Below are 288,358 nucleotides of genomic sequence, written 5' to 3'. Positions count from 1 at the left end.
ATTAACTGTCAACTAGATGGGAAGAGGCAAACAGATAGGAAAACTTCCCTCTATTTTACAGTTTACTTATTTACAATTTATAATCTATAATCACACTCAAGAGAAGAGGAGAAGCCGCTCAGAGTCATAAGGACACCACAATGACAGCAGTCACACTCCTGGGGTGATTCCCATGCACCACCATTGCCTGTGAGCACATCCCAGTGCACAGTCTGTGTCTGCTCCGTGCCCTCGAGACAAGAGAATGGTTTGAGCCAGAATGGAGACTGCTGAAGAGTTAGGGATATCAGAGCTATCCCACCCGTGCTTCCTTGCCTTGCGAGTACACATTACAATCAATTATTTAGTTCAGTGATCACATGCTGTAATTCTTTTCCTCCTTGCAGGATTATTGCTGCATTTGCTGCTTTCCTCGGTTTCTGCAGTAAATGAAGCAGAAACCCTTCAGAATCTAAATGAACAATTAATGAAAAGACAATAATACAAAGTGGGCTATATAAAGATGAGACTTATTATGAATTAATACTTTTACTATTAAATATGCATGAGTTTTTAATAAGTAGAGCTAAAAATAGGATGTGTATCACAGGATTTCTCCAGGCTGTACAATTTCCATTCATCTCCATCCCGTGAAGAACGGACCATTGCTGAAAGGACTCTGACTGCACTGCTGTCATTGTCCCTAATTCATCAAGGCACAAAAACCTCTGGCTTCTGGGATCCTGGCATGAAGGATTCTGAAGACCTTCACCCTCTGCTGCAAAGTTTGAAGGAATGTGCAGCAGTGTCACCCCATCTCCCAACAGGCACACATCTCTCAGCAGCCCAATCCCCATCTATAATCTGTGTGTTTGGAAAGAATCTCTGTGTAAGAAAACTGCTGCATGAGATAACAAACAGCAAGCAGCAGCAGATGTACCCACTGGGCTTAATTAAAAAAAAAAAAAAAGGAAAAAACCCAATAACTACTTAAATATTTCCATTTTAATTTTAGTGTTTCATTGTTAAGAATAAATGTATTCTCCTCATCCCTTCAGTCCCCCACCAAAGAAGGAAATCTAAAATTTAGCCAAATGCAAAAAAACTTCTGTTTGGATTTTAACATTGATTTCTGACATCACGTCATGTTACAGATACAAAGAATTTTAATAGACTGTACTAGTTCTGGCTGAGGGTGCACACACTCAGGAACACAGCACAATTCTATATAAATCCACCCCAGGGCGTAGGTGCTGCAGCACCAGGAAACGGAAGAAGATTGAAATCAGTGTTTATAAATACAGCCAAGAAATCCTAGCACACATGCCACCAAATATATAAACAGAAGATAATCTCATCTGGAGGCCCAAATTTCCTACACTTATTTATGTTTGGGAATTTTTAATATTTTTAAGACATTTTGGTTTTGTGTGCTTGTGTTTTTAAAATGACCTTGGGGTATTTAAATCAAAGCAATTGGTTTGATTGAGTAAGGAGTTGCAGATGCAATGTGACAAAAGGAAACAAAAACAATGAAATCACAGCATGCTGCACCCTAGTATCTTGAAATATTCTGAAATCTGTATTTTAAAAACAATTCTAGTTTGATTTTGAATTTCTTTATTTTTCAGTGTGCAACAATAAAATGTAATTTCATCTCCACCAGATACATTCCTAATTAAAAAGCAAAACCAAAACACGTTATAGCAGAGGTAACTTGCAGTTTTTTATCAATAGAGTTTTAAATCACATATGTATTACCATTTTAATCATTTGTTTCTGGGGGACAGTAAGAAAGGTGCAATAACATGACAGTGATTTTCACTGGAATGTCCTTGGCTTACTCTTTGTGAAGACAATTTAGAATGTGAGCTTTGCACAGACAACTTAAAACTAATAATTGATTGGAAAATTCCCATGGCTTACTGGAAACTCAGAATATTAGAGGCAAAGCATATTTCTCCTCTCTCCCCAGACTCAGACCAGTAAACACCCAAGACTTATCTTTGTTTTTCCTGTGACACATTATAGTCATAATGATCAGAGACAACAACTTTTTCATATATTTGGGAAACAACTGGTCTTTCACCACCACAGCTGCAGAAATACACAGAATCAGGAAAAAAAAACATGACATAGTTTGTTCCTTTTGGTGTTCTTACTATTCTCAATTGCATTTTGGGCTTCAAACACAGCACTCCACCCTAACCACCAAGGATCCAGTTGTTCGATATTGCCTGTGAAAATCTCTTGCCCCAATGTCCAAAGAAAAGTACAAAATCCTTTGGTTTGTAAGGAAAAAAGACTGAAAAGCACTATATATAACTTGATGAAAACTCAATGACAAGTGAAAAAAAAAAAGGAATAAAATGGGGAGTGGGGTGGGGAATAAAAAATAAACAATACTGGTTGGTTGGGGGGTTTTCCCATTAATGGAAATGTCCCTGCATTGTCCTGCATTTGGAAGTTGACTTCACAGGGTGACCTTCCCAAAAAGTAAGATGCAATGCAGCTTTCTGGTTAGATAATATCACTGCCTCTGTGTCAGGCCTTCACTTGTGCCAAATTACCACTGCCAACCTCTATTGTAGGTTATTACTAAGCAGAATTAAAGAGAAATCACTAGAAACAAATACCCACATACTGACTGGACTTGATAGTTTGCCAAAATTGCAATGTCATTATTTGTAAAGATATGAATGAAGTCTCCTATCAGCACTGCTGGCTAGCTGGCAGTTTTCAGTGTTGTTTGAGACTGCTTTGATTCTTTAAAATCATTTGTCTAATGAATTATATGACTGTATCATTACAGACAAATTACTCTTTATTACCACTAAATTATTTTCTCTCTATGATGCAAGTACAGTTGCTCAACAATAAAAACCAGCAAGTTTAGGCAACCACCTTTCATCAGGTTCCAGAAAAGAACATTTAAGCTGTTTCCTAAACTGCAGTGAAGCAGAGGGTGTTGTACTTCACTAACACCCTTGGACCACACTGTACTACACACACAAACCTCACATCAGCACACAAACAAATCTTACAGCTGACAACAGCAAAAATTCATGGAGGATGCTGGAACTGCAAAAGAATACCAGAGAAAGCAATGATGCAATAGAAAAACACATTTTAAAATAATTTTGAACACAGATGCCGAACTCTTTAGAAAAATCAAACACCATTAGAAGCAGCAATTAGCTATTCTTGCTTATTGGTCACAACCAAAGTCCAGTGACAACACAAGCCTGCTACTGAAGTGTGGTATCTTCATACACCCTGAGGAAGCAGATCACTCATTCATTCCAAAAACCTCACTGGAAGCCTTTTGTATCACTCTGCAAGGCCCCAATACACAGCAGTGATGCCAAATGCAGCTGGAAAAGCAGCAACTGCTAAAAACGGCTCAGCAAGGCTCGAGGACTAATTTAACATAGACTGTATTACTGAACTTCACATTAATATCCCTACTGGGCATGGCAAAAGCTTTGAATCCAAGTGTCGTAACAGCAAGGCACTAGTTTGTGATCAGCAGAAGAAAGTCAGTCTTCCACTGGTACTGACTGTAGAAAACAAAGCAGAATATTTTGAAGTTCTCAACACAAGTACTATTACTTCAAATCCATTTCTCCTTGGTCAAACAGGAACACATATACCAGTGTTGCTGACATCCCATCAGATGATGCATCTTGCCTAAAACAAAACTAGAGCTTCAATTATAGAACATGCTATCCTCAAACTTAGTTTCTAATATTTCTTATCATAAAGAAAAAATTGCTTTACAACTGAATCCAACTTATCACAGAGGTAAAAGTAGTTCCCACTGCAACTGACCGGAAGTCATGAGCAGCTCTGATCAGATTTACACAACAGGCACTCATACCAACAGCTTTACATGAAAATAGCTGTCTTAAACCTATTACTTTGCCTCTTGGCATTTTCTAGAAAATGAGCAGCAAAAGTGCTGGATTATAAAACCCCATCTGTACTGCAGTGGCTTGGCAGTGTGCATTTGGATCATAACTGTAATTGTGTATCTTCCTTCATACCTTACCTTAGGGCTACAGTTCCTGAAGCAAATAGTAATAAAAGACCTAGCAAAGGTGCAAAGGCACACAGAGTGGCAGAGCACACTTGGGGCTTTCAAGTGTTAAGATATGCAAACTCAAACTTCTGATGCAAGGGGCAAACTCTAGGATAATACCAAACTTCAAAGCCAACTTGCAAATACTTGTTTTGGAATAAAGACAAAAGATCGGCACATGTAACAATGAGCAATTTCAACACGGAAGTACTGCAGGACCAGGTGAGATTAAGTGTTCAAATCTGCTTTCTCTGCTATGAGTTTCACTGATGCAGCTAAACCTTCCAGGTCCTGATCCACACCCAGCAGCAGCCAGAGGCTGCCCATGCTTGTGTGTGTCACTATGAGAGGGACTCAGCCTGGAATCACCCCCATCACTCACAGAGCACTGGACATGAAGGTGAGGGGGAGCCGATGCTGATGTGCCAGAGCTCGGCTCTGACCAGCACAGGCACAGGGAGCAAAGGTTACACAAAAGCAAAGGCTGTTAAAAAGTGTCAGTAGCACACTTAGTGGTTGGATAGACCATTCTGGAGGGAGACACATGTTAATTAAAAGGTCAGAAAATGCTAACACGGATTCATCAGGGAAGTTTCATGCAGGTCAGAAAATTAAATTGTTACCTTTATGTTGTGTCATCAGCCTTTCAGAGCTAATCAGAACCTGCAATTCTCTCATTTCACTCTTCTAATAGTTCCACTTGTTCTCTGGTGTGCACAGAGAACACAGGGGGTCTCCAGGCCCCTGAACTGAAAGGCAACTCTTAACAATATGCTGGGAGAAACTTCCAAAGGCTCAGAGTATGCTAAGGACACCACGTCCAAACCAGCATTCAGTTACAATGGATACACTAAGAAATGTATGGTGGAGCTTTTTGTTGGTTTGCTTGCATTTCAGTTTATTTTTTAATGGACTAATGGAAATTCAAGCCACCGGGACAGTACCTTCTGCTACCTACAGGCTACTGGCAGGATTTCATCATGAATATATGACATAATACGCACTGAAATTCCTGGAGATTACAGAATGCTGCAAAAGGTGTCAAAAGGCATCATAAGGCCAGGGAACAGAAATAAAGTGATTTAAGCACATGCGACCAGAAAAGCAGTTCATGAAAAATACATAACTCCTTACTGCTAAAAAGTTTAATTTTGGATACTGTCTACATTTAGTGAGCAATAACCAAACAGTTCCAAATATAACATGGGCTTTTATAGCTGTCTTACAATCTACATACAGACTCAGGAACCTTTTCTGTGTTAAGGCATAAATTTATCTTCCAATTACAGTTGGTGGAGCACACAGTAAAATGCAATTTAGCATTATCTAGAAACAGTGTGGCCAGTGAAACATCATTCCTGCAGCCAGGAATATTTCCTCCCAACATTCAGTGGGTCACGCACACACACGCACCTCCCTGATGGAATTCACAGGCTCCTCTGCCGCATCAGAGCATGCAGGATCAGGACCAGACTGAAAGGTACAGGACCAGGGCAGAGCCTAAAATGCACTGTGCCTTAGGTCTTTCAAATAAAATTGCATTCTCATGACAAAAAGCTCTAACAAAACTGAGATCTCACTTTGCCTAATCATAAAACAAAACAAGCTCAGAAGTACATTTAATGTAGCAAACATGATTTTACTTCCAATTTTCAATGTGAAGATGTCATTTCCTACAAGCACCACTAAGCCTAACCTTGTAACAGACATGAAATCCATGGCTAAGGTGGATTTCCTCTCACCTAGAATTCGTAATCATTCCATTATTAATCCACAGCCATAGTTCAGATATGACTAAACTCTTCTATTATTAATAGATTTACAGTGGAATATTCAGATTCACATAATAAACTCTCTCGTGGGCATTAACAGTTGCTCTGTGGGTGGAGGGGTTTTTGTGGTTTGCTTGGTGGGGTTTTTTTAAGCAATATGATTTCCAATTAGTCAAAACACCCTGCATTCCATTATATGCCATTCTTTTTGTTAAAGATGGAAATAGAAGGAGGTGAGATACTGGAAATTTAAGATCTATTTTGTGTCTAACATCAAACTCACAGAATCCTAGCTGTTTTTCTAAGAGAACTGAAGTTCATCTAGGACAGCTTTGATGAGGGAGTAGGGAGGGAATGGGGAAGAGGCATGACCTGGTCAGAGGCAACCCAAAATGCCCATAATAAAGTGCCTTAAATGAGGAGAGTCCCAGGATTAAATCTCCGCTCTTAATGTTATTTTGCAAATGACAGAAATTACTGTTGCTTTTGAAGCACATTCCTCATTACTTTCTGGATTTGAGGCTCTTCCTCTTCCATTTGCTTCAAGATTTCTTATCAGCATCTATCACCATGATCTAAACCAACCCAAAACACCTTTCAAAGTATGACATGCTAACAAAAGGGTTTAAACCCTCCCGACACTTTCAGCTGAGAATTGCTGCATAAAGCTCTTCTCACTTCTCCTTCACAGCATCCCTGACAGCTTCTCTAATTCATACCTGAGAGATGTTAGCACTGTGTTGCCATTAACTATGGAGTATGTTAAAGTACTTTAAAATAGTTATGAAAAAAGACCGAAGAATATTGTCAGAATTCATAGTGTTGATCTTGTTTCCAATTACTTATTCTTAATACATATCACTGGGAACTCAGATTCAAAAGCCAAATCACAAAACACCACGCACAAGTCATGCTGCCAGGAACAGTTATCCAGAGACATGTTTTATTTGAGAAGGAACACATCACCCTCCAATAAACATAGGATTTTATTAGCAAGCTGGTTTGTTAATCCATACAATTTGTATGTAGCAAATGAAGCAAACCAATAAAACTACCTTGAAATGCATAATTAGGTATTTACAGAAGCAGAGAACTCCTAATGATTTACTGAATACAGTACATTTACAAAAGTAGACTTCGAAATTAAAAATTAATAAGCTATTAATAGGATGAGACAGCTTGTGACTCACTGTCTAACAAAGGAAACGCACCGGGAACAAAAAAAAAAGAAAAAAACAGTAGACTCCAAGTATAACTTTTTAAAGCTGTATGTACAAGCAACTTATTTTAGTTATTGAACACAACAGGGTGGCATGTTCTCCCAGGGGAAAAAATCAACAAAAAGAAGCAAATATGCCAATCTGGAAAACATGGTCCACAGTCAGTAAAAACCAGCTGTGTCAGAAGATAAACCATGTCCCAAAACCAAAGGAAAGAGGGGGAAGCTCTCTTGCACATCATAACTAAAGAGACCTCTTCATTAAAACATTTTCATTATGCTTTTTACTATCACTGTTTCTGTTTTCCTGAAAATTTTATCCTTGGAAATCTTTGCATATTTCACTTTATCTAATCTCACATCTGCAAACCAGAAACAGTAACAGAAGAAAATGTGAATGCTTTGATTGTGAAAGTGCAGCTTAAAAAAAGCACAAATCTTGCTGCCTGCCCTTACTCTCACTATTCTCTTATGCCTCATGGAAAATATTAGACTGTGCCTTGCAGGATGTAAAAGCACAATAGTTGGAAACTAAGCATTTGAACAGAGAGACTGAAGTTTATTTCAGCAATGACTCTCTAAGATAACAAATTTGCCAAAGTTCTCTTTAAATTAAACACTAAAACTACACTGCCCTCTAATATTGTGAGGGTTTTTTATAAAATACAATTTATTTATTTGGAGAAACCCACTCTTTTTACAATTTCTCATCAACCAGTAACTTTTCTTCTCCAGCCCTGCTTGTGAGAAAAGCTTAAACCAAAGGGGCTGACATTGCAGCCTCTGCTGGGCAAGGAGCTGGTTGTAGCACAATGACATCAGTATTTTGCCCAAACTCTAATTCTCACATTGCATTTATGTATTTTACAGTTTACAGCTACAGTCACTAACTCATAATTTAGCATGCTTTTGGCATTCTCTTTATTTCCTTCTCCTAAAGATAACAGCCTCAACTGCTTTTATTCTCTTTTTTAGGAATGGTATTTTTCCATGCCTCTAATTATCAAAGGTTATTGCAGTGATCAAATGCATGTTCCTAAAGTCCTTTGATGTGCTGTAAAGGGAATGTGTAAGTTTGGGGCTGCTCACACAACTCTTCCAGCACTCAGAGATATCATCTGAGCACGGTGAAATAAGTAAAAGGAAGATTTGGTTTATCAGTCTTTTACATATATGATCTTTTCCCATACAAACAAAAGTGTACCATCTTGTTTCTCAAAACAAAGTCACTTTCAGAAAATTATCTGTGATGTTTCTGATAGACCAGTACAGTGCCAGCAAAGTGGGCCAAAAATAATGGAAAACTAGTCCAAATTGCCTATTTTGGAAAGACTGCCAAACTCTCCACAGTAAGTGGCTGACATTCTCTATTTTTGTGTCAAAATATTTATCAGGTTTTCTCCAACATTAACTACACTGACTTTATTAACGTAGTGGTGACTATTTGTAGCACAGTGTATTTGATTCACATGCAACGTGTACTTTACTCTAAACTGACCCTTATTTTTTTGAATAACAGAAATTTAAAAGGTTAGTATAATGTATGTCAAAAAACAAGCCCTGTGGGCCATATCAGCCCTCTCTGCCTCTTCCACACAGACTCTCTCTGCTTTCCTTTCTTCTGCTCCACTCTTTGGCAGAGTGTTTCATGTCACCACAGACATGGGACAGAGAACCCTTCTGAGTGCTGCTTTCTTGGTGCTGTGGCCCCAGCTGTCAGCCAGCTCCCCACAGGAGGCTGCAACTCCTTCTGCCCTCTCCTTTACCCCCTCCATCAAACCCACAAGGCCCTCAGTGCTGCTGCTGCTCACAGCTGATTGCTGCTGGCAGAGAATACTCTGTTCTGCCACACCTGAACTGTAACAGAGGTTTACAGTCCAACTACACGTGCCATATGACAGATTAAAATAGCAATTTGCTACCAGCTGAAATAGCTTTGAACAGCAGAATGTTTTAAATGAACTTTCACATCCTTATGCTATAATTTTCTAAGTTTATACCTTTTCTTCATATTAAAGCCTGTCTGTGCCACATTCATCTCCTGCCATCACTCTGAGTTACCTCAGCACGTTTCTGTGGCTCTCCCATTGCACTCTGCCATCACAGCCCAACTTGGTCAGCTCGTAATACAGTAAGCAAAGCAAAACTGGCAACTCTGCATGCAGTCATTAAAAGAAACCTGTCCAATACAAGCCAGGTCCCAGTACAAATGCAGTTCCTTGAAATATTATTAACATATAGAGCTCTGAATTCCTGAGATTTTATGTTTATGAAAGAACTTTACAAAGCCAATTTATATTCTTTCAACATAGTTTTGCAGTAATACAAAGAAACAGAAGCTACGACATGAATTGTAACTACACATAATGCACCTCACCACATCTCATCCCCATCACTGGGAAAATAAAACCTTTGCTACTTTCTTCCGTGCTGACACTGCAATTGCAAAGAAAGTTTGTGGTTAAATGGATGCAGCCAGCTCCTCTGACTCTTACTGATGCTTTTTATTGGTACAAAACAATTTCCCAGCACTTCTCTTCCCTTTGGAATAAAACCCACAACACTTAGACATGTGGTTTTCCTCCTCCCAAAATCTCCAGTGACAATTTATACTTAGTGTTCCCTCAATGGCATCAGAAAGTAGCAAATACATCCATAAAGAGAGAGAGCAAGAGCTCCCTGACTAGAAGAATGTAAGTATGTTTTCTCCTTTTAAAACCACAATCACAGAGCTGGAAGGGACCCACTGTGATCACCAAAGCCCAGCTCCTGGTCCTGCACAGGGTATCAAAAATGACTCCATGTGCCTGAGGGCATTGTCCAGGCATTTGTCAAGTTGGAGAGTCCAAGTTAGCACTCCTGAGTGAAGGTGAGCAAATAGCAGTTCTTTCATCTGAAAGACTGTCTAGAGGTCACCAGTTACTTCCACTTCTCTCTTTTCTCACTTGAGAATAACTATTCTGTTCCGGCTTTCTGTGAATGAGGAAAAATACCAACTAAACTTTCACGTGGCTTCAGGGCTGTAAGTACCAGATCAGTAGCACGGAAAAAAACTTGGATTCTAATGTTGTTCTCCATATTTCTCAGGACTCGTATGAGATCATTATGGCTCCAAGGAGAAGGAAAACACATTCTGTAAATTCACCATCAGAAAGACTGTCCTGCTCCTTCTCTGTCTGAAGTTCCTGTGCTATGCAGGACCCAGTCCTACAGCACAGAGCCAGGGGACTGCACTTAGATTTAATACCAGACTGAAGAGCATAACTCTGCTGCAAACCCACTGCCAGGGGAAAGGACCCTTAGACTGTTTCTCTCATCAGCAACAGGACCCAACTCGCTGCCACTGCAAGCAGGAGCTGCACAAGGAACTGTCTCTGCTGACCCACTGAGCTTACTTTTGATTTTGGAAGTAGTAAATGGAAGAAAATAATTAGGAAAAAATAGGATTATTCAGGAATTTAAATGAAAACAAGATAAGACATCCACCTAAGAAGCTTTTTTTCCTTTTTAAGCCAAAAATTTCAGAACACAGAAGAGTTACAAATAAGCATTCTTTGGAAAAAATAGTTTTGGAATCTTCATTTTATCATCTGACTTAATGTTAGCCACATTTCACGTAATTCAATTGACATTGACTCTACGTAAGGCACAAAACCACAGCTAGTACCACAGATTGAACTAACACTTCTATTTGTTAGCAGAAGACTTCAGAATTTAGTCTCATGATAAACGCTGCTTGATAAAAATAATTGTTTAAATACGAAAAAAAATGAAAAAAAAAAACAAACAAAAAAACCCTTAGCTACTTGTACTGTGCACTCACTGTACCTGTATGATTATCCTTCAGAAAGATTCTTAAATAACTTTTATTAGTGGAATTACTGTAACACTTCTTTCCCTTTTTAAAAACATGAAAATTATGGAGACACACTATTCTCAAGGAATAAATGAAATTATTTTACCTCAGATAAACTACTACTTAGAACAAACTAATTTTTTATAACCTCTTCAAAGTATTCATTGCTAATTGGCACAGAACTTTCAGATGTGATTAAAATCCTGCTATATTGTAGCTGGGATTTAAGAGGACTCCTTTCTACTTTTGGTAAATGCACAATGTAATGAGCTCGACCTCAGTAATCTAACAGAAGAACTGAACCTAATCAGCAAAAAATCAACAATAATTTAATTTTATCCTGCATCAAGGTATCTGTGGGTAGTAGGAGAGAAGCATTATGTATAGCAGTCATTGGCCTCTTATCTCAAGTGGGTTTTTTTGGTCTTAGTGCTTTCTCAGTAATGAACCTGACTATAGAAGCATTAGTTTCCTAAATGTATTTATAAAGGGCAGGAGAAAGAGGAAGGCATTAAAACACTTAACAATTCATTAATTCATCACTGATTGGAACTGGAAATCAGTACTTCCATCAAGTGTTATCAAGTTGATATTTTCTTTAGGTCACTGACAGCATCATCCATTCTTGCTTTTGAACAGAATGCAGACTTAGGTATATCATGTAAATAGTCATGAGATATGATTACATAAATGCTAGAAAGAAAGCAGTCTTGCTGTTACCTGTGCTGTCCCTCTGGACATTCTCAGTGTGTATCAGGTGCTTCCCAAAAATCAAATACAGTCAGGGCATTTTTCAATTAAGATTTTTTACTCTGAGGGGACTCCCATCCACTGGTGGACAGTGAAAAACCATGTGAGAGTTTCTGGTAGCTGCAGATACTTTGCAGAGCCTCCTGACAGCAACAAAACTCACCAGAACTCTGTCAAAATAATGTTGGTGCTACTGGAGGAAACTACCTGCAACAGGACATGAAGGTTCTTGATGACAAAAACAGTGTAAAAAAAGCATTACCAGAAACTTCCTACCCTTTAGCAGCACTGGAATATTGAAAGCTGCAAGTTGGTAAAACCTGAGACTCAAGCAGACAATACAGATAGGACAGGTCATAAATCACAATGGAATAGGCCACAAGCCTGGCTTTTCACAGCATCCTGAGAATCCCATCAGGCATCTCCTTTCCAGCACTCAGAGTGTCTGGCAGTTGTTAGACATACTTAAGGAAACTATTGCAATACTAAAGTGATATTAAGGACTGAAGCAAGACTAAAAAGCTTCGGGATTTCACTGTCTTTCACTGCAGTAATGAATTTCTGATTTTTCATTTCTTATGTGACTAAGTAGCAGAGTAACACCTTACCAAGTCATTTTCTGACACACTTTAGAATAAGGATTACGGTACCTTATTTAATGCATACCATGGTTTTTGCATCTATATGTATTACAGAAACAGCAGGCTACTTGGAAACCCACCTTCACAGAGCTAAAATCAATTGCTATCTTTTTTACATTGTCAAATTGAGACCCAAATGCTGCATAGGCTGTCAAATCTAGACTAAAACACAATTTCTACAGTTCAATAAATGCTGCTTATGCTCACACTAGCCAGTCAAATCACACTGGGTTGCAATGGATGAAGACTTTCTGTATTCAGAATGAACTCCACACAGGAATGTCTCTCAAGTCATATAAAGATACCAAGATAATACCAATTTGTAGTCACAACACATTAGCAGAATAAATGAAACAATGAAGTTTTACAATGCATTTTGAAAAACTAATACAAGTTTCCAGCACAAGGATATCAGTAAATCACAAGCAGAGTAATAAACCAAGGAAAAAATGAAAGGTTGAAGGTTCTTTCACAAAGCTGCAGGTTTCAGGAGGTTTCAGATAGGACATGGCATAGATAGTAAATCCCAGCTGTGTTTAAACTCCATAAATATAATATGTATTACTATTTCCTTCTAAGAAGCTTTCCTTGTAAGGTGTTTTGCTAATTCCTTTCAGTGCCCTCTACTTCCCTGTATTAGCCCTTGCCCTCACTTCTCTCCTGCTTATCCTGGACCCTGTGGGCTGCCAGAGGCTTTCTCTTCTCCTCACCTTGGCAGCTGAACTGATGCATCCCAGAAGGAATGTTCCACTCCAGCATCCTTCACTCTCCCTTCTTTATGTTCACACTTCTAAAAGGTATTTCCTGAGCACAGAAAAATGATCCAAGGTGATGTGGAAGTTGTTTTATGCATGGCTAAGTAGTGCAATGAGCAGAAAGCCATTCTTACTCAACACTGCTCTCTACTTATGCCCCTTTTGCTGCTGCAGAGAGTAAATCATTCATAAGTTTAGTATTAGAGAACTGGCAATGAATTATTAGCTATGGTGTGCTCTAATACATTGTAACAAAGTGTGAGCAAAAAAATATTCATACATTTTTCCATTTAAATACTACACATGGATTCAATAGTCAAGAAGAGACATCGCTCCCATAACTAAGCCAACAGGAGCTGCTGGGCCAGTCCTGCTATACCTGAGTTCTGGATTTGAGTTTCTGCTGTCAAATGGAAAGGATGCCTGTGTTGTGTAGGCATTATAGAGAATGTGTGCGTATATGCATACACGTATTTATATAGACACATATATGGATGGAAATTATCAGGGCTGAAGGTGTAACTTTTCTTTAAACATCAAACTCAAAATTTCAACTAAAAATGAAAATGCTTTCTATTTGCAGTAGAGGCCCTCAGTCTAGCAAAGCTCATCTACCAAAATTACATGGATCTATACTTAATAACATATTTATGATATTTAATTATACAATCTTTATGAAGCACTTACAAGAAACTCATGCCAAATGTTCAAATTCAGTTGGACATGGATACAGGCTCCTAGATATCATAAATAAATTAAACCCATTAATGTCTGGATGAAGGAAGAAACTCAATAGAAATCTGTAAGAGTTAAGCCTCTAAAAATATTTGATAGTGCTCAGGAAAATCATTGATATAGCTTTATGTCATTTATCCCACACAAAGATTATTTTTTAGGTTCCTAAATACAATTGTGAAGAACAAAGCATTTCTTCCTTTTGAAGAGGGATTTGCCTTTACGCTAAATTACCTGTACATTCATCAAATTGGATATATCATATCTATTTTTTCCAGGCTTAAAGAGAAAACCATTTGCAGTGAGTGATGGATACATAAATACTTTTGATAGCTGCTACTTTACTATTCTAATGTTATTTTTATGACGTTTTCCTGGTGTAGCAGAAATTATATTAAAATGATAATGAAACACTTGTTATCACTGTTTCTGTAGAACACACAGCTTTCACCACTGCTAATAATTACTTTGTGGAGGACCTCCACACTGAGACATTGCAACATCTATCTCATCTATTTATGAAGCCTGCAATGCTATAATATTTCAGAGACACCTAAAGATTAAACATTTACCACCAGTGAGTCATTGCAGTATCTGCATTCATTGGTATTTATAACAATGGCAATGCACAAGAACCCCACACAAAAACAGATGGATATCAAGGACAGTCATCATTATGGAAGAAAAAAAGAACCTCAGAACTACAGACATCCCTTGTACATTTATTGCTGCAGAAAAATGTGATGTGGTAAAACAATAATCTGTTTCCATATAATATGCTGAAATGAGATGGCTGAATAAAATGACATTAATTTAAAATGTTCAAAATCAAAAAGTGAAACGGAGGAACTCAGCTGGTAGGCAAGAAAAACTGGTCACAATAGTTACAGGGTAATACCACTGCAATATAGTAACAATCCTTGACCTTACTTAGTATTACTTTATTGCCTAAGCTACATTTTAGAGCTCACCTCCCCCTTCATTTCCTGTAGTATTTTCTCTTTGTGTTTCTTTTACTGGTGCTTTACTAAGTCCTCTAACAATATGAAACAGTATTACTATAATTCTATGATTGTCAAATTTTTGGTTCCCTTTATATATTAAAAATCCAAATCTACAAGTACAAAATATTACACTTACCAACAACACATATATCAGCCCAATAAGATTCATACTTTAAAATTAGACTTATAATATTGTAAAGCATGGATTTAGACAAGCCCTGTACATCTGAAACTGAAGCATATAAAAGTATCATACCCTGAAAGGAAATTAAAAGGTGTTCCTTGTGTGACATTCACAATTGCTAATGAACTATCAATGGAGAAAACTGGAATCTTTAAGAGGGAACTAAATAAATTAAGTATATATAATATGCAGTATCTTCCTGTTCACCTTGAAAATTATTTTCATATAAATAATATGCAAGAACACTTCTTAACCACATCCTAAGAATACACAGGCTGGTGTAAACCAAGGTTAGTTCCCTGATTTTCCAAGAAGCTGTACCAGTTACTACATGGTAAGGACCTGGCACTTTACCTTTTACCTCTGTGAGAATGGCCTGTGTTCGAGTGCCTGGACATGCCATAGTTCACTGCAGGGCAGAATTCACACCAACAACTGCTCATCATGAAGCCTAAAACAATGGGGGTCACAAAGAAGCTGGCAGGCTTTGTTGGGGAAATGTCACTTGCTCTTCATTGACATTCTTTCCACAATATATCTGTACTCTCAAACCACCGACATAGAAACCTCCCTTGTGAAATCCCAAACTGTTTTACTAGAAGGGAGAAAAAATGCAAATGGTACCCCTATGCTACATAAGTGGATTAGACTTCTTTGGCATTGGTTACATTTCATCAATCTTCAGATGTGCAGAGTGGGAGGTTTTCTGATATAATAAAAAATAATCCTTCTATTTTTCAATGTTTTTCCATGCAAAGGGAAACTTTCTTTTTCACAGGGAACTGTCATGGTGGGCTTTGCTCTTTGTGTGTCTCAAGCTCCATTTGCTGTACCCATGTTACAAATGTAGGAAAGAATCCAACCCTCAAGTTTTAATTGCTGTTCTGATATCAAAAGACATCCCAAAATTTCAAAGAATCATAAAATACACTGAGTTGGAAGGGACCATCAGGATCACTGAGTTCAACTCCTGGCCCTGCACAATACCCCAAGAATCCCACCATTTGCCTAAAGTGCTGTCCAAACACTTCTTGAACTCTCTTGGTGCTGTGACCTAGGGAGCTGCTTCCCTGGAGAATTTGCTACCCTACATCCATTCTGAGAGGTCACAAAGATCACAGAACTGTGGGGCTGCACACAACCTTCCCTCAGCATTGAGCCACAAGAAACAGAGAAAAGATCCCTTACTCTGACATTGCTTATGGTGACAGAGGTGTGATGGCACAAGACTGGGCAGTGGGTGCCAATGCTCTAACAGGTAGAAGTGAAAACCTGGATGCCCTGGATGTTTTGGATGCTTGGAAAGAGGTGGTCTGCCATACAAAAAAAATCTCTATCAAACAAAATCATTATTGACTGAAAACATCAATAAGCATCATATTTGGGAACCTTCCTACTTGGATTTTCTCATGTGAGGCTATACTTAATTTAGATTGGTCTATCCAATTTTAATGGTCTTGGAGAAAAAAATTACCCTCTGACCCAGGGAGCATTCATGTGTTAAGATACTAAGGAATGTCCCCAAGCAGGAATCAAGCAAGGTACTTGACCCAGGCAGAGTAAGAAACAATTCCTCCCCCAAAGAATGTAAACTAAAGAGAATGAAAGAGAAAAAACATGTATCAAAATGAGAAGCAGCTGGCAGGCCAACAGCACAGCAAAATCAAAACAATGTCCAGCTTGCTGGAGCCTGCACTTCAGAAAGCAGTGGGCTCTCAACAAGGCAGTGGGAACTTTGTTATATCGATCCAGGGCAGAACTTGACATCTCTCTGCAGGTCTGCCAGAGCAGAGCACTGTGTATGCCTGAAATACCCTGCTCTCAAGTGACGTTAACAATGCAGATAAAAGACCAACTTTGCCTTCTTACCACTGTGGAAACTTCACCCCTGTAGGAGGCCTTTTTAAGCCTTGAATTGCTTAGCAGCTCCCTCAGTTCAGTAAAGTTTACAAAAGGCCAAGAGCATCTTAGAAGCTGAGAAAATATGTTTACTTTTATAAAAGCCTTAGAAGTTATGACTTCTACAATCCATTCATATCCTCTTTCTCCCTCTTGCCTTCTCTCCTTGTATTTCTCCAGACTGAGGACCTATCCTCTTATTTTCTCATCTTTTCTCCCTTTAATAAAATAATATTACACATGAGAGCCTGAAGTACCTTTTCCTTATTTAATACATCAGTGATGCAATACTAACTGCCAGTTGTGCAGCCCATTTTTACATAAAAGAGGATGTGTGAAAATTCAGAAAAAAAGCCACCATGGAGACAGAAGTGGTAGGCTTGTCACACCTATTGTATAAACCAGCCTCTGTTGCCTTTCCCATATTTCATTTGTGGTAAGCTGATTTTTCTGCATCCTCAATAGAATCACAGCACAATTCAAGTTAGGAAGGACCTGAGGAGGTAATTCTTGCAGTTAGGCAGGATGAAACTCACTCCCAAGGAGACAGGCATACATTTTAAATGTTTTAATTCCGTAGCTTCCACTTTGTGTAAGGATTAATAACAACTCTTAAAGGCTTATCCAGTATTGCAGAGGAATACAATCCCTCACCAGGAAGCATGAATGCTACTATAAGCATTACACAAACAGTACTCCACTAAAGTAATGCCTCTTAGGCTAGCAAACAATGGAGCTGGAATTATTTCTGGTGATGGCAAGGGTGCCCCACAAACTGTGGTGGAGCAGGACCTGTGCAGCACAGTGAAGGGCTTACACCAGCAGTGAAGGAATGAAAGCATGCACAGACTTCCAGAACAAATAGTTTGGACTTCAAATTTCACCGCTTGGAAGAGAGAACAACACTTGAACTGGAAATTATCCAGGAAGCTTCCACATATAGAAAGAAAAGGAGGTTGGCCAGGGAGCAGTGGGTACCCAAATTATGATGTATATCATTAAAGCTAAAATTTGGACTGGAAAGAAAGTAGAAGATTGTAGACGACTGTCAGACAGAATATTTGGGTTCAGATAGAGTATTTCTCAGCTGCACAAACAAGTATGAAGACAGGCTGAGTGAGTTGGGGCTGTTCAGCCTGGAGAAGACAAAGCTCTAGGAAGACCTTCCAGTACCTAAAGGGGGCCCACAAGAGAGTAGGAGAGGGACTTTCCACAAGGGTGAGTAGTGATCAGATAAGAGGAATGGCATTAAACAAAGAAGGATAGATTTACATTGGATGCTATGAAGAAATTCCTTACTGGGAGGGTGGTGAAGCACTGGAACAGGGAGGTTGTGGACTCTCCATCCCTGAAAGTGTTTGAGGCCAGGTAGGATGCAGCTCTGAGCAGCCTGGTCTAGTGCAAGGTATCCCTGCCCATGACAGGGGATTGGAACTAGATAACCTTTACAGTCTCTTCCAATCCAAACCATTCTATGACTCTATGATTTTAAGGCCTTTCCTTGGAACACAGAGTACTTTTCCAGGTCAAGCTCTAATTGATTTTATGTTGCACAGGCTCTGAAGTGGTACTTGCAAGGCCACCATTATCCATTGGCCTCAACCAATGCTACGTAAAAGCTGAGAAATCAGAGCAATACCACAGAAGTTCAGACATCTACAAAATCAAAACCCTACATCAAATAAAAATTAACATAACATGGAGGGAGAGTTAACATAGGCTTTCATTCAATGAAAGGAAAGTCCAATGACCGGAAGGATCCTGACAGAAACAATTATCTGGTATCTTAGTGAAAAAGAAGCAGAGTTTATCTCTTCTGATGGATTAAAAGGCACATCACTGGGAGCAGTAAAAGCCAAACCCAACACAAGAACATCTTTGATTGATTCACTGTCTGGTCTTGTTACTGTGAAACTCTCATGAAATTACTATGGACTACAATCAGGAATATATAGTTAAACATGATTCCTCATCTAGAGAAAAAATCAAAAAACAAACAAACACACACACAAATCCACACAAAAACCCCCCACCATTCTTGTCTTCAGTTTTCAGGTCTGGAAAGACCCCAATGTTTAGTTAGACCATGTCAATAGTCAATAATTCCGGATTCAGAATCCTCCATTAGGACCAACCGTGCAGCAAAACCGGTTTTAGTGGGAGTTTTAAAAGAGATGGGTCACCTTCCCTCACTTCAGCCAAGAGTATTTTCTTACACAAAAGTTCAAAGCTCATCGTGGGTTTAGTTTATCTTTACAATGATTCTGAATATATTCATTAGTCTGTTATCTCCCAATATAGTAATTTCAAAAAGCAAAGAGGTCAATTGCCAAAACCTGCAGCACACTCCTTTTATCAGACTAATGAATTATCCAAAATTTCTGTCAAATGTGGTTCTGAATTTCTCCAAACAAGAAAAGAAACTTGACAAAGTAGGAGTGAGGCCAGAAGAAAGTAAACTCTGATACATTGATTAAATAGCTCATTAGTTTAAAGCTTTTTCACATAACCTTTAAAATGCCTCAGTTCTTCAGCCTAGTTAAATGTAACTCTGAGTTAGAGCTCACATTCATCTGTATTTCACTGTCCTGCTTATACAGTTTGATTCAGAATTCCTTCTAGACTGAAGTTTCAAGTTTATTTAACAACACACATTAATAGTCATTATTATATATATTCTATTTGCACTGTATCTGTAGTACTATTGGCATCCTGAAAGGCAATTTGCATTTCACTGAAAACAAAGCAGCAAGAGACAATGATAACTTCCTCTGAGCTGAATCAGCTGGGTCAGTACTTTGAAGCTTGTCCATTTTCCCTACTGCTATACAGATGAAAAAATAGAAAATGCACAAGACTTAGAAACACTGATGGTGACTCACATTCAACAAAATGTACAGCTTTCAGCTAACAAACCTCCTTGAGCTATATTTGAATCAGATTTCCTGATACCTTTGGGATTTCCTAAAAACATGGAGCCTCTTAGTTTGCACAGTGTATACAAATGCAATACCAGGATAAAATACAAAGTTCATGCTATTAATGCTCCTAGTGCTCCACTGCTGTCTCTGTGGCAAATAAATCCCTCAGACAGCTTTGCCTTCAGCCTGTGATGCAGCGTGTCTTGGAGCAAGGGAGAGGCTTGGCAGTTCCACAGCCTCACCCAACACACTCACTCTGTGCTCACTAACCAGCTCTACACCAAACACATGCAACTAAATGGAGCTTAGGGCATATTTAACCAATTACCAACTAACTCCTAATTTCAGCAGTACTATGTACACAACAAAATCACACAGAAAAAACCCTGAAAGGCCTTTTTTTCCCTTCAGTGTTGCAATTTTTGTTTGACACAGCATGAATGCGAGACACCCAATGTAAGTAAAGACAGCATGGATGGTTTTTTTTAAACACTCAGCATTGATGAGGCCACATCTCAAATCCTTTGTTCAGTTTTGGGCCACTCACTACAAAAAAGACATTGAGGAGCTGGAGAGTGTCCAGAGAAGAGCAATGGAGCCAAGGAAGGGGCTGGAGCACAAGTCTGATAGCAGCTGAGGGAACTGGGGGTGTTTATCCTGAAGAAAAGGATGCTCAGAGGAGACCATTTCCCTCTCTCCAGCTACCTGAAAGGAGGTTGGAGTGAGATGGGGGTCAGTCTCTTCCCCAGGTAACTAGCAATGAGACAACATGAAACAGACTCAAGCTGCCCCAGAAGAGGTTTAGATTGGATATTTTAAAAATTTCTTCACCAAAATAGTTGTCAGACACTTTAACCCTCTGTCCAGAGAAATGCTTGAGTCACCATCCCTGAAGGTATTTAAAAAATGTGTAGATGTGGTGCATAAAGACATGGTTCAATCGTGGGCTTCACAGTGCTGGGTTACTGGTTGGACTTTATGATCTAAAAGGTATTTTCCAACTTTTTCCCACTAACTCTATGATTCTAAAGGGTAACAGCATCAATTGGTGTGCTGTTAATCACACAGGCCAAGTTAAAATAAGTATCTGAGAGGCTTGTGGTTATGTGGACATTATCACCAATATCACCTTACAATCAAAATCCAGCTTCCATTCAAAAAGACAAAAAAAATTCAAACTGATGAGATCCAAGTCAGGCGTTTCATTTCCAAATGAGGAAACTTGGGCAGACTTTGATTCCACTCATTCTTCAGCCTTTCCTGGCTTGCTTTCAGGTATCATCAGCTGAGTATCACTTTTATTCAAATGAAAAATCATTGCACCAATAGGATCAGAGCTAATAATTGCTAGGGAAAGCTACAAGGACACAAAAGGAAAGCTGGTAGAAAGAAAGACAAGGAAAACTGAGGAATGCAGTAAATAAATTTTAACATGTGGTAAAAAGACAAATGACACCTGAAAATGCACAAAGTCCATGCAGAGATCCTGATCCCCAAAGCAACCACCACAAAGTTGGTTTCTAGGACGGAATTCAATGTAACCACTCTGCCTTCCCGTGTGACACAGGATGCAGGATGCACCCTTCAAACACTGCATCTCAGCTCCCAGAAGCTGTGTATTACCTCATCCAATGAGACTAGAAAAAGCTTTGATCTGTATTCAGGAGAATACAGTATATCCAGTCTTCCTGACCAGGCAAGAAACTTTGTGATACTTCCAGTACCAATGGCAGACCAAATCCTGAGTTTCCTCTCTGTCCCTTGAACTTTTATGTGTGCAGCAAAGTCTGTCCATACGTAATTACTGGGTTATGTGCCCTCCCCCACAACACGTCTGAAAGGGGTATTTTGCCAGAGATCATATGCACATGCACACCTCCTGATTTGCTCTGAAGTTGAGCCAAAAGCTAGGAACAGACCACAACTGTCCAAATTATTCATGCAGCATATTTTCTGGCACAGCTGCAGAGCACACAGAGTGGGCTGCAGGCTGGATGAATGGTTCTGGTAGTAACAACCTTCAATCACCGTTTTTCTAGAGCTATTCTTAGCCCTTCCTCTGCTACCTTACAAGTCCTTAAATTTAGAGCATTACAACACTACAGCCCTTTTTGTGCAAGCAGACTCTGTGCATCCACGACACATGTAATGGAAACTTGCACAAAAGTAAGTGGTCCCCAAATTAGAGCTTAAATCAACACTGGATACAGATGTATATGAGGAGTCAACAGTGTTGGAGGGGGGAAGCGTTTAAACGTTTTTATATACTGATATTTCTTCTGTTTTTTCTTAATGAAACGTGTACTAATATCCTAAATACTAATTCCAAGAAGCATCATTCCCAGAACCTCAGCCAAGCTGTAAGTTTGTCTTAACACCTTCCTGTTTTATGGTCATTGCTTTGAAGGCAGTCACTGAAAATTGCAATGCAGTGTTTGGACAAAAGCCACACTGGCACCTCCAACCACACCAGGCACCGTTTCACGTGCTCTGAAGGACTTCAAGGGCTTGTGGAAGGACCTAAAGGTTTATTTATATTTTCTCAATGTTTCTGTCTCTGAAGTGGGAGATGGTTCATAAGCATCATCTTGTTTAATTTACATCCTACGCTCTTATCCTCATTTGCCATTTATTTTCCTCTCCCGTCTGCTGTTTCTTAGGGACCCTGTCCATGTCAGCTAAATGAAGAGAAGACTGAGAGGTCATTTGATTACCAGAAATAAGCACTAACTCTGAGAAGGAGATCTGGTAGCAAGACCTTTCCAAACTTGCTGATAGTAATGCAATAGGATCCAGCAGCTAACAATTAAAGCTAGATCAATTCAACCTTGAAACAGCCTGCAATTTCCTAGCAGTGACTGCAGCTGAACCTTGGAACAGTTTACTGGGAAAGACAGAGGGCAAACTTTTTTCACATGATGTGTTTGTAAAGTGAAGGCTTTAATTTATTTCTTGAAGAATTTATATAAAGGTTGTGAAGTGAAAAGCATTTCCTTGTGGAGTCTATCTCTTGATCTACAAATTCATTTCTTAACTTGTTTGGGAGCCACAGGAAGAAGGTACTTCTTAATATCCAAACCATGTTTCTTAGCCAAAAGTTGCCAGATGATCTGCAGAACACTTTGAACACAGATCTGGTGAAGGAACAGATTATTTCACTCAGTCAGACTGTTAAATCTTCGCTTTGCATTGTAGCACGTGCTTTGGTCTGGGAGCAGGGAGTCAAGTAAAGGATTATTTGGTATTTCTCTGTTACATGAAATATTTGAGGATATCCCACCTAATAGCCAGGCCCCGAGCATTACTGACCACCCTGTTCCATCTGGTTTCCAACCACACAACTGGCCAGTCTAACTGTGGTCAGGACAGTGTCTGCCTGAAACCAAACTGACACTGAGTTACTGATTTATAGGAGAGCAGCCTAAAGACTCAGCGATCCCATCAAACTCCAAATACTACAAAATCACAAAAAAGAACATTCATCTGCATTTCACATAAGACATGAGTCAATCAAAAACTGCACATTACATTAACCTAGAAAAAATATTAGCATTTTAATACACAGGCAACCAAAGAAATCAACAGGAAAATAACATATAGAAGAATATTCTGAGTAATAACACACAAACTTATCTTTGTTTTCAAAGATAATTTCCAAGATGGGAAGCTCTAGTATTCATTTCAGCCATACTCATATTTTTCCACATCAAGAGAAAATTCTCCATCTTATTTTTTTTATTTAAAACCTTTTCTTTAGAGAGAAAAAATCCTCATAAGAACTTGCTTTTAAAAGACAATCTAGGGATTCTGTTTTGTCAAAATAGAGCTGATTTTCAAAAGAGGAAGGAGTCTGACTTAAATTGCTCTAACATCTGCAACTGCAGATCTGATTATGCATCTATGGAAATTAAGTAGGTGCTTCAGCATTCTGCCAAACCAGGCTGAAAAGTATCCTTCAGTGCCTGGAGGATTTGGGATTTCACCTTCAAAACAGTTCAGGTCTTAAATGCACTCCACTATAAAACACAGTGAGTTTTATTGCTCGGTGTTCGAATTTGGCCCACAATTATTTGGTAACTTTTTACAAGGCAAGGAAAATATTTTCTTTTCTTCTGGCCAGAGTTTGCCATAACGTCCCTAATTTTTAGTCCCACATTTCCACCACAGAAGTAGTTACCTTTTGAAGGGTGATAAATTACATTACACATTTTCTAATAAAAATTATTATGCAAAGCCCCAGTGCTGCACTAAGCCTTTGCCTGCAAGGTCCACATGAAAATTAGGAAAAAAGTCAGAGAGAGAGAGAGTTCAAAATTAAGTTTCCAATACTCTCTCAGTGTCTGACTTGAAAATAAGCTTTTGCCTCACAGTTCCACTCACATGCCTAAAGATCAATTTTAACAGAAATACATTTTAAAACTGTTGAAGACTGCTTTCATTTTATGAACTGAAGTTCAACTATATAGCCCTATAGATCTGGGTACTTGAATTAAAACCGATTGTTTCCTGAGAAGCACATCAGAGCCAGAATCAAAATGCTTGTGGTGCTTATTAAACCATTTATTTTCCCTTTCTTAAAGAAAAAAATTTTTACATAAATTCTCCTATACAATTTCCTGTTTTGAAAACTATTATTAACATAAATGCTTTATAAATATATTAAATACAAACACATCTCTGAGAGTGAGCTAACTACACATTTCATTTCACATGCACATTTCACGAAATGACTTTTCACATGTGAAAATGTGAACACGAGAACAGCCATGATGTTACCACAAGTTCTTATGATTACAAAGTGTCCCTAAATACTTCAAGTTTTCCCTTAAAAAAAAAAAGGTGACCACAGTTGTCCTGACTTGGAGCCAATGATGTTACTTTATCTTGGGCTCTATAGCAGATAATCCTGAGAAGTCAAAACAAGAAATGGATTTTTCAAAAATGAGCTGGTTCATACTCTCCACACTATGGAAGCAACAAAACAACATGCCTGTTATATTCACATTCTAGATGAATGCCGACATTCTTTCTTATCTTTACATATCTTTTCTTCTGAGCATAGCAGCTATTTACTTTTTGCTCTCAGCCAGTTAAACAACTCCTTTCCTCCCCACCAGTTTTTCTCACAACATTTATTTTCCTTATTCTGAAACACCTCATCAAACAATCATAGTAAGTTATATAAGGTATTTTGAAGACCTCTCTTAAAGAATCCAGATGTATTTTATGTATGTATGTATGGCCAGACTTCGCGAATGAAGATATTAACAAGCTTGGAGTTTCCCTCAAAAAAGGTATACCATTTATTGAACCACAACTGAGTGTATTTAATTGTCTAGAAAACACTGTGGAAAAAAACAACTGTACATCTTAGTTCAACTAAAAGTCAGCACAGTGTGGGTCTACCTGCACCTCAGTCCTGCCGTAGGTCATGATGAGTCACTGCTTTCTGTCAGAGCACCACCTGCAACTCGTCAATAGGCTGAAATGTGATTAGGTTATCCAAAGCTTTTCCCTAACAGGAAAGTGTTCCCTTACACGGAATTACTGCATGAAAGCACTGACATAAACCAGCATTTCCAAAGCAAGTATCATTTCACCTCCACACTGAAAACAAAGCACAGAAAGAATAAAAGGTTCTCACTACAACGGAAGTCAACTTGTTTTTCTACTCTTAAGGGTAATTTTGGGGAACTAAGAATTACAGATTTCCAGTCAAAATCTGCCTCTTCCTTTCCCCCAGTCCTTTCTGTCACTTTTCCAACAAGGACTGGCCTTGAACACAGCTGTTAGGAAAATTTAATACATTCCTGCAGGCCCTAATCATAGGGGCCACTGCACTAATAGGAAAAACATCATGGGCGTCTGCTACGTGTGAACTGTTACTAATCTTCCTTGGATTTTTTTCAAAACATCAGGCTGTTGAATTATCCTCATAAAACTGCACAAAAAACACAGTAATAGTCAGGCAACTGGAGGTACAATAATTATAAAATATTACGTATATTTCCGGTACCCTCCAATGTTCTGACTTTAAGAGTTTCGAGATATTTATCTCAGAGGCTCCTTCTGAACCACAAAACCTGAGAAACCTTCCATCCACTTACCAAAACAATTGCAGTTTCCACTTACTAAGAAGTTAAGCAACAGATTAACTTGTACTCCGTGATCCTAATGAAAACAGATGAAAACACAGATTCCTTCAGGCTTGCGACAAACTTTATCATCCTTAAATTGCTACCCTCTTCAAAAAGCCTTTTATTATCCTTTAATCCTCAAGATCCAATCCATTTTGTTGAACTACATCTTCAAAATTCCCTTCTCCCCATTCCTTTTGCCTTTCTATTTCCCAGTGCTAATTGGCAACCAACCATAACTGTAGAGCAACCATTTAGCATCAGACTATATCAAGTATTTACCATGATGTGCTGGTTTAGAGGTAAACTGGCAGGAGAAATGGACCCACCACAAGAGAGATAAGTCAGAGTTACAATTTAATGAAAGATATTATCATAAATACACTGACACAAAGAGGAATTGCTTTCAACTCACAAAACCTAGCAGTATAACCCAGTGTCCTGGGGCACAAACCCAAAGGGGTTTGTTTGCCCTTGTGCTGAGACCCATGTGGTTCCCCCAAGTCCAAAGTCTGAAAAACCTGTTGGTGCAGGTGATAGCTGTAGTCTGGTTGAGAGTGGTGGTCTCCTCCTGTCGAAGTCCTGCTGCTCCTCTGGATCCGACAAGAGGTTCCCGAGGTCTTCTTACCCACCACTTATGTACCCTCAGGGAGCACCCAGTCCCTTCCCCAGGGCAGGGACTCACACAGTGGGTGATTAACTCTGGAGTCATGGGGTATCCCTGAACTGTTGATGGCCCATTAGCAGCCACACCCCCGCAGGCTGGGTGTGAAGGTGCTAATGACTCCCTGGGCAGCTGCTGCTAATGGTCCATTGTCCTTGGGAAATGATAGAGGGGGCAGAATACACAGCTTTGATCACCCACACACAGTGATAACTGGTCCCACCTACTGAACAAGGACACTCGACTGTGACTAATGACTTCGATCTTGCAAAAATGGTTCAACTCCCATGAAACTGCTTGTTTGCCTCCAAGATCTCCAAAAGAAAGGGTATTCTAATCTTACTAACTGATCTTGTTATGAATTATATACCTGGTATGTTATTCTGCAAGGCAGAACAGCTGCTGCCCTGTATTACCCAATGCTCAGTTCCCACCAAGTACAACAGCAAGTCAAGAGCATGGCCTACAATCCTGTGCCTCAAGTGAGACAACAGTCCAAGGGCAACGTGGGAGTTCAGGCAAACCAAGGGAACAGAGAACACTGACACAAGTTAATGACTGGAAACCTTTATACAGCAGCTCTCTAAATTCTTCACTGTGAGCAACTGACTCCAACAAGACCATTGCATAGGAAAGCCAAAAGGATCAAAATGCAGAATTTTAGACACAAACACATTTCAGAAGGATCAGTTTGGCCAGAGAAGTTAGCCTGTGTGGAGTTTCTAAGTGTTGATGGTAATCATAATATTCAAAGCTAACACAACAAAAGAACATACAAAAGGTTTCTGGACATCAAAAGTGCCAGAGGAGTTATTTTGTCCAGTAATTCAAACAAACACAGCTGTCTATGTCTAAGAGTTCTAAGGGCAGATGGAATTAAATTATCGCTGTCCTAAAAGAAACAGAAGAGGGTTTTCATTATTCAGGTATCTCAGTTGCTACATGTTAGTGGTGCTTCTATTTCTGCCACACTTATGTCTGCCTAAGTACATATAAATCACTTACATTTGCTTTTTACTCACACTCCTGGCTTCTGATATAATTACTTTTCAAAACCTAATAAAGCACTGTGGATCATCTGAGACTGATGCTTAAAACTGCCATATGCAGAAAGCATTTTTAAAATTTTACAAATGTGTTCTCAACTCAGAAATGGCTCTAACAATTTCATGATTTTGCTAAGAAAATCCTACCTAAAATTAGTATTCTGTGTGTGGGCAGACCAATATATTTTTAATTTTCTGAAGAGACTAAAAAAAGTTCTGTGTACTAAACTCAATCTTTTATGGCAAAATTCTATGAAAAACCAGTAAAACTCACTCCAACTGATTAAAAAAAACCCAAAAGCATACCTGCAGCAAATGAGTGTGCAGAGTGAACCCAAAAACTCCTTGTTCCATTTGCCTTGTTTTGAAAAGCAACATCCCACTCTTACACTAAGGAAGAGAGGAAAAATATCTCAAGCGAATGTTCCCCCTCATTGCCAATGCACAGGAGCTGTTGGACGTGAAAGCAAAAGCTCTCATGTGCCACCTTTTTCTGACACATGGAAGAAAATCTGACATCAAGGACTTTCAGTCTCTCAGATGCAATGTCTTTAAAAAATGTTACAGCACTAGCAGAGTTCAGGAACTGATAAAAAAAAAAAGGTGACCCACGGCAGCAATCCAAGAAGAAGGGAGATGGAGCTGAATTCTAATCACATCCTTTATTTTCTGAGTACAACCCTCCTTCCAGTTCACATTTTCACAGTTCTGTGGTTGGCCAGTGTGACTGTCTCCAAGGCTGTCCCCTTTTAATGAACATCTATTACCCTATGCAAGGGTAATCAAAACTTCCCTTCCATCTCCAGACTCACATCCTTACTAGACCAAAAAAGACAAGAAAAGGATGACCAATGCCACAAAACAAAAGTGTATGCAGAGAACCGCAGAAATCCAAAATCACTGGAGTTCTGAGGAAGGATGAGAATGACTAGATAATTGCAGAGATGCCTGAAGACAAACCAGAGAGAAAGAGAGACTGGTGAAGAAGGAAATCACTTTGGGTCATACAGGATGATAAGATAGGAAAACTTCAAAGAAAGTAATCAAAAGAATAAAGATAATGAATCCATGACATTTCAGAATCCTGTTCTGTGGTTAAATTGATTAAAGTTCTGTGGTTTTGCAATTAAAAAGCCACATTAAACACACACAAATGATAATTAGGGGGAAAAGAATCTCACAATCTAATATTACGTAAAATCACTTGGACTCTTAAAATGAGCAAGTTTAATTTAAAATAATCAGTTCCATAATGATTGAACTATCACTCCAGAATTGGAGGGTAAGTCAAGCACAATTCCTTAAAAAATCACTACTTCTAGAAAGGTATGATACTTATGAAGCTTGATTGTGTTTTAGGGATCCATTACTTTCCCATCCGAAGTTTCGGAAGCAAACAGGAGGACACATGCTGAGTTGGGGTTTGGGTTTTATGCCACCACCAAGATCAATATTACAGTAATTGTAAAACAAAAGTAATAGTGAATTCCTTAACAGATTTAATGGAGGTTGCCACATTTAAGGAACAAAATCACTGTTTATTCTACTACATGCTTTTGAAAGTGAGATTAATTTGAGTGTTGGGACTAGATGATCTTTAAGGTCCATTCCAACCCCTTAACATTCTGTGATAATGGAGAGGGAACTTTTCATACTGAGATATCACTTGTCATTAAAGGTCTTTCTTGGAAACATTTACAGGATTTCAGATTTCACTGATGTGATTTAGAAGACTGTTCCATAGCTGAATCCTTACAACCAACGGGATTTTAGCCCCAGGTCTCCAGGTATTAATCCTGGGCTTTGCTAACTATATTGTGCCAGATCCACAACCTATGGGGCAGTTCACAGTCGGATTCATTCTTTCCATTATAAAAGCCTGTACAAAAAAAATTTCCTGCATGGTCCAAGAGCAGCAGTGCTATAAACACTTTTAGCTCTTTATTCCTTGGGACCTTTTCATGTGCAAATGGACAAAAACTTAAATTAGTACAGAACTTAAAATTCACTTTCTGTTAAGTGTAGAACAGGTGATATTCTGTTCACCTCAGATTTTTAGCCATTCTGTTTATTACAAACTACAGGTGAGAGAAATATCACCTGCAGATGAAAACATGACTAGAGCACCTAACTACAGCTCGGAATATTTATGAGCTAAGGAATTGCACATGGACTACTTTTAATTTCAGATAAGTAACAACAACAAGAACTGAACTTTTAAGTAAAGAGCTACAAAACTATGATTGCCTACCTTAGCATTTTAGTGAGATAAAATGTCTTCACTCAAGTCTGCCAAAGATCACAGAGCATGTGCAGTAACAGATACCCAGTGAGTAACTTAGAGTAGAATATTCATATGAGAAGATCTTTTCCCCATATACAGGAAATGAGAATGCATCATGCAATACATCTGCTGGTTTTCTGTGGCAAACTACATTTCATCAAATTTTTAAACTACTTTCTTAGTTCACTACACAGATTGAAGGAAATCTGATCAGATACACCAACAGGAGCAGATTATATCCTGTTAGTCCATTTAACAATTTAAGCTGTACTTGGCCTGATCCAAGAAGTCTAAATCACAGTAGCCCAATTAAGCATTAGGCCCATCTACATTAGCTGGAATCAGGCATACAGGTATCTCCTTTTCCAGTAAGCCTCAGTAAGTATGAAAACAGTAAGAAAAACAATAACAATAGTATTACACAAGACCACTTCCCTGTATTCAAATCATTAAGCACAGAACTCGTTTGAGAAGACTCATTTTTTTCTCTCCACAATATGCAAAAATTCCCTTAATTTCTCATCATGTAGAAGACACAACTTCTAACCTTCAACAGTCCACACTGGACTCAGCTTAACAATCTGACAGTAAAAGATTTCATCACTGGTTTCCCAGGAGGTAACAAAGGAGATTTACATTCAAAATGTATTTTGGATGGAGGAGGAGCAGAAGGGCAAGGCATCCAGGACAGCAAGAGGACAGGCAGTCAGAGTGTGCTGTGACACACTGTCCTGGTCCTGCTGCTGTCAGACTGCAGGGACAGCCCATTCTGGACTAACACGGAATTATTCCCATATTGATTTCTGATGGGGCTACTTACATGAGTAAACATTAATCAATTTATGTTAGAATTGCAAATTAAGATCAAAAAAGTTATTTGACCAATAACTTGCAGCCACGAGTCATGAAGCATATTCTGTAGGAAGCTGAATCCTTTACTCTTTCAATCCTGCTTTTTGTTTTCCAAATGACACATAACCAGCTAAGACACTAAGTCAACACTCAACGTTTCCCATATGGTTAATCGATGCATATTTCTGATAACAAAGTCTTTGTTTAATATACTGATAGCCAAAACTGTCTTAGGCATTAATAAAGGGATGTCATTGATTTAAAAATCACATTAATCTGTCAGAAAAATTTCAATGTATTAAAGCAAAAAACCCACTGAAATTACACAGAAGAAAGATTTAATGAACAGTATTTCTGTTTTTCCAAACTAAGTCCCTGAGAGTTTGTCAGTGCTAGTATTTTGTTCTCCCACAGCAGTTCCGTGTTGGTTTGGGTGAATTTTTTATCAAAGCACTGGAAAGAAAAGCACTTCTGTGGTAACAATAACACCACAAACCTTGGAAAGGAGACACTGTGATGTGAACAAGACATGAAGCTTACATTTTCTTCTATGAACAGATTCAAAATGGACTGTATCATTTAAAAAAAAAAAAAAAGCAGTGTAATAATTATACCCTTAGAGTGAGAAATAAAAAGGGCTTCGGGATTGAAACAGAAATTTCTTTCAAGTCAACACATGACAGTTCTCCCATTAAAAGAAAAACTAAATATATGCATTAGTTGCCTTTATATTGACTTTATTTATCCCCCCCACTCATAAACAAGTGTAATAGAAGTAAATGTGTGTACAGCAGAAACAAAAATTGTTGGCTTTCTTTCCTTAATAAAGGTCTGTCTTCACACAGCTGACAATTGATGAAGCTTATGCCAAGAGGAGTTGAACATCTTTCTTGTATCTATGGTACTTCAAACCCTCTACAGACTGAGATAAGCATAAGCAAGCTTGAGAGGAGGCTGGAGCAAGCAAGTTTTTAAAACCTCCCAACTTCAAGTTCTTAAAGCCTTGGCAGTTAATGTTCCAGTTAGGGATCTACCCTATCAAGATAAGGCAAATGTATCTCAGGCTCAACACAAATCAAAACCAGCTTCTTTGTAGCATATCTAAGCCAAAGCCTTTTACCTATTAATTGACCTTAGCTAGAAATGCAGTACTTAACTCTATGTCTTTGCACACAGTCAGTATCATTATCAGTATTAAGAGGGCATGAAACAACTTAGTATAGAAGCAAGTATTTCTTTCAAAACAGTGAGTTTTTAAAAGAGATAGCATTTCACTGGATAGGAGTGTTCTCAAAGCTACAAGGCAAAATTAAACACAACACCCAATACAGTAAAGAAACTTTTAAAAATTCAATTAAGAAAAATACAGAAAATATTTAAACCAGCAATTAGCCCACCTCTTGGAGCATCAAGTCTGACAATTGGACTTTGTTCACCTGTCTATTATAAAGGATTCCATAAATCAACTCTACAAAAAGCAGCCTTCCATAACTTGCAATATACAGTACATTTCACACAATGCCTAAGGAGAAAAAAAGAGAACCCTCTCTCCCAAGAACACACAGCAGCATCCCTATGGCTACTTCACACACACAGCTTCAGGCAGAATTTTCCTATTTTCCTGTGCAATACAAGCATTTGGGATAGTCTTTCCCTGATGATATTTATGTTCCTGAAGACAATGTAGACATTTTTACTACAGCAATGACCCAAAAAAGCATAAATTATGTTTTTTCTGTAGCTATGGCTACATTTTAAAGAGATGATACATTTACAATCTCTACTCCCTGTTATTTCTAGTAGGAGAAAGCTCTTATCAAACTAGCAGCTCTAAACAGATTCAAATCAGTAATCATGCAGTAGAATAAAAAGATTAAACAAGCAGATTAGCCCTTTTAAAATGCATCTTAAATAAAGAAAACACATTCAACAAGTACCCCTTTTGAAGCTGGAATGCTGTAGTGTAGCACTACGAAGCTCACATGCTCTTGAGAGATTTAAGGAATCACTCAAAGATGGACATAGGCCTTTTATGACAATCAGGATCCAAAGGGAACTGCTGGTTTTTAACTTTTTAATCACTATTTTGCCAGTACTCAGCATCTGTAATATTCAATGCCCTTGATATGAGGCACCTTGTGAACTATCACTTTTGAGCAGGCTTTCAGCAGGATCCTTATAGACCTCACTGCTTCCCACCAGGCTGTGGTTGATCCACTGCACTCACCATCAGGTGCTGTGACATCAGCTGTCATTTATTCCTGGAAAACTCTTTTTTCATACTGTAGCTACTCTATCTGACAAGGATCAGTCAATGTTTTCTTTTTTTAAAGATGTTGCTAGTCATTCCTGGAGGAAAATGAAATTTACTGCTGCATGCTTTGGGCTCATCTAATTACAATAGTAGCCTTCAGGGAATTTTTAAACTAATGACATTGGATTTGTCAAACACAAAAACTTTTAATCTGATTTTTCAAGTGGATCCTAGCCAATGGATCCTGGCCACCACAGCACTTAACAAAACACATTGGACTGTCCTCCATGCAGTATTTAGGTGAGCTTCTTATGGAAATGTTAATTTTTGTTACCTAATATCTTCCTCCAGTGGGCAATGCAAGGCACACAGGGATATTGGCAATGCTATTAAAGTTTTTATGACTAACACTCTACAAGTCTAATTATACGTGTGTGTGTGTATACAGCTTCACAAATGAGTGGAGCACACAGACCACTGATGTATGAAGAACTCCCCAGTTTGTCTGCTGATCTCATGATGAGCAGCTTCAACAAACACTATGCTCAATAGTACAGTTATTTTTTGTTTCATTTCAACATCCTAGTCTTTATTTTTAATATATTTTCATTTCCATTACTAATGCAGTAGTAATCCATAACTTGCAATATACAGTACGTTTCACACAATGCCCAAGGAGAAAAAAGAGAACCCTCTCTCCCAAGAACAAAAAAGCTTACATCTTTGTTATCAGGAACAAAAACTACATCTCAACTGTTCAGTGCAACTAAATATGTGGTACTGAAACTAAGGGAAGAAGTGAGAATTCTCAGAGTTCTGTGAAACACCGAGGAATGTTCCACAGAACTGGGCAAATGCAACAAAACACAAAACAGTGGCACAGTCAAATAAAAACCAGATTTAGCCTCAGTCACTTGTCATTTTCTTCCCAGTACCACCAGGAATCACGAGAAGGAGGATCAGCTCTCCATATGTAACACAGAGAGATAATGAGGGCTGTGAGTAGCCATTGGCTTAGAAAGCTACATTCATACCTCCCATAAGCAGAAACCCAACACCGACATTATCAAAACAAATAATAGGATTCCTAGGTGTTAGAAGAGATGACTGAAACACATACACTTGTAACATGAGTGACTACATCTCCAACTAAGAGTCCAGGGCTTGCACTTCCAATGAGAATTCAGTCTTACTTCAGTCTTTTAACACAACTACTCCCAAGTTGTATTAAAACACTCAGCACACATCATGCAACTACTGTGCTACTTTCTCCAAGTGTGCAAGCAATTTTAGGAAAATACATTGGACATGAAGAAAAATTAAAAAGCATTCCGTGAGCTCTTCTACAAGTATATTTTAGCATCACATCCTACTTGCCCTCTCATCCCACAAAGACGTGCCATTGTAACACACGTCCATGCCACACAAAGCTTTATCACCTAACAGGTATTTTTAACCTTTTCCTCAATATCACAGATGTTCCAACAGATCTCAAACAAGTTGCTGCGGAAGAACATCACAGAGGCCCTTTATCATTGTCTGTATAAACCATACAGTTTACTCCAACTTTAATGGAAATTACATGGAACTTTTCTCAGGTACTAAACTTAATATAAAAAAAACCCCATGGTTAATTCCCTTCTCATTTTGCAAAAGGTCCTGATGTGATTAGAGAAACACCTCATACATCACTAATTATCTTCAAAGCACCAAAACACAGGCTCACAAGTTTGCAAGAGTACATCCCCCTTCCCTGTAGGTTACAGAACATCACATAAAAGGTTCAACTCAGTTCCATCTGTTGGGCAATGAAATTAATACTCTTCCTACTGGTAAGTAACTTCACTGCAGCTTCTCCCTCACTGTAATACAGCCAAAGATCAGCAACAGACAATGTGAAGACAAAGGCCATGACAGTGCCATGCATGATGACAGCAGGATCAAACAAAATTAGGCTCAACTACTAAGAGCATTCCATGCCATGAAAGGCAGTGTTGTTGGATACAGTCTCAACTAAGGGGTTTTGAACATGCTACTAAATTTTAAGCATATATTTACATCTCATTTGCAATGATTCAGTAACATTACCCAAAGAGGTGTTTCACTAGCCAATGGAGTAAATGCAATATCCGAAGCATCCTGCTTAATTCAATTTCTTCTCAGGAAATCTGACAAAACAGTGTATTGTTTCTGGCTGGCAGCCACAGTACTATCACAGAGCTTCTTATAGGTGTAACATTGTGAATTCTACCAGGTTTGAAAAGCACTGGAAGTGTAAAACAAATACAAATGTGCATTAGCTAAATTGATACTAAAAACAAACAGCAAGGTCTTTAAGGAAGGCAGAGGGTCCTTGCAGAGCCTGGCAAATGCTCCAAGACAAACCAATTCCATGGTACTAACAAACCATGAATCTGCACTGGCACCACCAGAAGGCTGTTTATAAAGACAGATGAACAGAAGGAAAGCTTTTCAGCTTCACTTCTGTCAAGTCAAACTACTACCAAGCACATTATAAGTGGTCTCCAGTCAACCCTATGAGCTCCATGGAGCCCATGAGCTCAGAGCCCAATTTAAGGTGATGTAAGTAAGGACAGAAAGGCATACACAGATATGAACTAACATCCAACATCCACTGTAGTAGCTCTATTTGATACAAGAGCAACCACCACGTTTTTGGAAGTCTAAAGCCTGAACAGTAGTGCTAACTGAAAGGCACCATTAAGCTCGTTCCTTACATATGCTAATAATGACATCCTGCCTTATGGCCCAATGCTGCAGCCATACACGATCATCTTATAAGGACATTTCTTCCACAGAAGTCCAAGACCTGACCAAGGAGCTCACTTGCATATAAATAGAATGTTTTTTAATCCATCCATGACATAGATTTCTTTCTGTACCTTACTGCTGTGAATAACTCCTACTGACATAATTCTAGTGGTTCTGTTTACTTTTCTTTAAATAGTAAGAAGATAACATAATTGCTCAGGGCAGGAGAAAAAAGAACTAAAAAAGAAGTTTTTGAGCACAGAGGAAGTCACCCTGGACATTGATGACATGAAGCAAGATAAGGGCCCTGATGGGATTTCAGGAACAGGAGTGATTCAGGTCTGAATCCTTATAAACATTGCAATGCAATGTAGGGTAGTGCAAAGACTCCTTCACACAGTATCCCAGAAAAGGGAAGGGGAAAAAAAAAAGATGTTATAAATATTCTCTCCATGCTCCCGATATATATCCAGGAACAAAATATGTGATAATAAATTATGTAACTAGTACTGTCTACATATACGACGCTCCCATTATTTCGGCATCATACAGGCCAAAAAAGAAATTTTATTTTTCTTAAATACCCTGGTTTGTAGTGATGCACACTGAAAAGGTTAAAAGAAAAAACCTAAATGTAGTAACTAAAAATGAGATCTCCACATCAACAAATAAACCACAAAATGGTGAGAACATGAATATAAACCTATTTTTCTCACACACGCCCTGTAATTGTGCTGTATTTGTGCATACAGGAATAAAAACACATTAAGCCCCACTGTTTTGAAAACAAAACGCTTGAAATCTGCAGTGATCTTTCTTCCCCACCACGCCAGTGCTACACGGAATGTGGAGAACAGGCTTATGCTAAATAAATAAATACACTAAACGGCGAGAGGGGGACGCACGGAGGAAACAAACGCGGCGCACCAAGAGCTGAACGGGCAGGGTACACGTTTTAATCCAGCGGCCCAAAGCGATTTCAACGTAGCCGAGAGGAGCGCTGCGGGTCTGCGCGGCCCGCGAGCCTCCCGCAGCCGGGGCGGGCGCGGAGCTCCGGGGCCGCACCTGCCATTCGCAGAGAGCCCCGCGCCGGCCCCGCTGCCCGCGGGATGCCGCTGCCCGGGGTACGCCGCTGGCCCGGCGGGACGCCGCTGCCCCGGGGGGATGCAACGTCCTCACAGCCCCGGGCGGCACTCACCTGGCCGAGGCGCGCACTGCGGCTCCCGGGAGGGCGGCTCCCGCGCTGTGCCGCTGCGGAGCGAGGTGGCGGCCGCAGTTACCCCGTCCTTGCGGTCCCGCCGGTGCCGGTGCCGGCGGCCCCTCCGCGCCCACGGCGGGGCGAGCGCCTCCCGCGCCGCCCTCCGCCCCCGCACGCCTCAGCGGCGGGGCCGCGCCCCCCGTGCCTCCGCCCGCCCCCGCGCCGGCATCGCCATCGGCATCGGCATCGCCCCCGCGGGCAGCAGCGGTAGCAGCACGGGGCTCAGAGCGGGGCCGAGGCCGCAGCCCCGCGGGCCTGGGCGGCGCCGGGGGCGGGCGGGCGGTAACAAAGCCGCCCGCAAGTCTGGAGGATGCGCCCGCCCCGCCGGCGGAGGATGCGGGGATTCCGCCAGGCCGAGGCTCCGCAGCCGCCCGGGTGCGGGTGCGGGTGCGGGTGCGGTGCCCAGTGCGGTGCCCAGTGCGGTGCAGGGGATCCCAGTCCGCACCCGGAGCCGCGCCCCCGGGGCGGATGAGCCGCGCTCCCGTGCGGACCGCGGGGATAGACCTGCGGATGCTACATCGTAGCCGCGATGGACGAGGCGGCGCCGCTGAAACGGTGCTTTGAAGAGCCGGTTTCCTTTTTTAAGTCACTCAGAGTTATCTGCACTGACGGCTATCGGTGTCATCGGTGTGAGCAGGAGCCCGCCGCCACCCTCTCCTCAGTGCCAAGGACCCGTCTGCTCCAGAACAGCGAGGTGCCAGCACTCTACATTCACTCTACATTGCCCACTTTTCCGGCAATTTTACCAGTGCCTCATCCGTCACAGTAATTTCAAGGAATGTTTTCATAGGAAAATGTGGTTATAAAATGTAACTTAAATCAAAACTTAGAATACTGTAATTATCAGAGCACCAGAAAAGTGTAACACTGCAGAATCACAGCCCAACAAAAACATAGCAATGCCAACGATTCGACAGAAAAAATGGACGCATTAGACTTCACAGAATCTGCTGAGCTGGAGGGGACCCACAAGGACCAAGTCCAACCTTTAGCCCGGCACAGGACCATCCCCAAGAGTCACACCATGTGCCCAAGAGTATCATCCAAACAATTCTTAAACTCTGTCAGGCTCGGTGCTGTGATCACTGCTCTGGGGAGCCTGTTCCAGTGCCCAACCTTATTCTTACATGATGTAGGTCCTGGTTATTATTATTATGAGACAACACCTCATGCTTTGTTTTCTGAGTCACATAAAGGCCAAATCTTCCCACAAGACAGGGGCACATCAGTCCTGACTACCTTGTATGTTACATCAGTTTTCTAAATTACATATATCTACTGATAAATGGGCACCTATGGGGGGTTTGTAGGCACTATTTCTTCAAAATAACCAGGTGGCAATTATATTAAATTAATGTAAATTAAAATACAGAGTAAATATAGGGTGTTCCCAAAGCCCTGGGCTTGAAATACTTTCCGTGCTGGAGCCCATGGCACTTTAGTCTTGGGCTTCAATAGAAGGGGGGAATTTGCTCCTCAACCCTTCTGTACAATACTAGACAAACTGCTCCAGATACGAGCGTATGCGGCTGTATTCCAAAGTAGGTCAAGCTATGAAAGTCATTAACACTCTTCCACCTACCTGAAGCTTTAAAACTTTGGTTTATTTCTTTTCTGGAAATTGCACACGATTTGGCACATTGGTACTTAGGTTTAAATGTACTTGGTGTGCAAATGATTAGTGTGCAATTGGTTAGTCTAATACAAATTTTCCCTGATTCCTTACTCTCAAGAGTATGCTCTGATGTGAGATTGCAATAAATGTTTGAATTTACATTAAAGGCTCAGATTTGGATGATCATATATAGATTAGTGATGATTTGGGCATTCTTAGACACATCTTTCTTTTCAGCAGTACCTTGACTCGGCATCATTAATATAATTCTTATTTTCTGTCTGAAATACGTGCAATGCCAAGAGTTTCATAACATTTATAATTATTTATGCCTTGGTTTTGGTTATCATGACATTTTTTTGATGATGAGAAACTGAGAGATGAAAACCATCAGCTAATGAATTATTCTCAGTGGATTTGGAAGCTATAAAAGCTCTTGGATTGTGTGACATGAGTGCAGACTTTCTTTAAGTTAACACTTCATCTAAAAAACTACATAAATCCAATGCACTGGATTTTCATGTTTCTCTCCTTCAAAATGGATATTGTGCTCTTGTGTCCATGCTAGAAAAATCCTGTTTCCCCTAAGCAAAAATGTCAATTCATATGGATACTCACTACTTCCCCCAACCATAAACAGCAGCAATCAAAGCAGCAAAATCCAAGGTGTTTGAAAAAATCCAGCACTACTGCTTTCCAGTAGTTACAAACCTGTTGATCTCTATGCATGCATTTCTGATATATTCGCTTTATATGGGATGCTAAATGCATAGTTCTATTTTAACAATGTCTTTGCTATGATTTAGGATTCTTTCCTGCTTTCCCCAGATGTAATTCTGGCTGTACCTGAATAGAGCTGGGTGCAGACTAGAAAATAAACACATTTCAAAGAGGAATTGTTGCTTGTGTCTTCATGGCTGCTCACACACAAGCAGACACTAAGCTAGTATGGAAGAGAGTAACTTTTCAGAGCCCTGCACTGAGGCAATGGGCAGTTTGATACGGACTCAACAATGAGAAAACCAGCCTGCTCTTCTGGAGCAAACACATACCTTTTCTCCTCTTTCCAATTCTATTGCTCTCCCTGCCCTCCTTCCCTGCCTCCCCTCTGATCTATCTCAATTCTCCTTTGCAAATCATGAATAGGAAAGAAACAGAAACTCCTGCATCACACATACAATTGGCATTGCCTAGATGGGGGTTCCTACTGCCATCTCCAACACTCTGTTACAGAGATGGGCAGTGCACAGTGCATGGCAATACATTCCAAAGCGGGAAATGTCTTTTAAAAGTTAAATTAAAAGGTATTTGAGGTGTATTTGAGTGTATATTGGTGTATTGGGTGAAAGTTGGAAAAGTTGTATCACTCTCACCTGCAGATTAGGACCTAAAAACAGCTGAAGTCATACTAGAATACAAAAACTTCCAAAGAACATTTGTGTTATGTCCTTGGTTAATGTTACACTGGAGAAAAAACCAGTTTTCAGTCATCCTCAGAAATCATTTAGTAAAAAAATCACAAAATGCTAGGAACTGTAGAAATCTTTTATCATAAAGATAAATTAGATATCTAAAATGTCCAATTAATGCCCTCAAAATTCTGTATATGACAGGAAGCTATGACATAGTGACATAAAGATCCACCCTCTACAGATGGGATTTTCAGCAGCTCTTACTTTATACACTGATAGTGAAAGAGGACCTATACTCAATAAAAGTCATTAGAAATTAATATTAAAAACAAACATACATTTTGCTTGGCATTCTTAATTATTTCCCACACAAACACTTAAGAGATGACTACAGAAAAAGAAAAATATAACTTTTTTGTAAACCATAAATAAAGAAAATAAAACTGAAGTATTTCCCATCTTTCTCTTTCATTTTGTTAGCATTTAGACAAAATATGAAGGACTTGATGAATTGTTACTGAAGGTTATCCTAGTACATGGGATCAGCAGCAGAGGATGAAGAACAGTGCCTTTGAGGGCACCCTCTACCACAGCCAAAAGTGTTAAAAGACAAGGAACACAATTCTATATTATACAAAGATTTCATATTTTCCCAGCAAATCACTTCTTTGCAAAACAATAGGCCAAGCTGAATTACTCAAAATAAGGGTTTCTTTGCCATGACCATTAAAAAGACAAACATAAAAAGCCTAAAATCATTTGACATGGCAATGTAATCCTTCACAAAACTTCTGGACAGATTACTGTGCAGCAGGTGAAAGTATTAATTGAAAGAATCACCTTAGGTGCCAAAATCTGCAGGAAATATTCTCTGACCTGTTCCACCTCTTTTGTGTTGCACAAAAGACTTAATGAGAATAAAAACCATCTGCAGCTCTCCAGCTGTTTTGTTTTTTTGTTTTGTTTTGTTTTTTTTTGTTTGGTTTTGGTTTTTGGTTGGTTGTTTTTTGTTTGGGTTTTTTTTGTGATATAAAAGCATTCCTGGATCACTGTGGAGTTGTCTACCCCATGAGAGGCTACACAAACCTGCAATCTGAGGAGAGGAGGGAGCACAGTGAGGGAAGCCATTCCTGGGGTTTGCTGTTCCAGCCACTGGCAGCTGGTCCATGGGCCCTCGGGAGCTGTTGCCATCTGGTACTATGAGTGCCAGGGTAGGCATTTGTCCAGCCAGGGACTTGGGAGGCTCCACAGCACCTCTCCATGTTCTGGAATCCAGAGGAGAAACCCACTGCCCCAGGCCATCTGGGCTAATCTGGTTAGAGCTCAGATCTGCAGACCCCAATCTGGCAAAATTCCCATGGATATCTTTGAGCATTTACCCAAGCTGGCCTTCTGGTCTTGAACTTAGAGGAATATTATTATATAGAGAGCAAATAAACACATGGCTGGGTTTTGGTTTAGAAACATTTAAACCAATAATGAGACATATATTAATTGCCAATATTAAAGCAATCTCCTACCAAAACAACTAATGAAATTATTGAAATAGTTCTTGAGTACAGAAATGAAATCTAGTGCAGTTCCCAATGCTTTTAGATAGTTTCTGAAATGTGCACAAAAATCACTGAATTATAGTTGAAGTCATGATAATAAAAGCAATTGTCAGTTTCTGTTGGTACTTGCAGAAATTTAATTTCAGAACTGTACCCTTAGGCAAGTAATATAGGATTAGACCCATACACACTGCATCCAAAATCCTACTGAAGTGTCATTTGGAAAACACACTTCCACCATCTTGCTATTTGACTTATAAATGCAGAGAAAGCCTGCACTAGGCTCATGGATCACACTTTTGTAAAACCAGGAAGCTTCCACAACTAAAGAAAATGAATGCATTGTTCTTTTGGAATATTTTCACTCAAGCAAGTAAATGGAGTCTGTGGGGACACACTCCAACACCATGAGGCAAATTGCATAAAGATTGTGAAGTCATCAAGACATAAGTGAGGCTGAAAAGAGGACCCCGAATCCATATCAGAACCCTGGAGAATTTAAAGATCTGTATTGACAATAGTGTAGCACCTGTTGGTTTCACTCAATAAAGGGAGAGCAGAAAAGGCTCAAGCAGGTGGCCCTGAACTGGCACATCACTAATATCACTAGGATCCAAATCTCAGAATATTTATCTGGTACTCCTCTCATGTCATTTTACATCTCTCTAGACAACACCAATGGTTAATTGAATTACACATTTAGTCAATAATTTGTCTAAAGTCTTCAACTCATCTCTTTAGGAATCTTACTGTTTTCCACAACAGCAACAATCACGGTGCAGATGCATTTAGTAAGCAAATATAGCAGATAGTGGGTGAGCAAGCTGTACGACCAATGAGTTTTCTTTAAATGATTTGAAGAAAGCAGTAACTTCTCTGGCAACCAGGCAGCAGGTTACCCTAGTGACATTAATTCCTTCTGCATCTACATAGGATTGAATGTGAAATTAGCTGAGCTTGAAAATGCCCCTGTAGCTCAGGCAGAAATAATTTACTTCTCACTGTAAATGGAGGCTTCTCTACAGGAGATGCTTGTGCTTCACTGCTCTTTAATAAACAGGTTAACATGAATATACATTTCACCAACAGCCATAAACAGCAATGGAAACTCAACTTACCATGAACTAAGAGAGAATTGTCAAACACTTGAACCACATTTATCCTGTACAGGAAAAATAAACATTAATGCCCGAAAAATAAAGCCACTCTGAAAGCCTGGAGAATCAACAAAGAGGCTTTTTGCCTGTGCCTAATCCTGCTAAACCTTCTTAAAGTCCAATTCAAAATAGATACTTGACATGATTTCCATCCACAATAGCTTTCTTACACATTTTATCTTCCATTTATGAAAGGACTATAAGTTTGTATTTAAGAATCTATAGAGTCATCTAAAGTACAGATGCTGAGACTATTATTTTGGCAAAGAATTCAATTCAGAATACTGACAATTAATAGGGCATTACCTTCCCAAACCCTTTTGCCTAATCTATAGAGAGAAGATATTCATTCAGTGAGGGCATAATATACAAATGATGTGACCTTAAAGCCAGTGTTCAGTCAGCTTTGTGTGTAGAGGTGTCACCATACCTTATCCAGCACCATTACAAAGATAACCACAAAATCCTAACAGCCATGAATATAATCTCATTCCCTGTTCAGGCTCAAAGCAAAAGGAAGATCTTGTATTTTAATAATTTTTACCTTACTCTTACTGCAAGGTGTTACACAACTGCAATGTTAATTTTCACTGGCATTTTTTCTTTGGCATCACATGTAAAGCAGCAGTGGTAAATCATTAGTTTTTGATAATGGCAACATTAATTCCATGACAACGTAAATCTAATTTATTCTATTTCTTTAATAAAGTGTAAGGGGACCACCTAGAAATTTTGCTGCATATCTATTCCCAAAGAATATTCATTCAACAGTAGCTCACTAGGTAATGAGACCATACTTTTGTCCATCAATTAAACATTCAAAAACAACTCCAGGCGTCGAAAGAGACCTGTAGGTGTACCTTTCTCATAGAAAGTTTACATAAAATATTACACAAATAACATTTTTAACATGTTCTTCCACCTTACAACATGAAGGTTTTTACAAAACTCAAAATTCTTGCTCAGATTTTCAACATTTGTTGTACATATTATAAAATAAATTAAACAAACAAAAAATTACATTTTTTAGGTTTATAGATTCTGAATACCCAGCCCTGGTGATGTGGTGGTGTAGCAACCAGTATGACTGAGAATGGGGACCTCAGCTGAACAACACACAAAAATAAGGGCTCCAAACTAAAGCCACAATGAGGCATATTAATATGCCAAAAATCTGAGTAACCTGGTCTAGTGAAAGGTGTCCCTGTCCATGGCAGGAGGGTTAGAACTTTCCAACCCAGGCCATCCTATGGTTCTGTGAAAATTCTTGTACATTAAGCATGCACTTAAACTCAAATACAAACTTAACTGTTTAACTGAAGAGGGACAAATTTAAACACGCGCCTCAAGTTAAGTCAAACGTCAACAAGCAAAACCATGGCATAAAATCACATTCAAAATTTACAGGTTATTCAGGAGAAGAGTGTGATCACACACACACACAGGAGAATTGATAGTAGTAAAGAACAATAGAGGAAATACGAATACTTGAAATCTTCACGCTGACAAAGAACAACAAACAAGTCCTTGTGTTCACAGCGTAAATAAAAACACAGTAGAGAGTGCAGGACTCTGTAAGAACTCCTGAATGATGATCAGTCCAGCTGACTGCCAGGCCTTGTGCCCAAATCAGTGTCTGCCAGCATGAGCTGCAGGAAAGGAGTGGTGGTGGGCACTACTGGGCACTGCTGAATATGCGGGAACTCTTGGTCATGTCATCTGCACACTGAAAACTAAACTTGAAGCCCCACAGGTGCTTTGGAAGAGCAGAGGCAAGAAGAACAGGAATCCTTGAGAGAAACATTAAAAACTCAAAGACAATAAAAAAATAGGTAGAATAAGACCAGGCCAGAGTATGGATGCACAAACTCTCTTGAAAACTAAAGCCTGGAGAAAATAAATCCGTACAAGTGTTTACAATTTTAGATATTTTGATAAGCAGATTACACACTGTAAGGATATCTGAAGTGCAGTTTGAACACATCAAAGTCACTCTCATCCTGACATGGCTGCATCAGGAATACCTGTCAGGTTTCATCTGAATTCACATCATTGTATTAAACAACTGTTTAAATCCCATGCATGATTTTGGGCTGGTATGTGATTTCAGACCAGGAATCCAAACTACCACATGGCACTTATGCCGGGAGAACAGAAACCACATACAACTGTTTCTCTCACTGACAAATGTGGGTTTGTTTTTATAACAACATTGCTAAGTTGAGGTAGGCAGCACAGTGTTCTACATTGTGGCTTTGCCTGCTTTGCTTTATACAAAAACTGAAATGCCGTCTGTCTTCTTTATTCTATGGTAGAATTCACAGGACATAGAATTTCTGCCACATCAGCATCCTTCTGCTGTTCTGATTAATAGGTGCAAACCTTAATTTTGTGTTTTACTGCAACAGTTGTTTTACAAGGTGACATCAGAGACTTCAGCTACACTCCATTTTCCAAACTCTGTTTATAACACAGACCCACTTTCTAACCCCCTGAAGCAAAGCACCAAACAGTGTATAACGAAACTTGGATTTGCATGTTGACAGGCTGAAAGTATGGACAAAACACTACAGAGGCAGATATCCAGAGTCCCACAGTGAGGTTTGCCTGCTGGTGGACTGATAGCATCATGCATTTGCAACCTGCAGGAGCTCTTCTCCACCATCCCGTGCCTTGTGTGAAACACCACCTTCCATTGTTCATGAAGCCTGAATGTGTTGTACACATCATAAATGTAGAGTTTTAAAGCATAATTGCAGAGATTGCCTTCATTATTCTATGAAAAAATAATCCTGCAGTGACAGAGTGCAGTCTACATGGGCAAAAATGTGGCTCACTCCAAGGACTCTGGTTCAGGGGACAAAGATGCCATTACTTAACAACAGAGACTTTTGATCATGTGAGTTGGGCTATGTAAGGGATCTGGTTGTGATGTGGCCAGATCACTGCAAGGTGAGTATTCTGCAAGGTGGGTATTTGCACCTGGATTTTACTGGGGAATAGGAAAAGGACTCTAAATTCTGAAAAGTCCATTCCGATCAGATTTGAATAGCCCACTGAATTCTAAATTAATTCATCTTGGAGAGCATGAGTGGAATTTCCTGGCAAAAGCTGAATGGAGCATGAAAAAAAAGAAGGCAATAAAGGTTACTTAGCTTAGCCTTGATGGCTAATTAGGGCACTTTACAACACTATTATCAAAGATGTCTGAATAACTTCAGTAAAGTACTAAAATATATTAGTCCAGAGAACATCCACATAATAGTCCTATGAATATTGAATGCTATTTAGGCATCAAGCTACTGCTGTCACATCAAGTTGTAACACTACTTCCACAAAGGTAAGTATGACATTCTGAGATAAAATATTTCAGGTAATATAACTATTTAAAAATCATTATTATTACAATTTGATGTGTTTTGGAGAATATCATTACTGTATATTTGTTAAACCTCATAATTTACCACAAAGTGCCCATGATTTGGAAAAGCCTCCTGCAATTTATTTAATGCATTAGGACTATTTTTTCTGAGAAGTGCCAGGTTGACACATGAACAGAAAGTGGCAGGAAAAGAAATACTGTTTCTCGCACAGCAAACACTTTAATGTAAAGCTTAACAATTAAGCAGCTGCAGCACATTTTTGCTTAGACCTTTGAACTGCACCATATGGTTGACGCTCAATTAAGCAAAGACTTATCAGTCCCTGATTGGAAGGTGTCCAGAACTTGCTATTTTCTTAAATCTTTGAACCAGAGGACTAGAACTGAACATACAATTTTATCGACTCACACAAGATACCCCACACTTTCAAATCTTTGAATGAATTGAGGGAAATTTAACATATATTTTCTTGGGTATATATTCTTAGATTTTAGAATTAAAATATACCAGTGCTATAAAAGTTACAAGGGGGCACTTTGATGTTACAACTTTAGCCAAGTTAACAACTCACCACCACCAAAAAGGTGAGGTCCAAACCCACAGCAGTTCTCCAAAATCCATCCCATCACTTTCCATCTGCTTTAGTAGCCACCAAAGTAAAAGTGCTTTCTTGCTACGTCAGCAAATTGAATGGGTTCACCTGCAATCCAAGTGGCACAAGATCTGATGTGGCAGACAGGTGATCCCACAGTTGGAAGAGATGGCAAAGGAGAGGGAATGAGACAACTCCTGTTTGAAAGCACAATGCTGTCACTTTGACTTCTAATCTAAATACTAACTATTTTCTTCTTCCCAGACACTTTGCTGCTTCTTTCAGCTGGATGCCTTGTAAGTACATTTCCATCCCATTCAAGTGCAGCGCTAAATTCCTGAACAACAGACAAGTCCATGACTTCAAGTGTAAAAGTGTTAAGAGTGGATTAAGAAATAAGAACTCTAAATTAATTCAGTTGGAATTTTACCCAAGTGAGTATTGTAATAAGAATATCAAGATCTGGAAAATAAAATATTGTGACTGCATAGGAAAAGACGTAACTTTTTCCTTCAAGACCGTATATTTCATTTATTTGACACTGGACTGAAACACAGATACACTATTAGACAGAAATAGGTCATGGGTTTTTTTCCCATCAGATTATTTGAGGCAATAGACATGTCATAAGAAATTTTTTTTCTGTGAAAATCCTAACCCCAAATTTGGCAATAATGAAGTCAGTCAAACATAAAGCTTTTATTTTAAATTGCAAAAGCTTAATTTTAAATTCCACATAAAGGCTCTATGGTTAAATTCTGCTTTTACAGACAGATGGTAGGGTTTTTTCTTTACTTGTTTATTATAATGTACTTGAGTGCATCTATTCAGTTCACTGGAAAAAAACCTGAAAACATAATTTGCAGTATTCTAATCCACAAGGCTTAATTCCTTTGCAATTGCCATTTCAATGTAGCAGCTGATTTCACTCAGTATTGCCACTACAAAGGGATTAACCTCTCCCTGTTGATTTTTTTATACTGGGGGGTGAAATTTAATAGAAGGGTTCAATCAGTTTTGAGGGATTTTGTTTATTTGTTTTCCTTGTCCTAAGTGTGACCTCACCATTGCAACTCTTCATAAATGTGGGGATATTCTTCTACTATAATAATACTACAAAACATTTCTGTAGTCCTGCTTTTCATGGAATTCTAGAATGGTTTGGATTAGAAGACACTTTAAAGATCTCATAGTTCCAACCTCCCTGCCACTAGCCCAGGCTTCTTAAAGCCTCATCCAGCCCAACCTTGAGCACTTCCAGGGCATCCAAAACTCTGGGCACGCTGTTCCAGTGCCTCATCACCCTCATGGTAAAGACTTTTTTCCCTAATATCCAATCTAAACCTACTCTCAGTTTGAAGCCATTCCCCCTTTTCCTGTCATGCTCTTGTAGACAGCCCCTTTACAGGTGTTCACACAGCTTACAGAATAAAACTGGGGCATTGCAAATCATGGCTGTTCTACTTTCATGACTTTTCCTATGTGCTCCAGCAAACTCTTTGATCAGGAAAGATGCTCTTCTTTGATTTGACAGATTAAAGCAAACTTTATCACCTTAACAGAGGGGCTCAATAAAAACTTGGCTGCTGCTCTGGCATAAAGCAATTTGACTGTTGTTATTATTTTACACACACAGTATAGTTCAGTGAAGAAGTTTCAATTCCTCTGGCAAAACACAGCCTTGCCACACTGATAAGACACTGTAGGAGGTGGGTAGGATTCTTATCAAGGGTCTATCAAGGGACAAATGGGAATATCAAGTGATTTAGCTGGAGTTACCCACAAAATAGCACCTTAGCTGGATCCCAAGAGTTCTGGTATCAGATTCTCAGCTAGAATACTGCATTCTTTCTACAATCTGTTTGAACTGTGTATGTTCAGACTATACTTTTTTTTTCTTTTTTAAACTACTGGAAGAAATAAAGAGCTTGTCTAGCACACTGCTTCCAAATCCTTCATAATATCCAAGGACCAGACAGTGCTCCAGGAAAAGAAATCTATGAAAAAGGTTGTATTCTTTTATTGTTGGGAAGGCACATGATAAATATTTAGCATTTAGACAACAGAAGTTGTACTAATTAAAATGTTACCATATGTATCATCTTAATTTAAAATATTTATTGGAATTATTTATAATATGGACTAATGTTGGAAGAAAGTTGAACTTAGAAGTTTTTGTGCATAACCCAGGCCATGGAGAGGGAAACGGGGCCCCTGTATCCTTGAGCCTGCTTCAAGAAGAGCAGTAAACAATAGAAAGAATGAGGCAGCTGTTGGGAGAAGCAGGTAAACACACCGATAGAGAAGGGCATAGTTTTGAGAAAAGCACCAATACAGCTGGTAGCATGCCCTAGCCATTGACCAATGATATTCCTGTACTATTCGTGGACTCAGAGAATATGCGATATGTGTGTGTGTAATGTAAACAATAAATCAGAGCACTGACCAATACTCCTATGGAGGTCACGTCTTTGACTCTGGGCCGAAACCTGGGGAGCTCAAAAACCGACATTTTTTGCTTTAGACTAATTCCTGACTTAGCTGGTCAAAAGTTAATGACACAAAGCTGATAACTCACACAAAAATGTATTTGTATGAGGTTCATTTTGCTTTTTTTAACTGCAATTCTTTCCACATGATAGGCCACCATCTTTTGTTTAGGATATTATCAGGGTCTATGGGTTATGGATTTACTCACATTGGTGTGGTTCATCCTTCTGCCATACAGTGGAATGAATTAGAACAATTTCTGAGCTATTTCACTCAGGACATCAAAGCAAGTGGTCAGAACACTGTCTTTGGCCACAAACTCTATAAAGAATAGTGATTACCTTGAAAAGGCATAGTGAGATTACAGCATATTATACACTTTTGGTGTATGTAGTTATAAATTCTGATTATAAAGTATAATGCTCAAAAAAATGTGGCCTCATAAACTCAGCCAGTAAGTACTACAGATTTCCGTACAAGCCGATGTTTCATTCAGCCTAATTTTTCTATAGTCCAGTAACTTTGACCACACAGGTCACTGTGCTCACTGTGTCTTGCAGCCTCTCAGTTACTGAAAGATATTCCAACCATTTTTTTAATGGTCTGACACTGCTGCATTGAATGCAACTCTGCATTCTTTCTGTAACCACACAAACCTTTGCAAGGGTCAGCAAAAGCCCTTTATCAAGTCTCCAGGGCTACAGTCCATATCCGTCTTTTATTAAAGAATCAGGAGTAAAACATTGGATTCCATATGGTGTAAGCAGCCTGTCAAAGGCAAATGTTAGCAGAAGGATTTTAATGTTCTCTTTAAACAAGTACTATTTATTCAATACCTTTTTTTCATAAGCTGGACCCATGTTGTTGCCTGCAGTCTGATGTAGAGAGTTAAGAACATAAAATCTGTCAGGAAAGAAGGTCTGAAAGGAGAAATAGCATTTTATAAAGCAGTATTTAGGGCAATTGCATTTTAACACAATTAAACAATGCACTATTGGAAGTAAAGAAAACGCTGCACTGTTTGCAAATGCAGTGAAGCCTTTTAATCAGCACATCACCTTTTCATAAGTACATCAACGAAAATGACAGCCAGTAGATAAAAATAAAACAGTTAATAAAAGAATATTGCTTGGATAGATTAATTAACTTCGGGAAGTTCAAAACAATAGTCACAGTGATGTCTTTTGCTGAATGTATTGTGTTTTTAATATAAGTTAAACTCTGCTTCTCAGTGTAACTGAACGTGTTAGCTGCACTAATATCTCTAAGTGATGTGAGTTGTTTTAAGAGATAACAGAGCAGGTTCTCGGGTGTGGAACTGGTACTTGCACTGCACTCAGGTGTGCTCCATTAGAGCCACAAGGACCACAGAACAAAATGGATGCTAACTATGAAGGTTGTGCTCCTCCTCTTCTTCCCGGCTGCTGCCATAAATCCAGGCCTAAACCCCTCATCAGGTCATTCAGCCCCCACAGGTCAACCATCAATTTGAAGTAGGATAAATGACACTTTCTTTCTCATTGACCAATTAATTCTGTACAAAGTGGACACAATAATTTGAGGTGAAAAAGGGCAAGCTGTGTTCTCCTTCTGTGCATGCAGGTGGTAATTTAAGCACATGACAGTCTGCAACTCCCAGGATTTGGGCCACCCTCACCAAAGCTATGCAGCAGTCTCTGGTTATTCACACAAAAATAGCACAGCACTTCAAAGAGTGCAGAATGCAGGTTTAGTATACAACAAGGCAAAATCCCTTCCACAAAATATATGCTGAGTGCTGATTATATTCAATAAGAAAATGTTCCTCTCAAGGACTGCGCAAACAATTCCTGAACTCAAATATAAAATGTTAATTAAAATTTAATGTACCCTGTGTGATGCCTTTGTATGCATCTCTGGATTAAATCTGAGGTTAGTTACCTCACTGATTGACGGGGCTCTCCTGCTCTGCTGTTCACTGGTTCTGAAGGAGAAGTCATTCTTCCAGTAAACACAATAGTCATTTACTTCTATCACGTCAGCATCTTACCCTTGGAGACTTCAAAAATAGGCCAGCAGATACATTAAGCCTGTGTGTCACTGGTGTTAAGGCAGGAGGCAAACCCTTACTCAGAATTTAATTCTGTTTTATAACAAGCACTTCAATAGGATTTACAGCTTTCAATTTTTGAATTTAAAAAGGGGGGAAAATATTACTAAGAGCATTGCTATTGGTTTAAAAACTGGAACTTGTGGTATTACTTACTCTGACTGGAGATTTTCAGTCAGGTAGCCAGAACATATAGAAAGTCTCAATATGGAAAACAATAATAGTTATTATAAATTTTTGCATTCTTGAAATGTTTTTCTTAGATTAAAAATCAACATCTCCACTGCCAGCTCTTAAAACATGAGAAAAGACAGAACTCTACAAAGAACAGATTTTTCCTTTCATTTTCACAAAATGTATGCAATTGTTTCACACTGTTAGATTACACAGATGTAAAAAGGACTGTTACTGTTTGTGGGAGTACTACTGACAATCTGTTTAAAAAGGATTCAAACACCTAGCAGAACTCACTATAATCTGCTTACATGAAATACTGTTCTCAGCAGGAGTGCAGGTCACTGTTCTATAACCTAAGTGCACCAAATGTTCTGGTATAATTGCACTGGATTTCAGTTAAAAAGCACAAATATTGACAACAGAAATAATGAAAAACATCTCTGTCACTGCAGGACTATTATGTCTGACTCCTTTAGATTTCATTTAGACTTGTCATACATCTTTAAATCTGTAGAAATTTATACATTAACTTGTTATGTACAGTGACACTTTGGTTACACTTTAGTTCCTATGTTTTAGTTCAGTGCCTAAGAAGGGGGTATTTATCTCTGAAAGGTAAAAGGAAAGAATGTCTAATGCCACATTAGGTTTTTAAAGCTAGACCCCTGAGGATATGGAGATGGCCTGATAAGTTGACATGAGCTAATTAAGGCAGGAACTGATTCCACTCCCATATCTCTGAGCGAAAAGTGCTGTCATTATTCCCTGTGCTTCTACTTTCCTATTACTGTACACAGAAGTTAAAAAAGGTAAATCATTGCACTTGCTGAAGTAAACCTGAGTGCCATAAAAACGTGTTTATTGAAAGCAACAGGACTTTTACATCTCCTAAAGGAGCAGATGCCATCCCATATTTTGCAGACCTCTGAGAGAAGAGTTGGACAGCAAACTGACACATCTTCCAGATATTGATTGTCCCTTAGTCTAGAGCTTTATGGCCTCTTTCCTGATTTGCAAAAGGGAGAGTTCTCAGAATCAATGTACCACTTAAATTGCCATCTTATTGTACCCTTCTTCAAGTGAATTAATAGAATACAGATAAAATGCCAAATTTTGTATATGTGTTCCACACTTTGCATATGTGCATTCACACTCTAGAAATATGAACATTATCTGTTGGAATATTCATTATGATGAAGTCTGAGAAGAATGTTATCTATTCTTTTCCCAAAATTGTGCAGAAAATGCTGACATCCATTTTTTTTAGAGAATATGAACATTCAGAGCCAGAACATTGTACATGATGTATACAGCATGTTAATTGTTTAATTACTGAAATTGTAAGACACTGAAAGGACAACAAAAGCAGGAGAACCATGAGTCTCATTTTTGCAAGATTTTAACTAGAGACTCCTTATGTGCCTACAGATTAAAGAGAGAATACAGCTGCAGAACTTGTATTTATATGCCGATGTGTCTGACAGTGTTCTGAGCTACAGTTACTGGTGTTTACTGTGATGATAAACTACATCTGAGAATCAATCAGATCTGTATTTCTATATATCTCCAAAGTTCAAGACTTCTTTTGTTTAAAGCTTTCAGTCTTGGCTCAACAGCAAGCACAAAAAAAGTGTCTTGTAGGAAAAAGTGATAGGACAGAATAGTATCCAGTAATTCAGTAAGTGTGAAGACTTAGTTAAGTAACAACCAATATACACATTAATTACTGTATTTTCTGCATATATGTGTATACACACATATACAGACATAATCATCTCCTTGCATGTTCCTTATTAAAGACATTAGTCTTCATACAAAGTCTGATGTATATTTGGTCCTAAATCTTAAACAATTCTCACCATGATGTCATTATCTGTCATTCTAAAGATGACAAATATCTCAGACAGGAAAAAAAAAACAAACCAGAAGAAATTAATCACACATGTCTGAATTTTGTTTTCATAAAACTGATCTTAATAACAAGAACATATTCAAGATTAATAAAATGCTGGTAATCACCTGATGCATTTATTTTCCACATGATATGATACACACAAATCTTTTCTTGGACACTGTGAATGGAATTTGGTTGCTTACAGAGAGGTGTCTAGTGCCATTTTAGACAACCTCAAACATCCCAGGTGGCTTCCCTTGGCTTGGGCCCTCTTCACATTTTTCATGACATCTGTTGGCCCTGTAAGAAAATCTTCAGAGGTCTGCAATATCCCAACTGGCACTAAATTTCTGTGCTTAGGCTCCTGAAAGCCTAGTCCATGCTCCCTTTTGGTTTGGTCTACACTATATTGTATGACATAAATGAGAGTATTAGGATGGCATATTAATTTTACACTGGTGTAAAAATGGCAAGTAGAAAACTGAAAAACAAAAGTGGTCTTCTACTGAGTAATATTTTAATGCAACGGCATCTTCAATAAAACATTATGCCCATTGCTTTGTAGAAGCATTCTTGTACTTCTCTGAGCAATACTGATTTAACACTTGAGTTGGATATTTAGGAATTCTGCTATTGTCCACCTGTGTTGTTGACTGTTGTCCCTCTCTGCCCAAGACAAAACTTTCAAACTGAAGAAATATTGAGTTAGCTCACTACAAAAAATGGAGAGGAGGGGGAAAGGATTGCAGATCAGAGGCAGATAAGCACAGAGAGATAAAACCAAGGTTTTTCTTTCTCTGGTTTAAAGAATAAGGATTATATATATACACATATTACCATAAGCACAAGGAGGAAAAATATGTTGTATAGAATACTTAAGGTGCTGTATTATTATGTAAAACTCTATAGCAGCTAAAACCCCTAAGTTGGGGATGATCTTTCCATGACACTCCACTCAAAAGCTGGTCTCCAGCTTTCCCAGAGATCTAACATCTTGCCACAAAGAACTAGTGGATGCAAACAAACTGGCTATCACAAAACAGACTTACTGCCAATAAGTCATCCCAGTGGCAGAAATACTGAGAACCTGAATTCTCACTCAGTTTTGCAGACATAACAATGTAGGAGACTTTTAAGGATGGATCAAAGAATGGTGCTTTAAGGATATTTATGTTGATACCCTTCTCACTGTGCAAGTGATGAGAATAAATTAAAAATCCATACATGAGACTGTACAAGAATTAAAGTATGTTGGAGTCCAGCAACATGGGTCAACTCAGAAGTCAGTATGTCATTAATAATAAAAATAGCAGACAGGATAAAGGAAAATCACAAGGGGTTCTGAAGAGGAAATTTTCAGCTAAAATTTCTAGTTTGTATCTCATGCAATAAAAAAGGGCAATTTAGATGAACAGGACAAACTAATTGGAGCAACGTTCAGGGAAAGTAGAGTTACAGCAGAGACAGAATAGAGCTGAGGCTCTTACTCCCATGAAGTACCTTCCTTTGCAGAGTGCCAACCTGGACAGACAAACTGACCCAATTTAGCAGATTTGACTCATTCCACCTCTCAGATCAAATTTGCAAATTCCACCTGCTGCTACAGCATTCTGTCATACTATCCAAGCAAATCAAAATAGATGTATTTGTACCAGTGTTTGCCCTCTGATTTACCTTCATACCCAAACGTTCTGCACAAGCAAGGAATTGACTGAGATGGAAAGAATCATAAAAACAAGCACTGCAGAAGTGCTGGCAGCTCAGATTATGGCTTGGACAAGGACTTCAGTTCTACCTCAAAACGGTAGAGGGAATTCAAGAAAGATCAATGAAACTGTGAAGAAGGAAAGTATTCTACATGTGCTGGAATAAAATGTTGCTAACTAATGACAGTTGTAGTACTTAATTATCTAAAAATACATGGCAAATCTAAGTAGAAATTAAGATAAGTTATCAGAATAATAAAAGGCTATAACTAAAAGAACTGCCACTACAAGAAAGGAAAATGTAGAACCACTTTAAGCAGTGAGCTCTACTGAAATATGGGAAAACTTCCCAAGGAAAGGCCCATTCCCTGAAAAATTTGAAATCAGAATAAAATGCTAATTGGAGACAATACAAAAAAACCCTGGAGCCATAACACTGTAGAAATAATAAAAAGATTATATGAATTATCTGCGGTTTATATACAAAATATGTATACTTTACATGAAAGCTTTACTGAGATCTGTGGGCTGCTTACACGTCACACAAAGCGCAGGTGTTTTGGTAAGAAACAAAAGTACAGCTGTGTTCTTAACTACAAACCAAAATATTCTTCTATCTTATTTTAGCTTTCAACTTCATATAGCAATGATAATTCCATCAGTAGGTGGCAAACTTTAAAGGAAATTATACAGATTTGAAGAAAAAAGTAGCTGGGTTCTCATCATAATGCACCTGCCCTTCCCACTTCCTATTGCCATGTAAAATGACATTAAATATAATACTATTTTAAGTTATTTTGAAGACACCTGTGAAGTTCTTGGGCAGAATATTTGGAGCAGGAAAGAACATCTGATTGCTTAACTTCAACATCCAATGCTCATTTCTTTGATAAAAGTCATCTTAAAAGTTTCCCGTGAAAAACATGCTACAGACAGTTTGATGTATGTTTTACTACTGCTTTTTTCTTATATGAAGTCACTCTTACTGAATGATACACCAACTTCTGAGGTAAAATAAAGAATGTGAACAAAACCCTCAGATCAAGCATTTTTCTTAATGCGAACTAAATTAAGAATAGCATTTGATCTGTTTGTTTCAAAATTTATAAGGGGTCTTTTAAATTAGCCATCTTTCTGTCAAACACCATTACCCTACCTCAGCTCATGAAAGGATCTCAGAAATAGTTTCCATTTGACCTGCATAACAGTTGCTCTTTTATGTTCTCACTTCCTATACATACAATTTTACTGCATAAACCAGACACTCCTACATTGCCATTTTATCAATATCCTCCAATTAAATAATGGCCAAAGTACAACACCAGCAGTTATGAAGGAACTATACAATAAAAACAATGTTACTTTTAATATTCAATGTAATTTATGCATGCCTTCCTTAGGTGAGAAACTTAAGAGTTACTTAATTTATCATCTTAATCTTTTTCCCAAGTGATTTTTATATTCCCTCACATCCTACGTTTCTTCACAAGCCTCTTAGCAACATCCCCAGCAAAGGCTTCCTGGAGCAGATTCTCAAGTGGAGCAATGACATCCTCACATCAGCTGAGGATGTTTTTGTTACATACACAGCACTGATCAAATGCAGTGTTGCCCTGTCTGCAGTGTCACTCTCTTAGCTGAGAAGAGCTCCAACCCTTCCTCCAAAATAAAACAGTCATGCCAGAAGATCCTTAAATCCACATAATTATATTCATCAGTAAAATGCAAAATTTTCAGCATTAATGGAGAGCCACCAGGTGCAGTTATACAAATTATAAAATGCATAGTCACCATATTTAGAAGTTCCAATAAATACTGCTCCTCTCTGCTGCCATCTACAGAGAGATTTCAAATTTTTCAAAAAATATACTTTTCACTTCCAGATATGTACTTAATAACAGCATCTCAACATGCCCTACAAGCCAGTTCACTCCAGCACATATCAGGAGTATTACCTTAAAATATTATAAGCTTGAGGAAAAACTGAGCCCAAATGATGAGTTGTTAAAAGATACTTCAATGTTGTCACGCTGAGAGATGTCTGATCTTGAGCAAAACCCTCAGCTAGGAATTAGTTGCTCACAGTCCCTGTCTAATGCATGGGAATAGTTGAGCCATACATAGAGGTCCCTCAGAAGCTGGATGAGCTGCTAAAAGTGAAAAGGAGATTCTGTCTCTAGCATGGACATCTTAAACACCTTTGCTTGAGTCCCTTGAATATCTAATGCTTAATGTTGTAGCAGGATTTGCTGTCTGTTTCAGATGGCATTTCCAGTTTCACAGCTGTATGTTCCAACCAGAAGGCTACAGAGTCAGTTTCCTTCTGATTAAAAATGACAGTAACCAAAGAGGTACATTTTTAAAAGACCAACCCCTCAGATGCACAGTGGAGACAGTGTGACTCAGTAAGATTGCTGATCTGTGTTAAATGAGTGCAAGTGGTGTAAAATACTAGGCTTGCTTAAGGCCCAAAGTGAGCATAACCCGACCCCTGGTGTCAATGGGCAGAGGTGGGGACAAAGCAAGGGTAAGCTTTTTATTACTGGAGAGCTCATGCTCTTCTTGATTTTCCTCATCCCACCCATTTGCCTTGCTTTGCTCTTCTCTCCAGGTGGGAGCTGCACTGGCAGAGTCAGTGAGAACAGTCTGCAGCAACCTGGGGTCACAAGGAACCTTCCAACTCCATGAAATGGGATTTCAGATCTAACTGTGTCTCTAAAGCATGTCTGCAGTGGCAGGTAGATCTGTATGCTCAGAGTAGGTCAGTCTTTTCTCCTTTTCAGCTTCAGTCTTTCACAGAATCACAGAATTGTTGGAGTCGGAAGGAAACTGGAAATAATCCAGTCCAGTTCTCCCTCCTGCCCTGGCCAAGGCAGAATCACCTACAGCAAGTTACACAGGATTTCCACTCAGACACCTCAGAAACACCTGCTAGTCACCCATCCATTAGCCCTGTGGAGGCCAGGACAACATTTGTGGGAGAAAATATACTGTGAAAAAACTGAAACTCTGGTGAACTGAATGTGCTAGTTCGAGAGTGTTGTCCAGACATTGAAATTTAATATCTTCCAGCTGCAGACAGAAAAAGAACTGAGTTCAAAGAATGCAGGCAGTAAAAAAGGAGGGGTTTACCACTTTGCTCTTCACTGTCCCTCCATATGCTTTTTCCATCAAAGTTTTATGCCTTTTCCTTTTGGTAGCTTGGTTGGAGCAGTGCCTGAATCCAATTCATGAGGAGCATTTGCAAGAAATGAAGATCGTACAGCAAGAAACAATGAAGTTGCACTGACACAAAGTGAGACAAGGCTGAAGAAAAGGCAAAAGAAGTTCAGAGACCGAGTACTGCTCTGGAGATTTCAATTGCATCCAAGGTGCAAAAGATTATAATCATATTGTAGTTTCAAGTATTGACATAACTGTTTTTAAGTATGTTCATCTCTGACACAGTTAAACAGAAAGTATAGTCAGCTGGAAAGAGGAATTTGTGATACATTGTTGGTGGCAATAACAAACAATTTTGATAATTAGAATCCATGCTTCTATGCATTAAACAAAAAATTACTTAGGAAATCAAGAATAATAATACTTGAGATATGTATTTCTCTCATCTTCATAACTTAAGTGAATCCTTGCTTTCATATGTTGTAGAGTTCTCAACACCTTTTCAGTTTTTCAGGAATTTAAGTTTCTCTCATATTTCACTGTTCCAGAAGAGCTCTCTGAAACAGGAGAGATTCATACCTCATCCCTGTGTAGCGCTGAGGTTTTGTGCCTTTCATGTATTGTGACTTCAAGAAATCTTGAAGTGTTGGATTTTCTTGTTTGTAGCTAGAAATGGTTTCAATGAAATTCACTTTGCAAACACTAGTGGAAGAGAACAAGAGGATATTGCACTGCTTGGCTGCATTTGTACCTGAGCAGGGAAACCACTAATGAGGTAGATAACTGATGACCTGACTGCTGACTGGTGCAGAAATCAAGGTGCTTTTTGAAGTACCTGTGTTTTATGGAAAGTGTCAAAGAAAGGAATCAAAAAGGGAGGGAAATGAAAACAAAAGTATTAGATATCACAAATGCTACTCCATCTTTTTAGATGTCTCTGTGGGACAAGCTTAGAGGGCTAAATAGAACTTGAGGTATTTGACATTTAGGTATGTCATTATAATCCTGTGACTCCATTCCATTGTATAGCACAGGTACACAGCTTGTATATCTCTACACATATATACAGGTCATGTACATAATGTATTGCACTTGGGACCTCATTCCCAATTTTAACTTGTTACCTTTCCATTATTTCTCACTCGTTACAGTCACCTGAATCAGGATACTTCACTGGTTCCAGAGAGGCTGAGTAAAAGCTCAGTAATATACTATGCTACCAGTGCTTCTACTTTTTTTTTTCTCAACAGTGTTGGATGGGATGACCTGATTCCTGCACTGGAGATCCTAAAAAACACTTGGCTGCTGATAAGGTCTTAACATCAGAACACTAAAGAAGAGTCACCTGAAACACCTTTTAAATGTGTGCTATTTGATAATCAAAGATACATTTCTACAGAGATAAATTGAAACCTTTTTTCTGTTTGACACAGAACTCCTTTGTCATAATCCTTCAGTTAAAGAGTATTAATCAATAGGGCACTCAGAACATGGAAAGTTGTGCTTTTCTTGTATTCTTGACTAAGTTACTTTAATTCTCTCCATGACTTCTTATTCTTCTAGGGTTGTTTTGCTTCTCTGTTCCCTGTTGTAAAAGGTTTCATTCAGCCTTCTATTTCTGTTGGCTTTGCTTTTAGGACAGTGGCCTCCTTGTGGCCACCTGGACAATTGTACTAATGTGAGCAGCTGCTCCTAGAAACTGTCTTGGAGGAATTTATGCCATTTGGATATTTGGGGGGTTTAAAATCTGTTTTAGTGTTTCACCCCATTGAAAATGTATACCTGAAGCAACAGAAGAAAGTTAAAATACTCAGGTAGAAAGAGAACATTGAGTACTTTTTTGCTGCCTTTTTTCCCTATGGGGTGGTGACATCTGTCCCTTTTTCCTCAGCGTGCCCAGCAGCAGGTGCAGCAGGTGACTGACCGCAAAAATAAACTGATCTGTGACAAGGAAAACTCCAGGTATCACTCAGCATCCTATTCTGCAGCTCAAAAAGGAAAGCTGTTTTTCATGTTCATCTAAGGCAAGGTCGTTTAACCTGAGCTCTTTGATGCTTAACCTGGAGGAAAGTGCTTATTTATCTTCTCCACTTAATTTGTGTAGTGTCAAGCACATATATTGAGAGACTTCTATATCAAAATCCTCTTCGGCTCTGCTCCTACTGCCATTAGGTGACAAGATGCTGTTCATGCAGCATCTCCACGGCTTGGGATAATTAAGTTGCTTAACGTGTGAAAAGAGTAGAATGGGTAAGAGCCACCAGGGGGCATTAAAACAAAAGAGATGGGTAGAAATTGCTTGAAAGATTACAAACTTGAAAAACTTTATATAAAGATACAGATTAATAAGGAGGGAGGCAAACTGCCGTGGCAATGAAAAATAAGCTGAAAGTAAAGCTTCACTTCATTGTGACCTGTGTCGTAGAATTTCGGACAATAGTGGAAAGATTCTCAATTTTCTTTTAAAAACAGCACAGAATTTTAGTGCAATTATCAGAGAGCAAGAAAGTTGAATTTATGCAATAGTCCTAAGACTGATAGTAGTGACAGAAGGAAGTGACCAAGACATCATATCTAGATTAAAACTAAGTGAATTGTAATCTTGGAATTACTTCTATGGAAGGATAAATTAGAAGTCATTCCTTAGCTGCTTCTCCTGCTATGAGACCCAGAGAAAAGAAAACACTTGCCACGGGCAAAGAGACATTGTCACTCTGCTTCTGTGTTCCACTTAAAATAATGCTTTTCTGTTTCTGCACTATAAGAAAGCTGAGCTATTTTGTCACATCTCTTTTCTCCAAGACTAAAGTGGAGAAAGAGTTGTGAGTGCATGTTTAGATAAGTGAGCTTTGCAAGTACATTGCATAGAGACCAAATACACTCAGGTAAAACAGAATTTCAGCTTCATACCCCTCAGACATACCAACGTATTTTCCTGAAGAACAAAGCATATGTTTAATGTTAACTGTAGCATTCTAGTCTGCAGCTGAAAACAGAGCCTGTTTTCTCCAAACCAAACATGAAAACTGGGGCAGCTCAGCTGAACACACAGCTGTTTTATATTCAACCTTATTGCATGTGTTCAGGCCAGCAAACACACACTTTACAGGATTATATAGTCACTAGGTTGTATTATTATCTCCCAGTAGAGAATAATTGTAGATAATATTTATCTAGCTATACTGTTGGGAGGCAGATAGTTATTGTGCTTCAGTCTGTTCACTCAGTGTTAACAGACAGAAGTACAGAGAAGAGCTGTGCCATTCTGGGCAGTGAAACCAACCTTGTACGTGTAGGACTGAAGTGGACTCTGCTCCATCATGAGTTTAATGTCCTAAGCTGTGAGTCCAAGGAACTGCACTGAGACTTCTATTCACAAGCAAGAATGAATTCATAACAGTAAATACTCTTTGTAGTCTCCCCTTGCTTCTCAGATACCAAATCAATCTTGTAATCCTTTTGAGCAATCTTTTTGATCCAAACTTGATACAGGCTCGATATGAAATTTAAATATGCACATCAAGCTGATGGTCTGTAGGTAAGACCAGATCCATGACATAATGGTTGAGGAGAAACATGGCTTTGCTCTAACATCAGATCTTTATGGCTTTACTTCTCTATCAGTATCAGTTTTGACTGTATGCTGAGCCAGCAGCATGGCAGATTCGGGCAGGGGTATGGAAATGGGCTCTTTCACTTGTTCCCATAATAACTGTTTGACATACTCCACTGTACTGAGGAACAGCTTACCCAGGGTCAATACAATAGTTATAAACAGTTTTTCCATGAGGATAGCAAATATCACTTCCATTCTGAAGGGGCCTGCAGTAGCTAGAGCAAGGAGGCACAGGATAGCTGTTTAAATTGCCCCCCCAAAACTGAACACCACAAAGTAAAACCTCAAACTTAAGCTTAAGTGCAGTCTGAATCTCCTGTCTAAAGAGGCTTAGCTTTTTAATTTCCTGAAGGAAACTAAGATGTCTCAAAGTGATTTTTCAAAAAGATCTATTTAGCTTCTGTAACTATCTTGAACCACCTTTAAAATAAATGGAACATGAAAGATTAGAAAACACATTCCAATCCTTAAACAGTAATGATGCAGAGAGTATATCCAAGACAAAAGTATTTACAATAGAAATACATTTCCTATTCTTGTGCTTAAAAAATAAAGCATGTTGAATATAAATGTGGGTAACTGAATTTAGTTCTCCTCTTTAAAGGGAACAGTTAATCGAAAAAGCCAAGACTGAGCAAAAGACATATTCTGAACACTTTAGTGTCTTTGCAGAAGCAGTTCCAAACGCAGCAAGAGGCTTCCAGGAAAGATCCCTGTCAAGAATCTGCTGCAGTGAGAAGGGGTAGAATTGAAAGATTTCAGTGAATGGTTTAGAGAGAAAGGGGTCTGCTTTACACTTTTCCAACAGAACAAGAGCAGCTCATGACAAATATTTGTCTCCTTTCTTCTTCATGCAGTTGTCTATCACTTATACACTTACATACAACAAATAGAACTTTGTGATGTAGTGGACAAACATTTTAGTTGCCAGGAATGAAGATATTTGTGCTCTTCACTTTTCCAAATACCACTCTGTATTTCTCAACACTACATACCTTCTTATAGCTAAGATTCAGACACTGGTGTCAGTCATTCCAGTGACTTCAAAAAGATAATCAGGTTGTACAGCACTCTCCAGGGATAAAATCCTAGTTTGGAAGTCTGTTTTGTTTCTTGGGGACTGGACCATAAAGCTCAGGATAACCTTAGTATTATTCAGATCCCAGCATTCACTTTTTTCACTTTGTTACAAGAGGATTTAACAAAAGTCAAAGCACCAGGTGCTGTAACCTGCTTCAGATACAGCAGATCAGTTGAGTGTGCTGTTTATTACTTGGTGGGTAGGATGAACTAATTCTTACAGTGAATGTGAACTCAGTTCTTCCCCTGGATAAAGAAACCCCTTGAAAAATCCTCCTCCAAACTGGCTGAAGTTTCTAAGGCTAACAGGGAGCTGCAGCAGAAAGTCAAAGAGCTGCGGAAGTCTTTGATCAGCTACAGGGAAAAGCTAAAAAGCCAAAGAGCTCAAGTCAGACAATGCATGGCCTCTAAAGCTAATGCTTCTCCTGTTGTCTCTCCCCTGCATTATACTGCATTTCCTGCACAGACATCTGCAAAAATAGTTCCCAACCAAGTAATAACCAGCGAGCCTGAAAAATTACAGTTCTGTTTCCCTCTACAATTTCCAGGAGACGGAATCTGAACTGAGCAAAATAGAGGCAGTCAGAGTATCAGAAGGGCAGTTATGAACAAGTGAGTTTTCTTGACCATTTTCCTGAAGAGACTGATCTGTTAAAATGTTACTGGAATTTCATTCCTGTATTTTTTTCAGTCACCAGACATCCAGAAATCTGTGTCAGAGTTGAAGAGTGTGCAGAGCAAGATGCAATGTGAGGTGAGAGTGCAGAAAAGGCAGCTTGAGACTCAGATCAAAGCGGAAAGAAGAAGGTAGCAGCTGGAAAATGAATGCCAGGTAAAGCAATGACAGCATTAAAAGGGGGTAAGACACCCATGGAAGTGTTTTGTGCAAAATCTATGGCGTTGCAGAGACATAGCAAAAAGGCTTTATAAACTCACTCAAAAGATACTCCTGTGTATCTTGCTGTGTCTGTTTCAGAAAGCCTGAGTGACAACTTAACACACAGCCACTATATATATCTGATTTTAGAGAGAGACAGGATTTTTTTATAAATGAGAGAACTCGAAGCTACATATAATAAAGATGGAAGAGTCCTTCTGTTATTTTGAAATTTTTTATTTGTGCTATGAAAAAATTGTAAAGAATTTTCTTTCCAGTTTCTATGTGGAAAAAGTCAAACATCTGAAAAAATACAAAGAGGAGACAGAAAAGAAACTAAAGGAAGCCATCATAGAGTCAGATCAGGTGAGACTGGTTAGCATCAGCATAGTAGTTCATTGAAAGTAACAAGATACTAATTCAGCATCTGCACCAAGTAACCCTTTCAATCTCAGCTATAAACCTCTGGTGAAGAGTGAGATGCATGCATGGCCTTTTCATCTAAGGGGCACTTATCATACTTCCAAAGAGGTTTCATCTTTTCTGTGAATCATTTCAGTTCAATAGGATTTGTAAATAGACCTTTTGCCCCCCACAGCATGTTGTTTTTATCAGGTTCAGGATATCTGTGTTATTGAACAAAAAAAAGTTTGTGGTCAAGTAAGTTGCCACCCTGAGCAGCTCTTGTGTCACTGTATGTGACATCATGCAAAACCACCCACCCCACAGCCTCGTCCCCAGAATCATTTGTCCTTGCATCACCTCTCCCTTGCACTACTGTTTTAAAATATCCAAATTATCACAGTGTGTGTGGATCACTATAGTAGCTCAATGTGAAAATCTAGGGGTTTCAATGTTTATAAGGCATTAACCAGCATAAAGTAAAACAAAGAGTAATAAAGGTGACCCAGCCTCAGGTCTTACATGCTCCTACTCAGTCCAAGTATCATTCTGTGATTAGAAAGAGACCCTAATAGCAAGAGAGTATTTCTACACCATTTGTCAGGCAAAATTAGTCTTGCCTCACCTTTCTCAGGAGTTTGTGGTACTCAATACTCATATTTATCCACTTTCTTCCCAATGCCTCTGTATTTTATGCTGTTTTGGAGACCTGTGTTGACTTCACTACCACTGTAAGAGGGACAACTGCTCTTCATAGCAATGCAAGAGGCATCCCAGAGAGCTCCTACCCTGTACAGGAGAAAGATGTGAAGGATCTGTTGTTCTCGCCCCTCTTGCACAGAGCTCATATGCTGGAACACAGCATGCAATCACTGTTCCCTCTGCAGTTTCAGTTACACCATCCTGCCTTGATCACAACTGGCCTGGAAGCAGCAAGTCACCAGTGCGTCACATCCAGGTTTGACAGACTGCACCTACAAGTTGTGAAAAAACTACAGCCAAAGAGCTCTGAAGAGAGCAGCTCCAAAATAAGAGGTAAAGAAAGCAAGCACATTCATTTCAAATAGGGAAGCAAAGAAAATAGATCAGGGAGGTACTTAGTAGCTTATCAGTCAGGATTTGTTTTCTAGACTTTCTTTTGCAGCTCCTCACATGGGTGAAAAACAGACTCCCTTCTTCTGGTTTAGTTTGTTTCTTCCTCTTTTGCCAAAGGACATACTGAAGCAGGAAAGAACACTACAGGTACAAGACAGCTTGAAGGGACTGTTTCTATACTACATATTGTACGTACTTCATGCTTGGTTGTTGTTCATTAAACCAAATACTCATCTGAAAGCAAACAGCTGGTCTATTTTCCTCTGCATTCACTTCCATTTCAGTGGTTTACCTTACCCTTGTCTATGCCCTTAAAAGATACCCTTCCAAAAGCCGTGCTTACCTTCTTTGTGTAGCTTCATCAGCCTTCTCCATAATTAGTTCTTGTATAGCTGTGGAACTATCCTTTTAGAGATCCTGGTATTAAACTGCTAAAACTTTAATCTCTTCTTTTGTAATGACGAAGATTCCCCAAAGAGTCATCAGCTTCATGAAACACTTCATCTTTTTGCAGGAGCAGAATCAACAGGACCTTCCCACTCACACCTCCCTGCACACACAGGGCAGATGGGCCTACAGCTCACCCTGGAGATGCCCACGTGAGCTGTGCAGGAAATGATCTCATCTGACTGGCGATTCCCAGCACAGAGAGAGCCTCACCTGCTGCCAGGAGACTCCCTGCTAGCACCCAGGTGCTGGAAGAATCTGGAACTTTACTTGATCTGACAATTAGATAGGTGCCTGCACATAAAAGGTGCTCATGAGGCACCCATGTATAGAGCACCTAGGAATGCTTGCTTAAATCCTAACCTCTGACTTGAATTAACTCACCCATCTCACCTTGTCTTTTTGACTCAGGTTCTTTGCATTGTGTGGCTGATATTAAAATTACTATTTATAACAAAACAATTATTCCTTTTTTATCATCACTATAAACGGTATACTGTTGATATGCTACATGTTTGCTTTCATCACTTTTCTTTTACCAGCTTTACACTAAGGCCTGGCAGGTGCTATCAAAACAAAGACTGGTTTGCAGAGGGTTCAGGTGAATTACTGAATACCAATCACGTGCCTGTGGCTGGATGCTGACGTGAGGAGCAGGAAAGAACTGGCAGGACTGGCTGCTTATAATGTAGATGACACCTGGGTCACGAGAGAACATAAGCCTTGGGCTATTTTAAGAGCATAGAAGGAATTCATTAGGTGTGTGATGTTACACCACACACACTAGCTTACCTCCATAAGAATTAGTGGAATTTGTTCAACCTATCCTGCTGTGGAACAGTAGTTAGAGCAGAAGACTTGCGTCACAGTATGCTGAAGATGATTACAACATGGATGAGTTTCCAAGACCAAAGATCATCTCATCTTCATCATGGCCTACTCTTCCATGAGGTGTCAATACACCCTGGCTGCAGGACATGTGGTGTTGCACTCCTGCTTCAATAGAGCTGTTCACTGTTCACCACCTTCTCTGTGGTCCATGGCACTATTGTTTCCATGGGACTTACACATGTTACTTGCAATTATGTTTAGTTTAGTAGGGAGAAAAGGATTGCATACGTCTGGAACCCAGCCCAAGAACACAATGGAAGCAGCTCATTCTGCTCCTCCAAAAATTTGGCCCTAAACCCTAACATTTATGGTAAGACTCCAGACTAATTTGTGGTGACAAGAGCTTCTCCCTCCTTGAAGCAAATGGCTGTTCTGAGGAACAAGGGGTGGCTGAGCACACTGGCTAAACACCTGAGCTGCATTAGATTGTGCTGCTTAAAAGTAGATCTGTGCCATTTAGCTTTAGGTTTGTCCCAGTTAATCTGCTTCTGTCAGTAATCAATTGGCATCTATGCCCCACCTGCTCTGTAAAGCTGATTCAGGTTTTAAGACAATCAGTCATTATAATGAAACTGTTACTAATTATTTTAGTGGGGCTTGAGGAAGATTCTAAGCGTGTTGACAGGTGAGGCTGGCATTAAGTAGCCTCTTGCTCTTAGTGATTTATGAAAGCTTTCCTGAAACTGTAATGGCTGGATTTCAAGCTTTCTCTGCCTTGCTATTTGTTCCCACACGTTCGGGGTCAGGCTGGCCTGGGCTCTGAGTAACCCTGTCTAGTTGAAGATGTCCCTGCTCATTGCAGTGGGTTTGGGCTAAAGATCTTTAAAGGACCCTTCCAAGCCAAACTATTCTACGATCTATTCTATGATCTGCTTTTCCTAAGCAGGTCAGGTCACATGGGCTGTGCCTGTTTAAAATACTCTTTACTGGGGAGCCCACATTCCTACAGCATCTATTTTGTCGCTTCTTTATCTGAAGTCTTGTCTAGTCTAACCTGTTACTGCTGCACCACCAATACAGGCAATTCCACAAGACACGTTTCTTAATCGATCGCAGTTGTGTGAAATTATTAGAGAACACAAATGTGTGTAGTAAAAGTGGGCTGAAAGCAAACAGCAGGTAGCTGTGATACTTGAAGTAACAAGAGTCCCTGGCAGGCAACAGCATAATTCGTTTTCCATTCAGCAAACTACCTGGCTGAAAAATACTTTTCACCTTCATTTTTCTGTAGGGCATAACACATATCCGTTTCTATAAATACATATAACTATACACTCCTTTAATCTATGACAAAGCACTTCATCCTGCTTCTATGCTACTGTTCAAATGTCAGAAAGAATGAAAACCCGAGATCATTTGCAATGTATGTGAAATAATGAGCTGTTTGATATATTATTTTTTGCCATGTGCTATTTGGTAGGATATATGTTTGCTGACAATAAGTAAACATCATCAACCTCAGAATTTTTATTAACAAGTTCAGAAGAACAAAAGTCACACTGATTTCAGTAAAACAAAAAACAATCCCTTTCAAACAGAACAACTGCTAGGAATATGAACACCTAGAAAATTCTGAATAATTTAAAGATCTTGAAATACTGAGTTCTTCATCCCCTAGGGATTAATATGAGCCCATTGCTTCTATCTTAATAATAATTTAATGCTGCACCTTAAAAAAACCCCTCATCACCAGTGAATATGGCTTCTTCAACAACCTCACTGGAAATGGATCTAATACTGCACATTGTACATTTTCCCCCCAGCTAACTGCACTGGGCCTCAGCGTTCACTGTTTGATTTTATATACAAGACTGAGTATCAGATTGGAGAGCAGCATACCAAAGGTGCAGAGCTAACACCAGACACAGGAGCATCTCAGTGGTGTGCTCAGGACAGACAGCTCCCATCCACATGGGATGCAGTCCAAATGTCAGAAGCAGAAAAAGTCCAGACAGCTTTACTCAGGCATGAGCATGGCTCTGATCACCTAAAGAAAAAAACTGTAAATAAAATCAGTTTCCACAGCACTGCATAATGCAAAGGTCAATACCAAAGGCATCAGTTGCACCTGCCAAAATACTCATCACACAACCACGTAGGTGTACAACATCTTCTGAGCCATTCTGGTATTGCCACTGCTCTGGTAAATAAGGGACAAGTTAAAGGCAGCATCTCTTCTCAAGTCTGTCTGACCAGTTTCTATTCCCTGTAAAAATAATTATTAGAAGAAGTTATCATTAGACAAAGATAGTTTAAACTTGTAGAATCAACTACATATTTGTGGTTACTACAGGCTTTCAGCTGTATGGAAACAAAAGTATTCCTTGTGCCCTCCCTCTTCAACAAGTTTCCACATCAGGGTGTTGATCACCAAATAGTTACAAAATTACACACTCAAAACGTTAGCTGTAAGTTAGTCAGCTCATAAACCAGTAAAGTACTCTATCCTATTTTTGGTTTGTATGCAAAGTATTTGTTTCTCCAACCAGAATGTGAATACTGCTGTACCTTTTTTCCTGGTCACGAGACTGCTGCTTTAAACTCCCAGGCAGACTAATAGCCACACTTCTTACTTTCCTGACTCTCTTTTCTAAAAACACTTGCAATGTTTCTACCTCACCATGCCACAGCTAGGCAAAAACTTTCTCTCAGACCAGACTTGTAAATGTATGACATGTCAATTAGGATCTAATACAGATCAATTAGAGCTAAACCATGGCTCTGATGCACTTAGGCATTCTTAATACTGGTTCATCTTGCTCCAGCGTGCTGTTCTGTAGCATAGGTGACTACACAGAACTTCCAGGTCAGCTACTTCAGGTAAAGTGGTTTAGCAACCCTTTTGCTGCTACTTCAGCTTATGAGTAAATCCTTCAAAATTCACAAATCTTTGAAGTTAACACATGCTTAAATGTATTACCAGGTGACAACCAGATCTGGGCTTCCAGTGACAAGGAATTACAATATAAATTGAAGGAAGCCCAACTACACAGACTTTATGTACCTTTCTTTAGTCTATGACTAAGAAATTCTTAACATTTACCTGACTTTATTCTCTGTACATAACTCCCAAAGTTACAGTACCTCTAAGGTGAGGGGAGGAAGTTCAAGCACTCTTTGGTAGTAGTGGATTGCCAGGTGCAGTAATCCCAGCTGGTGAAGGCCACGGCCAAGGTTGTAGAAAGACTCTTGACATGGACCACGCAGGTCCAAGTAGCGGTGAAGGAAGGAGAATCCCTGTACAGATATTATACATATTTGTGAATGTCTCCTTTAAGAGGATGGCAATAAAATATGCTGGAGAACAGAGGTTTAAATGTATCTATTTAGACTTTTGACTTTGCTTCCCCAGCAACACATTGCAAGCTGAAGGCTAAGATGAGTCACATTTGATGGACGATACCACAAACCCTCCACTCTGTCAGTTTCACTGGCACTGATAACAATGGGTAGATCTCTTTTAATAAATTAAACAGAGTTATTTAGTACAATGACTTATGGCACTAGCTTGCTAAATATCTCAGTGTGTGTGTATCTGGTTGTGTAATATATACACAAGTAAGACTGGTTCATGTTTGGAAGACCCGATCACCCTAGAAAACATGCATGCAAAGGGCAGGCTACAGCAAGACCTTATTTCTCTTAAAAAAAATAAAAAAAGCTTTAAAAGGCATCCCTTCCCCACCATTTTTTTTTAATGGAGAAAAAGAACTTCCTTCACTTTCCCTCACTCTTTGCCTTGGATAGCACAAAGAAATAGTTTAATTCTACAACTTTTCAGAATGTCACAAAACTCTGAAGGCCATGAAAAGTATTATCAAAGTATTATTTCTGCAATGCAAGCATATTCTTTTCCTGATCTTGTGCTCCATGTAAATGTTTACTCCAATGTCAGTTATCAGGGAAATTAGCAGTACCTATAAAGTGACCAAAAACAAGTATCACTGAATAAGGGCATGAAAAATCAATATATCCTAAGTAATAGGTGAGAGTTCATGTCCTCTCCTGAAGCCAGCAGGTATTTTACTGCCAACTCTAAAGCGGAATTGGAAAGGAAACTCATACCCAGCAATTTCAGTACTCTGTAAGTGTTGCACTTTCTTATTTTGCTTTTAAACTAAAATATATCCTGATACATTTAAGCTGTATGAGTAGCAGAATCTCAGGAGTACATAATTTTGTGGCTAACCCTGCTCTGAATACCCACTCCTCGCACACTGTGGTTCAGAGGAGCAGGACCCAACAGGTACTACACACCTGTTCCAGTGCTCATGTTCCAGATGGAAAACAGGGCAATGCATAAAAGGACAGTGACCAGACACCAGTGGAACAAATTACTCTCAATTAAATTTTACTGACATGCTGTAAAGCTAGAGAAACAGTTTGTCTCTCATCTGCAGGACGTCACTGCTGGGTGTGTTGTGACAATCCTGACACAGGGTTGGTATGAAGCTATGAAAATGAGGGGCGTTAGACCAGAGCTACCTCCCAAACACAACAAAGGGAAAGACAGAGAGGCAAAGAGCACTATTTTACATTAAAATGTAGTGCCTCCTTGGACCCTGAAGGAGCCCTGGGGGAAACTTGGAAGGGACAAGCAGATGAGGTGAATTCAGAAAGGAGAAATGGAGCACACAACGTTTTCATTGTCTCCCATGCATTTTGTTTTGTTACCACTTTGCAATGTGATGACTCTGTTTTAAGTAAAGGAGCCTTCTTTCTAGGGAACATGTTGGTAATCAGATAAGTTACCTCCTTCAACATGAAGAATTAGTTCAGAAACAAGCAGCTAATGATCATAATATAGGTCATCAGTGGGTCACTACAGTTGAATTATTAATTAACTACAATAGCAACAAGAAATGATGTTAAAATACCAAGTATAGTAAGCAAGAAATGAGAAGAGAGAGAGGGAGCAGGCAACAGTATTGCCTGGGGGTAACATAAATAGGACATTGTTCAAGTACATTAAAAAAGAACAGAGCAGCCCATGTAAAAAAGACAGGCTGATTATAGGAAAAAAGTGGATAAAAATATTAAAATTAGGCCAAAGTTTGTAAGTTTGAAATGTCTTAAGTTGGCCACTGTCATAACTGGGTTTAGTATTAGAGTAACTGAGGACCTGTAGCTTTTGCCAAAATCAGCACAAGCTACAGTTTTCTGCAATTACAGAAGTCACAAGAGCTCAGGATCCTCATCATTATTGTGCTGACTGAGCTCGGCAGACACAGGAATTAAATGGTATTTCAAGTTAATGAAAATACTTGGTGGAAAGTAGAGGAAATTACTTTCAAGACTCTGTTTGGGAATACTCAGTCTGTGGTTTGTAACCAGTTCTGGCAGATGAAAAAAAAATGTGAATAAGGAAGCTGAAAAATTGAGGGTAGCCTAAACTGAAGCTCACATGATCTTTACAAAGAGAGCTGTAAGAGGCACCTTAAAGGGCAAAAGAAAAAGGAAGATGGGGAAAAAAACCACTTTCTAAGTCTGTAAAATTTGCTTCAACGATGCAGTTTACGAGACATGTCTACGAAGGGCACGTGGCATAGATCCAGCTCTACAAAACTTCTCCAGAGCAAGGCAGGGCAAGAAAAATTTGGAAGAAAATCCAGATTACAGCCATCAAGAAATGAGTAGTATTTTCACAAACACCTGGCAGCTGCCAACATAGATGTGAGTCTCCCATACGGAGAGGAGATTCAGATGGATAGTTCAAAAGCATATTCATCTGTGCTCATGTTTCATCACTTCCCTCTTTTGAAATGCCACATTAATTATGAAAAGTAAACACAGCATGTTGTAGCCATAACTGTCTGCAAGACACAAAGCAGGAAACATGATGGGTAAAAATAATGACACTAACTCACCTGTACTACAAGGGCATGTCTCTTCAGCACGTATTTCTGAGAGGCCATGTGGATGAAAGTCAAGCCAATACAAAGGCTGTACAGAGGTTCATCCGGGTTTACACGAAAGGCTTGCACATACTGTCCTAAAACGAAATAACTGAATCAAGATGTTTGCTGTGAAAAGTATTCCTTAAGAATTTAAGGGCAAAAAGGAAAATCTTTGAATTAGAAGTGTGAACAAAGAAAAGAAATTGTTTAATATACCTACATCAAAATACACAGGAAAAAAACATAAATGAAAATTGTGTATTTTCAGCACTCTTTGGATTCAGAAGGAATAACGCATACCGTGATGTAAAAATGGAAGCAGAAAACAACTAGACACAGAAGATAAATGAGGTCCTTGGCGTGATTTATATCCTGGAGGCCACATATCTTAAATGTAATATTTGGAGGGCTTGAGTGAAAGCAGTAGGTTTACTTCAAAGGCCTGCTTAAATTGTATAACCAGCTGTATTTGCTGTTTAAATTGGGCTGGTCTTGTCATTATTATTATCATTGCCCTTTAAGTATCTTTGCAAGTTAGTTATACCTGCAATGTGTGCTAAACCTGAAACATGTCAGGTTAATTTTTATTAGCAAAACCCTTTAGCAACGCACTGATTTATGTACAACAAAATAATTAAAGCACTAGACTAACACTGTGAATCTGTAATTTTCTGATGAAAAAAAATTTAATATATCTTTCTCTTGATATAAACTTTTGCTGGTTATCTTTGTTGATATTAGAACATGAAGAATATTACCAAGAGCATGCTTGAAGCTGCCAGATACAAAGGCATTGTGCCCGTTCAGGACACACAGCGCGTGATTATCGGGATTTTTCAGCATCAAGCGGAGACAAAAGCGATGGTGACGGACATCCTGAGACTGCATAGTAACCTGATTGAAGATGTTCCACAGCTGAGGCTTATTGACATTTTCCATTACCATGATTCTACAGAATGAAAAGTATTCAAGAAATCAGTAAGTGCTATATAGTAGATACTGTCCCTGAAATAAAACCTCGACAGTTTAGGGAAGATAAAGAAGGGACCCTAAAAGAGCAGGTCAGTGACTGAGGCAAAGATGAGAGTGAAACACAAAACCAGTGGTTCTGCCAAATCAACCAACCTATTGGGTTGTGCATTCTTTGGAAACAAAGGCTATTGGAAAGCTCCTTTAGTTTCAATGCCCTTATCTATTTTAGCTGAAGAGCATCAGCCCCCCTGCTATAGCAGCATTGTCAACTGTGTGACTACAGCCTCAGAGGAGGCAACTACAGAAGAGACTGCTCTCCCTTCTCAGTAGCCCACCTGATATAGTTGTAAGCTTTTCTGAAGTTCTTGTCCAGAATTGCAGCAGAGAGCCCAAAGTATTCCAGCTCCTTGCGCTTCTGTCTATCATCATAAAATGAGTAATATTCCAACGAGGAATCCACTAGGAGTTCTGCCTCCTTGTACCGGGAGAGGTCACACAAGGAATATATAGCCTTCAGGAGGAGGTTCCACCAGTCATCTTTTGTCAGAACACTTGTGAGAACAGCAAAAATTGCTAAAAATATTGGAGCCAGAAAGTTGAGAAAAATTAGAAGAATGATAAACTCTTATATCAAACCGATCTTTTCAAAGACAGAGTAGCATTAACAGCTAATTTGAAGTATTTACTTTTTCTCAGTTTAAGTGCAGTTTGTAAAACACCAGCAAAAACCCCAGTCAAAATGTGGGAACAAATAGCAAACAATACACACAGTTCAAGCTGTAAACATACTACATGAATGCAAGTTACTCCTCCTAATTTACCAAACAGTGCTTACGAATGTACCAGTTAAAAAAAAAATCGCATCCCTTTAAAAATGTATTTTTATTACACCCTACATTTGTATGTATCATATTTGCATTGAGGAGAATGTTGGTCCATATGATCTCTGGAGGCCCTTCCCAGTCTGAATTATTCCATAGTCTTCTATTTTATTCTGAATGGGATTGTTCCCTTAAGATAATATTACCTTCATTTTTGCTGCCTTCTTTGCCCTAGAAATAAAGCAATGTTAACATGACCTGCTAGGATTTAGCATGCAAAACAGTAACATTTGTATCATTTTTCAGAACTATGCTCACCTTGCTGTTTTATTTTTAATAAACAATTAGTGGTTTGTTACCTTTTGCATCGCAATTTGCTGTCTCTTGGTCATCATTGTCAGAAATTTTATCCCTCGACACCTTAATAAGATAGAGGTGTCTCTCTCCAGATTTGGAACTAGATATCAAACACACCTGAGCTCTGCTCATTGCTACCTAGAAACAGATTTAAAGGCAGCATTTCAGATTACATTATAACATCCTGTGACAAAGGCAGCTTTATGGCCAATCCATCTTACTCATTCCAAAACAGTCTGCAAGTTAGAAACACAGTACAGCAAGATCAGGAGAAAGAACATTCCCAAGAGGAATATTATCTCAGCATTGTCTCGTGCTCCAATGCCAACCGGGATATGCAAAAGCAAGACACAAACTGTTTAGATTATTTTAAAAGATTTCTCCTGGGATTGGAACATCCCTATATATAGTGAACCCAACACTATTTGCATAGAGGCATAACAAGAATAATGCCTTTCTGTAACAGTTCCAGAAGTATGTGGATAATCAGCTGTTCAACCACACAGTGTCATACAACTGTAATGGCACTGACCAGATGGATAAAACAGGGGTCTAAATATTCTCCTCCCTCACTCCCTGTTTAAAAATGTACAAAAAACCAACACAAACCACCACTGCATTTACTGGCTAAACAAATTCTTTTTTTCTCATTTGTCACATAAAAAACAATTTAAAACATTAAAAAGAAAATTGTTGAAATCAACACTTCAAGAAATCTCAATGCTAATTGCTAAAAAGGTGAAAAACATTTCTGTTATTCAGTGTGATGTATGCACTGAGAACAGGGAGTTCAAGTCACTGTATCAATAATTATACTCAAACAGTACTCTGTTCTGAACACTACATGCAGGAACACCAGTACTGCAGGCTCCCTACAAGATTATTATATAACAGAATTGTGAAGCCATCCGCATACAAAAACCCATTAGCTTTGCTCCTGAGTTCATTTGTTGCTTGTCTTGGCCCAACTCAGAGCTGTCTAATTTCTTAGCTGGAAAGACTGGCTTACCTTCAACAGCATTGACAGCATTGTGAGTAACGTGTCTATGTAGCCATACATTTTGCCTTGGGAATACAACAGTGTCGAACGATGCAGGAGTAGCTTTAATTCCTAGACAATATTGAATAATATTATTCAACCTCTTGCACACAGAGTGAGTTTATAAAACAAACAATTTTGACTGAATATACCACCAGCAGGATTGGTAAAAGCTTCCAAAAAGCTGTTAAGAATCTGCTGCAGCAGGTAAGCTCTTCCTGAACTGCCTTGCAGTAGTTACTGATTCAAACTCTCCAATTTCAGAGAAACTTGGCATGACCATAACCTACGGCAAAGGTGCTGCTGGAGAGGGGATACAGAACCTCTACTTAAAATCAGGAGAGGTCAAACCCCACAGCTTGTATGTAGCAACTGCTCATCAACTTGATAGAAAGTGACTGGTGTCACAACTGGGTCTCATGGCCAAAAGTTTGTATATCCCACAAAAATAATCAGGTGGGACAGGAGAGATCTTGATAGAATGCTCAGGGAGAAGGAGCCATGAGGATGAATCCCTGACACTGTAATGAATCCCTTGCTGTGTTCTGAAGGCTCACCATGCTAAGGTTAAGTAAGCCTCAACCCCTGGCCCTGTGCAGCTGACATTGCTGGCCACTACCACAGTTTGGCAGTAGGACATCCTAAACTGGAAGCACAGCACTTCACCCACCTGCTGAGCTGCATTAGCATCCTGAGCCAGTGTATCTGGATCATACATTGGTTCCAGAGCCTCCAGAGCTTTCTCAGGCCGGCCCAGCTGCTGCTGTAGGGTTGAAAGTGAGATTCTGGCATCCAGATGCAAAGGAGCAAGATCAACAACTTTGGCATAGCTCTCTGCAGCACGCTCCATGTGTCCCAAAGCCTTCAAGCACTCTAGAAATACCATACACAACACAATAACACAGTTAAGTGGGAGAAAAAGGAGATTTTAGTTTGCACAATAGTTAACATACTTTTCAAATATCTTTTCAGTAAAACCACCCAAAAATGTATTATTAAGTGAAAATATTCAGAAATATATACTGATGCATTCACAGTTTCACTTAAAACATCATCAGTTAACATAGGATGGAATGTAAAATAGATGCTGCCTCACTTACATGAAGAATTTTTAGCTGAGGTAAACTTCCATGTATATAAAGAACAAGAAAATGCTCCCTGACAGAGTTGTCATAATAAATTTCAACTATAGTTCTGCAAATACCAATTTTGGTTCAACCAGAGAATCTAAAATTCCTGTGATCTTGGAAAAAGGTCCCTGGAAATGCTCAGCACTGGACTATCATCTCCCCGTCCCAGGTGCTCATCAATCCCACTTTCTCTCACCCGCGTGCCGAAGCCAGACAACAGCCAAGTTGTATCGTTCTGAACAGACAAGGGAACTCAAGAGGGGCAGTGCTGAGTTGTACTCTCCAACATCCAGAAACGCCTCTGCCACATCCAAATACAAGTCACCCATTTCTTCTGGATTTTGTTCCACCAGAGTGGTCAAAAAAGGCTGTAAAAAAAGACACAAAACATCAAAAGTACAAATAATCAATGAGAACATTTCTTTAAGATATAGCTATTGCAAGCTTACATTTTATGCTATGATTTTTACTCTACATTCTAAACTACACTTCCTTGATTTAAATATTATTTTTAAAGTGAAAACTAAAAGATCTGAATTTCAGACTTCCTGAAAAAGCCGTATTTTTCTATCCTAGACACTTCACAGTGTTCATCAGTGAGGAGTGTCCCTTATGAAAGAACAGTCTTCAGATTTAGTACTGCTTTCAAACAAAGTGAAAATATGTTCAACAATTTTGCAACATGGTCCTGGACCTGTTGCAGCAAACAGACTGTGACTGACCATGCTTTAGCAATACTTCCACTGAAGGCACAATCTCTAAGGACAAAGACAGTATTTCTGCTATTATGGGTCTGTCAGGTTTCTCTCTATGAGTGGGAGAGAAGCAAAAAGAATCTCTGCAGCTCTCTAAACAACCTCAGTCATTTGAAAACAGGAACACTTACTTGCTTTGGTCATTTCTTAGAATATTCCCCACCTTCTGAGTGGGTTTCTACTTACACTGAGTGGCTCTAGGATGTTCAAGTGAACCAAGCACACCATCAGCTTGACTGTGATGTCTATGGGAACACCCTCAGGTATGCAGCAGTTGACCTTCTCCACAGCTGTGACAAGATACAGAATTTCTTTCTGAACTCACAGGCTTTACCAAGCACTTCACAAGCTCCACATCCCCTCCAGGCCACATTCAGTTCCACTGAAGAAAATCTTGTTATAAACTCTTGCAAATATTTGTGTAGGCCTGACCTCTCCCTTTCTTTTATACCTTTCCCAAGAGCTGGAACTTCTTCCTACTGTGTGTGACAATAATAATTCCATGTGAAGCATCAAGTACTGTCGATGTCAACAGCAGATTTCATGGAATGTGCTTAAAGCCTTTGCCTACTTAAGATGTACTTGCTTAATAAAGCTTTCCTTTAGCAATTTATGCACCTGTACCCTCTTCTCCTTGCTTTTTGAAGGAAATACCCTGTATTGAAGTATTGTTCTTACTAAGTTATATCCTGTGTACCAGGGATCTGGCTGAACACATTGTCAAACACCATTAGCTGAAGAAGCTCACACAGCAGACAGAACACAATCTGGTGAGAATGCAAATGTGAGGCAATGCAGGTACCCATGACAATGCTGGCAAATTAAAGGTCACACACTAAAACTCCACAACCTTATGTCCTTCACATGCAGCCACGACACCTTCTTAACTACCCTAAGTCCTCCTTTAGCTCAATGCTTACAACCAGACATCCAAAGGGTGATTGCCATAACCTGAGCAAACTGATTTCCAACATACGGCTTCCCTGTTACCTCCTCCATCCACACCCCATTACTGCAAATCACAACATGCAGATTAGTTCATCATTCTCTAAACATCTTAATATCCAGCACAAGAATAACCATTCACCTACTGATAAACTCTTACAAAACGAGAAGTTTTCTTTTCTAAAGAGGCAAGCCCTGGAATGCTTTTGGCTTTGGTGGCTGGCTGGATCAGAAGAAAGTTCTGAATATGGAGGACAGTACAAAAGAAACCTTTTCTGGATGTAGCCCTGTTTCTGTGCTGTTAGAAATCTCCCAGTTGTTGTATGGCTGCAAGCTGGTTGCTGAGCTTATGATCAGTTCACAGACTTGTACAAAATTAAAAAAATAAATTACCTGCAGCACTGGATTCAGCAACTGGGTGACTTTGGTCTTCAGTCACTGCCTCCTGGCCTTCCTCAGTTTCAACCACTGCACCTGTATCTTTTTTTAAAGATTAGCAGATTAACCAGTAGCACTAGCTAAGCCAAAAGTTACTTGCTTGTGAATCTATAATCAATTGGTAGCTTACTCTGAAAAACTTTAGTTTGGTTTGGTTTTTTTGTTTTCGTTTGGGGTTCTTTTCTTGGTGTTTTTTTGGTGGGTTCTTTTTAAGGACACTCGAGCACTCAAAAAGTTACAAAAGCTACAAAGCAACAGATGGTGGAGAACCAAGCTCTTGGGTAGCTCAGAAGCTTTGTCTTAAGCAATTGCACACTCCAGGTAACTTGGAAACACTATGGTATAATTCAAAAACTCATAACAGTTTTGCTTCTTATAAATTATCTGTTAAAAGCCTCCATCAGGACAGTTGTTCATAAATCAAGTGTATTTTTACCTGGTCCATCAAAGCAAAAAGCCACCTGAGTGATCAAAAGTCTGCATCAGGTTTGGACCTGACTGGTAAAACAACCAACAAGTTTAACCATAAAACATGACTGCATGTCCTGCATGTCACATGGAGTGGGCATGTTGTGCTCATTCTACAGACCAAACATTTTCAGAATAAACCAATGACTTGCATAAAGCAGGTTTCTCAAAGACAACCTACTTCATAAATTGCAAGCTAAGATCCCAGTTTTCTATATACCAAAACATTTAAATGTTTAATAACAGAAAAGTGGTTTATGGAGAATATTAATCTCAGGTCAAAGGCTAATACTCTTGAGTATAGAAGCCACTAAGCTTATCTTTTTTTCCTTTTTTTAGAAGCTATTTAGCTGGCAGAAATAACTGGTTTGATGTAAACACTCAGAGGAATGTTTAGAACTTTAAAAGGCCTCCAGTTGCCTGGAGAGCAGTCCTTGTCTTTAATGAGTTGCAGAGCTAACAGCCACCAGAGTAACCTCTTAGAGAAATCTGAGGTTACTCATCAAAAGCACTGACAAGTTTCAAAAGAGAAAAGTCTGTCAACTTGCAACAAAATATACCCATGAGTTGAAAAGGTATGGAAAGATGTCATACTAGAGGAAGGGCAGGGTCACACTAACCACTTGACAGCTACTTACCCTTTTTCTCCTCAGCTGGACCTTTTTCTTGTACTGTTTTTTCGAGTACAATTCCTGTAAAATCTGTAATAACCTAAAACAGATAAATAACTTGGATCATTTTACAGATTACAAGAATAAACGCAGTAACCAGCCTACATGGCAGCTGTTTGAGACATCACAAAAGTTATCAGAAGGAAAGCCGTATTGTCTCTCAGGAATGTATGCTTGGTGCTTAATGCATAAATTTTAGTTGTAACACAAGTATGCCAGACAAGGCACAACAGTCTGAATTTGAACCATCAGATCACCCTTTAACCTCCCACTTAGAGAATGACCTTTGCTGGTATTACTCACAAAACCAGCTTGAAGATCTTCTCTGGCTACTAAGATTATGGCCACTAAAAAGGAGAAGGATCCCAAAATTTTTAACCTCAAACAACATACAAGTCTATCAGCCTCCAGCTTATTAAATCAAACCAATAGCTTAAATGCTAATTACTACAGAACTAATAGCAACCAATCTCTATCTGATCAGCTCTGTCATTTAGAAACATGACCATTTTAAGGCCCGCAGAACATAAACTCTCTGTTCTGACTGGCAAAGAGGTGCTGAACATGACACATGAATGCATTTAACTCTCCGTACCGCCAAAGCTTTGTCATACTGTTTGGAAGAAATGTAGAGTTCAGCTGCAATGTTGACATCTTCCATGGAGACAAGGCTCTGGTGTTTAGTAAAGGCCTCTTCTACTATCTCAATAGCAGAGGTCACATCATTGGCTTCATAGTAACTCCTATAAAACACAGATATGAGATGCTAAGGACCTGAGATAACTGAAAATTCGTACTTTGAATAGTAGCAAAATGGTTTTCATATTTTTATTCTGGCTATTAGCCAGTATTTCCATTAGCAAGAACAAGTTATAAAAGACAGTAAGAATAGGGGTGCTTTTCCTTTTCTTACAACTGTTGACAATTTTTACGTATTTCAAATAATTACATTTTTTTTCTTCCATACATATTACAACACTTCAGGAGTTTTCATCACGACCTCCCCCACCTGGAGCCAACCATCAATAATGTACCCCATTAATCTGGTTTCAGAAAAAAACTTGAATAATAATATTGTTATAATACACATTCTTGAATTTTTTGGTGCATTTCACAACCATGAATATCAAAAGAACTAAATTGTTTTTAAAAAAGCCAATAACAACTTTCTACAAGTTATGCACGAGAAAGCACTTAATAACTTAGTAAAAACTACTGTAAGAGAGCTACACACTTTAACCATGTCTTCTCTCTCTCAGGCAAGCTTCTATGACTTGCTCAGCTCTCATTAGCAGAAAAGGGGAAGAGACATATTTCTACTTGCTCCAGAAACAAACCACAAGCAACACATAAATTATATTCTGTTGCAGAGGGTTTGTATTTCAGACTGAATACTTTGCTTCATTCAATTTTGTTGGCTCTAAGTTTCCAGCTCTCAGGTGTTTTTATATAGATTAAAATGTACTGCATTTGTATATAGAACCATAGAATCGATTGGGCTGGAAAAGACCTCTGATATCACCAAGTCCAACCCTTGGTCCAACTCCAGTCCCTTTACCAGATCATGGTACTCAGTGTCACGGCCAATTTCAGTTTAAAAACCTCCAGGGATGGTGAATCCACCCCCTCTCTGGGCAGGCCATTCCAATGCCTGATACTCTCTCTAGAAAGAATTTTTTTCTGATCTCCATCTTAAATTTCCCCTGGCAGAGCTTGAGCCCGTGCCCCCTTGTCCTATTGCTGAGTGCCTGGGAGAAGAGACCAACCCCCACCTGGCTAGAACTTCCCTTCAGGTAGTTCTAGACAGTGATGAGGTCACCTCTGAGCCTCCTCTTCTCCAGGCTAAACACCCCCAGCTCCCTCAGCCTCTCCCCATAGGACTTGTGCTCCAGTCCCTTCACCAGTCTTGTTGCTCTTCTCTGGACCTGCTCCAGCACTTCAATATCTTTCCTGAACTGAGGGGCCCAGAATTGTATACTACTGGCATTTATGTGGTAATCAGTATTTGCATTTCATTCTCTTACTCTAAGAGAATGCAACACTTCTAAGCTTGAATCAGCTGTGGAGCTTATTAACAACAGCTTTTGAGAAACTCTGGAAAACCAAATCACAGCACTTCTAGATCCATCTCACTTTGCCATGTCTCTTGCCAGCTGCATAAACCGATCCCCATCAGAGGGAGACAGGAGGTTCAAGATACGCCTGTAGCCATCCATGGCCATCTTGTGCTCCCCCAGCTGCTCGTACAGGCTGGACCTCTCCCACAGGTAACGCACGTTGGTCGAGTCGTACTTCAGAGCTACAGGAAGAAGCAGCAGAGTATCAGTAGTCTAGTTTAGGAAAAGGCAACAGTGGATTTCACATTCAATTCCCTGATGAATGTTAACAAATATGCATGGGGTTTTTGTAAGGAAATAACATGTTACAGATTCACTAATCTTTTACCAAAGCCAGACAGAGCTACCACAATCTTCACACACTGAAGCAAACTAAATTAGAAAGCAGAAGAAAAGGACTGCCATTAGCACCTAGCTTTAATTTTAAAACTATTAAAATAGTTGCTACAATACCTTTTGTGTAGCAAAACACAGCCTGTTTAATATTGTCCTGTTCCAGTGACATTTCTGCTAGTCTAACCCATTCCTCAGTATCACTGGGATTCAAGTGAGCTGCAATCAGTTCAAACTGCAGTGACTTCTCCATATCACCCTGGTCTTCATAGATCATGGCAAGAGTGGAAAATGGCTCGTGAGCAAGAGGAGCTGTGAAAAGACAAAAAGAACACTAAGATGGTTTTAAAACCATCTTGGAAAAACATAACTTTCCCTTCTGCAAACCACCAGTATCAGAATTACATGGAACATCCACATTGCTCTGTTTAAATTCAGGAAATGTTTGCAGACAAATTTCTGATTCCTTTCTATCAATTATTATACAGCCTGACAATCTAACAACAACCATTTATAGAATTATTCTACACTGTAAGTCGTGCATGTTTATGCCTTGCATCTACAAAGACAATAAATGCGAAGTGTAAAGCAAAGCAAAGTCCCAGGACTCAGCACAACTGGGGTGGTAGTTTCTTTTTATATGCAAAACAGTAAAGGAAATGCACCACACAGTCTCAATTCCATACTAATTATACACTGACTTTTCTTATACTGATTATTTTCATCTTCAGAGAAGCACCACTGAATTCTCCTCCTGCACATGGAAATTTCACCCCATCCTTAAAGCCAAAGAGTTTTACTGTTCTGCCATACCTTGTCGAATGATTTCCATGCACATCAGAATGGCCTCCTCACGTTCTCCTCGAGCAAACCTGATGTTGGCCTCTCCCATCAGACCCCTCAAGGCACGAGGAAGTTTGCTGCGAGGTCTTTTCTCCTGAATGGAAAACGGGATATTAAAGCTTAAGTTGTGCCCAAATCCAGGAGACATCAGTCACACTTGTGCTTAACACAATTTAAAAACACATTAATTTAAGTACTACAGATACTAAATGCCTGACCAAAAGATTTGCTGACTTTCATATCTGACAGAGTAACTTTGATACCTGATGCAAACATTGGAATCCTGACACTGGAAAAACTGATTTCATGATTTTTGAAAGTTTTCGAACAGTAATACACAGTAATTTTTAAAAAACCAAAGGCAGCATAACAAACACCAGCATAAGCAGAGGTACACCACATAGGACTACTTCTAGGGAAATTGCTCAGCAAGTAGCTAAAATCACAAAAACTGGCATTTATGCAGTATGGTCAGGAGATACAGGGAAGTTACATGAAAGTTTCAATACTTGCTTTCATCATTTTCTTGGTCTCTCGATTAAGTACCATCTCCAAAACAAAAACATCTCCAGCTGTGGGCTGCTCAGTAGCTTCTTCCTCTTCTTCTTCTTCCTCTTCCTCTTCTTCCTCCTCATCCTCGTCATTTTTCCCAAGCATGGATGCAAAGACCCGATGAACAGATTTACTGACGCCATCTGATGTCTCTCCTGGTTGAGAAAGAAGCAAAGGTGGTTTTTGATATAATCAAGAGCAAAAGCTGCTTATCAGGACAAGTGCAGAGAACACAGCAGCCCCCTTGAGGCAGCTGTTCTGTAAGAATGCTGCCTGCAGAAATGCAGAAAACCCCAGCATTATTCATTGCCAATGCTCAGTATAACCCCATCTCTGACATATTTTGGATATTTGAAATGAAAGCATAGAGGAACACACAGAATGAAGCAACAGGTGATTCAGTATTTTTCCCAATCCATTCAAGAGAAGTGTATTAAGCAATTTTCAAGCACAGAGCTGGCTGGCTGCAGTAGAGCCTTTCAGCTGAAGAGGTTACAAGTGAGCAGACAATTCTACTACACAAAAATGCAGCAACCAATTTTTAGAAGGAATCTAAAACAAGATCTTGTGACCATTCCATCCACAACAATAAGTACCTTTTGGCATGTGCTAATGCAAAATCCAGATTATTCACATTTCTTCAGAAAAATAACAGAATTCTTTAAAATAAATAAGAAAATGATGCAATGCAACCTGAATAATTATGCTTAAAGCATATAATTTTAAAATTTTTCACATTGTATTCACAATTTCTTATTACAAAGCTAACCCAGGGTTGTATCTCACCACAGATCTACATGCAAAACATCCAAATATGTGGGGTTCAAACATTTCAGCTGGGAGATTGAACACTTAAGGATCTGATAAAAGAATAATCACAGTATCAAGTTGGGGCTGGAAAACAAGTCTATCCTGTATTGCCTATACAGAAGTGGGAATTGGGGACTACACCTCAGTTTGGGTTCTTTTTTTTTTTCTGACTTGGGTATATTTAGTTATTTTTATTCTGACTTGGACTCAAGCATCTAAAAATCAAAACTTTTCCCCCCAACTGAAAAAACCCTAATTACTAATTTAATTTCCCTTTTATTTCAGTCTCCTCAGCTGCAGGAGTCATCTGAAGATTGCAGCAGGTTACACCTGAAGACTTACATATCAAAAGTGACTTTAACAATGACCTTATCCAACATTTTTACTTCTGAATATCCTGATTCTAATACCAACTCTTTAAATAGTGATGAATATTATCAGTGTTTCCTTGATTCTGACTGCTCCTGACCCTTCTGTGCCCTCTGTAGTAAGAACAGAAGTGATGCTATCACACAAATCTATCAGGGTATCTTTTTCTTAGGTAAAGATGATGTTCATGAAAAAAACCTGGAGTTGGTGCAATACAAACCAGAACAGCTGGGAAGTATTCCAGAGACACCAGCAAAAGGAAGGGGCCATAATGAACCACAGTTACCTGGCTCCAATGACACTTCCAGTGTTCGTTTTCTGTCCTTCTAGAACAAGGTCTGGCCATACTTTCAGAACTGAGGTACCACTCACACACATTTTAGGTAGGACAATTTAAGGTCTATTTTCTCAATTTAAGAAAAGAAAAAACAAACTCAAAGAGAATGATGAGAGTTTGCAGTGGAAGTAGCAAAAGGAATCTAAGAACCAACACAAAAAGATCCAAACTGCACTTTGCTACCTCACAGCCTTGGCAAACCCACAAGACTATGCCCTGACCAGAGTGCAGGCTCTGCAGAGAAGTGTCTGAAAGAGACTGAGACACTCCAGATATCAAGCTCAAACCCAGAACCCAAGCTGGGGGATTTACAAGCACTGATGCAAAGTGCAGAGGGCAGTTCTGCACCTACCACCTCCTGCAAGTACCTTCACTAAGGAAGTCAAGCTCATTTTGCTAAAGATACTCTGAAGATATTTCAGTAAACCACAAAAAGAAAGCTAACAAGGGAATCTGTAGGTAGGGACAGCCAGCAGAAAATGAGCAGAGAAATAAATGTTGGCACTCTGAATAGGCCAAAGAATACCTGGGCAAAAGAAAAAAAACTCAAAGAAAGCAAAATAAATAAACTCATCCTTGTAGCTATTTTATCTGACTTTGGCTGACAATGGAAGAAGGCAACGCTCACTGTGAAAACAGCTAAGCCACAGCAGAAAAACAGCAAACACAAAATAGACAAAACTTTTTGAGATAAGGTAAAAAGTTCAATTTATTTGTAACTTCAGAGAGAGTAAATAATTGATGCCATGAGGTTAAGAAGCCAGAAGGGGAAAATAGAGCCAGGTTTTTATAGAAAGTCAGTTATTGGCAAGCAAATGCTTTCAACGACTTTTAAAATATGAATATAGATATACCATCAGCTTCATCCTGGCTTTGGGATCTCAAAGATGCTTTTTTGGATGAAGAAGGAGCCTCTGCATCTTCATCGTTTTCCTCAGCAGACGCATTTTCGCCCTCCTGCACACACCAACAGCATTAGTAACAGCTTTGTAATGCGACTCATTCTTATTTCCCCCAACATTTACAGCCATCATTTAGACCACGGGTTTCCAGCCCTTGCACTGCTAATGAAACTGCTGGAATTTAAGTGAACAAAATCCAGCATTACTTGCTTTCATGACATTTATATTCTCATCAATGTGAGGTGAATCAGGTGGTGACTGTTCTCGTTACCTTTGACTGAAGAGACTAATCCATTGCATATCTGGCATTACAGTGAGGTAAGATGACATGGCTGACTGTATCAAAAAAAAAAAAAGCTAGAAACTGGTGACCAATCCTTCAATAAGTCTGCCTTTTTAAGCAAAATTCGAAATATATCAAAATAGCACTTGTTAATCCAGTAAGAATACTGCCCCAGGACAACACCTGTCCTCCCCTGACAGCCGAGTTCTGCTGAATTTGCTCTTAGAAAACCAAGAAATACAGAAATTCAGTTGCATTTTGACATAAAGGTGGAAAAGGTAAACTGCAACAGTACAGATATTTTTTTTAAGACCACCATCTGCTGACTTTTGGACAAAAAGCTGTGCCTCCCTCTATTTATTGCTGCTAAGAAGTTAAACAATTACCACGGGGAGCCGAACCGGAGCTTTCCCTTGGCGCTCACACACAGGATGGTGCAGGAGCCGTAGCAGCCCAGCGGGACCATTTTATCCCCACCCCTGCTCCCGCCCGGCCCAGGGCACCCCGCTCCCCGCCCCGCAGGACCACCAGCACCTCAGCGATGAGTCCCTGGCCATCTCCGCACGGGAATTCGCAGCAGAATCCCGGCCGAGCTCACCGCGGGTCGCAGCCGCGCCCCTTACACAGCCGGAACCCGCTATCAGGGCCGGCCCGGGGCAGACTCACCTTCTCGCGGCTCTTGCGCTCCTCCCGGCGCTGCTCGAACTCCTCGAAGGAGATCTTCCCCTCCAGGTACTCGATCAGCTCCGGGCTGAAGCCCGACATTGCCCCGGCGTGGCCCGCACTGGCGGAACGCTGCAGGCACGGACCGAGTCCGCCCCGCTATGGTGTCCGCCGCACCCCGCGCCCTCCGCTGCAGTTCCGGGCGGCGCCGGTGCCTGAGGGGCCCGATCCCGGGGATGTCCCGATGATCCCGGGGGGGTCCCGGTCCCGGGAGGACGGGGGGGGGGGGGGGGGGGGGGGGCGGGGGAGGGGGGAGGGTGTCCCGATCCCGGGGGCTTCCCGATCCCGGGGGGGTCCTGATCCCGGGGGGGTGTTCCTGATTCCCGGGGTCCCGATCGGGGGATTTTCCGATCCCGGGGGATGTGCCTTTTCCCGGGGATGTCCCGACCCCGGGGGGTGTTCCCGACCCCGGGGGCCTCCCGATCCCGGGGGAGGGGGGGGTCCCGATCCCGGGGGAGGGGGGGGTCCCGATCCCGGGAGTGTCTCGATCCCAAGGGGTGTTCCTGATTCCGGGGGCATCCAGATCCCGAGGGTCCCGATCCGGTGATTTCTCGGTCAGGGGGGGTTTCCCGATCCCGGGGGTCCCGATCGGGGGATGTCCCGATGCGGGGGGGTGTTCCTTTCCCGGGGATGTCCCGACCCCGGAGGGTGTTCCTTATCCCGAGGGGTCCCGATCCCGGTGCGCTCGGGCTGTCCCGGGGGTCCCCACCCGGTGCCGCGCTCGCTGCCGCGGAGGGGCCGGGCCGTGAGGGCAGGGCCGCTGTCACCGACCCAGCGCAGGTGTCACATTATCCTTGATTTCCTCAGAAACTGGGGCCCACCTTACACGGAAAGGGTTATTTTAAAAACGTACCCAGTGCCCTGATGCCTCGAGACGGTCAGAGTGGGGGTGGGAGGCACAAGGTGAGAGGGGCACCGGCAGGGAGAGGCACGGGCAGGGAGGGGGAGAGGCAGAGAGGGGGAGAGGCAGAGAGGGGGAGAGGCACGGGCAGGGAGGGGCACGGGCAGGGAGGGGCACGGGCAGGGAGGGGCACGGGCAGGGAGGGGCACGGGCAGAGGGGCACGGGCAGAGAGGGGCACGGGCAGAGAGGGGCACGGGCAGAGAGGGGCACGGGCAGAGAGGGGCACGGGCAGGGAGGGGCACGGGCAGAGAGGGGACTGGCAGCCGCAGGGACTGCGCTCACTTCAGAGGAACCTGAGAGCTTTTATCCAAAGTGCACCTGGAAAATCGCCACAAAACCCCTCAGGACTTCTGTCTAACAAACAGAAAAGTAACATTCATGTACCGGTTCTGCACAGACACTCAGCAGTAATTAAATTCTATAATTCTATGAAAAGCCTCTGCTGCACTCCTCGTTTATTCACACTTGAACACACACAGTTCTGCTCAGCAAGCGGCAGCAGCCGCACAGCACACACTTGTCACAGCCCGAACATCTGCCGATCACAGCACGGCACTGGATCCCACAGGTGGGAACTGGGACGGTGAAGAACATTTTAAATTGTCGGGTAACAGTTAAAAAGTCAAAGCAGTGAAATGTTGCTGTGAAGGTTCCCACTTTGCATGGAGTTCTACAGTTAATGCCTGAAAAAGACAAAACAAAATACAAATACGTGAGACAAACCCAGAAATATCCATATGTAGCCAAGGTGTGATCCAAACCAAGAGCTGGCTCTGGCTGAAACACTCCAGCCAAGCACAGCAGACCTCGCTGCCCAAAAACAGCTCTGAAAAGAACTGCTGTGACCATCCTCAATCATGCAGGACAAACCACTTCCACCAGCCACTTTCTCGCTGCTGCTGTGACTCACAGCAGAGCTATAGCACCTTTTCTAAAGTCCTTTTTCATTTATTTTTCATGCACAATATTCAATACGTGGTGCTTTTTTTTTTCCTGACATAAAAGCTCAGCAAAAAGAGAACTTAAAATCTGAGTGCAGTCTTCATTATGATTCATGATAACAAGAGTACTGGAGCTTTGCTTTTGATTACAAAGAGAAATGTGGTTAAGCAGGCAGAGAGCAGGACAGAGATGGAAATCCTAAGCTGAATATTGACTACAAATTAAGGCCTTTAAGTAAATCACCAAAGTGCTTGGATTCAAATCTTACTGAAATCCTCAACTATTTGTAAAACAGAAGAAAACAATTATTTACCTTTCCTCAGAATTGCCAATACTCACTTTCAAAAGGAGATATAAAAAAAGGATTGATTTATTTATTAGAGTCTGGGGTTTCATACATAAAATAGCTGAGAAGTACCTGCTATAAACTGAGGCTGTATCTATTAAAATGCAAGTCTAACCCACTTTGTTTCATATTTAAGGAGAGATGTGGAGAAGTTGAAATCCTTCTATCAACCTTCAGTTTTAGTGGTAGAAATAAGGAAAACAGCATCAATGGACAAAGATGTAAAAGATCAATGGACATCAAGGACAAAGGTGTATGCTTTGTTAGTGCAATATCTTTTGTCTAAATTTTCTTAATATACATATATCACAAGAAACCAGTAGTATCAATTTATAATTTTACTGATACCAATTACTTGAATAAAACCTGCATTCCCTATTACCTGTACATTTTCAGAATTCTTCTCTATATGAAAGAGGGGAGAAAAAAGAGGAAATAAAAAAGCATGGTCTGTATAAGTCTGCACAAGAAGCATGTGGTTTTTTATCCAAGTAGTAAAACCTTAGATAAATCTCTACCTCAAGAAGTTTAAAACTCTTTCAGGGAAGAGTTGCTACATTTTTAATTCCTTCTGAAAAAAAAAGTTGTTTTTATACTTCAGTTGGAAGTGAGAATCACTGGAATCCAGATCTTTCTCTTGGTTCCATGTAACAACATTACAGAGTAAGCCTTCCTCTCTTACCTTGGTCAGCAGCATCTTTCAGCCTTTGAAATAATTTGGAAAAGCATTTTTCCTTTCTTCATAATCTGCAAATGCAGAAGCAATAGGATCTGAGTAGAGCACGAGAGGCCTCGGTCCTTCATTGTTCGCGGTGAAAGTAGCTGGGAACTTTCTGAGATCAAGCCCCCTGCCCGAAAAATAAGCCTGAAGCGTTCTGAAAAACTAAACATATTGCATATGTGAAAATAGAGCATGACCAGTGGAGGTTAACCATTTCTACTGACACAGATGTAATATTCCTTTGTGGTATGAAATCCTCTATTTTGATACAGTACAGGCAACCTAATTCAGACATGGCCACTCCACGCACGGCTTGCACATCTTACGTGAAGCCAAAAGACCACCAACTGTTTACTGCTCATTTATGCTCCCCTCTGAATCACTGGGGATTCAAACTGTATCCCTCATAAAATGGGCACAGCCAAACCCTTGCTGAGAGCAAACAGGACAGTTCTGTTAAACATTCCTCTAAGAGTCAGCAACAGTGGGCAACTGATTTATACTGTACCCTTATAATCACTTAAAAGTAGAAACTAATGCTTCTTAAAACAGTGAGGAAAAAGTATGGGAAACCCATTTTTTTCTTTCACAAATTCTTTTTAAGATTGTGCCAGTGTTCTCTTAATGATATAATCTTAGCTGAAATGTACTTTCAGATCTTTAGCCACTATTCATGACATGTCAGATGCAAATGTATCTGTACTTCCACATCATGAAACAACATGCAGAGTACACGTTTGAAAGGAACACAGTAATCATTACCCTCTGGTTTCATGAAACAAGTAGTTGTATAATGAAATAAAATTTTAAAAACTAAAACTGCCAGATGGAGATATAAGGAAGTTTTATGTACCACTGCACACTGAGAATGTCTCCTCAGTTAAGGGGTACACCCTGACTGAAAAATGGTTATTGACTACACAAAGTGCACAGTTGCTGAACTGTCATCTAGTAGACCCCTATTACCTTTAAATTTAGAAGAGTCTCTTGATGGAAAAAAAAAATCACTTAATACTTTATCTCTCTTTCTTGAAGCATTTTCTTACCAGGTCTCTGTTTCTGGGATTATCTAGAGGTTTCCATTTTTCTTCTGGTTGGAAAGCAGCACCCTTTGCCAATCCTCTCACAGCCAACACTATATACAGACCCAGCAGCACCACTTTCCACATGCTGAAGATGAACAGTCTGTAAGGACAAACATCCGTGCTCCTTAAGTCCTACAGAGCTGTCCATGGTAACACACACAGCAATCATGTCAATCCAAGGAAAACCTGCCCACTGGAATTACATCCATGTGCTATCAGCTCTTTTTTGTTTTCCTACTACTAAGGTACTAGGAAGAACAAATTATTCTAAAGATCTATTTCCCATACCAAAACTATTTCTAGACACTGGAGCCTCTTTTAAGGGACTAGGAGAACATTTAACATAAAACACCACATTTGTAAATTTACATTTGTTGTTACATACAGTCATTTTCTGTGGCTGATTAGTTACAGCACCAGAACTCTGTGTGCTCCACGAAGAATGCAAACATATGGCTTGAGATCCAGATAGCTCAACTTTTAAAATTGCATTAAATGAAATTGTACCATGTATATTACTAATTGAAATAACAACACAACATGGTATAATATACTAGGGACACATTTCACAACTTGACTCAAGGGGAGAAAAAAAATTCTCCCTTTCACATCCTTTAAAATCAAGCTTACCAGTGAATTAGGCTCTGGCTTGCCCCTTCTTGGTCAGTCTCCTCGTAATCTGTGAACAAACCGATCTCTGCACTTATATTTCTAGGGGAGTGTAAGTGGGTGTCAATGACGTCAGCAGGAGTTCAAAAATACAGTAATGATTCCATTTCCATCCCTGACATAAAGACCCTTGAGAATTTCATCCTTGATGCTCTTAAGACCTGTTGCTATCAAGCAAAGCAGTACAAATTCCTCTTAAGCTGTATTGCAAAGAATTTATGGTAACAATATAATCAGTTTAAAACAATTCCCACCAGAGATTGCAGAGCTGTATCAAAATATTAGTTTTAATTAAAACTAATTAGCCATATCTCTAGAATGGTAATGTTTTTTAAGCAAATGAGATATGGATCATTTTCTTGATGGTGGAAAAAGAGAAAAAAGTAAGATCTGTGTCAAGATCCGAAATCATAATATTTTAATGTAATCACTGGTTTCCTACTCTGATTTTATTGGCCGTTAATATCTTCTAGTCAGACTTCTAAGAAACTAAGACACTGCAAGGAGGAGTATACTAATTTACCTTTGATAGCATTCTTCATATTATCCAAGCTGCTCACGTTTTTTGTTTAAAATTTCATTCCACTCTTTTCTGCACTCTATAGATGACACTTGATTTGGTATCACATAAAATATATCCCTAAACAGACAAGTTAAAACTACAGGGTTTGGTCATTATCTTAAGCCAGATTATAGATGTTTGTTTCTGACTAGAAGATTTACATCTTTCTTTGATTTAAATTTTGAAAGCAAAACAAAAACTTATCCCCACCCTTCCAGGAAGGCAATATTTGGACATCCAAACATCATTAGCAACACAGTAAACAAAATCCCAGAAGTTTTATTTTCATGTCTGCAATACCATATAAAAACACAAGACAATTTATCCAGTTTGGGTATTATTCTGCAGATTTGAACTAAAAACAACTCATACCCTCAAAAAGACAATCCATCAAAACTCCATCAATTACTTCTTGTAACAGCCAAGTTGCAGATCGTGGATTCGTCAAGAACACAACAGTAGCAACAGAATAACTTGTAAATAGGCAGACCCCAATGTAAGGGAACTTCCTTTGTTGATTTGCTAGGTAGATACTTATTTCAGCCAAAAGTAGAAATATGCATTTCTAGAGAAAATGACAGAAAGGGGAAAAGCCATAATTTACAATCTAGGATTAGAATTTCATTCATTATTTAGCTTTGGGAAGAGGGGGGAGGAAAACCAAGCCAGAACAGCAGGCAGTTTTCTTGTGCCCCTTTCCCCCTCCCCTCAATTAATTTATTCCTTAAAAAGGACACAGTATATTCAGCTAGTAAAATATACCAAAGTCATCTGTGAATTTGAAACAAGCTTTATTACTGCAGGAATCAGGCAGACTGGGTGACTGATGAATAATGCAGATATGCAAGAGATTCAATTAGCATGTATGTTCTGTGAGCTGTCTTTAAAAAAAAAAATTTACACATCTGTGTTGTTGCTTCGTCAGATCAAAGATTTGAAAAACTGTTGGAGCTAAAAGTCTGTTTAGACTTAGTGCTCATTTTAATGTGCAGAGGTTTGTCAATAATTTCAGTTCTTTCCTTCAGAGAAAGTAAAAAATAAGCAGAACACATTCATATTATAATACTATTAGTATCCTTACACTGATTGAACAAACTTGCATCCTCCTGTGAGAACAGTAGCCAAGTTTAACAAGTACTTTCAAAGCAAGATGTCAGTGTGCTGCCTTTTAAATGCACCCAAATTTAAGCATTAGGTTTTCTTGACAGACTATGTATATAGACACACATCTTCAGTAAAACAAATGTTTTCAAAGTGTCTATACTAATTATATAACCCTTATGGCACAGTGAATAATATTCATGTGTGTTTGAATTAAATTGCCCTGAAGCTGAAAATGCTCACAGCTCACAGCATGGCTTGCTCAGTTCCATGCAATTGACCTCACAAAGGCAAAAATTTAAAATGCATTAGTTTAGCTGAGAACAAGCTTTACACACAAGATGCTCTATATAAATTACATTACTCACCAAACATTTTGAATTTTATTGCATTTCCCATTCATGCAGCAAGCCAAAGGTGTCTGAGACAAGACACTGAGACAGGCTTCATTCAGCACAGTCTTTATTGTGTTCTCCTCGAGATGTGAAAAAGCATTTGTTAAAGCACTGCTCTAACCACAAGGCTTTTGTTTACTATTTTTATTTTCTGCTTAGAATCCCAAGTATTACAAGTTAGAAGGAAAAGCACCAGACTGCTCCACATGAGTACCTGAGCAAAGACTAAAGGCAAATGTTCACCACAACACTCATTAGCGAGTTTGTACAACAGAAGTACAGGCAACACAACACTCTACACGGTATGACTGGTAAGTGGCACTTTTTTGTGAATTACAACCATTTGTACTAATGCAACCACCTCAGGACACCATACAAAAATATACAAAAGTGTTTATTTAGCAGAGGATGTACTATACAATGTACTCTAAGTCATGCACATTTAGGTAAAAAAAAAGACAAATAAAAAATTTGGAAGTATACATTGCAGACTGGGAAAACATCAAACAAAATATGAACATCCCAGAGTAGTTCCCAATCAACTTGCCCTCGACTACAACAAAAAAGTACTAGTATTTTAAAGCACAGTTTTTAAAGTCTATGAGATTTCAGCTTTCAGCAATTTCAACATTAGCTGATAGTACCTCTTCTCCAAGGTTTTCCCAGCATTCCACAAGACAAGGAGTTGGCCAAAGCTTATGGTGCATGGCACAATCTGTATGAGCTTGGTTATAAACATTTTAGTAAGCACAATAATTTACTATAGCATCATTCAAACATTTATAGGTAAATCCCTGTCAACATCTCTAGAAACCTGTATCTAGTAAGAGTTAGTTCCATATACAACACCAGAATTATGGTAGCTATGTAAGAACTGAAAACAGAGGAAGAGTTAAAAACATGTAACACAGATTGCTTGTAATAGATTTTTCCAAAAATTATGTATGTGTTCTTCCAAGTTACAAGTCCTCTTAAAACCAAACAACTTCCCTCTAATTACTCAAACCAGGTGTTTTGGCCAAGGTCACTCTGCCTTTGTGCCTGAAAAATCAATTAAATGCTAAGTGGGGAATCAAGTTACAGAGTTTTTCTCAAGTTATGATATACAGAGGCCTTAAAGGTAGTTCTACCCTCTCAATAATTTTAATACTAGAATATTTCTGTAGCTAGGAAATCACCAGTGACTAGGGTTACTGAAAAATCATCACAAAAGTTAGGTGACCAGAATGAGTTTTAAAAGTTCTAAAATAACACACAGAAGGAAGTAGCGGGGAAGACACAAAGCCTGCATGTTCTCTCTTGTGCCACAGCATCAGCAGCATCGTGGCACCCAGATCCAAGTGCTCAATAAAAGAAGGTTAATACCTTTGATTTGTATTGCTTCAAACAATTACTGTGGTCTGCTGACACGTAGTCATTTTGTGTGCACATCTAAATACCCACAGGGTAACAATAAGCTCCTTCTACTCCATTACAAGATTTTAACATCTTGACTATTTCTGGTTTTCTTTAATGAATTAGGAAGAACAACATAACAATGTGTGAATTTTTCCCTGAAAAAAAGGGAATTTGTATATGAATTTTCAGGTATCTACATATGAATATTTTTCCTAAAAAGTGAAATTTATTATTCAAAACTTCTGGAGCCTTAACACAAACAATTAACCCCACCTTTATCTTTTCTTCTTACACCAGCAGAGATTTTGATATTCAATGGTTTAAGTACAGTATTTTGCTTAAACTACCATTAGAGGACCTTTTTTATTTTGAAGAAACTACAGAACAAAATATTTCAAAATAATTTGACACACAGACTTCAAAGTTGAGAGAGATATCTGAGAGTAGTTTACCTTCCTTATTTTTATTTTTTGCACAACAAAAAGACTCAAGAAATTAAAGTCAGCTAAAGCTTTCTAACTTTGGTTAGTGTGATTACAAACCAAAAATACACTATACTTGTCAAAAATCTTCATTTCTCTAAGTGTAAAATGGGGTCAAAACAATTTTTAAAGTATTTTCCCCAAATCAAGTTTCAGTATGATCCACACAAACATTTTTGGTCACCTTCAAAAATCAAATATAAGGCTATGGAAGTCCACAGGCTACAGTTAAGAGTGTGTTCATTTACTGGTTTAAGGCACAGTATATATTTATTTTTTCTCTAGAAAGCTACAAGTTTAAAGTCACAGTGAGGAATTTCACATTGCAGTTTTGGTCTGGCACTCTAATTATATGTGTCCTGTCTAGTACCTGTAGACTTCTGTAAAATATTCCAGTTCTCAGGTGCTGCAGCCTCAAATACTGTTTCACACTCAGAGTGATGTAGGTGGACAATACTGAAGCCTGAATTGATCCCAAAATAGTGCATTTAGCCTTTTGTAAAACTAAACATCAACACACTTGCACATTTGATACTTAATATATATACCCTGAAATTATTGAAGGGAAAAAGTAGTCTTGGCTGGTATTTCAGCCAACAGGCAAAACTCCCATAGAACAACAGTCTGCAGGACAGCTGGTGTGTCTCACCAGGCCAGCCTTGGTGCCTTCTGTTCTGTGAAATTATGGTTTGTACCACAGTGGAAGGACACTGCAAACCAAAGACAACTGCAGAGGAAAGGAGGAACTGGAATGATGTGCCACAAAACAGCAAATTGCTGTGTGCCATTCCTGGGTTTTACAGACACAAAATTAGCTCTGATATCACAAAAATTTCTACAGAATCTGGACCACAACCTGCCAACAACTGTAGAGAGGCCATGCTTACAGGGCTTGTTTATGACAGCATGAGTAGCAAAACCTGTCTACATTTTAGAATGCAGAAGGAGACCCTAAACATTAAGCAAAATTAAAATTAAAACATCTCCATTCAGGTTTTCATACTCCAAGGCAATAAGCACATATTTGAGACTGTACGTGCTTAGACCTGAAAAATTGAGGTGCTGGGCAGATTTGCTTAAGTAAGAGCTATGGAATTTTCTCATTAAATGCCTGAAATTAATTTTTAAAACCATTAATATTTATTAATAAGACAAAATGTATAGTTTTTATTTAAGTTTGAGGATTGACGAGCTCATTAAAAGCTTTGACCACATCCTTCCATATCAGAAACTATAATCTTTGCAAAAGGTTTTCAAATAATTTTTTAAAGGTTTTACAGATGCCTGAAGTTCTGGCTCTAAAAAAAGGTAGAAAAATTATTTTACTTTAACATACAAAATGAGTTAGTTTTGAATTGTCGTTCATTGGCACACATTTCCTAGAGGTTATGCAACAGCAGCATGAAGCTTTGGTGACAAAAGTGTGTCCCCTAAAGGAAAAGTGATGAAACTTTTACAATATTTTTACAGTACTGTGCTAAGTGCTTATAAAAGCTAGCTTGATTATCTCCCAGAAAAAAAAAAGAGATGCAAAATGTCAAAGCTGTAAATTGAGAAACATTCATCATTAAATGGAAAATAAGCATAAAGAATTTAGTCCGGTTTACAACTAACAATTTTCTAGTAGCTGAGTGACTTAAAACAGCAGCACAGTTCTGTACAGACACTGTAACTGCTTCCAAAAACATTTTCATAACTCAGAGTATTGAAGGGCAGAGAATGGCTGTTTTTTCCTCAATATAAATAAAGTCTAAACACATTCGTTATTGTACTGAAATGACCTTGATTCAAATGAAAGCTTCTCAAATGTTCACACTTATTCACAGGCACACAATTGACTTTATTCTGCCCTGTCAAAGCTTAGAAGATGTGTCAGATTTCAGAAAAATGTCAAGGAACAAGTTCCTCACCCTGTTACTGGCAAATACATGGAAAATTAAACATCGTATCAAATACCAAAATGTTCACTGCTTTGGGGGGGTTTAAGTGTCAATACATTTTATTAATCACTGACTTTAAAGATAGTCCAGTTGGGTTAATGAAAAATTCACCTGGACACACAGGCAGTCTCTATGACTCCTGAAATATATTACTATTGCACTGTTCAGGGTTCCGTTGTTATTAATCTGTTTGTTTTAAAACTTAGCAAGTTAATATTAAGGAATTAATTACTACATGAATTAAAACTCAAAACCAAAATCGAGGCAGAACTCTAAATGCTAGAAATAATATTAACTTAAATTAAATTTATTGCAAGTTTTTCAGAAATAAAACATGGAAAAAAAACCCTCTCCCAAACAAACCACAAAACCCCAAAACCCCAAGCTCCTTTTAAGAGGATGCTGAAATGTGACATTCTGCAACCAACTGTTAAAACTAAAAATATCACCTTTGGAGAACATTAATTCAGTTTCAAGATACAATTGACAATTCCAGTTAAGAAGTGAGTGTTCCCTTCCCTTCCTGGACACACAGACACCTCCTATGAACTGTCAGCCACACGTGTGGGCACCATGACTGCAGCAGGTAAGACTGTGAGGAACCACGTTTGGTGACATCAACCAGAAGACATTACAGACTTCAAGGGTAATTTCAGGGTATGAAGATATCATTAAAAGCTTCTCAACACATCTACCCCTGCCAAAGGAAGATTCTGCTGTACATATATGCTGTACCAAAAGTTAGTGACGTCTGGTACTTTTAAGTTCTTACCCTGTTTTCTCACTCTGTTTCTGATAGCTTATAAAAAATATACAATAAAGCCACATAAAGAGTTCTTATTTTGATGCATCCTGAGGTATAAACGTTTACAAGTTAATTTGTGTCTTCATGTTTTCCCACACAGTCCACATAATCTAAAATTTGAAGAATAAACTGGAATTTTAATTCAGCTAAAGGTAGTAAGAGACATTACAAGGTGTTTGCCAAAAGCTGTTTCATAAATGTAGCCTACTCATGTTAAAGGATATTTCAGTAATACTTAAATCTCCTCATATATGCAATTAAAAGTATTTATACTGGGTTAGCATACATTTCTGCTGAAATTATAATTGTCATCAGAGGCAGAACTACAGATTCACCTAACAGAAGCTTCTTGTCCAAAAGTAACAACAAACAATCATCATATTTTACCTGAAAAACAATTTTAGACTTTTATAAAATCTAGTCCCTTTCAGAATGGCAAGCAGGATAATTCATCTTCTCTTAGAATGGGATGAGTTTTAATCTGAATTTGTTCTAATCCCATTACCATCCATGGATTATATAGAAAATCTAATTGGGATTAGACTTCTAATCTGCCAAACAGATGAAGTTGCCCAGTCCACGATCACTGCAAAATCCAGAGGCACAGCTCTGACAACAGTGTCAATCTATCAAATGGCACACAGTGCATATAAATTCAAAGCAGGAGTAACTTTCTTTCCCCAGTAAAGGTAAACCATCTCTGAGAAAAGGGAGTGTTGAGGGAGATGTGAGAAACTTTTGCCATCATTTTATGTAGAGTGCTAACAACTATCAATAGAATTCTCAGCTTTAAAAAATAATTAAATGAAAAAAAATTGGTGGTGTTCTATGTTGCTTTAATTCAGTAGGTTTCACATTGTGGCATATTTTGGAAGGGATCTACTACATGCAGAGACTTTGCTTTCCTTATTCTGATTATTATTTTCCATCAACAGCTCCAGCAAACAGATTCATGCATAAAGAGCTCATCAAGATGGTAAAATTGGAAGTAAAATACAGTAATAAGCCAAAAGGACCATGGAGGTCAAGGAAAATTCTCTTCCACAGAAATCAGGCCCTGCACATTTTACAGACAGCCTTTTACCACCCCTAATGCAGTTCTGCCACCATCTTTCATTCACAGCCATTTGCAAGTAGAAAAACTATCTCGACTCTAGTCTTTATGTCTGAACAAGAATTTTTAGTTAAATCAACAGGTGGATTTAGCTACAAGTATATTTGGTCACAGAAGTTCTTATATACATACACTGTAGCATACTTTTGATTAGAAAATATCTAGATATAATCACTTCAAGTAACTTTTCTAATTCACAACACTAAGTATAATCTAACCTATTTTAAAAAAGATTAAGACTAGAATACCAGCACAGAGATTACTGATAACAGTGACAGTGGTTTGGCTAATTACAACAGCCTGACTCAGTGACAGCAGTTTTAATGACTTACTAATAACGTGAACTGCTGACTTGGATATAAGCAAACAAAACACGTGCTTACTTCACATCTGTCCTTTGTTTCAGAAAGCCACTGTGTGAATCGAGGCATTCCAGCCAGCTCCAGCAAATGGACCCTAAAAAACACACTAGAACTAACTGAGGCACTTTAGGCAAGATTAATGAGATACAGCTAAATTAATGGGTCAGGCTGGCTGTACTACTGAATCAAGAACACACTTGATGGACTGTGAGCAGCAGATTTCCTCTTGTTATTCCTATACGATGATCGAGCTGGTCTAGTATTTCCATGTGAAGGTAACAGGTATCTCGGACATAGCAGAGACTAATACAGAAGCAAGTAGTAGGCTCATCTCTACACAGAATCAATACATCATTTAGACCTAATGGCTGCTGAGATTTCTGTTGGCAAAACATATGCCTAGGGAACAGAATTCCTTACACATAGCTATTTTAGGCTTTATTATAAATGGCAGTCACTGTAGCATCTAGGCACTAAGATAACAGTTTATATAGAGCTAATAATTATGGTCAGTATTTCCCACTATTATTAGGAGTTTGTCCACATGCAGAAGTTAGCACTGTATAGCAGGGCAGGAGTTTACAGTGTTGTACCCATTCCATATTCATTTCAGGTATGGGCATTTATTAGGAGACGATTCATTCTCCATTTACAGTAGGACAAAAGCCTGCCCTGTCTCCCTGGAAACAGCAACTGCACCTGTAACTCACACCACACCTCAAGGTTTGCCAGCTTCCACATATGGACACAGTCCAAGGATTAGTTTCAAAAATTCCAGAGAAAATTGACAATGTTTTAAAACAACATCACAGCAAATTGTTTATGAATCTGCTGGTATCCTTCCTGAATAGAAAGCTACATGGAATACTGTTGTTTTATCACTCTCACAAAAAGTAAAACGTGTAAGACTTCTAAAAATCTCACAAATGTTCAACTCACATTGATTGAACAAATGACTTGATAAAAATAACAGTTCTATATAAGCAGTACATTCTAGTTTGTCTATACACAACTGTGGCAGCTTTAAGTGTAGCATAAAATAACTAAAAGTATACTTGGCTGTGTAGTTTGTGATAGTCACAGTGTGCTTGAAATGTATTGAGTTTTAACCAGCATACTTTAGACCTGCATGAGATGCAAGTTCAGCATATACACACTGTGTGGCACAGTGAATAAAAAAGTCTGTTTCAACAAAGCAGTACAGTGAAATATCAAAGTGTCTACAAGGCAGAGAATTGAGATGTTGCACTGATACGATTTATGTGCTTACACACACTTAAATCACTTGATTTCAAGAGCCAGGAAATTAACACCACGGAAAGCTTTCTAAGCAACATGAACAGAACCACGACCTTTCCATAAAGTATCCGCAGTTCTGTCCTCTTTCCCACATAATGTAAACGACTGATGATATTAATGTGGGCATTTCTTTGTTGACATTTGCCCCATCTCCAGCATTAAGTTTCTGGTGCACTGTCCTTCCTATGCAGAACAAACACTACACAACACAGCACAGCACATGTAGAAGAAGAGAAAAGGTTACAAAGTGTGGCACTCTGTATAAATGCATTCGTCCAAAGGCCAGCATTGCAACAGACAAAGGGAGTGGGACTTTGGCTGCAATCTTCAAGAGTTTACTGTAAGAGTACAAAGAAAAAAATTACCACTTTTGCAACCATACATGCAGAAGGTACACAAATACCACATTTCACTTTCCTTTGCAAAATTATTTATATTTCAAGACTTTTTTTCATTTTTAAAACTGAACAACTAGATCTAATGAGCAATAACAATTAACTCATAAGCAAGAGCAATTATTCAAAAAGGGTAATAAAATGTCCTTATATTCTTATACTAATTTAGAAACAAGTTCTCTGTAACTAAGGAAGATTTAATGGGTTACAGCAGTTCAGATAACAGATACTGGCCGAGAAGATAAATGATATTTGTTATTATTCATTGTCATTCCTGAGGCATTGACTAATTGCACACCTGAACAAGAAATGCTCTACCTGCCAGGAAAACCAAGTGCTCAAAATTTCTTAATCCAGTAGAAAACACATTTTATTTCCACAAGGAAATAAAACTCCCACAAAGGGAGTTACAAGAACATAACTATAATGCTTTAGAATTCACTTTTCCTTGTAACTTTCTGACAATAGCTGCTAAATGTATTGGGATTCAGTGGATCACGAATTAAGTTAAAGAAGCTGTTATGCAACCAACTGCTTCGACAGCACATGCTCCATTTACTTCCACGAGGCAAATACAGGGGATTTTCTCCACTTAGCTGAACTAGAGGAAGTTCACACATATTTTACCTCGTCTTTTAGATATAACCATGTGAGTTCATGAATCTCTACATGGACTGAACAATTACAGATCTGTACAGCATGAATTAAGTTTTACCACACAAATGGTAAGTAATAAGAAGTAGGAAAACAAAACCAGAGATTAGGCTACAGTACCTTGATTTCACTTCAGAAGTACTTGAATTCATTAGAATTTCTAAAATGCATATGGTGATAAGAGCTGTAAATCTACATGGATCAGGATCAAGTCTAACATTGTACCTGCAAATAAATGGTTTAAAAAGCATGTTACTTCTAAACTAGGCCATCTACATTGGGAACAAGCATGTGTTGATAACAAATATACATGAAATCTATATGGCATCACAGTGTGATTTTATATAATTTCTCAATCACTACTTTCTTGAATATATCACTGATTCACTTCACGCTAACACCACAGCACAAACCAGACTGTGTAGAGAAAACAGCAACAATTAACAGAAGTATTTGAAACCTAAGGAAGCTACTAATGTAAAGAGTCAAATGCTTAGTTTTTATTTTCTTCAAAGGTTCATATTCACCTTAGTGGCAATTTAAGAATTTACCTGAGATTTTTTAACCAGTAAATTAAAGATGGCAAGTTGAGCAGCACAATCCATGCGAATAAATTGAGGATTGTAATATGCATCTTAAGACTGTTAATAGCTTCAGCAGTTGTACTTTTGGAAAGTGCTTGGGTTGCTCCTGCAACACTGTCCATCGAACTTGGGGTTTTGACTGTGTGTACACTGGAGTTCTGTGAAGTTTCTTTTGGGTGGTCTGAATCCTGAAGATAAAAGGCAGAAGTCACAAAAACACGCATAGACTTGTAAGAACCCTTGCTCAGAGAAAAAAAATACCCTAATAGTACCACACCAGCTCTGAGTTAGGAAGAAGATTTGCAATTTATGCCTCCAAAGGCCATCAAAAGCAAAATTCAATAGTTCAATTTTAAAGCATCTAAATTTAACCAGAAATTTCTTATACACTAATAGTTTATATGTCTATGGAAGAAAAGAATGGAGAGTACAGATGCCCTGACACCAATGCAGTGATAAGAAATGGAGTTCTTGGAAGGAGGAAAAACAGAACAAAAGGAGTAATAAAGCATGGAGGTGAAAAATCACAGATGATCATTCACAGAAAAGATTTAGGAGGTAATGCAACTGGGAGTAAAATATTGGCTGTGGGAATAAATGGCAAAGAGAAACTAAATGGTTGGCAGATACTAACTTCCAATGACAGGAAAAAAAACACAAATGAAACAAACCAAAATTATATGGAGATGAAAAGAGAGGATATAAAAGCAAACACATAAAAAATCCACTCAAAGAAACCCAAAGAAAACTTTCAACAACTTTTCCTCACTTTTTAAACTATGTTCTATCCAGTCATCACAGCACAACCCAATACTACTACGGCAAGATGATAATAATTCATAATGCATAAGTTTGCCAAACAATTTTTGGCCACCATGTGGAACAGAAGCAGGAAACAGACTTACCCTGTTGAGCATGTTTTGTTCTGCTCTTACATTCACATGGAGTTTTATAACCTGCAAAACAAAGAGTTCAGTTTTTCGAGTAATTTTTCTTCACATAAAAGGTGTAGTATAGAAAAAAAACCGTGGACTTGTTATTTTTCTTCTTTTATATAGATAGATGATCTAGGACCCCAACACAGCTTCAATGCAAGAATTCCCTCTGCCTTTATCAGCAGCATCCAAAGTGCTCTCTTAAAGAAGGATGTCCAAGCACAGAAAGCAAACTTCCTTCCTTTCCACTGTGCTTGACACAGTGGTAAATCTCATATTCCTCACATCCTGCTGATTTATTTCTACATTACTTTCTGCAGAAACCTAAACAGGCCATAAAGATGTACTGCAGAAGGGGGACTAATTCTCAGCACGGGAACGTCCTTGGCAGAGCCTCATGTCCTGTCCCAGGGAGTTCAGCTGCAGTCAGTGCTGTTCTTCAGGCTGTGCTTTCAGCTGCCACCTGCCTGCTCCAGACCACCAAAGCTGCTCTGCTTTGTGCCCCCACTCCCAGATTCATGCTCCCTTGCTTCCCTAGGAGCTAAGTACAGCAGCTGCTTTAACAGCTATATAACCACAGGTGAATCAGAGGGGTTAGAGGCTCTGATGCAAGGAAGACCAGGGAAAATGAATGGCAGTGACTAAAAATATGGATCTTTGTAGCACTACCAAAGGGATCAAATTAGACATATAAAAAGACTATCCTCATTCTTCAGTATATCCACCCTCCTTCCTTTTATTCCATAAAGATTCACAAAAACTATAAAGTATTGTACAGGACATTTCAAGTCCTTCCTTGGCTAAAGTTTCTCTTCAAAGGAGTTATTAGTTTTGGTTTTCATACCATTGCCTATCTATAAGTTAAAAATTACAATTATATGCATTGTTGTAGTGGGCATATGGGACCATACATTTCTTTGGAAGAAGTGCTAATACACGAAGAAGTAAAAAGACAAGATTATGACACTCCACTAAATAAAGAAAATATCTATTTCAGGTATGAAAATAAGAACATTTATGCATGAAAAACAGCCATTTGGATTTTTGCTTTTAACATGGGGTTAGTTCAAAGCATACAAAATCTTCAATTCAGTTACAAATTCAAAATGTTGAGCCTTTCAGTACCTTAAACAAGTATTGAAGATAAACAAGGACTATAGCAAATGCACCACACGTTGTCCAACTAACCAAAGCAAGAGCTAACAGCCCACAGAGTCTTCTGGGTGTAATCAACCTATCTTTTTGCAGTGCAGGAGGTCTGGGAAAAAAAAAGAATATAAAATTATCATTATTTTTTGTAACATCAGCCCTAAAAAGACAAAAGAATAATTCTGGTTTTTTAATTACTGAAAAGAATTAATTGTTCCTAAAATAACACTGGAAAAACAGACAAATTTTAACATATATAACAACTGCTACATAAACTACTTTGCAGAAAAATTTGTTCATCAAATGAACTAACAAAACTACATATTATACCTTCTACAATGTATGTCTGCAACTACTGTATTGTTTTACTTCATTTATGGAGCACTAAGGATACACAGAACCATAACTACAATGCTAACTCTATCTGCATCAGTCACTACGTTCCAGCCCAAAAGAACAAGTATCTTATTACTGCAGAGCTGCCTCGTGGAAGTGACTCCTACTAGAACTGCTAATACACTGCAATCTTCAGTGGTAGTCAAGCAGTGTATCACAGTCATTCTTCAGGAGATTAATTCTATGAAAAACCTTCTTCCCAGAAGGAATTTCTGCTTGCTCATAGTCTCAGACACACAGAAAAGTTTATTTTAAGTTTCTGGATTCTAGCTCGTATGACTAAGAGACAACCTGATACAACAAAGCTGAGCTGAGAAGGTGTGACAATGAGGGAGGGGAATGTGGTGGGGAAGAAATGCACTAGAACTATGAAAAAGTCTGTATTTTTTTGATACTGTAGTATTAAAATAGACATTGAAAACAGAAAAAGCAGTATTGGGAAAATTCCATTGTAAAAGCCTCTGCAGCAGATGTTGAAAATGACCAAAAAAAAAGAAGGGCAGCTGACAAGAACAGAGAGCTAGTGACCAATTCTTTGCTGCTGGCCGTATCTGATCATTTGAGAGCACTAAGCAAAACTCAGGTGAATACCATCTACTTCAGAGAGATTTATAGAAAATAATTTTTAGGAGTTTTTTCAAGGAATTCAGAAGTAGATCAAACACCATGTAAGGTACTAGAATTTAAAACCAAACCAACTGAGTTACAAGTAAGCACACAAAATCTTATACTCCTGTCTCTGCTAAAAGCATTCTCAGGGTGGAGAAATCAAAAGCTTTAATGAAAGGGGTAGGAATTGAGCTAAAACCCTTAAAAATTTAGTAGGAATAACTTCAAAATGTAGAAGTTCATCAGTTTGGTGCTTAAAACTAACACTGAAGCATCCACTGTAATTTATAAACAGAATGGCTGAGAAAAAATAGCTTAAACCTCATCTATTATTTGGTCAAATAAGATCAAAAGTGGTAGTGATGAAAAAAAAGAAAGGGATAATTTTGTGGGTATTTTCTTAAAGAGCATCCCAACCAGCCTTCTGGAGACAGAGCTGGTTCAAATCTAAATAAGGACTGTTGGCCATGTCAGAACACTCAAGCCACTAAAGCTGTAACATCTAAAGTTGTAACACTGAACACTTTATCCAATTTATTAATTTACTATTTCAAAATCTTTTTATTTTCCTTGCTTTTTTAAAACCACTTTCATATTTGAATACTCATCTGTGCAACCAAAAGCATTCCAGTGTTCTTAGACATATCTATATAATTGAACAGTCTAGTAGAGTAAAATGAACATCCAAGAAATTTTTGTTTTAGAAACCTGCATTACTTAATGCAGTTGATACAATATCACTAATGACAAATGGATTCTAATACTCTAGTCCCTTTTCTAAATATGCAATTTTTTTGCCTTGAGCTGCTGAAAAGGGAATAGTTCAATTGCTTTCTATTCCCTAACAAGTTTTCCTCAAAAACAAACTGAAAACCTTTATAACAGCTGGTGAAGGTAATAACAAGAAAGCCATTTATGTTCACTTTTGGAGATGTGGAATAAGGAACATGGGGCAATCATCACATTCCTTTAGTTTTTAACACTTACAAACCCAGATGTTTAAAATCGGGTATGAACTACACTGCAGGATTCAATCTGCCCAGACATTCACACAGGAGCAAACACAAAAAATTGTCATGGTCAAAGTCATCTAAAAGCACATTAATTGTACAGCATCACATTGTTTTACCTAATCAGAGTTAACCATAGTGAAGAGAAGAGTCTCAGAGATGTAGAGAAAAATACTCCACTCCAGTAGGCAATGCCTGTCCCAAAAAGAAATAGAATCAGGGACACAAGGGGGAACCATGCATCCTGTCTACTCAGTACAGCAGCATCCACCTCTGGTAGTGACAGTGATTTCCATATCTCTCTAAACCAGTTAAACCTGCCAAAAACATGAAAGCAGTATTATTTATCACTTTCAATTGCTGTTACAGTAAGATACCTATCAACTATTCCTCCTATTACAGCCTTTCAAACAAAACCACAGTCAGATGTTCACAATATAATATTCCTCTCCAGCAGTAATTTTACTGACACTTGGGCTTTGGAAACTGCTTTAAATAAATAAATAAGTTATGCAAACTCACCCCTGCAGAAACACAACAATGCTTATGAAAGGTTCTACTTTGTAGGGCTTAGCTGTCCTAACTAGTTCAAGGGAAAAGTCTGAGCACTGGCCTAGAATCAAGAACAGAGAGATCTGTGGTTACTATTGTGTCATGACCTTTAACAAAGATCATTCACAACAAAAAATAAATTCAGATAACAGTTTGAAAGTTTACTTGAAAACAAGATAACCACGTCTTTAAACAATGCTGCAAGTCTGCACACTTCATCAGCAAGGCCCTTATGCACTGGATCACTCCATCAGGTAATATGTCACAAGAGCCTCTAGAGAGTTTGTTACAAACAGCACCTGAATTTTAATACAAACACATTTTGTCTGAAGATGTGGCTCAAAGCTATTCTGCAAATCACATCTTAGTGCAAGAAATAAAGTGGTTTCTGAACACTAACAATATATTTTAAACTTTTATATGTAGTTTTAAGTAGATTTCTGTTAATTCAAAAATACTGTGCAACATCAATAATTCACAAAGAAGGGACTGAGAATAAAACAGTAAGGAAATATTCTGATACAACACCACTGTGGAGAACTACCAGCAAACAAAATCCAAAACTGAAAAGCACAGACCCAAGTATTTGCATAAGTTTAATGATACTTAGCTTAAAAAATTCTATCTGGTCTTTCATCAGGAAATTAAATAAGTAATTGCTCTAAAAACATTTGTGACAGAAAAAAAATACATTTCCAGAAAGATACCTGTTGATCTCAATGTGCTCAACTGTCCTCCGTAAGTAAGAAGAATATTAGAAACAATATAGACAGGAAAAGCACCGGCATGGAACCTTATTATCTGAAAGACAAGGATATAAGGGTAACTTTAATTTCTCTCTATGAAAATATATTAAAATCACACACACAAATATTATAATGAAGTCAAGATGATAATGCAAATAGAAATTATTTCGTAAAATATTTAGTTTCTCCTTTTGATGCATAAGTACTTGATAACCTCCATGTGGAAAATACTAGAATCCCTTATAAATGGCTAAACCAAGCACGTTTTGATAAATGACCAAATTATAAACGAGTTTTTTTCCAGTCAAGGCAAATATTAAAAAGATACAGCATCACACATTTCAATAAAGTAAGTTTCAAAAACTTACACAAGACCACTTTCCAAGCAAAATCTGCATATAGTTATATATGTTTTTAGGCAAAGCATTTTTAGAAGCAATTACATGCCTCAGTTAATTGGCTTCCAGTCTCCCGAGTTATGATTAATATACAAATAGCACATAAATTCTTCTAAAATAACAACAAAATTAAAAATTCCTCATGTAAATGCATATATTCAAATAGAGAACCTTGCCAGTAATATTCCAGAACTACATTAGGTGCTTGCAAATTAATTACTTTGTAGACCCAGAAAGCTGCAGATGGCTGGTCTATTTTTACTGATACCGATGTTGAAATGTCTTCATTGATAACCAAAGAAAATTTGTTGAAAAGGAGCATATGGATCTACTTAAGACTTTTTTCCCTAACTTTTAATTGATGCCAAATGTATTTTGAAGTTTTAACACTACTGACTCATCAGACAAGAAAGTTAAAGTGACCTCCAGTGTCATCTCTTTACAGATATTGAGCTAACCACAAAGCCAAATGCTCCACAGTACAGCAGCTCTTTAGAGCTGGAGTGCTTTCGTACTCCTCTGAGAACTGAGGCCTGACATTTATGCAGACAGGATGCCTTGCCAAGGTGGCAAAATGAGCACTGAGTAGTGTTCCTCTTGGCATCAAGAAGGAATCTGAAGTACCAGAGTAGGAAGGAAAGCAGTAAAAATTTCTATAGATGCTACTGACATAATACACAATCTAGGAATAGATTTTCTTACTTGCCCAAGAACCTGTAGAAGTGATGTCTTCAGAGTAACCTGGATAAAAAACATGTATTATACCATGGTAAGCATAAGAACAAAATACTTCAAATTTTTAAGAAGCCAAGTTAAGTATTAGAATACAGCAATCCCACAACTAAAGGGTACACACCTTACTACTGGCTTTTTGAAAACAAATGCTTTGAAGTTTTGCTTAGAGTCCAACTTTTAATACTACTCCAGCAGTTCCAAAACACTTGCAACACACAGTACATCTACCAAAAGACCAAACAGCCCATCTTTAGATTTGCTTAGTATTTATTTGTTAATAGCTACACGTTTTAAAAAGCTTCATTGTGCATAAATTACAGAGCAATGCAAACTAGCTATAAAATAAAATAGTATTACTCACTTCATACTGACAGTCTGAGGAAGAGTAGATATTTAACTCTGGAACCCTGCTGTCATTTTGAGGCTGAGCAATATGTAGTTTTGCAGAAATCTCAGTAAGAGATGGAACTCTGAAAGAGCAATTTAAATGGTAATTTTTGCCCTTATAATAATAATAAAAAAAGCCAAACATGCCTTAATTTTCAGCAAGTGCACCAAAAGCAGATCTAGTACACCAAGTGTCACGAGCCATGAGCAAACTGGTATAAGGAACTTGTTCATCTTACCACAAAGAACTACATAACATTCTCAATCCACTCTCCACTGAACTATCAAGGGCACGGCACTAATGAAAGCACACAAGTTCAATGAACACACTGCCTCACACAACAGGTAAATATGCTGAGTGGCAGGAATGGGAAGGACAATTCAGATACCTGTAAGTATCATGCTGTTAGAAAATATGGGGAGAGGGGGGAAAATGGGAGGTATATCAAGAAGTAAGTCATAATTGTTAAATTCCTTACTTCGCTACAATTATTGAGTCTTCATGTGACCAGGGTATATGAAGTCTGTAAACATTAGGTTTCCTTTCTGAAATAGAAGAGAATTAAAAAATATAAAAATGATTAAGAACAAGATGTTGCAACTGTCTCTAAATCTACAATGCCACTAAAACAAAGGTGGCAGACCAAATCACTGGGCTTGCAGTTACATTGCAGTTGACACTGCAATGCAGATCAGTGCAGTAAGCAGGAAACAAAAATGACATTTAATAACTCAGGCTGTAACAGGCCAAGATATTGAGACACATCAATGTTCAAAGGACTGACAGCTACGAGAAAACTTCTGCTTTTTAATATGAAACTGAAAACTAATCTAATAAAATCCATCACTTTTTTTAATGGATTCCTTTAGCAACCCATCCTGTTTAAATTTATGTAGCTAAACATTAGAATTGGAGTCCCATAATTAGCAAATAAAAATTATCGCCAAATGTGCTTTTATTGAGGAAGACATTCAACATAATGCAGAAATCCCTCTGAAAGTTCAACTTCCCTTTGCTGGAAAGTAAGAAAAACAAGTATCAGAGGACTAATTTCTCATTTACTTTGAGCTATCCTTCTTAACAAAAAGTAGGAAGAGAGAAATATTAGCAGAGACATTTTAAGATTGTAACAGTATTGCCTAAACCCCATTGCAGGAGAGGCCTTTAGTTTCTACCAGATTCAGTCTTGAAAATTTTAAAGAACTTGTTTTATAAATTTCTACTTTAGAAGACTTGTATCTACCTTTGATTGACTGGCAGTGGCTCTCTATATAAATTTTGAAAGCTTGATATATCTAGAACATAAAAAAAAAGAAGTCACTCACATTCTCCCAACAGTGGTTACATCATCTTTAAAAAGTAAGTAGTGTTCTTACTTGGTTGAAGTGCTGAAGCTGTACATTGTAAAGTAAACCAGTTGAATTTAGTAGAATTTTGCTTGAAGAAAGCCCTGTAAAATATTATTGTCACTTATTAGATAAAATTATCTGAGAACTCTACATCTTCAGATTTTTTTTTCCAGGAGACTTATGTGCTTTCTTATCTGTTAGTCTAAACCCTCACATTTCTCATTTTTCTCTTACTAACAAAAGCAGCACTAACTTTAGTGAAAAATAAACCCCCAAAAACCTCCTGACCCAAAATATTTAGGAAAATTCATTATCCAAACGTTAGTTTTCCACGTTTTCCAAAAGCAATATGCCATACTCACCAAATGAAAAAAGATGTGTCACAGGAAGCTGTACTGTTCTGGAATCCTCTTTGATGAATTCACAGCCCAAAGTATACTGCAATCCAGGATATTAAAAACAGATCTAAACCAAGCACAAGACTATAATACCTTTGCACTTGCTAATTACATTTCACAATTGATCTCTCTTCTATCTTTGCTTACCCCCAACATTGTGTATTTAACTGCAAGATGTCTCTGTCACAGCTGTCTGAGGATACACTCACAGATGAACACTATTAACTTCAGCTGTGAATAATCTCTTGGAGCATGGATTATTACACCACAGATGCAGAGACCATACATGTGTCACAGAGTGTCAGATCTGCTTGGACTGGAAATTCAAGTGCTGTGTTCTGACATTTTCAGGACTAACTGGAAAGGCCTGCCAGATCCAGCTGGGTAATACACAAAGTCTGCTTAGATTCACTAAAAATGTTCCTCTTACTGGTATCCTGAGAGCCCTTGATGCAAAGGCATTCAACTCATTTGTGAAACTGAGAACTGTTAAACTCTGCACAACTCAGTCTGCAACAGCATTTGTGGTCTCAGAGCTCACAGAGGTATCTGACCCATGCTCCTCAGCATCCATAGGTGATGTCTTCAATTATATATAGATATTCTCCACTACCCTCGATAAAAGAAATGACTGTTCAAAGGTATAAATATCAAGGCATGTGAAGAGTATATCAAGAAAAGCAAACGATTAGAATCTCTAACAGGAACTCCTTAAGAACTGATTTAAGAACTGTTGCTTTGTATGTTTCAAGTGCGATTCATGTCTTGCATTTGGTATTTTATCAAAGTAAGTGTCTCTGACCTTACAGAAGGTAACAAAACTACCTTCAAACCACAGCAGAGTGTAGATCTATGGTTTCTCTAAGTAACTTAGTACATATTTAATATCCTTCATTTTCCTTCTGTCATAGCACCAGAGTTATGAACACACCAAGAAAGCAATTTCTACATGTCATATTTTTTACCTTATTGCCAACTGCAGGTGGTACCTGAATGACAATGTGGGACAAAGAAGGATAGTCCTGAAGTTTCAGCATTACAACCTTAAAAAGAAAAGAAAAAGAAGAAGAAAGAAAGAAAAAGAAAAGCCATTACTGAACACACCCCTTCGCTCGCCCCTTGTCAGTTTTTTACCTCTCTTGTACCCCTTCCTCTGGAATACAACTGCAAGTTCCAATACTGTAAACAGAACAGATCCTTCCCCTGTGACTTGCAACTACCACCCCAAAGCACCTCTCCCTCTTACAAATTATGTACAATACTTACCTTGGTGGTTGGAAGTAACTCAGCTCTCCAGGACAAATCAGTAGCTTCTAGGCTGTAAAAATTCATGCACATTAAAGGATGAGCATATTGGTTATGCAGGTCCTACATTATGGCAGTGGATTAATATACCAAGTTTTCTCTCTCTGGATTCATATTTTAAATTGGGAAGAAGTTTGGGTGTACTGCAGCTAGTTATCATAGTAATTATCAAACTATAATCATTTCAGATAGTGCAAATCTTAATTCAGCAAAAACAAGTCAAGCAAAGCTTCAATTCTGTCATACACAAAACACGCAGCGTTACCAGCCATGCAACTTTAGACACAATGTGAGAACTCTTCATGAGCTAAAGCAGCACTGGCATTGAATAAACATGCGGTTTTATTAACATCTTTTAAACATCGAAAGCACCAATTCTTCCTATGGGAACATGGAAAATATGCCATATAAATCAAAAACTGTGTCAGCTGCTAAAGAGCTTGTAGCAGTTCCAAAATGGTGTGTATGTAAGTATATTGAGTTAACACACCAAACTGCAACACATTCATTCAGTCACTTCAAGTTTTGATTTTTAGAACACCAGACTACTTCTGTTTCTCTGCTGATGTTAGATGACCTCAGGACAACAGTCCACAGAAAAACCACGATTATTAGATAAGGTTTGAGTAGCAGTCCTGAACTCAGCTAACCTGCACTTGATGCTGATAAAAGGAGTATACAAAGGAGTAACAGCCAACTTCTTGGATCAGGAAGAATTATACCATCTGGCTATCTGCTGGAGGTAAGACTCTGTGGCTATACACCCCAGCACAGATACCAGAACAGATAAATACCATACCAGTTCAAAGCTATCCCTAATCTGATGGGTAGACTGAATTTACTTTGAGTTTCCTCTACCAATGGAAGCTAAGCCAGTGTTTTAAATCCGTTTTGCAATAATTGTAATAACAAATAATCTCCATATCACCTACATTTCTAAATATTTTTCATAGGACAGTAGCAATTTTGGAATAAGAAAAAAAAATAAGCAATGCTTTGATCCACTATTCTGAAGGCTCCAAGTGACATTTGATGTCTCCATCATAGGATTCTGAAGAAAGAGAACCATAACACAGTTTGGGCTGGAAGGGACCTTACAAACCCTCTCCGAAGGACAGGGACACCTTCAACTAGACCAGATTACTCAGAGCCTCATCCAGTCTAACCTTGAACACTTCCAGGGATGGGCAGTCCACAACCTCCTGCACAACTTGTTCCAGTGTGTCAGCATCTTCACTGTACAGAAATGTCTTCTAATATCTAATCTAAGCCTGCAGTCTGTTGGTTTAAAGCCATTAACTCTTGTCCTATCACTACATGCCCTTCTGAGAAGTTCCTCTCCAGCTCTTTTGTAGGCCTCTTTTAGGTACTGGATGAATGCTAAAAGGTCTTCCTGAAGTATTCTCTTCTCCAGGCTGGACAACCCAGCCCTCTCAGCCTGCCTTCACAGGAGAGGTGCTCCAGCCCCCGGATCAGCTTAGTGGCTCCTTTTGACTCGTTCCAACAGGTCAACATCTCTCATGTGTTTGGGAGAGCTGGATGCAACACTTCAGGTGGGGTCATACAAGAGCAGAGTAGAGGGAGAGAATCACCTCCTTGCTGGCCACACTGCTTTTGATACAGCCCAGGATGGGGCTGGCTTTCTGGGCTGCAAATGCGCATTGCAGAGTCATCTTGAACTTCTCGTCCATGATACCCCCAGGTCTTTCCCCCCCGGTTGGTCTCGATCCATTCTCCATCCAGCCTGTACTTTTTATTAGGATTTCCCTGACCCAGGTGCAGGACCTTGCACTTGTTCTTTTGAAGTTCATGAGGTTCACACAAGCCCACCTCTTCAGCCTGGCCAAATCCCTCTGGACGACATCCCTTCCCTCCAGCATGTTCACTGCATCACACAGCTTGGTGGTGTTGGCAAATCTGCTGAGGGTGCACTTGATCCCACTGTCCATGCTGCCCACAAAGTGAAAATGTGCTGGTCCCACCATGGCCCTGAGGCACACCATTCATCCCCAGCCTCCACATTGACAGGGAGCCATTGACCACAATAATTTCAGTGCAACCATCCAGCCAACTGCCAGTACCATCCAGATGGTACAAACCACAATTTAGGAATCCAGCACAGCATGTCCACAAGGGAGCAAGAGGAAGGACTTCTCACCGCTATGAAGGTCAAAAATACAACTTAATGAAGAAAAAGATCACCTATTCTGAGAAAACATAATCTTTCCTGTCTTCTTGGTGATACAGAAAGCATGAATTATTTACAATAACAATTTTACTTCCAAATCTCTTCCTTCCCACAGAGAATATTTATATGCTTTAAATTCAAACACAGTCTCACAAGATCCATTTGAATAAAGAACAGAAACTGTTCATACTCACCACATCGATAAATTACTGTTCATGCAGCCATAAATCCAGCTACTTGTATCCTGTAAAATCCATACCATAAAACAGTGCATTACCTATGTGTGACTGTATTTATAAACGTATTAAATAATACCAATTCTTTACTCCAAACAATACAGGAGTTAAAGCCGATGAGAATCTCCAAAATTTCCAAATGCTAAGTGTTTCAGTTCACCAGATATCAGCAACTGACCTAAAATTACTCTGCCAGCAGAACCTTGGTGCAATTAACTTACTAAAAAGAGAATAAACTTTCATATTTGTCTTACTCCTTTTCTATTTACTGTGTCTGCAGCAGCTGTCACTACAGTGACCAAACTTTCATAAGGATGTCAAATGATGAAGTGTAAAAAGTGAAGATGGTTATAAAAAGTCTCTCTAAGATTTCCTCAGTTATTGAAAGATATTCACCTTTTATTTTTCATTTCACAATGAAGTCAGACTTCTGTGTTAACAGCAAGTGTTATCTTCCATTAAAAGTCTGATATCATAATCTTGCAATTTCAACTACAAGGATGGAAAGGTGAAGCATAAGAGTGAACAGTGGGGTTCTCTAGGAACCATTATAAACAACTTCAATTTGCCTTTCCAGTTATGAATAAATGTAAAGTTAAACAAACAAGCTTTCATAATTTCTCATTAAAAAATAGCCATCTTACATACCACGCTTAATCTTTTTTAACTAAAAGAAATATCACCAGGCACTACTTTAAGTAGTAGAGGAATACTTTAGATATCTGTTGCTCTACTGCTCCCTCCCTTGAGAATTTAAGTGTTATGAAGCAATAGCACCATGTGCAAAGATCTCAGACATTGTTTTGTACCTCCCTCCTCCTCCTCAAGTTATAGTAATCCTGTCTTTAAGACATAACCAAAGTGAAAGTTATCCTATTAAAGCACAACTAAGATCACAACATACATGTAAACATTGAAGGTGCTACTGAGAAGGACCAATAGACAAGCACCAAGAGCAGACAATCATTTTTCACAATGTTGGTATGAATGTCATCTTTGGTAAAGAGTGGAAACAGGGAGAGCAGGATGGAACAGGAAAGCATCTCAATATTCATGCCACTAATCTAAATTATGTAATTCTGAACACCATATTTATCCACCTTTAGCTTGCCAAGAGAATAAATTCATTCTTGCAAAAAACATTTTAAAAAATTTTGGCTGAATGTATGTGTCTTGAGCTAAAAAAAATATAAGAAATGCACGTTTTATGGTGTCTCCTCTCAATAAGAGACAACTGAGATGGTGAATTTTTCTCATGTCTTCCATTCACTTCCACTGCTTAGTGAAAGATCTCTGGAGACTTTCAGACTCACTTTAATTGTACTATGGGAAAGCAAACCTATAAACAACTTTCCCAGATTAGAAGTGCGGGAAAAACATGGCAGCACTAAAAATAACTTCTTCTTTCAAAACCATCAATACAGAACTGCACTAAATTAAAGGACAAAGTAATCTAGAGCTAACCAGAAGAGTCAAAAATAAAACATTTGAGGTTCAGGTAGCACTGAAGGTTTCAGATCTTGAACACTAAGTGTGACATGCTAGAACAGCCAGAACCATCTTACACAATGCATTAGGCTGTGAATGTAAATGGTTGTCAGCATTTCAAAATCTGTTCATTAACTTGCCTTAAAATTATAGCAAATATATATTAAAAAACCACAGCTTTATAAACAAACTCCAGACATGAAAGAAGTATTTTCTCACCAACATACTATTTTCACAGTAAACATGACTGTATGATTTTCTGTGGCTTGCAAGAGGAAATGTGAAATATTTTCCATCAGAATCCTTGAAAGAAAAAAGAAAATTAGTAAAAAAAATGCCAAACAAAAATAAACATAAAAATACAATGAGGAAAAAATATTTTACAGAATCAGCTAGGTTGGAAAAGACCTCTAAGATCATCAAGTCCAACCTATGACCAAACACCACCATGTCAACCAGACCATGGCACTAAGTGCCACATCTAGTCTCTTTTTAAACACCTTCAGGGACAGAGACTTCACCACCTCCCTGGGCAGCCCCTTCCAATGCCCAATCACTCTTTCTATGAAGAATTTCTTCCTAATGTCCAATCTAAACCTCCCCTGGTGCAGCTTAACATTGTGTATTCTTCTCCTGTCACTGGTTGCCTGAGAAAAGAGACCAATGCTCACCTGGCTACAACCTCATTTCAGGTAGTTGTAGAGAGTGATACGGTCTCTCCTGAGCCTCCTCTTGTCCAGGCTAAACAACCCCAGCTCCCTCAGCCACTCCTCACAGGACTTGGGCTCCAGACACTTCACCAGCTTTGTTGCTCTTCTCTGGACCCGCTCCAGCCCCTCAATATCTTTCCTGAACTGAGGGGCCCAGAACTGAACACAACACTCAAGGTGTGGCCTCACAGTGCTGAGTACAGGGGAAGGATCACTGCCCTGGTCCTGCTGGCCACGCTATTCCTGACACAGGACAGAATCCCATTGGCTTTCTTGGCCACCTGGGCACACTGTTGGCTCATGTTCATCCTGCTGTCAGTCAGAACCCCCAGGTTCTGGCTGCTCTCCAGACACTCTGTCCCCAGCCTGTAGTGCTGCAGGGGGTTGTTGTTGCTCAAGCGCAAGTCCTGGCACTTGGCCTTATTGAACATCATATCACTGCATTTGGCCCATCTCTCCAGCCTGTCCAGGTCCCTCTGCAGAGCCCTCCTATTCTTGAGCAAATTGACACTTCCACCCAACTTGGTGCCATCTACAAATTTGCTAATGGCAGACTCGATCCCTCATGCAGATCATCAGTAAAGATGTTAAACAGGACTGGGTCCAACACTGATCCTTGGGGGACACCACTGGAGAACCAGCTGCCAGCTGGATTCACCACCACTCTGAGCTCAGCCATCAGCCAGTTCTTAGCTCAGCAGAGTGTGCACCTGTCCAAGCTGTGGGCTGTGGCTTTTCCAGGAATGTGCTGGAGACAGTGTCAAAGGCTTTGCTGAAGTTCAGGTAGACTATCCACAGCCTTCCCCTCATCTACTAGGCAGGTCACCATTACTTACGTTGTAAACTGAGTAAGTCCATTTTGAGGCTTTGACTGTAATCCACATGAAAATTCCTAAAAATAAAATTTTTTTATATGCCACATTGTAGGAACTATTATCCTTTTATCCAAAATCTTATATTTTACTTATCACCAAGGTTCTATCTCCTATCTGTAAATGAACATAAACATTATCAGTTTTAACCAACATTGAGGATTGCTACTGCTTAGAATTACATGCAACAGTTACCATAAGTTACATAGGAAACAGCAAAATCTAGGATCTTGTTATTAAATACTAATTGTAAAATAAAACCCCTATGGATCTAGAAACAAAGATGCAAAGGCAACAAAACGAATAAACTGAATGACACCAATGTAATTCCAGGGTGACTGATTAAAGCTGAATCAACTTCAGAAACAGCCCTGATCTTTGTTCCTGTCAGTCTTTCTAAAAGTAATCCAGAAGGTTGTGTAGAAGCACATCAGCAATGAGGTGAGTAACACGTACATAAAACAGTAGCAGTTTAAAGACATATCTGGGGAAAAAGGGTAAGACAGAAAAATGAAGAGATCAGAGATACAAACAATGTCAACTGTCATGCAGGAAGGTTAATACCTTTCTTCTACATAACTAGAGCAACAAGTTCATCACAGAAATTCAGCTAACTGTCAACAGGTCACCACAAACAGGAAGATGCAAACATGAAATCCAATGAAAACATATTTCTCTTTATTGCTAAAAACTGACCCAAAAAAGGTGAACAAACAAACAAAATCAGTTTCACAACCTCTCTGGGCACTTGTTCCGGTGTTTGACCACCTTGCTGGTGAAGTACTTTTTCCTAATACCCAACTGGAATGTCTTTCATTGCAACAGGATTCTACTGCCTATTGTGCTGTCACTCTTCACCTCTGAGAAAAATCTCCAATCTTTCATTTATGTAGTTGAAGACAGCAGCAGGATCCCCCTCAGCATTCTCTTTACAGTGAGAAACTGCAGTTCATTCAGACTCTTTCCCCTATTTCCCAGGCCTGAGGACTAACCATTTGGGTGGTCTTCTTCACTCACTTCAGTATATGTCAATGCCTAAATGCCTTCTTGTAACAGGATGGGCGAAACTGGACACCAAAGCTACTTTAGTATTTCTGCAATATCTTACATTGAAAAAATTCCTGAAATAAAATGGTTTTCATAAAATGGCTCAGCTCACATCAGCAAAACTGGGAATAAAGCCATGCCCTACCAAAGTTGTATTTAGTTCCCAAGACTCCACACAGTCAAAATTCACACTTTTGGCTACTCATTCTTGGGAAGAAAATTTACAAGGAAACCCGTGGTGTGTAGTCCATTTTACCCTGCCATGTTATGGGAAGATGAAGTGATTGATGAAGCAAATCTGAATATTCAGGATTTCCATGAGTGGCACTAAGTTAACACAACACCCATACTATCATTCTTGCAAGTACAGGATGCAAGAGTAGATTAGACTGTACTATCGACATTCAATTATTCTGAGTTCCTGAGATTTCCTACTGGACATCCTGGTGCAGAAATTACTTCTGTGCATCCTCCAGAATCCAAGTTATATAAAAGTGACAGATTTTTTTTGTTCCTACCCTTTTAAACTTCTTTAACACTGAAATGAAATGCAAGCTGATCATTTAGGTTTTTATTCTGTTTATCATTTTAGCAATGTCTGAAGAAGGACAAAGTGTATTCCAAAACTTTGTTAGTGAGAAGATTAACTATTAACAAATGAGTATCACTGAATCCTATTCAAAAGAAAACTGCTGCACACCTGTGAGTTCTGTAAAAACTTCAGGATTTTCCTCAAATATCTTTGCAGGGTGTCTCACAAAGTGGTGATTCAGTACAGACATTCTCTTCTTTGGATCCTCAGTTATCTAAAAAAAAAGGGAACATTATCAAAATTTTACCAGTGTGTGTGATTTAAGATGATCACATGATCACAGCTAACAAAACAATACAATTTTGTGGATGAAAGGCAGGAGAGATTGTCCTTTCTATTCTAAATTCAGTAACGTGTACAGATAAAGTGCCATCAATAGTCAATCACTGCAATACAGAAAGTCTACATGTTATAAAGTATAGCTGAAACTTTCAGGAGTTTTATATCCTCACCTCCTATTAACACAGGGAAACTGTTCTACTAAACTTTCTTTTTAGACATATATCCATTCTTCCTGAAATAACATTTATTCCAGAGCTTAGGAAAAATTGTCACATTTAGGTTTACTGATCTGAGGTCAAAAATCTCTACATCTCTTCTGACTATTTCAAGCATCCAAATGGCTGTATAGCTACACTGGGATTCACTTTTGTTTTGGGGTGGAATTTTTTGTTCGTTTGTTTCACTGTTTTGGTTTGGGTTTTTTCCAAACAAATTTTCCAGGACTAATTTTTGTCTATTCAACTTTCACAAACTGTGGCCATTACAACTGATTTCTGAAACGTTTTATCCTTCAGCATAGTCAGTAAATCAGAAAACAACCATGCTCCCTTTTTGTCTCTCTAAATCACACATTAAAATGAGTACACATGGGAAACTAGAGAAGTCTGCCCCAAACAGCCTCAAAAAGAACAACTGGAATCCTTCCTCTTTTCTGTCTGAGGCTCTAATCTTATGTATTTTTGACCGCTTGGACCTTGGTTCCAATTCATGGTAATTGCTGCACAACATTGTAGAAAGGAAACTGTACAATGTGAGATTCTCCAAGAGCTTTCACAAAGTAAGACATGGGATATTCATTTAGAAAAGCAATAAATAGTGGTAGCTGGAGGTGTACAAATATGCAGGTATTTAACTTTCATTCTATTTTGCTAAATGCTTTTTGAAATAAAAACAACCACAAATACATGCTGGTCACTATGACCACCACACTTTTTCATCCTTTTTTTACTAGTCAGAGGAGATGACTTGACAGCCATTGAGAGGTCACATTCACAGCCACACAGCTGAATAAATTTGTTTATCCTGGTGCAAGGTCAACTGAACCTGCTGCATTGGAAGAAATGTTTGGCCCACACCCCAGCTATAAAGCATCAAAACTGAGTAAACATCTAATTATTTCTGACAGATTGCTCAAACAACATATAACAACAGAATTCTTCAGTGACCGGTACAAAACAGCAATAATTTTATCAGCATGATTTAAAATAATCAAAAAGGAGTTCTCTATATAATAGCAAGATATTTCTCCTGATTAAGCATTCTGGGATAGAAGAAGAAAGTGTGATGGGTAAATATACAGGAGGTCACATATACAGACCTGCCTTGTATTTTCATCTATGAGATCAAAAAAAGCTCTAATGGTAGCCAGGATCAGTTCTTTACACCTAGAAGACAAAATAAGTAAAAATAAATACAAAAAGAAAATATCCAGGGCAATAAAATTGGTCAGAAGAGACATCATCATAATATTATGCTGAATTTAAATTATGATATAAAGTGGTAACAGTAGAGAACAGAGGCATATACAGTCAGTCAATTAACCTTTGTTCCATTCTTACCACACTATGGAGAGATGGTCAGTTGAGGCCCAAGCTCTAGGCACAGCTGAGCTCTGTTTGGGGAAAGAAAAAAGTTAACCTTTTATTAGTATTCAACATTTTCAAATTACAAGCAAGTCTTTCCCCTACTTATTTAAATATTTGTGCAATTATTAAAAAGAACAGTGTTTATTTTAAGAGTTTCAGGTTCTAGGGTACAACAGAATGACTTCTTCACTCAAAGATCTTACAAGCAATGAAGCACTTGTAAAATGGAAATTATAAAACAAAATGACCAAGTTATCTGTGTTAGAGGCTAATGGTGAAAGGACAAATAATGGAGAGCAGAAAACTCAACAAAAATTTCTTCAAAGACTGCTTCTATGACTAATCTTACTATTTTAATAATTGATTCTGGCATACAAGAATAGAAGCATGCCAATAAAAGCTGCTGTAGAAAAGTCAAGGGCGTCCTCAATAAAAAGAAGCATCAGAACACCAGGCAGAAAGAACTGGACAGTCTCAAGTTATTCCTTTCTATAAATGCATTGTGCATATTGTGTTTCAGGGACTAACCATATCAAAACCACCTCCCAGAAATGCAGCTTATCACCTACTTGCACAATTTCAACCTATGAACCATTAACACATCACACCTGGGATGAAAAAACCCCCAAACCAAGCAACCCCAACACAGCCCCTAGAACAAAACAGAACTAGCACCACTACTCATGACATCTCATGCAAAATTCTGATCACCAACACTCAAGAGAAATGAAAGGAGAGCAGATGCAGAGAACGGTTACTGGGACAAAAGGGAATGCAGAGTTAATCTTCTTAGCCTCGCAGGATCTGAGCTGGGGCTATTTATAGACAGCTTTCTGTACAATGGGCAAGGAGGTAAACACCAAGGGAATGACAACTATTCCAGATAACATTTCAAGCTGATGTCAGAACAAATGTGTTAAAAGACTGGCATGCACAGTAAATGGAAATTGGAAATTACAAATTTTCTCCCTCTGCTGAGGACTTTACAGCTTCTTCCATGCAGGGGAACAGGTTGATGGAGAGGGGACGGAATGGCAAAACTGAATACTTTGATGTCTCTTGATTAATTTTGAAAGGACAGATACCTGCAAAAGCAGAAGACTGAACCTGATGATCCTTTACCTTCTTTCCATTCCTAAGCTCTTTGAAAAACAGTAAATACATAAAGAAGGCTCCAAGTCAGAGCTCTCTTTTTATACCAAGCACTCAACTTCTGTACTGCACATCTGCCAGTCTCTATTCACACGTCTCTTGCAAAAATGCAAGGAAATAAACCCTGAGTTCTGGAACTGAAAGTGCAAGAAGGTGGTAAGAAGAAACAGTACCAAGTGGTAGATTTATACTACATTGACTATTCATGATTTTATAACCACATACTACCTACTTGTGTTTATACATGAAGTATTTTCACATTTACTTACAGTGTGCTGCACATACAGACTGTAATCAGACACTAATACATGCACTACATAAATTAGTATCTAACATAGCTCCATGCAATACCAAAAGAATAGTTTGCTTTTTTACCACAACAGATAAGGCACTGTCATGTTGACTCAGTCTTGGTAGAAAAGCCAGTCCTGAACGAACTTGGTAATCTCTGAATCCTCCCGCCACAGAAAGGGTAGTTAAATTTCTTAAATCCTGGGCCTTTAGAATCCAATGATTGTTTACAGCTGTATAAAAATCTAACATAAAATATATTAAAATCAATCACACTTTTCCCCAAAGCCTATTTCATATACAAAAAAGCTATATAAACATTTAACCAGACGTTTCTGTAAGTCCCTCTAGAAGATTCTGAGCTATGATTATCACTTTTGATTCATATAAGAGAGGAAAATTATTATTTTAGCCCCAGGGAGGTAGCAGTTAGGAAAGACAGATACACTTACACTTTCTATACCAGCTGAGCACATACATTGTTAAAGCAGCAAATCATAGATTTATTTGAAGGACAGCCACAGTCCAGAAACAGTCAGCAAGGAAGCAGCATTACATTGAAATCAATTGTAGGAGGGAGAATTAATACAAGCACAATAAATCTAATTCAGCAGCTAAAGATAATCCATTCCTCTTGGGTGTCACAGAGAATAATGAAAATGAATATCTGTTTGCTTTCCCTCACCAGTTCGCTCAGTATCTACATGTAGCAGCAGAATTATCACTAAGCACATATTTAATCAGTACAGTTTAATCAAATCTAGCATTTTCAAAAAGTGTATAGTAATTGGATAATGATTATACTTTATTTTCAAGCCATACTTATTTAGGTGAGGAGAAAACATGATCTTTTCTGCAAATACATTATATAAAATACATTATTATATCTGCATTAAATATTCTCAACCCCACAACCTTTGGGCTTGAAAAACATTAAATTTACCAACTTTCACAGAAATTGTGCCATTTTGGCAATTAATTTGATAAAACTACAGAGCTCAAGTTTTAAAAGAAAAAGAAAAAACATAATTCACTGGGGAGCTTACAAATTTAGTAACATGCCCTGCAACTTATTAAAATTACAAATTATTGAGAGCTCCAGGCCTTGCACGGAAACTCAAGTCCACATAATCCATTTTATACACTTGACTTTCTCCGAGTATCTTGGCGTTCTCAAACAACTACCTGAGTAACAAAGGAATAGGTTAATTGCAGTAAACAAAGCAGCACATTTTGCTGTGGATTGGCAACAATCTCACCTATTAATGCCTGAAAGGATCAATAAAGAAATAGGATGTACTCAGACCACCCGCAGAACTTACCGGTCAGGTACCTGTCCAAAGGCATCACAGGTGCAACGTGAGGCGTGGCTTGTGTAATGAGGAGGTTTATAAGTTCAGGCTTAAAATTCCTCAGAGTGAGCAACGCTCTGGCAACAAGACCACCCATGGAATGACCTACTATTGCGACACTGGTCGGTGTAAATTCTCCATCCTTAAGCAAAGAGCAAAGTGTAAACAGACACATCAGAAACAGACCTGACCTTGAACTGTGGTTATCAGTTGGAGATTTCTGCCCCTAGATTTCAGTTATGGCCTTTCAAGGATAACATTAACTAGCACCGACTTGGCAAGTTTACAAAATGAATACAAATTTATTTGCTATCTCAAAAAACATGCTTAATGTGAAATTTCCGCCTCAAAAGGAAATACTATGTAGCCTGTGTTAGCTTAATAAATTTAAGGCTATTTTAATTTCCTTGGTATTCTCAGTTCCTGAGAGTCTCAGAACTTTCCTAAAGAAGACTGCATGTGAGGCAGTGCTATATTAATATTTTAATAAGCTAGAGAAAGTTTACGTCTCTACTAGAAAAAAACATACACTGTGCAAGGAAGTATTTATTTAGAAACCCAATACAGAACCTAACCAAAGCTCGGGAATTGTCACAAGCATTAAAAATCTGTTAAAGAGAAGCGAATCTCTGCATTATTATCACCTTCAATTATCGACACACACTATAAAGTCTCCCTCCCTTATTCATCACCCTTGAGTTTTCCAGCAGAAAAGGCATCCAGAATTCCATTCTCAAATGCAAGTACATTACTCAGCAAATGCCACTACTTACCTTGTACAACTTAAGAATTACTTTTATGCACTCATGCACAAACTTGGTCTGTCGTTGCAGACTCCCACCATACAATGCAACCAACTCCTCATTAAAGTTGACACTGAAGAAATTAAAATGATACTTGAAATCAACATCTTCTGCTTTTCGAAGTGCAATGGAGCCAAGAGAACGTACTGGAAAGAGAAAGCACAAATTAGAACAGTCTGACTGCTTATCACCATCTTTAGTAGACAAACAAATATATTATCTACTAAGAAACAAATGTTTTATTAAATCCATTGTTCATCTCAAGCCATTTACAAAAGACATCCAAAAGCAAACATTCACTTGAGCTTATCATTGACTACAGAAATATTTTATGTCAAATACAAATTTATACAGGATCAAGGATTATGTTCCTCCACCCAAGAGCTGCTTTCCTCATCTCATTTGCACCTTACCAGTGCCACCAGGACAAGAAAGCAAAATGAGCATTTTTGATTTCAACTGTAGAGGCATTCCCACTGCTAGGCTTTCCTAAAGTCCTTTGAAGACCATGTACTCTAAAACAACATTCCCAAACATCACCAAAATATGCATGGGGGACTGCAAAACCAAACTCTAAAGGACACTTTTCCATGTAAAACCTTGTGGGAGAAAACTGCAGTTTACAAGGTCTTGCATGTGACCTGTTTTCCCTGTCTAACCCTGGCTGCTTTTTAATACAGCCTTTTAAGTGCAGAATTGTCCCCCAGTTTCCATGGAGACATGGCAGGATGGGAACAATAACAGTTGCAAACAAAAATGCATGGTAGGGAAAGAATAAAATAAAAGAGAAAGTCCCAAACATGAGTATAAAAAGTAACTAATCATTGCCTGAAAGGTCTGCCCAAATCCAGCACACAGGAGCAAGACCCTCCTGGAGTACAACAGATTGAGAGAACTGTAGAACCTTCCTTCTCAGAAAAGTCTGCTATAGAGAAATTAAGGTAGGAAAGAAATTCCAGAAAGGCTCCTGATATGGAACAACAATCTTTATGACGTAATTTGTATGTTCAAACACCCAAAGAGATATTATCAGCATGATGAAAATTGTGAATCTGATTTATAGTCAATCATTTCACCAATTCTATCTGTAACTAATAAGCAACAAGAGCACCTTCAAAATGGTTTGAAAATATCTAAAAAGTATTTAAAAGGTCAAGTACCTTATCATAACCTTGTATCTTGGAGCTCATGGTAAAAGGAACAACAATATTGCACAAGGTCATCACAAGGCAAGCATCCGACTGATTGCTGAACAGAACTCAGGATCAAAATTCTCCCAGTCTCAGGTTCATTCCCAACAACTAAACCAGATCATCTCTAACTTGAAGCCTGAATTTTGTACATTTTATGAAGTTCATTTTAGTGCCCATGAAAGATGATGAAATAGCATTTAAAAAGTGCCTGTAACACATCCAATCCTCCTGAAGGCAGTCACAGCAAGGTGGGGTCAGCCCCTTCTCCTGAGTATGAAGTGAAAGGACAAGACGCCTCAAGTTGCACTAGGGAGGTTTCGACTGGATCTTAGGAAAAGTTTCTTCCCCAAAAGGGTGGCCAAGCATTGGAACAGGCTGCCCAGTGCAGTGGTGGACTCACCATCCTTGGAGGCATTTAAAGCAGTGTAGAAATGGCCCTTAGGGACAAGGCTTAGTGTTGGGCTTGGTAGTGCTGGGTTAATGGCTGGATTTGATAATCTCAGAGATCCTTTCTAACCTAAATGATTCTATGAAAAAACAACTCCAGCAAAGGCAGCAGCAGCATTTCTGTCTTTGTTGCTCAGCAGACATGAAAATATTTTAAACTAATATGAAAATCTCAATAGCAACACCTGCTCTGTTTATCCAGGTATCAGAATAAAATTGTTACCTGACACTGAATTCTGAACAAAATATGAATTGCCATAAATTCCATAATAAAACAAAGAATGTTCTGAGCCACTGATTAAGACAGAATAATTTATTTTATAAAAGAGTTGGTAAAATGCACACATGACTTACTGCCACTCTCTGTAAGTCTGTTTCTAAAAGAATATATATTTAAATATTTACTGATCTTAAGCAACATATTATACCCACAGCACATAGTACTTCTACCCACCTAGTTTGTTTATTCTTGGATACTTCCTTTTGATTCCTAACATGCCTTGAAAGTACCATTCTATTTACTGCATAATGATGTACTGTCATGTTTAGAGACAGCATTAATTCACAGATTTGCAATACTTGATGCAAAATTACAAAAGTCCATATGGCATCTCTCATAATCATTATGTTTGCAATCTTCTTTGGGTGGTATTGTGTCTGGAAGTCTGTATGGGTTTTCTAAAAGAACTAGTTGGTAAAATATTTTATGTTGTTTTAAGGTAAGCAAGTATGTTCTCAAAAAAAAAAAAGCTCTGTAAAGGTTCCCTGAAATCATATAACTTAATAATCAAGTTTAGTGCAAAGAGAAGGAGAAGTTATCACAGTAAGACATCGTGGTTGACTGTGGTGGTTTTTCCCACACAGGCACGTCCCTTTGGCTAATATAGTGAGACTGTTACTGTTTCAATGCACATTTTAGAGAACAAAAATAGCCTGACAAACCCAGCCCATAAGGAATTGTAGATACCAGAGGAAACCCTGAAACACCAAACTTCATGTTGATCAAATGATTAGCACTGGTATTCACAATGAAAATTAAAAGTGCTTTAAAACTATTCATTCTTTTCATTTGGAGCCTAGAACTACAAGAGGGAATAACCTGAAAGAGAAAGGCAGGCTATGTGTAAAGTCAGAAGATGATGCTGAGGAAAAAGCACCACTACATAAAGAAGTAGGAAATGAAGCTACAGGGCAAGCCACAAGATGCTGCTTGTTTCTAAAGCATGTAATTCCTTCACATCAAGATGATAAGAGTGTTCAGTCTCTTCTAATCAAATTCAGGTCTTGTTTTATTCGGCATAAACTGCACTAAACCTTGTTCAAATACAAACCAACTGGATGTTTGCAAACAAAAGTACAGGAAGGGTGTGACACTGCCACATTACAGCACTGCACTGTTTCTGGCTTTCACAAGTTAAAGTGTTGCTCCAGAGAAATATTATGGCTTAACCATTTAACTGGTGTCAAACAAAAATAACATATTTTGACTATTTGAAACTAAACACAGACCAATAACTGTACCTATATCATAATATGATCAATCATTATGATATTATTTCAAAGAGAAAATTAAATAATGCATACATATGAGAGCTTTTTTTGTAACATATCTATAACTTCACTGAACACTTACCTTGTTTGTAACTGCCAGCATTCCCAGGAAGAAAGAGAACGGGAATTCCTGTCAATGGGAGATTTTTGTTTTCCTCAGCGTAGTTCCCTTCCCCATAGAGATAGAGCTCATACGCTGGGTATCGTCGAGCTGTTTTCTTGGGTAACTTTATTTTCTATTGCAAAAGTTAAAAAGAAAAAAAATACTTTGTTCATAGTATTACAAACAAGAAAATACAGTGGCTGTACAGTGCTTTGGCTTACGTTTTATGTATGGTTTTAAGTTATTTTGTAAAGAATATACAATGAAAAATGGGGTTTGCTTTTAAAAAACTAATTAAAAATAAAGTATCAAGCATATTGTTCAAATAGGTATTACTGTGCAGAACAGTGGCTGCAGTTACTTACTCGAAAGAGCAATTAACTTTAACTAGTTTTGAAACAAACTATACATTCATAAAGTAAACCCAGCTTATAACACAGGGGTGGGAAGGGCATGTTAAAGCCCAATCACTCCTCCCAGGACAGGAGAATCTGAGACCAGAAACTGGAGCTCGTGAGGGATCCCAATTCCTACTGTTGCGCCAGAACAGTTCTGGAATCCTTTCCAGTACAACGTAGCTCAGAACAAGGATGTGCCACCGTGCCTGACACAAAAGCTGAATCCCGAGAAGAGGCATTTGTAGGTGACTGTCAGATCACACCTGTCAGGTCAGGGTAAGTTACAGATCCTGTGTAAATTCTCTTAGGGCATTTTTACAGATATGTCACCTGCAATGTAAACAATAGTAGTAACCAACTCAATATGGCTCATCAGGAAAAACAAACCCATACTTTGTGCTTCTTCTGTTTGTTTCATTTTCAGAGTTGATTTTGTGGCTTAGTGACAGATCACAAGGTTTTGTAACAACTCAGGGTCCAATTTACATGTCAGTTCAGTTGTCACATTGAAAAAGGCCACATTTCTTGTATTAAAATGAAGAAGAAAAGAACTAACCCTCTAACCTACCACATAAATTACTCACAGGATTATGATTCTTAAAGAGAAAAGAACACGATCTCTTAGAACCTGAGGGCTACGTGAGGATTAATCTTAAACCATTAAGTCATGACTCTTAAGAGTCACGTGACACTGTTCTAAATCAAATAAGTAGTAAACAAGAAGACATTTAATTAACTCCTGCATGGAGGAGGTTGGTTGGTTTATAACTCTGAATTTCTAAGATGCAGATTTTTAAAATTTCAATGAATGCACATGGATTCACTCCAGCATTTGATTAATTATGTAATAGTAATTGAGAGACAAATGAGACAATAAAAGTGCATTAAGGTGTAAGTCATAATTTAAGGAAAAACTTTTGTCAAAACTAAACTCAGTTTTACATCAGAAATCTTCTCTAAAGCCTTTCTTAATTTTTTTCATGAAATACAAACAGGTCTATTTCAAATATTTCATAATTTCTCTCAGCTTCATCTACAGTAAAGGTGATTTAGCTTTAACTTCCTGCTCACACACACTCCTTCCCTTCCCCTTTTCTTCTCTCTTCATCTAAAGACTATTTTCCTTCTCCCTCAGCCTTTAAATTGTTTACCATATGGATTATAGGCAACCTTATCTTATGATGTTTGATATAGATATTTGGAATTTATATTCTCTACATATTATTTATAATATTTTAATTATAATAGTAACTACCAAAATAGAGAGAGAGTGCATTTAATTCTTTCACTGTCAACAAAAAAGACTGAGCTGTGTTCAGGGCTTACATCTTCAGATCATCATGTCAACAGTCTTTTCCTTTTCTCCACCATCTTGCCTTTCCAGCTAAACTGACCTCACTGCCCCATTCTCTTTCCTTTGTGCTGCTCCTTTTTCAAAGGCTTTCAAAATTATGTGAAAAAAACTTCATTGGTTTCCATTACTAAACTAAGAGTGCCACCAAGATACGCTTATATGACTTCCCAGCGGATCAAACCAACTGTTCTCACACAGCATCTTCCTGGTTCGTTGTCTTTTCAAAAACTTTTACGTAGCATAAAATTAACAAGCTGTCCCTTGGGTCAATGTCGAAGGCAAAAACCCACACACCCCACAAGAATTGTGCTGCCAAAATACTGAGATTTGAGTTTTGGTAAATCACAGTGCTCAAATGTTATAAACAAAATGGCAATGCATAACACCAAAGGAAAACAGACATTCATGTTCCACGACAGTGGATTTAATTTTGAATTTCCAAGACGTGGATTATGTAACAGGAACATTTTAAAATGTCAATGGACCTTCATTTTTCACCCTGGTTTCCAAAGAAATTATGTTTATGTGAGAGTTCTCATTACTAACTTCTGAACCTCTTACCAAGTATGACTGCACAGGACAAAAGCACATTAAATTCAAATACTGCAATTCTACAATTCATATAGAAAAAAGATAGTTCAGTACAAAAACGAAAGAAAAATCTGAAGTGATTCCATTACGTAGTATTAGGCTGACTGTGGGCTAACTCACACTGACAGACACAAAAGAAATGGAGCTTCTTGTTTTACTGTTCAAGTAGTTTTTTGTTTCAGGGCAGTCCCGTGGTGTAAAGGAATTGCAAGGACCTGAGTTCGAGTCTCAGTGGGACCGTCTCCTGGCAGTTCAAGCCTCCCTGCCATCCCATCCCGTCACATCTCGGATGCTCAGCAGGATCAGCCCCGGTTAGTACTGGGGGCTGTGACAGTCCCAAGGACTTCACTGTCACTGTCCAAGCTCGCTCAGCCGTGGCAGATGGACCTCAGGACTTAAACGGTGGGGCCAGTTCTGCACACGCTGTGCCTCACCTAAAACATCCACTGTGCAGGCTGCAAGGGCACACCCACGTGGGGAGAGCCCTGCCCAAAGCTTCCTTCTCGAAGTCTGGCCATACATACATAGTTATTTGTTGTGCAATGTGATACCAATCCCGGAAGCAAGGACAGGCACCTCCCACCTGAAACTCCTACCTTGTTATTTCCTACCAAAGCCAGCACTACGACGACATGAAAAATCTAACAAACAACACCCCCAGCAATGAAGAGGTACTTGGAAAGCACAGTGCCTTAGCAAACCCAAGCCAATTCACAATTTCTCCCCTGGCCCAAAGCACTGTGTTCTACACAGTGAAAGTGATTACTCAGGAAAGTAATTCCAGGAGCCAACACTGCCAGTGGTGACTTGCACCTCCTGCATGGAGCTGCTGCTCACCTTTAAGCCGGGAATCCCTCACCAGCACAACAGCTGTCTAAAGATGCTTAGAGTTTAAACCCTGACATAATGAGTAAATACAAAAGATGTGTGTTGGCAGACAAGAGTTTCAGACATCCGCCAATAACATCACACAGATTTTGATAGTAACTTTCTGTTGGTTGGCTTCAGATTGAAGCTGGAGTAGGTTTTGGCTGCCAGGAGATCTGAAAACTTGCCGCGTCGTATTTAAGTATTCATAACTGCTTAAACAAACTTGTCCCACAGCACTGACAAAACAATCCTTGGAGCTAATCCGAGGTTCTCTTTTATAGGCTAACACAACTATGTCAATGTTAGCAAATGAAGGTTAATAGATCCAAAAATTAACTTTCTGCTTCATTACCAATTTAGGTCCTAAAGTTTTGCTTTTAGATCTTTACTATATTTGCAGCCTACTTCAGAACAGAATATTATGCACAATACTTCGTATTTTTTACAGCATAGATTAGATCTTAATGTTAAATGAATGTTCAGGAGTCGCAAATTAAGTTTCTAATAAGGCAGAAAATGCTGTAGAAAGAATTACAATTGGAAAGACAAACTGTTTTCTAACAACTGCTGCAGCTTTAGCAGCGACCCTACAAATATATATTTACATCCTCGCACTATTAAGACAGAATGACATGCCTGGAAAACAGAAGTTACAGCGGCAGTTCCCTCTCTCAAACTGATCCCAGGTTTCCAGAGAGGCTCCCACAGGGCTCCCTTATCAAAACCAGAGGAACCTCGGGCAGATTCACAACTTCTCCCGCAGGCTGCAGGACATGCCACCTCCGAAGTGCTCACAGAAAGCACCTGCTCTGCTGTTCACTGCTGTGAGAAATATACCAATTTGCAAACCTCTGGTTTGCGCTTTTTTAACACATTACTTGCCTCACACTCCCAAGTCCGGGGGAAGGCCGAGAGGTGCGAGGCTCGGCCTCCCGGCGCTGGCATCGCTGCCACAGGAGCCGGCCCGGCCTCCTCCTCCGCCAGCGATCGGAGGAGCTTCTGGGGCTTTCCCCGCGGCCACAGGAAACCAGCCAGGGGCAGCTGCGAGCTCGGGGCCGGAGCAGCAGGGCACACCCCGCCGGGTTACAGGTGGGCAGCCCTGCCCGAGCCCCCTCCCGAGGGGCAGCGCCGAGGGGCGCGGGCACAGCGGGGAGCGCTCCCGGCCGGGGCTGCCCCTGCCCTGCCCCTGCCCTGCCCGCGGGGAGCGCTCCCGGCCGGGGCTGCCCCTGCCCCTGCCCTGCTCCTGCCCTGCCCGCGGGGAGCGCGCCCGGCCGGGGCTGCCCCTGCCCCTGCCCTGCTCCTGCCCTGCCCGCGGGGAGCGCTCCCGGCCGGGGCTGCGGCTGCTCCCGGCGGGGCCCACCTGTTACACGGCGCCGCACTCACCAGGTACTCGGGGTACTCGTACATGTAGGTCATGCTGCACCGGTTCTCCTCGTAGAGGAACAGCACGTCCCGCACCCCCAGCAGCACCAGCGCCGCCAGCGCCCCGTAGAAGAGCGCGGCCAGCGCGGGCAGCCCGCGGCCCGCCCGCCCCATGGCACCCGCGGAGCGCAGCGCGGCTCCCCGCGGGCTCCCCGCGCTCGGGCACGGCGGGGCAGGGCCGGGGCGGCGGCGCCACCGCCCGGGAGGCGGAGCGGGTGGGCGGGGCCCCCATAGCCCGGGAGGCGGAGCGGGCGGGCGGGGCCCCCATAGCCCGGGAGGCGGAGCGAGAGGCGGGGCGGGCGGGACTCCCCATAGCCTGGGAGATGGAGCGGGAGGATGGAGCGGGTGGGACTCCCCATAGCCTGGGAGATGGAGCGGGAGGGACTCCCCATAGCCCGGGAGATGGAGCGGGAGGGACTCCCCATAGCCCGGGAGATGGAGCGGGCGGGCGGAGCGGGAGGCGGAGCGGGCGGGGGCCCCCACAGCCCGCCCGGCCCGGGGCCGCCATGTTGGGCAGGGCGCGGGGCAGGGCCCGCCATGTCGCGGCCTGAGGGGCGGGCGGGGCCGCCCCTCGGCCCTCCCTGCTGAAATAAACCTGCTCCACGGACCCTGCCCCGGCTGGAGCAGTGCAGTGATAAATGTCCATCAGGCTTCAGGCACTCACCGCGTAAAAGGCGTGGTTAAGGGTGTTGGGTTTGAATTTTTTCCCCTCTTTGTGTGCGTTTGGTTTGTTTGCTTTAATTCAGGTACATAGAATCAGAATCAGCTGGGTTGGAAAAGGCATGAGATCATTAACACCTTAGTATCTTTCTTTATCCTTAGGCACTCTGCTGCATTTTATTCCCGGTGAGATGCTGCCCGAGCCCCTGCAGGGCACACCCAGCAGGGTGGTGGTGCTCACCAGGGAAAAACAACAGTAAACACTTAATAACTCACAAAAAAAAAAGTTACTGGTGCTCCCCTCAGATTACAGAGGAAGCAATACAAAAGTCAGCTTCCTAATGCAGAGGGAAGTACAAAGTGCCTATACCTATAGTTGCGTGTTCATCTTCATTGCTAAAGACTTAAGGCTTCCACTCCCCATTAAAAGAAACAAAACTGACTCAGTTTTCCAACAGTATTTGTACCATTTTTATTTGTAAAAATAACCATCTGAATGCATTGCAAGAGTAGTTTACAGTTAGGGTTCTTTATTACATTAATACAGCATTCAGTAGTTGAAAAAGTTACCAAACTGTGCTTGAGAAGGTTCAGGTTGAACTCCACGTCATTCACCGAATTAACTTTTTTTTCCTCATTTCATATGTGACATTTACCCAAGTTCTTAAACTTCAAATTACAAAAGCAAACAATACCAACAAACCCCATTGAAACCATCAAACAATATTTTATATTGTTTATTACAAATGTTATGCAAAATATAACACTGGCACCAGATGCGTATCACCATGGTTTGTAAAGATATATTGCACATGCTAAAGCATAAAATATAAGACAAAACCTAGAAAACATAAGATATTGGCTTTAATATGTAGATCACTGCATAAGAAACGCATAAAATTACATTTTATACACACACTCAGATTGTCACCAGTTTAAAACGCCCTTTCCTATAACACTGACCTAAGGTTTAATTTTTTTGTGTAATAAGAAAGCATTTTCAGCACTGCAAAAATTATACATTATTCCTATAGAAATTTAGCATATTAATTTTCATTTCAATGCAGGTAGAACATATGAAAAGAAGAAACACTTTATACATTCAAAGAAGGTCTGAAATGAAAATTTGCTGATAATATATTGCTTTTATAACACTCAAATGAAAAAAAACCAGACAAGTTTCACAAAACATTTCCATTATACACAAATATAAAAAGGCACTCTAATATTTCTTACATGACTAAGAATAAAAATCACGATTTTTTTTAAATCATTCTCAAGATACATAACCAAGTTTCTCAACAGTACAATGGATAAACAATTCATTTCATGTGTTTGTTCTAATTCAGTAACCTGGCAGTTGTTTACTGCATAAAAGTACCAAACACATTATGGTGCCCTTTTAATAGCGATGAACAGAAATCCCCTGAGCTATTTCACAGCAATTTCAGGCAGTCCGGAGGTTGTAACTCAGTATTTATGAGAGAGACTGGGACCCCATCCTGCTATGGATTCCACCTGCAGCTGTGGTTAAAACACAGAATGAAACAATCCTGCTGATACACCTGGGCAGGCAGTGCCCCGCCCAAATACCCTTTGCTTGGTGCAGACACAGAAGTTGTCCAGGTACTGTAAATTGCAGGATCCAGGGTTAAGTGCAACAATTATGAATGATTACTCTTGTAAAAAGTCCACAGAAAGGCAGGGAGATTATTTACAAGAGTAAAATTACTCCCATGCTTAAATACCTGCCCTAAATTACACATTGTTTCTACATGTGATAAATTACAGAGTAATGTAGTAGCATAACAAAAAAAGGGATTCTGGTAATTCCCGTGGGACGTGGGACAGGCCAGCACTGAGTCCTTCCAAGTATCTCGCTCCTGGCTGATTCCTCCTCAACACAGCACGCTCAAAACACAACGTTCTCAATGCCCCTCAGGGCAAACACAGCCTATTATGTGCCTGAATTTGGGGAATGCTGCACGCTGACAGCACTGTTGGTTTACAGACGGCTTTAATGGGTAAAGTTTTGATTTGCTTCCTCGAAGGATCAACATAATCCCCTCTGCTCTGGGATGCCACGTCCAGCACTGAGAGGCAGCAGCTGTTCCACTGTACAATTACCAGGGATTGCAATGAGAATTCACTTTGCTCACTCTGTATGGCAGCAAGTAAAAATACTGACACTTTTTAAATGCCTGCTCAAAACGTAACAATGCTTGGTAAAGAGGGCTGGGTTTCTCCTGATGAAGCCATTTCATGCACAATAGCATAACTTGCTGTATTTAAGGTGAGATACAGCTAATCCTGCCAAGGGGTCTACCTGCATTTCTGCTTAAAATAAGATTAAAATGCGGATCCTGCTGTTAGGCAGGTGGCAGCTGTTTCCCATTTGTTTTCAATGCCATTTGGGATTGTTATTCATTTTGGAACAGGCACCACTGAAAAATTTAACAACTGATCTCTACTCTTATTTCCAGTGCCTAAAGTAAGGTGGTTATTGCTATTCTGCAACTTTTAAAAGAAAAATATTGAGAAAAATCAATCATTAAAATGTTATTTTGTGCTATTTCTGAGATGAAAACTAGAGAGAAGAGAAAAGTTGTGGTATGCCTTGTGATTTTTTTGCTGTAAGCTTGGAAAAATTGTTAATGTTTAAGGAAAAAATATTTAATTTTTGCAAGGCAAAATAAATTTTATGTATAAACTTTGTTTCCTAATTAAATAACTGAAATCTGCCAATAGATTTTTAACAATTCAGTGGAACATGGCTAAAAATTGCAACCAAAATAAGAATCCTTCCTTCTGATTTCCGCTGCCGAAAGCGAGCACGGAGGAAGCTCATCCCACTCTGCCAGCACGGACCAGGCCTGAGACACCTGCGTGTGAATCACAGGAATGTTCACACTTGGCTCTGTGCTGTGCTGCCTTCTCCCCTCGTACTGCAGCACTGCAGTGTTTTCTCACCTGCCTGGCAAGGGACTGGATCCCTTTCTTACACTCTCAAACAAGGGAAGGTGTTTTGCTTTCTTTTCCTGACAGGCTGTGGGGCCCAACCTGTGCATTCCACACAAGAAGAGGGGCACTCTCTCCAAGTGCATCCACACCCTTCCTTTTGCTACTCAGGCCCTCAGTCTTGCCCAGATTCACATTTCGTTTCACATCATGCCAAACAGTGTGCACAAATGCTAACTAGGAGAACAAGCCATAGTTGTTTTTCCTGGGCTTTTGTTTCATTACAAATAAATAGAAAAACATTTACATTGAAAGTATATGAACATATTCTTTAGTCTGGAAAAAAATCCCACCTGTGGTCAACACATCAGTTAAAAATGTCAACTTGAAACCTGTGTCATAAAATGTAAAATTCACTCAAGACTACTCATTACCTCAAAAGTTTATATTGTTATGGTTTAGAAAAAAACTACTTCATTATGTCACTCACATTTGAAGAAAAAATAAAAGTAGCAAAGTCTTCAATTTAATTACTGAAGCATTTTGGTCCTCTTGGTATAGCTGGTTAGTTCAGGAGAGCTTTTTGTTTGGGTTTTTTTGTTTTTGTTTACAAAGTCTCATTCTTCCTTTTGTACATCTGTTGCAGAGGAGGGTCGTGGTCCATTTGACCTAGAAACTTTGGCAGAAGGAGTAAACATATTCACAAAGTTGACATTGCTTTAAAAGCTGGTGAAAATAGGATTTTTAGCATGTTATCTCCGATCCCCTGCACTGCTGTTTTCTGGTGTTGGGTATTTCAACTTTTGGTGTTATGCTTTCATTGCTTTACCTTTGCTCTGTTAATCCAAACGCTGGCAAAAGTATTTTAAAATTCAATACTGTTTACAGTAAAAATAAATTATTTAACCATAGAAAAGGAAAAAAAATCCATTTAAGTTGGCAAGTCATTATAAACTTTTACATACACTTTTGTCTACACCTGATTTCTCCCCCCTCCCTTTTTTTCTGATACTGGATTAATGATTAATGGCTCAGGTGACAGAAATATCTACTAATGACCCTAATTCTGTAGTGCAAATAAACCATACACATTTGTGCTGAATTGAAAAAAATAAGGGCCAAGTGATTTTCATTTTACACAAGTGGTATCCATGGTAACATACGGTGAGATAAATAGAATTTGGCCTTAAGAGTTAACAACTTCATTTTTCTAATTGTGTACTGCAACTGAGAACTCTAAAAAGTGCCTTCTGTACATTTAAGTGCTTAATACAGGCAGAATGTAAAATGTTTCATTTCCTGTAGAAAAGTAGTACAGGCAGTTTTAAGATTACAAGTTTACCTTTGGTTTGTATAAAAAAAATTATCTAATTAACAGAGCCCCTGGAAGCAGGAAATAGACAAACATAGGAAGGGGGTGATGCTTGGATCCTTGAAGGCTACACTGGAAGTATGTTTGTGTACTAAAGTACAGCTAAAACATGAAAGAACTCTTCACAAACAGTTCCCTGTTGATTTGTGCTGTCAAAAAGAAAAAAAGGCATTTTCTCTTTTTCTACTTAAATTAAGAGGTAGAGACTTTCCACAGGGGCACTTTGGGCCTAAGGAAAACATCAGGAAACTGAAAAGCTGCAGAACACTAACGGGAATATGTTCCAGTAAATCCCTCTAATTTTTTTATTTAAAGGCTTGATTCTCAATCAACGCTACAAATCTTTCAATGCCTACTTGTCAAGAATAATAGTTAAGAATATAGCTGTGGGATTTAAGCTGTTTAAAAAGACAAAAATAAAGCTGAAATGAAATAATAATGAACAAAAGGTTTTGAATAACAATGAGTCAAAATGTTTCAGAATCCGAATCATTTTCATTGTACCCATCCTCTGTTCCTATGTTATTACTCAAGGGCTTATTGTAAGAGTTAATGCTACCCATACTGGAGCCATCGCAGAGATGAGTCCTGCCCAAATTGTCTTTTTTAAAACAAACGAAGTTGAAAGCCGTCACTGAACTGGAAGGAGAAAAAGGCATCATGGTAGCCAAAATGAGTGCCAGGCAGTCAGCCACGTCTTTGTTAGGAGCACAAGCCAGGGCTGGCGTATGACCTGGGCACAAACGCAGACAAGGCAATGGTTAGTACGGCGGCACCGGGAGCGGCACCGAGCATTCCTGATACATCTCTAGGGACACCGGAGCAGAGATGTATGGCCGTTACAGTCATGCCAGGCAACACGGTGTTACTCATTTCACATTAGACATGCTGGGAACACACACACTCTACAGGGCATTGAAATCACTGTCAATGTAACAAGCACTATTTTTTTAAAACCAGGCAGCAAACAGACTTCACAATTTGAATAAAAGCACTTGCTAAACACAATTCTACAGCGTGAACAGTATGATGAATACAGAACACAGGGAGTGCAGCAAGGGGGACAGAAACTGGATTCAGTTTCTGTGCGTATGAATGAATCTCATTCTGAGAACAACGATTTTCATTAGAACATAAAAGGCATTTGTTTTAAAATATTTTAATTTAATAAGCAAACAATTTTAAAGACTGATCAGCTGCATATCTACTCAACTCAGAAAGCAGTTTATTTAGGAATTAAATTATAAAAGAATTAGACCAGTGCATGGGGTACGTGTATAGCAGGTATGACTACACGGATGTTTAGTTACCCAAATTTACATTGTGTTAGAAGAGTAAGGGCTGGATTCAGCAAGCATGGCATTTGAAATACATGACACTTTAAACACAAAGCTAATACAATTCCAATGTCAGTAAAATGAAGGACTGGGGAGCTGTCAGAAGCTTGTCTCTACTGCAGTTTAACTTGACTTCTGTCCAAGCACTGCCCCCAAGGCAGCTCATCACGTACCCAAACCTTGGAAGCCAGTGTGCTTATTACACTTGCTGTCTGTTTGTTTTACAGACTGCTGTGCAGCACTCCAGCACTCTCCAACACATCCTCCTTTATGTTCTGAGCTGACAAATTCTTTTGCAGATGGCTAAATCTTAAGTGCTGCAGCAAGAGCAATGTGAAGCAGTGACCATTACTGGTACCTACTGCCTCAAGTAAGCCAAGAGTGCCTGCAGCATGGGTGAATTTGGTGGGAAAACATGAATACAGCTTTGTTGCAAACTATCATATTTAAGCACTGACTGCATTCAATGCATTTCCTCTTCCCCTGAGTTCCAAGCAGAAATATTCTTTAGAGTCATACTTATACTAAGATCGTATTTAAATATCTCCGTGTTAAACTGTATATGCAGTTCTTCCTAGAAAAACTGAACTGTATTAAATTTAAACTTAATTTTCATTTTTCACATATATACAAATTAGCTGGATCTGTACGTACAATTGTAAGGATAAAAGCTGTTATTTTACTGTTCATTTTTCTGTCCCCTATCCCTACAGTGAGGTTGGGGTCAGATGCCTTCAGTGGAACTCATTCATGCAAATATAGCTGGGTAGCATTTGGTTTATAGTGAATACTCACCACTCAGTTCTTTTCATCCACAGATCTCAAATGTCTCACAGTGGTAGGTATTACTATTGTTACTTTACAGATATGGAAAGGTGGAGGTACCAAATTATTACATTAATGCCATGAAGTTAGTATTGTAAGAGAGACCAACTTATTTATGGAAGAGATTTTTTAAACTATAATTTTAGACTCACATCGCTCTATAGGCTTTATAATGTTTAGGGAAGGACTTCATTAAAGTCTGAAACAAAATTCTGAAATTTATTAACTAATCATGTATTTTATGAGCAGCAGTAAGTTGATTGTATCTTGGATTAGGTCAGATAAATGACAAGCACATGGTTTGTTCTCAGAATGAACTGGGACACACTCAAACACATGTTGATGGTTTTCTTCCTACCCATTAAAACATGCGCTGATTGAATGCATAATCCTTAATTCTTCTGCAAGGCGTCAGAATTATCCGGTGCCACTTGCATGTTTAGGAAATTCAAGTTACCACTGCACTCAAGCATTAAAAAAGACTAGCTGTTGACAGTACATGCAAAATGAACAGTAAAAGGGACCACTATGATGTTTAGAATATGTTTTTATATTAAAGAAAAATAAATAGTATCTTCCTTATTTTTTTAAATAGGTACTCACACAACTCATTGTCTGTTCTTGGAAGGATAAAAGCATCAAGGAAGTCTATCATCAGCTTAAAGTCTATCGCTTCGATCTGTTGTAAAATTACCTGTTGGGTCCTACTGAAGACTGTCAAAGTGTATGATTTACTTACCATTTTCATCTACTGCCAGGACACACGCCCCTTTGGCCAGCAATTCTTCAACCACCATCTTTAAGCCATTTCGTGCAGCAATATGGAGAGGTCTACAAAAACATAACCAAATTCAAGTTCAGATAAAATCAGTTTTTCGAAGCAAAGTTAGATAATGCTTAAAGCATACTGAGATTCTGAAAGAGAATATTTTCCTTCCTGGCATCATTAGAACTGTAGACACTAAATTACATTGCAGCCTTTGAAATAATCATCTTGTTAATATCTATAAAACATATGTGCAAGCATACTAAGATTGCTTAATACTTTCAGTCTAAATCCTTTCTTTAGAAAGTTCTTATTCTTGCACTACTTGCAGTACACAATTGACATTTCAAACGAGAATGAATCTAACGCTGAAGAAATGCCTGTGTTTTATCCTTAATTCTGGCTACTACAGACTGTTCAAAATCATTATATTGCTTTTTTATCCTTGAATACCCGATTGCTAATCTGTTACTGCAGAGCAGCTGGAAATTAAAAATAATCACTGGTTTGCTCCTTTCTTGGCCCAACAGCCATTGCTCCTGTTTGGAGACATTAGTGGGACAGGAAAAACACTTTCATTTTGGAAGAGGGGAAAAGGGGCCAAGATGGAATGAATTCTTTTGCAAGCACGAGATCATCTGCCACCTGAACTCCTGGCTGAATCTCCTACAGAGGGATTGCCCCATGCCAGTGAAACAGCTGCAGCTGATAATGTGTGCTATGAACAGGAGTTACACATACAAGATCACCTAAAACACCCTCCAGAAATTAAATGGATCACTTTTAGTATAAATAAATGATTTAAATTCAAGGTGAAGCTCAAAAAGTTAGAAAATGCCAGATGCATATTTACACATTCACATGATTAATAGACATTTTGATATAGTCTTCAAATAAATTACTTCATATCATTTTTCCACCAGATCATGTATAGAATTGGCATAAATGAAATCAAAATTAAAAATGAAGATGCAATACAATTCTAGTCTTTTTTAAGGGAAAGCATTCCAAAAAAACAGAAATGAACTTTACTGTTCTATGAAAAAATCTGAAATATGAATTTGAAATGCTAAACTGGAATCTTCTGGTAAATCAACTGAACTTGAGAGGATCAGGCTATACTTACGTCTGCAAAGCTTTATTTTTTGCATTAATAAGGCTCTGTTCTTGTATCTTGTCAAGTATTAACAAGGCACATTTTTCATGACCCTGTTGTTGGGGAAAAAAACCAATAATGTTAATTTGCTGAGGAGTTTGAAATTGAGGCAAAAGAAATGTTACATAATAAAAGTGAAATTTAATAACTCAATTTGAAATACAAATTATGCCGCTCAGCAAGATCGTATAGAAAGTGAATATAGGAGACTTAAATGGCTATTTTTGAACAGCCACTGCTGGGATGTTTTAGCACATTTGGAAATTCTCACATTCACCTGTCTTTCAACACTCCATTCATTAAATATTAATTCACTTCCTCAGCTTTCAGACAATCCTGCTGTTTCTCTTGAGAGAGCATTCAGCGGATGATTTAATCAGAACTACCTAGTGACACAGAATGGTTTCATCTCAGAAATGAGTACTACACTTTCTGGGTCTTTAAATGCCTTTCTGTATTATTAATAAATTACTACAAAACCCCTTCAGTGTGAGACAGCTTTAAGAATCAAACTTTAGGAACAACATTGAGCTGGGCCTTATTTCTGATCTTGATACAGCTCTGCAAATTGCAGGTGCTGAGCCTACAGCTGCCTAAAGGACCTTGAGAATTCAGCAACACTCGTGTGTCTCCAGAAACTGGAGTAATATAATCCTACTGGGATCCAATCTGTGTATAAGAGCAAAAGCAAAGGCCCAGGAGAGGGAATCCTGGGGGCACTTTTTCTTGCAAACAGCAGCAGCAACTGGAATTAAGAGGAAGGGGGAGTAGCAAAAGATGCCACCACCAATCTAATCACTGCCTCTGGTTTTATTGCTACTGTGTCGAGGGAAAATTCTTGGCTTCCTTCCACAGAAATTAGAGAGAAAGAAAAAATATTTTATTTTTCTTTGCTACCAAACCTGTTCAGCTATTTTACATTGAGATTATCTGATAAAATCTTACAGGGTTTCCTTTCCTTCTCCTAGTGTCACTTGCTCACATTTCAGTTGTCCTGAGAGGCATCCTTACTTTTCCATGTACAGAACTTTGAAACAGACTTGAGAAAAAGCTTGGAACAATGTTCCCTTTCTCACCACAAGTATGACCACCACATTTCCATTGCAGAAAACACGTTGGGAATATAAACACACACATACATTCACACAGACTATGATGAGCAAAAAGCATGGAGAGGTCTTCAACTTACTTTACTGCTAGCCAAGTGCAAAGACGTATTCAACTCCTTATCTTTTAATGTCAAGTCAGCCTTGGCAATGTTCACCAAAAAGTCTGAGGTATAGAGTAGAAATCAACCAACAAATCCAATGGAAAGATGAACATGTCAAAACAGAGGGAAAAGATTACTGTTTCACAATGTATGTGTGCATACAGGCTAATCAATTAAGCCATAACACGCTGTAAGCTTTATAAACATGAAGTGAAATCAGTGAATGAGAACAGACTAATCTTGTTCAGTTAATCAGCAAACAAAGTCAGAGGTTACAGCTCGTTCATCGTGCCCCAAACTGTCAAACATATATTAATCTTAATTTATTTATTTATGAACTTCCCTATTTGCAGATCAGCGAGTTTCGCCTGAATCACCTTCTCCTGAGAACAACTGTGAATCCTGCTTTGAGGGGACTAAGTGGATATAAAGAATTTGGAGTTCAGCCTGTGCTGTTGAAGCCAGAGAAAGGAGAATTCTCCAAAGCCAATAGGTTCCCAAGCTGTATGCCTATAGCATACAGTCTAGCCTGGAAAAAGCTTGGTAGCTGCCATTTCAAGAACAGAACTTCCTATAATATGGAACAGAAAAAGGTTGCACAATCTTTTTCACACATGCAGCTTTACTGCTCCATAAAATCAAAGTCAACAGGAGAACAGACTTACTACTCCCCTCATGCTCTTTACAGCGTGCTCTTAGGAGGAAATAAGACTCAAATTTGTTTTTGCAAATGTTCACAAATACTGCTAGGAAGAAAAAGTATTTTTTTACAGATGTAAAGGTAGCTTTTTATAGAAGCATATTATCCACATAATTTATTTTCCTTTCTTAGTTTTCACAGGATAAAAACAATTACTCATCTGGGATAGTAACTGCAGTAGCACTCTCCCTTCAGGACAAAGAGAGGCAGGGATGTCCTTACCTACAGCCCCCACGTGGCCATTCTGAGCTGCCATCATGAGTGGCGTTTTCCCCGCGTGATCCGCGGCGTTCACTTGCGCGCTGTGGCTCAGGAGGAGCTGCAGGCACTCCACGTGGTCTGCGAAGGCTGCAGCATGAAGGGGCGTTCTGGGGGAGAGGAACACAAACACAGCTTTAGCTAGAGAACCACAATATTCATGTTGGCCTGCTTTCCCAAAAACCTCAAAGCACAATGTATTTTTTTTCCTGTAAAACTTGAGGTTATCACTGGGAGAAAGTCACAGTACAGCACCTGAAGTAAGTTAAATAACATTTACGGACTCTGTCCTGGGAAGAAGGAAGGTGGATATAATAGTATAGAGATGTGATACTGCAAAGAATCTTGTATTAGTAGCATATTTATTTTAACTGAACATACTGTCTAACATGAAAAGCAATACAATCCCTCTTTCTTATTTCTGTGATACTTTTTTTTAATAAGCCTCAGATGGGAAGATCAGAAAAGAACAGATCCATTGTCTAAAAAAAACTAAAATATTTTAAGTTATAGTAAAAAATGCTGCAGGAACAAACCCCAGTAACAGCATTACTATAAAAGGCAAGACTGAGACACCAGAATCCATTTGCTGTTGCCCTTTGGCATTTGGGGGCTAAAGTGACTACTAGAATTGAAAGACAGTTGCTACAAAACCCAGCCCAGTGTTACTTAGTTTTGCTTATCCCTAAAGGTGAGGCACTCTTACCCTTACACCATTAAGTAATCACCATTACTGACAGCATTACATTTGTTTTAATCAAGAGAAACAATGGGTATTCCGTTTTTAGAATTTCGGCTATTTTAATTTAAAAAAAATATATATATAGACACATGCAGTGAGGAGATTATCAATGTGACAAATGAAGGATTTGGCTGAAAGCATCTCTCTTGCTCTATCAGTATTATTTTGCTGCTGAGATGTTTTCAGTTGTCTGCCCCAAGAATGCAAACATAACATGAATACTTTTCATGAAATACTTTTCTACATGTACATAGTATCACTTCATTTAGCAAAGAGAAATGTGTTTAAACATTTAGGAAAAAAAACAGATTCAGTGAAACAGCCTATAGCTACAGCTGTGCTAAACAAAATGCTATTTCTTTTTTATTTCATGTGTGCTATGACATTGAACACTTCATCTCATTCTTGCTTCAAGTGAGCCACCATTTAACTGTGCTGCAGTGAAAACTGCTGTCTGAAAGAGTCAGCATGACAAATCTTAGCTCAGCCATAACAAATAAGAATTGGTTCCAGGGGTTCAGAAAGAACTATTAAAAATACTGAATGGATTCATGAAATGCAATTTGTTAAGGAAACTATTACCTTCCTTTGTCATCTTCACAATTGACAATGCTGGCATCAATGGCTCCGATGAGTAGTGATGCACAGTTTTCATGATCATTGATTCTGCCAAAGAAAATGCAGTTTTAAAAGTCCATATATTTTTCCACTTTGCAGTACTAGTTAACTTCACTTCCCATTAACATTTCTTACTGGTTATTTGTAATTTACCCTAACATGTTTGTCTTAAGGCTTTCAGTCACATTTCTGCATGTTCATCATCTTTCCATTTAACCAAACTGCATCTGCTACTATGGATTTCAATCTCTAAAGCAAAGCTGATCCTTAATTCACTATGCACAAAGGTAATTTCAAAGTTGAGCACAAACCTAGGATTAAAATCTTAATATCTTAAAATCCTTAGTCTGTATGTCAAACACACCTGGATCTGGAAAGCACTCAGTCATAGATAGTTACATGTAGACATATTTATTCTAATGTTTAAGACACTGTAGCCCACATCTCTTCCAACTCACACATTTAATACTTTGATTGATGGGTGTATTCGATTGATAGTTTTTCTGGTTATTGCTAATTTGTTTCATTTCATTATGAAAATAAACATTATTTAGTAACAGCCTTGGACACACAATATAGCTAACACACTTTTACACTGCATTAGCAACTGTTTTCATTTTAAAATTACATACATTTTTAAGGTGCACACATTAATGGTTTTGAGAATTGCAACTCAAAATAATATAAATACTGAAACATTTTTTCAAAGGCATCAACTAGAAATTCTGATTTAAAATACTATGTTTCAGCCATAAAAGACTAAGTGGCGTAAAAACAGTGCTTTTCGCATGCTTTTATTTCTCTAACACATTGGCTTTTTATGATTTCAAAGTTTGATACATGACACATTACTTTTCTACTTTCTAATGATGTGGGGACTGTAGAAAGAAAACCTACACAGGAGTAACTCCTGTCATTACTTCTGAAAGACCTTCATTCTTTTAAGAGAACACAGAACAGAATACAGTTGTTCTATTATTGGTAGGAATTGGGAAGATTTGCATTTGTCTTTAGAGCACTTAATTCCTTATTCTTCTGCTGGTTTACATGTTTTAATAAGTATGTTATATCCTACATAACAATCTTGCATTTTTTTGTAAAATGCACTTGCAATTACGTTATGAAAAGTCACTGTTTTGCTCTATTAGCATCCTTTCTGCACGAGAACATACTGCTTTATTTGAATAGGATGTGTCTACAGTACATGCAAAACTCCCAACAGCCAGCACCTTTTTGTTGTTCATAAGTAACAGGAGAGCTCTGAATACAGAGTCTGCCTGTCAAGCTGATCAATCCCTTTGGGTAGGACCTGGGTAAGAAGTCCCAAAGCCTCAAGACATGAGATTACCTAAGAAGTCAAAAAGACTGTGAAGAAAGTCAGACTGGAAATCACTGCCAAAAAAAATATAGCCTGCATAGAACACCATTCTAGCATGATACAGATTGTCATTTTGAAGTTTGTCCTTCATTAAGACTTGGTTCCTGTGGTAAAATAGAATCATCTTGATTCTGACAAATTTATTTTAGCCATTGTGTTTTGAAAGGAACGTCCAAAGCTCAGACTTACACAGACCAAGGCACTATAGCTCAGGTCATGGCCTAAGAGTGGAAGAGTTACGAAGTTCCACCCTGTGTCAAGAAGGGGCATAAGACTGCAATTGTAAGCGAAGGATAAGAAACTGTAGAGGAGCAGAAATATAGGTAATGTAATTACAAGTGAGCATTTTATCAAAAAGCCTAAATGTATGATGGTTATGCAAAAAATATACTCTTTATTCTACCACTTTTTAAGCAAAAGTATGACAATGTTATGATCTGCTTTAAAATTATTTGCTCATGCAATCTCAAAAAAAGTTCACTTTCTTTTCATACTGCTACTTTTTGCAGACATATCCTAAAGCAACATTTGCATTTGTAACTGAAGATTTCTACTTACACAGCACAGTGCAATGGAGAGAAGCGATTACCATAGAATTTGTGAAAAAGTTTTTGTTCCAATAGTACCTCTATGCAGTTTTCATGACCTGTAAGAGATCAGATATTTCACAGCGTTGCACAAAGCAGGTAATTCACTTAATTCATATTAGGCTTATACAGGTTAGAATTCAACACTTTAAGTTCAAAGTTGAACACAATGTGCAAATGAGCTCTTATGTGATAAGTCAGGGGATTTTTTTGTTTTATGGCAGAAGCAAGACAGATCCAGGCTAATACTATCACTTATGGAAAAAAGAGGAAGGAAAGCCTCTTTTTAATGTGATGTTATGTATGTTGCCTTAGACATCTCCAAAGGTGATCTTAAATGATGATACTGAGAAGCTTTATCCTCATATTCAGCAATAAATTCAGATTATTCAGTTGAGAATAACCAGTTCATTTCAGAATATCCATCTATTAACATGGTCACTTCCATCAATAATGCCTGATCCCATCAGCTCTTGGAAGCTCAGCAGGGTCAGCCCCAGTTAGTATTTGGACGGGAGACATCCTGGGAATGCCAGGGGGCTGTAGCTTCTAGTCCTGAGGACTTCACTGTCACTGTCCAAGCTTGCTCAGCCGTGGCAGATGGACCTCAAGAGTTAAACGGTGGGGCCAGTTCTGCGCACGCTGAGCCTCACCTAAAACATCCACTGCGCAGGCTGGAAGGGCACACCCACGTGGGGACAGCCCTTCCCAAATCCTCCTTCACAAAGCCAAACCATGATACATCAATAAATAAGAAGGTGACGCCTCAAAGGAACATTCCTGGTCCCACAGAAATCAACTTCATCATTGACTTGTGTAAAACCACAACTTGACCCTGGCTTCTTGGGACTTGGAGCAAATAAGATGCAAAGTCACTGGAAGGTGTCACTGGAATTTCCCTGCCTTCTGGACTGAGGGGTGCACATAATAAATGCTACCTACAGATGGCAGGTAGAGATCTGGGAGTCATTTGCCTCTTCATTTCAAGCTCCTCAAAGTGTTAAACTGCTTTGTTAACGTTTCCCCCAAACTGAGGCGGCATTTGAACTCTGCAGCAGTCCCCATGGAGAAGCTCACCATTGTAGCAAGCCCAGTGCAGCGGGGTGTAGCCTTGGTTATCTTTCAGACTGCAGTCCTCCTCCGCCAGCGCGATCTGCAGCAACTCGCTCAGCCACATGGAGTGACCCCGCGCTGCTGCGAAGTGCAGGGGTGTTCTGCCTCTGGCATCTTTACACAGAATAGAGACCTCTTTCTCCAACAGCATCTGAACACATTCTTCGTGCCCTGTCATAATCTGATAACAAATAAGTGAGCAAAGAGGTTGACACAATACAGATTCTTGCCCAGGAAATATGAAATATGATTGATGCATGGGAATATGAAATGGTCTGGATGGGATTCAGCAGGCAGAGATGGAAGCTCACGTGCTGAACTGCTCACTGCAGTTACCATAAAGTCCTTTATAAGTATCATCTCTAGCATCAGCTTCACATTGGTAAGAAGCTAGACTTAGCTAGGAATGTCTAGCTTAGTCTAGCTAGACCAGAAAAAATTAGATCTGCCTCAATTTTCACTGCTTACCTACTTGCATCATTCCAAGAAAAATGAAACTAACTGCTGGCCAGTTCTTTTCAAGAATCTATTTTCATAATTCAGAAGGTACTCAGTTATAAGAATAATGATTGCTATTATAAAGTGTGTAGAGCCAAGAAAAAGTGGTCTAATCACTATTTCATCTAATTAATTAAAGCAAATGTGAAATAAAGTAAAAAGCAGAGCATTACTGAGAGCAGATCTATCCTGCCTTTTACCTCATTAACTATACTTGGTCATGTTTCCAGTCATTTACAGTTTTCTCTGCATTAAAATATCCCTGTATTTATAAGTGACTTGTAGTAGTCACAGTAAAACAAATAATTAAGAGTTATAAAAATTAAGTCACCCCTCGATGTAAAGCTGTGCATCCCAGGAGATCAGCTGCATCTACAGATGCTTCTTTTTCAAGTAATAAAGAAACAGCATCAACGTGCCCATATGCCACTGCAAGCATTAGTGGAGTTCTAGGGAAAAAAAACAAAACAAAACCAGTCACAGCTATAAAATGACATATTATGTCATATTAAAAATGCCCCTGCATTTCTCTCCATTCCTACCCACAAACCTGTTTTTTCACCATGCTCGTCTATATGACAGCCAATTGTGTGAAATTAGTAAGATGTTTAACAACTAACTGCCATGACTGAAATAGAAACAAACCCATTTCTAAGCAGTTTACAGAGCAACATCATTCAAGACAATCTGTTCTCTTAATAACCTACAATTATTGTCACCTCCGGTGACATACGAGTTTTACCATACTCAAGTCTTGTGAATGAATGTGCTTGCTGGTTATTAAGATGACAATGACCCAAAGCATTTCTTTTGCAAAACTGCACAATTGCTTAAAAGGGATGAAGGGACATGAGGAAAATATTCAAGTTGAAATTTGGACTAACATATCTTCCATTTTTTTCAAAAAAAGATCTATTCTTCTTCTATTTTTAGGCAAGACTAATACCATTTAAAACTATACATGCAGACATTATATAAAAAATATATTCCATACACTCCAAATGAGTGTTCCTCACCATTCACATTTTTACTTTAAAAATATACTTTCTTCTCTATATATATATCTGCCATTTAGCAAGCTGTAAAGTTTTTGTAGGAACATCTCAGGTGCATGTGTCACCTCAAATAAACATTGGGCCCTACTGCACCAGCCTAATACACCAAGTAAATCCTGAAATAGTAATTTTTCAGAAAGCAAAAGACTCTACAGAACCATCTCAGGAGCTTGTTAGTTTTTATTGAATCTGGCTTTCAACATCTATAAAAGATTGTTTAAAGTATGAAGCAGAGGCTAAGATTAATGATTAGTCCTTTCCACATGGCTTAGATCAACTGAATGTGTACTTTGTAATCTCTGCCAAATTCTATGAGGAGAAGTGCAGGAAATACAGTATTTCAAATAAGTACTTTTTGGGAGAAATATGAGATTCTATTTGAATTACAGAGCTGAAAAAAACCCACAAAGAAAACTTACTGTCCTTTGGCGTCTGTGACATCAGGGTTGTCTGCAACTTCCAGCAACAACCGTAGACAAGGTGTATGGCCATTAATGACTAAAAAGAAAAACAAGTATGTTTAATTCAAGTATGTTTAATTTCAGATACTTTTCTGCTGGCATGCTTATGGATAAAAAATTTCCTTATAAAGAAGGAAAATACTCCACAGTATAAGAGATCAATATTCCCCCAATTTTCACTTCAATAGCACCAGTGAAATGGTGAGCTGTTTCTTCCCTGACCACAGTAAGATGAGGATTAGTTCTCTTAAGATGGTTTACTCTCCAAAGGAATAAACCAGAAATTGTGATTTTCACTACTGAGAAGATTTCTACTAAACCAGACAGCATCTCAAAATCCCCCAGACTGGGCAAGCAGACAGGGCTCTCTGCAATCAGGTTTGGAACACAGTAGGAAGTATGTCAGCAAGGTTCCTTAATTTTATGTGCACTGTACAAGCAAGTACTTCAGTGCTGCTATGAAAAAAAGAAATATCTGCAAAGAATTACCAATGATACAAATTCCCTTTGAGTTTTGCCATTTTATCCAAAATAATACTTAATAAACATTTTGGGGGTTGTTTTGGTTTTTGGTGGTGGTGTTTATTTTGGGGGTTTTTTTTGATGGGGGTTTTGTTTGTTGGATTGGTTTGAGGGTTTGGGATTTTTTCTTCTTTTTTTTTTTTTTTAACGTAAGCCATTGCTGCTGGAAAGCAGCTCTGAATTCCAACATTTTGCAGGGCCTGACACTGAACCCCATCTGTGTGTCAGCTTCAGCTTTTCATGGGCTGAAGAGACAAGTATTTTCTTCTTCGAAAAACAATTCCTGTGCTCAGTAGATATATATTGTGTTCTTATTACACCAAGTCATGCATTCACACTGCCTACACCCTGTAGGCTGAGGCAAAACCCTTGGACACCACCTATGTCACATCCTTCTGGCAGAGAAATGGGCACACATCATCACATTAAAATTACTCATCCAAAAATAATCTTAGTTGCTCTACCCATAAAAATAAAAAGCATTTTTAGTTATTTACCACTAAGTAATGCCATATACATAACATGTAAATAGTTCTGCAGGACTGATGAGTCACTGGGTTGAGGGAAAAAAGTGAAAAAAAAAATCTGTTCTTTCTCTCAGCAGGAGGAAGAGAAATCTTAACTTTTTCACAAAGATGTCTGAAAAGGATTTTGCTAAATGAGTTTTAGAACAGATACAGAAACTCCTAGGAGGTGACCCAGCAATTGCTAAGCATTGCAGACCCTTCAGGGAATGTTAGTTTTGCCAACAGAGCTACAACACTAACACTAGGGGAACATTTGCAATGTATCCCCAGGCTAGCCAGAGGACAGGCTGGGGGTAGTAAAATTGTACAGGGTACATATAATTTAGGCAAAGGAAATTCTCCATGTTATGAGGTCAGAGGAAGTCTATTTCCCACAGAGGACAGACAGAAAAAAGAAACACTTCATTAGGTGAGTTCTCTTCCAAAGTCACCAATCCGTTTGCTGAACAGAACTCTGCAGAATCCTGTCCTCCAATCCACCACTTCAGGCCTCCTCCGCTTTGTGTGCTGCAATTGTGCTGGTTTAATTAGAAGGAATGAGGGCAAACAAGTTTAAGGGGATGGGCCCATCTGCCTTCTTGTTTCTTTCCCGTGCACAGCATTGCATGTGCCAGTATTCCCTTTGGTGTGTGCAAGTGCAAGTCACTCGAGGGATTTCATTCAGCAAGAATTCTGTTTGATTTCTCAAAATATGCCACGGCCTCCTACACCTGCATTGCAAATGCAACGTTCTGAATGCTGCAGCAGCTCCAGGCTGAGACCCCAGCAGGTGGCACCATTTTTAATAAAACACTCCTCACCAAAGTGTATCATTATGAAACAGCATCATGAAAATCATCCCATTGCAAGGGGATTTTTAGAGCAGTTGGAGGTAGAAGCTTTACTCCAGAGCTAATTTCCAAAGAGCTCTGCATAGCTCTTGAGTGGAAGGTTCTAAATATTGTCTTAATGGATATTTACCCCAAGTGTGCTTAACTCACATTTGAAAGCTTCCAAATTCATGACACTGGTGAATTTCCTTTGAGCAGATTTACTCAACAAATTCACATTTCAAGTCAGAGCTGCTAACAAAAATATGACTTTGTTGCTATTTACTTTCCTCAGCATTGAAGAGCCCTTACAGTTCAGCTGTGACAACTAGAAACTTATGTTATTATAACCACATTTTTAAATAAATACAAATCGCTGCTATAGTGATGATGTAACAGACAAAGTCACACCTTATTCACATCAGATCCCAAGATATGTTTGACGTAACTACAGGAAAGCCCTTGAACAACACAGCTCAGTTTTGTGGTGGCACTATTGATTTAAATTGATTAAACCAACAGTATTTATCATGTGGAGAAATGTGCTCAGTTCTGGTGCAAAATTTAAGAAGTCAGAAAGCACTTTTAGTGTGCGGTAAGGATATATTACAAACACTTTGTTAAGTACTGCAGACAAAATTGGTAATAGTTTATTTGACCTTATGTTTCTAGATTGCACTTATATGATGACACAGAGAGAATAAACTGGTACTAGAGGATATATATGTGTTTTAATCTAAGCAAGATTAAGAGATAAACAGAAAGACAATTAAGTCTGGTCCTGAATTAATTATCCATGTGGTATTAATTTTCCTTCCCACTAGAGGCCACTGCTGCCCTGTACGGAGCTCCTACAGGAAGAGCAGAGCAGATACGTCCCCTCTGGCACCTCCACATATTTACCTGACAGGTACATATCCAACAATAACCTTCAAATAAATGACAAAGTCTGCATTTCCCAGTTATTCTGCATGTTACATAATTAACATCCCACACATGAGGAGTGGAACAGGCTCCCAGCAAGTGCAAGTTCACAAGCTCAGGAGGAGGAGGAGGTCTGAGAGGGGGTGGTGCATTTCCATAGTGTTGCCACTGTAAAAGGTTGCAAGTTTTGAACACCAGAATAATTTCATCGCCAGTCAGAACCTACAAGTGTTCTTCAACCTTTCTTTCTCCAAAGGAGAAGCAGTGAGGCAAGTGTTCCCTCTTACCCTGATTTTTTGGCTGAGGAACCATTAAGAGAAGGCATCATGGGGGAAACTATGCATGTCTTAAAGAGCAGGCAGTAATAGAGAGGTATGGTAAAGAAAAGGCAAGCAGGTAAGGGCAGAGTAGTAGGGGTGTGAAAAAATATGGGATTCTATATGAGAGAGGACTGAACCACAGGGACAGAGGGAAAAAGACCAATGAAATGGAAGATTAAGGGTTTAACTGTAGGACCTCAGCAAACAAGCATCAGTCTCAGTACCCATGAAAATCTCCTTCCCTTTAGAAGAAACATGCATAGTGATAGTAGGTAGGTAAAAGTAACTGCTTCAATGTGGTAGGGTTTGTATCACAAGCAGAACATCACACTCACCTGAGGCATGGAGGGGGGTCCTTTTGGTGACATTGTCTTTTACAGTGACAGAAGCACCCTGGCTGATGAGAGCTTCTACACACTCTGTATGTCCTTTAAACGCAGCCAAGTCCAAAGCAGTGCGTCCCTTCTCATCCTTAATATCCAGATCTACCAGAGATTGGAGAAGTACCTCCAAGGCTTGATGATGACCATTATAGGCCTAGAAGTATGAAATGTGTCACGTAAAGAACACAGCTCCTGTCTTTCAAAGGCCTTTCACAAAAATTGTGAATAAAATCTATCCCTGTCAGTATCTTCTAAACACAATAGAAATCACTGAGTTTTCTTGGTTTCTTATGACTCTCTCTTCAACTTGAAAGGATTTTCCCAAATTACACTGTAGAGAAGAAACTTAAGAATTCCTAGTGTTTAGGGAAACAAATTATGGTTCTTGGTTTCCTTTAACCTTCTAGTACAAACCAAGGTGAGAAGTTTCAGGCAATAATATGCCAATTCAGCACAGGTCAATCAGCAATTCATTTTTCACATTCTACAGTAACTGTCAGGGAAATATTTGTTTCAAGAACTAGATTCACTGGAGTGATACTGGTCAGAGTTTACATGCATTATCACCAAACTGGCTGCTACATTTGACATATGTCCTGGTCTCCAACTAAACAAAAGCAATTCTCAAACCAAATTTTTGTGCAAATGCAAACACAAACTTGACCTGCTGTTCATATCTGATGCTTCGTGAAGTATTCCTGCCAGCAGGATCATTTGGTAGAACAACCACAGTGGACAAGTCAATGCACTTCTAAACCTACAGCCACAGTGGGGTCAACAGCACAAACACAGCTGGGATTGCAAAAACCCAGTGGATAGCCCAGAAATGAAACATTTCATTTACTTCATAGGGACTGCCCTGCTGTCCTTACTGTCAGACTCACAGAGAACATCCTTTCTATTTATACACGAATGTATAAATGGTATTATCAGAATTGAAGCTGTGAACTCTCTGAGCCTGGAGACACTCCAAATGTGATGGGGCACAGCCTGAGAAAATCTGCTCTAGCCAGTTCTGCTTTTACCACGGAGCTGGGACTCAACCTTCAGATGTCCATGTCCACCTTCACTATTCCGTGATTCTGCACAAAAAACTGGGAAGAGAGACCAGGAATCTTGCGCTCTTGGGAGAGGGGAACTGTTGTGGTCTGAGGCTACAAGTGCTGGATCCCGTTGTGATACCGTAGTTTCTGTAGCACACTCACAGGACACTGCTGGGGTTTAAAATCACACTTTCCTACACCGTGCTCTGTACCATACAGTTTTTTGCACTGGACATCTCCACAAGAACACCAGAGTACCCCAATCCATGAACAAAGCCATAGGCTCAAGCTCTGGCCCCATATTTATAAACTAGTTCTAAATAGAAGTTGCAAATTTTTATTTAATTTCACTTCAGTGTCTGTGTCATCTTCTTACCCGAGTGTTAGAGCCAGGAAGAATGAAGAGCTTCAACTGCCAAAAACTTAATTAACAATTCCAGCACAGAGCCTGTTTTTGTTACATCTAGGCCTACATCCCTTCCCACCTTTTTCAAAACAAGTCTATAGTTAAACATGCTTCAAAGACAAAGATTAAGGAATTATTCTAGAAGATACTGATCAAACGCTTTACAAGTCTCTTTACTTACAGCTAAATGCAAAGGACTTTTGGTAGCTGCAGAATCAGATTCCTCAAACATATTGTTGGTTTTTTCCAGAAGCTGGAGATAAAAAAAAAGGAAAAGGACAGTCTTAAAATATTTTTACATGAGACGGGATAAATTCTCATGGACCATAAATCTATAAATCAGCAAAAATATATTTTAGCTGCAATGAGTATTGAAGGATTGCGAAGTGTTTCAAGCTTTTCTGCACAGGGTAAAGCTATAAAACTAGTTTAAAAGCTTGACATGAACATCCTTACCCTGATAATTAGTCTGCATGAAATCCTAGGGCCTGCTTGGGTGAGAAAGGAGCCCTCAAAGAAAGGATTTGTGGAGTAAAGCCCTCAGTAAGCTTACGTTGGAGAAAGCACAGTTCAGTGATTATACAGCATATGCAAGCCATGTCTGATACAGTGTTTTGGATAATTCTGACACATAATTAGCACTGGGAATAATTATAACTGAGCTGTGAATCATTCAGTCAATTTTATAATTTATCAAAGAAGAATCTGCTCCTATAATGACAGTCTTCCAAAATGCAACACATCCTTGAACTCTTACAAACATCTAGTAACACACATTGCACTTTTATATGATCCTCTTCATTTCAAGGGATCCTAAAGCATTTTAAGGCTCAAAGCCAAGGGCATTTCCATCCATCTAGAAGGGGCAGCTATGGATTAGCACCACTCCACAGTATGAACCCTGACAGCTTATCCAATTGAGGCTGCAAAGAAAATCATACACAGTGTCAACCACAATATTGACAATTGGACATTTGTGAGGAGCACTGCTCATGTGCCTGGCCTTCTGCTTGATAACTACTCCTAGAGTTAGTCTCCAAATGCCTTTGATTTTCTGTAAAATGTTAATTTCCAGTCCCACTCATGGGAGACTAAAAAAGAAAGAAAAGCATGATAGGCAACTACAGCTTACCTGTAATATTTGTAAGGCTACAAGTCCACTTTTTACAGTCTTTTTTGAGTTCTTTTTAATTTGTCTGGACAATTCTAAGCTATGACAACATGGAAAACTCTCCAGAGACCAGTGAAAACCTACAGAGGGCTTGCCTGTGGTGCAAGAGGATGGCATATCCTAAACTCTGATGTGTGCCTGAACTTTTGATGTAGTGAGTTAGTATTTAACAAACTATGTCAATAATAAGTTTATCAAAAAAATCAAACTGGAATACAAGTCAGCAATAATAATGCATAAGGTGTCACCAATCTCTTATTAAACAAGAACAGTAATCTGAAGCCTATGGAAAAGCTAAAAAATTAAGCAGCTATTTCATTTATTTGTATATTTTGTGCCTAGTACTATGTCAAGAGTGGGAAAGAGGTGTTGATAAAAGTACCAGTCATAAGCAAGTGGGTGTGTGTATTAACAGGTAATACAAATTTTAACACTTCCCTACAGCTAAGGGGGAGGGAGGGGGATAAAATTAAGTTTCCAACCAGTTTCTTGGTAGGTTTGGGGCAGAGTTAAGAGACACATTTGGTGTAACCATGTGGAACCACCTCCAGTTAAAATACTGTTCTTCACTTATATAAGAGAGCTATAAACAGGATGAAGCAGTAGCCAGCTCTGAATACATCTGATTTTCTCCATCATGTAAACAAACTAGAAACATCCCACCAAACAAACCCAAGCACTAAGCTCACTCCTCAGCCTACCTAATACTGGCCTTTACTTTGAGTCCATGAGGCCAGCACAGCAGACTAATTTAATCAGTTTTAATTATGTTCATCATCACCTGCTGAAATTCCAGGATCAAAATTGTAACAGAGAAATACATCCCTTCACCTGTCAGAAGGCTCCAAAAGTCTCTTGGACCAAGGCTGATAATTGTCTCTCAAGTAAATGAAAAAAATCACACACAGAAAATTGATAAAATTAGGGCTCTAGAGACACAAATTGTGGCATTGGAGAGCCCTTGACAAAAGGCATCATCTCCATGGCTTGGAGTCAAAATAGTTTAGGCTGATGCAGACTGGGCTTAATGAGCTTATTAGTCATAAGGCTGAATGTCTCCATCATGAAGTCAAACATAAACAAGAATTTGATGGCAAAACTGGTAGCTCTCAGAAACAGACATACAGTGCAAGAAGAGAAATTATAAAGGAGAACAAGAAGAGAAAGATTAAAGAACACAGCATTAATAATGTTTTTGGATTTCCTTGTCAAGCTCAGCTTTCTAACAATTAACACTAAGTCACCTGAGGGATAAATAACACGTACAAAGAGACAAAAAGTACCAGGTCCAAGTTACCAAGAAATTCTCCAGTTTCACTAGTTTTCCATCAGTTTTTTAAAAGATGAATTTATGTCTCGAAATTATTTGCCCTGGCAGGCATGGAAGCTTAAATGCACAGACCCTGCAGAGCAGCCCCAGTGTGTGTGCTGTGCTGATACACACCTGCCTGTGGAGTTGGCCAAGGCACTGCCCTACAGACAGACACGTAAGCATGAATGACTAACAGCTTATGGCTACTGGTGGCTGAATGGAGAACGTCCCAGCACATTGGATTTCTTGCTTTTGTGACTTTGAAATGATACCTTTTAGCTGATCACATTTCTATCTATTGACTGCTACAGATTTGAAGCAAATGTCAGAATTGTGCAAAGACACTGCAAGTGGAACTGATGGGCACTCTGCTCTGTGGTTGGGTTAGAACCTTTTCAAAGGCAAGGCTACCCTCACTTTCCTTCTGCCTCTTGGAAATTTCCAGCGTGACCCCTTCACTTCCCAGAACAGCACTATTTAATACTGTACGTAATCATTTTGTGGAGTCCTCTTCAGTCTCAGAAACAGGAACGTGAATGCTTTGGGAGGGAGATGCAAAGTAAGATAAAACATGTCAATTATTCAGTTCTATTCCTACAAACTAACAGCACTACAGGGTTGCTATTATAAACTATCTTCTCTCCCCCCATTCAGCATGAAGATTAATAACTTCTACAGTTCTCACCACTTTATTTGTGCAGTGAGAATATTTACAGGAGTAAGAGGATTTACAGCTTGATTTTATTCTGTGGTTATAATAAATGACTACATGGCATATATTATATGGTGTGGGTTCTCCCTCTTCATTTTTTGGGTAGTTCAGATATGCCAGTTAATGAGTCATGATACTTCATATGATTGTTCTCATAGACTATAATATATGCTAAAATTCAGCTCTGGTTAATAAAGAAAAAATAAAAGGCAGCTCATTGGAGCATCTTAGTAATTTAAAGTTACCGTTAGGCAGAACAGAAGCCAATATTTCCATCATGCATAAAAGGTTTAAGCTACACTTTTAAAAGGAAGAGTCAAAAGAAACTTCAAACCACTGTAACAATGGGTCCTATCTGAAATCCTAAAAGAGGAGAGAATGTGTGATCCTGACTGAGCCATCATGCCCAGGCACCTCTAGACACAGCCACTTAAATGCACTCCTGAGAGTTAAAGTGACTTTTCTTTGAGTTTTACTATTTTAGTAAGACAATTTCAACATTCCAACACACAGACTTCCAGTACTGTTAATCTGCACTTTAGTGCTATTAATGCTAACTGTAAAATGGCAAAACATGAGATTAAATGTGTATATTCTAGAAATGGCCTTTACTCTGAAAGGTTGTTAAGCAAACAGTGTTCAGAAATTTTCACACATGTGAAGAGCTGATCAAAAGGCAATTAAGACAAAATTTTAATTGGAACACTGCTCTTCTGCAATAATTATGTAGCAATGCAGCTTATCACTTACAAAGTCATTCAGAAGTGGCAACTAGTAATGATTTTTAATGTCACTTTAAGAACTGAATAAAATTTATCAGCTAGACATCACTTTGCATCTCATCTTTCCTGATAAATTGCAACAGACATTTCTCTCTACTGGGAGAAAACATACTAGTAGCAGCTTCTTTTAAATAAAGGCTTTTCCTGCAAGTAGCAAGCACGAGATTGAAAACTCTCATCAGTTGTTTCTGATGATACAGAAAAGAGTAAAAAAATTAGCTTTTGTACTACTTATACCAGGGAAGCACATTTTAAATCTCAGAATTATTCCTGTTTGAATAATTCAAAGGTGAAGGGGTATAGACATTATCCTCAGAGGAACAAGCAATCCTGTAAGCTCTCTCCATATTCATAAATACAAATGCTCAAATTATTTTAATTTGATCAGGTTAAAACCAATACACATCCTTAAGCCAGTGACTGATGTTTTCCTAAGATCAGGCTTTAAAAATCAGATTAATCAATATTTGCATCAATTTCACTCACGTGCATAGATTATAGGTGAAGTTAAAATAATATAAGCAAGAAGTAGTTTCAGAAGAGCTTAGGTAGGCTGAGCCTGAAGACATTTATTAGTATTTCCATGCAACTATTCCAGTACAAATTTCGAATATCCAATACCCCACCAGAACAGTCACCACCATGCAAACAGGACACTTACCTGGCATGTGAGAGAACAATGCTCAAGTCTTTAAACAGACCTAAATCTGAAAACTCGAGCAGGCCTCCAGGCCACTGGTTGTTCTCACCTGGAGCACTGATCTGTTGCAGCTCTTCCACTCCATACAAAATTGCTTCATAATAAGCCATACTCAGTGGGTCATAAGACAGGAGATTCCTACCCAGTGAGTATTTACATGATGGAGGACAGCTCCAAATGAGAGCAAGAGATCCCACCCAGTACCAGCCAGCATAATATGCTGGTCTCTTCTTGGGATGTAGACGTCCAATTTCTTTGTCAGTCAGAGCAGAGATTTGACCCTGGGACTTTCACATTCAAATCGTACGTACCATGTTTCTTTCTGGCCAGAAATTCTACCTCAGAGGTTCTTTAAAGCCTCATACTTTATTTTAAGGACCCTCTTAGCCAATGAAACTTTTGCAAATTATATAATTGTGCAGAAAGTATAGGAAGGCCTATATCCACAGAAATAGTTATCCTTGAAAATTTCCTCTTTAGATAGAAAATTTGACTGCTGGTGACATACAGTGACAGTCAATTTTAAAATGTGCATTTCAATGTTATTTTTGCTACTCTGCTCTCATTTGAGCCTCTACTCTGTAATAAACACAAGTGCTTTTTAAATTCAGGCTCACTTGAAGGTGTGTAATTTACATTTCTTCTCTGAACCATTTTGGAATTGGCCACAAACTTCCAGAAAACAGACAAGTGTTGGTTCCATTTCACATTATCAAATGCAAAGTTACTTTAACATCCAGGAAAGTGTCATGCCAGTCAGGTACGTGCACTGGACTCACAACTCCTAAGACTGACTGAGGACAAGCAACAGACTTGAGCAAAGCTTGAGCCTGGAAGCAACAGGAAGAAGTAAATCCAATGGAAGCAAAGGCAGCACACATGCAATTTCTTGAGGTACACGGCATGCTAGTTAAGAGTTGTGCTTCTTCTTCCTTAGCCTTTATCAGAGTGAATACAAAGATTTGCAAAATACTAAGAAGTTTAAATAAAAATGAAAATACACAACATGCAATCATTTTTCATTTACTCACTATATCCAATGGAGTTTTGCTTCCAATCTAATTAAAAATGTCAATTAGAATAATTAAAGACAGAAGTATTCAAGTATAATGGTAATCTGCAAGTGTTTCTTGGTTTTTTGTTTTATTTTCCCTGTACAACAACTGCATTGCAAGCAGTGCATGAACAGAATCATAACCCGAGGCCTGGCTCTGTGCCCCATCCCTACCCTGTTCACCCACAGAGCAAACCCCCCTGCAGCAGTGAGGCTACAGCCACTGTGCGTGGATAGCAGGTGCATTACAGGGAAAAGAGGAGAATAATGAGCCCCTTTAAGATCAAACAGATCTACAGATACAAAGCACACACTGTGGGAGACTTTGCTTAATGAAGGTAGATTGCTTCATCAACCCACCAGACCAATTAACCATGTTAGTTTCTGTTTGAAAGTCTGCTCGTGCAGGCAAACATCTTGCCTTGGACAAGTAAACCTTATTATTCCCCTAAAATCCCAACCACCACAGCTCTTTCTGAGCTGTACAGGCTAATGCAATGCAACATGCCATGACCAAATGTCCTTTTCATTGGATTCAGTAGATTTGAGGGGGTCACATGTTCTTCCCACATTTACATTTAAACACCACACACGCAGATACACAGACAGGTATTTAAGACAACTCTACAAAGTGAAGGAAAAATGTTTCCTGTAGTTCTGCAATAGCCTTGCTGTTCTCTGTCAGAAGACAGCAGATGTAAGTGCCTTGCTTCTCCACCCCGGGAAAATAAAAATATAGACTAAAAAAAGAGAAGGTCTCTATGAGAGACAGAAACTAAACCTCTGAGATGCTCAGCAATACTCTATCCTACAAGCCAAAGTGCCAGCAGGGTGCCAGAGCACATGGTAAATCACTGCACTCATTCAGTTCCTAAGCAGCATTAGCTTTCCAGAAAACATTTTTAGAATCAAAATTACCTGGTTTCCAAAACATCAAATCTAAACCAGATTGTTCCAGTATAAGCTAACATATATCAGTGGATCTAGCATATAGAGGCTTCTATTGATCATTTAACCACTGGGCACATACTGCACAAATGCTGACATCCAAACTTAAGTAGTTATCTCAGTCTACCATGATCTGGGGGATTCTAGAACTGACAGACAAAGTTATTTTTGAGCATTAAGTTTCTATGTTCTTCTCCTTTTTACAAACACTTCAGTTAATGACTTTGCACTTCTCTGCTAAAAAAGGAGCTTCCATGTAGTAACAGCTCTCATAGACATAGGTACAAAGTAATTCACCCCTGGTTTCTGACAAAATGTTCCATTTAAGAAAGAGGGTGTTGGTTGTGGAGACAGACAGGCACTTATGAAAGAGAAAACCCAGAATGCATCCCCTGAATAAAGAGATTGGGTCAGGAGGAGGCCTGAGGGCTGCCACTGGACAAGCACCAGAGCCAGACCCCCATGTGGCAAAAAGCTTTTAACACCTATCCCAACCACACTTGTGATTCACTCATCACTAATTACCAGCATGCTCCTCTCAGAGGGATGAATGAACAAATTCTTGTTAATACAAGACATAGATAATGAGCAGCATCCACATGGAAGATTTGTGGTGTCTGATTTCAATTTCCCACAGGTTACGGCACCAAGTGTTCGAAGGCACAGCGTAACTATCTTGCAGTGCCAAGAGCTGGGCTGATGGAAGGGGTTGCTCAGCCAAAACACCCTCCTGCTTCTCCCCTTGTCCCTGACACACACAGCTCTGCTGTCACCTGTTTCAGGCAGGCAGAGGGTTGCCTTTGCTTTTGGACACGGCTGTTGGTTAAACCACGCTCTCCTTCCAGCCTCAAAGGAATGAGCCCCTGTGCCAATTCAATCTCTATTAGTCAGAGTGAATTTCACTTGCTGATAGAATAAAGAGCAAAAAAAATAACCATCAGAGATTTCACTACAGGAGACAGGCATTTAATTCTGTTTGCCCTAGCATTGCACAGAAACCTATTTTTATCAGCACAAAGTGCTTGACTGTCTTTCCACATAGAATTTTAATGTGAAATTATCATTTAAATTCCACTCTTCTCACACCAATAAAGATTTTGTTATAAGAGATCATTTCAATGAAAAAAAATCCACAATATTTTTCTTTTTTTTTCAAAGTAGTTTGGTGATGTGATCGGTTCTAAAATACCAGCTCTCAGTCATGACCAATATCCCTGGCTGCTGAACACCAAAGTCAGACCCAAACTAAACAAACCCGAGGTTATTTTTAGAAGCAGGAAGGCAGATGGGAGTTTCAGTCGCTTGTGAGCACACATGGCCACCGTTCAGCCTTTGTCAATGGCTCCTTACAGATGGAGAAAGAATTGAAGAATCTGCTTCCACTCATCTCTTTTTAGCAACATCACATCATTCACTGCAAGGCAACTACCCCACTAATATCCCAGACAGACTAAAGGTCCTCCAGGAAAAAAGCTTTTGTTTTTGGGCTCTGTGGTTGGAATACACAAGCACAAATTTTATTTGTTTGGGTCAAAGGATATGACTTTTTCACTCAATCTTTATTTCTCATAATTCTCTGCTCTTCCCACAGAGAAATGTAGTGAAGTTCTGGTCGAGGTATTGGGCTGAAAAAATGAAACGTTTTCATAGGTAAACCAACCATTCCTAAACTGCACTCAAAGGTATAAATATTTTATAACACTGAGAAGTTATACAAAGAACAGACCAAATTCCCCAGTGAGGGAAACTCCACTGGATGCTGCATCTTCTTCTTGGGACTTACTTTTGAAAGTGAATACTTATTTAGAAATAAGCTCTTTTAGATACCTGTTATAAAAACCAGGCTGAAGAGGGGAAATAAAAATTAATCTTACAAGGTCCTTGATGAACTTGACATATTCTGGAACACCAAAATAATTCCCTAACATTTTGCTGAAGTTCAGAATTGTGCACGTAGAGAAATACTAATAATCATTACTCATAGAAAAACAAAATTATTGTGGCACCTACCTTGGGGTTTTTTGACCAGAATTAAAGCTCTTTCCTCTAATAAGTTTTAGGCCCATAAGGAACTGTCTTATTCTAGTAAAGATAATTCCTAGATATTTTCATGTATGAGCTATAAAAAATAAACCAAAAATATTTAACCAGGGGATAAAACAGTAAAATAAGAGTTAATTTGGCACTGAAAAGTAACAGTCTTATTTCAATAATCATTCTTGAGAATATCTTCTTCAGGTTGAAAAGGACTGCTAATAATTTAGAAGGAATATTCTCTATGTCAGAGTTCCTGTGATACAGATTAGTGGTTCAAAGTTTGTGCATTTAAGAAAGACATCAGTGTATCTCATTATTGCATGTGTGAAAACAAAATAAAAAAATCTCCCTGCCCATCTAAAAACATATTTCCATTAGAATTAGGGCTGCTGGGCTCCCACTGTTCCTTGACTAAGAGCAATTAAAAATATTAAGAATCTAATTTTCCTTTTCATTGGCACTGAAGAAAAACAAGCAAAATGGATTTCCAAATACAGCAATAAAAGCAGCCAAGTACCCCTCAGTCAGACCCAGCTGTCCTTGTGTACCTGCTCTCCACACAAACCCATCATCTCAATGTGCAGTTCCCTGGAAATGGCAACTGGAATTGGCAGTTGCACCATTCCTGAGGAGAATCTTGTGCAGCTCGGCACAGAGAAACAAGGCACAGAGAAACAAGGCACAGTGTGCTGCCAATTTTCCTTGTCTCTGTTGGTTTGGTGTTCAAAACAGATAAACACAAGGCTTGAGGACTAAGATGGCATTTCCTGACTTAGTGTTCTTTGTGCTATGTGGAAAAGAAGGGGCCTCCAGCTACAAGTCTTGCCTAGAAGCACTGAAGCTTTCCTGGATGCTTTGTCCGACTATGAGTAACAAGAGCAGTCAATGTACTCTGGTTAATCCCTTAACCAGAACTCAAGATCACGGCTCGTGATGGAGTCCTTGTTGTAATTCTACCACAGAGAGCACAACAAACTGTGATGAAGCCACCAGTCAGCCTCACAAGACAGCAAAGCTGCTTTCCATATGCACCACATGAACACTTAGACACAGCCTTCAAAGAGCCATGAATAACCCTCACTCTGTCAGAACCCGTTTGGTTGCATTATGGGATGGCAACGTCTATAGATGACACTATCAGAAGCAGCACAGGAATCAACAATTGGCTTAACACCTGGGAGTCTCATGTTGAAATAAGTGAATAAACTTAGGCACAAAGATGCTTTCCCATTCTGTGCATGCAGCACTATTACCTTTTGGCTACTCAAGAATCTGCTTTCAGCCCTTTTGCCATCCTGAATTCTAGCATTGCAAAGAAATCAGTGGAAGGGTGGTTCATGTATCAGTTACTTAGTCAGCATTACCAAATATAAAGTTCCTAAACTTAGGACTTGGTAATTCACTACAACAAAACTGAATCACCTTCTTCTGACAGTGGATGCAAAGGTGGCAGGTTCTGGTCCTACTGTTGGATGAGCACAAATGCTTTCTGACACACTTAGCCGTTGTATTCCAGAGAGAAAATTAGATGTTTGTCAGCCTTTAAACACCAATTCCAAAATCTTGGTCCCCCCAAGACTTTCAGGCTGAAAGCCTAGTACAGAACAGTAGTCATGTGGCTGCAGAAGACTGAAATTCATAGCACTTTTCCACTGAACAGCTGTGTGACCAACCCTGTAAAAGATGCTTGACCTGGGGTTTCCATACTGCAGCTATAGTCACAAACACAGGAAGACTCAAATGGAAAAACACGGAACTTTTCTGTACAAATATAGAACATTTGCTGCACAGCTGTCTCTGGCCCAGTTTGCATTTCACCCTCCAGAATGAAAAGAAAATGCAACACCTCTGCTATGCACTTCATTCCCAGCTCTTCCTTTGGTCTGTCAAGCCTAAGCAACACCAGGATTCGATAGCAGGTCATTGTCTGCACCCAATATGTTGCCAGAAAATGTGCACAGCAACAAGTAGAAGAACAGAGAGGAGACCTTGCTCCTGCCTGATCCACACCTGACAGCACACAGGGACCAGGATATGGAGGCTGAAGGAGAGTCCCCCAGTGGAGATGCTTTTATGGAGGTCTCTGCTTGTACAAGTCATGCAGGAATGTGGTGATGAGACAAGGGTAAGGCTGCACTGCACGTTGCTGTGGCCATACAAGCACAGGCTTGCATACAGCACAGAAGAGACTCCTTTCTCCCAGAACACTTGCTTTTGTTCCAGGTGGAGATCAGGCTCAGCAGAGAACCCATCCATCCCCCCAGGCAGAGTCACCAGAGATCAGCACTAGGAGAAGGCTCCAAACAAGCCAAGGCCAAATTCAGTGCCACAAGCAACAAAGGAGGAGGGATATTTTAAGTGTCCTAAATATTCATGCTTGCAGGTGGGAGCTAAAAAGGCTTAACGTCCCCTGACCCAGGCCTGCCCTGCCATAATTACTGCCCAAGGTTTCCAAGCTCTGGGACCCTGCTGCAGGCCAGCTGCAGTGTTTTTCCTGTGGTGGCACATGTGGAGTGAAAGCAGCATGTGCTGTGCAGAGCTCTTTCTCAATAATTTAACACTTTGACTCTTCAACATAGAAAGAACCAAACAACATGTAACACTAAACAGCACAGAGTGTTCTTATTAAAGCATGAATATCTATACAGTTTTCTAATTAGAGCCTTATTTTTTAAAGAAATTAAAGTCTATCTGTGTGGGATCACCCTGGATATCAAGCAGTTCAGTTAACACCCATCTTCATGACACTTACTTGTACAAGTCACAAGCATCTATAAATGCACACTATACATTTCCCCAATCCAGAGTTTGGCTAAACATTTTTGGCTTTTAATGAGATACATTTTCTAATCACTTAGGCCAAGAATAGTAAAAAACAAACTAAAAAAAAAAAAAAAAAACCAAAGGAAGAAAGAAAACCATCAAGTTTAACTAGGCTAATCTTGATACTGGTACCTTTATCAATACTACTACTATTTCACCAGAAGCAAAAGAGAAATTGCAGGTATGCACCTGATAAAAGCTATTTACTCTGTCAGTTTGCAGGTCAGATAAAGTGCCAGGTAAATAAGGCACATTCTCTGTCATGTATTGTGAACTGTTCCTTACTACTGGGACATACACATACACTGGGAATATTTTGATCACAGTTAGAAATAATTTGTGCATACACAGACTCCACTCAAAGACAACACTTAAGTACAAGCTTGTTGAATAAGGACTGGATTATCAAAATGAACATGTTTTTAAGGTACATCTGGGTGCATATATTTGAGTTTATTGCACCATATTGCACTTTTCCCCAGATTTCTGACTGAGCAAAGGACTCCATAGTAGCCATCAGGGGAGTTCACAATATTAGCATTTGCACATCTCTACCAGCAGACAGAGCCTTCTGACAGTGAGCACTCACCAGCTCCAGGCACTGCCGGTGCCCATATGCAGCAGCATAATGCACAGTGTTGTACCCCTCTTTGTCCTGGATGGATGGATTGGCATCGTTCTGCAGCAGGAACTCCAGACACCTGTGGACAATTCACTGGGGTAAATGGGAGCTCACAAGGTTTAACAGACTCTTCTCTCACTGCAAGTGGAGGTGGCACTGAAAACTGGCAGTTGTTGATTCTGTATTTCTAGCAGCACCTCAAATCACTGTTCACCAGTAGCTTCTCACATTCACCGATTTTTTAAACAGAAAATCCCCACTCATCTTTGAAGATCAAGCTCCTAAAAAAATCTTCCACCTAACTCTTGTGCCTAGTCTAGATTGCAAAAATTATTTTCTACTACAAAGCCTGAAAGAAAACTACAGAACTCTGTTCAATAATTTAAACAGCCTAGAACTGCTACTACTCAGATAAAAACCTTTATATCAAACCATGGGCCTCCAAACATGCACATGGCAGGATGAACAAAGACTTAACAGAGCTGATTTGCTGATATGTCCATACATGAATATATTTTCTTTGTTGCCTTTTTTTTAATTATGTTTTTCAAAAGATCTCTTTTGGTCTTTATAGTTCTTGCCACTTTCTCTTATACCATCAAGACATCATCATTATGTTGTACCTTCTTCCATAGCCTGTAATCTGTAGTGAACACAAGGCTGTCATATGAAAAAGGGGATCCTTTTCTTTAAAAAAACCATTAAGCAGGTAAATGAAAATGTTAATTCCAGTGAATGTATTAAGAAAGCCATTGGCTACTTCTTTTTGCAACATACTATGTTGTGCCTAGTACTAAAGACAATGCATGACACTAAAAAATTATAAAATTGCTGAAGCTGTGCATTTTCCATTAAGAGACAGCAACAAGCACAGAAACAGAAATATTAAGCCATATGTGCACAGAGAAGAGCGTGGAGCATTTTATTTTAGGTGAGCCCTCAGTGAAGCCAAGCATTGTGTTTAGCAGAGCAAAGAACAAGCAAGAGCAGAGTGTAAAACTGCAACCCAAAGCAGCGGCATTCTCCAGAAATGAAGTCTAACTGCTTTTTTGACACCAAACTTACAATGCAGCTTCTTTTTCCTTCATCTCAGTGGTTCTTTCAAGTTCTTCACCATTTTCATGGGAGTTACCTAAAATATTCTTTCTTCTTAGCACCGAGGACAGAAAAATGCAACTTATTTTCAAAATACCATACCACTGATTTTTTCGCAGTCTGCCACCCATCCCCAGTCTCATCTTCAAGGAGCTCATCTCCTCCAGCCAACAATAAGAATTATACAAGTTATATGAGTGTGTTGCATAGGTCTGCAGTTAGTAAGTTTTGCAAGCCATGGAGACAACCATAACGTGGTAGTTTATTGTCCCACAAGTAAATGCCAGAAGGAAAAAAAAAAGAAAAATCTGTTTTTTATCAGATACAGTTTGATCATCACTTTCTAGAATCCTTCTGTTTCTCCCACAGAAATATTGTACACGTTTTTCCTTTCCAGAGAGTAACTCAGGATTACTACACCTTGCTTCTTCCTACAGTAACTTGCTAGTTCTTCTCTAGCATTTAGGATTCAGAAGAACTTTAATCACTGATATGAAATCAGTCTATCTTGAATCTGCATTAGCTGACTCTTCTCCCTTTCTGTCAAATATCTTGGCAACACTGTGTGATCTCCTGGTCAGATTCTTCAGATTCTGAGGGAAATTCTGAAAGAGCTCAGTGTGTCACCATATTCTTGCATCCCAAATGATTTTTGGCACCTCTGCTTCCCAACTGGGTGCATGGCTGGCAGAGGACTATGAGTTTTGATCTTACAATCTTGTGATTATCATCTGTGTTGGTCAGCAAGGCTAACAGAGAGCACATTTACAGTCTGCCATTATCATGGGCTAGCACTTGAAAGGTTGGTAGAAAGACAGCGTGCTAATTTCCATCCTAATACAGCACACAAATTTCCAACTGGATCCTGCACAAGGCAAACCAGTACATTTTTCTTTAATATGCCATTTCCCATTTGTAACATCAAGATTTGACATTCTTCCTGAGGGTGCTACCAGAAATGAATTGTTTACAAACACAGGGTCTGTTTCCCACTGACTCAGAGAAAACTTAATTATTAATAAAATAAATCCCCTGAATATTAACATAAGCTCATAGACAGTATTCCTGTGCTATGCTGAATTCCTACTTGTATCTGTTCTCAGTTAAATAAAAATCAGTGAGATCCCAAAAACAAGACTCCCTGAAGAGAATAAGCAATGATCTAGAGAAAAAGTACATACTCAGACTCTGCAATCACCTCTTTAATGAAAATGCCATTGTGATTTCTGTTGCTGGAAAGGGTACTTTGTGAAGATTATAAGCAAGAGCAATCACCAGAATAGCTGTACCAGTAGGGCAACCTCACTGCACCAAGAATTCTCCCGGCTCATTACCTGCTCACATCCAAAGTTAATGACAAATAATCTTAGCACTGAGATTGCCTGACCTTGGGAGTTTTTTGACATACAGCAGAAAAAAAAATTGCTGATCTATAAAATCACAGACTGCAAATAGCATTTCATCTATGTAACAAGGCTTCTTCCAGAACATCTCAAACTGAAAAATTTAATGAGAAGACAGCATCCCCACATCTGATTCAATTTGGGTTTGTACTGTGAGGGCAAATGAAGGCCATATATTCCTGTCAAAGTTCAAGATATGACTAAAGTAAGCTTTTTTTTTTTTTTGATGAAGGATGTAAGTAAATAAATCCTTAAGTTAACCAAGAGCTTGTTTAAATGCAGGAACTTCACCTACCAAGAAGAAAAAGCTGAAAAACACACACTGAATCATCATTCTCAGCACCCCAAGTAACACCTCACCCTGGTAAGACAGAATTAGAAACAGCCAGTGGTGAAAACCTTCCTACAAGCCTACCCTGATTTAATGTCAAGCACAGGCCTTTGACAATTCTGTCTCCTCCTTCCCAGCACTGTTTAGGTTTGAAGGTGATGGGGAAGACATTTTTTATATCAGTGTTATTGTAGCAAATAATGCAAAAGCTATCAAGGCTCTGATGTTGCATTCAAAACTCTACCATAGAGTTAAACCAAACTTTTCCTGCTGTGGCTCTGAGGTGGTTGCTGCTGGGGATGACAGAGATGTATGTACTTGCACCAGAACTCACTACACAAGAAACCAAAAACTCGTTCCTTAGTGTCTAGAGGAGTGAGACAGAGAAGCACAGGATGACCTAAAATTAACACAGGTTGCTAACAGCTTTAAGAGAGAACTAATTGATAATTGAGTCTGTTTTATACAGTATGTTACAAGGAAGAGATTGCCAAAACATGCAATTATCTGGGAATTAAAATTTCAGTCACTAACCACAGCATTTCTAAGTTTTGCAGCTGTTTTCTCCCTTTCTCACAAGAACAACACTGCATTCTGCCAAAGGATATTCCCCAGGCCTCTCAAAAAGCAACCTGTTTGGGCAGGGTGAGCATCTTTATCAGTTCTGACAGTGGAGTGAGACTGATGGTTAGATCTGTCCCATCTTTTCCAGAAATCTGTCAGAGTGCCCAGATGTCTGTAACTGCGGACCATCTAGGAAAACTTCTCCTTCTGTTGTCTCTTGCTCTGTTCTGTCTGGTGGACTTGCAAAACAGATGTACAAAATTCTCTGAGCTTACTCTTGTGAGGAAACCACACAGAGGAAAAGAGAAAGAGACAATGTCGTGGAAATAGCTCAGTAGAACAGGGTGGCTGCAAAACTGTGTTTTACTTCAAAGGTAACCATGGAGCTGAAATGCCACATCATCTGGGGATTTGGCTTATAGTCAGAGCAACTCAGTGTGGAGTTCTGCATACATCTGAGAGGAGTTCCTGTGCTAGCAGGATCACTTTTTTGGCTCAAATAACATAGCAACATGAAGAGACTGGGATGCCTCTGATTTAGCAAAGCATCCAAATCCCACCGAGGTTTTCTTACCTGCGGTCCATGTCGGAGGCAGCCGCGTAGTGCAAAGGGGTGCGGCCCCACTCATCTGGGTCATTAATGTTGGCTCCTGTTGTCACCAGTGTCTCAATACAGTGGAAATGGCAATTTGCAGCTGCATAGTGCAGAGGTGTCCTGCAACATAAGTGCCAGTCTGTTACCTCATAGTCCAATATACACAACCGAGGATAAAGATAAATCTTAATTGCTGCACTCCTACAGCTTTCCATCAGTCAATATCGACACCTTAATTTATGGAAATTAAATAAAATATTGTTAAATAGGAAGTTCTGGTGTTCCTATGAAGTCTGATAGGATACAGATCATCAACCTGTGTCTTATAACCAACGTATTCCCAGTGACAGCCTCCACTGTGGCTCTACATACACGATGCTTTCTTACAGCTGGGAGGCAAAGCACATTGTCCCTTGCAGCATTTTGTTTAGCATAGTAACACTTCATGGTGGGGAATCCTCTAGGAAGCACCTCAAATAGCAGCTATCCTACCATCATAACCCAGGTGTTGCCTCAGGCACATAAGCACAAGAATTTAGGCAATAAGTAAAAAAGAAAACTTGTGATATTTTTAAAATAGAAACATCAAGGGGGTGGGATGGCTTTAGTGTATTTAATGAAGTCTGCACCTGTCTGTCTGGCATACAATTGCAGCAGCAAGAGTTCTGCAGAGAGGGCCAAGCGACTTTATTTTACTGCCATTTTTCATGGAACATATGATTTCCAGACTGATGTGGCCTTTCTTCCTTGCCTGATAGATTCTTTCTTTTTTAAAAGAGCTTCATAATTTACCTACCTTCCACATTTGTCCTTCTTATTAAAATCTGCTCCACTGCTTTGCAAGAGTTTTATACATTCTACATTACTGGAAAGAGAAGTAAAGAAAACAAAACATGAACAAAACAGAAGCTTACATCTGTGTTGCCCCCTGTACCCCAAAAGGAAAAAGTTACTCTAATTATTTTTGTACTATTTTCTATGCAAAAACAGGGCACAGCCAACTACAATGTGAAATTCAATCAAATAGAAAAAGAAGTTTTAAAAACACTATTTTAATTTTTGTTCCTAGAAAACTTCAAACTTCTTTTCTTCAGAAGAGAAAAAGAAATTATTTTTTCAAAGAGAGCAGAGTAAATGTGATCTGAATTCAGTGTGTTTGGAAATTTTCAATGGGAGCTGTAGTCTAGTGCTTTCCACTCTGAACTGGTATTTTATAAGAGAACTTTAAAAGAAAGTTGTTGCTTCTAAAATGCCAGTCTAATTATGAAGGGTTGACATTTAACAAAATCCACCCCCATTCAGCAATGCATTCAACAGTAAGGACTTTGCTGAAATCCTGTTTACTTAGTGAGATACAATCACAAGAGTGACTTTTAGGTTTATTCTCATATGATTTGTGGACTATGTGACAGATTTAAGCACATCTCCAAGTGCCCTGTTGAATAAGGGGTGTAGCTGTTAAAAGTGATTGTCATATCAACACTACATTTATACAAGAGAGGGAAAATTCGCCACGTCATGGCTGTTTGTTCATCTTGTTTGAAGCCAGGCAATTTTTAATAGGAAACAAACCAGCTGAATTCTCACATCTTGTGTAATTCAAGCAAATAAATGTATGACTCCAAGCCAGAAAATGACATAAAGAAGTGCAGCACTTTCCAAGAATCTTTGTCATTCACAGAGGCAATAAATGACTCGTGTTGACAATCAGATGAGCAAGCCTTTGAAGTATGTTCTTTTCCTAGCACCCATGCAACTCCCATTAATATAATGGGAGTAACAGGCATGTGTCAGGAAAAAAACTAATGCCTTTTGTATATCTCCAGCTACAGAAAAAAAAAGACTGGATGCAATTATGCAATAGTTTGGAGTATGTTGATCCCTACTCTAAATTTCAATTGCTTAAATAACTACAGAACACTCACCATAATGTGCTAAAAATAAAACACTTGCTTGTGATGACAATTATAGTAAGCCACTGGGAAAATATGGTTTATTTTCATAAGCCACTTTTGCTTCTTTTGAAGCCTCTCCTTCTCTTTAAGACTTCCAGGATGTTTTTATTATTCTTTGGGGGTGCAGCATTCTCAAAGAGGTAGCATCTGAACTATATTATAATAATCTCCATCCAAGCAACTGTCATATCTCCTCTATTAATGTGAGAGAAGTATCAGGAAGAGTAATGTCATAAGAATAATAAAACAGTATTGGGATCAAATTTCTTAGTGGTTTTATGTTAGGTTTTGGGTTTTTGGAGAAACAAAAACTTTGTAATATACATTTTGGTTCACTGAGAAGAAAAAGCAACATCCAGCAAGACTGCCAAGTATTTGCTCTAGATGAGCATTTCTGCTTGCTACAACCACAGAGAATTGAAGATGGGCTATAGCCAAGGCTCCATTTCAGCTGTTTTCTGAGCCATAAAGTGCTCAACAGAAGAGTGGAAACGCAATGCTTGCCAAATGTTTTGTCCTTTTGTCAGGTTAACTCATAACACTTCACTGATAATTATTTGGAAATATTTAAACTAACTGGTGCTACATTTACAACTTAAATTGGCATATTTCAATTTTCATTGCCATTTCAGTTTCTGGCTTCCCAGCACTTGACAAGAATGCAATCCTGAGAGGAGGACAGCCTTGTGACTTTTCAGTTTGGAGGTTGGGTTTGGGTTGGATTTTTGTTGTTGCTTTGGTTTGTTGTTTTTTCTTTTAGAAACCTTTAAAATTGCACCTGAAAAATCGGAAGAGGGAGATGAACTACATTTGCACTCCAAGGCTGCAATCTGATGGGCACTGTTGTGCAGCTGCATTTTCGGACACGAACACAGTCCAAAGGCAGGGGCCAGAAATATCTCCCCTGCCAGCTGCATCCCAGGAGCTATAGCTCCTACTCCTCACTTGCTGTGCCTTGGGAACTGATGATTTCTGCAGACTGCTGGCCCTCAGTGACTATTGTGGCCAACGGGCAGGCCTGGGTGAGTGTGCTCAAACTGAACAGTCTTTACAGGGGCATGAAAACACGGAGTTTCACCCTATGCCTGAAAACCATGCTTCAAATCACAACCCAGCTCACTGCAGCAAAGGGAATCAGACCAACTGCTTTACTTTGCAAGCACACCCCTACACGAGGGCAGTAGCAAAGGACAGCCTCAAGTGACTCAGTTTTGGCATCGGGCAGTTTCACCTCCCTTGCACAGCAATGAATTCCCCTGTGGATGGCACAGTCAGGTTGGCTGGCACCAACCCTGCAGTGAAGCCCAACCTGAGTGGAGGCAGGTGCAGGCACAGGTACTCACCCTCCTGCAGCGGCAGCGTGGAGGCACGTTCTTCCAAAACTGTCGGGGGTGTCTATGTCAAAGCCTGCAGACAGCACGTGCTCATTACTAAACAAGGACACTATGCTATACTTTTGTCCTAGTTAAACCACAAGAAACATTGCAGAGACAGAAAAATCAGTTAGTTGGAAAGAAACAGAACGCAAGCAACTACAGTCAGAGAGAGGTTGTCACGGGAACGGCGAGCGGCTGCTCCGCGCTGGCAGCTCTATAAAAAGAGCTGTGAAGGTGATGAGCATCTATTTCCACATCCAGTTCTGCACCACATCCTCTTTACAGCCATGGGACAGGCATTTATGAGGCAGATACTTATCAAGCGAACTGTGACAGCAGGACATGAGAACAGAATACACGAAGACGTGAGGAAGAACCACAGAGTCAGCTTAAACATGACCTGGGGCCATTTTTATTATGTGTGGTTTTCACATTGGAGAGAGGCTTCCAGGAGCATGCAGGGATATTCATCAAGATGGAAGAGGCCAAAGATACAAGCCTAGCAGTGTTCACTCTGGTCACCCAGGGCGTCTTCTCTTCCTTCCCTATCTAGTGGTCAAGGCCAGAGCACACCACATGGGGTGTGTAGCTACCATTTTTCAAATTGCTTTTACATTCTACAGGATAGTTTAGTGGGAAAAGAAGTGGTAGGACATTTTACAAGTTAAGTTATAAAGAAGTTTTCTAGAAAAGGCATATGATCTGCCTTCTGATTTTTTAACTCATGGGAACTCTTGCCTGGAAAAAAACCAGAATTTGAGATTTGGCCTCTGATTAGTGCCTGTTTGAAATGGTTGCATCAGCAAGCTCCTGCTTCTTGTGCTTTGGGCTCTGGTGAGGATCTCAAGACTGCTCTCTTGACACTGCACTCGCACTCATTTCTCCTCTCATGCCCACAGAGCTTTGGCCACCCTTAACTCTGTACAGATTCAGAAACACTCTTTAGCTGTATCCAAAATATCTTCAGTGAGATGTAAATACCTGTGCCAGTGCAGACCCTAAGGAGGTAATTTCTGAATTACTCCTTTGGGGAGTGGAGGTGGGAAAAACCCATGAAACAGAACAGTATCTCACATTCCTACATTTCGGAAAAGGGTCCTAAATTTCCTCCTCCCTCCTGCTGAATTAACATAAAACCTCTAAACCTGCCAGGAGGAAAGAGCTTAGGGCATGAACATGGGATGTGAGGAGGTACCAGCGTGGCGTTAGGAAAGCCTCACACACTCTGGTGCTGCTCCACAGGGCTGAATACAGCAAGTCTTTCATTTGAATAGTTCACAACAACAAGTATAAAGGGGCTGTAAGCAGCAGACACACAATTACTCGAGCTCCAAGGACACTGCTGTGGGACTGACTTACCCGATGACAACAATTTCCTGCAGCAGTCTGAGTGAGCATTCAGCGCTGCCAAGTGTAGAGGGAACATGTTGTGGATCCCACACCTGAAAGGCACAACAGCCTCATTACATAGTGTCAGGTGAAAGTGCAGGTTGCACACAGACACAGCACAACCAAAGCTCCTTCCAGAAAGGCAGCATTTTTTTTATCCTTTTCTAGGAAGATTCTTCCTTGGTGCCTGCCATTATTTTTATCTGTATTTCCTTAACAGCCTTCTCAGGAGTTAAAAATACTCTGATGCAGCAAAATCTTGGCATTATGCTTTGAACAGAATGTGGCAGGAGGGTTTCTAAAAATTCAAGGCGAAGCAAAGGTAAGGGAAGAAGCAAGAAAGTAGATAATGCTTGGAGTCAATTGACCAGTGTGGGATGCACAAATTTCTGCACCAGCTACACATACAGCAACTGCCATTCTGAGATAAAAGTAAATGCCAAAATCTTCTCTATGTTATTTCTGAAGCATACTTTTTCTGCAGTTAACAATTCTCATATGGGTTTACAAAGCCTCCCCTTCTTCTCCCCTCTCTCTCTCCTGGGGCTGGCATAGCTGGTGACTCTTCACACTCTCCTTTAGGCTGCCATATCACAGTTTTCTTTTACATCCTAAGAACTAATAATCTCATTTTCCTATTTGCTTCAGCTACTCTTCTCACACTCTCTTTTACTTTTTCCTCCATTTAACACCTATACCTATTTCCCTCTAATCTCCTCCTCCTCCTCCATTTAGTTCTCTAACACAATGTCATTTATCTTTTAGGTCTACATTTCCACCCAGCACGTTTTGGTTGCCTTCCATCAAAAACCACTATCTGCACATCTGCTAACCAGTGTCCCACTTCTGCAGTGCAGTTCCCACTGGTTCCTCCCATCACTTTCTCCTCCTAATGCAGTTACCTCAAAGACTGACTGAGCTGCCTGCAGTTGTTGCTAACAGCACTGCAGAATAGTCTTTTCTAAGCTCATTTAAGGAGCTCAGCCAGATTTATTTACATGCAGCACATATGAAAGCACATTTAACACAGATAGTACCATCATTTTGATCTGCCTGGTATCTCTGAGCCAACTTCTTATTTCACTTATTTCTGCTGCTGGAAACGTATTTTATTTGATCAATGTTCCAGTCACCCAACTGTGAAATAGAAATTTCTAACTGGATAACTCTGATTCCAAGAGTGGGCTATCCCACTGAATCTCATTTCCCCTTAAACTCTCAAGATAACAAACTGAGACAGACTGTACTTGGGAGAGAGAGGAAAAACATACACATTTATTTAGACACTGAGATCTTCATGCTGGCTATATTAATAAAATCCAGTGACATTAGCTGAAGCCTGTGGAATTTCATTATCCATGCCAACTGAAGAGCAGTTCCACCTTCTGAGTTTGTGTGGTGACAGTTGTGCTTGACAGAGGATTATGGTCAAATGTGTCGCTTTCTTAAATATCATCAAGCAAGCAAACAAAATACTGAGAGTTGCAAGTATCTTCAAAATTAAAATCAGTTCATTTGCATTTGAAAGCAGGTCTTCCTAACTAGGTAAGTCAGGAGAAATCACTGATTTGTAGGGCAGGTTGTAGGTAGAAGACAAATTATATTTTGGAGACATGCAGAGGTAACTGCCAAAACCCTACATTCATGAAATCAGTTGCTGCTATAAAACACCTGGTGGAGATGTCCCTCATGGCATTGCATTACCCTGATCTCGTATCCCTTTGTGTCCAGGTTTGCTATTTTCTTTTGACAGACTGTAAGAACCTGAACATAATTAAACAATACTCAAGTATTAATAATCAAGCACATGCCAACATTTGAGTTGAGAATATTACTCAAATTGTGGGTGCAGTCTTGATGCATGTGCAAGAGAAAAAAAAAGCCACAAGAAAAAAATGGAATTGAAGCAGAAAGCACTAACAATATATAGAAATGGGTCTAATTTCAACTCCTTGTCCTTCTATTCAAAAAAGACTGCCAAATTTGCTAATTCAGATAAAAGCAGCCCTATTATTTCAGCCACATGAATATAACGAATCATGCAACATCAAGACAGACTCTAGTTAAACTGAGATCAGAAATATTTTCTAACAACTGCTTTGCAATGCTGCATTTCTATTACTGAATTATCCTATGTCATACCAAAAGGTACAAAAGAATAGTCACCAGCTATGAAATGTCACTAAACATTAGGCTAATTTATATCGTTAGGAATATACACAGGATTTCCTTGGAAAGCATCTGAATTTTTTTCATTTAAGTTTCCTATGCAAACTCATTGCTATCAGCTTTCTGGAATAACTGTGATCAAGATGCACTTTATTTATATGTACTTCATGTACATTAATACCACACTGTGCCACATCAGCATTTCAGGAAAAAGAGGCAATACTTGCACTACTTGTAATCTTGTAGTTGGGCACAATGAGAACTCTGCTGAGTTTTCTTCTCCTCCACACTTCCCAGTTGTTCATATTTTAATCCCACATCACCCACTGAAGTACAGTACATTTATGCTTATCCATTTTAACCTTCCCACTTCAGAACCTGAGGAGCAACTGCGTTTCCAGGCATCAGACATAACACTTGGCCATTAGAAACAGCTCCACCTACTTGGCAGTGTCGGCTCCGCTGGTGATGAGGGTGTTAATCAGGAGCTCATGTCCGTATCTGGCAGCCACGTGCAAAGGGGTGTTCCCATCCTTATCAACACAGTCGATCTCCCCTCCTGCAAAAGACATTTTCACACAGGTTACCAAACACTGAAAGATTCACCCTGAACCAGTGACCACAAGTGCTGTTTCTCTCCAGTGAGTGCAGCACAACCAATCCAGCCCCAGAGACAGTGAATTTCACCAAGAACCAGCACACAGCAAGCTGTCAGCTGCCAGCCCTTGGTACTGAGTGATGTCTGGCAGCAGCAATTTTACCTCTGCAGTGGTGGGGGCAAACTGGTGGGAAATAGGTGAACAGGATGATGCACAAGGGTCATGTACATGGTCTGAACTCGCTGCCCATCTAAAGGTACAAATGGATGCTTTCAATTAACAAAATAACAAAACAACCTGCTGAAACTGTGCCCTCATTCACAAAGGCATTGCCACTCAAACCTACCAGTAAGACAACAACAGATTTCGTTCAGAAGGCCTTCAGGAGCACACTGCAAACAAGCATGTTGTGTGCTTTTTCTGTGTCTTACCAAAGAGCAACCAAACAGTGCTTAAATAGAACCTTTCTTGGTAGTTTAAACCCAGTATCTTTTGTTTTATCCTCACAAGCAGGAAAGATAGATTATTTCTTTAGATAATGATCAAATTCCTGCTTTCTTTTTGGACCAAACACTAACTTTTTCAGTGACTCCTTGAAAGCCAGGTTTACTCCACTCCAACTATTCTCATCTTTCCCCCAGTCCCCTCCAGCTGGCCTGCATCCTTCTGGAAGTAAAAAGTCAAAAACCAAAACCAGTATTACAAGTGATGTATCCCACTGCTGAGCTGAGCAAAAAGGATTACTTCATACCTGCTGGCTACACTGCTCTCTTGCACTCCTGTACTTTGCACAGCACCCTGTACACTGGTGATCATTTTTAAAGCACTATGACACTGTTGACTTGTGCTCAACAACCTTCTGATCCTCTTCAAGCCCCAGATCCTTTCTTAAGGAATTGCCACCCACCTGGCTGTTGCCATTCAGAACTTGTACAACTCCTGCCTCCATGTGTGATCTTTCTTTTGCTTCACTTGCATTATAACTTCTATCTCTAGTTTTACAGAATCATTTTTCATTCTGCCTCCACCTTCTGCCAAACTAGCAGTCTCTCCCAACATCATTTTTTTTCTCCAAATGTTAAAAGCACATTTTCTATTCCACTATTCAAACTTTTAATGAAAATACAGGATAGTTCCAGACCCAGGAGGGAAATTGAAAACTCCCTCCCTCATGTTCCATTTCAACAACAATCCATTTATTACTAGTCTCTGAGTGTGGTTTTTCAAAGTTATGCACCAACATTATAATATTTTAATATGCTGCTAGTTTGCTGTGAGAATATTTAATGAAAGCACGTAAAAAGTCTTTCTAGTGTCAGTATATGGCAATATTTACTACATGTCCACTATTCACAGGAGATAATAGGCCACAACCACAACAAGAAAAGTTCTGGTAAAGCACTGTACAGTATGCCCAGAGCAATTGTGGATGCCCCATTCCTGGAAATGTTCAAGGCCAGGTTGGATGGGGCCTCTGAGCAACCTGGTCTAGCAGAAGGTGTCCCTGCCCATGGTAGTGGGGTTGGAATGAGATTATGCTTAAGGTCCCTTCCAACCCAGGCCACTCTATGATTGTCTAATGGCAAATAAAGGTCAGTAAAATGTTTCAGTAGATATCCTGGGATGGAGCCTCCACCAGTGGAAGTCTTCACAAACATTACCAGCACACAGAAAAGTTGGGTGACAAAGCCTATTAAAATACTGTGGAAGAGAATTGTGATGTTTCAGCTTCTTTTACTCATGAGAAATCTATGGAAGATATTGCCCACTTTGGCCAACCTAAAAATTCTCCAGCCTTTCTTTTCCCCCATTTTAAAGACAGAAATCACATTTGCAGTTTTCCAATTTTAAAGTTACCCATTCTTCCTCTACAAGTTGTTAGAGACAGCAAATCAGAAACTGAGACCTCTTTAGCATTAAGTACTGCAGAATGAAACGCCATTTCTTTAAATCATTGATCTTTCTCTCTTCCACAATATCCCATGGCAATGAGGCATAAAGTCACTTGTAATCAGATCTATGTACAATACTAGAATTAGAGAGACAGCACATGAAGAGAGAAAGAAGTGAAACCCAAGTAACTTGAAAAAGAGTAGAGAGGTGTGAAGGACAGATGAAGAACTGCCAGTTTTTCACACACAAATCCAACAGTTAATAAACAACAGCTCTAGGTCAGAAAGCATACTAGACTAAACAACTAAAAAATTGCTGTAAAACATTTTTTAACAGTTTTCTCCAGCTCACTTTTATTATTATTATTTTATTTACCCCAGGAAAGATATGAAAACAATTCACATGATGACCTGCAGACCTCAATTTTAAAATATAATCTTGTTTAAGTGTCAGTACATTTACAGCATAACTGTTCAGCCATCTTCAACATCTCCCACTTCAGTTCTAAGTTTGGGATTTTGGAAAACATATAAAAACCCCAACCAACGAACAAACCCTGGACCATCCTGTCTGGTGTAGTAGCCAAAACTGGGAAGCTTAAGTAAAGAATCAGTAATAGCAATCTCTGTCAATCAGAAACAGCTCTGCCACATCTCCAACAATAATAATTGCTATACTCTGCAATGTTCTTAGACAAAAAAGATGCCTGATAAATGACTGAAAATCAGGAATCCTGGCTAGGCCAGGACAAACAAGGTAGTGCTGCTCCTCCCTGCTGAGTATTTATTCAACACTTCATGAAGAGAGTGGTGAGGGATCAGCTAAGGGACAGGAGAGAAGTACAGCTGCTGAGTACAGGGGGGAGAAAATGCTCTGCACTTTAAGAACAGCAGGGCTTCTGAAGGAGAAGAACTAGAACTTTTTGGGGGGGTGTGGGAAGGTTTCATATTTTTGGGGGTTTTGGGGTTTTTTAGTTTTGAAATAATTTGAGAAAGAAAATTATACTTGCTTCTCAGCAGAAAAACAATCGAAATACAACTTTCAACTCTTGTTTTCAGGTTAAGAAACTGAACAGCTCACCTGGACCACTATCAGCTGACATACAAGATTTTGACAACAACCAAAAACTCAGCTGGTGATGACATGCTGGAACGAGAGCTCTCAGTGCAGCTCAAAGCCAGAAGTTGATGGAACATCCCCCAGTGCAGTCCTTTGGCACTCTGGGTTAGAACAACTGAAAACTGCAATATTGGAAATGCCTACTCTTTTGGAGAACCATTAAACAGGCAGAGAAACTCACCATTCTGAATGAGGGTCTGCGACCGCGTGAACCTCCCGTGGACAGCTGTCATGTGCAGGGGGCTCTTCCCATCCTTACTCTGACAGAAACAAAACAGAAACCCAAGCACTGAGCATGTAAAGCAGTGGTAACAATTTGAAGTCTGTCAGCTCAACATCCCACAGTCATTCTTCAGATAAAACCTCCACTGCCTTCAAAACTTTGTAGGACTGAACCTATAGATGATGGCAAATGCACGAGAAAACAGTTCCTCAGCAGTGAGTAGGAAATGGGCTGGAGTGGGGCCTGTTCTTACAGCCTGGGTGTACATAATACCTGCTGAAAACCCACAGATATATGACATATTATTCCTGAACATAATTTTTTAAGTAATATTTCCCATTCAGTCATAATAAAGAACAGCAAAGGAACCATAAAGCTAAGTAGGAGAGCAGTCTGTGAGAGATTTCCTGTTTATCAATCTGCATTTTATAGACAAATCTAGAATACAAACCACTATATTCAAAAGTTTTGTAAATAAATTTCCACACAGTCAAAAAAAGGATGTCTACAAAAGACAATTGGGGAGGCTTATGAAAGGAAAGGTACAATGAGCAGAGAATGTTTTGGGTTCTAGAGAAAGAAACAGACTGGGGAAGCCAAGGAATGAGAAAATAGCACAGGTGTGATACCAGCCTCACTACTTACATCACTTCATGTTCATAAGCCTGTGGTTTCACCTTCACTGGCAAGAACAATCCCCAATGTCATTTTAATAATTCTGAGTTTAAATAGTGCACTGACTATTCACTGATCTAAAGGGACTTGCCAGAGGTGTTAAATGTTAGCAGTTAAATGCTAGTTTTACCAATGGGAAACTGAAAACACACAGAATTTAAACTAAAGTAGTCAAGATCTTATATGAACTCAGAAACCTCAAATCTTCTGGTACCTATACCAGTACCCTCTGTTGGGTAACAGTAAGTCACTGGCAGCTTCATCAGGATATATCAATTGTGCCTCAAGAACATTCAGATATTCTAAGCAGAATCAGACTTTGTAAGCTCAGGTTCTAAAGCAGGTAACAAGCAACCTTCAGCTCTTATTCCCTGCAAAGTCAAAAGGAACTCTTTAGAATCAGGTTTAATTATACCCCTATTATAGGGGGAAGGAAAACACCAGAAAAGGATAGTTTCTTGACTTAATACCCATTGCCTGAGATAATATTTTGACAGAGCTCCTGGGACTGTATTTTAGTAGTGGTTTGTGCCTTCAAGAAAGTGGCTGACCTAGAGTTTAGAGCTGCCATTATATTTATCAAGGCACTGAGAGGTCCTCTGCTGGGAAGTAACCTCATCCAAACAGTTTAATGATCTACATTCTCAGCATCACTCTAACTCCATCAAGGATTTAAAGCCATGCTGTACTCGTTATTACAGTTTCCTACTGAAGTAAGTAAATAGGATAAAGTAAAACTGTAGAGCTGGAATGCAAGTTTTACCTGAATATTAACATCTGCCCCATTATTCACTAGTAGTTCCAGACACAGTGCTCCATGGGTGGAGGCAGCAGCAAAATGCAGGGGAGTGAATCCATTATTATTAGGCTGATTTACATTAGCACCATAGTCAATCAGCTCATTAACAACAGAATCCTGACCATTGTAACAGGCAATGTGAAGTGCAGTATTTCCATAGATGTTCATTTCATCAATCTAAAATGAGACAAGGAGACATAGTTAAAGTTACAGACATCAGCTTACCATGTTACATAATGCATCACACACCACAAATGGAAATAGCTGGAGGCTTGAACTGTCATAGGGCATAATTCACACCAGCAAATTTCATTGACAAAATACACTCCCAGACAGCTTAACATGGAATGCTTTACCTTTATTATTACTATTAACTTTCTATCCTTCTGGCAATTTCTAAAAGCCAGTGTGAAGCTTAAAGCTGATGGCAGGACTATGTAATGATGATGATGATGATGACAATAGAAGTTCTAACAAGCTGGGAAGCTTTTACATGTAAGTGGAAAGGCAGGATGAATAAAAGGATCACAATCTTTACTTTTAAAAAATTACGACAGTGACTATTGTGCTTTTGTGAACAGAACCAGGTATAAGAGCTCTTTCCACATGCTTATTTTGGGAGGGGAGTGAAGGTATCTGAGTGAAAGGAAGGTGAAAGTGCAAAGACATTTACACTTCAATAAGAAACTACTTTCAGTAGCTCAATATTATAAAGATGTAATTAAGATCATGTTACTTCTTGATGGCAAACTTAGTATTCAAGTGCTGTTCTGTAAAACAGGACAAGACAGATTGTACAAAAGACTGAGGGTATGAACAGCCTTCCATGAAATACAGGTGTCTCAAAGATCACATCCCCAGTGGTGGAGAACATGGAAGTCAAAGCAGTGCTATGCTAGTAACTACCTTGTAACAGGCAACACCCTTCAACTTCACAGCTAACAGCTTGTGAACATGGACCTCTGAAAAAATTTTGGCAGGTCAAGTAAGCTGAAGTTGCAAAGGCAAATGCAATAGCTTTATCTGACATCTCTGAGTAACTGCCTGGTTAGTGCAGGCTCCTCTGGTCATCTCACCACTGCTTTGAGGAGTTGACAATAAAGAGAAGTCTCTGCCCAGAACAAGTTATTTTCCAGAGTGACAATAATCCTTTCTTATCCCTCCATCAGCTACAGAGGAAACATAGGTCCTGAAACTGAAACAGCCTGAACTGCTGCATAATAAAGTATGTAGTGTATATGCTGGGAATAACCACTCATCGCATCAAAGAAAATGCTGAGTGTCAAGGAAAATTTCATTAGTCCATCTTCTTTCTGCAGGAACAGCATGTATTTCCTGCTTTCTTCAGCAAGGTGGCCTAGAATTTACTGTCCATATCAGACTTTCTTTAATACAGTATGTTTCCTGACTCTCGAACTAATAAATTACATGAAGTATAAGGTGGTCCAGAAAATGGGACCTCTTTTGTTTAAAAGCTTTGCTAATGTCTTTAGCAGCATCCATAAGAAAGAGGACAAGAATATCTCTAAAGCTGGAGAAACATGGAAGCCACACAAGTGCACATTATCACACACCTCCACTCCCAGGTTAAGGAGTTGTTTCACAATGTTAATCTGCCCATTGGATGCAGCTGCATGAAGTGGGGTGTAACCCTTCTTGTCTTTACAAGTCACTTCTGCACCATGATTAATCAGTAAGGCAACAACTTCCAGGTGACCTTCAAAAGACAGAAGATAGTTATCAATGGGTATATCATCCTAAAGCATTGCTTCTCCCAAATTCCTGATTTCTTGCTAAGGCACTGCCCTTTCACTGCTATTTCAAAGTGCTCCCATATTTTTACAAGGGGAAAAAAAAGCATTTCATAAATGTTCCTAAATCTAGGCTCCAGGCCTTATCAAAAAATCCATGCATTGACCTTCCCCAGATGTGTCAAATTTCTCTTTATTGAATTAGTTTTTCAGCCACTAAAAAACAAAACCACACCTCTTTTCCATTTATTTTTCTAAAATTAATAGCTTGTGTTTTAATCTCCCTGTGACAGAAAGAACAGTGAGCACAGGAGGATGGCAATACAAATCTCCCAAAACAGCATCCCAGTGATGTCATTTGCAAACACAACTGCTAACACTTCTTGGATTTTGTTAGTGATATAAAATAACCTTAATAAATTAAAAGATTGAAGTATCCTCTTTGCTAGCACCACTGAGGACACAGAAAACCAAATTTCAAGTGCATGCAGAATTTGATCCAAAGCCTACCAATACAAACACAAGATTTTCTGCTGGATCCACTGGTCTTTGGATAAGGTGAATCCAGAACTCTCCAAAACTGTGCAAAAAATCCTGACTATAGGTCTAAAAATGTTTGAATCTAAACTCAGAGTCTATAAAAACACACTCAGTCTGCAGAACAGCCTCAACAGTCACACAGACCGAGAGCTGACTGGCAGATCGATGGAACATCAAGAGTGAAATGCCTACCCCTGAACTGGGATCTTCCTACAGAATACAGGGGAAGAGCTAAGCATTGCCAAAACACAGCTTATAACCCACCCGTATCTTCAGTGTCCTCCACTCCCTGAAGGTCTCAAACCCTCTCACCTGCCTTCCCAGACAGTGCCCTTAGCACCAAAATTAAATCAAGGCTAGCTGAGGAACAGTCTTATTGCTTCATGCTGACACAGAACTGTCTTTCTTAGAATTAAACACTTATTATATCAAATACCACATAAAACTGTGCCCCAGCTGATCTGTACAGCCCTTTCATGAGGCAGCTATGATCATGTGCAGGCCCTAGGAAACTATAGATAAAGTCCAAGTGTCCAAAGATAATTAAGCATTCGAGAACCTGTGTGAGGGTTTACAGGTTAAGATCCTCAGGGTCTCATTATCTAAATTCTGTCTAAATTGCACTACAGACTCCTGAGTTCCATTCCTAATTTAGGACTTCAATGTTAACTAAATATTTTTAAAAGTGTAATGTGAATTTCTGAAAATATTTAAGTGCAAAAGAGATGTGGAATTGCACAGCACAATGGAAAAGCCTTTCACATCTACAGAGTGCAGTTCAAAGCTCACATCACAGTTAATGGCAAGAGCCTTTCCATCTGTCTGTGTATATCAAAAAAACACTCAGTATGCTTTTCTCACAGTTTGAAATCTCCTATTATCTCACTTCAAAAAGTGCCAGGATTAAAATCAAGACTTTTGACAGGTCAAATGAAAGAGCTCCTGGCAGAGGGCACACAAGTCTCAACAAATTGTAATCTGAAATATAAACTGCTTGGCCAACAAAAGCTCTTGAACAAGCATGACCACTATCACAGGCAACCTTGTCCTAGTATTTTTAGATTATAATGCCCTACTATAAGAAATTTTCCTTTAGCTTGAAAGGAATAAGGTCAATTGATTTAATTGAGCAGTATTTGGTAACACCACTGATGTTTTGAACAAATTGGTTGCTCTTGTCCACACTGGAATAAAAGATGACAATTTGCTCCTATCAGGAAGAAAGCACCTATGAAGCATTTCCTAAGAACATCAAAACTTAGCTACTTACTTAGATAAACAGCAAAATTTCTGATCATAGTTATCTGCATTTTATGTAAAGTAGTTTTTAGCAAAAACTGAAACAAATATAACCTGCAATTTTTCAAACTCACATATAGCTTATACTGGAACTAGAGTCAGGATTAAAAAAAAAAAAAAAAACAGAATGAAAAAGCAACACAGAAAGCCCACAATTAACTGTCTTAAAAAGGAAATCACAGCCAGGATCTCACTAGCTGTTAAGCCATAAATGGATAGTGGTTTTTTTAGATCAGTTGAATCTTTCCCTCTTCAGGGTAATTAGGGCCAGGTCTGTTCTTGTCTCTTAAAATATGCCATTCATTTGTGAATAGGAAGCTAAAAAGCAGGAGCAACAGCCCGAGCCTTACCCATGTAGGCTGCCCAGTGAAGAGCTCTTCTGTCCTTTTTGTCGAAAGCATTGATGTTTGCCCCCTTGGCCAAGAGCAAGTTCACCATCTAGAAGTAACAACAGCAAGTAAACCAACCCTATAGATCACACATAACAGGTTATAACAAAGCAATTTAGCAATAAAGTTGGGACTACAAAATGCTGCATTTGAATGATAAATTTGTGAATGACACAAATAATGTTCAAAGCACCAGTGACAGTCACAAAGAACCAGGACAAGTTCTGTGTCCACAGAGGGAGCTGAGAGGATTCAGGGTGCTACTTCTGCAGTGTGCTTCAAATCCTGCCTGGCAAACTACCTGGAAGAGAAACAGGTCTGGAAGTGAAACTCTGCTCTTAATTTTACTGTTAAGACCAATTTAAGTGGTTTCTTTGTGGACTGAGACAAGACTCCTCCAGACCATGTCATAAAAACCCCTAAGAAGCTGCTTGATCTTTCCACAACAAGTGCCAATTTCTTGCCACACCATGGTGACTTCCATTAAGTTCCCATGTGCCCACAGTGGTGTGGACAGCACCAGACTGCTTCCTGTACAGTGCTGGCCTTTTAAACAGCACAGCTGAGAGCTGAAAAGCTGCTTTCCCCATTGCCAATCATCCCACATTAAATGTAAGCAAAAAGAGGGGAGGAAAACGGAAAACAAAAAAAGAATGGAAATCACAACTACTCTATTTTTCAGCAAAACATTCTAAAATCATAAATTACAGCACTAGATGATTGTCTTCCTCTCTTAACTGTTTTGCCAGGTAGAACACCAAATAACAGCATATATTCAGTCCACACATCTGTGGGAAAGCTTTAGATTATGACAGAGACATTACTGTCTCTTTCCTACAGTGCAGTATTTTAAAGGCCAAACACCACCACTGTTTTACAGGAACTGCCATTCCTCTTCCTTGTTTTATTACATTACAACTGATCAACTTTTGTTGACAGAAGTCTAATGCTCCAGTCTAAGTGTTTTTCTTCAATACCTTGATCCTCAGGTGTGAAATGGGCAAAAGAGGATCATTGTACCCAGATCTAAAGCGTCTCACAAAATCCTTTACATAGGGGCTTTATTTACAAAACTATAGTTTTTCTCATATAGTTAAATGGTGATAATACTAGAAAATGGTTTGCTTGCATAAGAGGAAAAACTGAAGCACATTTTCTAGAAGACTAATTAGAAAAGCAGAGTGACTGCATCTCACACAGCTGCACCTTCAGTATGAATCATACCCCTCAGTTTTCCCTTCTTCTCACTCTGCCACTTTAATTTTCACAGGTTGAAAGGAGACAAGGATGCCCTTGGAGTGGCTGGGAGCGCTGGCACAGACAGCAATTCCAGGTCTGTGTGCACCCCTCACTAGCACACTGGCACTACACAGGTACTTCCCAGCCACTGCCTTGTTTGTGCAGGTAGGAAACCTGGCACACAGCCTGGAAAGCAGCTGAGCAACAGGAATCGTGGGGATGGGGGTTGTGGGGGTCAGTCCAGATCCAGCCGCAGCAGGTGAGGTGCATGAACACAAACCAGTGAAGTGCTGCCGGGGCTCACCTCGATGTGCCCGTTGAGGGCCGCGTGGTGCAGCGCCGTGCGGCCACCACGGTCCGACACATTGACACTGCTCAGCAGAGGGATGATGATCTCCGCACACTTCACCGCCTTGTTGGCGGCTGCCACGTGCAGCGGCGTCTGCCAGTTCTTGTCCCGGGCATTGACATCAGCAGAGTGCTTGATCAGCACCTGCACCGCCTCCTGCAATGGAGCACAGGCACAGCATCACCAGCAGCTGGGATAAAGGCACAGCCCACGTTCCGGACAGCTTGTATTGGGAATTAAGAGTGTTGACATTTTGGTCTGTGTTTTTGCTCATGCCACCTGTGAAAAGATGTATCCTTTTCCTGCCAAGTTCTAGGGAACAAAAGCTGATAGAGTGAAGGCTTCGTCCTTGAAGACAGAGTTTGCATAAACTATTTAGGTCTCTTCTATTGGTTGACAGCCTTTTGAGGAGAGCTGGGGGCGGGAGAGAGCAAGGGGAAAGAAAGAGAGCAGAGCCTGAGACCTTCACCTGGGGAGTGCTGGCCACACCTCCCTAGGCAGATACCACCAGCAGGCCCAATAAAGGTGAGAGGACTTGTGCTCTGGATGTTGGTGGCTTTCCCAAAAAAGACAGCAGGGACAGAGTGTCCCGAGTTGGTAAGACAACCTTATGTGAGAAATCCCTGGTGAGTGGGATGCTTACACGTTCGGGCTTATTGCTTTAGTTTCTCTCTCTCTCCTCCTTCTCTTTGGGTTCCTGCTATTGGGTCACTTCTGTTAATAAAGATACTGTGTTTTCTGAACTCTCAACGGTGCTCAGCCTCACTTCTTCCAGCAGCTATAGAACCCGCCCTGTTACACAGCTCGATCACACTGCCTGTGTGCGTCACTCATGCACAGCGCACACGGCCAGGAGGAGGAAGGAGAGGAACATTTATCAAAACACCCTCCCAGGCTCCTGAAATGGTTCTGTTGATTAAAACACACGTCGTTTCTGCTGTCATTTAGGGCAGTGGCCTCACAGTGAAAATTTCCCAGTCGGATTAGAGGATGTCCAAAGCCACCTAAGCAGAGAGCCCAGGCTGTTTGGTTGATTAACCTTCAGTCCCTCAGTCATTGTTAACTGTGCTCTCAATGAAGAAATGAAGGTACCTATTTGAGGCATCACTACCACTGCTGATGGCCTCGGCCTAGGGCAGCAGTGGGTCTGTCCTGGAGCCACCTGGCATTGGCTGTTTTGGACAAGGGGGAAGCTTCCAGAAGCTTCTCACTGGTGGCACACTCACAGCCCCCCACTACCAGAACCTTGCCATGCAAACAGCATGGCTTTGGACAGAAAAGTCACAGCAAATTGCTCTAAGTTGTGTCTATAAACAGGAAAAAAGAGACAATAAAAAGAGTATGTTAAAAAAAAAGTTTTAGCTTTGCAAAAACATGAGAAATGCTGGTGTCCCCAAGTCAGCATTAGCATTCCTTTTCTCCCAAAGGGCCAAGCACAGGCCAAGGGTTTTTACTGCAATATCCATTCTGTCAGCCTGAGACCAAACAACATCTTTTAAGGTTAATTTTGTTGGCTAAAAGTGAGTATTTCCCAGTGAGAAAATGTGCTGATTCCTCTTGAGAGTCTGTCTCTCTAGAGAATTTACAATCAGTTCTTTTCTGCTTCTTTTAATGTATCTGCCATTAAGCAAATCAGAGGGGAAAAACAAGTTTTTCTCAAAATTACATTTCATTTCTTCCTTTTTTCCCCTCAAACAAACAAAATATGAAGAAGCCAGTGGGACACAGTAGCAGTCAAATAGCCTTGTCTGCTAAATACAACTCACATCTGGTAAGTGGAAGAGCTCTAGTCCTACATAGCACCTTTTTCCGTAAACTGAAAAGTTTTCTGGTAAGCCCAGTCAAAATTTTATTAATGACTAACAAATGCATACACAGTATGTTTAAATAGCATTTCTATATCTAGAATGACCCAGAAGAGTTCCTGCAGTCTGTATCAACAGTACATACATTACTCAGAGTTGTATCTCTTTGTCCTCAAATGACCTCAGCAATTTCATTTTCTACAGCCTTCTCATAAACTGTTCTCAAACAGATTTGTTCAGTCAGTGACACTGCATCTCTTACAGCACCAATAATGATACATGACTGTTGATGTCTCAATAGGATTTTGGTTTTTAAATTACAGGCCTACTATTTTAGAAGTCATTTAAATGTAACTCGCTGGAGACCTACCCAGCTGGAACATGAAGTCAGCAGGAAAATTCATGCCCTTTTATTCTTAGTGAAAGAAAGAAAAAGTTAAAGGAGAATTTTTAGAAGTAAATAATGAGGACCGAAAAGCCTAAGCTAAAAATATCTAGACTTAAAAAAAACCACCAACATTTACACATTTTTGTTTACATCTGTTACAACCTGATGATGTATCAGCTTTGGGTTCAAAGGTTAAGAGTCCTTATGGAGAAGTTTTAATTCCATTGCTTTTGAGAGCACAGCTATGGTGTAAGTCTCTGCATCAGCGTCTGTAGCAATCCCAAGTTATCACAGTAAAACCTCTTTATATTTCCAACTGTATAAGGCTCAAAGCTTATAGCATCCATGAACAATCTTACACAGTCACACCTGTGGGTTGTTGATTTGTAAATAAACATTTGAATCCCTAGAGCCCACTTGAAAAATCATTAAGTCATAAGTAAAAACGTGTTCATGCTTTTAATCAATGTATAAAAGGGTTTAAGGAGACAACTTCTGAATCCTGTGAAAGCTTCATAGCAAAAGATTGATAATAAAATTTGTTGGTGGTCATTCTAAAAGCAATTGTGCTGAGTTCTACTCGTCAACTTCTGGACCATTAATTCATCTCCTACTACCAATGTGAGTTATGAATTCACCTACTGCTACCTACTATTACCACTACTGAAGCTGCACATTTGTTTGCTTGTGTAATAAAGTAAAAAGCAGAACTGAAAGACCCTCAAAAATGCTAAATCCTGTAATCCAGCTGGCAAAGTGTTAAAAATGAGACTCAAACCCACAGAAAGACACATATTTTCTGTTAGGACTGTCACTGACAATAAAATTATGTACTCTGACACATCCCAAAAAAGAAACCAAGCACACTGCAGTTCCTGCATCAGAAAGACAGTGGCTTGTTTTAAGGTTTAAGTCTGATCTTTGTTTTCCAGCATGGCTTTTTGTATTTTGCTTCATTACAGCATTCATACTCTATCAGATATTCCTTTCAGAGGGTTTCAGGGGATGCCAGCAGCTGGGAAGCTCAGCCAGCAGCCAAACAATGCCTGAGTTCAGAAGCGAGCCCAGGATTCCTGCCTCCAGGCTTGGCAAGCGCTGGGACTGTTACAGAGGTGATTCCAGTACATCAGGCTCTGGAAGACAGCCACCCACTGTCTCTTTTACAACCCCTCCCCTCGTCCCCAGCAGCTAATTCGGTCTGCAGTTGGGCTCACTGTTAACTGAGTATTAGGAGGATAAAAGTAGACAGGAAGGTCCACAATGGAAAGCCAAGAATAATGGTGCAGTTGAAAACAGTCATGCCTGACCTGCATTCCTGTTAGTTACTTTTGCTCCTTTTTGAGACACCAATGGAGGAGGTACAACATGATGACAGAGGATTTCTATTTGTCAAGTAGAAGAAATACGGGCAAACCCTCCCTTATGCATGAATCAAATGCATTAACAGAAAACCTAAGGGATGCCTTGAAGTGCAATTAACCAAAACAAACTACGTGATGTGTGTTGGATCACATCCACATCCGCTCCCTTCTGGCACACACAGTGTGCATGCATCCACATGGATTTACTCCTCTTTATTTCACCACTTGAAGATGATGTGGGCACTGTAGACCACTGTGGACTCTATCCCATGCCAATCCTGGTCACCTACACCAGGTGGTGGTTGCTCAGCATGACTTGCTACAATAATGTAAAGGAAGGTGAAAATCATCCTCATTAAGGCTCAAAAGCAGCCATAACTAACTTGTAAAAGCTGGCCTGCAGCCCCAATGTTACAGGCCCTACATGCAGAAAATGCTTTCCCTCTTTGCCTCACCATGCCACCTACTTCAGCTCTCAAAGGTTTGCTTTTTTCCCTCAACAGGCAGTTTACATGCGGAAAAAAATAAAAAGGCAGGGTAATCAAATCTCACTCACTTCACTTCTTGAAGCAACTGCTCGGTGGAGAGGAGTCAGCCACATATTGTCCTTGGCGTTGACACGAGCGCCTGCAAAGGAACGGCAGAGGTTACATTCACACCTTGGGTGTGACACCGAGAGCTTGGTGCTCCTTAGTGACAAGACCTGAGCCACATGTGGTCCCCTCACTGCTCCCCAGGACTCTCTTGGCACTCTGCTCACCTCAGAAATGCACTTCCAGATGTGACAGAGATAGGAGCTGAAGTATGCTTTTCAAAAAATAAGTAGGACTGTTATTAGGAAATCCTGTGTTTACAGGATGCAAAATCAAGATTTGTGGCAAGGAATTACATAGGTATGTATGTACATGTATGTTTATGTATATGCATTTTTTTAGAACTACTGACATAGGTGGGGGGGGGGGGGGGGGGGCGGAAGAAAGCCACCCTTTGCTCAGAGTTTGCTCACAGGACTGCTGCTGTCTGCAGCCTGAACAGTCTCTTGTTTTCAGCTCCCTCAGACAGATCACTGAAAAATGACCACCTCCCTGCTTTATGAATCTTGCTGAGATCAAGAAAACAGGACTGGAAAATGGCCAGGTTGGGGATGAAACTGGGCACTTATTACATCAGGTCCTGTGGGTGTTACTCACAAAGCATCAGAAGAGGAGGGATGAAGGAGACCACCCCTTTGCCCTCTGTGCAGTTCAGTGCTAATGGGGGCTCTGACAAAGGCAGCTGCACAAAGAGGATGGGTTTGGGCTGGCTTGACAGAAAAAATGGATAAAAGAAGAATATTTAACTACAGTGGTTCTGGCTGACTGCAGACCAAAGGGGGGAAAAAAAAGGATCCTGTACATTTGTGTAATACAACATATTTGTTTGCAGAAAATATTAAAGCTACTCACTGATGTGACACCCCAGAAAGGAAATTCACTGGTAAGGACTAGAGAAACTAATTTTAAAAAGGGCTTAACCCAAAAATATTGTACGTTTCAGGTCTGCAGGTAGCAGTACTATTCTGAGAAGAGTAGCACATGCAGGAAAAAAACAAACCATAGAGGAACGTAAGTGTCATGCACATAGCCTGGATGAGTCTCTGAACTTCATGAACAAAGGGATTCTTAAGCTTCATTTTGGACCATAACTTAAGTGCATACAAAAGCCTGTAATTAATAAATCCCACTCCCTGAATCAGAATTACTTTCTGAGAGCTGATTCTCAGGGATATTAAGATGCTTGCCTCTGAATCACAGTATTTATTGGGAATTGTGCTAGATAATCAGAGAAGAAACAAGTTCTTGCATATTTCCACAAGTCAGGATGCAATTTTTTGGCAGCAAGAAAAAGAAAGCCACTTTCATGACTATTGCAACTATTAGAGCCAATCCTTCAAACTCACCTCAGAGCTTGGTACCTGATGGTACAATTTGCCCTCTGGAAAAACACCCTTTATTCTAAAGACAACAGTGAGTTTTCTAATGAATCTGTCTAAGCAGGGAAGCTATTAGCTTATTTTGTCTTCATGGGAAAGCCATTACAGTTAAAAGACATTCATATCCTGCCCTTTGGCTACACTAGAGACAAGTAAGGCAACAACCTTCTCCACTATCAGGAAGCTGACAGGACTTCAAGGCACCTTCAATTATCTTGACTTGGCCTGGTAGGTGTCTTGGCGATGCAAACTGCCTGCATGAATTCCTAGTGATTGCTACCAAATGCTTCTTTTTGGGTTTAGAAATTTATTTTGTATTTGCCTTGAGGTTTTGTCTCATGTTCTTTTGTTTTATTTCTGCCCCTCCACTAATTCCTAGAAGCAGATGGTTGCAAATCAGAAAGGCTTATGTGTGGAGTAGCAAAGCGTGACAAATATATTATTCCTCAGTATTCAACAACTCCAGCAGCACCGGTGAGTATGAAGATAATTAGAAAACCTACGGAAGTATCTCCATCAGTAGTTATTCATGCCCTTCACTGATCCACTTACCCTTTGAGAAACTGAAACAGTTGCCAAGAAAGCAGCTAAAGAAAATAATAAAAGGAAAACAATAGCAGCATAAGTGAAATAATATACAGCATGCTATCAGCCTTTTCTTTCTCAGCTGTTTTCCACATCCCTTTAGCTCTTTGGGCCTCTTTATGTGAAAGAGTGAAATTGCTCTTATGTATCTAATTCAATGCATCACTTGAATACGTTTCTGATCTCTGTTTTTGAGCTACACAATTCAGCTGTTTCCTCTTAGAGGAGCTGCTGTTGTCCATCCACTGAGGTGGACATTTTCTGAAGAGATGTTTGAAAATGTTTCCCCCTGCACTGCTCATTTCCTTCACCAAAATTCAGCTTTTAGGTTCCCAACAGTTCCTTCCAGTCAGTGGTTAATGACAAAGAAAATTTCACCAGCACTGATGCACTTTCTTGGGGAGAGAAAATACCTGTCATTTTAAGGGAGATGAAGCAGAGGCCCCCAGTGAGCAATGCTCATATTTTCAAGGGTGTCCTCTACACGCCAGGAACTGGAGGGTCCACTCTGTGACAGCCCAGGGGACAGCTCTTTGAAAGAATTGAGCAAAGTGCTCTAGAACATGCTAATGCATCCAAAATGAGCTCTGTACAAAACCCAGAAGCTTAAATTTTGAATTCTATCCCACGACACTTCCTCTAAATCACCCAGAAATTCAGTGTCCTTCTCTTACTCTGGACCAAGTACCTTAACCACATTTCAGTGCATATCCTGCAATACTTTGTGAATTAATCTGTATGTTTATAAGACAGTGATGGCTGATGTACACTTGGTGTATGTAATGTCCTTCATAGTACAATCTTCCTTGAAAATATAACTTTCTTTAAAGATTTCACTTAAAAACCTTTCAAGTAGCACAGCACTGCCCTGATCCATTCTAAAAAAAGCCAAAACAACCACCCCTCTTCAGAAAAAAGCCTTTTCTCAGCCCCATCTCCTGCACTCTGCTGTTGGGGGAGCTTGTACCCCAGAGCCTGAAGGAAAGGCTTAGCTGAAGGGATTTGCTCTGAGAGACTGAAGTAGACAACATAACACATAATGTTACAGATAAAATCAACAGAGAGGAAACGTTCTGGGTTCCACTTTTCTTTAATATGGCTGGTTTGTAATCTTTGCCATCTTTTACTGTCAAATTTTTCTGCCAAAAGAGGAAATAAATCTGATATTGCCTCTGTTCTTAGGAGATCTGAAATAAACAACTCGATGCTGGCTTTCAGAAATAAAGTTAACATCTCTTTATCATAACCAAAGTACAATTTTCCATCCAGCACATCTGCCAAATCCACATGTCTATAATAAACCTAAATTCCACAGTCTAAAATCTCCAAAATTAAAGATGGTTAATGGAGGAAGAAAATTCTATTCTTTAACCTATTAATGTCATTATTTACATGCACCTTTCCGACTCCTGCAGTGAGACACAGCAATATGCCCTCAAAAATGTAAAGGGGGTTGCCAATAAGTTCTTGCCAAGAAGCTCAGAACCTTCTGGAATAGTAAACCATGGTGATATTGCCAAGATGGCAAGTGCCTTGGTAGGTAAAAAGGGGTAAGGGACTGAGCTCAAACATTTATCCCTCAGGCAGCAGCTTAAAGCCCAGGATGAGGGGAGGACCCAGCACAAATTAGAATGGGCCTGTATTTGCCCAGACAGTTGTTCTTGCACACCAATGACTCTGTCGTCATATGGAGCTTCATTTATGTGAGATGGTTACCCTGGTCCTTCTGCTTGTCGACCAAAGGAGGTGAAGAAGTGCTCGAAGCTCCCTGCTTTCATGTAGCCTGGAAAAGCAAAACCACTGAGCACACTTCCCCAGTTTGAACCACATGATTATGGATCAGACCTTTGGGCTGGTGTAAATCTATCTCACTGACATTTAGTGGGCTGGGATGATTCATACTAGTTGAGGGATCTGGCACACTCTCTGCAGTGTGAATTCCAACCAGACTCCATTTCAGTGGCTACCTAGAAAGCCATTTCTGGTCTGTCTCCAACAACCTGAGCAGAAATTTTAGTCATTAGACACTACATTTATTTGTGCTGCCACCAGTTCATGGGCCCCAAATCTCAGAATGTGCATATTTCATTTAATTTCTGCCCTGAGCCCTGTACAAAAAGCAATACATTGATACTCCTCCTAGTTTCTGCTCATGTTGAGAATGTTGCTTGACAACAACAGCAAGCGGTTCTGCGCTTGCCCTCTGTGAAAACACCATCTCATTGTAAGTCACACACCAAAGTTGTTCTGCTTATATAACTAAATTTTATGTTGAGAATGATTTTATTATACACTTTCACTAATACAGTTTACTCAATGAAGAGGTGAAGCAAAGGAAGTTCTGCAGTTGCCTTTACAGCCTCATTCATGGAGAGATCACAGTCACAAAGAGGTGTTTATGTCAACTCAACCTGCTCCTCCAAACCTCAGAAACCTCCAAACCTGTTCTTAGGTACAAGTACCCATGCTCATCACAAGTAATGATACTTCAGATATTAAAGGGCAATGAATAAGTAGAATATGCAACACAAAATTAATTTAGACTCATGTTGAGTTAACTGGGAAAGATCCACACAGTTCCTGCACACTGAACCCCAGAACAGTCCTACTAACACAAAGTTGAATTTTTAAAAGCTCACACATTTTATGCTGTTGACCAGACAAACCCTATAACCCTTGGATGACATTTTGGCAGTCAGGTGCCGGAACTCAGTGTGCCAGAAGAACACTGCAAAGCCTCCTTCCCTCATTAGGCCTATGATCAAAACCAACAATGTTCACCAGGACGTTTCTGGATGCTATTTGGCTTCAAAGGACAAATGGGCAAAACAACTTCTCCTTTCCCTTTATGAGGATGTTGCCTGTGCTGCTACTTGAAAAACTTTTCTTTTCAAAAAGACATTGCTCCTGCAATCTTCTCACACCACAATGGAACAAGAGTATGTGACAAACAACACACACTGCAAGAACATGTGTACAGATGGACTTTATTAACTCTCACCTCCCAGTGAGGAAAATCACGTTTGCATTTAGCACATTGAAAACCTGCCCAAGCAGAACCCATTAGTGAAGCAACATTCATTCCAGGTCTGATGGATGATGCATGTCCAGCTAGTTACCCCATTAAGCAATGAAGCAACCCAAAATTTCCCCCAAAATGAACAGAGGAAACACATAGCTACAGCAAACTGAATTCTCATTTTCTGCCTTCTCCAGCTGTGGTTAGACTGATAAACCAAGGATATCTGTTTGTGTGGCCTGCATGCACCCATCAGCCACCTGATCTAACTCTGAAACTGGCTGGTACTCTAAGCAGGGGCTGGGTCAGGTCATCTCTAGAAATCCTCTCCAGTCTGAATTATTCTAGGATTCAAAGCTGGAAATCAGAAGATGCCTTGCAATCACAGAACTGATAATTTTGAAATAACTTTTTTTAAAAGTACACAATTCATCTGAAAATGTAGCCCAATAATTCGGTAAACCAATTATATAGCAGGGCTGTTTGCCAGGGGTTAGACATTTGTACCATAAGGTTCCTTTCAATCTCACATTCTTAACTCCCATAAGCTTTACTCTTACAGTTCTCCAGTTTAGAAAAACACTGCCTTTGAAATCTGCAAGCACATCCAGGAGCCTGCCATGAATTATGTGCACTTCTTGAGAGATGTCTGGTTTATGCTTTGATCTGACATACTTTTATCATGTTTTTTGTCACTACAACAGTTGGGAAACATTTTTTCTTTTTTTTTTCAGATACATCCTAGTGCACAGTTTCTAATATCCAAATAAACTTCTTGACTCTTACAATCATATTTCTAACGTAAATACCACTTAAAATTCATTTATACTAATTTATAACCTTTTTGCCATTATTCCATGAAAAATTTTCCGTAACAGGAATTCTTGGCTTGTACTCCAGGATGTGAACCCACATTTCAAACATGTACTTCAGCAAGTTTCTGAAGCACAAATACTGTCAGTTTGAATACTTTAGAAGTTGTTAAAAACTAGTCCTTTGTTTATTAATTCTGCTCAGTCCCAGTGCACATTTTATAACTGTACCACCAAACTTAAATATATTTTCTAAGCTTGCAAAGTACACATCCAGCTCTATGAAACTCAGAAACAGCCACTGCACAAAACTCACTCATATGTGCTTTGCTGGGTATTCCTTGTGGCTTTAAAACGAGCTAATTGCCCAGTTAATACCAGTGAGGGACACTGCCTTACCTGACAGAATGAGCAGCTCAATGATGTCTGCATCCCCCAGGAATGACGCCACGTGAAGAGGAGTTCGTTTCTCAGCATCCTACAAAGACACAGATTGTCCACAGTCAATGAGTGCAAGCATTTGTTTCAAAGAGCAATGTATTGGTATAGTTTTCTGTGTACATTTCTGTTTATAATTCCAAGTGCAATCTCAGTGAAAGGACAAGATTCAAGATCTCAAAAATACATTTCCTCCCAACATTTTTTACCACTCGTTTCCACCACACCTTGCAGAGACACTGTCTTTACTCTGACACCCTGTTCACAGGTAGATCAAATCAATTCTAAAATGAGGAAAGACACCATCCTTGAGGCTCTTTCAGAAACATTCTCCACTCTTAAGTATCACAGCAATATAATTCAGATGTTTATGGATATCAGACTTTGCAATGCATTTTGCATCAATACAACAGACACAGAGTCTTCAGCAGGATAACTTGGGAGAATAGTTTGAAACCACATTGAAGGTCAAGATGCAATCTTCTTAGTCTACAAAGGTTCTTCTATACCATTTAGCCTGGTTATCTACACAGCAGCCCATAAATAAGGAAAATATTACCAGTCAAATCCATGTCTTTAAACTTAGAAGAATTGTTAATAATCATATTAGCATAAACTTCTGAAATACATCTACCTTTATTTGATTTCTGTAATTTTTCACATTAAAGAGTCAATTTTCAAGATTTTCTTTACTAACTTCAAGGGCTGTAAATACAGTGTTTACAAAAAAACTCTTTTTTTTTGCTTTATTCAGATGATTGCAGAATAAAGGTCTTTAAAATAAAGTGCTAAAACACTATAATATGGGCAACAACATTCACAAGAACTGCTAATACTGCTCATGGTGCTACTTGATCCCTGTTTCCAGCATTAAATGTATTTCGTTTTGGTTTCTTAACCACAAAAATAAGTTTTAACAGATCTTAACAATTAAACTTATTATAACCTACTAACATTAAATATTGTAAGCTGGTAACAAATTCAACACTTCCTGCAAACAATAACACCAGAGAAGCCCTATCAGTATTTACACTCTGTCCCTGAAGCAGATCTCTGAGCCTGTCAGGTAAAATACCACCTTTAACTTGCCCAAGAGGTGATCAACCATAAGCTACTTTGGAATACCTTCAAAGTATGCAATAAAAGTGGACGAATCAGTGCAGCAGAACCATGTGAGACCTTCCACAGTCTTCCTATTACCTGTCCTAAGGCTACCCGTGGCAAAAATGTGCTAGGACTGATCAAACAGATACAAAAATAGAATCAGTTTTATTTGGTTTTTCAGTTTGTTCACTTTAATACATGAAGCTCTCTTTATACAATGCAGCATTTGTAATAGCCACCGAACCTGTCAGTGACAAATTCTGCGACAGCTTCTTGCAACAACCAAGTTTGGTACCAGAGCAGAGCAGTCTGAAGTCGACTGCTAATGACAAGACCAAGCAATTTTCTATATCCAGGAACCAAGGCTACTCAGTGCTTTATTGATTATAAGCAATATTCTGTACTAAACTGCAAATCTGATGGAAATTTGATAACTGAGAGGGGGAAGGACATGACACAGAAAACTAGAATTTTTATCCTTCTGTAACACAAATAACTCTGTCTAAGCTTTCTCAGCTTTCACTTTTTAAAATCAATGCAAAGTCTTATCATATTAAGTGAGAATCAAGTTTTCAGGGAAAGATGGGTTTAGTCATGAAACCGAAATTAAGCTTCATTTCTGCAAGAGATATATACCCTAGGAATTTCCCCATTTATTAAAAACAGGCACAAATCAGAGTTCACTTCCACCTAGAGCCCTCCAGGCAACACTTTCAGGAGTCTGGCAGGGAGAACCCACACTCTACAGCCACAGCCAAGCCTGCAGCTGAGCAACTCACAGGAGGAACATCCCTGAGTTCCTGTTTAGACTCTGCACAGGACTGATACAGAAACAGAGGAACTGAGACATGTCCCTGTCTGCCCAGTCACATCACTGCAATCCTCCTCAAAGCTGTGCACCACCACAGCCACACTCACTGGCTTTGCACCTGGCCCATGCCCTGACAGCTCTTCAGCTACAGGAGTCCTTGTCACATGATGGTGCTAACAGGAGGACAAAAGTAAATCAATAATGGTCTAAAGACCGAGGGCTACAAGCAGAGAGAGAGACAAAATCTGTCATTTCAGGGAAAGCCTTGGCAGAACCCCAAACCTCAGCATACATTATCAAGGCAAGGAAGGTAAGTGGGGGGAAGAGATGATAACAGGATTACAAATAGCATTAAGGCAAATAATCAGACCTGCTTCAAGTGCAGTTCTCAAAGGAACAAAAGGTCAGTAAGAGACACAAGATAAGCTACAAACAATGGCTAGAAAATCGTGCTGAGATGAGATAAAGACTCTCTCCAGTACCTAAAGGGGGCCTACAAGAGAGCTCCAGAGGACTTTTTACAAGGGCATGTAGTGATAGGACAAGGGGGAATGGCTTGAAATGGAAAGAGGGCAGGTTTAGATTAGATACTGAGGCAAAGTTCTTGACTGTGAGGGTGGTGAGGCACTGCAACAGGTTGCCCAGAGAAGCTGTGGATGCTCCATGCTGGAAGTGTTCAAAGCCAGGCTGGATGGGGCTCTGAGCAACCTAGTCGAGGAGAAGGTGTCCCTGCCCATGGCAGGGGCTTGGAATCAGATGATCTCCAAGATCACTTCCCATCCAAACCATTCTACAAAAACTGTTAGCAACCATATTAGTTCACAGAAAAGATGATGCTGAATGCTAACATTATTTGTATGCTATTTTTGTTTTCTTTTTTTTAAGTAAAGATAAAAGAAATTAAGACTAGCAAACAGGAAATCAGGGACAGAAGGCCTCAGCATGAAACTCAACACCTGCTTAAACTGTTCCAGTGATCACCGTGACACTGATAAGATGCTACACAGGCTTTAAGTTAGACTAGTCCTTAAGTGCTTTATTGGATCAGTGCCTTGAGGTGTATGAAGATTAAAACAGTGAACTCAATGAATCATATCAGCACATATGAAATATTCAGGCACATTAAGAAAAAGGCCTACATTTTCTCCTCAACACAGCCCACATCTCAAAGGAGATAATGGATTTGAATTTTGATATCAACTGCAGCTGCTCAGGTCAGGTGATGCTTAGGGCAGAGTTATTTACTATTAAAATACTCATCCAACTGCAGCAGAAAATAAATGTATGTATCCTTTGTCCCCAAACTTACTGAGCAGCTAACAGGAATAGCTGGGTTTTATAGAAGGGATTAACGCACCCCAGAAACTGAGTTAATGAAGTCTTTAGATTCTCACCACCTTCAAGCTGTCAGAGATGTGCCTGGGTGGCAGAATAAGGCATGTGAATGGCTACAACTTCCACTGATAAAGTCTAATCAGTATAATAACAGAAACAAACCTCCTGCTCACTCACTCCATTCACAGCTGTTGCATCTGAGTACACCTTATTTAAATAGAGCAATCATTAAGAAAACAAATATTCAGATACAAATTGACTTCAGGAATATCAAATATTGACAACTGTTAGGAACTACTGAAGAGGCTAAAAGCATATGAGGATCTACTTCTTGGGATGTTTATAGCCATTCAGAGCCAAAAGCTGATGGTGGACAAAGAAAATACCTGCTGCTTCAAGGATTTCTTTCTACTCATACACTCTCAATAAAGCCTGTAATTCACAGAGCAAATCAAAATGATTAACTGTGAGCACCAGCTGGAAGGTGAAAGTCAAGTTGTGTAATTTATGGCTCATGCTCATTCTCCTGCTTAGTAACAACCAAGTAGAGAAATTCCCATCTGGAAACACAGATCCTGGTTCCAGCACCTCTTATCCCCATGGTCTTCACTTTAGCCTTGGAAACAAATATTTTTCTGGACTGAGGCTTAACTGTCCATGAGATAGAAAAGGCAAATATTTTGATCTTCTAGGGACAAGAAAAATTATCTGCCCTCTCTCCCCTCATCTAATGCTTGCCTTCCATAAGGCTGATAGTGCCTTTCATGGGAGAAAAAGGTAACTTTAGCAATTAATTACTAATCCAATATTGAGACCATAGAAACTTATCCTGATGAATGGAACTATTTTAATGTTTATGAATATTCAATGTAAGACTCAAAAGACAGAGTTAAATAACTCCTCCATTTTTATAAACATGATATCAACTTGGGGGGAGGGAGAGGGATGGGCAGGTTGAAGGCATGGGAACACACATCATTCCTGAACGGATGGGGAAGGATTTAGAAAATTAAACCATTTTAGGCTGATATTGCTGCCTTGGAAGAAAATAATGCAGGTACAGCAAACCCTGCCATGAGACTTTAAAAGCCTACACATCCTTAAGTGTCTCAAACACTTTGGGGACGCTGATGAGTCACCAGCACAGATAGATAACATAGTAACCACCACTATACTAATATGCTGCAAAGCAACCCAGAACATTTCAGACTCTCAATCTCTCCAGCAGAATTTTTCTCACAGTTCAAAAAAATTCTTATAAAATATAAAGAAAAAAAATCCAAACCAAAAAAATTTAATCTAAATAAAATTTATGCTAGTTACCTTGTTTTGCAAACACCAATGTAATTTCATATTCAATTTCCTTACATAATTGAGAATTGTTCATAATATCTGTTAGAAAAAATTCTCCATCACTTCCTACTTAAATAAACAGCATACCAAGCAGCACAATGAGAGGCTCAGCACCACTGGAAACACAGCTATTACCCAGCACCGAACTGTCACACTGTGACAAAGCAGAAGCCTCTCCAAGTTCTTTACTAAATCCTCCAGAAGACATTCCAGCACAGCATAACTGCATCTCAAAGAGAAGCATTTAATTCCAGGATGCCTTTATTCTCCTGCAGGGCTCCACAGAGCCAACAGGAAAATCATGATCCCTTGGATGAAAGCAGAGATGAGGGTCTGGTATCCCAAGGTTACTGAATTACCACATTCCAGTCTCTCAAGTCCCGAGTCAAACATGTCATTCTAAACTGTACAACAAGCTGGTTTTCACTTTAGCTATCCCAAACATGCAAAGCCTTTCAGACTCACAATCCTAAATATGAGTGCACTTGTACCCTCAAGCACTCATACCACCTCCAAAAACATGTTTAGCAGAAATATATTTAACTTTTGAGTTTGTGTGAAGAGCTGGATGAAGCGAATCCTCCTGACAAAGGCAAATCTATGCCTTACCAAGCAGGATAATGAGTAAAGTAATAAACAGCATATAAGTCTCTGCACAGAGAAATCCTTGTCCTCCTTATCCCATAATAACATTCACACAAGCATCCCTTGATGCTGATGAGCAGCAAGGAGCAGTAGCCTTTCCAGGGGGCAGAGCATCGAGCAAAGAGTGTGTGAGGATCAAGCCCAGAAGGCTCAATCAGCAGCTGTGCCCCCGCAGCAGAAACAGAAGCAACTACATTTTGGGAAAGCAAAGTTTGCCTTCAACAGTCTCACTGGTGGAGGGAGGTGGCACACTATTCACTTCCCCAAAAATACTAATGCAATAGAAGATATTCTGGGAACATCAAAGTTTTGCATATATTTTGGCTTTTGGGGTTCCATCCAAGAGAAAATGCAGGATTAGGGGATAAAAAAAGTAAAAACAGAGGGAATGAAATGTCTGGTTTGGCTTGCAAACATCACAGTTATAGGGAGGAATACTGGAAGGTTTTTTTCACTTTTTATGTTTGATTTTAGATATTTTGAAGGGAAAGTAAATTGGAAGACTGAGATGAAAATGGAAATTTCACAGGAAGGACTTTGGTTTATAACATTGCACACAGAACTGGACTTGGCAGACACAGGGTGCTGCACAGCTGCATGTATTACAAATCCCAAACACAACTGGTTTACAATTGGATCCAGAATAGTCCCTGGATTCTGGGAGTCATCCTCTCCCACTCTTCCCTAAGTAAAAATAGCACCCAAAAATATCTCCACCTACACACACAAAGCAAGATCACCCTGCTATTTCTAAATGTTCCAAACAGCCATTGTAGACAATGTCTACCTGAAACTAGTCTGGATAGTCCAACCAATATCTCCAGTCCTGGGCAAACAGGCTGCAAACACTGCCCACAGGCAGGCAGGCCACACTTCCCAAGGAAACAGTGCATTTTTGGTACCAGTGGTCAGGAATCGCTCACTGTTCATTGCAGCTGAGTATAAGTGTCCATGCCTTCAGAGGGCACAAGCAGCATCGTGCCCTCCCAAAGCATAGCTGGGGATTGGAGAGGTCAAAGTGACAATTATGGTGGCAGAATGAATGAAACCACACTTGTAAGGCAAACAGTTGGAGCTTTCACTTTGTGGCAACGCAGAAGTCACCGTTACAGCATCATCATCCAGAATGTGGCCATTTCGACCAACACACACTTCCTGGCTCGGAATGGTAATAATTATTTTACCAGAATAAAAAGTAATCTTCTAAACTTCTGATTTCCTCCAAACTCTCCTGAGATTAATTTTGTCTTAGGAAGAATGCACATACATTCCTAAACCTGTGTGGTTTCTCCATGTGCTTTTTGTTCTGTCTTCCAAATACTTCTCTTGTGGCAGATTCTAAGAAACAAATTTTTAAAACTTCAGAAATTCACAGAGCTTCCTACAAAACTGGACTTTTTTTTTTACCCGTCCTACCTATGTTTGAACTATTCCCATGTTAGCAGAGCCAACAAAAAGGATCAACAAAGGACAAATCACTGCCAAATAGTGTCAGAGTTTCCTCTCACGTGAGCAACCAAAAACTAACATGGAAGTAATTAAAAACACCCTTAAAATAGAAACATAAGCATGCAATGCAAATTGCCAGCTCACAGCACAAGGGAGGGAAATATTTTGGTCTTCCTTTAGTGACATTTTAAGCAATTAACACTTATCTGCAGTCACTATTTAGAACACAATCTTCAGGTTTTATGTTGACCAGTATTTTTAATTACTCATAAGAAAAGGTTTGTGTTTTGCTCCTGACAAAACAGCTGTTCAGGCAAAGCATTCTTGGATGGATTTTTAGTATCGTAAATAGTGCTCTGGGCAAAACCATTCAAGTTCAATGACTTTTTCTATTAACTACTATGGTACTCATCTGCAAAATACATATTCTTCATCTAATATCACACCTGACAGCTGAGAGCATCTCCCTGGCAACCATCACTACCACACTTGCAGCCAAAGGATAGAAAAACCATTTGAGAAGCAGGCAATAACCTTGTACAGGAACTGTTATTTTAAAAACCACTAAGAAATACAGAGGAAATTTTAGAATCACAATGTTCACCCAGCTTGTTGGGGGCAGGGGAATGGTTTGTTCGTTGGGAGGTTTACATCTGTTTTTTTTTAAGACCAGCAGCAAAAACAAATAAGTAAGAAACTCAAGGGAGATGATTTTAAGGAAGCACTTTCAGGAACTTTCAGGAAAATAACTGGGTACTGATAATCACAGGGAAAGCTTAATGTCAAAGTCATTTGATCAGATTTCCAATTTAAAACAGCAGCAAGTCTTTCCTTCTACTTGATAACAAACAGAGTGGAGCTCCAGTCAACCAGATCTGTAGGATGACTTCTCCAGTTCCTTTTGGCAGCTCTGAACCAGAAGGTTGGACCCCATTACCTACAAAAGCTGCAGTGCCAAGGCTACACCAGACCAACTGCTGCAGTTAGCTGTGAATAAACTGATGGTTTCATGTCAGAGAATGACATGAAGAAAAGGAAGGTTGATTCAAAAATCCAAGAAACACCCGGGAATCACCATTCTGCTTTATATTCTCACCACTTTCTGATGCCACAGATTGTAGTCAGGACTGGCAGGACTCATTTCTAACAGTACAGATTTAAATTGAGAATCGAAGAAAGAAAAAAAAACGCCCCGACTTCTGCAAAAAAAGTTCAAATGGAGACATTTTTCTTCACTGCCAAGGTACTCAACTACTACTTGTTTACAGCTGCTTACCACTCTGGCTAGGATAACCCAGTCTGCAGAACAGTAATTCCTTTGTGGGCAAATTGTGGCCAAGATTCTGCTTCCTTACTCTCACTGCTGAGACCTGTTGTGAAGCTTTACTTCAAGTACAGTCAAATGCTGAATAACAACTCCTGATCTGCAAAGACTCTTCATAAAAAGAAACTCTACAGAGAATAAAAATATGCAATTTCATTTTCTCAGTAAGAGTAAGAAGTGTCCCTGACTGACCTGCATATTTGGAATAATTACCATATACTTAGAGAATATAAAGTTACCTGTTGAAACAATTATATTTCAAACTACTAATTAGGATTCCACTGAAGCTCCAAATCTCTTACTTCCAAATAACTTCTATTCCGTTATGTGTTAATTACTAAGGACATTTTCAATACAGCCATTGCAACAGTCCGTAAGTGTGGTGCTCATGTATCACAGGCACATAACATGCCAAGGCACATACCAAGGCGTTGACATCCTCAGTTTTGTAGATCAGCATCCGTATCTCTTCTGGATCACCACTGAAAATCGCCTGGACCAAGGGCGGCTGCAAAAGTGAAACAGAAGAAGCAGCATTACAGGTTTGTTTATTTTCTACTTAAAGGAGACCATTTAAATCCTCTAACATTTACTAATGCTGCCCACAGACATTTTATGACCCCAGTGACAAATCAGCAAGAGTAGCTCATCAGTAAGAACTATCAGTTTGCTTGAGGATAAACTGAAGCCATGAGCATGTCTGTACATATAATGAGTGTGTGTGCACAAACAGGGACCCCCATTAGAACGGCAACTTTTGTCAACAACATGCAATCAGCCCAGATGTTCTCCTTGGCATGTAAGGGGAAAACTAATTACATCAGATAGTGCTGCATGTTTGCTGTTGGCACAGATTAATGGTCATGGAATACACATTTAGAAACAGAGCATTATGCAGATAATGAATTTCTGGGCAATTACTAAACATCTTGTGTTTTTTTACTGAATAAATACGCAATGAGCACAGTTAATTTTAACCACCCAAGAAGCGAAATAATTATCTTATTGTTTCAAGTCTGCTATTATGCTATTATGAATTGGAATGCATAAATAAATAATCGGACATACAGGAGAAACAATATGCCCCACTCACTCCTCTGGCAGCACTGGCATCAGAGCCCATCATTGGTGGGAGGGACTGTCCCGTTCCACCTCCAGGGCTGGCAAACTCAGCCCTTCTGACTGTGTTTGCTCTGCACCCCCAGAAGCAAATACTCAAGTTAGTAACCAAGCTGGCAAGACACGACCTGCTGCAGTAAAACAATAAAAACCTTTCTGCCTGAGACTCAGGAAAAAAAGGTGACAAATTACAGAGATCCCTATGTCCTGTGGCACAGAGCTGAAAGCAGCAGTGGCCCACCATCACCATCACCCCTCCTGGAGGTAGCACGTTTACACCCCCCTCACCCCTCCTCCCAACTCTTGCTGAGCAACCTCCAGGTTGTTTCATGGTCTTAACAGCAAAAAAAAAAAAAAAGTGTGTGGTGCTATGCAATCACCAGAATCTAAACCAACCCTGCAAAATGGAAGCACGTGTGACTACTTAAGCACATAAAACCACAACAGTCCTTGAGACTCCGCAGAATTTAACTCTCTTGTAAACATGTTATCTCAAAACTCACAAACAAGCTGAAAGAATTAAGAAAATATCATTTTCTCTCTATCTTTTCACTGCAAAATTCATCATATTCAAATCTGGAAAATACATTTCAAAGTTAATGATGTCTATTTTAAGACATATTAATCCCTTATGTCCTTGAGAAACATTCACACTGGAATTTAATTCTTGCCACTCCTCCAATGGAAAAAGAACTAAAGCAGCATCTCCTATCACAACTGTCTGCAGTCTTACAGATTGTAGTGGATGTTGAAAAAGAAAGAAAGGAAAAATATTGGCATTTCACTTGAACCATTTAGGATGCTTCCTTCCCAGATGGACAGAGACTATTCCCCACCAGATGATGCAAACCTCCCTTCTCTCCTACCACTAACAGCTATGAAGAATCAGTGAATGTTTATAAAATCACAATGCTCACACCAAAACATTTCCATTTCACGTACATTTATCATAATATTTAAATAAAAAATAAACTTAAAAGGAAAGCAGAGAACCTCGCAATTTCAAGCTGAATGGCAACACAACCCTGTGGCCAAGCACCAAATACCCCCAGCACCTTGGATTAGTCTCTGAACCCATTTGCAGGTATGCCAGCACACACCAAAAGGTCTCAGGCAGGGTCTGATGGCATTTCAGCTGAGACCTCACACAGAGGTAAGAGTAGAGAGAAAATCTCAAATTTCAAATCTATTAAAAAATTCAAATGCTGTTTCAGGTGACATTTTTCTTTAAAAAGGGAAGGAGTAAAGTAATGTGCATCAATACATTAAAAAAAGAGAAAGATCTACAATAAGACACTTTGACCCTTCATCCCTCTGCCAGAAATGTGAATCAAACACTTGCTTTTACAGGAAACATTTGACCTCTTTAATTAGCATGAGTTCCTTAGCACAGAAAGCAGATTGAGAGTAACACTCTGTTCTTCAGACCTGTAACAGTTTTAAGATTTTCATCTCAATTTTTGCCCACCATACCACAGTCACATCTACCTGCAGTTCCTTAAATCACACCCCAGTATTTATTGTGCCCCTGAAGCAAGTTAGAAGTCCCAGACTGCTGATACACATAACCTGTGGTGACAGAAAAAAGTTGCCATGTATTCCATTCAAAAGCCTTAGTCCTTCAACCCTTTTTCCCCCGTAAGATTTATAGTTTATAAATGAATTACAATAGAATCCTTCACTGCTAATTGTAACAGCAAGAGACAGGGATAATGGAGAACAATCAACCAGAGCCTGCAAATAGGCAAGAACAATCAGAGCCTGCAAATGGGAAAGAACAGATAAAACCAGTACAGGTTAATAACCATCCTGAGTCTCTGCTGTGAAGCCTAATCCAGTGGGCCATTTTTCAAATTTACTACATCATTATTTTACTTCATTTTCAAAGGTACTAATTTTGAAGTGAGACATATTATTGTTAAGGAAATTTTGTTACATACTAAGACATGTTTCTGTGTAAGATTATCAGCCATGTATAATGTCCTGTTTAGGAAAAATGAGTTGCAGAGTTGTTTGCTGCAATTTGAGGTCAGAGCTGCAAATGTGCATCCACATCCAGCAGCACAGTGGAAAAAGTCCTGCTCCGTTCAGCAGCTGACAGTGATGGAATGGAGCTTGTGCAGTTCCACACACATCCATGCTGGGTGTCCAGTGACCTGGACAATTACTTCTTTGATCTCCAGTGATAACCATATTCACACATGAATGAGTTCAAACAACCTTTTTTCTTCCTTCATTTCCTAAAGGGTAGAAAATGACCCTTCCCAATTATCAAAGATGGATAAAGTATATTTTTGAAATAATTGCTAAAGCCTGTGACAGGATTATCAAGTTATTTTAGTAACAAAAATATTTTGCTTTAAAATACTTCAAATTCAAAAGTTGTTAAACACTCATAATGAAGGGGGGAAAAGCACAAGCACAGAGCAGGTTTATCTTACATTCTCAGAGTGTGTTACCCTGAGGCTTAGTATTTATACAGTTCCATGTACAGAAAATACTCAATACTAATAATTCCTTAACAGGCCTGGTGGCCTATTTCACTTGCATCACAGGTTAGCCTTTTACTGTGTTTTAGGAATTAGTTGCTCTTAATTTGTTATTTCAAAGAGTGCCTTTTTTGTTGCTGGAATTTCTATATACTGACTTCTGACAACAAAGTGCTTTCACAGAGCTAGTATGTGGAGAGGAATGCCCTTGGATGGTTACTAAGGGGTGTTTCAGAGCAATTACAGATTTTCACTGACTCCTAAGGAATATTTGTCCAGGCTACGGAAAGGCCAGCAGAGAGAATCAAATCTGTAAACAGGGTATACTGGTTCCCTGGAAGCACCATGGCAAGCTGACAGCATTGTTAAGTGAGTGAATGTACTTATATAGGACATCTATGGATCAATAAATACCTGTACACTGCAGCATTTCAAATACAGCAGGAAAAACTTTATCTTCTTATGTCCTTTCACTTTTTGCAGACTAGCCCAGTGATTTAAGGATTTCACATCAATCCACTGCAGAAAGGACAGCATGTATTCCTACACACTGCTACTTATTTCAATTTGTTCCACTGTGTTTCAATGCTCAAGGACCAAAGAACTTACATGACACACAGAGGTATTCAACAAAACACGAGTCAGCACTCTCAAAAGCAAGAAAAACTCTGCAGAGATGGCACTTACAAACTGAGAGATCTTTGTGTTGCTTTTAGGATAGCATTGAAAGGACATAACTATGCTCTGACACTTTCCCTGCACCAATGACTTTATAACTTGTAGCCATGCTGTGCTCTAAGCTGTTTAGAGGAATGTAATGGGCATTGAAGTTTCATCTCAAGAAGTGGTAGTTTTTCCTGTAATGACCTCCCATTTCTCTCCATGTCATCTGTAACAGCTTCTCCAAAACCTCAGGCTGTGTTCATCCTTCAGACTGTAAAAAGGATTTCAGCATCAATGGCACAGGGCACACAGGAGCTGGGAGGATCCATCACTGCTTCATTTGCTGTTAAACTCTCCTGAGATTAGAAGGAAAATGATACATAAACTCTAACTAGACCCTATGTTTGTCCTCAAGAGCAGCTTTGTACCTAAGCTTTTTAACAAAGAGGAGCTGAGGAGGGTGTCTGCACTTGCCTGGACAACACAGGATCTCCTGAACCTGCCCACAGCCTCAGTGCTGAAAGCCTGTCCCTCCAATGACTTCATTCAAATGAGAAACAGCAACTTCATCAAAATGCAAAAAGGTGCTCAGTGACCAAATGGAAAATACCCCACTGCCCACCTGTGGCTGCCAGTATGGTCTAACCCTAAGGGGTCACACCAACAGCACCAGGCAAGGACATCAGTGTGGTACAAACAGTGTTTGTGTTCAGTGCTTTCTCCCCTCCTGCCAAGATGAGTCAAATGCTCACTAATGCAGAAGTGGTTCCTAAGTAATTGTTCACAAATATCTGAATAATTCATGCAATGCTAAGGTGCTCCATAGGTAGCTTCCACTTAGGCATGCACTCAGCCTTTCCCACAGTGGCTACACAAATGAAGACTTGAATATTTGCAAAAATATTTGGTGCAGAATGAGTTGAAATACAGCAATTCTAAAATGATCATCAGATATTGTCATTATTGGTAACATTATTAAGCCCTGAGTTTAATCACTGGCATACATTGCTAACTACATGACAATTGCAGACAAACAGCTACGGAATAGAGCAGCTCCAGCCCTAATCTGCTGGACAGACTGGGAGCTTGTGCAGGCTGCAAAGTCTCTGGGCACCATGGCCCAGGGGAGGACCTGCATGCTGGGAGGACTTGCACCCCTCACTGAATTCAGCCAGGTGCCTGGTATCCAGCACTGATCAGGTTCAGAGGCTGGAAATACAGCCTGCCAAAACACCCTTCTGCATCTTGTGAATGAAAGAGGCACATCATCAGCTTTAAGTGAACAAATGTATTTTCCAAAACTCCAAGTTCTCCTTCATTACAGCTATTGTACATCATCGGAGAAGGAAAAGTATGATTACTGGCAAAGGGCTGAAGTAGTAGTAGCAAAGATGTTTGAAACAAGATTATTTAAGGATAAGCTGACCAACACCTTCCATTAAGGATCTTGTTTTCAACACTGCTTACACTGAACTGCTTAGAGCATGGCTCAACCCTGAAAAGGAAGCAGGGCTGTCACAAAACATCCTGCATCACCTGGTTTTAAATGATTTCCCCTCCAATACCAGTTAAACCTTTGCAATGACAAACTGGGCTTGGGACTGGAAACCCAGGCTGTGCTTCCACAGCCGCTCTGCTCCCACTCAGCAGGGCCCTGATGGCTTTTGCTTACACCCCACCCACAAAACACGATGTCTCTGGCCAGACAGAGAAGACAATAGATCTGATTCTATAATTACACGTAATCACAAACGATCATGTAGTAAGTGATGTGCAAACCAGACCATACTTCAGTACACTTTCCCACAGAACACTCCTTGTGAAGTAACAAGTATAAACCAGCTCTACACCCCCACATCCCACCACCCCCTGCACCCTCCCATTCCAGTCCTCTCCATGCTCAGCCCTTTCCCCTCCTCTACTCTTCATCTCCAAGAGATTCAAATCTTGGTCTCTCTCCCTGCTGCCCCATTTCCATGCTGCTGGAGCAGAGGAGCTGAAGTCCTTGGGTGATGCACACTTGAACACCTTTAATTGCAAATACACACTATCAAACACACACTTGCATTTTGAGCAAGTGAGAAAGAAAGAAAACAAACATATTCAGACATCTGAAACTTCAACACAACCTTCACTTAGTCAAGCTTTCATGATACTTAAAAAGGAAAACAGTCAGGATTGCCCCTGCTTGTGCAATGCTGGATCCAGCCTGGTATTTCTGTTCGCACAATTCCTGATATGCCATTCTGGACGGTGCAAAACAAGCCTCTCGGCACATCTATTTCTGGCTCTGAGCTTGGCTCCAGGTTTTGGCTGACTCCCATTTTTCATCATGAAGCCTATCAACTGCCCCAAGAATTGCTTATGTTTCCAGGTGAAGTGAAGGTTACATCCTGCTGTTCCTGGAATCCTGACAATCCTCCACACACCAAAAGCGCTGCAAGTTGCCTATGTTTTGTTAAACTTATCAGTTAAAGGCACCAAAATAACTCATGGCCTGTTAAATTTAGATCACTTCTAAATAAGAAAAGAGCTAAGACTGTTTAATTCAGCTTGCCCACTGTCCTTTCCTTCATTCTCATTACTGGAGGCTGTCCACCAGCCTTGATTTAAGTGGTGGGGTTTTGTTTTAGTTTTGGCATTTGGGTTTGGGGTTGGTGGGGGTTTTCTAAGTGTCCGTAGATCAGATCAGAAAATTAGGTAACAAATAGTGTCCTGAACTTACATTAATCAAGCGGAGACAGACTCAGCATGATCCAGACTAGTTAAAATAAGAAAGCTTTTTTAAAGGAGACAAAAATAAACATAGTAACATAACATTTGTTATATTACCAGCATTTGTTACCATATTAGTGGAGAAAAGCCTGCAACAGACAGTGTAAGATTTTTCAGAATACCTACAGAGACTGAGGACAATCGATCAAATGGTACCCTGAATTTTTCTTGTCCTCTTGAATTTGTTCAAAGTTTCTTATGGGATGTTGTCTTGATACAAACTGTGTGTTGTGTAACAATACTGTGTTGTGTATCAGTGGCACCCTTAAATAACAGTCACAGATTGTAATGGCACTACCAAAAAAAGGATTCAGTTCTTTTTATACATTCTCAGCAGTGAGTGCTGCACTAGTTATCCATTTGAGCACTTCTTGTCATATCTATATTTTGTCTCCCAGAGCTTTTGTCTTCCCCTAGCTATTTTTTTCCCTCCCCCATAATCCATCAATCATTTAGGCAAAAGCAGGGAAGAAGTCCTGGCACCAAGACAGTGTGTCTGAATCAGAGCATAGCAAAGAGTAAAACCTCTGGGGGCATAAATTCCAACTGGTGTAAGTCAGCTGAAGAGAACCCCCAAGTGAGAGGCCCTGTGCCATGTTACACCCCCTGCCTGCCAAAGGACCCTGCATTTGCTCCCCACCAGAAGCACAGCTGGGAGGTGACCAGGCAGCACCAGGTTATGAACCTCATGAGAAATAAAACGAGCGTCAGTGGAACAGAGCAACAGCAACGCCGGTGACAGGCCTGCTCCTTGCTAGAGATTTCAGAATAAAGCAGTCAGGGGAGAAGCTCACTTGAAAAACATCATCTCTGCCAAAAGCTTCATTTCCTGCTCAGTTGTCTTCAAGCACATCTCAAGCACACCAGCAATTTTTTTTTTTAAACCAATTGCTTAGGTGTTAAATTCTACAAGTGACAAAAATACCCAACGCAAAGCGATGCTGTAGGCAGGGGGAATGCTCTGAGGAGCAAACGGGTTCGTGCTGGCTGCTGCTGTCAGACCCAACCTGAGACATCTCCTCTATTCAGTGGCCCCACATCCTCTGGAGACTGCTGATATCCTGCCTTCACCCCACCCCACCAGCAACAATGGCAACCAGGCAGAAAAAGAAAAAAGAAACGGAAATGCTGCAAGTTTATCTTCCTTCAGTTTATCACTTATGAAACCACGACTTGCCCCTCTTCCTCACTGAGGCAAACACATGCAGGGGCTGCTACACACACCGCAGCTGGGTTAAGCAACTTTTTCATAGTCCTCCTTCAGCGCAGCAACACAGCGAGACCTGCTTTTCATCTGGCAGCCTGGACACTCAGCAGTACGGAGAAATACTCCAGCCTGCCTCTTGCTGTACTGTAATTAAGTGCTTTATCTGATGTACACAGCATGCATTGATACTCATCATGCAGCCTAATAAAAATCCTTTCATTTTTAGAAAATTAGTCCTGATTTAGAGAACTATCAAGTGGCATCTGATCCTGTAATATCTTACTTGGTAAGATTAGGACTTCCGCTGGATAACAGGGTCTGGTTTATATTACTGTACACACAAAGCAGGCAGCTATGAAACAGAGTGCCATAATAAATTTGCAGATACTTCTGAACTGCAAGAGACTACACAGGGATGTTGGAGGGCAAGATCAGAATTTATAACCACTCTGACAAATTATACAAACAACTAGGCTGGAGGAAGAGTAGGACACAGTCCAGTATGGAGGAGAACACAGTATGCCCATTAGTGAGAAACCCAGAGTTGTTCCACAGTAGTTTTATGCAAAAAAAGAATTTGGGACTGCAGTTTACTAACTGAATGTAACTGAACAATGTTATGAAAGAGGAAGAGACAAAATAGGACTGTGACATGCAGAATACACAGTAGTCCTTCCACACTGCTCAGTACTGCTTAGGCTGTGACTGGAGTGAGACATTTAGTCTGGGCACCACTTGACTTGAAGACCAAAACAGAGCTCTAAAACATGATTTACAGGGAAAATCTAAACACATCAGAGCTGGTCAGCATACACAGAAGAAACTGTAAAGGAAACATGAGAACAATTTGCAATACATAAAAGACTGTTACTAAAGAAATCATCTGTTTTCCACATCCAAGACATACAGATCTTGAATGGCTGCACGCAAGGAGGAGGAATTTCTGCTCCATTAAGGGCATCACAAAACAGGACACTGGTTACCAATTTGGCTAAGTTACAAACTGTGAACTCTAGAAGACCATATTTCAAAAACAGATCTAGTCCAGCAATCACTGAAAGTCAAAGGTTTTCTTTTCTGCAGGCTTCAGTTGGCAAGGGATTGAACCTATGAAAGCAAAAGACGCTAAACAAAATTCACACCACATTTACATCAATATAATGGTTAATGCAAAAAGGATAAGCTACAGCAGAAATCAATAAATATTTTTTCCCAAAAAGGTTCAAAGGGAGTCTAATGCCTTTGGGTAGAAAAATACATGGCATGACTCCAGCAGAATTCAGATACCATCTCATTCACTCATCAGAAGGTAATTACAGCCATGGGATTTTTTTTTTCACATAAGGACAGATACATTTTGCAGTCACAATTTCACATGTTCCTGAACTTCATCTTCCTCTTAGCAGTGATCTGCAACAGTTCCAAGGTCCTGCTGTCATGGCTGTCTAAACCAAGCCTCAGTCAAAAACAACACAAGAGAGGGACGAGATATTTTAGGGACTTGAGCACAATCTGAAACATCCAATTTTTTTGGCCTTACCATTATTTTACAGGTGGATCTTGCTTGGGTTCAAGTAGCTTCCCCTTGTTTTCCACATCACACAGAGGGCCTCACCACTGCCTGTCTCCTGAACACAACAATGCAGCTCGTTCCATTCTCATGCCACCCCAACAGCCATTGCCCTGCCAGCTCCGGAAAAACTCAGAAAATCTCCCAACTCACTTTCTCATACATAACCAGTGTCAAATATGCTTTAAAAGACAGTAAAGACTAATGTTAATGTTTCCTGATTTCTCTTAGAGGGTCATGGATTTCACAGTGCTCTTAAAGAGAGCACCACAGTCAGTTATTGTTGTTTTCATAAAATACTAAAATTCTTTGCAGATTTTAGTCACTGGTATTTGCTTTCTGCATAGCTAGTATAAAATTCATATTAAATATGTTAACTACTGAGGCTGATGACAGTGTTACTTCCATTAATAGCAGAGTAACTATGTGTGAACATGAAGATTGGTTCATAACAGCATTTCATCTCTTTCTTTACATTAGGCACGCTACAGTTGGCATGGAGCTCAGCTCAGCAACCAGAGCAGATGTTTTACCTCTATTTTGAATCTGGAACAGATTAGCAAAGTTAACTTGATTCAACATATTCTGATAATATCCTCATACTCAACATCAACCAAGCTATTGAAGTTGACAGGGAAAAAAAATAAAATTAAGCTTTTCTGATGAATGCAATGTCAGGGAGTCAGGCCAAAGAAATGAAATGGAAATTTTAAAAGGTTTCAAAATTGTCTTCACTTCAGAAAACAATTCAGTATCCTCCTAGCATGATGCATCTGACTGTGACAAATCCAGCCGCTTCAAAATTACTTTGTACAGACACAAATGAAAGAGAAAGATGAGCCTGGGAGTTATAATGAGCTATTACAGTCTTTCTTCCAGCAAGTTACCATTACAAGTTCTGAACAGCTTTGTCTGGATACCCTCTGGAAAGCCTGTAAGATGTCTCTGAGACAACCCACACATTAAATACATCTCCGTATCTGGGGAAAGGTAACCTTCAATGCAAAGCACCAGCCAGAAGGGTGTGTGCTTTCTTGCCAGATGAGGAAGTAGGATACAACCCTTCCTCATTCTATTTCTTCCCAAGCAGCTTCCAGCCATGGCCACAATCACATGCTGAAACCCTGCAGCACTGAGAAGAGGCAAGACAGAGGCTCAGTCAGTGCCCCATCTCCCAACAGTAACTCATCTGGTACCCGCAGATGTCTCTTCTCTGTTACATCCAGTTCCTGTCATAGAAATCGAGCTGTAAGGTTGGCAGTGAGACACAGCCCAGCTATGTTAGAGACCCTCTCTCTGTCCATATCACATCTGGACACACTGATCCCCTCTGGTCTGGGGTAATTGTTGCCCAAATGGAGCTTTCTCTTCTGGAGGCAAAGGCTCAGTGTGGGTGTGCTCAGGCACGGAGGGACTGTCCTGGCAAAGTCAAGGTGAGCCTCACTCATTCCTGAACAGTCTCCTCAGAGCCTCTTTACAACAGAGGGCGAAAAATCATGCACTGAACAAAAGGGAACTGAAGAGAGGGAAGGAGTGCAGTCCACTTCAGATGCTCTTCTGCAAAACAAAGTGCTCAGAAAAGCCATGAAGGGGAAGAAAAAATGTGGTTTTTATAAACCCCTTTTTAAACCCAAACTGCAGGTGCCATCTGTAATCCAAACCTCATTTTTAATTTTGCTGGAGAGGCCACAGCTTAAATAAGTTGAAAGTTAATTAGACTTGCATAGCTTACACTTCAGTCTCTCATTTATTTTTCCTGAGCTATTCTACTTCAACACTGAAAAGCTCACTCTTCTGTGCTGTTGTCACACACCAAGAGTCTGATACTAAAAGGAACGCTTGCAAAAAAGAACACTTTTAAGCTTGACAAAAACTAATTAGTTGGGTTTTTTTTAAAACAGATGTTTTTATATTAAAAAACAAAAACTCTGTATCTTAGGTCTCTAAACACTACCATTCATGATGTCCTCTCCAGCTCTTCCATGAATACTCCTGTATTAGTCTTGTCAAATTTAGCCCAGTAAATATGCAACCTTACTACAAATAAAAAGCAAACCACCAACAACGCCACCACCTAATCAGCTAAAGCATGTAACTGCTTGCTGTCTAGGCAGTGGCAATGTGCTTAACACTCATTTTGGTCTGTGCTGTTAAGCATGGCATTATTCTCCACCTCTCTCTAATGACAACAGTAGAAAACACTGGTGGCAGCTTGATCAACTGCCTAATGAGATCCGAAAAGCTGAGTTACAGTAACCCAGAGAAATGATAAAGCCAAAACAAACCAGAGGATTTCCCAATCCAGTCTGACTTTACCGTTCTTTTATGATTTCTTGCCCACCCACTTCGGCCACACCGCTGTGGATGCCTGTGTTATGTGAACACTTCCTTTCAACAGAGAGCTCTTCAGGTCATTCTGCCCCTCAGAGAAGAGGATGTTTGAGGAAGAGTACAGGGAACGTGTCTGTGCTGCCGCTAGTTATCCCAGATGGCTTCTGTAAAAATGAGGTATCTTTCTGGGATCATACTAGGGGAGATGAACTCTGCACATGAATTCCAAAAGAAGTGGGTATTGACCTTATATAGTTTTCCTTCTAAATCTCACATAAATTACAAAAGGTCTGTGGAACTAAATTAGTAACCACCTCCATCCATTTTCATAGATTTTTACAAGAAACTCAAGTAATGGCATCAGAAACTAGGGAGCTCTGAGCATGTAAGCTACGCCCAGCTTAGTTCTGCACGTGCTCAACCCTTTTTCAAGGAACTGGTTTGGTAAACCACTGTCTTATTTTGCTGTCTGGTTTATCCATTCTCAGACTACCCTGTGCCTCTGATCTGCTAAACAAAGCAAATTTCTCTGCATCTCACAATCTCCTCCTCGTAGTCTTTGAGACGCTCTTGCCTGCTTTTTATGGAGATGATGGTAATTCAACCTCTTGCTCTGATGTCTGTTTACACTGGTGTATGTAGCTTACCACTCTCTGGCTGCCCAACTCTTCAGAAGAGTACACAGAAAAACACAGCCTTGCTGTGTCACAGACCTTCAGTTTTTCAGATAAGACAACCAAAATGCATTTAAGGGCCACCTAACACTGTTTGCACTTAAGTTGATGGCAGAAACTTTTAAACTAAGGTCAAAGACTGATAGCAATGCTTGTTGCTTGTAAAACCCCCAAGCATATGAAGCTGCATAATCTTTCAGAGGAATGGAAAAGTTTTCAGAGTGGTGGGAAAGGTTGTGTCATTTCACCACCCTAATCCACTATGATTGCAAGGAGTTAAAATAACATATTAAAAAAGGAAACTAAAAAAGGAAGTAGCCTGTTCCCAAGAGTCTGCCAAACTGCTTTCACTAAGAGTTTTGCATGGGGAAGTCCAGGACTCTTCTGCTTGCAGCCACTTCATGTAGGGTCCAGGATCCCTTCTTCTCTGGGGTGAGATTAGGTAGTTTCTCTGCACTATCTGCAAAGTCTCATGGACCAACTGAAACTACAGTGTAAATGGGACCTGCCCGAAGGGAACTCAGTCCCAATGTGCTGAGCTAAAATGGTGACTGGCAGAGAGATTTAAGAGGTGGGACAATGGGGATGTTAACAAAAAACGTGGCTACACCTTTCTCCATCCCAGTGGTATGCCAGTACAGATTATTTCGGGCTCTTTAAACACAGTCAGAATCCGAGGAAACGACCAAAGAGTGAAAGGAAAAGCAGCAAATTTTTCCTGGTGAGGTCAAGCCATCTATGGCACCTCCTGCTTTGGATTAGCCAGCTCTGCTGTCTAGACTTCAGATCTGACTGCACCAGAAGTGGCACTGCACTGGTCCTGCCCCTCCAGGGATTCAACAGGAAGAAGCTTTCTTGGTACATACTTCTGGATTTCCCACAATCTCACTTATAACCTAATTTAGACCTCTAACTTGTAAACTGGGTATCTTGTAACATTCAGAAGGTGAAACTCATAGAGCCATAAGCAGTTGAGTGAAACAGGAAACCTCTCATCCCTATCTGTGCCACAGCAGTACGTAGACCATGGGGGCAGACTGTATGTTTCTGATATATTCTAACTCCAGTTTCTCCCACCCCTGAAACTCTTTGGGTCCTAGAAGCATTTTAAGTATTTATGCCTTGATTTTTATTTCTGTCTCTGCAGGAAGAAAAAGAAAAAACCCAGCTCCGAGTAATATTAAATATTTGAACAGAACTCTACAAACCAAGAACAAGACGTTTCTAATCTAGGTCATCTTATAAAGATATTACAGTGTCATCAAGCTAAATTTCTGCTCTCTGATACAGAGCTGGCACTAGTTAACTTGCTGCACTGACACAGATTCTGAGAAAAGCCCCAGGAAATACTTCAGGCTGGATTCTGTGAAGAAAGAAAAACACAAATCACGTTTTTAAATGCCTGTACCCAACTCCACCAGCCTGCTCTGTTTCAGATAATGGAACCACACAACACAGCTTGCTCTTGTAGGAAGTAACAACTGATAACATGCCAGCCTTTTTGCAGTTTTTCACTGGAGTGCTCTCTGACTCTAGCTTTCATTCAGCTTTCTGTATTAATAGAGCATAAGTTGGCTGCAATGCACTCTGAGTTTGCTGAGCAGTGTTTAACAGAGATAACAGGGGAAATAAATCACAGTCGGGTGTCACTGATCAGCCTCCAGCCACACTCAACTCAGGCTGGACATGTGCAGTTACCTTCAATCCCAAACCAACATACCCTTTGCTGTGCAAATCCTACATTTTTCCATCTTCACAACCTTTAAGCCTTTCATATTGACCAATTTCAGCTCCTTTATCTTTCTCTCCTGGCAATTAATGTACAATCATAGATGGCTTGGGCTGGAAGAGACCTTAAAGATCATCTCCTTCCAACCCCTCTGCCATGGACAGGGACACCTTTCACTAGACCAGGTTGCTCACAGCCCCATCCAACCTGGCCTCGGACACTTCCAGGGATGGGGCAGCCACTACTTCTCTGGGCAAACTGCTGCAGTGCCACACTGCCCTCACAGCAAAGAAGTCTTCTCTGGATATCAAACTGATCCTTCCTGCTAAGCTTTCTGAAGGCTGTGATAGCATGGGAAAGGAAGAGGCCCAGGAAACTGATTTTGCAGGAAAGAATCAATGTTTCTAAAGATAAATCAAATATTGGAAAGTTAAGATGAATATATGCTGTGTTCTCCCTCACTTGCTACTAGCCTAAGTTTGTACATATAGAAGCAAACAAGCCCTCTAATGTCCATCACCTGTCTCCTCTGCAGCTTTCCCCCGGCTACAACCTCAGAGATACCTACTCCACCTTTCCACAGCAAAGTAATTTGAAAAAGATGCATCATTTGTATATGATATGGCAGCATTAACCAGAAAAATAAAAGACAGACTACTTGTCCACTGCAACAAGACATGGTTTTCTAATTACATATGAAGAATTAAATTTGTTTCTAAAAAGGACAAAAGCAGAATAGCCAGATTTAGGGCTACTGGAAACCTAGTCCTGAAATGCAGTGTGTAAGAAAATCTCACCATGTGTACAAACTGAACTCGGACCTGCCCTGCTTACTAAATGTGTACCCATGAATTATCGGCATCATAAGTGCCAGCAGCACCAGGGCACTGTGACTGAGGGCAGACAGCAAGATGCTCTCTGGTTGTTATCATGAATCATGACTCAGCCTTCATGAAGAACTGTCACACACCTCAGCTTGAAAAAAGACTAATTTCATGGCCTCTCATGAAGGTGAAGCACATCTTAAGTACAATTCACAGTGCTGTTCCCACAAGCCTCAACTGGAAATTCAGAAACAACATAACCAAAAGGAGATTAAGATATGTATATACTAAAGATCGTACAACTTCACAACACAAGTAAACTCTTAGAGCTACTGAGGATGAATTTACAAAAACAACAGTAGTCAGCACCCAAAATGATCATTTCACTTCAAACCACTCCACAGTGGTTTTAAAATCATGCTTCTAAAAGGTCAAGAATTATACCTTGAATTACAGTCTTCAAGTAATGCCTGAAGCTTGCCCTGTGATAATGATGCATACCTCTGCATGGACTTTATTTTAGAGTCTCTAATTTGTGCTATTTTCTAAAGACAGTGGTAAGAAATTTTATTTTCCTGGTTAGAAAGCCAGTTCTCACAGTCATTTCTCCTAATCATTTCTCACAAATACTGCTGCTCAAACACCATCGTATGTGTAGAGGGTAAAGATGTTCTGGATAAATGAATAAACGACAAGTCTATTTGCAAGACGACGTGAAAAAAAAACACACTGAACAAGCTGGAGGTTTCCAAAGCCTCTAAGTGGATAAATTTGCTAGTTTATAGCAAATCAGAATTGTATTACGTTAAATTGATTAAAGTTGAGAGTCAAAGGAAATGTTGCATTCACAAATCTCTACTAAGGTGACACTGACAACTACAATGAAATCCATAAATCAGAAGAAACGGACAAATTAATGCTTCTGCCATTTTCTTCTCCCAGAGCCATTGCAGGTGTCTTAGGCTGTGTTTTATACACAGTGTGTTCTACAACTAGTTGAGCAGAGGAGTCAGGGAGCACTTCCCCCAGGCTCTCCATCTCCAGGGCTTGGCTCATCAAGGCACAGGTACATGCTGCTCTCACTTCTTTCCACTGCTCATTTTGAGAAGTTGCCAAAGTCATACTGGTGCTGGCAAATGTGTGCACTGTTGCCTTCCACATAAATAAAGCACTCATTGCTCTGTGAACAAGCCAGACAGGCAGCAGAAGACTGTCGGAACTGCACATGGCAAAGAAATACATCTACAGAGTATGTCAAATTTGCAGGTGCCCTAAACACATCACCCATGAGTTGCTTTCCCTCCTGGGCCTTCCACTTACAGACCTGCCAGCCTGCACTAGTGAGTAGGTTTGAATACTCATTGCTCACTGAAGATCTCCCTTTTGCTAGTTCAGCACCTTAGCAGAAGCCACCTGAACTGCCCCATCCCCCTTTTCCAAAGGCTGGCCAGGGTCAGAGCCACCACACTTTGCAGTTGGAGACAGCTACATTTTCCCGTCTCTCAAAGCCCTTCATAAGGGTGGATCACAACTTCACAGACTCAGAAAGGTTCACAGGGAAGCACGTGTAAAATTGTTATAGAACTCATTGTCCTTTCAGGTATTTTCAGGTTTTATGCTTTCAACATTTGCAAAGCACTGGAGATAACTCCAGTACTTTTCACTGAGTGACAGCACTGTTAAATTTCCTAAGTTAATTGGCATTTATAGAAGAATTGCTGATAAGATCTGTAAATGAACCCTCAGCACCTTAACAAATAGAATGACGAGAAGCTCAGAAAAAATGTTTGTGTTCTCCCCTTCATCCTGCTCCACCCACAAAAGGCATTTACGTGAATAAAGAACCAGGCACTCATAAGCCTGTACGGCCTCACAGCTCAGGGGTCACATCTGCATTCCCACCATTCATTCAAAAAGCAAGGATTTCAAAATCCTTGTTCGTGCTTGCTCTCTGTGATGACTTCTTCATTCTCACTCCCAGTTGTCATCTTCCTTGTATGGAAGCAAAGGACAAGGCTGTGAACATCAGTCCCAGCCCTTTTCCAAGGCAGGTGCCACAAAACCAAGTCAAGGCTGTATGAAAAATGCCACCTAGCTCTGAATCTGGCTGCAAAAACAAAGATACAAATAATGGACATTCTGAAAACACTTCTCCTTAAAGGCTGTGCCCCATTGGTGCTTCGATGGGCAAAGATTTCCAGAAGAAAAACACATCAAGCAACCTAAAACCACATTCATATCAATGAAGCAGAATCCACTATAGGGGAGTTTCACAGCTCAGGCACTGCAGACACTTCAGAAAAGGAGGATGAGGCACACAGAGCACTAAGCTGTTCAGACACCTCATCCCACATGGATGTGGAGCATCCCAGCCTACGTCAGAGGAACTTGTGAGAGTCAAATGCCCGGCTGTGTTAATCACAGTTAACCAAAAGCCAGGACAGAAGACCCAGGCACTGAGGAAGCATTAAAGATTAATTGCTTTAGGGAAATTTTATGCACACTTGGTTCCTACTGCCATGATAACACTTCATTTCTGTTACCCTCATCTGGACTTAGGCACCACTCCTCATTCCCACACTGGCCTGTGCTTTGAAAACCCAGCCTGAGGGAAGGCTGAGACACCCAAGGACTTGCCTTCCCTTCCTTCCTAAGCAACTGGCCATTAGTCATGAACCAGTCCAAAGGAAAGGATTAGTGACTGTTCCCCTTCTATCCCACTGCTGTCTCGTAGCATACCAAAAATCCCACCAACGCCCTCAGTCACACAGATGGCACAATAATTAACATTCTGCTGAGAGAAAACTATCCTCCCTGCCCCTCTTCCCCATGGGGCTGGCTCAGAAACCACAGCAGAGCAGCGAGGTGGTCTGCATCCCTAACACCCACACTGCCCAGGTCTATCACTCAGGTACCACCAACCACAGCTGCAGCTGTCCAGTATTCCCAGGGGATGATACCACATGGCTAACCAGACAGCACCACGTCAGAGAAATAATCAACCATTTTTCAAACGCACAGGACACACGAAGGAAGGAGGGAAGCAAAGAAAGGAATAGGTAATTTTACTGTGATATAGGTACAGAAGATGAAAAGCACTTTGTGGTAATTACGAAACAGAAGACATATATATTGATTTTCATTTCCAAAACTTTTAAACCACAGGTTGTTTTTTTGCAACTATATCTCACAGAGCTATCAAAATCCACTGCCAGCCATGGATTCAGCCACATTTCTAGGCTCAGGGTGTAATTTTGGAAGCACTACACTGTACACACAGTTTGGTGACCAGGATACCTGCCCAGCATGAGAGTGGCTGTAAGCATCACCGCACTGCCACTGCTGAGCCAGGAAAGTGATCCCTCTGACATGGGATTCACTGGTAAAGTCCCTCTGTAGGAAAAGAAGGGTTAATTAATCTCTTTAAAGAACTATAATTAGTCTGACAGGAAAGTCAATTCTGTCTTCCTGATTCAGTGACAGTGAGAGCCAAAAAGTCACACACATGAAGAGAGGGCAGATACACAGCCTTCAAAAGCAAGTCTGCTCCAACACCTGAATTTGGATGAGGGACACAGGCTGATTTGTCCTCAGTAATCATGTTTATAAAGTATAATGCTTTGCTGCTTTTTGTTTGCTTTGGTATTTACATCTGTCTAGAAAAACCAAACTGTGCCATACCCAGCTCTTCCACACCAGTGCTGTCGGAATTTCAAATGCAGATGATTATTTTGTTTTCCTTTTTCCGAAGACCAAAGCACTCTAGTATTACACAATTATAATAAGTGGATTCTAAATAAGACCTTCAAAATTATCAGTTCCTGTAGCGAATATAAACAGCTTGCTCTGTAGATCTAGTTGAATAAAAGATTAAAATGCAATACTGGATGAGTTTTACAATGCTTTTTTTTCCCTATATAAATTTAATTTCATTTATCAGTTCAGCCTCAAGTCAGGAGTTCAATATTTAGTTCCTATATATAATTACATTTTATTTTCATCATGGCCTTTTCCAGATAAAGGTTTAATCAGGGTGTTCACTGTAATATCAAAATTACTAGAGTGAAAAGAATGAAGTAATAATGTTCTTTTCCTTATAGACAACATTGTATGTTAAATTCTAGGAGGTTGATTAAAAAAGGGCAACGATGTCACTGAATGAAGAGCTCTATAATAAGCCCTCAAGGAGAAAATGAGCAAAGTAGTGGTAAAACTTAACAACCAGAAGATGAAACCATCACACCTTTTAGAGCGTATCAAGGAGCCATTCATGCTTTAGTAAGAAGTAACAACAGCAACATAATAAATTGAAGTTCAACACATCCCAACATCACCCATATGATACCAGTGAGAATCTGAATATTGTGCCAGGCTTGGAGGCAGAATCAACAGTCCACATAGTGGCAGTATCAGAACCATCACCTGGCCCCATCACTTGTGCACAGGGTCAGAGACTAGAAGTCCAGTCTTTGCTGTTCCAGTACAAAAAATACAATTCTTCATGAACCCAAACTCTTCTATTTCATAGAAGCACAAGGAATTTCTCTGAGTGATAAGCATTGATACTGCTGTTGTCACTGTCACCCATGTTTCACTTTGTCCGCAGTGAATCACTTTGTTTTCCATGATAATTCAAAGTAAAACTTGCTATGGACCAAACATTTTGGTTATTAAAAACTAGAACCTAGTGCATAAAAATATATATATTTCCCACATATTTCCAGTAGTTATTCCTGGCTGTGTAACTTACATATTCTCACCCCTAGTTTTGTCTGGTTTGCATTCCTGTTTTCTGCATCTCTTTTTCTTTGCTCTATTCACTGGTGAAGCCATTTCTTCCTGCAGAAATTAGTCAATTTTTATAGGCACCATCAGTCTTCCGTTACTGTCTTTACTTATGGTGAGTAGACCACACCTCTAACATTTTTTTTCTTGTGAAGACATGTTGTTCATCAAACCCTATCTACAGAGGAAGTTTCTTTCTAAACTAGGCAAGAGGTAGCTGCTTTGCTTCATAAAGCATGAGTTACTGCTTGGATTTTTCTTTTTTTTTCTTATTTACTGTTAAATAGTTTTTTGACATTTAAACTTGATGCAGCCATATAAATCTTGTGAAAACATTTAACTGAATTTTTAGACAAGGCTTCTCCAGGAAATGCTTCAGGTTTTCGTTATCTATCAACATCCACCATTTACTAGCTTGAAGAATGCAAGGCTTCAATTCTTTTTACTTGTCTCCTGTGCTTCCAGAAGTTAAAGCAGAGCCTACAGGCCACCACCCTAAACTAGGAGACATCAGGTCACAGTCACACAGACTACTGAGGCTGTTACAAAAGTTCAGTCACCTTAACTTTCATGGCTTGAAAAGATAAAGACTGAAACCTCCAGTTTAGGCACCACCTCCGTTCTGGAGATCTCAACTACCAGAGTGTTTTGGCATTTTGTTTTCCAGGTAAAAAGACTCTGTCTTTGGGTTCTTACAAGCCATGGGCAGGGGAGAACTGTGACAGCCTCAAGTGCTGATGTCCCCAGGCACCTTCTCTTATCTCCTCCAGCAGCAGAGACACCAAAACAAGGCATGTGCAACATCTGCAGCCCCTCAGCCACCAGCAGCACAGGAAGGCTGTCCTGGAAAAAGGGACAATCTCACTTCCACTCAAACTTGCTCTAGCTACCAGCCCCCTACAGACTCCTGTGATACTCATGTGGTTCATAGAAAAGAATTCTAGGGAGCCAAATCCTACTCTTCAGGGAGCAGAGAGTATTTCTCTGCTGGTGTGAGCCTTGGAAGCCCAGTGAGCAGCCCAGAAAATGCACTGGCCTGCAGGATGAGATAGGAATGCAGGGCAAGGAGCAAGCAAGGGCCCAGGACCACCCCTTCCAGCCAGCCAGCTCATCAGATCACTGCCAATGTGACACTCACTGGCACTCCAGTCAGGCTGTGCCAGCAGGGACAAACTTCTGCTAGAGTGACAGCTCTGGCAAACCATCCTTTCTGTTCTCACTGGTCATGGGACAAAAACCACCAGAAAAAATATTTAAGGCAAGCCATGAACCTGGACCTGAAAGGAAGGAATTCTTTACACTGCAATCAAATTTGCCAGAACTTGTCCATCAGAGGCATTACAGAGGGCAAAAAATTCCTCTCCTGCAAGGGATCAACCCAGCTAAAATGAGTGTTGAGGAAAACTGAAAATCACAGTGCTTCAAATGTTCCATACTGGGTTGCTCGTAATGCTTCGAAAAACAACACAGAGGCAGTGACTCAGCTTTGCATTCAAAGTTGAGCTTTGCAAAAGGGGAAACACTTTGCCCAGGAACCTAAAATATTTTCAACGACTAAGGTCCAAAAGAAAGCCATATAGGGACATAAACTATAGCACATTTTTTGTAAATACTTCTTCCAGTACCTGGAGGAGTTGAAGTCCTAAGGAGGACTGCTGACCTAGCTCAGGGCAGTCTGCACTTTGGGACAACATCTTTTTTCTGTGATTATCTCATTTTCTTCAAGGTCAGCAACTCTCTCAACTTTTCTTGAGATCTCCAAAAATGTCCAAGGAAAAGAGGCTGGGGAAAAGCTATGCAAGGAGGAAAAAAAAGAAAGCATCTTGAAAGACCAAACAGCAGCACAACCTTCAAAGGACAACCATCTCATGAAAGCAAAAGCGCTGACTGGCTAAACTTCAGCTTCAACAGGTTTCACAGTTTAACCCCAAAGGGGAAATACCCAGCATATACTGCATGAAAGGCAACAAACAACCCTGAGGGGCAGCTCACATTATATAGGCATAGTCTGGACAAAGTAAACCACTAGAAGTCCATTTTTATAAGAGGTGAAAATTAATTTTCGCAAAGTAACTGGGAAGACACAAGACAGATGTTACAGGACACTGAGCTCCTCCCTGTCAGAACACCCAGCTTGCATCCAGCCCATACAAATGGCAGACAAACCCATCACATGAAGGTTACCCAGTGGCCTGGATCAGCATTCATATTCCATATTTATTTCATATTTATTATAAAAGCAAAATGTGGAAAACGAAAAACAACCACGGTGCTGTCTCTACGTGGCTATGACCAATGCAAACCATGTCCAGATGCATCTTATGCTTAGGTGACTTTATAGGCCCAGACCACAGAGCTGGCATTGGTCCCAAGCACTAATGTCATTTTCAAAAAATGACAATTACTGCTACACACTAGTGCAGTTCTCTTAGGTGGTAACTGAATTTAACGAGATTTTTCCAATATGAAACAGTGAAATAAATAAAGCAGCAGAGAAGAGAGCAGTAGAATGCGAGGAAGTAAGTTTTTATCTACAGAAAAGATGGTTCTTATTTACTCATCTCTTACAGACACTCCAAGAACATGTTCTGCTGAGCATTAAAATGCTGTAAGGCACTGAAGACAACAATCTCTTATGTATGAACCATCCAACTGAGGGAGAAAGAAAATCATATTCCACATTTAGTTTTGCTGATGTGACTGCATAAACAAAAACATGTTAGTGAAGACCAAAAGAAACTAAAAATTTTAAATGGTTTTGTTGGGGTTTACTTTTGATTTTAGTCTGTGGAGTTCATTGAACAAACTAAAATACATTGCACTAAATCTGGTATGATTTAGTATAATTTGCATGACTTGGTCTATACTAGGAGGCCAAAAAACAAACTTGAAATCAGAAAACCTCCACATGCCTTGGACTGACATATTAACAGAAACTTCTGGTGTAAGCAGGATACTACATAAATATTGTAATTCATATGCATATGAAGACACATGCACCATGAATGTTCACCCCATTCCATAGAGCATCCTAGCCCAGGTAATAGAGCCTGTGACACTAAGAACAGGATTAACCTACAGGAGAAATCTTCATTTCTATTTTTCCAGAACCATGATATTCCTCCTCGAAAACTTATGCTTCACAGCCCAGATGTGTGATTTACAGCTGGGCCAAGAGCAACCCTTGTACTCACCAGACCCTCAGGTCTTTAATGTTTTATTTGGACGCTTTTCAGAGCTGGAAGAAAACCCCTGGGATAACTGGTAGAAAAACCGACTGAGACCAAGGAATTGGGCCCAGAAACACCAGCCAAATGCAAGAGTACCAGAAGATGTGGGACAGAAGCCAACTACATCAATACAGATGTCTCTGTGTTGTTCAGACAGTCACACAAACCTACCAAGCACCTTTCTACTACTTGCATATGTTGGGTATGTCAGGCATCCATCCCTTGGGTCTCCCTCAGGTTATCCACCTCCGGGCAGCTCAGACTGCAACAATTTTTTCCATATTTGCCAAAGACATGCATGTCAGATATAGAAGTTTCTCTGAAAATTGTGAGTACCCAAGCCAAGAAAGATTTCAGTCCTGAACCGACAGCAAATTCTGCCTCTGAAAGCATTGTGACAATAAGCCCATCAGCTCAAGATGGAAGTGTTGGTTTCTGAGGAAGACCAGATGAAAAGCCAATGCCAACAGAGCTGTATGACTCATAGCACTCACCTCAGCCAAGTCAGTTCTGACAAAAACATCACAGGACTAGAAAGAGCAAGTAACCCTTGATCATCACTCAAAACAAGGTTCCAGACACAGAGTTCCTACTTTTTTCAGAATAGCACAAGACTGCCATGTGAAAGTGAGATGCTAATTACTCTATCTCAAGAATGCTTCAGAGTCATGGACAGATGGGAGACAGGAGAGAGACACAGAGTAATTAAGGCTTCATAATTATTATTTTTAAACCAAAGAGTGCTCAGTTGCAAGGCTGAGCCTCTCCGGGGCAGCTTGAGCTCCTGCAGCAGGATCACCGAGCTGGGGCTCAGCTGGGCTCGGCCCCAGGGCAGTGTGGGCAGGAGCAGCGTGGCACTGCCAGGCAGAGTCTCCAGGCAGCCCACAGAGCAGGAACGGGAAACTGGCACGTGGCCTGCGCCGCCTTACACTACCAGTTATTATAATGCACTCCTGGCAAAGCTCCTGCAGCCACAGAAAGAAGGAGGAAAATTAACTCAGGTTTAATAAACACTGTAGGGTAAACATAATTTCAGATAGACACCAAATATAAATACTTAGTTTTTTCTTAAAGACACAGTTAACTTCTAGACAACAGCATTCAGATCCTAAAACCATGAGGTCTCCCACAGCTTTTCCTTATGTCCTTCTAAAAAGGTCCAAGGAGGGGGTTTTTTTGTCTCCCCTATTTCAAGCACAGGATCACATTGTCTCAGATGACACTAGAACAAACTGAAAATAGGGGATGGTGTATTACTGAAGGCAGGTATCTGTTACCAGCCAGTCAGAGTATCCTTTGCACTAGATAACCTTTGAGTCACGACAAACAGCATAACTGGAGCAAACGTGCTTGTAGGGTCAGGACGCAAACAGAAAGCCACACAGTTTGGAAATCTTCACCTCCATGTGTAAGAGGGCTGCTGAGAGCACCTACTGGTACAAGGACACGACTCCAAGTTGCAAAGATGATGAACAATTTCTGCTGCCTTTGCACGCTTGGACCCTTGATATTCTGGCATTGCAAAAGACTCACAAAGACTCTCATACAGGAAAAAAGAAAAATAAACGTAAACCGAAGATAAAAGCACATGGGCATATAAGACACTTAATTGTCATGTAGTCTTTAGAGAATAAGAGTCAGCCTCTTTTAAACAGATAGCAAGAAATTATGAAAATGCAGCGTCTGAAGAAATAGCAAGGTAAACCTCAGCCTACAAGTTTGACACACATCCAGTGTTTCAGTATTGAAGAAAATATATTCTGAGCATTAAACCATGCCTCAAAATCATCAGCAATTTCATATTTAATGAAATACTATCAGGATTCTTCCACTCATGCAGGTGCACCTCTTAGAAGGCAGAAACATTAATGTCTCAATTTTGACACTTTGTCAGTAGAAAATTCCTGCTGTAAATTACACCTGCTGTAACAAACAGCTTTTTCTGTGCCACCCCAAAGTTTCTCCCCAGCATGTTGCTGGCAAGTTAACGAAAATGCATCCACTTTCTCCAGAGCAGTAAGATGAACTGTAAAAGATGACCTCTTAGAAGGTTTTGATATGCAAGTATCAAAGAAAACACAAGCTAAATTAACATAACCATATCAAAAGACAGAAAGTAGTTCTAAGGGACAACCCATCTACTTTGCTCCAAAATCCTGTTTTCATGGGTAAGTAGAAGACTTAGCAATCTGTGTTCACAGAACAGTTTGGGTTGGAAGGGACTATTAAAAGTCTCTAGTCAATGAACAGGGACATCCTCAATTAGATCAGGTTGCCTCAGAGCCCTGTCCAACCCAACCTTGCATGTTACCAGGGATCAGGCATCTACTACCTCTGCAGGAAACCTCTGCCAGCATTTCACCACTCCCATTACAAAGAACATCTTGCTTATATCTAAGTGGACTCTGTTTTAGTTTTAAGCCATTACCCTCTGTCTTACTGCAACAGGCCCCAAAGGCCTTTCTGGAATGGAGTTGCAGTGCAAGAGGCTGCCAACAAAATAAGCCCCATTTAAAGCAAGACTGAACTCTGAAGACAAGGAGAGAATAAATCATCTGAGTAACTGTGGGTTACAGCTCAATGCCAGGATACTTCATAGGATAAGACAGCCAAAATATATATAAATATTAAAAAAAAAGGATGAATTTTTCATGTTCTCTGTAAGATGAAACAACAAGAGATAAAGAAGGCCATAGGAAATATAAGTCTTGCTTCTAAACAGCATGGACGGTTAGGCTGGGGCAGAATGTAACCAATACATCCTCATGCTCTCAGAATTCCACATTAAGAAGGCCATATGATAATGAAGATGCATTGCAGAGAGGAATCATGTGAACAGCAGCGAGACCAATTCTGTAGTCTGCTGAGAAAAATCACATCTACAAGACCAAGTTATCTAGAGCTAGTAAGAGGTAAAAGAGGTGCAAGGGGCAGACACAAACCATGGGTCCCTCTGCTGCAGTAGAATTAACACTGAAAACCATGAATGCCCTCCAGGGAATTTCCACTCCGCACATGCTTCCCAGTTACTTTCTAACACCCACATTTCAGCACAGGACTGAAAAACACATGAGGGCTCTGTCCCAGCTTATAGTCCTATGAACACATGACAAGTCTGAAGATTTCAAATTCCTTTCAGGTGTTGATCCATGAATCCACCCACCTGCATTCCTACAAACATCCAAGAACATCCAGAGCAATAGACTGACGTGAACACTCCCATAAGCAGTGTGAAAATGAAAGCTTTGCCTCATTAATTTTGGTCAACAAGATGTCAACAGAGCATCTCACTGTTGGACCTGAAACTGGATCCAAGCCACTACCATGATCAGAACAAACAGGTCAGTTTTCTGTATCAACAAAGGCACAAAAATCTTACAGGCATAAGGAAGGGAAAAAACTTATTTCTGAAAGAAGATGCTGAAGATTGATTAGATCAGTGATGGAAACCCACCAACCCATACAGCAACACCTGTATTTATTATTCATCACAGTTATCAGCAACATGACAACTGCTTTTTGCCATCAAGCAGCCAGAGAGTCTTTTCATGAAGGGAAAATGCTGACATTGAGGAGATCTTGCTGGGTGACAAACAAGCAAGCCAAGGCTGGCACAGCTGAGGCAGAGAGGTTCTGCAAGGGCACCAGTGCTCAGCAAAGCCATTCTGCTTTCAGACCTTTTCTGTCACACACACTTCACCAAGTCCACATTCATTCTTTTCTTCCCACGTCTTCCTGAAAGAGGAACTTAATCCAGTATTGGTAGAGACAGACTATTATTATTATCTACAGGAAAAACAAAAGATACTCATCTTATCAAAGGCTCAGTGTAAACAATGGCTGGGGAGAAGGGAAGCGGAGACCACACAGCAGCACTGCCATTCACTGCAGCCCTTACAAACACCAAAGGTCCCAGTGCCTTGTCCCCTTTTTGCAGGCAGGGAAATAGAGGCGAGGGCAGGGAGGGCACAGTCCCAGGAGAGGCGAAGGCAGAGCCCACCCTGAGCACCAGGACCTGCAGGCAGCACTCAGAGGCAGCAGTGCCTGTGCAACCCAGGGGTATCTCAAGCAATGCTTCCAAGACATGGAGATCAGCACCTGGAGGAATCATGGTTTTCTTTACATAGAAAAGGAAAAATGCTTCCCATTCCACAGGCAAACAATTTTAGCCACCTCACACTCATGTGATTGCAGCTACAGGGGGACAAACAGAGGCTCTGTGCAGTCAGACACAGCCCAGCCCAGATCCAAGGGAATTGCTCCCACAGAGGAGGCCATGGAGGAGCGGTGCTGTCACAGATGTTTACACCACCCTCCCCAGAGGCCACCAAAGAGACCTGCAGGAGGACAGAGGCACTGGAAACACAGCCAACAGAAAGACAGCTACCACCACTGCACCTCCCGTGCCTGTTCCACAACAGCAGACTCCTCTCCAGGGAATCACTAGTATGTCCTGCTGGGAGAAGCTCTTGTGGTATTTTGTATTTGAGCATCAGCTGGCACAATAACAGACTAATTCACAATGAGGGCATGATATGAAAAATTATCCGTATTTGTCTGTTTTCTCTAAAAAGAAAGAAAAATCTATTGCTTTTTCTACAAAATAACATGCAAAAGTCAGCCACAACTGTGTTTACCCAGACTTTTGTGCAGGAACAACTAGCTAGGACATTATTTCAAAAGAAAGACAAAATCACTGATGTAGACCCTTGCTTGATAGCTGTTTCAGTTATTTACTTCTAAATACAAAAAAAAAAAAACACAACAAAAGTTTTTGTTCAAATAGAAAATAACAACTTCTTGATTCTGAGGCGGTAAGAGAGAGAGGACATAAAAGACTACAGAAATCTTTTGTGAAAGGGCAAGAAAACACATAGAAGAGCAATATGTTAGTGTGAGGTAAGAGTCTAAGCAACAAATCTCCAGAGGAACATGGGTCTGCAGAAGTTCCATTGCTCTGTAAGCTTCAGCTGCATGAAGGAAATGTTCAAGATAAACAAAAACCTCCAATGTTGAAAGTCAGGTTTGTGAGGCGGCTCCATCACCTCATTATGCTGGAAAACAGCAATAGGAAAGTCACAGTCATTTCTAAATGTTCTGCCACCACCTCTTGCTTGACAGCACAGAGTCACTTTTCACAGGGAGCCATTTCAGACCTGAAGCAAAATTAGATGTGCTGTAGCCAGGAGTTATACTTTCTTCTGAAGGTCTTAGAGTTGCTTCCTGCCAGCACAGCTTGGCTGGCAGAAAAGGAAGGATATGCTGCAATACGGTCACATCTATCTGCAATTATCTGTTTTGCTTCGAAATATTAAAAAAACATCTTGGGTGGAGGAAGGAGGTGACAAATCATCTAAGGGGTGACAAGAGGAGGATGAGAATTTCCATTACAAACTGTATGTTAGGTAGCCCCACCCCAAAGGCATCATGATGTTATAGTAGGATGTGAGAAAAGAAAGGTTTGTGTGTGTCAAGTTACGAGTAACATTCACGTTATTTTATGGCAACTCACATGCAAAACCTGCATGAACACTACCAGCTTAGAAGGTCAGCTCCTAAAATCCTAACAAGTGACCCTTGTATTTCAGTCCAGATTGAAGAGAAATTTAGATCAGAGCTTTCTTCAGACATTATAAAAGTCTTTAACAAATATTTTTGCACATCATAAGCCTACTTACTTTCAGTCCCAACTACAGAAATCGATCAGGAAAAGGTGCAAAGTAGTTTTTCAAGTATTTGTTTACTCTGTTAGATCCCCTATTAAAAACCCTCATGGTCCTAAGGAGGCCTAGAAGAAATAGATGATTTGACTCATACATTAGACAACCATAAAATATTTATGAATGAGAGACACTGACATTCATCAAGAGACTTAAAACAAGATAATCAAGTCAGGCAGTTTACAGAAGCCACCATTTGCTGTCTGGATCTCTAACCCACTTCAGACAAAAAACCACCCTTCATTTTGCCAGATGAAATAGTTTCCTAAAGAATTTAACAATCACTTTCTTTGAAAAACTCTTTTGAGCATATAGAGTATGTTACACACAAAATAAACTATTCCTGAAAGCTTGCTAAACCAATTTTTAATAAATTGAGCCCTACCACTACATCACTCAATCACATACATTTGTTCAGTTTCCTTCAGAAACTGAAATCTAGGGAGAATTTCAATCTCTGTCTCTCTTTCAGTTTAAACACATGAAGAAAAAATAGCTGCTCTTAAATTTTAATACTTCATTGAGTAATGCCAGGATAGATTCCAGCTCAGTAGACAGTAACCAGCAAATACAAAAGACATGTTCACAAATTCCCTCAGCAGATCCGGCAAAACAAACAAATATCTGCAGGTCTCCACCATCCAAAACAAAGCAAAGCAAAAAAGTAGTAAATTAAGCTATGCTTAACTTGATTATATGCAGCAAAAAAGCATGGGCATTTCCTCTACCAAAAACATCAGGCATGCTGATAAACAGCAAGCAATGGCAACCAGCCAAAAATGCATTGCAAATAGCAAGAGTGTTTTTCACTACCAAAAGACAACAGCAAAATGAGTTGGACTATGGGAACTCAGCTGGGAAGAGACTTTTACAGAAGCACATTCACGGATTTTTAAGTTCATAATTTCAAACATGTACATATGAAAAGGTTAATGTTCTTCTGTTTCTTCCCTCTGGAGGTCATGAAGGAGGGAAAAATAAAGCACTCTTTGATACTATCACAGCCTACACGGAGAGGCTGTTTGACAGTATATGAAGCTGTCTGGAGAAAGACTTATTTTCTTTAAAGCAAATCCCAAAGTCCTCTATGAACTCTTCATGTAACAAACCTTTCATGTTTTTCGAGGTAAAATCTGAGGAAAAACAATCATTACTTCAAAGTTTGTAAGACCTCGAATTCCCATATTAAATAATAAGCATTAATCACTGCTTCAAGTTAAACCTAAAAAAAACATATTCTAAGAAAATGCAGCTTTGTAGCCTTTGCAGATAAATGTCTGCAAAGGTCTTTCCCCTCTCCCAACACACATGGGAGCTTTAAATCCCAGCAGCAACTTCAAAGTAAGTCCTTAAAACAGCGTCTTCTTGTAATGTGTTCTGGCAAAAATGGAGACATTTCAATCTAATAGCAAATAATGTGTCAAGATATGACCAGGTTCATTAAATTTCTCCATCAAGTTTAAGCTTTTCCACAGCAAAATCTCATGCTCCAGTTTCCATCAGTTTCTGTCCTGAATACTGAGCACACTCTGGAGATGACATCTGACACTCTCTCCTGTCCCTGCTGCACAGCAGGGAAACAATGGAGCTGAAGGACAACTGCATGTCACCAGGAGGACTGTGAGGAGGTGAACTGGGAGACTGTTCTCCATTATATGGCTGGGCCAAAAATAACTCTGCATTTCACTGAGATGTTGCTGAGAGAAGAAACATCCCCCGATTCCCCTGCAAGTAATGGATTGTTATCTAACAGGGGAGGTATTTCAAACCAGGAATTGCAAACACACTGCTAGGATGCTTTTTTCCGCTTCCTCCCCCTTTCACCGGGGCTGACACTGGCTGTGGGAAGGATGTGTGCACACCTCCATTCAGCATTGCCTCCATCCCAGAGTAAGGCCAGCCTGAAAAGCCATGCCAGGACACACATGGGGACAAACTGGCAGGTCTGCAGAGCTCCCACCATGTCACATGGGACTGTGGTGATCCAAAGATCATGGTCTGGGTTTCAGCTCTCCCAAATGATGTCACAAAACACAGGAGAGAAAAAAAAACACACCAGAAGACTCTCCCTTTCAGAAGGCTGGAAGAAACCAACGTATGGCACAGGTTTGGGTTTTATTCCTTAAGCATTGAAAGAAATGAATACCCACAGCCCTCTAGTCCTCAGGCAGCTTCATTTAGTCAATGCCTTGGAAATGGGCTTCATTCAGCACCTTGAAATCTGCTCCCTCAGACTGCTCCTTCAGGCACTGGCAAAATTTTTAACTAATAAGCACTTGCCTGTTAAGCTGAAGATGGAAATACTTACAAAATTAATTACGTATCTAGTACCTTGCTGGTTGAGCTGGTTTTCATTAACGTTTGGAAGAAAGGCTTGGTAACAGCTTAGTGGTTTGTCTGTTTCTGTGCAGACTGTGTCTGGGTCGAGACCAGAGAGTGAATACCAACTGCCCTGGGCACCTGCTGAGGCCACCTCTGGCCACCAGTGACCTTCACAGGGGAGGAGAGATGGAGTATCAGCACCAGAGCCTGGGGAGAGCCAGTGGCATGTTCACCATGACAACGAGGATGAGGAAGTTTCTACCTGATGAAAGATTAATGCCATTGCAACTGTAATGGCCATTTACTTACCCCTGTGTTTTCACTCACTAGCACTTCAAAGAGAAATAGGATTCAAGTCTGAGACACAGAGGGGAGAAGAGAAGAAAGGAAGGGATGGAGAAGTGAGAGATCAGGTTCTGTTTGCAGGTTAAAAAAGAAAAAACCCCTTGGTTCTGGTGAAATTAAAAATTAGAGAAAGTATTTGAACTTCTGTGTGCATTCATCCCAAGACAGCAAGCAAGGGCTCCCAACAATTCCCTGGGCAATACAAGTCTACAAATTGCATGTGTGCTTTGAAGCAAGCACTGAGTTTACAACACAGACAGAAAACATCTTCAAAGTCTCAAATGAAAGGCTTGATTTTCCATAGTTAAAGGAAAGTAAACAAGCCTAAAGAAGTCAACTTTCATTCTGGAAGTCACGCTGTTTCCCTTTTGCAATGAAAAAAGGGATCAGTATTTTTTAAAACATGAATAAATGCTCACATAAGCTCTGTAATGCAGCTGTAGTACAACAACAATGAAGATATCAATGGAAGTGGTTGGCATTCAAACAAGAATTGGCAGAACTTGTTTGCCATTTTCCTGTACCTAAGCCAAAGAGCTGCGAGTCTGGCATAGGAGGGCAGTACCACAGCTTAACACACATAAGTAAAGCTGTATCAAAGCAGCAATTAACAACAAAGTAGCCTCAGGAATGACAATATCAGTTAACAAGGACTAAGAAGATTCACCTGCAAAATTTGGAGTTGGCTTATTATAATTGTTATTGTTTCTTTAAGCTTTGGCTAACTATTTTGAAGGCATTTGAAACTAGCCAATTCTACTGAAAGCTGCTTAGAGTTCACTGTGTCAATTGAATTCATATAGGAAAGAAACAATGAAGTCTCTGTCTCTCAGAAGTATATTAACCTTTACCATCCACAGTCACCCTCCTCCTCTGGGCACAATGAGGAGGGATTAAAAAAGAAACCCTTCTGAACTGGACAGGGCTTCTGAGGAACAACAACTAACACTCCAGAGCACGAAGCATCTGTACAAGTGCCATATCCTACCTCGTCATTCCAACACCCCGTGTTTGCTGTGCAGCTCTCGCTTCACCACAGACAGATCTCTGCCCACACAGAGCCAATTATGAGATTCTTAGCCACTAAGAAATTATGCCAAGCAGAATTTACCCTGCAACTTTCTGCTGGGGTGGACGACTCAGCTTCTCTTTCAACATGGACAGAGGCAGACAGTTTTAAAAACTGCCAGTAATTACTGGGATCCTTTTACTGTGCTTCCTTAGGTCAAAAAAATTGTTATATTTAGAAGTCAAAACTTTATATATAACATAAGCAATATTTCATACACACACATATATTTTATACACACACATGTACATACACACATGTTATATATACCACAAACATATTCTGAAAAATATCTCCAAAATTTAGATTTTGGGCCTTAACACAACTCAAATAATTGGAGCATATGAGAAAACCTTTGTGGACAGGGAGGTCATCCTCCGTCTGTGTTCTTTCCGCCTCCTTACACCTCCCTCAGAGTTTGAGATCACAATTAGTAATGGAACAATGGATTAGAAGTGGATCTAATTTCATCAGATACTCCTTACACTCTTTCATCCAGGAGGGGTTTTGCAGGGAGGAACAGGGGCAGTTTGCTGAGGACAGGATGTTTGGGGTTTCTTCTGCCAAGTCTCTTCTGGGACTCAGTGTGACACAAAAGGGCTGAAGGGAGAGTCTGAGGAATAAGTACTGTCATGTCTTAAGTGGTAGAAAAAGACAACTGAACCAGAAAATTGTGTTGTTCTGACCAGAGAAATCACAGAATAAAAGAAGCAAACAGCTGTGTTTACCATATACATGCCATTTTTAGGGCTCTACTAAAACAAGGGCTCTCGGGTGTTTAAATTGGATCACACAATAAGTGAAATATATTTCAGCTGAGTATCAAATCTTTCTGATATTTAAACTGCATGGGAGAAGATAGCTGCAGTCAACTATTCCCAATAAACACTTTTTTGTAAAATAAAATAATATACACCCTTTTTCTGCATAAAAAGTACTGTTTTACAACAAGTATTCAAAGTAACAGATCTTGTTCCACCATAACATTTAGCAGTGGATTAGGGATCCCATCATTCTGCACGTCTATTGCCTCACAACAGAGCAAGGATACGATAGTACAGTGTACATGTAGTATACAGTACTCAAGGGAAAATTATATACTGTAGTTCCACTGCCTCACTGGCACAACATAGCATGACCATGCCAGAAAAACCAGCCTGGGCTGCTCCAGCATGTGGCAGTGCTGCTGCTGACAGGCTGGGAGGAGCAGCCCTGCAGGTGCTTCAGGCACTCAGGCTCCCTCCTTGGTCACAAGCAGCCAGTTCTGCACCTGACGCTCCCCATCCTCACTGGTTACAGGGCAAGATCTACAGATTGCTCCTTAGGGCTGCCCTCCCCTAAAAGCAGACTCAGGTTTTATAAGCCTTTTTAAAGATGTGAAAGCTCCCTGACCAGTATTCCTTGCACAGACAGCCAGTGCCAGACTCTCCTGAAGCTGATATGGGAAAGTACAAACACCAGCAAAATCCACTGCACTCCCATAAATCTCCCCCTAAGGGGTTCTTTTTTTTTTTCTGAGAACAGCAGCTGAGCCACTGCAGAAGTCAGGTACCACGTAAAGCCACTGAAATGCTACTTCTGCTAGTGCAAGTTCCCAGAAACCCAAAGGCATTTCTTATAATTATTCTTAAAACAAGCATAGCAGCATAACTAACCCATTTTTAGACCCTGTGCTGTTTAAACCTAAGGCTATTGGCAAAGACCAAATTGCTAGATCAGGAAAAAAATTACAAAATACACAGCACTTTTAACATCTATGCACCTGCTGAACTTCAATGACAAGTCAAGCCTTGCTTTTGTGTGTATAAAGATTTAAAAGATTGTCATGACTAACATGAATGAATACATTCATTGGGATGCACCAGGAGAGGAAGAGGAATTGTGCTATTTTGTCTGTGACAATCTTAATAAGCACCTCAACCCAGTATGCTCTAGAAAGAAGCAACAGTAATGCAAACCACCTGGTTTGGCTGGATGCCTGTGGTACAGGGCACTTGACCCCAGGACTTCCTGAGCTCCCTGCTAGACTGGATCTCCAACAGCAGCCTGGATGAGTAACAACAGAACAGCACTGACATGTAGCAGTGGGGTTAGGAACAACTTCCTCTGCCCTGGCAGCTCCTGCTGTGATTACAGCTGAGGTGAGCAGCAGAAGCAGGCAAAGCCTGCTCACACTGCAGACAGGGCATGGCAGCACCCCGGGCTCAGCACCACTTACCTCCATCTACTCCAGATCAGTCCTGCTCCCCTACCTTTCCACTCAAGCAACCCAAAAAATCTCTTTAATACAATGTCAAGAGAAGGAAAAAATAATTCTTGGGAAGTGCAGCAAGATAAGATGATCTCAGTGAGGTTTTTGGTTTACCTACGGGCTGCTTGCTCATCCTTCAAAAACAGAAGCTAGAAGAGCTTCCAGCCACAACAGCCAGGCAGCTTAACAACAGCAAATGCCAAACAAGCAACACAAAATCAAATGACCGCTTTGATGTCTGCAGCAGACCCTGCCTAAGCTTCTGGTCAGCAGCCTCTACCTTTCCCCCTTATGGTTCATCAGCTCCTCCCTGCATCATCACTTCCAGCTGCCCACGCTGGAGTCTGCTCAGGGCAGCACTCAGCTCCCAAACCAAAAATTACCTGCTTGTACTTGCTGTGCTTTTGCTTGGCTCAGAAAGGACCACAGAGATAGGTTTGTGCAGAAGTGCATGGGCGAAGTATCACATAAAACACGTATGAGCAGCAAAAAGTTTTCTTCATGACCTACCACAGAGGCACAAAATACAAAAAGGTGCAAAGGTACAAGGGCTGTGAGCACCAGCCCTGTGAGCCCAGTGAGGGCAGTAGCCACATAGACACCCAGCCCACCCTGGCACAGAAGGGACAGCCTTCGAAGGAGCCACCTGGAGCCACTGTCCCCAGGTAAGAACAATCTGTAGATATGCAAACTGCTATAGAAAATTAAAATACATTTGCAGCTACAACTTAGCCTAAGCTTCTCCTTTAAAAAGCTATCAGAAGTTGGTTGGGGATTTTTTGTTTGTTTTTTTAATCCCTATTCCTTGTGGAAATGAACCCACAAGCACATTTCAGTAAAAACAGTAATTGGGCAGTATCACTGTTATATAATGACCCCTAATAAATCTGGATAAGAAACTAAACACAGGTGGTATCCCCCTTACTTCTGCAGAGTTCACCAGGTACCTCATATTCAGAGTCAATAACTTTCATTATTCCCCATGCTAAAGAGAGAACAGCATTTTGCCAAATTTATGTGGGAGAAATAAGGAGGAAGCAGTTTAATTATATAATTGTTAGACTGTAGCATGGAACAGATTGACCTCCCAGACCTCCAATTATCTAACTAACCCTGCCAAGTTTAGAACTTGATGTCTTCCAGTTTTTCTTGTGGAAGTCGTGATTTTCTCCCATATTATTATAATCCCTTTTTTAATACAGTGATATAATCAGAGTTCCACAGTTTTGCACAAATATAATCTATTTTGTTCAAGCAAGATCTTGAAATATAATGGAAGTCCCAAGGGTGGGTGCAGCCAATTTGTTTTGATAATGTTTCCTGTTTATAACAATCCTAAATTTCACTACACAGAGGAATGAGATCATCACTGAGGCATGGAAGGAGGGAAGTAGGATGTTTATAGCATCCCATTCATTTTACCTGAGTTTAGAGACTTCATCACATGGTAAACCTTGAATAATTCAATCTGCAAGCACATACAGAAGATGCCAACAGGACATCTGTGCCTTAAAGGTCTCCATGCAGACAAAAGTATCACCCATTTTCCAAACCCCATATTGCAAGCATCCTCTGAACATGCTAGAGAACAAGTCAAAAAAGAGAAAGCTGAGAAGTTTTAGGAGGGAAAATATGCAGACTGAACACATTTGAAATTTGTTATGGGCTAAAGCAGTAGTTTCAAGAATTTCTCTCAGCAGAAAACAACATTTCTGTAACACTGCCTGAAACCTAGACTGACTTCCATCCTCAACCCAGAACACAGAGGTCAGCTTATACCTGGCAAGACAAATCACACTGTCAAAGAGATCAGTCAGATCAAAGGTGGCATCTCATAATGCTTCAGATTAGGAAAGACAAAAGAACAGAACAAAATCCTCAACAATTGAACAATGCATTCATGGATTCTGAATGGCTAAGTACTTTCTAGGTAAAAAGTCTCAACTTGTGCAGCTTAGTTTGAGATTTCCATCTGATTGACAGAAGAGGATACAGAAGGAGACAGTAAAAGTAGTTTTTAATTCAACTGGAATAACAATGGCAGGGGAGAGGCAGAGTCTCGCTCACTCTTACCAGCTACATGTCAAATCCAGGCCACTGCTCCTACTGCCAGACATTACCCCACATTATATTATTCAGTTCTTTCATTATTAATGAGGCACAGCAAAAGAAATTACGGCACAAACTCTGCTCTGCTGCCTTATCTTTGGGGCCCTGACTGCTGCCCACGTGCTTTGTTTGCCTTTGTATGGAAAATTTCTAAAACCTACCCACAGAAGCTGTCTTGTGAGAAAGCACAGAAGTCAACCCTGCACCTTGAACACAATCCCCTTCTGCCTTCTCAACACTGTTTCCTTTGAACTAATGGCATATTTGAGAATAAACTTTTGTAGCTCTTAACATGATGCGTAGTTATTTCAGCGTGTGACCAGCAAGGTCTGTTCCACTCCTGAGCTTCTTGGACTGTGGAGGGAATGTCCCACTGACAAGAAATAACGTGGTGTTTCCTCCCAGGAGAGGGCAGGGAGCACTGGTGGCAGTGGGTAGGGAAGCAAGGCCCCAGCCTCTCCTGACCAGCAGTTTAATGATGAACACATTCCACCAAGTCAGTCTAAGACTTTCTGTTGTGTTTTGCCAGGACATAAAAAAGCAGCAAAACCTATTCAATGCCATGGTTTAGGGAAGAACAGAGAGGTTATACCAACAGGCACAGAAACAATAGGAACTAGAGAGACAGATCAGATAAAAGTTGATTTAAGATGTGGTAACATTGTTTTCCAAATCAGAAATACAATACAACCTTAGAAGGAAGGAAAGCTTAAGCTTCTATACATACTTTGATGTGTGACAACTTGCTCGCATTATTGTTCTCTGTAGAAAATTTCCAGTCTCTGTTTCTGTTCTGTCTTTTGTTGCACTAGTCCTGGCATTCCTCCAGCTGTATTTTGACATACAAAGTTTCATATTAAACCCTGCATTTTGAAAGCAGCTCAAAAAGCTTTCCATTCCTAGGAGAAGCACAACAAACATTACACTTTTGTACCTCTCAAACTGCATTTGTTTGGAAAAAGTTTACTCCCATCTTAATACTATTTCATGGAAGTGCACATGCTGCCTGCAATACTCCTCATTCTTAAAGATAACGTGGGCTGTTGCTCAGGTACCCATGTTTGTGTGCTATATTCAATTTTGCACAGAGCCCTACAAAATGTAAAATTATCATTGGTCAGTACATGCACAAAACTACCTCTGGTTCTTTTCTACCTTGCTAACACAATCTAAACATCCAACATGTCATTTATACAACATGGAAGTAAGCAGACAGGAATGTTCACTGTTCCTGCTAAACACTCGGCTTCTCACTCTTCAATAAAGGCAAATGCCCCCCACAACAGACATACATTTATATCCCTTGAATACTGTGAGACCTTAACATGCAACTAATTGTATTTTGAAAAGTATATAATTTTCTTTTAAAAATAAACCTGTGTTTATTTTTAAAGGCCATTATGTATTTATTAAGTCTACAGAAGACATGGGTCCTCCAAGCTTAAAAGAAACAACAACACAGTTGCACTTTTCTAAAGGCTCCAAGGATTTTCAGCAGAACTGCAACTTCAAGTTGCAAGTGATGAGTTGCAGAGGATGGGCCAAAATCACCACTGTCCAAACAGCAAAAGCTTTGGGACAGTCCAAAGCTCCCTTAAATCCCATCTCTGCCATGCTGAGCTGTGAAGGTTTATCTGCTAAGTATTCCCTTGTACCTACTGACTCCAGGACTCCTTTCATGGTGATTTCCAGGCTGAACCTGTTTTCAGCCATACTCCCATATAGTAGCTTTACACCTGCTGCAATCACAGAGAGCAAAGCTCTGACCTGCAAAACAGGATGATATCAGGAGGAGGTTTCAAGAGTTAGATCCTTCTTTTCTTGCATGTCTGCTCCCATCTTCATCCGGCATTGCCTTCAGCATGGTTTGTGTGTATCAGAATCCAGGAGCAGCATCCAAACCACAAATACCCCAGCACACGCACCAGCTTCTCTATTATAATATTGTAAAGCTGATACAAAAAGGAAGTCATCAGGCTGAGAGAGATTTTGTGATTTAGTCTGTTTCCTCACACTCTGACTCCCTCTTCTCTCAATCCACCACTGAATTTCTGCCTGTCCATCTGAAAACCAGGCAGCTGTCACTTTACCAAGCAACCTTATTTGTATACCTAGGCAACCAGCCCAGGATGTCAGGCAGCACGTCAAGTTAAACACATAACTAAGGTCATTTCCAGATGAATAAAGGCAACCAAAACCCTCCACCATATTGTATTTCCCAAGTTTGTCACAGAAAATTAGGCAGTGATAATACACCAGGAATACTCACACAGATCTGATTTCATGGATCACTAATCCTTGGATACTAGAATTGATGGTGGTAAAATAACTGTGCATATAAAATGGTCTGCCACCATGCAGAGCAGTTACAGAATATCCTTGCTGTTAAGTGCAGCAAACTGATATGTAGCTTACATGTGATTGAAGACAGCAGAAATTCATTTAAACTTGCAGCTAACATCATAAACAACAAGACATGAAGAAATTGTATTTTTACTAATTACAAAGATCACTAAAACTCTCTTTGGTATCTAAAGTACTATGATTAAAAAATAACTTCTTGGCAGCTATATCATGTTCTTCCCTTTCTTATAATATTCAGACTTTAATAATTTCATTGTCAGATTACTGGAGCAGATTCTTGTAGGTACAAGCCTTGTTGGGAAGAAAATAGATCTCTGAACTTAATAACTAGTAACAAATTAAACTAAATCTTAATATCATATACAAAAAGGAAAATTTCCTAGCTTTTAACCAGGTAGACAGAAGGGAAAGGACAGTGTATGTCAGTTCCAGTCCTGTCCTTCAGGAATGACTGGCATTTGTTTGTGATGCCTGTCAAATATACTGGTACCAGAATGAAACTTTTCACAGATATTTTAACCATGGTTGGGTGCAAAAAAGACAACTGCGTAACAGTTGAAAACACCACTGAAGAGGTTAGGACAGAAAGCAAGTATCAAAAAAATCTGAAGTACTTATTCAGAAACTAACAGCACTGCCATGCCCACAAAAGAACACAAGACAGAAAATAAGTATATTTCCCACACACAACACCCTTTTCTTGTGTCCTCCCAAGTGCCCAATGTGTGGAATCACCAGGAGGAGAGCAAATGCAGCAAAGCTCATCACTTTAAAGCAAGAGATGCCAGACAATTCCTGAACCTGTGCCATATGATACACCCTCATGATTTTCCAATCCCGAAAACCATTCCAGTTGAAGGCTGTTTCAGCAGCCACCAAGAAAAAAAAAAAAAGAAAAAAAAAACAGACTCAACCACAAGCGAAAGATTGTGTTCAGAGTTTATTTGCTCCTTCTGACAAGGAAAAAAGCTGGTGTAATGGCCCAGCAAGAGTCACTGGGCACAGCAGTGGAGGACACCTTGACTACAGCCATGGCAGCACAGTGGAAACACCTTGTGCAGAGGCAACACAAGACCTGTGGCTTGGCAAGGGGAGACAACCCATCGGTACGTGGGAACACGTCAAGGCAGAGCCTGTGAGTGCTGTGCCAAAACCTTCCTCTGTCAGTGCTGTACAGCAGGTGCCAGACACCTCCAGGGCAGGGGGAGCTCCTGGAGGCCCCAGAGTGCAGTGGCCAACACAGCAGGGGCACAGCTGAGCCAGTCCCTGCACTGAGCCAGGACAAGAGCCTGCAGCAGTCGGAAAATTACAAGGCAAAAGTTAAAAGCAAGACCAAGATCTGTCTGTGCTGTCACAGGCTCAAGGTCTCCACAGTTTCAGTAATTCCAATGTTACCATCTAAATTAAAGGCCAAGGTAGAAATTAGCAGGGATCCTCCAAAATCCCAAGTGCCAGTCTGAGAATTCCTATTAATTCAGCCCCAATTACTTCTCTGGATTAATACTTTAGTATGAAAGCTCTAAGAGATGCTTCACAAGCACTGTGACTCCAGCCCAAGAAGCTCATGCCAACAGACACATACAAAACACAAACAAGGCTCTCTCCAGCACTCCCAGCATCAGGAACCAACATCCAAGGGGGAAATGCTACTCTGCCGAAGGCAACGGCAACATGCCTGTAAATTTTGGTGGATCCAAGCTTTTATGTCTGCACATCTGAAAGGTAGTTCCTGAATGGCAATAATATTTACCATTATTGTTACAGACCACTAACACAATCCCAGAAAGCTGTACTGGGAGTTAAAAAATGCCAGAAAGGTTTCAGTAAGGTATTTTGTGAGGGCTTAATTATAAAAAGCAACTTACATTTTATGAAATTGGTTAACATAGGAGAGAGATTTCTACTTATCCCACAAACAAACAACTATACTTTATGATAGTGCTACAGGGCTGCTGCCTCTGCCAGCAGAAGATAAATGCATTTCTATTGCTGGCTGCACATTTCTTCTGAACCTGCATATACTGTATAAACATATTGTAAAGTAACAACACATATGCAGGGAGTTTACTCCAAGCCTGCAAACCAGATGGCCCCACAAGCCCCAGACCACCCTCCAAGCGATTACTCTGTCCTGCCACAGCATCCTCACCTTGAAAGGTGAAGCAGGAATGAAAGACAAGGAGGACCAATGAATGTCTGTCAGATCAATATTCCCCATACTTTGTTCCTCCAAGTAAAGGGGCCTCTGCACTGTTTGATAGTGTGCCAAGCCAGCTGGTCTCAGAATTCCCAGGCCCAGACCAGAATGGCACATGTCAAGGCACAAATTATTCTGTGGAGCAGTTTAGACCAAGGTGCTCATAAGCAGTTCAGGCCCACCACTGCTTAGGTGGGCACAGCCTGGGAAAGGGGCTGACAGCTGCTCTGTGAGTTGTTTTCTTCACTGGCCTGGCCATCAGGTTCACAATCAAGGTCACATTTTACATACAAGCATCCAAAGGTTGCAAGAGATACTGTGCAAACTAAAATATTGTCACCCTTTCGACACAGTCTTCAGGGGAAAATCAATTGTGACTTCAAGGAGAGGGAAGACAGACATCAGAAATAAAACAGACAGGACCAATTAAAGTGAAATTACACAGCTGTGAGGCATCTTGCTAAAGCAGCTCTGTTGGAGCATCACTCAGTTTGGGGAGTTCCTTTGGCAGGCAATGCCTGAGCCAGCAGACAGAGCTGACCAGGGACAAGGCAGCAGGAGCCCTGCCTGGCTTGGGCAGCCAGTTTGCAGAGAATCCAGGTCTTTTATGCATTATTCACAGAAATTCCTGCCATGACATAATAAAACCCACAGGCCTATCACTATTTGAGTCCTAAATATTTTATTACAGTACTCAGGGATTGAATTTCAAATTTATATCTGTATATTGAACACATTCCTGAACATTCAATAACACTTACCTTTTGGAGACAGGATATGGCTTTATTGCTGTTTTAAGCAGGAGGCTACATGGAGCCACACACCAGAAAAACATTCTTTAATAAAGAAGTCAACATTTTTAGAAACTAAATTGCAGCTACAAAAGCAGGTGCTTGCTAATACCATGACAGAGTGCTTCACACACATTTTAGCACCACATAGTTCAAAGCCAGACAGAATACTAAATACAAGGCACAGAATTTTATGGCCCTGTGGTAAAGAATGACTTTCAAAAAGGAATTTTTGACTGAAACAGTTTCAACTAGGAAACAGGGAAAACTGTCTGGAAGTCTGATTGTTTGCAAAGTACTTGGTGTAAAGTGATCACTGGCACGTGTGTGCAGAGCCACCCAAAGCTTCTTCAGCCAACAAGAAATCCCTGGCTTTGCCTCACCAGGTCTTCCACCTGGGTTCTGGTTTTAAGGGCACATGTTAAGCTGATCCCTGTGGTCACAGCAACTCACCCACAGGTCACCTGCAGAGCCTCCCCTCTCCGCAGAAACCCTGCAAGCAGCAGTGCTGCTGAGAGCACGAGACAAGCAAAATCACAGCTGGCAGAAAACACAGCAAAGAATCATTTCAGAAGGCAAGAATACAGCAGGAGAAAAATGGTAAACAGATGAAAATAATTATAGACAATCTCTAAGACAAGTCTTTGGGTGGCTTAAAAGGAAGCAAGACAAAGTTCAGGAAGGGAAAAGCAAAGGCAGCCAAAGGGTCTCAGCTACTCTGATAACAAGGAGAGAAATGTCACAGGGGATCAACACGCTGAATTTAATAACTGCTTGGAGCCAGGATGAGGTGGAAAAGATGGTGTTAAGTTTTTATGAAAGATTCAACCACTGGCAACACAAAGACAACAGCTCCAAATGGTGTATACTGACTTTAACAAGCTCTGGGGGAATACAGTAATAGAGAAGAAAACCAGTATTGGGGTTTTTTTGAACACCAGGTTCCCCTGAGCAACCCAGTCCCAGAAGTGCAAACACAGAGGTCATTAGTTGTAATATCAGCCCTCAGTGGGGTCAGGGCCCCCTTGAATGCTAGGGAAGCATGGCTGGTTATGTGCAAACCTGCATCTTTACAAAACCAAACGCGACACTCCTTCTACATTGACAGGGAGGATGAAAAGCAAAGCCCAAGCCTCCATGCTGGGGCAGCGCAGCCACTCCAAAGGCAATTCCCAGCATTTGCACAAGGAAATGCTCTAAGCATGATGTCTGTACTGCTTCTTCCCAATGGAAACACAGCAGTGTATCATTCCCATTCTCCACTCCAGCCCCCTGTGAGAGCTCCTGTCAGGAAGCAGCTCCTGCAGTGGTTTCATCAGCAACTGAGTGGAATGGGAAACACATCAACAAGCTCAAATGCTTTCAACAATGCATTAAATACATTTGTGAGACCCAGTCAACCTGCCAAGGTAAAGGTAATATATACTATGTGGTTTGAGAGCACAGACGTCAAAGAAAGAACTGGCATCAGCCAGAGAGCTCCTGTCTTATCAGAAAGGTTTCTCAAATCACAAAACAGCCTGTCCCAGATATTTAAGGTATGCAGAAATCACATTCCCTGCTGTTACTCTCCTCGTCTAACTTGTCCATTTGTTTTCAAGATTAGATTTCATTCTCTTCACCTTGAAGGCCTCTCAAGCAATTAGAGTGTATGTTCTACAATCATAAGAAACAGGTAAATGTGCTCTCAGTCATGCTGTGTATAGATATCTGTTAACTCTGAAATCATTACTTCTTCCAGATGGAATTTATTATAAAGTTTAAAAGAAGCCAAATACATTAAACCTTTAAAATCCATACAACCAATAGAAATTCTGGTTTGTCTAATTGCAGCCAGAAGAATAAAATACTCAAAATTCTGAATACTTAAAAAATACTATGTTAACTCCTTCATCTGGCAAACCATTAATCAAAACAGTTTTTTCAAGAAAAAATTCTTGTAGTAACAGATCTATGTCAAAGCTTAATATTAAAATTTTCATTCAGTCATCCTTCAGCTATACCAACAGAACCAAAATGGCCTGAACAGACAACTCTTCTAGACCTATTAAGAAGAAATCTTCTGATCAGAAAACATCACTTTATCTCTCTTCCTTCCATTCATTCATCTGTCTTATAACATGCTGGAAATATTTGTCCTGGAATGCAAAAGCAACTATAGTGCACCATTTAAGGATTAAAAATGTTTCTGAACAGAAGAGTCAGGATCTACAAGCCATTGCTACCTTATAATGCTGGGTAGATTCAGACACTGTTAAATTTCTTACATATTTTAGAGTACATTTCTTCTCCCTCACTTTTACAGCTTTCGCTAAACTAGACAAAGGCATGTTTTTCCCCTTTGCATGCTGAAACTGGAATTGCTTGCCTTGGCAACAAAAATCCTGTAATTTCTATTCATGCCAAAAGTGTCTTTCTTCCTCTATCACTGTCCAAGTTTGCTGCAGCCATGGCAAAAGCTTGATCAGAAAGCTGCATCCCTGGCAGACAGACCACCCTTCTGAGGGTCTTGCACAGAAGACACTCAAGAAAAGTGAGTAGTGAAAATACAGTGGGTTCTTCTATCAGTTTCCCAAATTAGAAACAGTTGAAAATTGGCCAGGTGTCAGCCTATCTCATCACACTCATAAGAGGAACAAGCCCAGCACTTACTGTTCCTTATTATCCCTCTCACAGGTAGAGCAAAAGTCCAGGACCTTCACAGGGTGATTCCTGCTGGTGTTGTGAATACAGGTTTCAAAAGGAGTGCTCAAAAGTCCCATTTCCCTGAACAGAGTAGAAAAATCACCAGCAGAGACATCACTTCTCAGAAATTCTGAGAATCTCCTGAAATTCTGTCATGTCAGAGACTTCTGGGAACAAGACATGTTAAGACTTTACAACATCACAATACTCCTCCTCTTAGGCTACCAAAAAGGCTGTGTGCCATTAAATACAGGGAGGTTCAAATACTGCTGGAATTTGGGGGACCAGGATGCAGCTCACAATACTTACAGCTTTTAAAACATGAAGCAACTATGACAAATGGTATTGTAGCTTCCAAATCTGAAATGACACCAGCCTTCCCATCTCTCTGAGTCTTTGCAAGAAAAAAAGTAAAGATATGGGCCCTTCATTAGGATGAGCATTTGTTTCCGTGCTTTGTTGTGGTTTTCTTTTTTTAATTACCTTAACATTCTCTAGATACCTATAAATCAGCTGTCCAAAAATTTGCCTTCTATACATCACAATGTTGACATTACACTGACTAATTCCCTGGCTCCTCACTTCCCCACTTTTAAAAAAGGCATAACATTTGCCTATCTCCAGTCTTGCATTTTCCCCATCCTTCGCATACTCAAAAACAACCTGTACTAAATTCCACACTGCTATGACTACTTTACAGTTTAATTTTTCAGTCTTTTCTGATTGTATCCATTACTTGTATACTTTCCACACCATATAAAAGATCTTTAACATTGTCTATCATTGTCTTCAACTTACATCTAGCATATTTATATTATTTATAAAATCATTTGCATTTTGTTTTAAGAGAAAAAATATGGGCTGTTTACAAGGCCAGAATGAATGGATGAAAATGTCTTCATGAAATCATCATGAAACAATAAATGACACAGGATACCTGAAACTATTTGAGAACTAAAGACTCTTGCTTGCACTGGCACAGCTCCCATCTTTTGGTGGTGTTAGAAGAAAACAATCGTAGTTCTTCTGAAGCTAAGAATGAAGGGGATGATGAAACCTCAGCAGAGATCCAAGGGATTTCTACCAGCACACCCAAGGGAAGGACTGCTGCAAAGGGAGCTTTAAATGCTCCCTTTCATCCAGCTTCACAGCACTGTAGGTACTGTGGCAGTTGGCAAAAAAGGAAAAGAGAGGCTGTGATGAAAACATAAAAGGAGAGGAACTCAAGGAGTGAAGTTCAACATGTGAACTCTGTGACACAAGCTGGGAACAGGAGAAAGCACAGACCACCTTCCACCACACCCAAAAAACACAAGAGGTGTGAGGAAGGAAAAATTGCACTAGCATATGGGCAACAAAGTAAGGGCTTCTCCAAACGAGGAGTAATATAGATGGTTCTAAAGAACACCACAGTTGAGGCAACTCCGAAATACAATATATGTTAAGATCTATACATGCACTATGCAGTGCATATCTTAAAGCATATGTATGTGGTACCATTGCCCATAGTACTAAAACAGAGTAGTTGTCATTAATATTAATTTAATACAGTCCTGCCCATTCATGGGATGGAATCCCCTGTGGCTCGTCAAACACTGGGCACAAGCCTGAATTTGAGAAAGTGCTACATACCTCACTGAAACAGCATTTCTGAAAGCACTGTCTGGAGGCAGCTGGAGCAGGATGAGCCGCCAGAGCCAGTGAGAACCACGCCAGCCCTTAGAGAGAGAGCTGGAGGGGAGAGCGGAAAAGGAGGAATGCCAGGCCGTAACCACGACCTACACTTTGGGGTTAACAAGAGGAGGTGTCAGTTGGCTTCTGTTTCCCAGAGTGGGTAGTGAAAAAAAAAAATAAAATAAAAGAACAGTTGTTTTTCTGTCCTTTAAGAATTACTGCCTTCCTTTGTATCAAACACAGAAGTGGTGTGGCTGAGGCAGAAAAACCTCATTTGCAGACGAGAGATTAGGTGAACCATCACTTTCCTCTGCCTTGAGATCTAAAGGGGAAATTTCTTCCTCTGTCCCCCCTTCCCCACTCTCAGGCCCTTATGATTCATTCACCATTACAAACAGTTAAGAGCATTCCACTACACTTACAGACTATATAGGTTTTGCTCATCTATCCATATCTTGCAGCATCTTACAAAGCTACTCTTGTAATAGTGATTTACTAAATGGGAGTCTAATTAAGGCTAATAGCCCAGGTGGCAGAGAGAGGAAAGAAGAGGAAGGATTACAGTTAACTGCACTTAAAAAAAAGAGTGATTGTGCTATATCCCTAAGTTAAATTAACTTCAAAAATAAAAATAGAGCATAAGAAGCCTTGTAACTCAGCAGGCTTTACATATCAGCAGCATAGAACCAGTTGTTTTCTCTCATTCATCTCATATTGGAACCACTAAAATACTCTAAACTGGTTCTTACTGGGCACTGCTGTTGGAAAGCTTAAAGCATTCCCCTGACTCTGACCTTTGAATTCGTCTGTGACACAGTCTATAGGGACCCCAGAAATAAAAGTGGTTCAAAGGACATCCAAAAAGAAGGTAAAGCCAGATGATTAAAAGTGTGTTAGAAATTAGGTTAGAAAGTCATCCTTCACATTAAGATGCACACTGAGCCACCAAAATGGTTACTGTCACTCTGAAAGGCCAAGCCAATTTCATACATACAGGCATTGCATATTCAGGAAAATTACAAGATCTGTTTGGGGTGTGGAGGGGCAAGTGCTACAGAGATGGAATGCTTTTGTCTCTGAAGGTGTGCTGAATCTTATTCATTTTGCCTTTTTGGACTACCTTTCAAATTATTAAAGAAACACACAAGAAAAAAGCAATCCTTTGTAAAGTCTAAATTAGATCTGATGAGCGTAACTCCTAATTATCCCACTGATTCCTAATTTCCTGGGCAGTTCTACAGGATTAACCTGACCAAAACCATTGTTGCAAAGCCCTTTCTATCACCAGTACTGTAGCACTCATCCAAGGGCTTCCTCCTTCTGTTTGGAGGTGACAGAAAGCCCAAGTGACACAGCTGAGGTCTGCCAGAGTGCCAGTGACACAGAAGGAAATGACCTGTGGGACCAGCGTGTGCAGCTCAGTCACCAAGAGGAAAGGTTGCTCCCTCTTCAGCATCAGCTTTGAGGGAGATTCCTGTGGGACCGAGGCAGGTATCAGACAAGTCAAACATTTTCAGTCTGTAGCTCTGCAGAGATAGTTCTGCACAGCACATCCTGTGTAAGCAGCACAGTTAATTAACTCTGTCTTGATTAATGGTGCTTTCTCACATCAAGAATTTATTGAGTCTGTTATTATATACAGTGTCATAATTGCCAAACAGCCACAGCTAAATACCATTCCTTGCAGTCTACCCCTTAAGCATCATAATGTAAAATTAATTGGTACTTGTTTGTTAATTAATATGAAATATTTTAAGCCATGCACCATAACACCACTGCTCTTTTCTAAACAGACATGAATGAACAGAACTATTTAAATACCTTGGGAAGAACCTCCCTCTTTTGAATCGGGGTGGGATGAGGGGTGTCTTTGTTCTTTGTAGTGGGCTTTTCTGTGCTCAGGCAATTACCAATAGAGCTATTCTCGAGTATTTAGTCAGCAGTTATTCTAGTTCCATGGTGCAGTAAGACAGAGCAGAAAACGACGTTCTTATGCAAGAACACAAGCGCCCACACCAAAATATCTATTCAGAATAGTTATTTTGGAGCAGCTGTTTCGGTAAATTTCCAAGCACAACTGAGATCAGCTCACAGCAAATGATCCAACTTCGCCTCAGGGCAGCAACAAAGATCAAACAGACACTTGAACTCCTCTGTCCCTTCTGGGATCTTTCAATCCAGGGCTAGCCTCTGTTTAGGGAGAAGGCTGGCAACAAAACAAAGCAGACTCCCACTGTGAAAGAAAAAACCCCACAAGTTGGATCCCTAATCTTAAGGACGAGGAAGCAAATGCCTTGCACAGCCACGCCCCCTTCCCAGAGGCAAGGACCTGGGCAGTCACTGTCAGTAAAGCTACGCTGGCTTTAACCAAGGCGTGGCATCACCAGGCAAGGTAGGGCACAGGGTGAGAAACCAGAGGCAGCATCCACAGCCTGACAGTGCCACTCAGGGAAGGGAGAGCAGCAGGTCCCACGAGTCCACCAGGGAACACATCCTTGCTCCTGTAGCCTCACCTTTGCCCTCAGCCAGGTAAAGTCCCTTCTACTGATGTTTCTGCAGGTGGTTTTACTACCCTCTAAGGGCTCATTGGCAATACAAACCTCGTATTCAAACACATTTGTTTCCCAAAAAAGGGGCATGGGCAATATAAACTAGGTCTAACTGGTTTTTCAGCAGTTTAAGGCAGACCTTGGCAGAGAGATGGCATTTATGTTGATTCCACTTGTCATGTTATGAACACCAGGGATCAGAACAACTTCACAGGGAATACCACAGGCATGAAACTTATGCAGTAAGGCACAAGTAGGCAAACTCTCCTCTGGCCGAGCTGTTTGTCGTCCTGTAGAGAGAATCACCGTGGCTTAAAATTACTGTTTTCAAGGTTCAATTAACATATTAGCTGAACACTTTGTTAAAAACAGGCAAAAATCTGGAGTTTTCTCTCCAAGCCTACTGCTTGAGAGCAAACAAAATACACCACCAGAAGCAGCGTCAGGAATGAAACAATTACTCTTTCTCAAATGCAACGTTATTGCTGGGATTGCATCCACATAATAAAGTACAGTTATTTCCACAGCACTTTTTTTTGATGCTCCAATATCCCAGCAGTGCAATTCAATCCAGCAGACTCTGAACAGCTCAATAACCTCACAGGGAAAGAAAACACAAAGAGATTTTGTTACTTCTGTGGGTCAGAGCCTTCCCTTTTTGCTAGGTACTGGACAGGTAGCTGTACACAAGCATGAGGTGAAACCTTGCTCCATGCTAGAGCTTTTTGGAGGCTTAAGGCACTGAATTACACCTGCCTGTCCACCTTCTTTTAATTTTTGTACCTGCCGCAGAGTCAAACGAAGAATTCTCCAGACAAGTGTCTGAAAGCGTGCAGGTCTTTCAAGACCTCGTTTAAAGGGCTGGAGACCATGTGTCTGCACAGTCATCCCTGCGGAGTCACACAGGGGCTTTCAGACACTTGTTTGGAGCTGTCTTCAGCCAGCCCTGCAGGAACAAGAAGTGCTGAAGATCATGTGCTGCTCTGTGGTTTCCCATCATTTGTCTCTCTTTTTCCAGACAGCTCTCTGGTGAATCACATACTTGCCTTGGAGGGCATGAAGAAGCATAAAAACCCATTAAAGATATGCAAACTCTACCCAGGAACAGGAACCAGGAGAACCTAAATGCAATGCCTGATTAATGTGAAAGCTGTGCCTATGCCTGTAGGAAGAGGATAAATGCAAGGCTTGCTGTAACCAGCTCCCCCAGGTAACTGCACCTGCCAAGCTGGGGAATGCAGGTGCTCCTGCGCTGTGTGATCTCCCCACGAACAGCAGGCAGATCCTCAGAGAACTCAAGTCCAGAGAGTTTACTCTCTGATCTACACAGTCTACACAGCTGGTTTGGCCAGTCTTACCCTTTTCTGTCAAAGAGGACAAATCTGCTCAGCTGCACTTGCTCTCCTTTGCAGAAAAGAAATAACACTGCTTTGGGCAGCAGGACTGATACACAAATTTGCCAGTCTTCATGAAAATGCACCTTGTTCTAATTAGAGACTAGAATATATGTCTATAAATATTTACATGTAATAAACAAAGCTAGTGAGAAGACATGGGTGGGGTTTCTGAATTGGTTTAAAATGCCTGCTTTGTATTCAAGCGGATTACCTGTGTTAGAATTGAATTTAAATGTATTCATCTCTACTTAAGGAGATATCCAAATGACTTGAACATGGCATGGCCAGGGATCAGTAAGTGTTATGTTAAACTCCAAACATCTAGGCCTGATCAGCTTGTACAGTCAGTTGCAATGGTTGTTTAATGGTGTTTTCAGTGGCTGGACTCAATGATCTTAAGGGTCTTTTCCTACCTAAATGATTCTATGATTCTAAGACCCATCAGTTTAAGCCTGACAGGAAACAGACCTTGTGTGAACGTACCCAAAGGGCACTGTCTAATCCACTGACAGTAAGTTTTGAGATTTGAGAGGCTCCCCTCCTTTCTCTGAACGACCCAGCTCCATGTGCATGCTCCATGGCAATCACACAGCCCTGGGTTATTAGTACATTTAGGCTAAACAAGCAGCACTAATGCACAACAGGCTGATCTCACTTTTACCCTTTGCACTGCCAGAGTACAACGCTAAGCCTGTGACACAGGATTAATGACCAAAGACAGCCACCCAAAGCAATCCACCAGAATAAGCCTTTACCTACCAGGTGACCTAGAAACCATTTCTAACACAGCACTAGCTCTTAAGCAGCACCAATGCTGATTTTACACTTTACAGAAAAAATATCCAAAAAACCAAGATGTTCATTGTATTTAACACTGTGCTACGACACTTGATGCCACTGTTCATTTCTCATCTTGCAACATCATGAGATTGGTATCAGCCCACACAGCTAACAGTGTTAAAACAACTTGCAGGGAGGAAGGGCATTGCTGTGAATCAGCCACTGAAAGAGGTAAATCAGGATTGGCTCTTGCTCTGCCACCTGTTCCCTTCTTAGCCTGACCTCAGTCACAGAGTTTCTCTGCACCCCACTTCTCTCGCTGAGAAACTGGGTGACAACCACCTTCTCCTGGCCATGCTGTCAGGCAGCAGGATTGTGCCTCCAACCACACATTGCCTGCCTTCTGTGGTCCTCCTGGCACCCCTTGTGCTCTCTGCCTTGGCTCCACAGGGCAGCTCTTCACCTTCCACCTCCCTCTCCTACCTCTAAACCCACCTCGTCAGCTTTCTAAAAAAACAACAACAAAACCAAACCAGAACTCAGATTTGTGTCCAGCCAAGGTTATCCAAGCCACAGGCTCCACCTGCAGAAAATCCCATCAGAAGCAGGGCCACATCTCCCATAGAGGAGCAGGATTATGCATATAGCTAAAGGATCAAGGCTTGTTTACATTAAAAGAAAAAAAATTCTTCACACTAGTCTTGACTCATGCCAAGAGCGGTGCAATAAGATCACTCATCTAAGCCAGCTCTGCTCACATAAAGTCAATGGTTGCAGGATCTGGCACACCACGTTTACTTGATTGGTGGAACACTTTGGAAGTGTTCCTGGAGTCAATAACTAAATAAGTCCCTCTCTTGATTTTAAATTGGAGATAAATGCTGCATGTCGCACTGGCAAGCACATTAAAGCAGCTGGAAGCACAGAGACAATATGGGGTATTTCAGGCCTTTATTCTCTCATTTTTTACCCTTGGCATGTTAAACAACTAAAGACCACACTGAGCAAATCAGTGTTTTACCAGATAATACTGCAGGATTCCAGCTTCAAATCTCAGGCTCCCTGCTGCCACAGCTCCCACAGCAGAGGGCTGGCTCCAGCAGTGACACCAGCCCAGCCTGGTGGCCTGTGGACCCACCTTCCACCGCCTGCAGGGCCCAACAACACAGGCACAGCTTCACTGGGCTGCCTTATTGCACAGAAGACAAAACGTGTAACCTTTATTAAAAAAAAAAACAACACAGAGAGAATGAAAACACTAGTGAAAGGACATGATGTCCACCTTTGTCTATTATAAGTGTGGAAAAAATTAACTTTATACATAGCACAGCAAGGCAGGTGCTGTTTCCCAGTGTGTCACTATAAATGTAAGGCATCTTCCCCATATTCCTGCAAAGATGGTCTAGATTTGATAAAGTCAAAAGCAAAACTGCATCCGAGGATGAGATTTCAGAAGGCAATTTTTGGCCCTTTCACCTTGGAAAGGCAAGGAGCCCATCATGTTAAAATGATGTTATGATAAAATGGGTTATGTTCTCCATCTGAATGGTTCTATCTACATTATTAATGATGAAATGCATATAAAAGCTTATTAATGTTCATACTCATTTCCTTTCCCAGAAATAATGTGACCATATTTAGACTGTGAAAGCTCATGCACCTACCTAATGGTGCAGCTGACTGCTGTTTTCTCCTCAGCTGTTACACTGCAAATAGCAATGCTTGATTTTTACATTTTCACTATTAATTTCTTTCAATTACATGCTCTTTACTGCTGGTAATACTTTGTCTACAGAGACATAAAGTTAGAGATATGCAATTAAGTAAGTACCAAACAGCTATTTTTGCTAAAGCTTTAGCTTAGACAGAAGACATTTGTTTAAGCAACAAGTCTGTAAGATCACAAAGGCTGCAAGATGGTCACCTAATGAGATCACAAAATATGCCAGAATAAAAATACTAATGCTTAAACAGCAAATTATTCATCACTGGTGATTATTTGCAGATTTTCCATGTCATTAAGAATATCAACACATGGCCCTTGAAGCAATCCTGCACATCCATAATTCAATAGCACAAGGGCTTTTCATAAGAAACCAACTCCTTTATGGAAAAAAGCCAAGGCCTTAGCTCAGTAAATAGATGCCATCAGGTACAGCAGTTAAGACTGTAAGCAGCAGTCAACCATCCTGGTTTTGCCTGTTCCTCACAGAGATTCAGTAGCAGCTGGGAGGAGGAAGTGGGGCTTTGCCAGGGCACTCTCCCCAAGTACCTTTCTAAAACAAAAGAGCAACCCTTTACAAATAACTCCAGCACAAAAATGCACGTCTGTATATAAAAACCAGCTCGTAGCACCAACAGCAAACATCAAGCAGACAAGTCTGTAGGCTGGCACTGCATGGCAGAAACGTATTAAACAGCCTCCATTTTTGATTGTACATCTGCAGCCAGGAAAGATTTTTCTTTCCCCAAAAGCAAAACACATGCAAATGTCTGTCATCAAAAAGCACACGCTTTTTCAGAATGTCACAATTACCTACCCACAACTAAATGCTGTAATTTGTTGACCAGCTTCTTGCAAAGTTCAAGAATGACCTCAACCCCTTGGTTAAAACTGCAAAATAATTTCTCCCCTTTAAGTGGAATTTCGTGGTGCGTTGACTCCCACCCATCACCGGGGAAGGGCTCCAGCAACACGCTGCTACATGTTTCAAGTGCAGGAAGAAAATAAAGCTGAAGCCACAGACAGCAGCTGTGGGAACTTTCCAGCCCAAGCTCTCCAGCTAACAAAAAGTTACAAGTTTAAATATGTAAACTGCCAAAAAAGAAAAAAAAAGGCACTACATGGTTAAAAAGCAGAGGTGTTCTGTCAGCAAGTTTAGCTCACCTGTATGTTCTGCAACATACGCAGGGAGCATGTTGAAGCAGGACATTGAAGAAAAGCAGGAATAAAAAACAGAAGAAATGTCAATGTTATCAGAATATATTTTGAAGCATTTGCCAAATAGGCTTGTACCTCGCTCCTGTAGGCATCTGATGACACTAGAACCTGTATTAGTACCACTGAAAGAAAAAAAATTCTGGATAACAGAGATTAAAAAGACGCCTAAAAACATAGTATGTTGAAGCATGAGTTATTTGGTATAACTATTACCCAAGCCTGCAGACAGCCTGAAACAGTAGCTCCTAAAGAGTAAGCTGCTCCCTTCTCAAGCAAACACCTGTTGATGGGGGGACAGCTTTAGGAAGAGAAGGCACTTGGCCTGGCTCCTCTGGGGGAACACACTGTAAAGCACCAGGAAGCCCTTCCCATCACAAACACATCCAGAGTCTCAGCCTTTCTAGCAACAAACAAGCAGGATCAGCTACACCCAGACATCCAGAAACAAGCCTTAAAAATCTTCTCTGCTTGCTTTTAGGGATTTGTCCCCAAGATGAGCGTGTGACCGACAGCACTGCACGGTGCTGTGGCAGAGAAGCACTGCTTGGCACTGTGCCCCAGGACAGCTGCAGCACATGCAGAGTTCAGCAACCTGCAAGCTCCGGCCTGGGCAGTTTTATTCCCAGGTCACAGAAAACATTTGTCCACTCTCGAGCAAGGATCCAGACAAAAACACCACCAAGCCAATACACAAGTGCCCAAGCCAGGAGGAACATTTATTTCTTGACTAAATGTAGTCATGACAACCACATCTTCATTTAAGAGATGAGCAGAAAGAGGTCATGGGGCACTTGTCATGCAGGGATATAATACCACACCTCAGGTGCATACAGGAGGGTAAATTTTGCTGAATGCCATCTGTAATTCAAGAAAACTAACACCCTGACATGACAGGCACACACCCCTTCAAAGCAGCCAGGCATCCAGGCACAACCACTGCCAAACCTTTACAGCAATACCACACAGCAAACTGCAGGAGGATTTCCCTGCCAAAGAAACATCTATGATAGACTTGAGCAAACTACACCAGCTCCAGAAACTCTGCTTATTAAAGTGTTTCTTATCTACCCTGAAACATGTTTCAAAATCATCAGGAAGTGAAACATTGCAGAAGCCGTGACAGAAGAAAACAAACAAACAAAAAAAAGCAAAGCAGCTTCCTTTTCAAGTCTCTTTCTTGCTCCCTTTGGTGACCCACAGCTTTCCCTGCCACCTCCTCTGAACAGGACCATCCCTGGGGGCATTCAAAAGACAGGTAGCTACATAGTTTAGTGGTGGACTCGGCAATGTTGGACTCTATTATCTTAAAGGTCTTTCCCAATCCAAACAATTCAGTGACTCTCTGTGTCAGAGCTCAGGTGCCATCTATATCAGATGGCAGTAACCACCATTCCTATAGGTCTGAACAAATACAGGAATGCTTGTACATCCCATTTTTTCCAGAGTTTTTGTTATAAAACGCATGGAGCCACATCTCTCAGTAGGTATGGCATGCCTAGGAACACCATGGCTCCAGAAAGCCAGTGGCTGCCACAGTGGAGTTATTTTGGTCCAACCACATTTTCATTTCACATGAAATAATAGACACTCCTGTGGGTAAATTCCTCCTTCTTCCTTCCCCACAATTACCTTTGTTTTGTGGCTACCTGAGCATTTTGTACTGAAATAGATTATCTCTTTCTTGCCGTCAGTCCTTTCAAAACCACTTGGCAACATGCAAATTAATATACACACCTTTGTATTATCCAGCAATAATATGGGGAGGGGAAGAATCATGGGATCTCATGCCAAGCACAATTAACTCTCAGGCTGGCTGTGGCCACGGTGCACAGGTTCATTACTCCTATTTTATACACCAGATTCAGGGGCATTTTCTCAGATGCTTTTACTTGTCAGAGAGAAAGGATACACAGAAAGATGGTTTAATCAACTGAATTATTCTGAAATAAGACACACCATCACTTAGAGATGTAATTAGTTTTGTTAGGAGACTATTTGTTACTGTTGTATTCATTTGGGTTTTAAGTGTATTCAGACACAAGTCCAGCCTTTGCCCGGATCATTTTTATGATCTTTGACATCTGTTTAAAATTATTTAAACATCTGTTTAATGCTGTTTCTCTGTTACCAAAATAAAAAGGATCCTGATGGTCAGCAAAGAACTGTCAAACACAGGAAAACATTTGGGAAAGGGAGAGAAATGGTCCTTTCAGCTCTAGTCACACTGCATTACTCTCCGCAATCAAGGACAACAGGCAAAATACCAGGAGACAGGATGAGGTTTTGCAGTTAATAGCAGCCTAAGTACCCAGACTAACCATTTATCTGGGCTTCATTACCCTTACGCATGTAAATGTGTGCTTGTAAGTGCAGCCTAAAAATAATTCTGTTGTTTTGTACATGCAGGGCCTGGGCCGGTGACACTGAAGTCACACTTTGACCCTCCAGGTGCACTGGCTCAAGGCAAGATAGAGCCTGTGTCTGTCTCAAATTCACAGCAAGTCTCTCACCGAATCTGGCACTGCAGGCATCAAACCACTAAGCACTACATCTCTTAGAAGCAGCCACACAGGCTGCACTCCCAGATAACCCCATTTTGTTTTTCTTTATAGAAAACGTCCTCAGTGTCTTCCAAAGACAAAATGATACATTTCCCCTGTAAACATGCAGAACTACAACCAGCAACGAGGCAGGGGAGAGCTGGCATCAGCCTCTGACAGACATCAAGAAGCAGGACGTCCCCACGCACAAGCTGCTCCCACCATCACTGCCTCCTTGGCATGACGGACACCTTTGTGCCAAGGTGGTGAGGGCAACCTGGCCTGCACAGGCAGAGAGCTGGCACCCCAAATCAAACACAGCCATGCACAGAGTGGCTTTGGCTGGCTTTAAGCAGAAAGAAGAGGACGGAGTTAGCTACAGAAACAACCTACAGGCCTGTGGGCACTGCTGCCAATCCTGCAAGGACAGCCTCAGCTGGTAAGGCAAGACTCAAAATGAGATGGAGACACTGCAGAAACTTAGCTTTTGGGAAATTATTTTGGAAGAATCTAACTCAGAAATGTATATATAGAACTGGTTTAAGATATTTTACCCTTTTACAGAGCACTGGCAGGAGCAGTTGTCTGTTTGCTGCCCAGAACCATCAATGGAAAACCTGAAGATCAAAAGCACTCTAAGCAGGATTTCAACTAACAGGCTTTCTCTGGAAAAGTTTGCAAGTGGCAAACAGTTCTCAAGAAACCAAGTTACTTCATGCAAGTATGAAGAATAAGCTGTGCAAAGAACTGCAGGCAGCAAGCAGGGAGAGCAGCAGCAGGAAGCACTCTGCATCTGCTGATTACTCAGAGGATAAGAGAGGTGGGACCAGGTAACAACTGCTGCTCAAAAAGCAGCCACAAAAGTAAAAAACTAATCAATGCTTTCACCCTTTGAGAGCTTTGGCAAAGAGGAAAGGACACTCATGGAGAGGGGTAATGGCAACTGGAAGTACAGAAAGGAATGAAGGGCTGCAGTAAGGGCATCTCCTCAAATGGCACTGGAGGGGCACAGCAAGGGTGTCCATGCCCTGGCACATGCGCACAGCTAAACTCAAGCTGTGTCAGTGCAACTCATACCTGAAAGCCTCAGGCTGCTCACTTGTTGAAGCACTTGTCCTCTGCTCCTTCTGAACTCCAGATAATTGCAAAGGCTTTTACCACATACAACTGCACCCTCACATAATACAAAATAGTAATGCTTATCAAAATGAAAAAGGTACAACCAATGACTTGGATGGGGAACAACAGAGCAGTAACACATAGAATTTGAAAAAAAATGCTTTTTCAGTCCTTAAGCCAACTTGGATCCTTGCTGTAATCAACATTCACTGCAGAGGTGATTTAAAAAAAAAAGACTGCATAAATGTGTTAAGATTTAGAGCAAGTCTTGCAATATTTGTATATGACAACTGAAATATTTAGAACAGAATGTTTACAGGTGCACAGACACACTACTACACACAAAGATTACAATCCTAAGAATTAATTTAAGTTTTATGATTTGTCCTGGCTTATTTTCAGCTTAACATTTAGTCATTAAAAGTAACTAGCTGCAGTTACAGAAAAACAGTAAGGCCTGAAAGAAATTCATGTAGAAACAAAGGATGGTAGAAACACTTCCTGTGCTTAAATGACTTACAGGTTTCTGGTAGCCCAGCTGATGAACTAGCAATTACCATCACTGGAAGCAAATTCAAGCAATCTGCACTGATGTTAAATTCTTAAACCAAGTTCTCCTGCCTAAGGAGAGGATGCAGCCAAAAGCACTGATAATCTCTTTTAAGGATTAAGCATAGCAACACCTTAGCACTTTTCAGCTGTATCAAAAAAAGCAGTAATTAATATCTCTCCATCTTCAAAGCCTGTATGAGAAATGGTGTGATTAATTTCATCTGTCTGAATGCTTTGTGTCCTGTTAGATGCAGTGGTAAGAGAAGCCAAGAATGGAGGCAAGGAGGAAATGGGTTACTTGGGGAAACGCATGTTTAAACTCTCAGCATGGAGGTTCTCCAGTCATCTCCTACATGAAACTCTCATCACCAGTCAAGAAAGTAATGAATGCAGAAAAAAGCACATGCTACAGAAATCCAAATGACAGGCAGAGAGTTCTTGGTTGCAAAGTCAACCTTCCCCAAACATCACAACTGTGATCTGACCCAAACTTCACAGTCGGTGGGCAAACTCAGCCCACACTCACAGCTGCTGCAGGTGCATATGGTAAGCAGTGTCCTACATGCCAATTCTCACTGCAGGACCCCGCAAGCACGTGGACTGCTGTGGCCTCTGGTGCTTAAGGGAAAGGAAACGTTTTCCTGAATGGCTGCAAGTTATCGCTGTCACAGTTGCCTCAATCCTCAAGAGCAGGAAGAAATCCAGAAGAAGCCTGCTCCCACAACCCCAGTGAGTCTGAGCACACACAGGAGTTGTTACAGGAATGCAAATCTTCCCAGGCACAACGTTCTTCATCCCAGATTCACCTTAGTTTTGCCTGATCTATCTATAAATACATAGGGCTGCTGCTACTGTGCCTCTCTCTGCTAAGGGTGGGCCAGTCTGAGGACAGTACTCCTCAAGTCTAATGTGCATGACAAGTTCAGCTTGGCCTGATGCACAAATAGCTGCTGTGGCAGGTTGTACAGCACCAGTGCCTTGGACACTCTGCTCAGGCTGCATGCTGGAAAGGCTCTGCCAGCAACCACTCCAAGTACACAGAAACAGGCACACAAACGTCTGCTCTCTGTTTAAGAGGAAGCACCACAGCCAGCTTTGAATGTCTCCTCTCTCTCCTACAGAAGTGAAAGAAAAGGCTCTGCTGAAGAAACTGAAAGAAATAAAAACAGATCCAGTAGGATGAGTACAAGTAGACCAACACGGCACTTTGTAAACAACAGGAGATAGATATCTACCAAACAAAACTATTAGCCTTTCTTATGATGTCCCAGGCCAGCCTGATCACAAACAATGATGAGCATCAACCAATATGTTGAGTGTTCCCAAAGCAGGCACACTGCAGTGGCATTAATAGCAGGTCTAAGCAGCCTCATCTCTGAGCTTTGAGGGTTCTCAGAGAATAAGAGTGAAAACCATAAGACAACTGCAGATCATTTTTCTACAGCATTACACACTTCATCAAGATGTGATTCACTTGACTTAAATCTATTTTGACTTCTACTGCTGAATGAAAATCCTCGCTGCAAGATTTCAGCAAGGTTTAAAAAGGCTAAAGGCAGTAAATTCAAAGGCTTCGTTAAAGATGTAAAAGGCACTGAAATTGTATAATTTTGGTCCTTTGTAACATATGTATTTTTAATATTAACACTTGCTGGTTAGATTTGTAACATGCAATCCTACCTGAATCTCCTTGTTTATGAGACTCAGTCTGTGCACCATGGGGTAGTGAAGCCTCATGGTGTGAAACAGTTTGTTTGCCAGTCTTAAGCACCACATCTGAGGATGAGGCTATTCAAGGCACACCTCAGGAAACAGCCCATAAGTACTGCCTTCTGTTACACAAGAAAACACGTTATAGCCTGGTCCCACGGTGTTGCTTTTACTTTAGAAACAGCTTAACCATTTTCTCCTTTCAAAACTCTTCAATGTGTGGCTTTGTGCACGTAGATTTTTTTCGAAAAGCATAAATAGACTGCGAGTGAGACTTGTCATCTCGCAGTACGGGTATTTGGAGAGGGGCTGGCTGCAGGCAGTCCTGAACCCCGCAGGAAGGGTCTAAGGCTCACAGGACACCCACGCTGCAGATCACAGACACAGCAAGTTAAATTAAAAATAGCAGTTTAAAGGACGCAAAGTGTGTAACAGTTGGTAGAGTATGGGGATAAATTAGGATCCGGGAGCCATAATATCAATTCACTAAATATTTTAACTGCTTTTAACTACCAATGATCAGAAATACTTCAATACTGATTACAGCTGTCTGCCCATTGCTAAATTTAACACAATCTAAGGGTTTAATACTACGGGTCTTCCTAGCAGCCTGTGCACAACGGCGACAGCTAATCCGAAGGGGCATTTCCTAAGTTAAAAGGCGACAGGAAAAATAATTTGTACGCACGGCGATGAAGCGAGGGAGAAACCCAAACGAAGGATAAACAGAACCGAGAGGCCTTTCGAAACGAGCCGACATCCACGTCCATCCCTCCCCGCCGACGGGAGATGTCAGGGTTTCACCGGGGACCGCGGGGCGACAGCGCGGCGGGGACGGGCGAGCGGCCGGGATCGGGACGGGGACCGGGACCGGGATCGGGACCAGCTGCTGCCGCCGCCGCCCCGGCGAGCTGCGCCCTGCCCGGCCACGGGCCCCGGCCCGCCGCACACAGACAGCGCCCGCCGGGAGGCGAATAGCAGCGCACCGGCGGCGGGAGCCGGCACCGCACGGCGGCCCCAGCGAAGGACGGACCGCGGCCGCCCGCGGCTGCGGAGAAGGGCCGGCCCCGGCCGCGGGGGCTGCGGCGGAGGCTGAACCCGCACCCGCTCCCGCCCGCCCCGCGGCGCCCACCTGGTCGGCGAGCTTGAGCACCGCCATCCTCGGCCGCGGCTCTCGCGCACATGCAGCTCCCGCGGCGGGCGCGCCCCGCACCGGCGCTCCTGCTGCTGCTGCTGCTGCCGCGGCGGCTTCGGGGCGGGGGCGCGGCCGCCTCGCCTGGGCCGGCCCAGGAAGCAGCGGCGGGCGGGACCCGCGCTCGGCCGCGCCGCCACTGCCGCCTGCCGCCTTTGTTCGCGCCCGCCGCCGCTGCCGGAGCCGAGCCGAGCCGAGCCAGCGCCCCCGCGGGCACTGCGGGCGCCCCCGCCCCGCGGGGCAGTGCGGGGGGTGGCACCGCCGGACCGGGCGGGACCCGCTGCACGGACCCGCCCCGCGCCCCGGGTGGGGGTCCCCGCGCACCTGCCGCACGTGCGGGGCGCTGACACCCCGCGAGGCCGGGGACACGGGGCACCCTCCGCGGGGCCGGGGACACGGGGCACCCTCCGCGGGGCCGGGGACACGGGGCACCCCTCGCAGCCGCGGTACCCCCGTGCCCGCCCCGAGGCTTCACCGCAGAGGACCGAGCCCCTCAGGCCCGCTCCGGCTCCCGCCGCGCTGAGAGAAAGCAGCGAACCCGCTACCCCAAGCCCAGGGAGAAGGAGAAGCCGAGGCCTTAACCTTTCCCTTTTTCCATGTGTGCGTGCATATGCGTTTGTCAAATCCCATCAATCGCGCACAGCTGTTTGACAGGAGATTTCGGGGGGGGGGGGGAGGTGGGTGGTGGTACCTATTTTTGATTTACATATTTTTAATAGCTGTCTTGCAAGAATGTGGTAAGTCCTGAAAATCCAAGTCTTTTCATACTCTTGGTGTATGATTTCATTTTTCAAGGGCTAGCACACTAGATAAAAAGAAGTACAGTTTAACATGCAAGCAAACAAGTCACCCAGTCCCTGCCTCCTGCTGCAGAGGAAAATGAGCATCATCCACTGTTCCTGTTGAATTGACCTGTGGGAAACCTCAGTTCCACCCTCAGATCTGGCTGTCAGTGTGACCTGAGCACAAGAGCAACACTGCACAGCGAAGCATGGAAGGCACAGGGGGAGAAGAAAAAAAGGATGAAGGGGTAAATTTAAATTCTTTCTTACCCCTCAGAGTTGACAAGCTGAAACCATGAAGCATGTGATTTGATTAAAATCGTTGGCATAATGCACAGCAACAGGAGTTACAAACACACTGAATGTAATGAGGGTAATTACATTTTTTCCAAGGACATGTAACTGAAGAGCAAAGGACTAAAGATTCCCTCCCTCCCTCTTCTGTGTTGCACAAAGGCCAGGTATTTCCCAAGTTAGATTCTGCAGTAAGGAGCTCCCAAAGTCTGCAACACATCCAATATGACAGTGATTTATGACTTTTCAACCCTTAATTAAAGAATAGGATGATTTTAAGTAGTTAAAAAAAAAGGGAAGTGTCTTAAGATATGGAAGATAACCAATTCAAGTAGGAAACAGATGTTGGTTTCATGCTTCTGAGGCATCATTATAAATGGGGGTTGAAAATAACATACAGGTTACAACATGTTTTGACCCCAACTATTTTCAAGGGGTGTTAATGGGAAAATAATGTTACTATAAATCAGTCTTTTAAAGAAAAAAGAGGCAGCGGGAAAACCCGGTACCTGTTAAGAATGTATGAACTGTGCCAGGTTTTCTTTGTAGTATCTCCACCTCTTATGATCTGTGTCATGCCACAATACCTAGAAGCATTCTGCTTGCACCAGCAGATGTGCTCTGTGCCAACCCACACACCGAGAAGGGCGGTTGGCACCGTGTGCCAGGGACCACAGCCTTTCTGTGTCACATTGATTCAGACCAGGAATTCTGCTCTGACAGTCTGCTCCCAGGCTCTGCTGACACACACAGGGGTCAGAAGGAAGCAGAAGGGAGCTTCCAGCTGAGAGCAAGCAAAAAAAGGAAGAGGGAAAATAGAAGGAACCTTCAGCACTAGTAAGGAAAGGTCTGGTTTGTTGTTTTCCATTGTAAAGGCCTATTTCCAAGGACTTAGCATTCACCACAGCCTTTGGCCTTCTCCCTGCAGCTAAACTTGGTGGATATGTAAGGAAAATGATTTTTCAGATTTGTTCTGTGCTCCCCTAACTTTCCAAACTAAGAATGTGGCACAAATCCTTGTACCTTCTTTGGGACCTGTCAGGGAGCTAAGCCAATGGCATGCCATCTGAATGGAGATCTGCTGATGCAGTAGGAGCCCAGTTCCTTGGGAGTCAATAATTGGGATAGATACCAGCTAGTGTAAAATACTTTTGTCAAGTTTTTCTGTTCCCAACAAGCACAGCCTCGTGGTCCCCAGGGTCATGCAGGACAGCAGAAAGTGTCTGCATCCCATTTAATAGGACAGCACTCAGTTTAGAGAGGTCCTTACAATTTTATTTACACTATCTGTTTAAATTGTCATTTACATGAACTGCCAAGAGTAGTCATTACCCCACAGTAAAGGAGTCCAAGATTTCTCTGAACGTACAATGTCCTCCCCTCCTGTTCACAACACAGCACAAACTAATATATTCCAGGCTTCTTACTTAGTGTGCACAATCAATAATGACTTTTCTGAGCTATTAACAGCAGCTTAGCGCTGGCTGGTACATAACAGAAATTCTATAGCACATTTTCATGTGAAATGATGTCAGGTGCTCACCTGCCTTTTTGGGGCAAGAAGAGTCACAAATTCATTAGAAAACTTGTCAAGTAATGGTCATGCAACTCTCAAACCTCTAGCACTATGCTGACTTTCCATAACGAGCTATTAGCAAGTATCATCAAAACACCTGTGCAACATCCTTAATGAGAATACACTTGAGCTTCACAGATATTGTCATCTTGGATTAAAGCTGGGTTTGGAAAGCAAAAAGCCCTAGGACTACACTGGGCCTCTGTCAGGGAAGTGGAAAGGAACTCTCTAAGGGTGACTGGTGCGTTAGCTCCTTAATGATTTCCATCCAATCCTAAAAGGATTCTGTGCATCCAGTTGAACTCTTCTGTGAAACACAAGGTGCTACTACATATTTTTTAAAGCAAAATAGGAACATGAAAGACTGAACTTCAGTACTTAAGCAATTTCTGGCCAACAGCAAAGAAGAACAGAACAGCCCCAAATATTTTGTGGTTGCCCACTTAGATTTCTTTATCTTCTGGCCACAACACAATAAGCTTCTGTAGTATACTGGCCCAAATTCACAGGCCTCTGCCTTTTTTTAACCTTTTTATTTTGTCCCCAGCAAAACCAAATTTCCCCCAGTTCCATCTGAAACTAGACAGACATCATTTACTATTAGCAGTCATAAACACATGAGACACTTCCTCATGTAGATCTTGTGCCAGGAAGGACTCTTGGCATTCTTATACCCACTTGGGCTCAACAGAACTCCCAAGCACACTTAGATTTAAGCATGTTACTCCAAGAGAACTTCATCAGCATCATAAATGATCTGCCCTTGGTTAAGATCTCACATGTCACTTTCATGTGGGATAATAGTGCAAGTCTTGGCTTAAGTACTGAATTAGGACTTGAGAGACTCACTATAAATTCTGTCTCATGCCACGGTGTTCCTGCATGGTCCTTGTTCCTCACGGTGCTTGGCTTGCTGCTCATACAAGGACATTCTCCCACCTTGTGAGGTGTGCACTGACATGGCTGGGGAGGGATCTCAGGCAAAGGCCACCGGCTACTGCTCTGAGCATTACTTTGCCACCACAGACTCAGTCGTTCCATACTGCATCAGGAAAACTGTATTTGGAAGCTGCACCACATGAAAAGAAAGCAATCTCACTGACTAAATCAATTTCACAGAAACACAGAATATGCCAAGTTAGAAAGGACCCCAAGAATCATCAAGTCCAACTCTGAGTGGGGCACACGACCCACCAAGAGTCACATCATGTGCCTGAGAGTGTTGTTCCAATGCTTCTTCAACTCTGTCAGGCCTGGTGCTCTGACCACTGCCCTGGGGAGACTGTTCCGAGGCCCAACCACCCTCTGAGTGAAGAATCTTTCTTTAATATCCAACCTAAACTTGTACTTCCATGCTACAGAGAACTGGGACATGGGTGGGAAGCAAGTGAACAGCCCACACACAAGAGCAAGGTCAGGAGTTCTCCCCACACCACTGTTCCTCCTGCAGCAGTACCAATATGTTTGCAAATTATCTGCCCTTCTGCATCTCAGACAGACAGAACTCTGCATTAGTTTGGTGTTTCTGCAGCTTAACAGGATGTGGTCACGTTAAGGCAGCCAAAAGTCTGCACTGCCACCCTCCTCCTGCTCTGCCTGCACAGCTGAGCAGCAGCGGCAGGGGAGGGCTCAGCTCCACTTTGGGCTCCAAAGTCAGGTCTGCTGCTGTATTTAAGCAGGATGATCACTCACAGATGGAGGGTGCAATTGTTCCTAGACACGTGTTTGGCTCCTGCCTCATGAAGAAAGCTCAAGTAAATACAGTCAGCATATTCCTTAGCAGCCTTTATTTGCCACTGTTGAGCATGGATGACAGAACTGACGGGAAGATGTTATCTCTAACCATTTCAGGTACCTGGCATGGCTCTGCTTTCTACCTGTTGCCTGTTCTCTAACAGCAGCACGTGAACATCCTGCTGCTCACTCTTCCCTCTTACGGAGGGTGGGAGTCAGATTAGAGTGATGGATAAGGATCACTGAGAGACGGCAGTGGGGGAACAAGCACCAACACACGGAGCTGTGTGAATTTGAAACCGAAGGGCAAACTCCAACCACAGCAGGGGACTGGCAAGTAGAACACCAGAGATGGTAACTAGTAGTTGTTGTCACATCTCCCCCTCCTGCACTGCTCCAGCACACAGGGTGACTGAGCGGTGGCAGGGGGTGGACATCTCAGAAAATACTTCAAGCTGCCTGCCATTGCCCTCTTAATGTCTTCTCCCATCTGTTTTAGTATATTTTTGGACAAGATGAAATTTATTCTATTAATTTTTACAAAGGGTGATTCTTTTTAACTTATTAAGCTATTTTTCCTCCTATATCTACTTGCTTAATATTTACATTGGACATGGGGGCAGGGGAGTCAAACAAAGTTGAATCAATCCACTGATAAGGACAAAGAGGGGCAAGGAGGAGTCATTTGAAGCAGTTCCCACTACCCACACACAGATCTCCTCTCGTTTCAAATACTTGTAAATTATAATTCTGCAGCCATGTAGCCAAATGCGCAGAGAACCTTAGACATATGATACAACTGGAAACTCTGAATTTAAAGTTGGAATTATAATTGTTGCAGCCTTCTGCTGTGCTGACAAAAAAGGAATAAACACTCCTTCATATATTAAGGTGTTCTTACAGCTGGTCTTAGCCAGCACCTCTCTTGCAGACGTCCATGTAACTAGTACTATGTATTGAAAACAGGGGAGGAATTAAGGCAGGACTAAACTGGGTCAACTCCTTTCTGGTCTAGAAATGCATCTCAGCAAAGAGAAAGATTTCATTGCTAGTGGAAAGCACTAGTCTCACTTCAGTTCTTAAAGCAACGTGTTAGTGGCCCGTGTAACTGCATATCCAGCTCTGCAATCCCTGATAAGAGACTGCAACAGAATTTGCAGCAATTTGCCACACACTGCTCAAAGCCAGGTTAGTCAGTAGAAAGACAGGTTGATTTCCATGGGCTTTGCAATAGGACAGGACAAGGGGAAGAAAAAGCCTATGCTTTTTGCTGCCTTATATGACATAAAAAGCTCCAGAGAGATCTGTGTTATTTTTCTATTTGGGGGTTTTACTTTTCCCTCCTGTCCTTCTTCCTTGGAAAATACCAAGTTACATGTTCTAAGCTTTCCATCAGAAAAAAAATAACACACAAAATGCAAAAATGACCCAAAAACTCTAACACACAACAAAAAACCCCAACACATTAGACACTTCACACTAGGTAGCTGCTGGCTTGGATGTGGAGTCTGTATCAAAAGGGACACTCTACACCAATTCATGCTAAGGTACTGGGGAAAAAAGAGGAAAAAGAAATGAGGAAAAAAAAGAAGATGAGCAAAACCAGATTAGGAAAAGGAAAGTTCAGTATTTAAATTTTCTGTTCTCAGCCCTATGCCATTTATGGGTACGTAAAATATCTTAAATCTTCTGTGTCATTAATCTTCTGTGTCATTAATCACAGACCATGCTGAAAGTGATGTATGTCCAAATTCTTCCTAGAAGATAAATCAAACCAGCCATTACATACACTTCTGCTGTATTAACTCGTGGAAACAGCAGAGAACTGATATTCATGGTCACAGGGCACAGCCTAGAAGCTTTCTGCAGACTGGAGGGGGTGATGGGGCTCAGCTCCATGTGTGTACAAAAGGCAGAACACCAGCAGAACAGCCAGCACCGCTCTGAAAATAAGCAGAAACACCAAGCTCTTCGGGGCACAGGACCAGTGGGAGGGGCAGACTCAGAAAGAATTTGTTTTGCATTCAGAAACAAAACTATCTACACTCTCCTGCAAATTTAGAACAAGATAATGTGTCATAGCTGATTCACAGGAGTTTCTTGTTCTTCTATCAGAAAATAATTCTGCCAACTCCAAATTTCATCCTGCCACACATGCAAACTAAGAAAATAGTGTTTTGCTTTTAATGTTTCTAGTGCCTGGTCCAACTGCAGTTTGTATCCCAATCCTTGGCCAACTGTGTTAGCCACAACACAGGCTGAGGAGGACAAAGTTCCTCCTCTGAAGAGCCCAAACCTTTGGAACCTGAGGAATGAAGGAAATCCAGTAGTACAGTTAACTTAGTTTAGTTTTACTAAATTTTACCTTACATGCTTTCTGACTGCTATAGGGGTTGCATTTACTGACTCTGTTCATTCTGAAGAGGTTGGTGGTGGTTCTTCAGATTATACATTTTGAGATGTTTTATTCCCCATGCTCATGACTTCCTTGCTAAAAACTGGGATTTGACTTCTCACAATGGCTTATACTGTAAGCCTGAGGGAGGAAAAAATCCATTTTTCTTTCTGTGCGTCAAGTTAGAGAAGGAAATAAGTAACATGAGCCATGAAAGGACTTTGATCCAGAACTAGGGAATGTAAATGCTTTACAGATGCCAAATAAGGATGTTTCTAAAGAAAAAGAAAACAAAGAATTCTCTACCCCAACTCCTTTTTATTTCCAAACAAGGTAATGGAAGGAGAATTTTGTAAAGTTTTGATGGAAGTTCCATTTCATCAAGAGGTTGTTCTGTTTTTAATGATCACATACACCCATCAGAAAAAAACAACTCATTGTTTTGACAGAGGCTTATTATGTTCTGTGAGGGAAAAATAATTTCTTTAGATAACGAGTGTCTCTTAAAACCTTATCACAACTGGAGAGCAGCAGGGTAAAGAGGCAGGAATCCACCCCTAACTGCCAAGTCATTGGTGGAACTATGATGAGCTGCCTGATGGCCACACTGCCTGCACACTACAGCTATGGAAAGCCACCAGCACATACTGACACTGCCCCTACAGAAAGTGCCTCAAATGGGAAGATCCTGTGGCTGGTTGGTTTTGTTTGTACTGGGTTCCTGGACAGCCCATAATCTTGCTCTGACTTACAAACATCAGCATCAGTTCATCTTGCACATTCTTTATAAAAACCCTGCCTCTGCAGGTAGGAACTGCTGAGAGTCTCCAATAAATGAAAGAGATCCAGCATTTCCACCTAAACCCTACTTCCCCTCTAAGAAATGTGGATTCCACCCTCTTTTCATGAGAGTTGGAAAAAGGTATCTGAGAGAGAAGTCATGACTCTAAGCCTTGAGTTCCTCTGTTGCAATGTATTTGATTTCCTTTAAATGGATTTGTCTTTCACTTTAGAAGCCTTTTAGAGCTCATCCAAGGTGAATATCTGCTCTGTGTTTTGGAAAAATAATGTGAAGTACCCTGTGTGTATGCAGAATACAATAGTTAAAGCTCTTTTGGCATTGTATATTCTTAAACATGCGCTTTGCACAATATTTTGACTTAGCAATCCATGGAATAAATGACATTCAGCACACGTGGCTGGTCCCCAGATAAAAATCTATGAATTCAACCCATACACACCTATGGGCCCTGCACTTGCAGGAAGCCTCAAACACACTTCTGAAATTCTGCATGAGTGCAGATGTCTTCCCTGATCCTCTTGCAAGGTCAGAAGATTGGGTCAATGGCTGTTCTCCAGAATGTCACTATTAACATCTCCAGACATAATCACAGATACAGCTACAAGAATAAAGCAGGTCAGAAATGAGTTTCCAAGCTTATGGCACAGCTGCCTTTCTCCCCTCTAATTCCCTAAATCCCAGAGCACAGTGAGAATGAAAAAACACCTTGCTAGTAGAAAAACAGTGCCATAAAGCAGCCAGTGTTCAGACATGGGAGATAAATGTTGGAGTTCAAAAATGTCAAACCTACATCTCTGGGGAACAGCAAGGTGAGAGTTCATTCTGTTCCTTCTCAAAGGAAAACTGAGTGAACGTACCAGGATATAACTTTTTTGATTTATACTTCACATTACGAACAAATTTATGCTTGTATACTAGTACTAATGATTTAACAGTGCATTAATATCTTAACTCTGCGGTCCGGCCATGGCAGAATTAGTGACTACTTACAACAAATAATGTTACAAATCATACCCCTATCACACAGCACTTCCTGGCAGGTTTTGCAGTTCCTTTAGCACAGGAAACATGTTTCAGTGCAGTATTTCAGTGATTCCATGACTTTTTGTGTTGACTACGCAGGAAACTAATTTTCCAAACAGTATATTATGGATTCAAACCCACTGACGTGGAAGTGGGGAGGAGAACACAGTCAGGGAGGCAGGAAAAGCTATGTCTGTATTACCAGGACACTTCCCACTAACAGCAACATCTTGAACCAGAATGCCAAGTAGGGCAGACCAGCTTTAATCACCATGGTCTGCAATTCAGTGTGAGACTCCTCACTAAGTCCCCCACGTCACACTGTTCATTTGCCATCAGCTTAAGACAGCTGACAGCAGGCTGTACTCTTCCTTTCCTGCATCAGGACAGATGGCCTGAGTTCACTCCAGCAACTCAGTTTAGCTGCTATGAAAAAAGAAACACTAAGAAGCATCCTTATCACAGCAATGAGACACAGCCAAGCCCTGGAAAGGGAAGGGAAGCTGCCTCCTGAAGGATGGAAAGCATTGTTCTGCCACAGTGAACAGCACCAGCTGGGCTCTCAGAGGCTTTCTACAGGCAGACTGCTGGGGAGAATTCACACTCTAAACATGCCTTGCAATAATTTACCCCAGGCAGTTACATTTTCAACAGCTACTAATTTAAAGTATTTCTTAGACTGTTCTGAGAGAGAATAAAACGGATCAATCTGCCTCAGTATCTCTGGAAGGAATAGGAGGGGACAGCAAGCATGGCTGGCCCAGCACTCCCTGGCTGTACACAGCCCAGGTGCTCAAGCCCAGACAACAAGTGTGGCCTGAAGTGACTCTCTCAGGGTTTAGAGTGGATTTACCAGCTCAGTTGTGGCTTGCAGATCTACATCTCCTGGTCTCCTCAGAGGTCAGATCCTGACACTCATTCCTGCAGGCCCTAAAGTGAGTACTAAGTCCATTGTTTCCCAAGGATAAATGCCTTCTTTCCACAGATATATCCTGGTAGAAACTGTGGCTAAAGTGTCACCTTTCAGTGATACATCACAGATAAAATGAAACTGAGAAGTCCACAAAGTACATACACACAATGTGTACACAAAGTACAAGAGAACAGCAGATAAATTCATAATTTGCATGCTAAATAAATTTTTCTCCTTGGAAGAAGGTAACAAGTGTCCTATGATTTACTGAAAGACCTCTTTGACTCCTCTCAGGATAGTTTCCAAGAACTAATGCTGTGACTATTTCTGCTGTCCAGAAAAGTCAGCAATGGAGACACTGAGCAAATCCTTTGGCAGAACAGGAAGTCCCAGTACCCATTACTGTGCTTTAATCACTGTGCAGTGCTCCTCCCTTTACGCCCACACTTGCCCAATTTTAAGCTTGTAAATCAAACTTTTGACAAGACAACGCACAAGGTGTACTAGACAGTTACACATTTTAGCCCTAAATTAAAAGAGCAAAGCAAAACTGTTTACTTGTTAAAACCCTTATGCTACATAACACTGGACCAAGGACCTAGGCCTTAACTCTCCATCCTCAGGAAATATATTAAGAAAGGACTTAACCTAAACATAGTGGTAGCAGTATTGATTAGGGTACCTGGAGTTCTATTTTGGCTTTAAGCCATATAAAATGGATGGGATATAAGAAGAAAATTATCCACTTAAAGAGGAAAATCATATGAGCAAAACAATATAAAAATTCAACAGATGAAACATTGTTTGTGATAAAACATTAAAAGTAATTGCTCATCATAAGACTTGGGGTCTTAAGAGGAATTGTGCATGGCTGAGGATTACTACTTATGTTTATCAATGGGAAGAGCCCATGTTTCTGAAATAGGGGAGAATAAATAAAAGGATTGCTTGTGTTTATGAAGAGATGATTTTCAGGCAGTGGCAACAGAAGTATTACAATCAGACACAGGTTAATTCCTTTGGGAGGAAAAAATTACAATCCACAACAGCAAAACCCCAGAGGCTGCTAACAAGGAGGCACCAAGAACTCAAAAGAGAGCGAGAACAGAGCCAAAACCTTTAACAGATGTGTCAGGAAGTTCTTTGATAACTAAACTGCACAGGAAGTCTCCAAGCATGTCCCAAACGGCGGTATCTATATCATATAGGCATCCTTCCAAGGAGTGCCAGCAAGGATCCTGACTGGAGGCCTCTTTCCTGACACTGGAGATGTTTTTATAAGCCTCACTTGGAAAGTGATTAAAAATAATCCAATGAAAATGGATGCAACTCAAGCAGCTAGTGATACAAGCTAAAATTCAAATGTGTTAGTAGTTGGATTTTGTGTCTTGGTTTGGTTTTGTCTTTTTTTTTCATCACTGCATATCCTATACTACATGAAAAATAAAATCTTTAAAGGGTGGATGACTTTGGTACATGGCATTACATCAGCATGAAGCAAGCAGAGCTGGCAGCTGACAGGCTGTCATGAACAGCAGACTCACTTTTCTAACACCAACATAATAATCAAAGTATGAAAACATAGTAACTCCAAGAGGTTTTTACTGCAGGCCTGTCTCCAGCGACTGAAATGCCCAAAAACTACCTCAACACCAGGAAGCAGAGAAAGAAACCATAACTGGCCATAACAGAACAAGCAAGTTACAGCCAGGAGCACATGTGCATTTTTCACTTGCACATGGGCAAGTAAATGCATATTAACATGGGAAGATAGGAGAACAACTGGGAAGTTATTCTCCCATCCTCAGACAGTGACTCAGAAAAACATCTTAATATATGAAAACCTTGTGAATGCTTATGTAATTATTAACTGTAACTTCTGAAAATAGTAAGCAAATTACATGCATGACAGCATTTAATAATAAAATAACTTTGTTTCTGTGAACTCTGCAGAAATGTTCCACTAAAATCTTACACACAGCACAGCAAAATCACAAACCATAGGGTGGTGATGACTATCAGAGAAACACCTGGACAAAGACCTGATCATTAAAATTAAGAAACCCATTTTCCTCCTTACTAGAACACCAGAGTCAGCAAAAAGCTGAGGAGAACGTGGTTGATGCACAAACCTTGGCCAGTGGCTGTCCCAGGCCCATCACACTGCGTGTGGAGATGGCAGAACATCTCAAACATTGTCCTGAAGCACAGAATAACTGCAGACAAGAAAAACTGTTTTGGAACTACCTAATTAAGAAAAACTAAGCTTTGAATCAACTACTTGAAAAAAGTATACTTTGCCTTAACACCAACCAGTTGCAGAATGTGTCTAACAAAGTATTAGTTTGTACAGGCAAAACCACCCATACCAACAAGCACCTCTGGCCTCAGTTTAGATACCAAGCAGGAAGTCCAGTTTCCAGGATGAAAATGCTGCAAGAGCTTTTCAGTGACCACCTGAGAGTGCTCTTTGAGTCACAACACGTGAGCAGCTCTCCTGTCACAGAAAAGCATCTGGCAAAAGGGCCTGTACTGCAGAGCCATCAGCTGGAGAAGCAGCTTTACACGTGCACTCCAATACACTTCTCCAGCATCACCTGGGCAAACAGCAAAGGCAGCAATCCAGCCTCTTCCTGCAGAAGACTCCAGCTGCAATACCAAGTTTTGAGTTTTCCAATACAGAATTTGGAGCTTTAATGGCAATTAAAATTGTACTGCTGTGTGGGTAAGAAAATGACTCAACAGCTTGCTACTAGGAAGTCATGTTCCCCATTTTCAAGAAAACAAAACCAAGCTGATTTGCAGTGTGCTTTCACTATTTTTCTAAGCTTTAAATGAAGCCTGCACCTGAAAAAAAAATTGTAATTGTTTTAAATGATGACTTGTCATTTATTTTGCAGATGCCTCATGCTAATTTTAAGTTACCATGGGTACATCTCTTACAATAAACATAATACTAAACAAGAGAGAATAAGGAAAAATTATGCCTTTGATACTTTTTTTTTAAAATATCAGGGTGTTAGTGTTTTTTATGAAGGTAGTGATGCAAGCTATGGTGTTGGAATTCATACATTTTCAGGCTAGCAGACCAGGGACGAGTTTGCAGGTACCAGCTTCTAAGACAAGAATGGAATTTGTCTAGAGACCTTGAGCTGGTGCAGAAGTGAAAGATGAAGCCTGCAGAAGCCCCACGGAAGAACACATCTTATGAACTCTTTTTATAAAGTTAAAATTAAGTTGCATAAGGACTGTTTAGATCTAGGAATTTTGTGACATATATCCCATGGTGTAAAGGAGACCACTCTGGACTCTGAATCCCAAGGACCTGAGTTCAAGTCTCAGTGGGGACCGTCCCCTGGCAGTTAAAGCCTCCCTGCCATCCCATCCCGTCACATCTCGGATGCTCAGCAGGGTCAACCCCAGTTAGTACCGGGGGCTGTGACAGTCCTGAGGACTTCACTGTCACTGTCCAAGCTCGCTCAGCCGTGGCAGATGGACCTCAGGGCTTAAACGGTCGGGCCAGTTCTGTGCACGCTGTGCCTCACCTAAACAATTCCCTGTGCAGTCTGGAAGGGCTCACCCACATGGGGAGAGCCCTGCCCAAAGCTTCGTTCGTGAAGTCTGGCCATGCACACAGATTACTTAGTAATTAGCTATACCTGTGTGATGTTAGATAGTTTACATAGTGTGTTTAGGTTTCAGAATTGTGTGGAAATAAGCCCTGTGTAAAGCTCTTCTTGGAGCTTGTATATTCCTGTGCAGAAATGGCTAAAAAGTGTTAATGTAAACATAGTTCGGCTCTTCTGCCCTTGTCTCACCATTCCTCTAGTAACTGTAACCTCGGACGAAGAGGACCATGAAATAAACTACCAGAAAACACCATAAACTAGATGCAGTCAAGTGATTTATTTAAAAATAGAGGTAGGAGCCTCTGAAAGCCTTATTAAAGGCACCCTGTAACTGTGTCTGTGGAGTTCAGGAGTCATGACACTGGGGAGGGACTCCTAAAAGGGCATGGAGTGATAGGACAAAGGGTAATGGCTTTAAACTGAAAGAAGGCTCCTATAAGGGTGGTGAGGCATGAACAGGGTGCCCAGGAGCTGTGAATGCCCCAGTCCTTGGAGTGTTCAAGGCCAGGATGGACAGAGCTGTGAGCAACGTGGTCTAGCAAAACGGGGTCCGTTGCCCATGGAACTGGATGATAGAACATAGAACTGGGTGATCTTTAAGGTCCCTTCCAACCCAAACCACTCTGTGATTCTGTGACGATTGGTAGTATCATGTAACCGGTAGTAGCATTACAGCAATATTAACACTAACCTCTGTATGCACATTAATGTCTAATACATATTGAAGTGAGAGAATTGCCTGCTCTGAGTATGATTTACCTTCCAAAGCTTGTCAAAACTAACTTAGAACCTAATGTTACAGAAATCTTTAGCTCTCCCTCAGCAGGTTTTTTAAGAACAATCTACACAGCATTGTGCTAGTTCTGTGGAAATATGATATAAATACATAAACATCTGAAAACTAATATAAAGAATAATTAAATGATTTTGTACACTTTTAACTTATTTTTATTAAGTGAGGAAATAGCCTTTTTTGAAGGTCATTTCTTTGGTCTTAAAAATTGAAACTCAAGCCACCTGGTTTTCATTTCCTGCCATACGCCTTCTGTCTCAGCTGCATACTGTGCTAAAAACAAAGGCTCCATTCTTTAATTGTGAATATCAAGATGCCTTTAACCCTCATTCTGTTGTTAGTGCCTTGGAATGTGAAAAAGTTAATATACAATATCCTCTTTTATTAGCTAGAATAATAAATGGCCAATTCCCTTCCTTTTATCAGCTGGGTTCAACATCCTTGGAGACGCAGAGTTCAACACAGACAGAAGTGTATGGCTTTCAAAGCAAAAATCACTGTATTTGAACACAGTTCTGTTCTACTGTTTTGGGTGACAGGCAGGGATTGAAGGTCACTGATTCTAAAGTTACCTAAAAAAGTCTAGAAATAAGTCACCTCAGACCCTTGTCACCCTACGGTGGTTAACAGCTGTCACATCTGGTCTCAATCAAAAGCCAGGAAAGAACAACAAGGACAAGCCCAGTCCCTAGGCTGGTATCATGTATGGTTTTAACATAAAAAAACTGGTTCAGAGCATTAGGACCAGTGAAAGGTGGCCTTCTTCAGCAAGAAACACAAGCCCTCAGAGGAAATGGGGCAGGAGGGGAACAACTTGTACAGGTCACTGAAGAAATTTATTACCCAGCTCAGGGCAGAAGATGATTGCTAATAAAACAAAGAAACATTTATCTATGAAGGTGACCAAAGTGTCTTCAACATGGGAAAGGAACAGGAGTGAAGAAACAAATGTATGTAGACTGGAGGAGATCTTAAAAACAAGCAATCAACCAACCAACATCTTTTTCCATCAAGAAAGCAAGTTTTCAGATAACCTGAAATTCTAATTAAGATCACTATCAAGAGGGACATGGTAATTGACTTGAGACACATCTGATACACAGCCTTGGAATAAACAGATCAAGTCCATTAATTTACTCCCTGCTCATTTATTCACAATTCATAAAACATTTATTGCTGTTTAGCCTGCAAATGAAACAGCTTATTCATAACTTGCAGAGCACTCAGACTGCAGTCTGTGTTAGGACTGACTGCGTGCAACTGGGTAAGGGAGAGGCACTCCTTACCCAGGGGTGTGCTGGATCTGTGACCCAGACTGCTGGGCAGCCTTAACGAGCCCTACAGTGGTTTCAGGAGGCAGAACTGGGAGGGGAGTGCAGGGAAGGCTGCAGTTTAACCCACCTGCAGCAGAGGAAAGCAGCACCAGGGGGAGCAGAAGTTTCAGTCACTGCTGGCAAGACTCAAAACCCTCCAGCACATGGCAGTGCAGTGATGAACAAATTTCTACTTGACATCACAGAGTCTCACATTTACCTCTTCCATTTCATAACACTGACAAAGAGTGAGATTGTGCAGTTGGTTCACAGATGTACATTCAATAACAGGCAACCACTTTACTTGCATATCAACACTTCCCACATGTAGTGAAGAATCACAAATTTGAAAGCTGTTTCCCATCCCACCCCAGTCTATTAGTAATGAGGCTATTCATTACAGCAGCTTAAACTGAGGGAAAATATGTTACTTAGCTTGGAGAAAAATGTGCAGAATAATCAGTGTGATGCAACACTGTCTGAACCTTGATTTCAAAAGAGCCATTGCACCAAAAGGTTTAAGAAAGTGGTCGTGAGAGACAACCTTGTGAAAAGCAATCAAGAAAAAAACTTGTACTGTGAATCTCTGTGAGTCACATGATGTAAAATCGATAAGGAAAACACTTGGGTCTGGAGTGCCTGTAAAGCCAGTGAACAGAATGTACACCACAGTGTAACAAACATTCCTAATGATTCCTAGCACTTACTGGTATGATTGTTCTGTTTATTACAGCCATACCAACCTCCATTCTGAAGGCTACTTCACAATCAACCATTTCTCAGAGAGCAGAATTACTTCATTGACAAAATGCTGGAAGTCTATTGTGCTAATTTTTAAGGACTCTTACATGCACTTTCACTTCAAAATCATCACATGTATACTTTGATACACAATTCATTGAAATTCTGTCAAAAAAAACTTTAAAAAACCTTATGTTGGGCATCAAACTTCTGCTCTTGTGAAAACTGCTGCTCCTTAAGCCATATCATGGTCTCTGGAAAGAAGGTAAAGTAAATTTGACCTTATGCCTGTAACAACTGTTGCCAGTGCATTCAGGGTTACTTACAAACATTTATTTATGAATTTGAACTTGACAACTCTGCCTCAAGCAACAGCTTGGGCTTGAAGTTCTTCTGTGCTTGGAAAGAAGCTTTCCAATGTTCCCTCTGGAGGGACATAGAAAACAGCATCACAAAATGCAGCCTTTCAGTGGCTTGGCATCCTGTTTCCTTGTTTGGACACTCAGAAACACTGTGGCAAACTCCATCCAATTCCTACAATGACTCCACTACACAATCAAGAAACTGAATGTAAAAAGCCACTGAACAGGCTCCACCTTTGCTTGGTACAGGAGCAGCCCAGGCTGGGCAAGACAGGCCAGTACCAACCTTGCCAGTGTAGCTGTACACGCACACTGCACTCCCTGGTATTTTCCAAAATAACTTAGAACTTGGCAGCTGCTTCTTCAAGACCCCTCTGCACCTGGCACGCTCCAGCCTGAGCAGCAGAACCACAGTGAGAATTTTCCAGCAGTGACCAATATCCACACATCCAGAACTGCTGCAGTGGCAACTGTACCAGTGGCCAGGAGAATCTCCTTCAGTGCTCTCCCTGCTGCCACAGCTCCCGTGCCAAGACACGCAGGGTGAAATCCAGTCTGACACTGACACAGGGGAATTGTACAGCTTTTGGTAGTGAGATATGAGATGTGCAGATTGGACAGATGCCATGGAAAAGTGAGGTATAAGCAAAATGGGTACAACTGAATCAGAACAGTAGGAGGGAAGGAGGTGTCGGTGTGTGAAATTGTACCAGAACACAAGAAGTATAAAAGTAAGAAAATAAAACTACAAATTAATATAAAATTGAGAAAACATTAGATCCTTATCTTCAGCTGCTCTCAGAAAGAAGCTCCACCAAACCAAAACAATTTTTCTCACACTTTTATGATTAGCATACCTTAAGCACAGCTGCTAGCCTTGGCTAATTTTATCTTCATCAGCTCAAGCTGCAAAGGGGCACAGGGCATGCCTTGATGGAGAAGTTCAGACTGTAAGGAAATGCAGGTGTATACAAATATTGTGTTCTTTTTTTCATTGCAAAGGACAAACCAAAAAGATCAGCTACAGTCAAAAACCACATTAAATTGTAAAATCAAATAGTCTAAACTAGGAAAAGCCCAATGTAGTATTGCTTATTGCAGTATGGCTTACACCCTCCTAACTCACTGCCCCTTTCCAAATGCATAATTGTAATTGAAAAAAATAGATCTAAAAGAAATCACATACCTTTTTGTTCCTATTGGTCCCTCCACCTCTTTCTGCATACTGGATGAGCCTATTCAGAAGAACTGGCTGTCAGTGAAGCTTTTGTCCAGAGTTTCTTTAGCTGATAGAGTCAGGAGCTGTATCCAGAAAGGGAAATGGAGGATAACTGGAAAGAAATTTGGTTACACTTACAAAGAAACCTAAATTAGGAAGTGGAGGGACTCCCTGGACACTCCGATTTTATGTTTGTACCTGTACTTATTGAACACCACACGAGATCTGTAGCAAAGTTCTCAGTTGCCCAACCATAGCATATCTTCCATTTACAAACAAGCAGCAAAGCAGATCTTCTGTTCACTTCACCTAGTTTGCTGTATTAATGGTACAATTGGTCATTCATTAATGGAACTTAAGATAGTAGTGACCCAATCTTTCTATTCATTTAAACTCTTTGTCCTTTGCTGTCCAGAACCA

At 40.3% G+C, this 288,358-nt stretch overlaps 5 protein-coding genes across 9 annotated transcripts in view; all 5 read right to left on the bottom strand.

Moving 5' to 3' along the window:
- HECW2 (HECT, C2 and WW domain containing E3 ubiquitin protein ligase 2) overlaps positions 1-37,180 on the bottom strand; it is a 157,169-nt gene extending 119,989 nt beyond the window's left edge. The window contains 1 exon segment of the mRNA XM_071562577.1: positions 37,004-37,180. The gene's annotated coding sequence lies outside the window, so the exon portion shown is untranslated.
- A 30,964-nt stretch (positions 37,181-68,144) lies between these two features.
- GTF3C3 (general transcription factor IIIC subunit 3) lies at positions 68,145-87,567 on the bottom strand. Of its 2 annotated transcripts, XM_071561989.1 has the most exons (19): positions 87,407-87,567; positions 86,410-86,512; positions 84,001-84,194; positions 83,458-83,581; positions 82,765-82,956; positions 82,328-82,493; positions 80,790-80,937; positions 80,162-80,234; positions 79,011-79,097; positions 77,859-77,962; positions 77,114-77,285; positions 76,458-76,660; positions 75,758-75,859; positions 74,751-74,886; positions 73,906-74,143; positions 73,357-73,547; positions 72,569-72,693; positions 69,786-69,938; positions 68,145-68,907 (listed from the first exon to the last, which is right to left on the bottom strand). In XM_071561989.1, the coding sequence occupies exons 1-19, from the start codon at positions 87,503-87,505 to the stop codon at positions 68,785-68,787; spliced, it is 2,733 nt and encodes a 910-aa protein (XP_071418090.1). In that variant the 5' UTR covers positions 87,506-87,567; the 3' UTR covers positions 68,145-68,784. The 2 variants fall into 2 exon arrangements, with proteins under 2 accessions (XP_071418090.1, XP_071418091.1); XM_071561990.1 differs by lacking the exons at positions 68,145-68,907; positions 69,786-69,938 and having other exon boundaries at positions 72,575-72,688.
- A 1,251-nt stretch (positions 87,568-88,818) lies between these two features.
- On the bottom strand, positions 88,819-91,912 carry C8H2orf66 (chromosome 8 C2orf66 homolog). The gene is given in 4 exon segments (XM_071563015.1): positions 88,819-89,048; positions 90,336-90,536; positions 91,421-91,556; positions 91,558-91,912. Coding segments are annotated over 3 exon segments (390 nt in total). The 5' UTR covers positions 91,629-91,912; the 3' UTR covers positions 88,819-89,048; positions 90,336-90,353.
- Positions 91,913-94,561: 2,649 nt separating this feature from the next.
- PGAP1 (post-GPI attachment to proteins inositol deacylase 1) lies at positions 94,562-133,895 on the bottom strand. Its single transcript, XM_071563014.1, has 27 exons — positions 133,679-133,895; positions 129,062-129,215; positions 125,759-125,934; positions 124,956-125,127; positions 123,718-123,878; positions 122,164-122,216; positions 121,923-121,989; positions 120,431-120,536; positions 118,648-118,703; positions 117,321-117,404; positions 115,572-115,621; positions 113,151-113,202; positions 112,850-112,927; positions 111,849-111,924; positions 111,514-111,587; positions 111,381-111,432; positions 110,616-110,682; positions 110,111-110,219; positions 109,717-109,755; positions 108,578-108,671; positions 107,841-107,931; positions 107,438-107,635; positions 105,280-105,412; positions 104,125-104,175; positions 103,187-103,407; positions 102,756-102,860; positions 94,562-101,924 (listed from the first exon to the last, which is right to left on the bottom strand). The coding sequence occupies exons 1-27, from the start codon at positions 133,829-133,831 to the stop codon at positions 101,786-101,788; spliced, it is 2,811 nt and encodes a 936-aa protein (XP_071419115.1). The 5' UTR covers positions 133,832-133,895; the 3' UTR covers positions 94,562-101,785.
- A 925-nt stretch (positions 133,896-134,820) lies between these two features.
- Positions 134,821-270,444, bottom strand: ANKRD44 (ankyrin repeat domain 44). Of its 4 annotated transcripts, XM_071562992.1 has the most exons (29): positions 270,303-270,444; positions 209,084-209,167; positions 200,600-200,678; positions 194,369-194,439; positions 190,214-190,414; positions 188,632-188,719; positions 186,266-186,408; positions 184,656-184,868; positions 183,176-183,254; positions 179,828-179,942; positions 177,185-177,267; positions 175,793-175,856; positions 173,291-173,359; positions 172,474-172,614; positions 169,572-169,655; positions 168,474-168,585; positions 162,054-162,080; positions 156,527-156,598; positions 154,849-155,050; positions 151,370-151,448; positions 150,227-150,344; positions 149,362-149,578; positions 148,256-148,343; positions 146,284-146,367; positions 144,924-145,069; positions 143,981-144,063; positions 142,762-142,844; positions 141,609-141,700; positions 134,821-139,440 (listed from the first exon to the last, which is right to left on the bottom strand). In XM_071562992.1, exons 1-29 carry the CDS (start codon positions 270,327-270,329, stop codon positions 139,175-139,177), a joined length of 3,210 nt encoding a protein of 1,069 aa, XP_071419093.1. In that variant the 5' UTR covers positions 270,330-270,444; the 3' UTR covers positions 134,821-139,174. The 4 variants fall into 4 exon arrangements, with proteins under 4 accessions (XP_071419093.1, XP_071419092.1, XP_071419091.1 ...); XM_071562991.1 differs by lacking the exons at positions 162,054-162,080; positions 270,303-270,444 and adding an exon at positions 269,859-269,953 and having other exon boundaries at positions 169,572-169,652; XM_071562990.1 differs by lacking the exons at positions 162,054-162,080; positions 270,303-270,444 and adding an exon at positions 269,859-269,952.
- Between the last annotated feature and the right edge of the window lie 17,914 nt (positions 270,445-288,358).

The sequence above is a fragment of the Pithys albifrons genome, chromosome 8 (genome assembly GCF_047495875.1).
Source record: "Pithys albifrons albifrons isolate INPA30051 chromosome 8, PitAlb_v1, whole genome shotgun sequence".
NCBI lineage: Eukaryota > Metazoa > Chordata > Aves > Passeriformes > Thamnophilidae > Pithys > Pithys albifrons.
The sequence above is the reverse complement of the archived record's forward strand: the minus strand, read 5'-3'. Positions and strand labels throughout refer to the sequence as shown.

What these genes read in the sequence shown, in the direction of transcription:
- GTF3C3 (XM_071561989.1), bottom strand. Translation starts at nt 87,505, where the DNA reads ATGTCGGGCTTCAGCCCGGAGCTGATCGAGTACCTGGAGGGGAAGATC. An exon ending in AGTATGACAAAGCTTTGGCG is followed by an intron (nt 80,235 to 80,789) that starts GTACGGAGAGTT and finishes TATCTGTTTTAG; the next exon opens with GTTATTACAGATTTTACAGG. An exon ending in TGCTGAATCCAGTGCTGCAG is followed by an intron (nt 77,963 to 79,010) that starts GTAATTTATTTT and finishes ATCTTGTCACAG; the next exon opens with CTGTGGAGAAGGTCAACTGC.
- PGAP1 (XM_071563014.1), bottom strand. Translation starts at nt 133,831, where the DNA reads ATGGGGCGGGCGGGCCGCGGGCTGCCCGCGCTGGCCGCGCTCTTCTAC. An exon ending in CCTCAGACTGTCAGTATGAA is followed by an intron (nt 109,756 to 110,110) that starts GTGAGTAATACT and finishes TTTTTTATCCAG; the next exon opens with GTTACTCTGAAGACATCACT. An exon ending in AACAAAACATGCTCAACAGG is followed by an intron (nt 103,408 to 104,124) that starts GTAAGTCTGTTT and finishes TTTTATCTTCAG; the next exon opens with GATTCAGACCACCCAAAAGA.
- ANKRD44 (XM_071562990.1), bottom strand. Translation starts at nt 269,930, where the DNA reads ATGTCGGCTCGTTTCGAAAGGCCTCTCGGTTCTGTTTATCCTTCGTTT. An exon ending in CCCTCAACGGGCACATCGAG is followed by an intron (nt 188,720 to 190,213) that starts GTGAGCCCCGGC and finishes TGTTACTTCTAG; the next exon opens with ATGGTGAACTTGCTCTTGGC. An exon ending in GTCACAGACGCCAAAGGACA is followed by an intron (nt 150,345 to 151,369) that starts GTAAGTTTTCTT and finishes TTTTTTCCCTAG; the next exon opens with AACTCCACTAATGCTTGCAG.